This window comes from Kogia breviceps, chromosome 3, assembly GCF_026419965.1.
Source record: "Kogia breviceps isolate mKogBre1 chromosome 3, mKogBre1 haplotype 1, whole genome shotgun sequence".
In the NCBI taxonomy this organism is placed as follows: Eukaryota; Metazoa; Chordata; class Mammalia; order Artiodactyla; family Physeteridae; genus Kogia; species Kogia breviceps.
The window spans coordinates 40,026,217-40,314,574 of NC_081312.1; the positions used below are offsets into that span (position 1 = coordinate 40,026,217).

Below are 288,358 nucleotides of genomic sequence, written 5' to 3' on the forward strand. Positions count from 1 at the left end.
GCATGTTCCTCTTTGGGTTTATCCTGCCTGGGACTCTGCACTTCCTGAACTTGGGTCACTGCTTCCTTTCTCATATTAGGGAAGTTTTCAGCTATTATCTCTTCAAATATTTTCTCAGGTCCTTTCTCTCTCTCTTTTCCTTCTGGATGCCTATAATGCAAATGTTGTTGCATTTAATGTTGTCCCAGAGGTCTCTTAGACTGTCCTTATTTCTTTTCTTTTTTATTTATTCTGTTCCAATGCAGTGATTCCCACCATGAAATTTTTAGTTCAGTTATTGTATTCTTCAGTTCTGTAAATTCTGTTTGGTACTTTCTTATATTTTTAAATATTTTCTCTTTGTTGAAATTCTCACTTTGTTCATATGTTGTTCTCCTGACCTTAGTGTGCATCTTTATTACCATTATTTTTAACTCCTTATCTGTTAAATCACTTATCTCCATTTCATTAAGGTCTTTTTCTGGGTTTTTATCTTGTTCTTTTTTTTTTTTTTTTGTGATATGCGGGCCTCTCACTGTTGTGGCCTCTCCCATTGTGAAGCATAGGCTCTGGACGCGCAGGCTCAGCGGCCATGGCTCACGGGCCCAGCCGCTCCGCAGCATGTGGAATCTTCCTGGACCGGGGCACGAACCTGTGTCCCCTGCATCGGCAGGCGGATTCTCAACCACTGCGCCACCAGGGAAGCCCTATCTTGTTCTTTTGTTTTGAACATATTTCTGTGTTTTTCATTTCTCTTGACTCTGTGTTGGTTTCTGTGCATTAGATAAAAGAGCTAGCTCTCAGTCTGGAAGTGGCCTTGTGTAGGAGATGAAACTTACTGTTCAACCCTGCCCTAGCTCTTGGTTGTCTCTCAAACATTTGTGATTGTCCAAGCAGCCATCTTTAATCTTGGTGACTCCCAGTTGGTGAGGGGTGTTCCAAGACCTGTCAGTGTCACAAATGGGGGATCTCAGTCAACCCCAGATGTAGACTGATAGGAAACCAAACCCACAGGAAGCAGCATTTAAAATATGCAAATATGCCTGTTTCAGGGGAACACTGGATATGGGCATTTCTGTCTGTTCCCTCTGTACTGAGCCCTGGGGGATAGCCAGTTAAGAACTGTTTATTTTTGGCTACCATCCCATTTGAACCTCTTAACACAAGCCCCACTGGCTACCAGACTCTCAGGGATGTATCCTTTGGGTGGCAGCCACAAAACCCAGGGTACCAGATGTATGCACAAGCTTCGTTATCAGAGACACTGGTAACCTGGGGTGGGACAGAGGGAGACTGCAAAGATGGCACCCACTGGCCTCCCTGGTCACTGGAGAGGATTGCAGTTAGCCCCTAGAGATGTGTTAAGTTAGAAGCCTGACCTTCAGGCTGCAGCTTTTAATATATGTAGATAGGCCTCTTTCATGGGAAGACTGGGCATTTCAGTCTGTTGCCTCTGTGCTGTGCCTTGGGTGGATAGCTAGTTAAGAACTGTTTTTCCGTCTGTTACAGTGCTGTTGAACCCACAAATATAAGCTCTGCTGGCCACTGGAGTGAGGTTATCAAGGGTTTCATTCCCTTGGTGGCAGCTGGTAATGCTAGGGTGCCAGATGTATGCATAAGCTCCTTTCTGTGGGATACCTGTGACCTGGAGTGAGACACAAGCAGAGTGTGAAAATGGCATCTGCCAGCCACCCCAGTCTCTGGAGATGACTGTAGTTGACCCCTAGATGCCTCAGAAGCCTATCCCTCAGGACATAGCTTTTAAGATAAGCAAATAGGCCTCTTTCCCAGAAAACCTGGGCATTTAGTTCTGCTACCTGGGGTCATAGTCATGATGAATCCATGGGAATAAGTTAAGATCTGTTTCTTAGTTTGTTATAGCCTTGTGGGTCTCATGGACGCAAGCCCAATTGCCTTTCAGAGCTAGATATTTTGGGGGCTCATCTCTCAGGTGGAAGTCTTAAAAGTTGTTACACCAGATACGAAGACTAAAATCTTCACTCCTCAGAGAGAAGTTGAGAGTTGTGAGTTCCCTCCTGGTTGTATGTTACTGAGCTGGGAGTGGGGTTTATGGTGAGATTGTCTCAGCCTCTCCTATCTGTTTTGATGTGGGTTTTTTTCTCATTTGCCCAATGTGTACAAGTCACTTGGCTAGTGTCTGGATTTCTTTCAGAGGAACTTGTTCCATATGTATTTATAGATTTGGTGTGTCCGTAGGAAGAGGGGAGTTCAGGAGCCTCTTATGATGCCATTTTGAACCAAAACTACAAACACTTTCTTAACCTTCTCCCTCCCACACCTTATTTTCTCAAATCTTAATCTAAGACTTCATTTCTGTTTTTCAAACAGTTGAGTGTCTTGACTCTAAGAACAATCATTTCTTAATGCCTCTGGTTTTCCCCACTGAACACTTTGCCCCTGAAAGGTCCAATAGCTGGGAATGCAAACTGGGGCCAATACTGCTGGTTACCTGATACACAGCCTCCTTTATCCCTTTCACACTCCTAGAACCCCGATTGTGTCCTCCATCCTTGCTCTCCAGGAGGAAATGAATCCCTCTCTAGGCCCAGTGGGCTAAGTCATAATTTGTCCAAGACTTAGCCTCTAAGCTACTGGTTTTGTATTCTAAATGCACATTAAACCATGTGGGGAGCTTTAAAAATCCCACCAATCCCACCTGGGACTCCTGGGCACACTCAGGAGCTGTAGTTCGGGTTCTATTACCCTTGTCAAGTATTGGTTTTAGGTATAGTCATGTGTGATGGTAAACTGGCTGAAGGGATATGAGGATGTAAGGTTGGGACACTTCTGGGACTGTTTCATACTTTAAGAAAAAGAAGAAGTCATGATTCAGAGGTGTTCTTTTTCTGTCTCTGGAGGTTATTGTCTGTATGTGCCCTGAGGTGAAGGAGCGTTGTTTAGTTTAGTAAGGGATATGTGGACATTATCACATTTGATCCTCATACTACCCTATGAGGTACTTAATAGCTTGATTTTCATTATTATACCCATTTTAGATAAGGAAACTAAGGTTCATAGAAATTTTAGTACTTTCTCCCTAATGACAACAAGTAGAGCAGAGCCAGAATGAACCAGATCATCCTGGTTCTGAAGACCATAATTTTCTTGTTATTTCTTACCAGGCGGTGTGCTGGTAAGTGGTCAAAATAGTGCTGCAAAACACAACAGAACCCTGATTTGTACCACTTACCGGTTTTCGTGGTGTAAATATTCCCACCAGGCCCAATTTTAAGCTGACATTGTGAGCTCACTCAACACTGACTTGGGAAGAGATGTGTTTGATTGGTTCCCATGAGCCAGTACAAGCCAGTTCCAGCAGAGCACGAGAAGATGGGACAAGTGCTCAAAGGAAGCCTTTTTTTTTTTTTAATTGGGGTATAGTTGTTTTACAATGTTGTGTTAGTTTCTACTGTACAGTGAAATGAAGTAGAGTTCCCTGTACTATACAGCAGGTTCTCATTAGTTATCTGTTTTATACATATTAGTGTATATATGTTAATCCCAATCTCTCAATTCATCCCACCTCCCCTTTACCCCCTTGGTATCCATACTTTTGTTCTCTACATCTGGGTATCTATTTCTGCCTTGCAAACCGGTTCATCTGTACCATTTTTTCTAGATTCCACAAATATGCATTAATATGATATTTGTTTTTCTCTTTCTGACATACTTCACTCTGTATGACAGTCTCTAGGTCCATCCATGTCTATACAAATGACCCAATTTCGTTCCTCTTTATGGCTGAGTAATATTCCATTGTATATATGTACTACATCTTCTTTATCTATTCGCCTGTCGATGGGCATTTAGGTTGCTTCCATGACCTGGCTATTGTAAATAGTGCTGCAATGAACATTGGGGTGCATGTGTCTTTTTGAATTATGGTTTTCTCTGCATATATGCCCAGTAGTGGGATTGCTGGGTCATATGGTAATTCTATTTTTATTTATTTAAGGAACCTCCATACTGTTCTCCATAATGGCTGTATCAATTTACATTCCCACCAACAGTGCAAGAGGGTTCCCTATTCTCCACATCCTCTCCAGCATTTATTGTCTGTAGATTTTCTGATGATGCCCATCCTAACCGGTGTGAGGTAATACCTCATTGTAGTTTTGATTTGCATTTCTCTAATAATTAGTGATGTTGAACAGCTTTTCATGTGGCTCTTGGCCATCTGTATGTCGTCTTTGGAGAAATGTCTATTTAGGTCTTCTGTCCATTTTTGATTGGGCTGTATGTTTTTTTGATATTGAGCTATATGAGCTGCTTGTAAATTTTGGAGATTAATCCTTTGTCCATTGATTCGTTTGCAAATATTTTCTCCCATTCTGAGGGATGCCTTTTCATCTCATTTATGGTTTCCTTTGCTGTGCAAAAGCTTTTAAGTTTAATTAGGTCCCATATGTTTATTTTTTATTTTTATTTTTTTTGCGGTACGCGGGCCTCTCACTGCTGCGGCCTCTCCCGCTGCGGAGCACAGGCTCCGGACGCGCAGGCCCAGTGGCCATGGCTCACGGGCCCAGCCGCTCCGCGGCATGTGGGATCCTCCCGGACCAGGGCACGAACCCGTGTCTCCTGCATCGGCAGGCGGACTCTCAACCACTGCGCCACCAGGGAAGCCCCTCATATGTTTATTTTTGTTTTTATTTCCATTACTCTAGTAGGTGGGTCAAAAGATATCTTGCTGTGATTTATGTCCAAGAGTGTTCTTCCTATGTTTTCCTCTAAGAGTTTTATAGTGTCCAGTCTTACATTTAGGTCTTTAATCCATTTTGAATTTATTTTTGTGTATGGTGTCCAAGTGTTCTAATTTCATTCTTTTACACATAGCTGTCCAGTTTTCCCAGCACCATTTATTGAAGAGACTATCTTTTCTCCATTGTATATCCTTGCCTCCTATGTCATAGATTAGTCAACCATCAGTGCGTGGGTTTATCTCTGGGCTTTCTATCTTGTTCCATTGATCTATATTTCTGTTTTTGTGCCAGTACCATATTGTCTTGATTACTATAGCTTTGTAGTATAGTCTGAAGTCAGGGAGTCTGATTCCTCCAGCTCTATTTTTTTTTTTCTCAAAATTACTTTGGCTATTTGGAGTCTTTTGTGTCTCCATACAAATTTTAAGGTTTTTTGTTCTAGTTCTGTAAAAAATGCCATTAGTAGTTTCATAGGGATTGCACTGAATCTGTAGATTGTTTTGGGTAATATAGTCATTTTCACAATATTGATTCTTCCAATCCAAGAACATGGTATATCTCTCCAACTGTTTGAGTCATCTTTGATTTCTTTCATCAGTGTCTTATAGTTTTCTGAGTCCAGGTATTTTACCTCCTTAGGTAGGTTTAGTCCTAGGTATTTTATTCTTTTTGTTGCAATGGTGAATGGGAGTGTTTCCTTAATTTCTCTTTCTGATCTTTCCTTGTTAGTGTATAGGAATGCAAGAGATTTCTGTTCAGGTTGTATCCTGCAACCATACCAAATTCGTTGATTAGCTCTAGTAGTTTTCTGGTGGCATCTTTAGGATTTTCTATGTATAGTACCATGTCACCTGCAAACAGTGACAGTTTTACTTCTTCTTTTCCAGTTTGGATTCCTTTTATTTCTTTTTCTTCTCTGATTGCCGTGGCTAGGACTTCCAAAACTATGTCATATAATAGTGGTGAGCGTGGAAAGCTTGTCTTGTTCCTGATCTTAGAGGAAATGCTTTCAGTTTTTCACCATTGAGAATGATGTTTGCTGTGGGTTTGTCATATATGGCCTATATTATGTTGAGGTAGGTTCCCTCTATGCCCACTTTCTGGAGAGTTTTCATCATAAATAGGTGTTGAATTTTGTCAAAAGCTTTTTCTGCATCCATTGAGATGATAATATGATTTTAATTCTTCAATTTGTTAATACAGTGTATCACATTGATTGATTTGTGTATATTGAAGAATCCTTGCATCCCTGGGGTAATTCCCACTTGATCATGGTGTATGATCCTTTTAATGTGTTGTTGGATTCTGTTTGCTAGTATTTTGTTGAGGACTTTTGCATCTATATTCATCAGTGATACTGGTCTGTAATTTTCATTTTTTTGTAGTATGGTTGTCTGGTTTTGGTATCAGAGTGATGGTGGCTTCATAGAATGAGTTTGGGCGTGTTCCTTCCACTGAAATTTTTTGGAAGAGTTTGAGGAGGATGGGTGTTAGCTCTTCTATAAATGTTTGATAGAATTCACCTGTGAAGCCATCTGGTCCTGGACTTTTGTTTGTTGGAAGATTTTTAATCACAGTTTCAATTTGATTACTTGTGATTGGTCTGTTCATATTTCCTGTTTGTTCCTGGTTCAGTCTTGGAAGGTTATACCTTTCTAAGAATTTGTCCATTTCTTTGAGGTTGTCCATTTTATTGGCATAGAGTTGCTTGTAGCATTCTCTTATGATTCTTTGTATTTCTGTGGTGTCTATTGTAACTTCTTTTTCATTTCTAATTTTATTGGCTTGAGTCCTTTCCATCCTTTTCTTGATGAGTCTGGCTAAAGGTTTATCAGTTTTGTTTATCTTCTCAAAAAAAACCAGCTTTTAGTTTTATTCATCTTTGCTATTGTTTTCTTTGTTTCTATTTCATTTATTTCTGCTCTGATGTTTATGATTTTTTTCCTTCTACTAACTTTGGGTTTTCTTTGTTCTTGTTTCTCTAGTTCCTTTCGGTATAAGATTAGATTGTTTATTTGAGATTTTCTTGTTTCTTGAGGTAGGCTTGTATTGCTATAAACTTCCCTCTTAGAACTGCTTTTGCTGCATCCCATAGGTTTTGGGTCATTGTATTTTCATTGTCATTTGTCCCGGTATTTTTTATTTCCTCTTTGATTTCTTTAGTGATCTCTTGGTTATTTAGTAGTATATTGTTTAGCCTCCATGTGTTTGTGTTTTTTTACAGTTATTTTTTCCTGTAATTGATATCTAGTCACATAGTGTTGTGGTTGGAAAAGATGCTTGATACGATTTCAATTTTCTTAAATTTATTGAGGCTTGATTTGTGACCCAAGATGTGATCTATCCTGGAGAATGTTCTGTGTGCATTTGTCAAACCCAGCCTTTGATGGTAAGATCCATATTTCTCCCTAGCCTTACTCTCAACACATATCTCTCCAGAGCAGATCTCTGTGCTGGAGTTCTGCCTGGTTAGGGAGGATGTTTAGCTCTTCTTCCTAGAAAGCAGATAAGCATGATGAGGAACAAATCAATAGGGGTGAATTCAGAGGTTTCCTAATGCCCCCAGGATGCTAATGATGCAGATGGGAATTCCAGAGGACTATTTATCATTCTGCATGATGGTGAGTCAAGAGAACCTTTATCATTTGCTTTACCTCTTTGTCATCTGAGCTGCTGTGCAGTTTGTACACACTTCCTGAGCCCGTCAGCAGTGCTGAGCACAGGTGCAGGACTGTGTGGTATAGTGAAAGCAGCAGGGGCCAGGGTATGTGGCCAGTGGAGACATTATGGTGAGCCAGCCCCAGGCCTCCCCCAGTGGGCCCAGAGAAGCAGCACAGTTACAGTGCGCTCGCTAAGCCCATTCAGTATGTGTCATGATGGTCTCCCAGGGTTGAAAGGAGCCTCTCTGAGATGGTCCATTCTGACCTCCTGTCCACCATCTCACCAAAGATTGTAGACTCCTTGAAGATGTCCAGTGATGGTGAACTCTTTCTTTCCCAAGGAAGCTGATTACACGTTTGAGTACCTTTGTGAAAAAAAGTTCACTTTTATGCTAAAACAAATTCTGTAACTGTTGTTGCAGACTGACATGATCCTAGTTTTAACCCTGAGGGCTCTAAATTACCAGACTCTCTCCATATAGCAAGCATTAGGATGGACTAGGTTATGCCGCAGTGACAAACAACCACCACAATCTTAGCAGAAATGAAAATATGAATAATTATTGCTGATCTTGTAAAATGTCCATCAAGGGTTGGTCAAGGGCTTGGCTGGAGGGGAAAGAGAGTCTGTCCCAGCACTGAATGTTCAAGGTTACATGCATTATATATCACTCTGCTCTTAACTTGTTGGCTAAAACTCTTCATGTGGTCTCACCTGTCCATAAGGGGGCCAAAAAGGGGCTCTTACTCAATGTCCAGAAGGCAGAGAGCTGGAAACACTTGAAGAGCAGCCTTAATGATCACCACAGTAGTTTTTGCATACTTGAAGGTAGTTACCATGTCATCCCTCATTTTCTTCTTGGGCTCATGCCTAGTTTACCCTCTCATTGCTGTGCTACACACTTTTTCTCCCTTCCTCACCCAGTTCACTCTTCTCTGAATGTGATCGAGCTTTGTATCTCTGTACTGGTGTCTGCAATTGAACGCAGTTTTCTGGGCATAGTCTAATCATGGCAAGCTCAGTGGGGCTCATCATCCCCCTCATCTGAAACACAACAGTGGGAACTCTGGGGCTTCAGTTGCATTTTTATTTTGGGGGGCAGCCACCGCACCCTGTGGTTGTCTATTCACTGGACCATAAGCTCCAGTCGGGAGTGTGGGGACTGTGACTGTCTTGCTTGTCATAGTGTCCCATAACTTAGCAAAAGGTCTGATAAATCCTAATATACATTCGTTGGATGAATACATACATTGAATTTATTCTCTTTGCCTCTGCCTACTTTTTTGCTCCTGCTATCATCTCCATCTTGCCCTGATATAATCAGGTTTTTCAGACCCAAGAACAAGTTTCATTTATTTCTTAAATTTGTTCCAGGTAGGGCTGAGAAAGTGTATTATCTTTGTAGTCAAAAAGTGGGTGTTTGACCCCCAGCTCTGATGGTGTCATTCAAGAGCACATATTTCTGAAGTACCTATAATGGCTCAGGTGCCACAGGACCACGAGCCTGCCTTATCATTGAGTGGGTTCATTTGGGTAAACACTATCACATCTCTAGATTAGAATGCAGGAATCTTTGGGTGTGTTTGTTTGTTTGTTTGTTTTTCCCCCCGCTTTAGTGTTTTCCAGCCACAAAAGCACGCCAGGCATATAGTCTGTGCTTAATAAATATTAGCTTCATGAGTGAATGGATCTCTAAGCTCCACTTTGCTTTTATGCATCAGAATCTCCTGGGAGGGCATGTGTAGTTTGAAAACAAAGTAGCACTTTATCTCATTATCAGATTTTTGTGGTTGGTCATGATGTTTGAAATCTAAAATAAGACTAATGGAAGATGTGAAATTTGTCTGTTAATCTCTAGGAAGCAAGGGTTACCCAGGGTTGCAGAACACTGTTTCAGATTGATACTAATCTATTAATCACCATACTTTGGGTACCATTGTTCATTGAATCCTGCTGGGCCACAAGGAAGTAAGACTTTGTCATGTATGCTGTTGAAGCTCAGCTATGTGAAACTGATCATACAAACCTGATCCACCAGTCTAGTAAACATCAAAGAAGAAAACAAGATTAGACTTTCAAGACTTGTTTTTTATGAGCCCCGGTACAGTCCTAATGATCAATAACCCTTCTGGTGCTCATAAATTACTGCTTAAATAATTCTGCAGTTTTGCCTGTACTTACCTAAATAATTGATATCATCTCTTCATCTACCTTGGCCTACGATTCATTTTCTCAATAACTATTGTATCCTTGAAAACCATTTTCTTTGAGAAAATAGAGAGGGAGCTGAGTTGAGGAATATTCCTTTCTCTTTCATTCTTAAGTGCTTATCAGTTGCTAAAAGGGGGCTTATCCTTCTTGTGATCTTGGGCTGATCATAATTTTAGAAAGCCTTTTTCCTTTCCATGTATGGACAAGGCTGAGAAATATGAAGGGCAATCACGTATGACATATGCATATGTGATTTTGGGGACAAGTGATCTGTGTGAGCCTCAGGGGGATTTGGATGGAGAGAGCTAGCAGAGAGGGTGTGTGGGTGTGCCAGAGTGTGAAGTTTGCAGAGATGGACAGGGAGGAAATCTGAGTGATGGAGGTTTTGTGTGTGGTGAGGGTAGTATGGAGTTGATGTCTACTGGTGGAGGCTGATGAACCAACCCTCTGTTCATTTCTAGTCTTGAGAGCACAAGCCTGGAAGAACTTCAGAGATCATCCTGGTAATTTCTGACACTGTCAGATCAAATGACTACTAGACTAGCCCTGGTTTCTAATTTGAAATGTTTCCAAAGAAGATTCCTCTTTCAACCTTTACAACCACTTGAATGTTGGACTGTACTCAGTGCCTGCACAACCTTCACTTTGTCTAGCCCATCTCCCAGCGGTGGTCTTAGAAGAATGAAACCTCTGTGAAGTAAGAACTGCCTTGGTGGCATGAGAAAGGCAGCTCTGGGTGGTCTCTGAGTGTTACATGAGGACAGGGTTGCTATGGCCCAGGTTCTAGTGAGAATACATAGGACTACGCACTCTCTGGTTTTACCAGAAACCTTCATAGGTATCTTAATCCAGGAAGAACAGGCCCTGTATACTACAGTTGGCTTCAAATCCTTAGGCATGCTAGGACGCAGTGGACATCTTGAGCACACATGTTCTCTTTTCCTAACTGGTCCACAGGCTTGCTGAGGGTCCAGAGGGTACCCGGCAGGTATTGGTGTTGAGGTGTGGTTCTTGTGTTATTTGGTCAGAAGTCAGTTAAATGTACCTTCAGATTAAATCCAGCAGAACGAAAGAATTCCTGAAAGGCTTGAGAGAAGATCCATTTTAGGGGAAAACCATGGGTACTTCTTAGTCTCTTCCTTTAGGGTGAGCAGCACAGTTTCAAGCTTAATGCTGACTCTGCATGTCAATCAGGGCAGCATGGACTCAAAACATCCTAGGAGAAGTTTTTAAAAGAGTCTCCTGAGAAATCTCAGCAGCCAACTAGTTAGCAAAGTACAAACCGCTCCAACTTGGAGCTGGCAGGCATCCCCATAGGGGAGATGGGCAGGATGGAGAACATGGGGGTGTCACATGCAACCTTCCCTTGGTCCCCTGGAATAGCTCACAGTAATCATTGCTACCACTGACTGAGCATTTACTATGTCGCACCCTGTAGTATGGGCTTCATGTAGAGTATCACAGCTAAGCCCTGCAGTAATAGGATGGGCCAGGCAGCTGTCATTCTCACTCCCACTTCACAGATGAGCCCTGTGGTCACAGGTTCTTCTGAACTGAGTTGCAGATTGGACTGAGCAGGCCAGAGTGCAGCGTGTGGGCTAGAAAATGGGAGGCTGGGGAAATGACCCCCTTTCTCCAAGCACACATGTTAAGAGGCAGAGTTAGCACACAGACCTACGCTCTGCCCAGCTCATTCCTGTGATGGCTCACTTCCAAGAACCATGGGCAGCATAGGCAGGTCTGCGCTCAGAGGCTGTCTATGCCAGGGCAGTAGCTGACAGGTGCGGTGGGGTGTGATGGGGGTGATGCTGGAGATGCAGAAACACAAGGGAAGGACGGCTGCCATTTCTGGGCTCTAAAAGAGCCTATAACATAGGCAAATCAGGATTTTGTATCATCTTGGTGGTTGGAAAACTGGCTGTATGACCGGTTGGGCTGTAAAAAATCAAATGAGAGAGGAAGGGAGAGAGTACAGAACTGACTTCTTATACCAGGGAATAAAGAGTGTGGAAGGGGAGGGGGAAGAGAGAAAGCACCGACAAGGGAGTGGAGGTGATGGCGGGGGGCAGCTGGGACAGGAAGAAGCTGACGGTGGCATTCAGCTTTGTTTCTAATTCAACACAGGAAGGAAGGGAGATGACAAAGCCTCATTTATAGCCGCACTTGGACCCGTTCTGTCCAACCCACACCTCAGTTCAGAGCAACATAAGACCACAGGGCTCATTTCCACTGCAAGTGTCTCCGGCTGTATCTGAGTCTTATCCCCAGATGATATAAAATGAGAAGTTGTAGGACACTGAGCCAGGGGCCATCACAGTGGGCTGCCTAGTCATTTTAAGTCAACACAGCCAGATTAAGTAATCAGGATGACCAAATCCGGGAATAAAGAGGACCTAAAGATTATGACGTTGGCCTGTGGTGTGGTCAAGGCCAGATCTGTGGCTGGAATATTTTTATGGCAATGCAAACCTAATTAAGATCAACAAATGATAAATGGGGCGTTTTTAGTTTGCTCTTTTCTTTAGTACCAAGTTACATCAGCTCTGTAGCTGGAAACATGCAGCTGCCCAGGTAGGACTTGGGCTATATGCCTCTTTCCTGATGATGCCATGCTACCAGCAGGGTGGATCACAAGGGTGGGTTACCAAAACACAAAGCAGCTCCTCCAGGAGGGGAGACGAAGGGAACGGAACCCCTCACCCTGCACCCTCACCCTCTAAGGCTCAGAGGTTACCCCAGGGGTTCAGGCAGGGTTTACAGCATCCAGTCTGGGTTTATGACCCAGACTACCAGACTGTTTCCTCTTCCTTGGGGCGGTCCAAGTCCTGATAGCGTCATTCTGGACTGCCCCAGTTCCTTTAAGGGGGACTTGAGCAGCTCCAGGCCCTTGACATGCAAATCACACAGTTTCACTGCTGGTAAATGGTTCTGCAGACCGACTGAGTAATACCATCCTGCCCAGCTGGCAGTTTATCTAGTGCTTTCTGCTAAATCCGGTTTACACCCTTTTTATTGTTCTCAATAACTTACAAAAGTGGGAAAAATAAAATTGGCCTTAATAGAGGAATTTCAACAAATTGGGCTAAAACTAGGGACTCGGGAGTTAAACTGCCTCGTCCCAATCCTGACCCTACTGCTTTACTTGTGTGACTTTAAACAAGTTACTTAATCTCTCTTAATACTCTCCAGTTGTACAATGAAGATGAGAGTACCCACCCCTTGGGGCATTGAATGAGTAAATACATTGGAAGTGTTTGCATCAGGGCTTCATACATAGTAAATGTGCAATAAATGTTAGTCATTAGTTAAGTGAAAACCCCTTCTGCAGTCAAAGGATAATCAACATGTCAGACCAAGTGCTTTATGGTTTATTCTCCTTTCAAAGACTCAATGCCGCATGTCTAACTTAGTCACATTGGCGTGGAATAGTTTGGGAGAGTAGGGACAAATGGGTGTCGAGAAGAGGGAGTAGGGTGATAAGGCCTGAGGATTTCTCAAGATTCGTGTTCCAAGAGGCGAGATGGTCTTGAGGGAGGGACGTGTCAGTGTGACCTCGTCTTGACCTCCACGGTACCTGCTGAGCTCAGGGAAGGGGGCAGCCCCAGCAGACTCAGCACCTGCTGATCAAATGGCCTGTGGCCAGCCCGCCTCAGGAAGTGTGGGCCTAAGGCCTTGTGATTCTCAGAAGGCATGTGAGGTTTAGGAGAACTGATGAAAGATGTGAAACAGAGCTCTAACCCTGGAGTCAGAGACTGAGTTTTAGGTCAATATCACGTACCTCCTCTCTCTCCTCACATATAAAAGAGTGATGGAGGGCTTCCCTGGTGGCGCAGTGGTTGAGAATCCGCCTGCCGATGCAGGAGACACGGGTTCGTGCCCCGGTCCGGGAAGATCCCACATGCCGCGGAGCAACTAAGCCCGTGAGCCATGGTCGCTGGGCCTGCGCGTCCGGAGCCTGTGCTCCGCAACGGGAGAGGCCACAACAGTGAGAGGCCCGCATACCGCAAAAAAAAAAAAAAAAAAGAGTGATGGAGATGAAGCACTGGAAATCCCATCATTGCAGGCTTTGGCTGTTGGATAACCTGATAGGTCTGGAATGATCTTAGAAGAATGGACTGAACCTGAACTGGGGGACCCAGGTAGCAGGCTTGAGAATAGATTGTGACGAGAGAAACTGCTGAGTCTAGAAGATATCTGGGTCCTCTGCAGGCCTGTGATAATGGATTTTGTAAGTGAACACAGGAGGCCTACCTTATTCTTTGTGGTTCTTTACACTGTGGAGTAAACCATATCCAGTAGCTAATCAGCCCCACTGCTCTTCAGAGCTGCGAAGTCGCTACAAAGGCCAAAAAAAAAAGTCCTCAAGTCAGAATGAGCCTCCCTTTCCAGAAGTCTGTTGGATCAGAACATCAAAGATTTAGACTCTAGACCCGATCCACTCTTTACCAAGTCTGAAACCTTTGGGTAATCAACTAACTCAGCTTCTCAGAGCTGCTCTTGTTCTCGTGTGTAAAATGTACCATGGCATTCACACCGGAAATAGTGGTAGAATGAGCTGCTTGCCTCACAGCGATATTGGGAAGATCTAGTAAAATTGCATGGGCGAGAGTATCTATGCACTGCTAAGAGCTAAACATAAAGGGTGGCTTCTAGCTGCTCTCTTCATTCGAAAGTCATTTTTCACGTTGGGATGCAAAAAAGACTCCCCAACAGGGACCGTCACTTCTGCCCAGATACCCCTTGGCTGCTCTATAATTCCCAGTCCTGTTTGTAGTTAGAGGGAGGCCATGTTCTGGCCAATCTGATGTGAGCAGAGGTGACGCGTGTCCCTCCTAGGAGACGTAGTTAAATAGTAAGCACTGCCTCCATCTCTCCCTTCCCTTGCAATGGCAATCTTGGAAGCTGCATTATCAGATGGCATAGTTATGAGTTGGAAGAGGGCCATTGAACTTGCTCTCACTGGATGAGAAATAAGCAATTACTATGTCTAGCTACTAGGAGTTTGAGGGTTACTCTGTGGCAGCAATACTTAGCAGTCATTACCCTGACTCAGAATGAAAGTTGTGGTTAGGAAGAGACAGGCCACGTTCACTTAAGTGACGTACACAATGTGATGCCAACCTTAGCTGCTCTCAGGAAGTTGCTTTGAGTCAGGAGTTCTATCCATCCTGCACAAAACTTATTTTAATTACATATCTCCTCTCCTAGTGGGGATGGGACAAATCCTTCTAGACAAGAAAAATCCCTTTTGTTACAAAATGCATTTATTTCAGCCAGATAAAATTCTCCAACTGCATACATGGGTACATATTATAAGTCCTTCTTTGATACATGTCCTGCTTACAAGAGCCATTTCTAATTATTCAAATGCACACCAAACAAACATCTTTGTCTCTTAAAATATAATTTAAATAAATTGCTAAGGTATAAGCTGTTAAGTCAGGTCATGGATGCGAGCGGAGTGCGACTCTTCAGTGATGAGTCCAGAGCAATACTGGCACGTCACCCCCACGACGAGATTCCACAAGTCAGTGAGCACCTGAGCTCACCTGCTGATTAACCTGCCGATTATGTGGATAGTTGCTGTTGGGGCATCGAGCTGCCTTCTGTGAAAAAAAAGTGATGTGCAAAGTATGACATAGGCAACGTGGAGAGGCCTTTCACAGAATGCAAACGCCATTCACGTAACTTAAGGATGAAAGCTTGGTGACAGCAAATCTGTTGTTTACACTGCTGGGTATTGTGGCCCCGTCTCACTGGGCACTCAATAAATATCTATTAAAAGAAAGTAAGGATAAAAGAATAAGCTGTAGCAGTTGCCTTGGTGCCCATCTGTTGTCAGGATGGGGCTTTAAGTTATGAGCTTTATGGACACACTTCTTGTGTTCAGAGTAAATCGTTCTATTTGGAAGCCATCCCTTTCCTTCTCTTCACGTTCTTCATTAGCATTTACAGACTTCTTGCAGAAGTCTGCCAGTATTCGGGGCTCATTGGCTTATAGAAGAGCCCGGCACTCCATACAAAGTCTAGGTTTGTCCCTTGAAGTAAAACGCCTGACTGGCTCAGAAGTTCAAGGATCTGATTTATTCTTCACACCTTTTCTCCTTTTGGCTCCTGTTAATATCCCAAACCCCAAGTAGCTATGGAAACTCAGAGGCTGAGCAGTGTATTTCTTCATGAAATCTCATTTCAGTATCAACCGTTTCCAGGACCGTGGCTCCCTCAGGACTTGAAATACTGTAGTTGATCTCTTGACGTTCCGTCCTTCACAGAGTTCCCCACCTGCTCCCTGAAGGTAAGCTTCTTGTTCTAAGGCTGATGCTGAGAAGTTCCCCGCAAAGGAAATTCCTGGAAAATCTCTATCCCCTTTTGATTCTCATACCATCTCTCCCATTCCCCATAAGGCTATGGATGCAATTCTGGAGAGACAAAGGAAAAGTTTCTAAACTCATCCTGGTTAATCATAGGAAGATGTCCCTCATCAATTGGAGTTAAAACTGGTTCTTCCTTTATGAAGTCGGGGTCAAAATTACTGACGTCTTCTCGGGATTTCTGTCAAAAAGGAAACAAGGAAAATTTCAGATTCTATGCACTTGAGGTTTAGTCATCTTCCATGGGACTGAGCCCATTTCAATGAGTTCGGAGGACTGCCCTGCATCTCTCTCGGTAGTGTTATTCACAGTTATGACAATTGGTTAAACAGTGCTTTATACTAATTCTACTGCATTGTGTATTACACTAGGGCATTTGGTAACCGCCAATTCACTAACCCCACAACAATCTTGCTGAGCAGGCCAGCCTTAGGTTGGGAAACTAAAAAATTAATTTGCTGACCTGACCCAGCCAGCTAGTTGACCCTCCCCATTTCGCTGAGGTACCACTTCTCAGCAGGCCTAATGGAGACGCACATAAACCAACAGAGGTTGAGCAAATTCACGCTTGCCCCACCTCCTGTTTTACAAAGGTCTATATGCTTGAAGAGATTTTCTCGAAAGGCTTCTTGGAAATGCTGAGTTTAGGGAACAAATGCCTCTCACTTTACTCAACAGTCAGATTCATTCTGCCCTGCTGGCAAAGCTTTCCCTCCTCCCAGAGGGGCTGGCAGGGGGATGTCCAGTAAAGGAAGTGGCTTTGTCTCTGGGTCTCAACCTAGCAGGCTGTTACAGATGAAGCTAATGACACTTGGAAATGTGTATTTTACATCTTTACAGACTAATCCCGGAGAGATCATTTTTACCACTGTGAGACCTCCTACTTCTCTTCCTTGAGTCAATGATATTTTTCTCTCTGCCTTTGAGCAGCCCTCACCCCCCTAACCCTTGATGTACTGCCAGCCCAGCTTCTCTGTCTTCCCATCGTGGTTCCCTTGACCCACCCATGAGAAAGAGCTTAGCTCTCAGACCCAGAGCTGGGCCACCCTCAGGAATGCCACCCCACTCAGCTGCCTCACTTTGCAGTGAGGTGCTCCCAGTATTTCCTAGCTGGGAGGAAATAAAAGAGGACTCGGCCTGTTCTGCCCGGAGCCCTGTGCTGCCGTAGCTGTTACAGACCTGAGCTCTCCAAGCCAGGGAGCCAGGCTTAGGGCTTTGAGGAGCATTTCATGGCCTCTCTACTTTCTTGGGGGCTTGGGAAAGGCACCCTGACTAAGGCGGGGTAAGGAAATCAGCTAGGAACAATGAAATTCTCAACCAAACACTTTTGGAGAAACCTGGAAAGTTTCCAGGCTTCTTAGACCCCGGGAAATTTTAAGAGAGGATGGGGCCAGGGCAAGCAAGAGGTAAAAACTTTTTGAGAAGTAACCCTGGCACGCAGAGAGACGTTGCCTCAGGGGCAAGGAGGCCAGCCTCGTCCTGGGTGAAGTGCCTTGCAAAGCGTCAGGCTGAACTTCCATCCTGATCACTCCCCAGTGGACCATCTGGCTGCTCAGTGAAACACTGAGACATTTTAAGAAAGAAGAAGGTCTACTAAGGTGGTCTTGGACACTTACAATTCTGGGTCTGAAAGGTGGTTCTACTTGGCGATGGTTCAGCTGGGTCCAGTCGATTTCCTTAAAGAAAGGATGTCTCAAGATGGCATGCTCGCCACCCTGACTCGGGCTGCCCAAGCGCATAGTGGGGTTCTTGGTCATGAACTGAGAGGGGGAGAAAGAGAGTCAATCATTCAATCCTAGACAATAAGTATGTCACAAGACGTCAGGCATTCGCTCTGGCAGAAGAGCCGATGTGAGGCTTTCTGGCCGATCTTGCTTAACCAGCTGAATTTTCCCATTACAGGCGGCACAGCCACCGTGAATCATCGCGTAAAGGCGCAATTTTCCTTTACACACGAGGCGCAAATTGCTCATGTGTATTTATGGCCTTCCCCACTTCCATTTCAGACGTGGCAACTAAAATAAAACCGAGGGGTCCGGTTTTCTTTCCTGTAAATACCATGTATATTTTTTTTTCCTCTTTAAAGAAAAGAAACGCTTTATAAAATAGTGTGCTTTTCTCCAGCACTGCAGTTGTGGACAGGCGGCATCTTATGAATGGGGCTACTTTTCAGAACAGCTGTGCCATTCTTCTGAGAGACCCAACCAGCCGGCCAGGATTCCCACTTTCTGACAAGACCACAGAGAGAAGAATGAGAGTCATTTTTCTGAAGAGCTGTGTAAAGAAGCCGCAAGGGTGAAAAACTTAAAGTTCTGTGTTCGGGCTCCAGGAAAAACAAAGTTGGCCGCTTTGATTACGCAACAAAGATATCACAGTTTTGAGTGAAAAGTTTTTTTCTTTGAGATGCTCCCTTCTCTCCCGCCCCTCCATTTTGAAATGTTTCGTGACTGAGACACTTGCCACATAGTCCAAAATTTAAAAGCACTGCCATACATTCAAGGAATGTGTGTATATAAATCCTCTGTATTTATATCAGTTGGGCAACTTCCTCGCAGCTGAGCTCCCATCAAGATGTTTTGGGCTAACCCTCCTTTCACAGAGTCGTCAATAAAGGCATTCTGATCGTATCCTGACCAAAGACCAGTATAGGATAATTCACTTTTCATGGCCAGAATGTCATTTTCAATTTTAAAGACACATAAGCTAATTTCCCATTATCAAAAGAAAATTGCCTTGGATAAAAAGTTTTTAAAAACTTAAATCAAGTTATCTTTCAAATGAATTTATAGCAGTCCCCAAGCACCCCTTTCCAAGTCTGATTTATGAACACAAAAGTAATGGTGTGTTCATAGAAATGGCTTTGGAGTGGAATTTACACAGTATTTTTGAAAAAATCTTGAAGGTGCACACAAGAAAGGGTAGGGTTGGGAGGTGAGCAGCCTTGCCATGTCAGGTGTCCAAAGCTGCAAAACCTCCTGGATTGCTCTAGGTGAATGCGATCAGGTAGAGGGAGGAGTCTGCTAAAGTCCCTAAGCAAATCTGACAGGACAGACCTCATAAAATGCTAAAAAAGCTTCCAAGGGGAGCTAGTAAAAACTGAAGACACGGATGGGGTTTAATGGTTTCTCCTCTTTCCTAGAGACAAGGAATGAAAGGCCCGGTGGTGCTGAATTTGGACGTGGAACTCGAAAGTAAAAGCAGCTTTCAGAGCTCCACAGCAGTTAGCACTCTGGGCACGCACGGTGATCAGCGTAGACTTAGGAAATATATCTCATCAACAACTCCGTTCTGAAAGAGCTAGGAGCTCATGCTGCGTGGGCTCTCCCCAGATAAGTCTGTGCAACTCAGAAAGGCAAGGGAAAATAAATGCACAAAAGAAATGAGTAGATTCTCTCCTTAGGAAAGTCAATGGGATACAATCCCTGATGGAATAGCCATGTCTATTCTAAGAGCTAATTAACAAAAAACAAACAATGCTGCAAAAAACTCAAGCTACAGGGACAGCAGAACAGACCCAGATGGATTGTGGGAAACTCCCAGGCCTGCCAACGGTGCGAGCAGAGGACACCTTGTGAATGTGTGAGTACAACTTGTTCTTCTGGGCAACAGGAACTGTGTGGCGCTCTTGATGCCAGGGTGGCAGAAGCCCTGGTGTCTGAACAACTTTGCCCATTTTTCCCTGCCCCGGCACGGAAGCCAACCTTCCAAGGGGCACCGTGGAAAAGCACTGCCCAAGGAACAGGAGACCAAATCGTGGCTGCTCTCCTCTATAAACTTCATCACTGGGAATGGAGTCAGGCAGAATAACCCTTTCACTAGCTTATGTTTAGAATTCTGACAAATCCTTTCGAATAACCAAGCAATTTTGTTTTAACTTTGGCTGTATCTAAAGGGCTCAAGACATTCATTCTCCGCATTAAAAAAAAAAAAAGTTCAATTTACAAAGGTTTGCAGGTGTCTATGCAAGGCAGTGCACTAGGCCTCATAGGGGGTGGGTACACGGATGACAAGGACAGTGCCCCCCCCCCCATAAAGGAGCTGATCAAGAGAAGGGGCAGAGGCTAGCACACTTTATCTGTAACACAGCTGGACGAAAGGAAGAGAGACACAGCCAAGTGCAGCGGGAGCTTAGGAGAGAGACTGGGAAAATCGCACTGGGGTCTGCAGGTGAGAGGGCAGGCGATGGCCTCCCAGAAGAGGTGACAGTTGATGACATGAGGCAGATACATAGAATTAACAGAGCCAGGAAGGAAGAGGGCAGTCACGCCCGAGATCGCAGCTGGCACGGCTGTAGGCAAGTACTGGCCACGTTGGTGAGGGAGCCTGTAGGGTGGAAGGGCTGGCGTGAAAGGACGGCCGAGGAACCGTGGGGCAGCCAGTAGGACCCAACAAAAGCGTACGAAGAGGTGAATGACGAGAGCTGCCCTGTGATTCAGGGATGACTCTAGCCACGATGGGATGGATAAATCCCTAACGGAGGGGTAAGAGATTTGTGGGTAGGGGGCTGACTAGTTAGGAGGCTGAGACGACAGCCGAGAAGACACGACAAGTCTGGAAACTAGATTTTCTAGTTAGTGGAAAGGGAAAGAGGGGAGCAGGTCCTGGAGGGCTTGTGAAAGAAAAATGAGCATATTCCGCACTGCCTGGAGCTGGGGGGAAGGGGCAGGACAGCCAGGTCCCAGGGTCCTCTCCGGCTGTTGAGGGACGGAAAAGGATAACAAAAGAGAAACTGATTATTGTTGGGAGTATAAGTGTTAATAGAAGTATAGTAGTAGTAGCGGTAGTAACTTTTGTCAAAGGGATGAAAACAAAAACATCTACCATTTCTCAAGGTCTTAACAGATCTGGGAGGTTGGTGAGCTCAGCTTTGCATTTGAGATGTGCAAACATCCACCAGGAGCTGACTAGCCCTGTAAGCCTGGGGTGCAGGCCAGGGTGAAAGGTCTGACACCCAGGGCCATCACCGTTTGGTGAGAAAGAGCTGATGCTGGGAGGGCAGGCTGGGGTGTGGGGAAGGCAGAGGTGGAGGGAGAGAGAATAGAACTGAGAGCAGCTCCAGGCCACAGACATTTTATCTGGCCCACATAGAGTGTTTTTAAAATAACTGTAACTACTTGTCAAACATTTAAAAAGTAGCAAATGTCACATCACACACATGAAAGTCAAGTTTTCCAAATTCTCTTGGAAGATGGAATATTCTGGAATATTGGACCTGCACTTCTGCTTGGTGAAAGTGACCTGGAGTTGAGCAGTGGCTGCCTCATTAACTGGGGCATGTGACCCCCTGGTCCCACCACTCCCCTTGGCCTCGTACCTGGCTGGCTCCCCGCATGCCTGTGCTGGCTCTGAGCCCTGGCATAGGGTGGAAAGAAGGCCAGGGTGGCATCAGGAGCTCATGAGAAAGCCAGAGCAGGATAAAGACCAAGGAACAGAAACCAGCACAAGGACCATTCTGGGCAGGAGGAGGGGTGATCGGTGGTGCTGAGGGCGTGGAAGGCTGGGCGGGGAGGGTTATAGCTCCTCTGTGACTGACCCCTCCCCCCTCCAAGGATGCAGAGGTGGGAAGTTCAGGGAACGCTGAACATTAGTCCCAGGCCTGGAATCTTTCACAGTACATGGCGGTGGAGGGGTATGGGGTTGGGGACAGGAGGGGTTCACTGCCCTAGGCCAGGCCCAGGACTCGCCTTAAACACCGTGTTCCTGCTGCTGTGATGGTGATGGCACAATCCCGTTGCAGAAAACTTCCTCTGTTTGCTTATGCCCCTACTGGGACCCGAATGCCAAACAAGTTAACAACCATGGCGTTTAGAGCCATCACTCATCTGTGTCTAAGGTCATACTGAAAACTTGCCTCACCTCAACTGGCCTTCTCCCCAACTGTGGTCCCAATGAGGAAGTCAGCCAAAGAGGAAAATAAAGTGACTCCATGGAAGATTCTGGACACATTTACTAAAGGAAGCAGAATGGCTGCTAGGGTCAATGAAAGCACGTTATAAGCCGCAAAGAGGGAGGAGGCCAGGGTGGAAAATCTGATTCCAGCCCGAATGTAAGTCTCCAGCTAACTGGAGAGCAGGGGCAAGAATGTGTGCACTCGTTTCATATTCCCTTTCCTCCTGTGGCCCTCGTGAAAGTGGGATTTCTCTAGAGGATCCTGAAGGAATCAGAAGCACACCTGCCCAGAGAATGAGAAACAACAGTTCCTTCAAGGCTGCAGAGAAGGCATGACCACAGGGGAAAGCAGTCAGCCAGGCACCTTCCTGAAGAAACATAAGCAATGTAGGCCAGGTCTGTACAGGAATGTCCCGCAAAGCCTCCTGCCAGCCAGGGACGGATTAGAAAGGATATAAGAGCTCCTCTGATATGGAGGGCCCAGAGGGGAACTGGTTAGGCTCTGCAGCTTCACAGCTGTGTTTGGATGTCAGTTCTCCCATTGATGAGCTGTGTGACTTTGGACAAATGTATTAACTTGCCTGGACCTCAGATTCCTTAAAATGGAGATTTTTCTGTATATCCTAATATTATGATGAGTAAATGAGATAATCAGAGTAAAATACCTGGCACAAGAGCAAGCCTTCAACCAATGCTAGTGAGTTTCAGCAAGCATCCTGTTAAACCACTTGGAGGGCCAATCCTGTCCTACCTAAAGACAGGGGCGTGGACTGAAAAGCCTCTGAGAGAGGAACATCTGAGGTGAGCCTTGGCCCCGAGGCTTATCTGGCTCGCGCATGCTCGCTCTCTCTCTCTCTCTCTCTCTCTCTCTCTCTCTCTCTCTCTCTCGCGCGCGCGCTCTCTCTCTCTCTCTCTCTCTCTCTCTCATACTTTGCAGCCAGAAAAAGGGAACAAGGTCTGTTTCTGCCTTCATAGTCCCAGACTCCAAAAGCGGGGGTGGTAGTGATGGTCTCAGGAAAAACAATTTTTCTGACAGCAAAGATTTCTAAAGACAATCGAAAATAAGCATACAGATGATACGCAGGTTTTAACGTGCAGTTGTATCTGCTTTTACAACAGAAGGGAAGTGCTGAATGCGGGGTGAAGGGTGCAGTGGAACACTTCCCTGTAATTCTGAGGTCAGCTATAGCACTTGTCATGTCTTGTAGGCTCTGCTACACCTGAGGTGGCTTTGGTTTTTTTTCAGATGTTCCAGAGGATAGAGTTCAAACTCACCCCGTGTTAACAATGTGTCTAGAGATAACAGGGTCCAAATGTACTGTGAAACCCAGTCAAATGTAGGCAATGACTAAAAGTATATTTCCTTTCAAAATCTGATTTCATAGGAAGAGGACTAGTTATATAAATAGGGCAATTAATCTAATGAGATTTTCTTCCAGGAGAGAGAGAACACTGTATTTTCTACTTAACAGATGGATTTGGCTGTTGGGCAAACAAAAGGACCCTTTCCTTTCATTCAACTTCAGACCAAAGGGCAGAGAGTTAGCGGTTAGTGCTGGCAAGCATGCCATAGGACATCCCCATCAGTATTCCAGGGAGATGCTCCTAGTTAGGAAGAAGGAATGTTATGACTCTACAAAGAGTCCTGAGGAGGGGGTGCAGAGAAAGAACACAGGACACAGAACAGAGTATGGCTCATGGCCATGAAGGCCACCCTGGGGTGGATAAAATGCATGCTTGTGTATGTTGCAGCCTCCTGTGTCTCTGTGTTTTGCCACTATCACAGGTAGAGTCTGACCTCGTTATGAAGACTAGTCAGCAACCTTCTCCTCTCATATACCCCTTCCTGCCAGCTGCAGTGGTGGGCATAGAGCTGACAACCACCTGTGCCAGCCACATTTCTCCAAAGAAGACATAAAAATGGCCAAGAGGCACATGAAAAGATGCTCAACACTGCTAATTATGAGAGAAATGCAAATCAAAACTACAATGAGGTATCACCTCACACCAGTCAGAATGGCCATCATCAGAAAATCTACAAACAATAAATGCTGGAGAGGGTGTGGAGAAAAGGGAACCCTCCTACACTGTTGGTGGGAATGTAAATTGATACAGCCACTGTGGAGAACAGTATGCAGGTTCCTTAAAAAATGAAAAGAGCTACCATATGACCCAATTCCACTACTGGGCATCTACCCTGAGAAAACCATAATTTGAGAAGATACATGCACCGTAATGTTCATTGCAGCACTGTTCACAATAGCCAGCTCATGGAAGCAACCTACATATCCATCAACAGAGGAACGGATAAGGAAGATGGAATATTACTCAGCCATAAAAAAGAACAAAATAATGCCATTTGCAGCAACATGGATGGACCTAGAGATTGTCATACTGAGTAAAGTAAGCCAGACAAAGACAAATATCATATGATATTGCTTATATGTGGAATCTAAAAAAATAGTAGAAATGAACTTATTTACAAAACAGAAATAGACTCACAGGTGTAAAAAACTAACTTATGGTTACCAGGAGGGAAAGGGAGGGAGGGATAAATTGGGAGATTGGGATTGTCATATACACACTATTATATATAAAATAGATAACTAATGAGGACCTACTGTATAGCACAGGGAACTCTACTCAGTATTCTGTAATGACCTATATGGGAAAAGAATCTAAAAAAGAGTGGATATATGTATATGTATAACTGATTAACTTTGCTGTACACCTAAAACTAACACAACATTGTAAATCAACTATAGTCCAATAAAAATTTAAAAAAAGGGAAACTGAGGAACAGACCCATCTGGAACCTGCCCCAGGCCACACCGTTTGGGAGCGGTGGAGCTGAGATTTGAAGCCAGGCCTATCTAACAGTAGAAGCCTTTGCCCTCAGTCACTATGCTAAACCTCCTTTTGAGGTTTATCAATCTTCTCATTTGGATTCTGGATGAAAGAGCAGTGACAGGTCAGGAGCAATCCTGGGATGGTGCTCAGGACCTCACCTGGATAAGAATGCACAGCACTCTGTGTGTTTACTTATGTTGTACTTCCTTTGCTGGCCCACAGGCTATTCTTCTTTCTCTGACTCTATGGAGGGAGAAGTGATGGAGATGTACACCCAGAGCAGGTGCTGAGAGAAGGGAGAGAAAAGGAATAGTCTTGAACCCAAGGAATCCTTCATTCTGACCACCTGGTTTTATTTCCAACAACTGGGGTCTTTATATTGGAGAAGAAAAGACAGACGATACTGTTGATAGTTTCAAATAATGGAAGTGCTGTTGGCCAGAAGAGGCAGTTCTAAATGGGAGAAATAAGTATGGGGAGTGGAAGTTAAAGGAGTGTATGTAAGGATGTCATAAGGAAAATTAAAACAAAAATTTCTAATACTCAATGCCATTAAGTGAGAGAAGACGCTTTCCTGGGAGGAGCAGCACTGTCTTATCGGAGACACTGAAAGAACCACCTGAATGACCCATCTGTTGTCAGGTGGGAGGGGAGAGCAATGTCCTCCAGGGTCTATGCCTACATCAAGAGTCTACAGTCTGATCCTTTCTCCTCTATTTGGAATTAGAAAAAATTTTGAAGATAACTGTACCTCCCTCAGCTGAAGATGCCATGTTTTTCTTGGGTCTGAAGTGGACTTGCTTTATAAAAATGAAATAAAACATGTTTAAGCTGATCTCTAGGAGCTAGTTACTGAAGGAGTGGGCAGGTGAGTAGGTAAGTATATTTGAACATACCAATGGATCAATGTCTTACCTGAGCCACATCAGAATATTCTGTGAGATATTTCCAGAGACAGTCTACAGTGCACTTTATTCCCTCCTAATGAAAACAAGTACAAAAATGCCCTGTACTATTTCTCTTTCTGCACTGGGGCAGGAATAGTGCTAAAATCTGTTGCAGGTTTGTTGGCTATATTTTCCATCCTGTCTCTGATTAGAATCCAGCAGCCTTTACATGGGCATATACTTATTCCTTATCAATGCTCTTAACACTCTGCCTTGCCTGTGTTTTATACTCATTATAGCTTCCCCAAGCCATCTCAGAAGCTTCACTAAGGTCATGTGATAACACTGGTTAACAAAAGGTAAAGATCAGGGGCTTCCCTGGTGGCGCAGTGGTTGAGAGTCTGCCTGCCGCTGCAGGGGACACGGGTTCGTGCCCCGATCCGGGAAGATCCCACATGCCGCGGAGCGGCTGGGCCCGTGAGCCATGGCCGCTGAGCCTGCGCGTCCGGAGCCTGTGCTCCGCAACGGGAGAGGCCACAGCAGTGAGAGGCCCGCGTACCACAAAAAAAAAAAAACAACAACAACAACAAAAAAAAACAAAAACAAAAGGTAAAGATCAGAGATGAGTCTCAGAGACAGAAGCCCAAGGTCGGGCCCTTGTGCCGATGCCAGTGTTGTTGGCCAAGATGGTTTTAGTCCTGGCAAACCAGTCCCGAGCATCTCTGACTAATGGTGAGGGTTTCACTGCTCTCCAATAACTCCCAAGTGTTGAAGGAAAAGGAAGCTCACCTGATAGCTGTGATTCCCCCAAAATGCACCTATTGAAAGGAAGCAAGTGCTAAAGAAGGATCCTCCAGAGGCATACTACACAATGTCTTTATTTCCTCCTGATGAAACCCAGGCCAACACCCTTCTTTATCCTGGATACACATTATCTTGGGTGTCCAAACCAAACCTAACCACCACCTGCTAAAAGTTAATGCTCTCTGATCACTGGAAGGGACAAATGAAAGAAAACAAAGTGTGCTACTTAGATTTTTAAGTGTGTACCTTAGAGTTTTTCCAACTTAAAACAAAAAGCTCTTCTGACCCACAGACATCAGTTAGCAAACCCCTACAAAGAAAAGATTTCCATGCTCATTTTACAAAACCTGACATCTTTATGCTCCTGTCTGAGATATGAAGATTAAAGAGTCACGTGGTATTAATACTTCATTAAAAAAAAATTCCTTCACACTGCTAGCCACAGATAAAATGTAAGTTTCCTAAGAATAGAGGTCCTAAACAATCTAAAATGGGGGAAGGAAGTTGAGAATAGTAACTTTAATAAAGTGATAAAGAATGCCAAAAATGGGCTTCCATGGTGGCACAGAGGTTGAGAGTCTGCCTGTTGATGCAGGGGACACGGGTTCGTGCCCCGGTCCGGGAGGATCCCGCATGCCGCGGAGCGCCTGGGCCCGTGAGCCATGGCCGCTGAGCCTGCGCGTCTGGAGCCTGTGCTCCGCAAAGGGAGAGGCCGCAGCAGTAAGAATGCCAAAAATGAAGACTCTAGGAAGATCAGTATTTTTCTGTTTTCTGCCAACACTAGCCTGGCCTATCTGTGAATAAATGGTCCATTTCTGAAGGTGTTAGTTTCAGTAAGAAGCCTGAAGCTCCATTTCCTTATATGGGAACTCCAGTCCTGGCAAAGGGCAGGGGCTGCCAGGCTTCATGTTAACCATCCTCTTTTTAAAGGACCTTTTAGTAACTTACTTTTGGATTTTCCCTGTAACACTATTTGAAAAATTGGCTCTAATGATGGAGAGCTGGATCCTCTGCACGACCCTGGTCCCAGTTTTCCCTCCACTTCCTCAGCCTCCTCCTGGCTGATCACCTTTGGCGGCTGCCTTGAGCATTCCAATCTTTGCCAGGAGGGGAGTAGGACATGCAGAGGGTCAAGCTCAGTGCCGCTCTGGTCAATTGCCTGGTAACAGATGTGAGACACACTCAGGGCTAAAAGGGGATCCCAAATTACTTGTGGTTCCTTCTCTGTACACAGAGGCAAACAAGACTCCTGCAGACAATGCACAGAGGATGAAATCTGATAGGTGTGATGACAGATAAGCCCACATGCAAACACACAGTTTAATTTCTGTAAAGCTTAGGAGCAAAAGCATGCTATAATCTCCTTCTGAGGCCAAGTTTACAATGCCTCCCGAACTGACAAAGGTGACTCAGGAGAATGCACCAAACTCCTTTCAGCACTTATTTAACCTGGCCACCTGTGAGCCCGGAGAAAAGGGCACTGACCTCACCCAAGTCAGCACTGGCGCCTTGTGATCTCTCACCAGAGATGATTTAGCACAAAGGAATGCTCACCTCAGAGACAGAAGGCATCACCTTCCTAAGCTCTGGGGACTCACGAGGACTCCCTCAAGTCTTTCTGGAGCTGATGAGGCCAAAAGCTCAGTGCAACCGCAGAAGCTCTAAGCAAACTATACATTTTCGTCTGTGTCATGATTATTCACATTTTGGGATAATTCAGTGCCAGTTTAGGAAACTCGCTAACATGGTGGCCAACAGAAAACGTGTATTTATACCAAAACCAAGTAAAAAAATCAAAATAAAAAATCATCTTTAAGGTCAGCAATCTAGAAAGTCTAGGTCTGTTTTTCACACAAGAGTGTGTATCTTTATGTATCTTTCCTGTGCTACCTTCTGTGGATGTTGCCAGTTTTTACAACCTGTTCTCTGAGCGGGGAGGGGAGGATGGTTTTGCTTTTGGAACGTGGCATGTGTGAGCATTTAACACACACACCCCTTCACAGCGAAGATGAGACGTGAGAGACAAAAGGGCAAGCAAGAAAAATAGTCTTCCGCTGTACCTTTTGGGGTGAATACTATGGTTATTTTCAGTTGTCAGGATCACTGGTTAATGACTTGGGAATTTTTTTCAAGTAGAAAACTGGGCTAAAAACGGTGTGCTCCACCTCCCCTCCTCCTGCCGACTCTGTGCTCCGTGGGGAGTGTTCTGACACACAAGTTCTCAGCTCTCTATCCACGCTTATGTGAAATTTGGGAGGACTTTTGAGTTTGTGGTGTATGGCTACCCAATCTTGGGGGTGGGGGTAAAGATGATGGGAAGGGTGAGGGGAGGAAAGTAATACTGGGTTAGGAGTTATACTGGGTGAGATGTTGGTGCCCATATTGTTCGACCCCTCACTCTCCTTGAACAACAGACAAGAACACCCCTCACCCCGAATTCAGGGGACTCACTGACGTTATTATACCATACGAAGCCCCCAGGTCTTGAGCATCTATGACTCGCTAGTGTTATATAAATGGGCATCCAAACAGCTCCTACAGACATGCAATAATAATAATACCTTCTATTTTAAAAGGTAAGAAGGCATTCAGAAAGCATTTCCTTCTGAAGGGAAGAAACAAAGGGCAAGTAACATATCCAGCAGACACCAATTCCAGGAACAGTGCTGACCTTACGTTCCAAAGAAAGGATCATCAGGAAGCCAAGTAGAGATGACCCACCATGCTGATTCGGTGGTGAGAGCGGATGTGAAGGGCTGGCTCGGGGATCTTGGCCTTCCTGCCTCTCTGGTGGGGAAGGATCGCACACAGAGGCAAGGGCAGCAGCACGGACAGGGCTCACCAATGGGTGCTTTCTCCTTTTCTGTTTATTTATTAAAAATCTTTCTTTGGGGTGCACTCAGGTACTCAACTTGGGGGCTGGGGAGTTGGGAGAGGTAAATTAGGAGCTTGGGATTAACAGATACACACTACTGTATATAAAAAAGAAAAATAACAGGACCTACTGTATAGCACAATGAATTATAGTCAATATCTTATAATAACCTATAGTGGAAAAGAATCTGAAAAAGAATATATATATATATAATGTATATATATAACTGAATCACTTTGCTGTACACCTGAAACTAACATAACATTGTAAATCAACTACAATTTTATTTATTTATTTATTTTTTGTGTGATATGCGGGCCTCTCACTGTTGTGGCCTCTCCCATTGCGGAGCACAGGCTCCGGACGCGCAGGCTCAGCGGCCATGGCTCACGGGCCCAGCCGCTCTGCGGCATGTGGGATCTTCCCGGACCGGGGCACGAACCCGTGTCCCCTGCATCGGCAGGCAGATTCTCAACCACTGCGCCACCAGGGAAGCCCAACAACTACAATTTTAAAAAGGTATAAGAAAAAAATGCTTAATTGGAAAAAAAAAAGGCTCCTGGCAAAACAGAAATACAACTCTCTCCAAAATAAAAAGCTAACACAGCCTCATGTACAATGAAGCGCTTAATAATCTTGATGATGTTGGTGGATTGCTCAAAGGGAGGATGAAGATCATGACACCTCTCAGTGTGCTGTAAAATCACTACTCAAAACAACACTAATAACTTACTCCTGTATTGTGCATACCACTTTGAAAATGCTTTCATGGGTGCTACCTCATTTGAAGTGGGTACTGTAGGTGTTATCATCATTGCGTTACAGAGGTAAAGACTGGAAAGCAGTGGCAGGAGTAGAATGAGGTCTTGTGATCCTCAGACCAGTGTGTGCTCCTTCCATCCTACTGTGTGAGGTTGGTTCACCTCTTAGCCTCAGCTTCACCTCCCAACCAGGGAGTTAGACAAAGTGTTTTTAAAGATCCTCCATCTCTGAAATTCTGTGTTTATGTTTCTAGTAGTCAACAAGCTCCATGACAAACGATTACAATCCAAAACAGCATGCACGACTTTCTAACAGTTTTGGGGACTATGTAAGACACTACCCAGTGGAGTCAACATTAGGAACTTTTTTTTAATTGAAATATTCTTGATTTACAATGTTATATCAGTTTCAGGTATACAACATAGTGATTCAAAATTTTTATAGATTATACTCCATTTATAGTTATTATAAAATATTGGCTATATTATTCCCTGTGTTGTATATTCTTGTAGCTTACTTATTTTATACATAGTAGTTTATACCTCTTAATCCTCTACCCCTGTCTTGCCCCCTTCCCTCTCCCCACTGGTAACCACTAGTTTGTTCTCTATATCTGAGTCTGTTTCTTTTTTGTTATATTCACTAGTTTGTTTTATTTTTTACATTCCACATATAAGTGATATCGTACAATATTTATCTTTCTCTAACTTATCTCCCTAAGCATGATACCCTCCAGGTTCATAACATTAGGGACTCTTGAAGTCACCAAGCTCCCAGAATCACAGTGGTCACAAAATCCTTGGAAAAGGCCTGAAGTCTATATTTTTAAAGAAAGCAGTGTACCTTACCTTGATCTGGAATTACACAACAAAATGAAAGCTTGTTCAGGGTCCTTAAAAACATTTCAACCTCCCTACCTCCTAACAGATACTTCCCCAAGCCCTCGGTTTTCTGGCCAAGGACCCTTTGCTCCTGAACCTGGCTAGCACGACTCAAAAGGTATTGCAAGCATCCGTTTCTGGGGAAATCACACTGTAAAACCACTGGCCTATTTCACCACAAGTAAAACTAGCAGATGAGCTGCAGATTGAGATGTTTACACAACCTGAAGTCATTCCTTCCTGACCTCCTCACTGAATCTTCTTCCACTGTCACCCTTTCAATACTGGTGTCCCCAGGCCTTGTCCTCCTTTTACTCTTCACCCTCTCCCCCAGTCCATGCCTTCTCCCTTGTTCTCACTACCATGCTACAGTGGTCATCTACCTCTCTCCTGAGCTCCAGACCTATGTGACCAACTGCAAGGAACAGACTACTTTCTGAATGTCTCCCCAACCCCTCAGAGGTCCCATTTCCTAAACTCATCTTTCCCAGCCGCTACCCTGCACCTAACACCCCAACGGCGGAACTGGTGACTGCAGTTCTTTGAACACGCAGGCTGCCTCTCCCCTCCGAGGCTTTGCACAAGTTATTTCCTCTGTCTAGAATACCCTTCTCCCCCTTGTCAACCCTACTGAACCCTTATTTGTTCCTCAACACCCAGCTTACATGCCGCTTCCTCTGCCTTGTCCTTATGTCACTTCCCTGTCCTTGACTCCAGAGAGAATTTTGATCATTCCTCCTTGGCAGCCAGCTTAGTATCCATTTACGTGTCCTCATTCCTACTAGGCTGGGAGCAACAGAAGAGGCCGTGTCTTTTCATCTTTGCTTCCCGGCACTTAGCGCGGGCCAAGCCAAGGGAAGGCATCTGACAAATATTTGCGGAATGGAACTGGACAGGGATCCTAATTCCCTAGTGTATCAGTTTCTCCTTCTACGGTCACAGGCTCATCTCAGGTCAAAAGAGAAAGATTCAAATGCAAAATCTTTAAATGACACTAACATTGTTATCATAAACGTTATATCTTACTTTATGAAAAGTTAAATAGGTGGCAGATTCTTGCTCTGTGGGTATTAAGTACACAGGACCCTGGTAGCTTCCTCCAGTGGCTCATGCTTCTAGGACAAGTGGAAGGACTCACATCAGGGAGTAATCTGGGTGCTAAAATGTGGGGCTCTAGGGTACAGGACACTTATTAATGAGACGTAGAAGAAAAACGGGCAAAGGCCAGGTGTAGCTAGCTTAGAACCCTGGACTGGGAGTCAGGAAAAGCTGGATTCTGATCCCAGGGTTTTTTCCTTACTGTGGTGTAATATACAGAACATAATATGTACCTTCTTAACTATTTTTAAGTGTACAGTTCAGTGGGATTAAGTCTATGCACATTGTTGTACAACCATCACCACCATCCACCTACAGACCTTCTTGCATCTTCCCAAACTGAAATTCCACATCCCTTAAACCCTAGCTCTCCACCCACTCATGCCGTCAGCCCTTGGCAACCACCATTTTGCTTTTGTCTCTATGAATGACTATTCTAGGTACCTCCTGTTAGTGGAATCATACATTTGTCCCTTTGTATTTGGCTTATTTCATTAAGCATAATTCATTCAAGGTTCATCCAGGTTATAACGTGCATCAGAATTTCCTTCCTTTGTAAGGGTAACACATTTTGTTTATCCATTCATCTAATGATGGACACTTGGGTTGCTTCCACCTTTTAGATATTGTGAATAATGCTATGAACATTGATATACAAATATGTTTAAGCCCCTGCTTTCAATTCTTCGGGATATACAACCGGAAATGGAATGGCTAGGTCATATGGTACTTCTATATTTAATTTTCTGAGGAACTGCCTGCTATATTGCTTTCCGCAGTGCCTGCATCATTTTACATTCCCATGAGAGCTGTGCAAGGGTTCTAATTTATTTGTTTGTTTTAAGTAATGTGCTGAATGGCCTTTGGTGAATCACAATTTATCTGGACCTCAGTTTCCTCATCTATTAAATGAAGGAATTTTAATGGATAATCTCTTAGGTTTCTTCTAGCAATTAAAAAAAACTGTATTGGTCTAGTTGAATGAAGTTGCAGTTACAGCCAGAAAGCAGTTTAAATGGTTTCCTAATACAATAAATAGAGTCATAATTGTTCAGAGAAAAGGGCAAAGGATCTAAAAATACACCCAGGGCTTCCCTGGTGGCACAGCGGTTAAGAGTCCGCCTGCCAGTGCAGGGGACACGGGTTCGAGCCCTGGTCCAGGAAGATCCCACATGCCACGAAGCAACTAAGCCCATGCGCCACAACTACTGAGCCTGCGCTCTAGAGCCGGTGAGCCTCAACTACCGTAGCCTGCATGCCTAGAGCCCGTGCTCTGCAACAAGAGAAGCCACCGCAATGAGAAGCCCGTGCACTGCAACTAAGAGTAGCCCCCGCTCCCCGCAACTAGAGAAAGCCCGCGCACAGCAACGCAGCCAAAAATAAATAAATGAATAAAATAATAAAAATGCACCCAGCTCTCACTGATGACAGTAGTGGCTGCTTCCTGAGCACCTACTCTGTGCTCAGCACTGTTCCAACTATCCTCCACGCGTTATCTCAGACCCTGAGGGTACAGATGTGGAAACGGAGGCGTGGCAAAATTGCGCCATCTTCCTGAGGTCCCACAGCCAGCAGGTGAAAGAGCCAATATCTGCCCTCGGACAGCGCTGCTCTGGAGGCAGGTTCCTCACCACCACGCCCTGATGCTTCCCTCCTGGGTGCTTTCGCCCCATTTCTTGAGTGCTCTTCATTGTTTTCTTTCTTTTCTTTGATCACACTTCTGTTTAAATGTCTCAGTCCTCTGCCAAGAACAGCTGAATTTCTTCAGCTACAGCATTGAAGCTTTTTATTTTTAGGCCTGGAGGCTGAAATGTACAAAACTGTCTCAGAAATCCTCTCGGTGATTGTTTTTTAGTAATTTTCTCTGACACCTTTTCCAGTATTTTCCAGAAAATCACTTTTAAGGTACACTCCTTGAAGGAGGAAGAAACAGAATGCTTACTGTGTTCCTGTGTGGTTTACATGTATGAATTCACTGAATCTGGACAGTAACCCTATGACATGGATTTTATTACCTCAATTTTATAAGATTTTATAAGCAAGGACACAGAGATTTAGGGAGATGTGTTAGCTCATCAAGGTCACTCAGCCAGAATGTAACAGAGCTGGGAGATAAGACCGCCACAGGGTGAAACCCAAGCTCCTTCCTAGGGGGAGACTCCCGGCAGAACACAGAGAGCCACTTAGGAAAATCAGTGCTCAGCCAGTGACATACCATGACCCGCTACCATGACCCGCTGAGCTGCTAGCATTAGAAAGGGGCCAACATAAAGGGAAGTGAAGAGGTTCACAGCTTCCCAGAAGGAAGTAGAGGGAAGAACTCAGTCCGCACTGAAGAGTAGATTCTCTTTAGGTACCAGAGGCTGTTTTCTCCCAGAACAAAGATTGTGGAGGGAGGATATCCCTGGATAACATATATTCTAGTTACCAAAAATATTTCTATATACATCAAAGATATAGTCTAAAGTAATTGGGGGAGGGATAAATTCGGAGCTTGGGATTCACATACACACACTACTACGTGTAAAATAGATAAACAACAAGAACCTACTGGTTAGCACAGGGAACTCTACTTGGTACCCCATAATAACCTACATGGGAAAAGAATCTGAAAAAGAATGAATACATGTATATATAAAACTGAATTACTTTGCTGTACACCTGAAACTAACACAACATTTTAAATCAACTATACTCCAATAAAAGTAAAAAAAAAAAAAAGTAATTGGATTTATCTGGTTAAGAAGAAACAATCTTAATAGTTCCATATGATCTTAACATTGCTTAGTGCCTGTTCTAGGTTTTACAGGGATTGAGTTAAAAGGGGTGAAATCTAGGTCCCAGATTTAGTCAGGAAGAATACTCTTAAGAGGATTCTAAATGCCAGAAAGAGTCTAAAGACTCCTAAAAATTGAAAATAAAAATAATTGAGAGAAGCAGATGTGGGTTAATGCTCAACTCAAACGATGATGTGGTCTCTAAAGAGTTCTACTGGACCTACGTTCAAAGGTATGAAGTGTTGATCAGAGAAAGACTGAACTGGATTGTTAATCCCTAAATAGAGAACTTTAAAGTTTCCTGAGGCACAGACTGACTTTTATTTCCTACCCTTCATGGTACCTAGCAGAGCAACTTTATACACCAAGGCCAACAATGCATATTTCTTTATGGCTTGAACTAGTATTTTCAGTTGAATTATAAGCTCTGGTGTCCTTCTTTTAAATATTAAAAAAGTTAACTCAGCTATGGTAATTGGACTAAATGTGTGAATCATGAGAAACCATTAGTATTATGACAGTGGTTGTTCCAGGCCACAGGGGATTAGCATGCCTTGGGAGTCGCAAGGACCCAGACTCTAGATGACAGAACTGGGAGAGCAATAATGCAAAGTAAGCCCAACTCTGAAGCACACTTTTGTTGTGTTATCATAGATTAGGTCATCAAATGTAGCTGGGGCCAGCTGAGGTGAGTATCTTTCCCTTCCAGAAGTTAAGAAACTTCAAGGCATAAATCTACAAAGACAAGCCCTTTTCCCTGATTTTTTTTATTAATAAAATTATAAAAGCCACATTCTTGGTTCCTTAGTCTACATTTTCTACTAAATATACAAATAAAATTTTCTTATGAAAAGAGGCTAGATAGAAGACATTTGGTAGAATACAAAAGTACTTCACTTCTCTCTCTTTTTTTTTTTTTTTGGCCATGCCATACTGTTTGTGGGATCCCAGTTCCCTGACCAGGGATCAAATCCCAGGCTGTCGGCAGTGAAAGCACAAGTCCTAACCACTGGACTGCCAGTGAATTCCCCACTTTTATTTTCTATATGCAATTAATGCTTCCTCAATATCAGGAGAGCATTTGCACCTGAACTTGAGAATTGAGTTATGAATTATGATTCACTTTGGCAATATCTGCCTGAGAAGGATTTCTGGAATCATTTCTCTTTGAAAAAATTGAGAGAAGCAGATGTGGGTTAATGTTCAACTCAAATGATGATGTGGTCTCTAAAGACCACTGTAGAGAATTCTCAGGGACAATCATGCCATCAGCCCCAGGACACAGTGATCTGTATACAAAATGTCCTTAAAATGACACTAATTATATGACTGGAGTTTTTTCTTTTTAAGATTTTTAATTTTTTGATGTGCACCATTTTTAAACCATTCAATAGACTTTGCTGAATTTGTTACAATGTTGCTTCTGTTTTATGCTTTGGGTTTTTGGCCACGAGGCATGTGGGATCTTAGCTCCCTGATGAGGGATCAAACACACACCCCCTGCATTGGAAGGTGAAGTCCTAACCACTGGACCACCAGGGAAGTCCCTATGACTGGCAATTTCTAAAGAGAGACAAGTCTTTCACCAGCATGGCTAATATTTCCCAAATTTAGTTTTTTCGTCTCAGATCACTGGAAAGGATATGTTTTGAGCAAAGTAATCCTTATCCCATAGATACTATCCAGGAGAGAAAGGCATTGTTCTGATTTTTCCCTATTTGAAGAATATTCATCTTTTTTTTTTTTTTTTTTGTGGTACGCGGGCCTCTCACTGTTGTGGCCTCTCCCGTTGTGGAGCACAGGCTCCAGACGCACAGGCTCAGTGGCCATGGCTCACGGGCCCAGCCGCTCCGCAGCACGTGGGATCTTCCCGGACCGGGGCACGAACCCGTGTCCCCTGCATCGGCAGGTGAATTCTCAACCACTGCACCACCAGGGAAGCCCAAGAATATTCATCTTTACTCCTCCTATGCATTTAGTGGGAAATAATACATGATTTTCTAATTCAGAACTGACCCAAATTATATGTTATTCTCTCATTACATGTTACTTTCTTATTTTCAACATAAAGCATCAAATCCACTTTCTTCCACACTTGAAAATAAGGCTTCCGGCACAATGCCTTAAATGCACGAATGAAAGACATTTTCAATGTGATATTCTACACTGCACCTGAATCCTGGGCCTGGCACCTGACTTGCACAAGGATAACATGGAAGCACATGAGATCTTGCACAACTTTGGAAAACCTCTCTTCTCCTCTCCCAGCACTATGGGAAAGGCCCCTTCATCCTTTGATGGTGCCGACAGAAACACAATGCGTATCGAAACAACCGGGAGCGCTGTGCACATGACCCAACGGCCTTATGTGTCCCGACTGGATGAAGCAGGAGCATCACTTCACCTACACTGAAGCCACAAGTGCTAGAAATACTTGATATATGGCAAACAATGCTATCAACTGCTCATGCATTAGCTCCAAAATAACTATTGCATAAGAGAAAAAAAACAGCCTGAGAAAACTCTGCTTCTTTGATTCTACAGATTAAAACACAGATTTCAGTTAGAGCTGGTAGCTTTCTGGTAGGTGGTATTAAAAAACAAACAGACAGACCCAAAGCCCAAGAAGCACACTCAGCAAGCTGGTTTGCAATAGTTTAAAAGCTGGCTGAGCGCACCAGACTTACAGATTTCAGGATCCCTGTGGCGTCTTCATGCAGCCATGTAGGGTAGACCACTTCATCGTTCAGTATGGCTTCAAAGAGGTCATCTTCGTTCTCTGCCTCAAAGGGCGCGTGGCCACAGAGCATCTCGTAGAGCAGCACACCCATTGCCCACCAATCCACTGCGGGCCCATACAGCATCTCCTGGAGGATCTGTGCATAGGGGTAATGTGAGAAGAGCTTCATGCATCTGATGAACAAATGCATCATTAATGACTAAGGAAAATGATGGATTAGGAGATGAAGTAAAACAAGGGAGTTTCCTGTGTTGGCATACATGTTTCATTCCATCTCTAGAGAGTGGTCTGTTTTCCCTGGGGTCAATTCAGAGGCCTTGTCATCCAGGTGATCAAACATCTATGGCCTGCTTAGGCCAAAGTAATAGTATATGCAGATCCAAACCAGAAAGGTTTTTGGAACTATATCTGTGGGCTCACTCACTCCTATGGGAAAGATTCAAGAGCTTGTCTTTATTTCTGCTAAATGGGGCTGGGATCAAAGCACTGAGTAGAGGCAAAGAAAATAATTAAATAGCTGTGCCTGAAACGTACTTTGTCCTTATTATTCAGGGCTAAACCCTAAAGCAACTGCAAAGTTTACAAAACTTTTTGGCTCAAATTTGTATTGGGAGGAACCAAGGACGTTTTCAGCCATCATTCACCCAATGAGCCGCAAAGGAGTCTGGAGGCGTCAACTTTCAATGCCGCCCACCAAGCTGCAGCACATAAATGCAGCCTGTGTGGCTTTTCTGACGGGGCTGCTAGAGAGCCTGGACTGCAGCAAGCACACTCACCTCTGGAGCAATGTAGTCGGGTGTGCCGCAGAAGGTGGCCGTGGTGACCCCGTTACAGATCCCCTCCTTGCACATTCCAAAGTCTGCCAGTTTACAGTGACCCTCGTGGTCCAAAAGTACGTTGTCCAGTTTCAGATCTCTGCAAGAAACAAATAGCAGCATGTGGTGGGGCAGCCAGGCCCCACACCATCCACCTGGCTGAGCTGGGTCACGGGATGGACGATCACGCAGCCGGGAGAGCTTTCTGCACACACCCTCCAAAGGGAACACACTTCTTTTTTATGTTGTTTTTTTTTGCGGTACGCGGGCCTCTCACTGTTGTGGCCTCTCCTGTTGCGAAGCACAGGCTCCGGACGCGCAGGCTCAGCGGCCATGGCTCACGGGCGCAACCGCTCCGCGGCATGTGGGATCTTCCCGGACCGGGGCACGAACCCGCGTCCCCTGCATCGGCAGGCGGACTCTCAACCACTGCGCCACCAGGGAAGCCCGGGAACACACTTCTTTGTGTTATCTGGAGAACAAATTTAGATCTGCTCTTGACTTTTGCCCCGTGGTTCCTAGACGATGGAACCATCGTCTAGGAATGGTCTAACCACATATCAAAACACAGGCTGCCCATTAGGAACTGAGAATGTGACTTCCAGGCTTCCCACTTACCTTAAGCCCATGAGACATCCACCCACCCGCCCCCTGTTCTCTGCCCACTGGACTTCACTCGGTGAACATTCGGAGCAACTGGCCACTGTGTGGCACAGACTGTGATAGGCATCAAGAGTACAGACGATCCTTCTCCCTAAGGAACTCACAGCATAATGGGGAGACAGATATTTGCTAGACTGTAAGCTCCATGGAGGAGGGACCAGGTGGGTTTGGTTCACCACTGTGTCTAGCATAGTGTACTCAATAAATATTTGTTCAAAATATATACATATAGATGTGTGTGTATAGAGATACATATGCACACACACACACACACACACAGACACGGGGCAGGGAGGAGAGGAGAATGGGAAGGGGGCTGAGGAGGGAGACAGAACCAACTGTTGTATAATACAAGTGGCACAAAGGAAGTATGAACCAAGTGCTGTGAGAGAAACACAAGAGGAACAATTAATTCCTTCTAGTGGGAGGAGAGAGGGACATTTCCACAGTAGAAACAGAAATTGCGCTGGGTCTTAAAACATGAGTCAGAGTCTTCCAGACAGGTAAGGGGTGTGAGAAGGTCGCTGTGGGCAGGTGGACAGGGCTATCGCATGGAGCTGGCGCAGAGGTGTGATGTGCGGGTGGGCTGAGGAACCTCACGTGGTGTAGTAAGGATGGAGAGGGGGCTTGCATGGGAACACGGGGGCCATCGAAATGCCAGGGCTAGAAGGCAAAGTTAGGTCCAAACTGTGGAGTGTCCCGAATGCCACACTAAGGAATTCTGATATTTAGATATTAAGCACAAGTGACCCACTGAAGCTCTCTAATTAAGATTCCCAGCTGATGAGAAAAGATCAGCTAGAGGCAGCTGAAACAGTCCAGGGAAGAGATGACCTGAACTAGGACAGTGACAGATGGAATGAAAACTAGGGGGTCAGTCAGCAGTGCTTTGGTGAAAACACAATTAGTATTAAGGCTCAATGACCATTTAGAGGGGGATGGGGAGAAGCGGCAAAACTGATGACCCCTGGGTTTCTGTCTTACATTCAGTGGGTCAGTGGGGACGTTAATAACCAGGGAAAAGCAAAACAGGGTAAGGAGAGGGCTTGTTTAGGTGTACCCCAGATACATAGAAGTCTCAGATATTATGGTGAGCACAGGACAAAAAGGCACTTACCGTCCCTCGCCCAACCCCTAGAAGCAGAATCCACTAAGGGAAGTGCGTTTCCAGCAGCAGAACTGTCTGGTAAAAGGCCTCAATGGAGGCAGGAACATGGGTTGGATGCTAATAAAACTGTCTGCGAATGAAAGGCAGTGCCCCCTGAACACCCCCTCCCCAACACAGGCTTCTGGCACCACCTCTCCCATCGCCATGCATATCCGGGCATCGTTACAGATGGAGGTCTGGCACCATGGCAAACTGGGAAACAGTCCTAACGCACCGACGCCATTGCCAGCCTCTAAGCTCTGCCTCGGGAGAGGTCCAGAGAAGCAGCTTTGCCTATGGGGCGACACCTTTATGCTTTGCTTTTTGAAGGAATGACGTGCTCAGAGGCTTATCAGTGAGGAGAGGCTGCCCAGCCAGAAGGCGATGCTAGGTGCCTACCCTGCCCTGGAGGTTTGCAGTCGCCTGCCAGGTGGGAGGGTGCCATGGCCGCGGCCTCCTGGGGCTGTGCTGTTAGGAGTGCTGGTGGCCCCTCACTGGGCATCTTCACAGCGGGGGCCGCTGACTGCTGTTCTGGAGCTTCACGTCCCCAGTGGGCTGTGTCGAGGCACTCATAGCTCTGTTCTCCCATCCCTGCTCTGACAATAAAGGTCTGTTGGGCTGCCTGGCCCGAGGGGAAAGGCTGGTCTCTGTCCAGCCCAGGATCACTCTGTGGCTCAGAGGAAGCAGGTGATGACAGAACTGGCGAGACTGGTTTCCACACTGGGCCCTGTGAGTTGCTCCAGCTGGACCATGCAGGTCTTACAGACAGTGGTCACTGGAAGACACCCAGGAATGAAAACCAAGTCCTGTTTTCCAGGAATCCCCGATAAGCGAGGTGAAAGCAGCCTCCTCTCTGTGCTTGCGTCCCAGGCGTCTCCCGGGAGTCAGGCAAAGATGTGCTGGGTACTTGTGCAGCCACCGCAGGAAAGCGAGGCTTCCTCTGCCTCTAACCCAAACCCGGCCTCCGTCCTCCAATCAGGCTCCCGCCCCTTCCCTGAGCAGATCCCCACTTCCCTCACAAGCAGCGCTTTCAGTGGGCTGTGGAAACTGTATCCTCCTCCACTGACCCCTAGACACACACACCCAGCATGAGCAAGATTTGTTTAGCCAACGTGAAGGCAGAATCCCAAAAGCACAGGTTGGGGGTGAGGATGCAACTGGTCACGGCCACTGCCAAGAGCACGGTCTCACGCAGTTGTTCTTCCAGAAGTGGTTTCAGACCCGAGGCCCTATTAGCGCCTGGTTGTCTGGTTCCTCTGGGGACTGATGCAAACATGATAATCTCTAACCTCGGCCAGCCACCTCTAGTCTGTGGCTTCAGGAGAGACCAAGGCTGTGGGCAACCCGAGCCTGGGGACTGGCTTTATCAGCACCATGTTGCAGCCCAGCGGTCCAGGCTCGTGTGGTCCTGCTCCCAGAGCGCTCTGACTCTCTCACATTGCCAAACAGGGTGACTGCATTTCTGAATTCTCCTGAAGCCGTTATGCCTGATAAGGGCTTGGAAAGGATCTCCTTGGGTGGCAGAGACAAGTGCTAACAGAAACCCACAACGGTCTAAAGAGCTGACCTGAGATTGCTCAAGAGAGCTTGTCACTAATGACCCAGGTAAAGAGGTTTGATTGTTTATTGCTCAGCAGCTGTCACAGGTAGCAGGAATTGTTCGGGGAGAGAAAAGTGCTTTGTCATCAGTTTTCTAAGCTGCCCGTCACAATGCCCGCCGCACACAGAAGTCTTGGAACACGGCCCCAATACACAGAACCAAGCAGCACTGGGGATGAGACTCAGCCTGGTCATAGGATGCCCCAGGACACAGAGGCAGGTTATATACCTCAGTTCTGACTTTGCAGTCTCATTTTAGGCATTCTCAGAACTGGGTCAGCCCTGAGAGAAATACCATTGCTCGTTTTACACCAGATGCTACCTAATAGGACAAAACTCTCCAACTGGGATCCTAAGGGGGTGGGGGGTGGTTCGATTAAGAGCATAACATAATCCCAGGCTATCAGTTCTGCCCTCAGCCCAAATATCTCAAACCTCCACTGTGGGGTCTGTTCTGATGTCCCCAGTTAGTCAACTCTGCCCCTTGGAGCAGCCAGTTCAGAGCTCTACGACTGCACACCTTTCACTGCACTCCAGAAGACTCTGTCTATGCACCTGTCTGCCCCCTTGGCTGGGGCTGAGCCTTATTCCTCCCTAGCCTCAGCTCAGGCCTGGCAGAAGATGCTGACCAAAGAGATAAACAGAAAAATGTCAGATGGATAACAGTGAGTTGTGCTGGTCAGTTCAGAGCCTGTTTTATTTTTAGGGGAAGGAAGTAAGTTCCATAAACTTCTCTGGGACTTTTGTTCCAAAGTAATTAAACCCATAAAAATTCATGTGCTTTACCCCTTAGAGAGAGATTCCAGGGGAAAAGAAGAGCCCTGAAATATAAGTTCAAATTCTTTGCTTTAGTGAAGCTGGAGAAAAGAAACTGCTTTAGGAGGGGCAATTATAAAGCAGAGAGGACCCAAGCATAATCCTTTCCCCTGGTTTACACGTAGATGGAAGAGGGTTTTCAAACAGATGCAAAGGTTACAGAACCACTTACGGCCACGGTCAGCTTCCGCTCTAAGGGTAAATAGATATCTTCACTTAAACAACAACAACAGAAAAGCAAAAAAGTCACCCTCTGACTCCTGAATTGAATATGAAATATGCAGAGGTCCGTTTTTGGCTTTGGAGTTCCTCAGCCTCCTCTGCCCACATGTAATTCAGCAGCCAAAGTTAACAAGGCTACACAATGAAGACCACAAGTTCATACAGGGTAGAGGCTCAGATCCTAAACTGCTGAATACACAATTATGGACTCATCATGCATTAGCTTATTGAGCACTTGTATTTAACAGCTATACCTTTGTTATGTAAGCACAGAAGGGTAGAAAGAGTTGTTTTATCCTCCCTGATGGTCTGAAAGGTACATTGTTCTTGCTGGGTAATCAGGGTTACTTAAAATGCCCACAGTGGTTTCAGAGAGGATTCTCAAGTGGTTGAAGACAAAGGAAATTCAGAAATTGTATTTATTTTGTTTCCACCATGAGCTATTCTGAGAGTCATAAAACATAATGACAAGAGACTTACTGCTTAGATCACTAGAATCAGTTACTCTTCCAAAAGAAATAAAGGACAGTGAGTTGAGAGCTGGCTCCCTGAACAAGAATGCATCTAAGAGGCTATTCAGTAGCTATTTTTAATGTATTTTAAAAAATTTTTATCTTGGAAAACTTCCAACTTATACAAAAGTATAGTGAATAACATAATGACTCCCGTAGTGATCTCACAGCAAAAGCTGCTACCAATGCCCAATCGTGTTTCAGCTGTGCATTTTCTCCCTTCTTGACCCAACTTTTCCAGATCTGGAAGCAAATCCAAAACAGGAAATCATCTCATTTATCCATACTTTAATATCTAAATCTAAATGACAACAATTTTTAAATGAAGTACAACTTTGCTATTAGTTTTCCTAAAATATACAGTCAATATACTATTGTAAGTATATTGCTTTTTTTGTCTGTTTGCTCATTTGGGGGTATGTGTGTGTGTCCAGAGAACCTGAAAAAACCTTCTATGGATAATGATGAGGATAATGATGATAATAATAACAACAACAGTCAGTGTCATTAGTAGCTAAAATACATTGAATGTTCACTAAATGCTAAGTGCTTTATCCATATTCTTATTTTACCTTCAAAACAACCCTATGAAGTAGGCTCTACACCAACATCATTTAGTGAGCCAGGGATAAAGTCAGGATTTGAACTCAGTTCTGCTCACCTCCCTCCAAGGCCTGGGCTCCAAACCCACTACAATAGGCACACTCTCTTCCATGCAGTGCTATTGGGTCACTGGCTAATCCTCCTAGTAGACTGCTTCCTGAGAGGACTACATCACTTGAGAAACAAGAACCATCTGAAAATCAACAAATATCCTGACACTGAATTATGTCCAAAGGCCATTTGTGTGCACATTATTAAATGCATAATCAAAATTCTGGAAAAATAATTTTTTTGCCTTTGGTTCTTAGCTTGTGCATGGAGAAGTTGATTGGATCTCACACAATCCTTGAAGGTACAGGAGTAAGGGAATGCATAGCAAATCCCTCTCTAGTTGTCAAATATTGAGAAGATAACTTGCTGCCCTCTTCTAAGGAAGAGAGGCTGGCATGTGGGCAAGAGTGAAGAGGTGGCGTTTGCCAAGAGAGTGAATTTGGATTATGATCTTAGTTTCAAAACAAAACCATTTAGGGCTGGCTTGGGTTTTGAATATGTGGGTTTATATAAACTTGACATTTTTTTCAAAACAAGACGGACTGTATTAAATTGGTAAAAGAATTTTGAAAAGTCACCGAAATAGCAAAAGCCTAAAATTTGGTTTTATCACAAGTTAGATATAGTAATGCCATTCATCTCACCTCAGAGAAGACATTCAGACATTCATCCACCCAACAAATCTTTGGGTGCCATGTGTGAGCCAGGCAATAATGCAAGGGGCTCAGAATATTGAAGGGGGCAGGGAATGGCAGGAGCCTGATATACCAGGCTCCAGGGAGGATTTCAGTCTTTAGCCCAAGAGGAAAAAGAAACCACTGAAAGGTCTTACACAGGAGAAGGACAGCATTAATCTGATTTTACAACAAGCCTCTAGCCACAGGAAGGATAATAGGTCAGAGGGGATGAGAAAGAACATGAAGAGACCAGCTGGGAAGCTAATGGAGTATTCAGAAAAGAACTGACCTGGATCAGGGTGGGGCAGTAAGGTAAAGAGAACTAGATCGATGGAGAACTGCTAGGGGAAAAAAAGCAATGGGATTTCGAAATGCAAGGATGTAGAAGGTAAAAGGAAAGAAGGTACGAGCATGTTCTGGCTCAAAGAATTTATTTTGGACATACTGAGGTATTTTTTAGACATCTGAGTGGAGATGTTTAATGGGCAGCTGAATATACATGGCTAGAAGTCAGATGAAAGGCCAGGCAAAGGATAGAAATTTGCAAGTCATAAGCTGGGTGTGGATGAGTTCACCTGGGGAGGGAGAATGGAATAAAAAGGAGAGGGCTTGGTACTAAGCTTTGGGAAGTGTATCCTGAGGATAACATCCCTGGTGTTTTTCACACTGAGACCACAAACACTAAAGAGAAATTATAGTCCGAGTGGGTAGCATAGCTGAGTGCCGGGAAGCAGGGATCCAACTCTTTTGCTTCCAGTGGATCATATGTAGTCTTGTTAAGATTTAAAAGGATTAGAAAACATTACCCTTTTACATTCAAAACCATCTTACGGGGATTCTTTCTAGGTTAAACTGTCAAACTCTGCTACATGAAGTGATGATTTGGAGAGTGTAAACTTAAGTCTTATTTTACAAAGACGGTTGTTGTTGTATTGTGCATAACAACAAATTTTGGAAGCAAGCTAATTTATTTATTAATAGGGGAACAGCTAAATAAATTATGGTATATCCATGACAGAATTTTATGAAAGCTATTAAAATTGTATGAAGGGCAAAAAATGCAGGGAAATGTTTATGACAGAATTTTTGTCTTTTGAAAGTTATTTCTTTTGGGATTATACAAGTACTATTTTCATTACCTAAAATTTGGTCATTCTTGAAAAAATTATGGCGAAAATGACAGGTTCATAGTTGTCCAATCTTTTCTTCTTAACGCTACACTACCATAAATCATGAATTCACTTGCTTTTCTCACTTAATGAACTTTTGGACTTATTTCTATATCCTGTAGATCTGCCTCATTCTTTGTAATGGTTACAAAAAATTCCATTATAAAGATGTTTCATAATTTAACTAGTCTCCTCTCTCTGAACATTTAGATTATTTCTAATTGTTTGCATCTTCAAACAATGGAGTAATGAACATTATTTGCACTCTTGTAGGAGGGTTAAATTTTTAGAAGTGGAAGTGCTGTGTCAAGGGTATAAATATTTAAAATTTAAATAGATGTTGAGCAACGGCCCTCCAAAAAGCTGGCACCAATAGTGTACGAGAGCATCCATTTAGCTTCCTTATTCAGATTAGATGTAATCATCCTTGTATCCTTGCCAGTTTGCTAGGGGAAAATGATCTCATTGCTTTAACTTCATTTCTTGATAATTGAGATTAATCTTTAAAATATATATATGATTAATGGCCATTTGTATTTCTTGTCTGTTGCCTATTCACAAGTTTTACCTATTTTAAAATTTGAGTTATTTTTTGGATTCTTTTTTAGAGGCTCATTATATATTATGGATATATATTATGTTATATGGGTTGTAAATATTATTGTTCAGCTTGTTTTTGTTTTGTTTATGGTAACTTTCATATTTTTATATAGTCAAATCTATCAATCTTTTTATAGCTGCTGGGTTTCACGACTTATTTACAGACTGATACAATTCTAAATAAAAAAGCAGAACACGAAATTGTATTTTCAATATTCTCTTATGTTACAATTGTTGGAGTCGGGGACAGAGGGAAGAAAGAAAGACAGGAGGGAAAAGGGAGAGGTGGGAAAAGCTAAAAGAAAAAGATTACAAGTTTATTTCTAGGTTATATGTTTATGAATGATTTTTCCTTTTTTGTATTTTCTAAATTTTATAGGAATTACATATTACTTTGATAACCAGCAAAAAGTCATAAAATATGTATTTACATATTTTGGCATTAATCCTTTTCTTTGGTCTCTCTACTGTTTCAGGTTGTAATTCCCAAGGAAGATGTGGAGGGAAAGTGATCTACTGGTAGGAATAGAAAGGATTTATTCTGGAACCCAGGCTGTAAGGGAATGTTGAAAAAAATCACCTTACTTGCTTAGGGAATGGGAACATTTGTGGACTCAGAATTCTGACCTGTTGCCATAAGCTCATTTTTGTAACCACTGAAATTACCAATGCTTGTGGATAGCACTGGTATTTTCAATAGCCCTACGACATGTCCCTGTAGTCTTAACCAATTTAAGCATAAAAATGAGGCCCTTGCTAAAAGAAACAACGTTCCCAATTATTAAATGAGGTCCCCTTGCCATTTGTCCTCATGAAGTGACAATCTATCTGGTGTCTGTGAGGCTGATCTATTGCAACATCAGCTTAAGAACAAATACATGAAGCATGAACATTCATCATCGTGAAGGTAAATGAGAAATAACTTACTTTCCGGTAAATGAAAGTCGATAAAACAATTTCCAACCCAGGAAGTGTTAGAGGCTCCTTTGTGGCTCTTTTCCCCCTACCTTTTCATATTTCTTCCCAACAGCTATTTGAGATGGGAAATGATCACAAAAATGACTCCGTGGCGAGTCTGGCTATTATACTCCCTTTAAAACGGGGCCAGGGACTCACGAACTAACCCCCACAGGCCAGGTGCTGGGCTCCTTTCAGTGCTGGTGTTTGGTGCACTTGATATGCAGGCCGCCTGTTTCCACCTTCCCTCCTGTGTACACACAGGACCAACTTAACTTGAGCAAAGGGACGGAGAGATTGCCCCTTGCCTTGTCTTACGGTAGGAAAAATAAGTACAAAGAAAACATTCGTTGATTCTCTGGACAACTGCAAGAGGCAATGAGTTTGGTTAATGTCCACACTGAAGATCACACACCTCCTTAGGGCCATCAAATGAACGAGCCATCAAACAGGCAGTTGAGCCTTCGATATCTATTTTTTCCTTCCACACCCCCCACTCCCAGGAGGGTTGAAATTCCCTGGCTGAAGCGGCACAAATTTATTTAGCACTTCTGACAGTACTCTTATTTTATAGTTGCCAAGAAAACCTCTCTCACCGACACTTCTTGCCAAAACGCTTCCTACGTGATACCTGGCAGCATTCGGTGAGAGAGCCGGAGGCAGGGTGGAGGGCTTCAGACAAAGACACCAAGGAGATGACAGCCCCTTGGTGGTCAGGGAACTCCTGGCCATTGGGCCTAGCTCCGACCACACAGAAAAGATGCTGGGCCCAACGGCATACCTGGACTTGATGGTCCAGGGGGCACAAAGTGATCAACAAGCTGAATCCTGCTTTAACTCCACAGGTCCCCCGACTGCAGACAGCTGAGTGCAGCTGATCCATGGAAAACTACCTGCCAGGGCAGCGTGGCTTCCCAACCACAGAAATCCAACAAGGAAATGGAGGTTCTCATCTAGCAAGACCACAAATAGCATCAGAGAGTCACAGGAATGCTGAGAGCCTGCAAGCTGGGGTCACGGTAGGCGGGGAGGAGACCCTCACTGGCTGGCCGTCTGCAGGGCACGTGCGTGAAGATGAAGGATGGAAAGATTTCCAGTAAGGAGGAATCCGAGCATGGCTCCCTCCCAAGCAGAAAGATTTTAATGACAATCAGGGCAGCTGTGGAGGAGGGGAGGATGGGCGGGGGGCAGACAGATCCTACCGGGTTTATGTTGGACACACGGTGCCAATACCAACAAAGGGGTGCACAGAGTGAAACTCTGTTAACGTTACTGGGCACACAGCACTAGGGAAATGCTAGCCGTGGTTTCTGGAGACAATGGAGACAGTGTAAGGGACAATGAGACATCTTAACTTGTCTAGCTGCGGCTGGTTCCCTGAAGCCAGTCCACTGCGAAGAAACAGTAATGTCCCTCCTTTGCCAGGGTTACAGCTTGGGGCAAACAAGCAGCAGAAGCTGGTACAGCCATTTGCTGAAGGAACTTGCAGCCTTGCAGATCACGTGAAGGGGGACATGGGTACTGCTGGGAGGGGGTGAGGAGGAATGTTATATGACAGGAAGGAGTAGAGCTTATAGCCCCAACCCCAGGAAGGGATATGCAGGCTGCTTTTGGCAAATGACTAAACACAAATCTTTGCCAGCATTAGTAATACCTTATGCAATAGCAATTTCAGAGGGAGGGGGCGGGGAAGGGAGGGGCGGGAAGAGCAGGGGAGGGGTGGGGAGGGAGGGAACCCTAGGACGACCTGAACAGGAACTTTTGGCCGCATCAACCGGTCTCATCTGGTTACCTGCTCTCTCCATCCGAGCAGAAACCTGAGCCATCTAAACGGAAGTCTCTGAAAAAACCCAAGGACATCTATTCAGAACCACTCCCAGGCCCTCAGAATTGAATAGGAACTTCACCTTAGTTTTGGATTATAGTCAGTACTGCTTTGTTTTCTAATTATGTTTTGCATAAAAAGTCTTGCTTTTCCCAATCAGATTACAAACTCCAAGGGTAGGCCTGGAATATTCCACAGCTCATTCCCAGACTACGGATCACAGGCTGGACTCAGGACAGCAACACACATCTGAGTTCCTTTCCAAGAAGGAACTTTACTGATTTCCTCCTAATGCTGCGCAGGTCAGAGAAAATGTGCAAAGCATCACATTTTCCCCTAAGATATTCCCTTTGGGAGAAGTCATTTCTACTTCCTGAACACCTACCTAGTCTGTTTCCAGTACTTGGTCTTGTAACCAAAGAGCCCAGGTTTTTCAAAACAGACATTTAAGTTGTTCACTTTGAAATATGTGAATACTTGTCTGTGGAGACACTGTCCAAAGACTCGCCAATTTTATGTAGTAGTATTCTTTTTTTTTTTTTTTTTTTTTTTTTTTTTTTTTTGCGGTACGCGGGCCTCTCACTGTTGTGGTCTCTCCCGTTGCGGAGCACAGGCTCCGGACGCGCAGGCCTAGCGGCCGTGGCTCACGGGCTTAGTTGCTCCGCGGCATGTGGGATCTTCCCGGACCAGGGCACGAACCCGTGTCTCCTGCATCGGCAGGCGGATTCTCAACCACTGCGCCACCAGGAAGCCCTGTAGTAGTATTCTAAATAAAGGTAATCTGTTAAATGCGTAAGAGTCATCATAACTTCCTAAGATCTTAAAAGTCAACAGAATTCACAAATCAGGGGGAAAAGTATTTTTAGCTTATGCATCTTCTTTTTACTTTAGAAAGTATCACCAAACTTGTAAGCAGAAGTAGCAGATGAACATACCTTTTGAGAGGAGACTAACATTCTTCTTGCCTAAATGCTGGACTAATCTTGATCCAGTAAATTAAAGGCTATTTCAGTTTGGTCACTTTCCCCAGCTCCTCAGTTTCTCTGTTAAAACACTGTTAAGGTCTCTCAAGGTGATCGACCTTAGTCTAAACAGTTACTAACTTTGGATTTCATTCCATAAATAATCCATGCCACAACATTATATATATTCCCATATGTATATTACAGAGGCAATTAAAGACCTTTTGCAAATATAAGGTTTCATGCAGCAATAATAGTGGGGCATATTTTACATTTCCTAGGGAACCATAGGTCCATGCTGATGATCTGGCAACAAATCCAGGGTGATCAATTCTGAAGACAGAGCAAATCTGGACTTGTGGCCAAGAATGATGGATGGGCAAATACTCGATTATGCCCTTATGGAGCAATACAGCCCCCATTTGCCTCTTTCAATCTGCTTCCTTCCCCCTCCCCCAGGCAACCTTAGGGAGGTTATTCGACCGACTTTTGTCTGCCTGCTCCTAAGAAGTAGTGTAGTGTGAGGTTAAGGGACTCTGGAGCCAGGCACCCTGGGTTTGAGTCTTGGCCCTATTCTTTACTAGCTGTGTGATCTTGGGCCATTTACTTAATCGCTCTGCGTTTATTTCCTTATCATGAAACACAGATAATGAGAGTTCCTGCCTCATGGGAATGATGAGTGTTTTAAATATGAATGGCTTAAAACAGTGCCCACAATGCATTGAAGTGCTATGGAAGCATTAGCTATTATTTCCTCATCAACAACAACAACAAAGAAACACATAACAGATAACAGCATGGCCGGTTACTTAAGATTTTTATGAGAATCAAAACCAATAGAGAGGATACACGGACTTTATAAATTCTAAGAAACTACTGTAAGCTTTTGAGTTTGAGGGGGGGCGGTCTAATTATTAGGTTATTAAGTGACACACCTGGCTTACAAACGGCTCTGCGGGGAAGAGAGCAAGAAGCCAAAGCAGCGTGCCACGCAGTGCCCCAGCCTGGCGCCAACAACGAGCAAAATGTCTCAAGAACTGGTGCAACCCCATCATCCAACACCTTCGTCTCCTTTGCACATCTCTGCTGAGACCACTTTCTGAAGCACTAAGATGTAGGAACAAAGATCTCTGTTCAGCATCAGCAGCCCTGCCCAGCACAACGAGAAAAGGTTGGTTTACGTTGAACTGCCAGGCAGTTCACTACAGGTGATCCATTCTTTCAATCAGAATAAGCTGGAGGAGAGGGAAGTCATTAAATCCTGTTGTTGGCTATCAATACCATCACTGTGGCTGGGGACATTTATTTCCATTCTGAAGAACTGACATGGGATCCACATCTCACAACGCAATCAAATAAAACTCCACTGGTACAGCCAGTCCTCGTTTTCTACCTGCCTAATTATTTAGGACATAAACCCAGTTATGGAGATGGGTCTCATACATTCAATGATGTGATAAAACCCAGGTCCTGCAAGGCCACTTTTGGGAGATGTTGTTTCTAATTGTTCACTGTTTAAACAATATGGTGATAAATGAAGGTTTCTTTTCAGTGTGTCTAAATCTATTAATATTTTTTATCACGTGTTTTCACAAATGAGCAGTCAATTCCAGGTACCATGCTTATACATTTAAGAATTTCTATCAAGGCCACTGCACTGGTGTTCACCTTCCTTTACCACAGGAAGCCAACAACGGTCACAGGTATTCAAAGGAAGGGGCAGGCAGAGAGTACAAGTTCCAAAATCCTGCCTCAGGCTGCTGCTATTTTATGATTCTTATTTTCCCAACTAAAATGTGATCTCCAAGGCAGTGCCTTCTTTTTTTTTTGCAGTACACGGGCCTCTCACTGTTGTGGTCTCTCCCGTTGAGGAGCACAGGCTCCGGACGCACAGGTTCAGTGGCCATGGTTCACGGGCCCAGCCGCTCCGCGGCATGTGGGATCTTCCCAGACCAGGGCACGAACCCGCGACCCCTGCATTGGCAGGTGGACTCTCAACCACTGCGCCACCAGGGAAGCCCATTTTCATTTATCTATCTTTGTATTTTTGAGTTCCCTTTGGTGCCTAACACCGTGCTTTGCACCTACCGAGCCCCTAATAAATGGCTGATATTCTTTTTTTAAATAAATCTATCTATCTATCTATTTATTTTTGGCTGCGTTGGGTCTTCATTGCTGCGCAAGGGGTTTCTCTAGTCGCGGCGAGTAGGGGCTACACTTCGTTGCGGTGCCCGGACTTCTCATTGCAGTGGCTTCTCCTGTTGCGGAGCACGGGCTCTAGGCGCACAGGCTTCAGTAGTTGTGGCACGTGGGCTCAGTAGTTGTGGCTCACGGGCTCCAGAGCACAGCTTCAGTAGTTGTGGCTCACAGGCTTAGTTGCTGCACGGCACATGGGATCTTCCCAGACCAGGGATCCGACCCATGTCCCCTGCATTGGCAGGCGGATTCTTAACCACTGTGCCACCGGAGAAGTCCCAATGGCTGATATTCTGAAGAGCATGCTCCCTCTGCCATCTGCTGTTGGTTTGGTCCTGAGACCCCAATGAAGCTGGATTTAGGGAGGACATGGGTGACTCTTAGGAAGCTGGTTGATTCTGGTTTGTGCTGGAACCCTGGCACCCATCTGGGACCTCTGGAGCAGACATGAAGCTGCCGTTGCCTGCTGGGGTCCTGTCTTGGAGGTGACCTAGGACCAGGACAGTACCCCAGAAACCTTTGTGGCTCTGAACACACTTTCAAGTCCACCCCACTCCAGACATGAATCCTTCCTGTCCCATCTAGAACCAAACCAATTCCATCCAAGAGAGAAAGGAAAACTGGCCCTGCTTGGTGACTGCCTGTTCATGTTTGGCTGATAGGTGACAGCAACCTGTGTTCCTGTAAAAGGAGGATATTAAAAATTCTGTTGACTTCCTAAACAGGATATATGTGAATTCAACTGACTACTTACTACAGGACACAGTGAACCTGGGAGTGGATTCTGTCATTAAGACGGTGGCCATGAGCAGACAATACAGGCAGTCAGGCCGGCTGGCTGAGAGCTGCTGGGCAGCGTGCAGGCTGGCATCTTGGTGCACCAGAACGTTCTGAGGGACACACATCCTACCCTCTCCTCAGAGGCAGCACAGGGGGTCAGGTGGTCAAGCTGGAATGCAGGTACTATCTGGTGCACTGTCTAGTCAAGGGATAAGGACACTTGTTCCAAGCAAGAAAGCAAGGTTTCTTGCCTCATCTCTGCCACCTCTCTGGGCCTCAGTTTCCTCATCTGTAAAATGATGGGATGGGACTCAATGACATCCCCTCTCTACTGCTCATATCTAGTCAATCACTAAGAACTGACAATTACGCCTCCTGATTATATTTAGAATTGGATGCCTTCTCTGCACCACAGTGCCATGGTCTCTATTCAGCCCATCTCTTCCCAGGTGGATCACTGCATTTCCTAACTGGTCTCGTTCCCCTTTCCTCCTCCATTCTCCATGCTCTACCAGTTATTTTTCAGAACTACAGTTCTGATCTTGTCCCTTGAACATCTGAAACTTTAAGAGGCTCCTGTCTGGTTGTAGCATCCCTAATGCTCCACCACTGGGCCTCTGCCTGCCCTGCCAGCCTTACTTCCTCCCTACATTGTCCTTGCCAGCTTTACATTCCCAGATGAGCACCGTGCTCTCTGGTGGACAAACGCTCTCTGTGCCTAGAGCAGCGCTACTCAAAGTGTGGTCTGCGGACTGGTACTCACCTGCAAACTGCTACTGGCCCACAATGAAGTAGAAAATGAATGAAATAGCAATGAAGTAAATAGAAAACTTGAGAATCAGCATGTAGAAACTTTTATAACTATTCAACAGTAATTTTATGTCTGTGGAATCTAATAGAAATCTGGGCTTCTATTTATGTCTTTTTAAAAGTTCATTTTTTCTAGTAATTTACTTTTATTACATTTTATACAAGTATCGGTCCTAAATGGACTGGAAAGGAAGAAAAATCCACTGGTTTACCATTGCAGATAGTTTGAGGAGCTCTGGCCAGCATCTTTCTTCCTTCTTCTCTACTGGGTTGTCTGACCACTTCAGTCTCACTGAAGCCTCTGTGCCTCAGAAACTTCCTGCGTCCCTTCCTTGGACAAGCATGACGTCTCTCCTCTGTGCTCCAGGGGAATTTGCTGCATATACTTCTAATTATAGCATTGATTGCACTGACTGTAGTTGTTGTTTTCCCTGCAGGTCTTTCCCATGCTTAATTCAGCTCTCTAACCTCAGAGCAAGGTGCTTGGCACAGGGCTGAGTGGGCAATTAAGTGCTGATTAAACTGAACAAGCCCTAGTTTTTTACCCTAAACTCTGGTTACATGCCCTTTACCCATACACCACTTGAGTATAAAATTCTTCTGGCCAGTGTATCTCCCTCAAATACCTAGTTGGTGTTCTGTACATAATGGGTGCTTAGGAAATGAGGAAGAAATAATGGGGGCTGCTTTCTGCATTTGGTGGTGACTTGTGCCACCCAGCCAGTTGTACTCAATACTCTGGCTCTCAATCTAGTCCTAGAGTTCATATAAGAAAGCTGGGCTTGTAGGTACAACAGCGCATGACTAATGTGTGTGCCTGGTGATTAAGCATCCTTACAACAGTGTAGTATTATAACCAGACAATACAAATTACCCCTGTACATTCTGCCTAAAATTAAAAGGTCAGTCCAGGAAGAAAAGGAATAATAAGATTCCTGAAGTCCTTCATCAAGTTGAAAAGCTCATCTGATGTTTTTTTTAAAAGGCATCTCATGGAAAACTCCAAATCCAGAAGGGACGGAATATTACAGAAGAATCTACTAAAATCTCAGAAAACCCTTTAAGCCAAAACTAAAGAACACAATTCCCATCATATGGGACTACTTTCTTTTTGAAAGTTGATAAATCCAAAATTGTCACTGGGAACCAGTGGTTCCCTGCATTTTCCAGAGAAGGCAGTTTGAGAACACATTTCCTGAACCTCAGCCTCTTGGGTTCTACTCCTAGATTTTCCATTTGAAGCCATGGAAAAATTCTCTCCCCTCCTCTCTGCTTCAGAGACCTTTCTTTTAAAATGTTAATGTAATCGCCCACGTTTTCAGGATGTAGTGTATGAAATTATCCCAAGACTTCATGAGGGCTTCTGAAGTCAGGGCCCCTAGGTTCACTTATGGTTAAGAACCAAACAAGCAAGCCCCAGAGACAGAACAGTGATTTTTTTTTTTTTCCCCTGTTGGAGAAGAGAGTCTTCCTCATTCAAATTAAAAATAAAGGATCATGGGCTTCCCTGGTGGTGCAGTGGTTGAGAGTCTGCCTGCCGATGCAGGGGACGCGGGTTTGTGTCCCGGTCTGGGAAGATCCCACATGCCACGGAGCGGCTGGGCCCGTGAGCCATGGCCGCTGGGCCTGTGCGTCCGGAGCCTGTGCTCTGCAATGGGAGAGGCCACAGCAGTGAGAGGCCCGCATTCCGCAAAAAATAAATAAATAAATAAATAAATAAATAAAAATAAAGGATCAAAAAAAGAGAAAAGGATCAGCCGATGAAACAAAAATCACCAACATTTAAGATCTGAAAAAAGTGATTATTTTGAAACAGAACATTCTGACTGACTGATGTAGGTAATGTACAAGCCATCGAGTTCTACCCACTCTGATGAAGCCCAGCTTCACTCTGAGTTTTATGGCCATTCTGAGCAATGTTTTTTCTGCGTATAGGGCCTGGGTCCCGTTGACACAGATGTGAACTCGGAATTTTTGGTCTGGATTACGTGACACATTCCTGGCCAGGAAGGGGGTGCTCTCTCCTCTCCTGTAACTTTCCATCAATGCAAACGAGGTCACAAATGCCGGGAGGCAGCAGCGACAGGTCTACATGGGAGAGACTCATCAGCCAAGGCAGGGTTCGTGCTTTCTCTTCTGCAAAAAGCGTTCCTACCATCCTGCTGGCACATGTCGGGGAGGTTGTGAGCTTTGTGCCACAGATGAGTCGAGACACCCTCCAAGCCACTGCTCTGGGGATACCTTTTCTTCCTTGCACGGCTCAGGAGGCAAGAAGCTTCCTCTGCCCTTCCAGGCCCTCAGAGGTCAGGACTCAGGGCCATCAGAGAGGTTCTGCCTGTTCTGGGCTGGGAGTGGCCCCAGCAACTCCTGACTTCTGGCTGGCTGGAGCCAAATGGGACAGGGGTGAGTGGCCCGAGGGAGTGTCCTTTCCTAGGGACAGCGAACTTGGCCTGCCCTCTTGGAGCCACCAGGGGATGCTCAGGAATGGGCATTCCAGAGACATCTATTCACTCTGGATGTTGCTCACCTGCCCAGTATTGGCTCTCAGGGAGCAGTGCCACAGAATTGATAATTCTAGGTCCTAACCGGATGGAGACTATTAACTCCCCCCATTGGCTGGGGTGGGGAAACACCGTGGGATATGTGAAAAGGGGAAACTCAGGGATACTATTTGCAGAGGGTCCACCTGAATCCTTAAACCGAAGTAAGATGGGAGTTCACTGAATGGGACTACGTTGTCAGGTAAATTCCAAAGCAGCTAACAAATTATAGTCTTCCTCACGTCTCTAACCACTCCTAAGTGTCTCCTTTCTGGGCCCCTCCTCCTCCACCCTCCCCCTTGAAGGGTAGGCGGTTCCCTGAGGTTCTGTTCTTAGCCCTTGCCTGGGTTTATTTCCAGCACAGCTGCTAGACCACATGGCACCTTTGTGCAAATTAGAGAAAGGCACCCTTTTCTCCAGACGTGTTACCACCACTGCCTAGGAAATTCATTGTCGGCACACACATGATCACAGACTCTGACGGAGGGGCATTCCCTGGAATTGCTCAGCACACGGTCTGCCCAGTTGTGCAGTGGAAGCCCATATGGATTCAAATATCACCCTGGACAGACGGCTCCCAAGTTGAAACCTCTACCCTGACACCTCTCTCTGGAGATCCAGAGATGCCTGAGAAGTTAGCCATTAACTGATTTGGGGGCAAAGCTACTAGGGATGTTTCAACCCTTCCAACCCAAAAGGATGAAACTGGACATTACCCAACTGCTGTCTTCACTCAGCTAAAAGTTATAAAGCAGAAACTGACACACCACTGTAGAGCAATTATACTCCAGCAAAGATGTTTAAAAAAAAAAAAAAAAAGCATTAGCGTTCTCTGTGGGAAATCTCGGAGTCATCTTGAATGCCTACTCCTTGGTCCCCATATCCAATTCACCAGGGTCCTCTCAGCTTCTCCTCCACTCCATCTCCCGTCCCTCTCCTCTTTCCATCACTGGCACTGGCTTGCTTCAAGCCATGACTAGGTCTTGCCTGACTTACTCCAAGGACTCCTACCTGAACTCCTGGCTTCTGGACTTGCTCCTCTGCACTCTATTTCACACAGCACACTGATTTCCTATTAGTCTCTCTTCTCCAAAGCTTCTGATGGTTTCAACTGACAGGCCAATAAAACCCAAACTTCCTAGCCCACATCCAAAACCCTCCATCTTCTCACCCCAACTTACCTCAACTGCCACCCGCCCCCTGCTCTGGTCCCTCAATCACATGGAGTCCTCATGAGTCCCCAGCACAGGACACTTCCTGCCCCCAGGCCTCTGCCCCTCCTGTTCCAATTACCTGGAAAGTATTTCCATATTTTGCTGCTAACTAAACACCTATGGCTCAAGTGCCATCTCTTCTCCAAAGCCTCTGCTGACCCTCTGCATCAGAATAAATAGCTTCCTTTTCTGTGTTCTCATCGCATTCTGTTTTCGTTTCACTTTGACCATTTATGGTACCATGTCTTAAGCTGTCAATTTATGTATGTGTTTGGGGCCCCCTATAGACTAAAGCCTTAGGGCAAGGATCCTGTTTTATGTATCTTTTGGTTTTCAGAGCCAAACCCAGTACAAAGCAGATGTGCAGGACATACTGAATGAGTAACTGAATGGTGGAGACGGCTCCTTCATGGTCAAACAAAGGCCACAGAAAGACTTAACGATGGTCTACTCTGAGCCTGCATGTTGCAAACCCCAGCCAAACAAGGGAAAATGAGTGCACCACAGTATGTCAGGAGGGGTGAAGGGTACTTTCCAAACCAAAAGGTCTATTTGAGACAAACACACATTGATGCTATAACACAACCTGCATCAAATGTGATTCCTGGAAACCAAAAGCTCTTGGCAGGGGGCTGAGGCTTGGCACCTTGGAAGAGAGTTGGTAGGGTTTGGGGCTTCTTTCTGAAGTTCCCTTCTGCCTCTGCACAGCTCTGCAGACCCTGGACTGATACAGCCCCACCGCCCATGTTAATAACACATTACAGGAATCTGGACATGACTCAGAATAACGCTCACCTTGGGAAGGTGAGAACGTGGATGGGAAAGAAGTGCCACCAAATGGGATGCTTACAAATCTAATTAGTTGCACCATCTTGAGAGCAGAGCAAAAAAACTGACTATAAGTTCTGAGTGAAGGAATGCCCTCCCTCAAGCTCCGCTCTTTGAGATACATTTACAGACATGAGAAATCCATCTAAGAAAGACCATTTACAGCATAGGGCCTTATGTGTGAGACAAACCCAACCACGTGACCAGCATTTTTTCACCTTTATCCTATGTAATGCCAAACCTCCTCCTATCTGAGATTGGGTTCCCCCATGTGGGGGAAAGAAATGACCAGGACCACAAATCTACCAAGACAGAAACTGGGGAGGGGTAGACTGACTTTGCTTTACTGACACAGTGGAAAATGTGGGTGTCTGCACATACCACTGCCCTTATATTCTGTCCTCATGCGGAAGCCTGACTAGCACAGAAAAAAAAAAAAAAAAAGGATGAGCTTTCAAAGTCAACTGATCATACACTTTTCTGGCCATCTAGATTTCTGCTTCCTGGATGGATGTCACTAGGATGGCCTTAATAATATCATTAACCAAGCCATCCTCCATCACTGTGCCTAGAGAGGGGGGAAAAAAACACCCCTATCAATACCTAGAGAAGAACAAGACTCCAACCTCTGTATTGCCTTGATGCTAAGATCTGTGCCCACTCCATCCCCTTTAATGCTTTTGCAACAGGGGAGTTACTTGAAACTAATGACAAAAAAACTTGCCAGTTGCCAGTATCCTCATTTTCATCATATCAGATACCATCAGCATCTTGTGATCTTTGGCTACTTGGAATCAAGGATATACAGTAATTTTCAGTATGCATTCCCCTTGTCAACTGCTGTGTTAAAGGCTGGGGAAACCAAAGGGAAGGAGCTACTGACAGAGAAATTACGACTTATGCATATTGATTCACCTTCAAAGAAAACAGTCTAGGTAATTCCATTTGAAGACACCAGTGCCTTAAAAGAGGCTTTGTGGAAGCCCACTGGCTGCAGGAACTTTCCTACTGTATTAAATGTCTGTTCAGGAGGAGTCACTGTGTGGCCAAAGGGAATAAGAGGCAGTCAGGTTCCTTCTTAGGGTTTGTTTTTTTCTTTCTTTCTTGGTCTGAGAAAGAGCCACAGGGCAGGTGACTGATAGCCTCTCCCATCCTTCATGAAAGTCTAGGTTAAAGATAGTGTCTGGTTTTCTAGGAGACTCACTCTTGGCACTGAAGAGGAATTTTCTGGGAGAGTGGCAGGGGGTGGGTGATGACTAAAGAAGAAGGGAAGATGAGCTTTCCAAAGAGCGCCCACTCAAGAAGCCAAGGCGTTCAGACTTGGCTTGGGAGGGTCATCATCGCCCACTCGAAGGAGCCTGCATTCCAGGGCTGGCATGTATGGTAACACCACGAACCCCCTCAACACCCCCCAGCTGGGGCTGGGAAACTGCCACACCCCGCCCCTCTGATTTGAGGCCCGGGGCCACAGTGTGGTGGAGTTCCTCCTGCTGACTCACGGGAGCTCCACAGAAGTGTGTAGAAATTCCATGATGAAAGATGATCTTCATGACATTTCTGCTAGTGGTTGGATATTACATCAGATTTCCTGGAGCAGAGTCTGGCTGCCATCCAAACTCTGGAGGGATGGTTCAATGTTTCCAAAGTGAGGTGGAAAAGCTCCCTGTGGTTGTAACATTCTAATACATACTGCCCTCGTTTCCTCCGAGGACCCACAAGGGGACCTACTGCAATGGAAGACTAAACCAGGCCTGTGGGCACTGATGTGGAGCTAAAGGACATCTGGGAGTTTTGGAGGAAGTGAATGAGTGGCCAGGGCCAAATGTGGTCTGGCCTTGGGTTCCTTGTTTTTCTTTCTTAAACTGAACTTTAGTTGTACAGACACATGAGTTCTATTTGGTTAGAACTGTGGGACTGTAGTGTCCCCTTTGGTCCCTATTCTGAAGCTATTTGAATTTGAGACCCCGTTCAGCAACGAAAGAAGTGGACAGAGAGGTAGCTGTCTGTCTCTCTCATCTCCCCTTTCTTTAACTCTATCGAGTAAAACTAAACATGAAAAATGCACTTATTTCCTTCCATGTCATTTTCACGAGTAATTACTTTTACTTTTTTATATGCTTACACTAGAATACATGCTTCCTGTAGGCAGGGTCCTGGCCTATCTTGGTCACTATGATATCCTTAGACACAAAGTAGGTCTCAATGAATATTTGCTGCATGAATAAATGAATGACTTAACAGATGCATAAATAAATAGGTGAATGTAGACCCATAAAGTTATGACTACTGACAAATTTATCAAAGTATCATGCAAAGGAAATAAAACATGGAACTCAGGGGAAATGCAATTTTCTTCCATGTGTCTTTCAAATTAAGATAGTGACCAATGCTAAAAAGATACTTTTAAATGGTTAATAGCTAAATTTCCAATTCATGGCCTGGGAGAGAATAGTCCATAAAAAGACAATGCCGGGGCTTCCCTGGTGGCGCAATGGTTGAGAATCCGCCTGCCGATGCAGGAGACACGGGTTCGTGCCCCGGTCCGGGAAGATCCCACATGCCGCGGAGCGGCTGGGCCCATGAGCCATGGCCACTGAGCCTGGGCGTCCGGAGCCTGTGCTCCGCAACGGGAGAGGCCACAACAGTGAGAGGCCCGTGTACCGCAAAAAAAAAAAAAAAAAAAAAAGACAATGCCGGGGGAATTCCTTTCCTACAGAAGGGGAACCCTCTAAACTTCTAAGAAATATCCCCTTTTCTTTGGTTCTGCCATCTCACAGAAAAAAAGAAAAAGTTGTAGAATGTGGACACCTCCTCGTAGGGTGACTGTGCAATGTACTGTCCAAAATGGGCCTCTGAGTAAAAGGGGGGGCGCTATTAAGGGGGAAACGCAGGAGCAAACTGGGACTTCCCTGGGAAAACTAAGACGCGGGGCTGACCTACCTCTTCACCATGTAAGCTACCCACTCAGAGTTAAAGCAATTTCTTGAAATTCTTCACTTGAAAGTGCTTGTTCTTTCCCGAATTCTTCTCATCTTAACTCTTTGCTGAGTTGCTACCTTGAGAACTCATTCTTAGGAAGTACAGTATCTTGAGCTTCTCTGGGAAGTTATCAGTTCTAGAGTTAACTCTTTACACACCAAGTGTGACCCAGGCCACCCTTCCTGGATCATGTATCAAGTGAGATACTGTGAAAATGCTCTGCATAGTATAAGCCCTCGATGCTCCCTCTTTCTTTTGATGCAAACAGAACATAAAAATATACCATAGCTGCAGCAAACTGAACAAAGCCCAGCAGCCCCTCAGACAGACTTCAGAGGGAACGTGCTTTTTAACATACTCACTTCCTTTGGTAGTGCCACAGCAAGAAGATTACACTCAGACTTCCCAGCCATAAAAGCTTCAGTTTTTCCCATTCCTGCTGCCAAAGCTGAAATGCCAAGAAATGCTGGGAACTGTGATTATACACACTTCATATTTTACACTCTGAAACCCCAAGGAATAAGCTGTGGAGAACAGAGTCCTATTTCTTAAATGGCAGCTGAATAGATAGGGTACTCAAGCTTTGCGGAGCGTGGCTGAGTATTTGCATGGGGAGAAACAAACAGAGACCTCACAGATTTTTCCCGTCTGTGTGGACCTTCCTGGCATCTGGGGCAGACCTTGGCTAGCTTTTCTCATTTCTTTCTTTTTTTTGCTATTTTTTTAACTTTCTGAATTACTCATCCAGATTCTTACGGGAAAAAAAAAAAAAAAAATCAATGCCACACATATGAGTCAGTCATAAGGAAACTCAGCAACTGCCTCTGACAGGTTTGAACCTGTCTCTTCACAGACAAGAAAACAAAATTTCAGTGTTCTTTAGGCCCAAACTGAATCCCCCATGTTTTAGAGTAGCAATAAAGCGGCCAGCCTGACAGCATTTAGATCTCAGGTTTACTTTGTCAAAAATTTTCCTCCCAAGCTGTAAATTAAGTCTTAAGTTAATTTCACCGCTACAGAGTATTTTTCTCAATTCCAACCTCTAGTGTAGGAATTAGAACAAACACACACAAACCAAAAAAACTGGTCTTCCTTCCTCCCTCCCTCCCTCCCTCCCTTCCCTTCAAGAATTAACACAAGAGCCCTGGGTACCTCACTCAGGAAGGGCTCATGATGGCAAGAGCTGTTCTTCTAAAGGGTGAATTTCATGACTCACTATCACCTGCTTTCCTCTATTGCTCTGTCCCATTTCTTTGTCAAAGGAGTGTTAAAATCCTCACTAAGGGCAAACTTGGGAGGGGCCAGCTTCTCACTGCTTGGATTAAACAAAGATTTAACACCCGCTCTTGTTTAATTCACAAGATCTGGACGGCTTCCACATGTTTACAGAGCATAAGAGCTCAGGTCTGATTTTTTCCTCCCTTTGACAGTGCCTGCTCCAGTGCTTTGCGGAGAAAGGGGTTTGAGAAGCTGCTGGTAAATGACCACTGAGCACCAAAGCAAAGCAAGCACCATGCAGCCAGCGTGGACGTGAGTGCTGCTGCTCCTTAATCCCGTTATAAATATAACCACTGATGCAATTGCACGACGTGTAGGGTTGGAAATGAATTTCTCTTTGTAGCTATATAACTGCAATAAACTTTTATAAGCCTGTTGCATGATCTGAACAGACCTGCACAGTTTCTCCAACAAGAGCAGAATTCTTTGCAGGTTTGAACCCTCACCCACAGACCCTGCTTGGGAAAGAGAAGGAGGCTCAAAACTGCTAGCTTTTTTACAGGAGTTTAGAGCTGGTCTTTCAAAAGGCTTAGGAAATCTTCAAATGTATCCTATAGCACCACTTGTTTTTCGATAGGAAACACAGAGCTTGTGGATATGTAAACCATTTCTGGCAGGACATACAAGAAATGGGTAACTGGTTGCCTTGAGAAAGAGAAATCAGGAAGCTGGACTTAGCTTTCACTGTAAATTTTTTAGAATAGCTCAACATTTCTTTTTTTATCATATGTATGCATTAACTCATCTAATTAAGTTACATTGACACTGCTCTTTAGTCAATAACTAATACCCTGTTTATACCCATCTTCATATCATTTATCTCCCCCAATGTGTTCCCCTGGACAAGCTCAGTAGCTAGAAATAAAACAGAAATGAAGAGAAGAAAGAAGAAATGTTGCTATACCATGTGCCAGAAATGGAGGGATACCAAATGAAAATGAACAAGGAAACCAAAGCTCTGGATGCCAAGCCCTGATAGAGCCGTGACAAATGAGAGAAAAAGCCTGAGGATCTTGGCTCTTCATCCTGCACTCCACAGAGAACATCTCTTCCCTTGCTGACAATTCCCTTTCACTCCCTACTGACTGATTTCTCCTCTTCCTCTGCCCATCCCCCACTCCTTTTGCTTATTTCATTTAAAAATATTGGTTCTCAAAAATCACAAAGGTAACACATTCTCACTACAATCAGTGTGATACAATATGAAGATATCTAACGAAAAATTAAGAACTGTCCACCCCATCCCAAACTTGTTTTGTATCTGCTCTCCCACAACTTCTTCCATGCACATATCTATGTACAGTTGGATTTTGCTACCTTGTTTTTTAAGCAAAAAATGGGACTTAAATGAGCATATGAACCATTTAACTTATTTTTCTCACTGATTTATCTATCAGGAAAAAACCACCCAGGTGAATAAATGTAAATCTAGGGCTTCCCTGGTGGCGCAGTGGTTGAGAATCTGCCTGCTAATGCAGGGGACACGGGTTGGATCCCTGGTCTGGGAGGATCCCACATGCCGTGGAGCAACTAGGCCCGTGAGCCACAACTACTGAGCCTGTGTGTCAGGAGCCTGTGCTCCGCAACAAGAGAGGTCGCGATAGTGAGAGGCCCGTGCACCGCGATGAAGAGGGGCCCCCGCTTGCCACAATTAGAGAAAGCCCTCGCACAGAAACGAAGACCCAACACAGCTATAAATAAATAAATAGATAAATAAACTCCTACCCCAACATCTTCTAAAAAGAAAAAATGTAAATCTAACTCATTCATTCTTTCAATAGTTGTGTAATATTCTGCAGGGTATACTGTAATTTATTTAACCTTTCCTTATTAAATCTGTCCACCTCTTAAATAGGTTCACTGTTCAAGTTTCTTCCCTGGATCATTTTCTTCTTTATAACTGATAACATGTATGGAGAATTAACTGATACCAGATATGGGGATAAACAAGCAGTGTGAATTGAATTCTCAAAATAACCTCATGGCATAAGCAGAACTGTCATCCCCATGTTATGGATTAGGAAACTGAGACTTAGAGGAATTAAAGAGTTTATCCAGTATCACAGAGCTAGTACACTGTGGAGGTAAGTTTCAAATCCAAGTTTGATTCCAAAGCCTTGCTCTTAACTGTAAGTCAATACTGCTTCATTTGCACACTGTTGCCACGCAATCGACCTGGAGCCTATGGCCACTGTCTTCAATGTTAGCCTGGTATTTACAACTTTGAGATGGGTCAGTAGACTAGGCGTTCCACAGGTACCTCTAACTCGAGGTGTTCAGGTCTTCATCTCCACCACCCCCACACCTGTGCTCGTCCTCTGCCTCATCTTTGCAAAAGGAAACTCTGAAGAGCCTATTCTAAAGTCACATCGACAATCAACTTCCCACCATGCCTGCTACCCCTATAATCAGCATCAACAAAATTCGATTAAAGCCCGTCTTATTTAAGAGGAATAACATGAGCTATTAACATCACAACTCACTTTAGTTAACCAATTACTAGTTATGATGCTGCTGATTTTACTAGAGAAGAAGAATGTAACACATCAAATAGATACTGAAACAAGAATGAAAAATTACATGGATGGCTTATGGTTGCTCAGAAATCAGTGATTGCAAAAAGATAACCAGAATGAACAATATCACACTAATCATATTTCCTTCTTTGACAGGTAAACTACATTGGAAGAACCAGATTGCCTCCAAACATCTGAAAGGCCTTCTTTTAGAAGATTTGTGTTTTTTCAGTTTCTTCCTTATAGGTGGTTCAGAACCAGTGAATGGAAGATACTGAGAGATACTTTTTGAGTCAATACAAAGGTGAAATTTCCAAGTCATTGATGCCTACAAGTGGAGGGAACAAGTTCCTTTTTGTTTGGAGGTGTTTAAATATAGACAAAATGACCGCTCAGCAGGCTATATTAGGTATTCATGTTTGAAAAAGAAGGGTATATAACCGTGAACTCCCTTCCAATCCCAAGGCTCAAAAATTGTGTCAGTGGGACATGGATCAGGGAAGTATCAAGAATGTAGGACAGAGATTCTATATGTGAAAAAGCAGGTCTGGAGCGATATTCTGGAGGTTGGAGGAGCAGTGCCAAGGGAGGAAAGAGAAATGAAAGGTCATACAGTCAAACCGCCACCTTCCCATTTTGAGCACCATGCACACACTTTGGGAACTGGATCCCTCAGTGATGTCATTCTCCAAGGTGTGGGGCAGTTTGCCTGTCAGTTTCACTCACTTTTCTTTGCAGCTGAACCCAGAAATTCATCAATGTCTGGGCATTTTTGCCAAATGGTAACAGGGTGCTTGCACCAAGTTATATTTCTTCTTAGGAAGTTTGCTGATAAGTAAAATTTGACATTTGCAAGACAATGGAAAAAAAAATTCCACCTTCAGGCAGACTTTATCAAAAGGCAAACAGTAATACCATGTTCCGCTTAGCTATTTCTCCTGCCAGGCTTGAGTACTGGGATCCAGGAGGAGGATTTGGTCTCAACGCAATTGGAAAACATACCCTCCAAGACTAACATACATGGCTCAGTGAGCCAAAAGAATGACAATGCCCTCATCTAATCCTCAGCTGTTCTCTCGTGTCAATCCATGGTGCGTTCAACTCCAGCAGGTACTATTCTCCTCAGGGCTGAAATTATTTCCAGGTAGATTTTGTACTACCAAGTAGTTGCAAAGCACCTTGCTTCACATAATAGAAAACGTTGAAAATTGAATAAATGTACGAATGAACCACTGCGATGGACTGAATGGTTGCATACCTCCCAAATTCATATGTTGAAACCCTGACCACCCCATATTTGGAGATGGGGCCTCTGGGAAGTAATTCAGGTTAGATAAGGTCATGAGGGTGGGTCCCCCATGATGGGATTTGTGCCCTTATAAGAAGAGACATTAGAGAGCTTGCTTCTTGTCTCTTCTCCACCAGGGATGTGAAGTTACAGCAAGAATGTGGCTGTCTGAAAACCAGGAAGACAGGCCACACCGGATACCAAAATGGCCAGCATCTTGCTCTTGGACTTCCCAGATTCTACAAGTATAGACATAAATTTCTGTTGTTTAAGTCATCCAGTCTATGGTGATCACTATGGAAGCCTGAGTAGACTAGAATGATGACTCACAGACAAGGAGTGATCACAGCCTGAAGGCCAAGGCTTGAAGGAACTTAACTGGTACAGCAGCAGCAAGGTACCTATTTTTGATATAATCATGTTGAAAAACTCATATTGGGGTGTATTCAATATGATATTTGAGATTCCCTTTTGAAAATAATATTTTTAATGATTAGAAAGACAATGTTTGTTCAATGTAGAACATTTGAAAAGCATTAAAAGGAAAATAAAACCCACCTACATTCCCTCAGATACTCAGACAACCACTGTTGATGTGCTGATGTTTATCCTCTTGAACTATTTTCTCTACAGAGAGTAAAGCTGACAAGGAATGAGGTCTTCTTCTGGGGGGTTTCTTCTGAACCATGACCATCGCTGCACTCACAAAGTCACCTTAAAGAACCACATCCTCTTATACTCAGAAGGACGTTACTGAGAAGGGGTTTTATTTTCAGGATCCTAATATGGATATTCACATCCTATACTATCTATATAGAATCAACACTGGTTGCCTATAGGGGTGATTAGGGATTAACTGAAAGGAGCACAAGGAAACTTTCTGGGATGATGGAAACGTTCTATCTGTTATTTAGAAAAATGATTACATATTGTGTACACTCATCAAAACCTATCAAATTGTACACTTAAGATCTATGGGGGTGGGTGGTGGAGTGAAGTGGAAAGACAAATACAACCCACTGGGTAACACAAATACTCATCATTAAAACATGTGCTTTGATGCATTTTTCCAAAGAATGCTCAAAAAGTGAACATTACTGAGCACATACTACATACCAGGCTCTGGGCTAAAGGCCTCACATGCACCACTCAGGTGTGCATTTCTAGGATCTGCATTTTATCAATGAAGAAACTGAGGCTTATAGCGGTTATGTAACTTGCTCAAAATTCCACAGCTGAGAAGTGGCAAGGCAGAACTGGAACCCAGGTCCCTCAAACCCCAGGGAAAAAGTTATAACAAAACGCATTCCTTTTGACTCAGCTGTAATACCTCCAGGAATCTGTTCCAGGAAAAGAATCAAAGACTGATCCAAATAGATGTGTACAAGGATATAATAAATTCATCATTATTAATAAATCAACTTAAATGTACTATAAATTAAGTAGGTCCATATGGTAGACCACTCTGTATCATGTAATATTAGGTTTAAAAGAGAATGTAAATGACTTTCATCATAGGGGAAAATGGTCATGACAAATTAAGTGAAAAAAAAATCAGGTTAAAAATGTATATACAGTATGACCTCAGTTTTGTTTCTTTTTTTAAAGTAAATACATTTTAAAACTCTAAGGAAATATATCCGAAGAAAATGATTATCTTTCAGTGGTAGGGTTATATGTTATTTAATTTTAAATTTTCAACAGTTACTATATGTTACTTTTGTAATTAGAGAAGAATCAATTTTATTTTAAAAATAAAAAACACAGGGGAAAATCACTGCTCTCACTAACGAATGTATACCCGTATACCCAAGGCTGTATATACGCATCTTTATGAGAAAAATAGCTTTGTACAGCCCCTTAATAATTTTAGGGTATTGATGGTATTCGATAACTTACACGTAAGTGTAAAAAAAGTGAAATCACCAGGATTTCTAACATAGTCATACATGTAAAATATACATGATTGGTTTAAGGAACCTACAAAACAATGTCCGGTTTCTAAAAATGATCTTGAAGAAGTTTTTACCTTTCCTTTTAGCAGAAGGGCATAAAAAAATGGAACAGATTACTGTTGAAGTCCTCTGAACATAGCAGACAGACCTGATGTAAATCTGAGAGGAATTAGCATCACCTAAAGCAGAAAAGTACACAACTTAAATTTTCTACAAATTCTATGGATCTAAGTCATCCAGTGTAGAAGTGTCATGGCAGAGACCACCACTGTTTCTCAAACCCAAGTACTGTACAGATCCTTTTGAAATAATATGTGAAGAAACACTGATATACATATCTTTCCCTATGAAATATCTTTCACTTGAGAATTACAATCGCAAGGAAGAAATTTTATCTTTATAGTGAGTGAAAGATGTATGTTATCATCAAAATGAAAATCCAAGATTTTAAAATCCATAAGAATTAAAACGATCATTTGAAAAATACTATTATGGATGCTCAAACATTCTTTTCAGTAGGTCAAAAGGCATTCATTTATTTTAAAAAAAACAAAAACCAAAAAATACTACCTTGATTTCTCAGCAAATCATGGGTTTGGACCAGTATAATAGTGGCGATAGATACTGGGTTAAAGAGGCATGGTCCATGCTCTCACAAGGTGGCCCATACGCAGAGAAGCATAGGCCAGGAAGGATGCTGAGGGAAGGGTATTACTGTGAGAGCAGAGAGGGTGGGCACCCAACCCAGATAGAGGTGGGGGGCAAGGGGGTCCAGGAGAATTTCCCATTAGAGGTGACAACTAAGCAGAGACTGCAGGGGTCAGCAGGCGTTCCCTTGGCAGAGAGAGGGAGAAGCATTCCAGGCAAAGGGAAATGCATGTTCCAAGGCCTGGAGGATGGAGGAACCGGCACCTTCATGGATTCAAACCTGAGGTGGGATGATAGAGTTCCACCACAGGCTGCATGACCTTGAGCAAGTTACTTCCCAGAGCCTCAAGTTTCCTTATGTGTAAAAGAAGGATGACACCATTTCCTCGGAGAGATGTCATAAGAAGGCAAAATTAAATAGGTACAACTCCTTACAGAGGTGTTTGTCCTCGTGAGATAAATGCTCAGCACACATGGCTATTATTCTGTGTGGTAGAATCAGGGAGAGAGCTTGGATCATCTCCTCCACTCCGCCCCAGACCTCTCTGTCCAGCCATCCTTGACCTCGCAGAGCACATGCCCCTCCCACAGTGTCCCTGCCGTTCCTTCCACCCAGAATGCTTTTCCCCCCATTATTCATAGAGAGCCGGTTTCCTCGCGTCCTTAGGTCTCTGCTCATCTGCTCAAAGAGCCCTTACAAGAGAAGCCTTTCTTAATCCTCTGTGTAAACAGTAAAACCATTCTCCTCAAACTTTATCTTCCCTGATATAGCTTTTTCTCCACAGAGTTTATCACCCTGACACTCAATATACTTCCTTTTTGCTTGTCTGACTAACTGTGCTAGAATTTAAGCTCCTGGAGGGTAGGTGGTTTTGTCAGCTTTATTTCCAGAGCTTTGAACAGTGCCTGGTCCACGATGTGTACTCAACACCTAAGTGTGAGAGGAATGAATAAGTAACCCAAGCTAGAGGACGGGGCCTTCCTTTATTCTTCTTTTAGTCTCTGAGGGTGTGACATAAAGCTTTGCATTAAGTAGGCATTTCATAGGCATTTGTTTAACTGTACAACTGAATCACTTTTTACAAATGGCAGTGTTCATCTGGTACCTAAAGATCAACAATTATATTTTTAGAGCTTAGCAAATGAATCCAAGATTGTGTTTAATTATAATGAAGCAGTAGATTGCTGGATCAATTTGGTAGGGAATACAGCAAGACTGGTGGTCTGATTTCATTAGCAAGTGGAATCAATTAACACATATATCAATTAGTCCCAAATAACCACAGCCTTTGTTCATGCAAAGGTCAAACACTGATGATATATGCCAGGATCAGTATTCTGATCTAATAAGTGAAGTACAGAAACAATCAAAGTGTTTCAGGGCTGAAATTTCTTTCTGTCATTAATCTGGATCCTTGGAGAAATGTACAAGGATATTTACTCCAGTGATGGTCCAAAAATGTTCTTGAATCTCCCCTTAAAATGAACAGCAAAAAAATTTGCTTCAATACCAGAAAAAGTAAACTCAAAATGAGTTCTACTGTTTCCCCCATACATTAGAGAGGCAGGTGACATTTAAACAAAATGCAACAGCCTAGTCTTCAAGTTATACAATCTGTCCCCTATGCTCCAGGGCTTCCCAAGGAAACTATCTTAAGGACTTATGATAAGTACATGGTAACTATATTAACTATACATGATATCAAGATATGGCTAAAATGTGAAGAAAATTATTTGGCTTGAAAGGAAAGCATAATCAGATTTAGTTTACTGTAAAAAGATTGGTCCCCTTTCAGCTTTTGGCTCAGAGGAGGCCAGGGTGCAACTTTCTTCATTCATCCCGAATCCCAGTTCATCTGACACCAGCGGCCTCCACCATGCTGCATAAGTTCGACCTCAATGAGATCAAAGTCGTATACCTGAAGTGCATTGATGGGGAATTTGGTGCCACATCTGCTCTGGTCCCCAAGATCGGCCCCGTGGGTCTGTCTCCAAAAAAGGTTGGTAATGACATCACCAAGGCAACTGGTGATTGGAAGGGTCTGAGGATTACAGTGAAACTGACCATTCAGAACAGACAGGCCCAGATTAAGATGGTACCTTCTGCCTCTGCCTCTGGTCATCAAAGCCCTCAAGGAATCACCAAGAGACAGAAAGAAGCAGAAAGACATCCAACAGAGTGGGAGCATCACTTTTGATGAGATTGTCAACATTGCATGACAGATGTGGCATCCATCTTTAGCTAGAGAACGCTTTGGAACCATTAAAGAGATCCTGGCGACTGCCCATCTGTGGGCTGCAATATTGATGGCTGCCCCCCTCACAACATCACAGATGACATCAACAGTGGTGTGGTGAAATTCCCAGCTACAAGAACTACAAAGAAAAATAATTTAATGAAGGATTATTTGACGCCTCCAAACAAGATTGGTCTTCAGAGGGTTGATTTGTACAAGCCACACCTCCAATTTCTGTGAAGAATTCTCTATTTTTGAGGACGCATCATGAGCAAAATTTCAGCCTCAAGCCTATGCTACAGAGAAAGTGCAAATCTGCTGATAGCATGTATGCAAAGAATAATCTCTATCGACGTGGCATGTTTCAAAAAGCTTTCACATTTCCATCTCCACCTGACTGGAGCTTCATCAACACCCTACAGGAAAGCTATGTCAATGGTTCCCCATTGGACAGAAGGGCAAACAGGCTCAGAGTGTTCAGCAAGCCACCCACATCCTCAGGACCAGCATGAAGCAGGGCTGGGACTAGCACCTATGACATTCTGAAAACCATGCCCAGCATTCTTCCAGTTCAAAGAATATATGCTGCCTCTCAAACTTACTTTAAAATAAGTGATGCTTTTCTATTTTTCTGTAGCATTATATTTAAACGGGAATTGTACTTTAGGGACACTTACGCTAAATGATGCAGTCTATCAGTATTTTGTTTAACCACAGAGCCAAATTTAGGCAGCTTTCTAATGGGGCCTGATTCCCTAGGGTTCTGTCTTTGGCTCCCTGTTCCATTTAAGACACTGTTGTTGGATGATCTCACCCAGTCCTACGATCTGAACTAACAGCTTTGTCCTGATGACTTCCAAATATTTAGTTCCTGCCCACCTTCACTGGGCTTCAGACTCAAACCCATCTGCCCATTTAGCATTTCCACTGGAATGTGTCTCACGTACCTGACATCTTATGTTTCTAGTTCTCATCTTAACCTTCTGCTGAGATCTCTTCCTAGGCTCATGGTCTCTCCTAGCTAACGGTACCATCCATCATCTATTCAAACTTCTAACTAAACACCTAGGAGTGACCCCAGGTTTCTCATTCATGCCCTGGGTCCACCTAGTCACCAAGCCCTGTCTGTTCTACTTGCTGGTATCTCATAAATGTATGCCCTTCTCCTCAGCCCTATCATCAATATCTTGGTTCAGAGCCTCATTATCTTCTTACCCAGAGCACCGTAACAGCCACAAACTGAACCTTCCCCTGCCGCCCACATGCATATGTCCACACACTTCCCCCACCCCTGCCAAATACATGTAAAATATAAATCCACTCACTCATGTCATGCAACTTGCTGAAAATTCTTCAAAGACTCTCCTTTACCTGCTACATAAAGCCAAATTTCCTGGTATGAAATTTGTACCTGACAGTGCAGGTTTTCTATCAAATAACTATTCTCCTTCTTTTTCCTTAATAAGAGAAACTCAATGTCTAGTTAGAACATAGCCACGTAGTAATTTCCTAGCCTTCACTGAAGCTAGGTACAGCCATGTGACCAAGTTCTGGACAATTCCATGGTAAGTATTGTATGGAAGTTCAGGAAGGATCCTTAAAGAGAGCTGACTCAGCTGGAAGGAGTGCCCTTTGCCCTTCTTACTGCCTGGAACTGGAATACAGAGATGACTTCTGGAGCTGCAGCAACCATCTTAGACCATGAGGTGACCTTGAAGATGGCAGAATAGAAAAGATAGAAATCTGCGTCCCTGAGGACTCCATGGAGCTTTAATGGCAGAGCTGGACACCCTACCTCCAGATTCTTTACAGGGAAGAGAAATACATTTCTATTTAGTATAAGCCACTGTCATTTTATATTTCCTGTGACAGGCAATGGTGCCAAATCCTAAGTGATACAGAATTCAAACTTCTTGAGAATGTTAAGCCTTGCATAACTTCATTTCTGTCAACCTCTCTGGCCTTATCTTCCACCATACTTCAATCTTCAGGCTCTAGTACTACCAAAATTCTATTAGTTTTCCTCTCCACCCACAGATTCACCAGGGACTTTCACACTTCTCAGCTTTTGTTCAAGTTTGCACCGTACCTAAACACCCTACTTAATTTTATTCAGCTTTTAACTTTCCACACTCAGCTCAGCCATCACCTCCTATAGGAAGTTTGCCTAAATCTCCATCTTAAGCTAAGTGGCCATTCTCTGTGCTCTCATAATGCCCTGGGCATACTCCAGTTTTGGAGCCCATTTGCTATTATTTACGGGCCATCTCTCCCACCCCACAGAAAGAACCTCAGAGGGCAGACAACACATCTACTCATTTTGTATCTATACCCCCTAACACAGGTGGGAGCTCAGTAATTATGTTCTGAGCTCAACTGCATTTCCCTCACTGATATGGAGTGAACAATATGACATGCTTCCGAATGTCTTGCTTATTAGCCCATCAGGTCAGCAGTACGCTGAAGACTGAAACTAAATTTTCTAATGGCAATATTTTTTTCTGGAGGTGAAAAACAAGCTGCAAGTGAGCCATCCTAAGAAAACATCCATTCTGAGAAGCAATTTCTTATTTGGATGTTTCAGACTTGAATTCTTTCATCTGTAACCGGGAACTCGGCACTAAGTAATCTTGTAGGTCTCATTTGGTTCTGACACTTTATAATTCCATTTTTGAATACAAACACATAGATTTGGACACAAGAAACTCACTGTGAGTGAATGGCTCCTCCAGGGACTGACAACATGACTAGCCTTACCCAACTTTTAAATAAATTATTTATAAGGAGTACCTAAAAAATCTCAAAGTCATCAGAGGACAGTGAGCACATTAGGATATTGAGATGTCAATTGTGGGAAGATATGCCTCCTAAATTCCAACCACACTGGACTTCTTTCTCTAAAAGCCCTTGAGCTTGCCATGCTCCCTCCTGACACTGGGCACTTGCATTCGCTATTTCTTCTGTCTTGAATGCTCTTTCCTTCATTCTTTACTAGTTACCTCAGCTCATGAGTCACTTCCTTAGGAAAATCTTCCACCTTTCCTTGACCAGATTGAATCACCCTATGAGAGGTTCTCATTCAGTGCAATGCATTCCTCTTCTTCACAGCACTGGTCACAGTCGTGATTTTCTATTAGTATGGTTATGTGATTGATGTCTTTCTCCCTCACTAGACCATACTCTCCACAAGGGAGCACTTTTGTTTTTGCTCATCACTGTATCCATATCCTTGGCAGAGAGTCAATGCTCAATAAATTCTTGTCAAACGTCCCCAAAGCCTGTGCAAGGGAGGAGAATAGGGGCTGATGAGTTTCATCTGGGGGACATGTCAAGCGATTTTAGTAAGCTGGAAATCCTCAGAGCTCCCCATCACACCTTTGAAAAAAGATCTCAGGAGTTAGGGATTGAAGTCACTTTCTGGTGACGGACGAGCAGGCACTGAATGAGCCCATCATCTGGCAGAACATGCATGACAATCTAAGAAGAGAGAAGGCAGGAATATGACTAAAATGTTTGGAGCTCCAGTAATAATCCTGAGTAAGAGCTCACAGCCAAAATCCGAAGTGAAAGTTACTAATGTATTGAAAATCCCATGGCTAGCACCTCCTGAAAAAACAAGGACTATATGAAGATAAAAACAAGACAATTTGTGGCTGTCTTTGTAGCACGCTGATCAAGAAAGAGTAGACCTACTTCTTGGAGTAGAAAGAATGACGTTATCACATGGCAAAGGGAAAACAGAGCTCCTAAATTTGACTTTCAACTTTATCTAAAAAGACCACCTTTCTCATGAGAGTGAGTAGAAGAAATATAAATATAGAATCAAATTCCACTGTACATAGGAGTCCAGAATTCCAGGCTCAAATGAAAGACATCTGGGGACTCTGAAACTCTGCTGATAAATACTTAGGAGTAAGAAAGGTCCCAGGAAATGGGAAGCAGACAGGTGTTGCCACAATTTTCAAGAGGGGGAAGAGCTAGATATCAGAGAACAATGACTCAAGCATATGATATTCACCATGGACCCAACACACAAGTTAACTTGGAAACAGATGACTTGTGAATTTTCTTTTTTAAGATTTTGTTTTGATGTGGACCATTTTTAAAGTCTTTATTGAATTTGTTACAATATTGCTTCTGTTTTATGTTTTGGTTTTCTGGCTGTGAGGTATCTGGGATCTTTGCTCCCTGACCAGGGGTCAAACCCTCACCCCCTGTGTTGGAAAGCAAAGTCTTAACCACTGGACCACCAGGGAAGTCCTGACTTGTGAATTCTTAAACATGAAAGCAATGCTCACAGAGGTGGCCTCTCTCAGCATGGCCTCTCTGAGCAAAATGGTACTCAGCTAACTTCAGATCACACAGGTATGTGGAGTCAGCAAGGAACCTGATGGTCCCTTATGGTATCTTTGAGAAACAAGAGTCAGATGATATAGGGGTTGGCGTATTCATGCAGATACAATGTCTCACAGCTGTGCTCAGAGACTAGATTGATAGATCTCATCTGGCAGGGAGGTCGCTAATCTTTCCAAATTCTGAATTTGTGGGGAAAAAAAAGTCAAATTAGGTAGTGATTGTTCTCTAATTTGGGGAGAAATCAAAGTGATTTTCTTTAAAAGTTAATGTACTGTATAAGTATATGAGTACAAAACAATATGTCAGGTCTGGCAGTCAGCCTCTGTGGCCAGTTCCTCATCTGGGTGATGGGATGGTAAATTACCATTGATATCCATGCAGCTCACATGACGAGAACTGCACAGGGCACAAAGCAGTCAGATGCATGAGTTGAAAAGTGTACGTTGAAATGTGCTGTGTTCAAGTATAACCTGGGAAGGAGGAATCAAAACTTAAACTGGGCTCTTCTATAAATTCTTCCTCACTCAACCTATTTTAGATACATTCCATGCTTTGTCAGCAACAGCAAATCCAACGTGTGCTGGCTGGTTTTGGGAGTTAGGGGTTGACGCGTCAAATGATGTCTGAGTTCTCCTCTAACACAGTTTATGAAACACGATAGAAAACGGTGCCCATAATGCTGGCAGGCAGGTAAATGGGATGCGTGCCTCTTTGTTTTCCCCATTTCTGTAGGGCTTGACTCTGGAAAAAAAGTCAGTGCCCATGTAAATTATTCATGAGCACTGTCTGGGATTCCAGTCAGCCAATAAGCCCCAGACAAAGGAATGAATAGTCTTTTTTTTCCCTCAGCAAAGCAACTGGTTGACTGCTTATTTCGCAGCCCTCTCTTTTCTTGGTCTGTGGGCCACAGCAAAGCTCCAGACCTTCCAACCAAAGGCAAAGGGGCAGACTCTTTTCTTTTCTTGTTGTAACTCCCAAGAGCTGGGCTTCTGTTCCTCCATGGAACGCAAGTGAGCACATCTGAGAATCAGGGTCAGAACACAAGCGGAAAAGCTCTTGAATGTAACTGGCCTGTCTCCTCTCACACAAGGCACAGTCCGCTGAGAGAGAGAAGAAAGGCATAAGGCACTACCTTCTAAAGTCCCATTTGATGATGACTTGCAAATGGTACCATCTTTGTAACTTGCTGCAAAAGAAAACACCTCCCCCAGAAAAAAGCAAAAGCACAAAACAGCCAAACAACAACAGCTCTATCTGGAGAGATCAGAGGCATCATTTAGGCATCATTCATCTTTTTAGCTCTGATAAAGGCCATCCCAGGACATGTATGATAAACAAAGCTGTCCTATGCTCCCACATTTCTCACTGTGCTCTCTGGATCAAATTCACACCCTCTGTGACCCAAATATACCCTTTGCTCTCTGTGAATTACAAGGACTTGGTTTTCAAAGGCTTGTCCTTAAGACTCTGCTCTCAGGCCAGTACCCTGAATGGAATTAAATTATCCCATGAAATAAATCCACAGGATAAAAATAGCATTGGAATCTATCCTAATTAAATGTGTTCCCTTCAAAGTCAACCATATCAGTTAGAGCCTGCACGTGGAATTCAAGTCAAAGAGTGAATTAAATTCTCAGATTTGAACCGCCATATCAAGAACTGAAATAAAATTTCTCAAGATGTGGGTTGATACTGCTTCACCAGAAACCACATCAGGCTACAATGTTCATCCTCCATATTTCAAGACAAATGAAACAGGGAGATGGAGAGGCAGTCACATCCCACACAGGTCATCTAGTACGTGCCTCACATCAAGGTAATACAGTGCTTATGAAAAGCCCGAGTATTCGAGAAAACGATTTAGGCCTTACTGCTTTTCCCCACTGCTAGTCTGAATGTTTGTGTCCTCCCTCCCCCATATTATGTTGAAATCCTAACCCTCAAAGGGTGATGGTATTAGTAGGTAGGGCCTTTGAGGGGTGCTTAGGCCATGAGGGTGGAGCCCTGATGAATAGGGTTAGTGCCTTATAAAAGGGGTTCCAAAGAGATCCCTGGCGCCTTCCACCACGTGAGGTCACAGTGAGAAGGTACCAGCTAGGAGCCAGGAAGAGGGCCCTCACCAAACATGACCATGCTGGTTCTTTGATCTTGGACTTCTAGTCTCCAGAACTATGAGAAATAAGTTTCTGTGGTTTATAAGCCACCTAATCTGTGCTATTTTGTTACAGCAGCCTGAATGGACTAAGACACCCACTCTGCCTCATTTTCACAAATCAAAGTCACCCTATCACCAAGAGGGGAGTAAGAAACCCACTCTTCAATGGGTTTACATGACAATTTACTTTAAGGTTGTACTCTAAGCCCTCAAGTCTCTCCTGAGGAGACAGTATAGCCCAGTGGTTAAAAACATAATTTGAATTCTGGCTTCACTACCAGTTAATAGTCTGGTTATTAACTCATTTGAAGATTAGTAATTCATCTAAGTAACACAAGTAATATTATTGTTATATAATACCATTGTTGGGAGGATTAAGGGAGAAATTCAGGTCAAGTACTAGGCCTGTTAACAGGTACTCCGTTTAGCTCTTGTTGCCATTGTTAATCTTTTTAAATTTACAACACAAGTCCCTGTCAAGTAGGGAAGTGATTGTTCTTAAAAATTAAATGTGGGGAAGGCTCTCCCTGGGCTAAACAGAGCAGAGATGGGTAGCTAAAGCAAGGAGAGGAGAACAAATGTGGAACACACAGCCCAGAGTCCGATACCACCACCAGGAAGGACCTAGAACTCCCCCCACCACCAGAGATCATGTCATCAAACACCACCAATCATGCGCTGGGCGGAGGCCTGAGACAGGAGAAATGCCCTGCTGGAGCCGCCAGGAGAACATCATGTCCTGCTCGAGAAAGCTCAAAGCACAGGCCTTCCAAAGTGACCTGGGGTCGCCTCACGACTTAGGAATGAGCGGAGATTCCTTATGACCTTCAAAGGACTGCCCCACTGCTGGTTATCCAGCCTGGCTCCCCGTGCTGTACCCCCTCTTCTACTTCACAGCGGGGGCTGTGACAGAAGAGCTGTGTCTACTTGAGGTTTCATGCTCTGCACTGCAAATTCACTAGAAAACATTTCTGCACAGTGCCTGCTCTACCTTCTTGTTTTTCCACTTCTTTCTGGTACCATCGACCAGTCCTACTGCATTCTTTGCTGGTTTCATTTCTCTTTTCCTACTTTTTTCTCCCAGGGTACTTCAGAATATTCAGTTTTTAAAGCTCTCTCACACTTTAATAATGATGTTCATGCTGTCATGAGCTCACGAAAGGAACAGACTTTGGCAAGCTAATAAACAATCAGGACATTCTTTACTTCAACATTCATGTGCCTAATATGAGACAGAATTTTTCTCAAGGGAAAGAAACAATTGCTTCTCAAGAGGGGAAAAAAAAAGGAGTATATGTGACAACTAAGTCATAATGTGAAGTAAAGAGCAGGATGACATTGTCAACAGGGGAAAAAAGGGAAATTTAAGAAAAAAAATTATCGGGCTTCCCTGGTTGTGCAGTGGTTGAGAATCTGCCTGCCGATGCAGGGGACACGGGTTCGTGCCCTGGTCTGGGAAGATCCCACGTGCCGCGGAACGGCTGGGCCCGTGAGCCATGGCCGCTGAGCCTGCGCGTCCGGAGCCTGTGCTCCGCAACGGGAGAGGCCACAACAGTGAGAGGCCCGCGAACCACAAAAACAAACAAACAAACAAACAAAAAAGTATCTAACACTCACTATTACATTTCCCACCTTACTCAGCTCTGTGTCTGACTAAAGTTTAATTTGATCTCCCTGAGCTCTGAGATCTAACAACATCAACCAGATTTCAAGCCCATTTAAAGTATGATATATTACGATCAAACGATTGTGTGTCATGAAATGGAATCAAACAATATTTGGGAGGGGGCTTCAAGTGATAGGTACCATCGAGCAGGAGGACACTGCTCATCAACAGGTCACCTCTTGGCTCCTGGACTGGTAAGCCGCAAGCTCATCGGACTGTGATTCCTAATCACAGCAATTCAGGGCAAGACGCATCCATGCTCTGCAGTTTAGGCATGGATTCTGAAAACGGAACGAATCACTCTCATGGTTAAAACAGAAGAAAGAGAGCAGCAACGTGTTCAGCCCTTTGCAGGGTTTGGCCTTAGAAAACTCCGGCTGAACAAGTTCATGAACAGTCTCTTCTGAGACTCTCAAGCCTATTTTACGAATACCACACGGGGGAGAGTTTTAGTTTGCAGGCATTGTTAATCGCCGTGTTATGCATTTATTCTAACGGACACACAAAGCTTTGTGAATTAAATTCCAAACACATTTCAATTGTTCATCATGAGAAATGGAACGATGGGTTGAACAGGGGAATGAACGAGGGATGAATTATGAGAGGGGTTACCAGCAACCAAAACTCACCTATAGATGATTCCTTTGTCGTGTAGGAACATAAGCGCCGAAATGATTTCTGCAGCATAGAAACGAGCTCGTGCCTCATCAAAACGACGTGACTTCTGAATATGAAACATCAAGTCGCCCCCGTTCACAAACTCCATCACAAAAAACAGACGATCCTGGGTTCAAACACAAAAGAGGATCCAATGTGGTGTAGCCATTAGCCTAGAATTCAGTCAGCATCACATGACCTTGGGCTCTGGCGTGGGGAGAAGAGGTTGTTAAATGGAGGTACTCAGTGGAACATCCTGACAGCGGGGTCAGGGCAAAGCAGGAGGGTCTGGTGGATTGAATCCTTGGGATGGTGGGGATGGGGGCTAGGTGGTGCTAGTAACACCGGGATCTCCTTTAAGTAATTCCACACAACCTTGAATTTCTGCATTAAATAAAAAGTAGAGAAAGCTTTGGTTCTAGTTTTAGTTCTGCACTTTAAACACTATGTAACCTTGAATTTAACTTTTTTTTTGGATGTTCAACATTAGTAAGGTGAGGATGATGATGCTATCTCTACCAGAATCATTGAGTTTTAGAAACTGGAAGAGAGAAGCATAAATCAAAAAGTGCATGCCTTTTTGTCTGGAACATGTAGCGTGAATAACAGCAAGTAAGGGACATCTGATAGGTCCTCACACCTGGGCGGAGAATAATCACAGAGAAAGGAAAACATATTGACAAATCAGCCAGACAACAGTCTAATGACAGCCTCAGAGTTGCCTCAATGTTAGAAATTCCATCTGGCCCCTCAGAAGGTTCCTGAATCAGAAAAGGGAATTTAAAGTCAAGTGAGATGCTGTCTCCATCTGGAAGGAACTCTAACCCAGCAGGTGAAATGGGCTCTTACAAGTCACTGTTGCAGTCAACGTACTAAGTACTGTGCAAGTGTTATGAATAAAGTGCTATGGAAAGTAACACTGCTTAATGGAAGAAGTGTACAAGTCTCCATTAACAAGTGATTCTCCAAGATGGACAGCATAAAACGCTTTGCTTCAGGAACCTCTGAGATCAATGGACTTCCTCGTTCTCTCTCATTAGCACTTATGGAGTTCCAAGTTAGCCAGTGCTGAATTAGGTGATGGGGACCCAAAAGAGAGTAAAACAGGCACAAAACAGACACAGTCTCTATCCATAGAGAGTCTAGTGTGGGGGATACACATTACTTTAAAAAAGCCACAACTAGTGGGAAGCTGACGCATAGCACAGGGAGATCACCTCTGTGCTTTGTGACCACCTAGAGGGGTGGGATAGGGAGGGTGGGAGGGAGGGTGACGCAAGAGGGAAGAGATATGGGAACATATGTATATGTATAACTGATCCACATTTTTGTAAAGCAGAAACTAACACACCATTGTAAAACAGTTATACTCCAATAAAGATGTTTAAAAAAAATAATAAAAAAGCCACAAAGTCACATAAACAGACAAATTTACAAATTCTGGCAAGTGCTGTGAAGGAAAAGTGGAGGAAGCAATGACATTGTGTCATCTGCTTGGGGGGGGGGGTCAGGGGAGGTCTCTCTGAGCAAGTGATGTGGGAGCTGAGACCTTCCAAATGAGTGCCATCAGGGCCAGTGGTCGTCCTTTTGGGGAGTGGGAGGGTGGGAGGTCATTTTGTAAGGAAACTGGTATTTTACCAATTCACAAAGTATGTGTACATGCACACAGAAGCCATCCTTATTTGTGGTTTCAGCTGCTGCCAGCTCTGCTTGGCATTGCCAATGCATTCACAGCTGAACGGTGGACAGAGATTGTGTCTATGCTGCGATTCACCTCCTGATCCATCACTGGTTTAATCATGGTTTCATCAGGCCCTTCCCAATCAGAAGACACTACAACTTATGACCTTCTTCTGTTCCCAATTTTAAGACAAACCTTAAGTAGAAGGGAAAAAAAAAAATCCTCTGGGTCTATGAAACATCTCTTTCTGCCACTGAGAAGCAAGAAGTTAAGAGCGAAGATGGAATGGCAAGACTCACGCACACAAAACCCAAAACCAAACATCACTGAAACAACTCTTCAGGTTGACCAATATAAGCCAACAGGATACTAAATGTATCCAGCCGTCTGACTAAGCTAACGGCCTTCATGTGAGTGTGACTGACCAGGGGGAGAGGCCGAGTTGGGTGGGATGAGCTTGGATGAGCCATGGGGTTCCCTCTTTTCTGTATGAGGAGGGCTCGGGTGGAAGAAGCAGGTTCGCAGTGGGCGGGGCAGAGGGTAAGCATGTGATAGAGACGGGTCTAAGAGCTGCATCTGCATGATAAATTGTTATGCCGGACGCTGTGTTTATTTGGAGGGGCCTCGGGGGCCTGGATGAATCCCCAGGTGGTAAAGCCGCCTCAAACCATCCCTCAGCAAGAAGGTCCATCTGATATATTTTTGTCATCTGGCCTGTTCACCTTTGCATGGCTGGGGCCGGCAGGTGCATAAATTCCACTAGCTCGAAATACCTGGTTACTAGAACTGGGTCAGTAGGTAAGTGGCTACTCCTTCGGCTGCTGGAAATCAGTGGGGGTTAGCAAGAACGTCTAAGACAGTAGGCATCAAGATGAGGGCATTCCAAGGGAAATTGAGTCCATTCCCAGTTCCCCCCTAAAATAATTCTCATAATCTCAAGTCTGAAAAGCCAGACACTGGGCTAAATTCCAGATCTGGGGAAGGACATACTGCCTTCCCTCCTCAGTCATGCTCTTCTGTCTCAGCCCCACCACCTGCCCTGGCGGCAGATTCTCAGGTAATGCACGGGTTCCTGGCATGCACAGCAAGAGGTCGTAAGCGTCAGAACTGCGAAAATATGTGTTTTTTTTCACCCAGAGTCTCATTTCTAACTTCCTGTCTGGCACCACCTAGAACAGAGGGTACACCTCCCAGCCCCTGGGCTACACACAACTCTTTAAGCAAGCAGGAAGGGAGAAAGAGCCAGGAGATACAAGGACACTTTAATGAAAAGTAATAATCCATCTTACCAAAGACCTACAATAATGCCACAAGGTGGAAAAATAAAAGCATGTTTATCAGCTAGCAAAATGTGTTTGCTGTGAAGAGACCTTCTGTTTACATACAATTCTGTTCACTCTATTTTAAAATGTCTGCTGCCACGGCAGTTCAAATTTGGTAGCAATTTCTCCACGATTTCTTTTGTAGAGGTGGAGATAAATGACAAAAATATCCAGCTTTTAGCAAAGATTCACTCATAGTGGGATGAGTGAGAAGCCATCCTCAGCAATAAACTTCCATTAAACATGTCCTCAGGTGGGGCTTCTAGAAAGTGTGCAATAAACAGTAGTGGCTGCTGGTCGTGGCTGTAATGGTGAACATGTTTTCAGTTAGAAAAAAAAAAAGATCATACCCATGAATGTGCAGAATTATTTCAGTTATAGCCAAAGATGCAGAAATGTACAGAAAAGACAAAAAAATACCTATGTATGACAAGTCAGCTTTCAGTTGTGAGATCTTGTATGTCATTTATCTCTTCTTTATACTTTTCAGTATCTCTGAAGGTTTCTTTTTTTTTTTTTTTTTTTTTTTCCAGGTACGTGGGCCTCTCACTGCTGTGGCCTCTCCTGTTGCGGAGCACAGGCTCTGGACGCACAGGCTCAACGGCCATGGCTCACGGGCCCAGCCGCTCCGCGGCATGTGGGATCTTCCCGGACCGGGGCACGAACCCGTGTCCCCTGCATCAGCAGGCGGACTCTCAACCACTGAGCCACCAGGGAAGCCCCTGAAGGTTTCTTTTTTAAAAAAAAATTTTTTTTATTAAAAAAAATGTTTTTGGCCACACGGTGCAGCTTGTAGGATCTTAGTTCCCCGACCAGAGAGAGACTGAACCCGGGCCCTCGTCAGTGAAAGCGTGGAGTTCTAATGACTGGACCGCCAGGAAATTCCCTCTGAAGGTTTCTATGATGAGTATGCATTATTCTTATAATTAGAAATAAAGCAAAGTCACATATGGCTTCCTCCATATTTCCCTAATTTTCATTTGAAAGATGAGAGACTAGAAAAGTGCAATTGTGAGGCTGTCTTAGAGTATTGGGAGGTGAGATTAGGAAAGCAGCTACAGAAAGAGGGTCTTCACATCCCTGGCTGCCCATTATTCAGGGCCCCTAATAACCAGCCTCTCCCTTAATAGCCATTCTGATGCCTGATATAACCAGGCCATCAGGCTTATTGGAATCACATCCAAAATGAGACTCAGCAGGCTGTGGTTTGGGTCCCAGGGCTCCACTGAGAGGAGAGGGTCTGAGTCCTGGTACACAGGCTTCATAGAGTCTACTGAGTCTTTCAAAGACTTTTTTTTTTTTTTTTAATACCACTCTATTCATTTATTTATTTTTGGCTGTGTTGGGTCCTCCTTGCTGCACGTGGGCTCCTCATCGTGGTGGCTTCTCTTGTTGTGGAGCACGGGCTCTAGTGTGCGGGCTCACTAGTTGTGGCTCATGTGCTCTAGAGTGGTGCACGGACCTAGTTGCTCCGTGGCATGTGGGATCTTCCTGGACCAGGACTTGAACCCATGACCTAACCACTGCACCACCAGAGAAGTCCCCTCAGAGACCTTTTATGCTTGTTTTAAGGGTCTCAACAAGGAGGAATACACGTTTACTGAGCACACACTATGCCAAGCCCTGGGTGGGGGCCAAGTATCATAAAATGAACGAGAGCCCAGGCCTGCTCTCAGGAAACTCCTGCAGCTGGAGCACATCAGCCCAGTGTGCTAAGCACAGCAGAGGGGCACAGGGGGCATCATGCAGAAAGAGAGCAGGGACACCAGAGCAGCCTGGAGGCTGGGGTGGGGTTGGGGGAAAGCTTTGAAGAGGAGCCGATTCACCAGCCTTGAAGGATGAGGAAGCATGAGTCAGGATGGAGTGGGATGGAGGGGGCAGGAATCAAGGTGAATGAACAGTTGAAGAGTTAGGTGTGAGGCAGGGTGTTGTGAGTGCAAAGGGGGATGTTCCTCAGGTGCTGAGGCTGCTTTCAGGATCAAGTGCTGGTACAAAAAGCCAAGGCTAGTTAGGAAGCTTCCCTTCACCCTATCTGCAGGTCACCCACAGCTGAGAACAGGGCCTTAGTCCTATGAATACACACGGTCATTCACTATCGGCCTCTGCCATAATTACAGGGCCAGTGTCTGGGCTAAAGCAGGTGGCAGCTATGCTTTTTAAGGGCTAGGCTTGAAAAAGACTGCAGTAGTGTTGGAACCTGCCACAAATAATAAACATGGGCTACAAAAACCAATGACTCCAGCTGAATTTTACTCCTATAGCATGAATGCCATCAAGCTGGAAACCTTTCACATTGACCAAATGCCCTTTACAAAGCAGCGATGAAGCAACGAGGCAGAAGATCACCTCCTGCCTACGACTCCACTATCTGTGCTGCTTAAGACCTAGTCTCATTGATGACTTGACAAACACTAAGTCATGCTGAAGAAACCCAACTGGGAAGCAACCAGAGGAAGCATCTGCTGGGATCCATGCATTTAGGGAGGCTCTCACTGCACGGTGGATTAAGGCTGCCATGAGTCATTTCTGGGGCAGGGAGGAGTTTCCAAATCCCACCTTGGGCAGTGAGGGCAGACGGCTGTTTCTGTATTTAAGCCTGTGTAGATAGCGTTCCAGTTTTTCTACAATCCAATTTCCTAGACGCTGAGCCTGGACACCTGCACGGCTTTCCCGGAGGCCTCTGGCTCCTCGAGGGGAAATCTTGCCCTGATCTGCATAGTAGCAAATCTAAGGTCCCGAAGACTGGCTTCATCTCAGTTCTAAAGCCAAGTGGCCCAGCCCTTTGTCTGTTCCTTGCTCCTCTCTTTTGTTCCTGATTCAACCAACCACAAATGCAAATCATTAACATGGGGTGAGGAACACCTGGGGGAATAAAAGCAACTCAGAAATCCCTTTGTCCCACTCAGCCCAGCCCAGCCCAGCCCAGCGTGAGTTACAGGAGGCCAAGGAGCTGGTGCCTGGTTAATAACAGAATTCCTGTCATCAAGTGCCTGGTTCCATTGACCGGCTGCAGCCTGGGCCAAGTCTGCCCTGGCTACTGTCAGTTCAGGGATGTTACTTCCCCAGGCCAAGGGGGATAAAAATATCTTCTGACCTGAAAGTGGCTGTCAGTATAAGCAGCGTGCATTCCCTAAAGCCCCTCCTAAGGACTGTTTTTTAGGAGGTAAAACTGTTGGGCAATTGCATGAGGAAAAGTTAGAGAGAAAACACCAGTTATAGATAGAAGTGCTATGGTACCTGTGGCAAGGTGACGTCACCTAAGGAGGGTGAGTGCAGAGTGAGCCCGGGCCAGGGATGAGACCCCCTTAGGGTCCGTGTGCCAGACACCTTCAGAGGTGTCTGCTCAGCCCACTGAGCCCTTCCTTTCTCAGAGACCTGCCCTGGCACCGTCACACGGGTAAGTGCTGGACATCCTGCACACAGCAAGTTGGACCAAGTTGCTCCCCACCTCCCGCCCCAGTCCCCTTCCCAGAAAATTGGAACTGAGATAGACGGGTGTTCATGTAGGCCGTGCTGTGTGCAAGAACTGAGGAAACATGAATTAGGGAGCTGAGGCTGCCGCCTCTGTGGTGTGAACACATGAGATGTCTCCGTATATCAGAGCAGTGAAAGCCTGGATGGACAGATGGGGGAGAAGAATGGGGCAAAGATAAGAAAGCGTGAATGGGCCGAGAAGGAAAATACCTGGGTCCCTCTCACCCTTCCAGTTTCAGGTCTCCAGAGAGACCTGGCCACTGTGTGCCCTTGGGCTCCATGAGACACCACTGTACCTCTGATTCTTTATTTTCACGTTTCCCTTTTTGCATGACTCTAGTTAAGTGTTTTTCCATTATTTGCTACCAGGAGAATTGCAACTGAAACATTCACCAATTTTTTAAGGGGCATGAGGTTTCTTGATTTATAAATCTAGGGTAATAACACCTCTAACTACACTGATCGTGTGAGGATTAAACCAGAAGCAGAGTGCCTGGCACAGCACCAGACCCAGAAAAGGATCTCAACAAACAGACTCTATTGTTATTACTACATCACACAAAGAGGACCAAAGCTACATCTGGGAGACCTTGTGCCCAGCACTGAAGTCCCTGGTGTAGCTAAGAGAAAGCACAGTGTAGGGGTCAGGAGTCAGGAAGCCCGAGATGCCAAAGCAGCTCCAGCTGTGCTCTATTTATTTTTTCGCTCTCAAAACTCTCCTCGGCAAAATGGGGATAATAAGGTGATTGAACTCACAGGTGTTCGAGGATGAAATGATTTAAGCTTAGAATTTCAAACAGTTATGTGGCACATGGTACGGGCTTGATGAATGTTAGCAACTATTAGTACTAGTATTATCCTCCTCCTCCTTCTCACCACCTGCACTAGGCTGCAGCTGCCATGGCCGTCTGCTCCTGGGGCCCTGGCCCCTGGGGTGGGGACTACGGTGAAGCAGGCAGGGAGCCGCCTGCCTTGGATGCGGAGATGGTGCCCCACTCATGGAGCACTCGGCCTGGCGAGTACACAGGAGCGAAACGGCAGCCGCAACCGCTACAGCAGCAGCTCCCCGACCCTCAGTTCAGGACAGGAATCTCGAGGGATCAGGGAATCAGGAGGACCCCAGGGCAGCTGCTGGGTTGCAGGAGCACTTCCTGATACTGCACAGTCATGGCCCTGACCTGATAAAGAGAACTTATCTTTCTTGGACGTGACTATTTAACAAGGGGTCATGAAACTAGATTTGATAAGCCAAGACACATTAACCAAATAAGTTTTCTCATTTTTCTAATATTAGATAATAATTCATATTCTCTATTTTAAGAGCTTTATAATAATCATAATTATTATTGCAAGGCAAATGTGCTCCCCTGTGAACTGCAAACGCTATGGTAAACGAGACCGTTTATAGTAGCTATTCTCCCCTTCTGCAAAGTCGATTTGTTCTTATAAACAGACTGAGAAAGATTTTTCTGTTTAAACCAAGAATCCATGGTCACTGCCACTGACACATGTAAATCTCATTTAAAGATGTATTTACAGGGCTTCCCTGGTGGCGCAGTGGTTGAGAGTCCGCCTGCCGATGCAGGGGACATGGGTTCGTGCCCCGGTCCGGGAAGATCCCACATGCTGCGGAGCGGCTGGGCCCGCGAGCCACGGCCGCTGAGCCTGCGTGTCCGGAGCCTGTGCTCTGCAACGGGAGAGGCCTCAACAGTGAGAGGCCTGTGTACCGCAAAAAAAAAAAAAAAAAAAAGATGTATTTACAGTGATGATGCAGGTTACCTTTTGGAAATAAGACAAAGACTAGAAACAACATTTAAAGTTAATGACTAATTTAGTTATTGCTTTAAGGCAATGGGAGCCACATCAATACTTATTTACCCAAGTTCTAAGAATTGCTTTGGAATTACTTCTAAATGAGTAACACATCAACCCTGTATCAAAAGCTGTGGAGTGCTATTGACCGGCTGTGGACAAGGAAAAGGAAATCTCCAGCAATAGACAGCATTGTGTTGTATTTCTCATAAGTGCCTCTGTTTTATAATTTTTCTCTGACAAAGTCATCTATGGGGTGAATAGGGAGTTCAAATCAACAGGAAACCGTTACTGATGTCAAAGAGGTGACAGCAGAAAAGTACCCGCGTGAGGAAATCTGATTGCACCATGCTTGAACTGGAAATAACTTGAACTTAACCACATTAAGAATGATTACAAAGTCTTCAAGGAAGAAACAAGGAGAGGGAATCGAATGACTTTTTGTTTGTTTTGTTTTTAATTTATCATTTTGTGCAGCCCAGAAGATATGCGAAGTTAATTCAATTACCCAGCAACTCTTCTGTCAAGCCCACAGGCATGGTACATCCTCTCTGAGCTCAGAAACTAGTCTTTGGGAAGGTGAAATATGTCTCCAATATAACAAGCCCTTAGGAGCTTGCATTTTAAACCTGGAGGGACACACAGTTCTTTCCAAAGACCAAGTGTTCTCTTGGCAAACTGGATACATTATGGTCCTCTCATAATGAAACTCGACAAGGCTTATTGGCATATGTACCAGATGAGGGAAACGAGGCACTCGAACCTGCAGGTCAACATCCTGTGAAACATCTGGGCCAGGATGTTTTTTTTTAAAGCATAAATAAGCAGCAACCATACCATCAGGGATATAGCAAAGTAGGAGCACAAGTCCTCCCTTCCTGGTGGAGCCTCCTTTGGCGTCTCTGGTCCACACACATCCTGCCCAGTATCACAGGGCTGGCTGTGCTGACTTTGTGCACTTGGTCGTGTTTTCTCTGGAGGACCTGAAACCTTTTAAGGCAGAGCCCAGATGCCAAATGATGTATCTCTAGTACCACTGCCCCTGGTGCCTGGACTATGGTAAGGTTTAACAAACCCTTGAGGAACTAACATAGCAGGAGACCATTTTTGTTTCCTGATAAAATTTAAACTAGATTAGAAAAGTTGGAACAAACTGCCAAGACTAGTTTCATCCGGCCAGTTTGTGGAAGTCAAGTGCAAAGAAGTGAAGTGCCTCGCCCACAGTTAAAACAGTTTGTGAAAGAGTTCAAGAGAGGCAGGTCTGCTTGACGCCACCTCATTTCCCTTTATTTATAAAGCTTTGGTTTTTCTGTTTATAAAAGTAATTACATGTTCTTCATTCAAATGTAATTACAAAGTAAATACATGGAAAATTGAGAAAATAAAATCACCTGTAATCCTGACACCCAGAGAGAGAAGTCTAAATACAAGGAGAAACGAAACTATTTATGGCTTTTAGCATCCAAAGAACCGCAGATTTTAAAGCACATAAGATATTTACAAAGTAATTTTAACTACATTTGATTTCCCCCTTATGTCTGAATTATACTTAACACTTTATAGCATGTTTAAAGAACAGAAAAAGAGAAAACAAAAAAACATACCCTTCCTTTTTCACTTACATTACATAATATTTCCTGATGTACTTAGTCATCAAAACCATGATTTTTTTTAACAGTTGCATACTATTCCCTGTGCCATTTCTATGAAGTCCTACAGTTAGCTGGACTTCTGCTTACGTTAATGAGAATAAGAGACATGGTATTAACAGTCTAGTCACTGTCCTATGATAAAGATCATTTTTATTAGCCTGGAAAAACATGCATCTCTGAAAGCAGATTATTACAAACTGGACATGGTTTTTTAATTCTGAATGTAGATTCCCAAAAAAGATACCTTAGGTGATTATTCACTTAAAAAAAAAAAAAAGGTTTGGTCACTTAAAGGTATGCAGTATAGGATTCCTTTAAATCATTATTTCACATAGTACATTCTTTTCATAAAGATTTTGGTTTCAGCATCAAATAGGAACAAGTCTATTGAAGATATTTATGGATTTAGTTTGTAGAGGGCTACAGAATAAAGAGTAAAAATTCCGTTATGCCATTTCACTCTAGATTCTTTTTCATGACAGAGGTTCCTAAACTTTGCAACTTTTTAGAAAAGATGTCATGTCTCCCTTTGATCTGTGGATCAACTAGACATTTCTTCCTCATGGGAGGAGATTCTGGGTTATAGCTTTCTGATTAAACATTTTGCCAGTGAGGGAAGTATCAAATCTGGCCAAGAATATTCCATATCTGCCTCAAGATGATGCCTGGTAATCCACTGGCTGACGGTCTGTTTTTTCCTCTGCTCTATGGTGCTGCATGCTTGCTGAAGTTTCTGTCTGGAATGTGCCTTCCATGTGCTATTTTGAGTTTGAGACTTCCAGTGTAGCCACAACATCATTCTTCTCTGGCCCTCTGGCTGGGGAATGAGATCCCCTACAATCTCTTCCCAGATCCTTTTTGCAACGTGGGCAAAATATGGATCTCCACTGTCCACTGAGGAAGAAAGATGCAGACTTTACTATAAAGGTAGGGAGAGCCAAGTAAAAGAGACATAGCTCCAATAAGGTGAGGGGCAAAGTAATCAGAAATAGATGAAAAAGTTTACCCAGGGGAGAGGACATTGTGTTACCTTAGTCGAGAAGCTTTAGCTGGTGAAATGAAGTTCGATGGGGCCTTCAAACCCCAAGGATGAGAATGGCGACTAAGATGGCCACACAAACAACCACATCCCAGATTCAGTGAATAGCTTTGAATCCTTTGGTGAACGGACTTCATCTCGGCACTTGATGGCTCCTCCTAAGAAACCACTTCCTCCTGATTCTTCTTTTTAACCCCTATCTTTACGGACGCGCAGGCTCAGCGGCCATGGCTCACGGGCCCAGCCGCTCCGCGGCACGTGGGATCTTCCCGGACGGGGGCACGAACCCGCGTCCCCTGCATCGGCAGGCGGACTCCCAACCACTGTGCCACCAGGGAAGCCCCATATTTTAAATGATAGTTTCTACTATGCCAAGTGGATACTGATGACACTAAAATCTACTCCCCATCTGAACAGTGTCTCTGAGCAACATCTTACCACTAGATTTTCTGCAAAACAAAAACCCAAAACATTTATTCCATTCCCCCAGGCTCCCCAGCTGGTCAGAACTCTGGCTACTCCTCTCACTCTTTTACTCTAAAAAGTCCTATCAATTCCACCTCCTATGTGTTTCCTTGACTCCATTCCTATGACTGCTGCCTTGGAGCAGGAAGGTTCAGCAGGCCAGGGGTTCAACAGGGCTGCCCCCCAAGCCTCCTCTCTCTGCAGACAGCCACCTGGAGCCCTCCCAAAATGCAAAGCTTACGTTGCTCCCTGCCAGTTCCTTTCACCTCATGATTGAGTCTAAACTCTTCAGCAAAGGATGTCTTCTTTCCTCCCCATATTTCCTCTCCTGCAATCCTGCTACATCAAGTTATTTGGGGGTTCCTGGGCACATCATACAATTTTAAGCTCTGTGTCTTTGCACTGCTATTACCTCTGTCTGGGAGGCCCATCCCCCTTCTGTCTCTGTAGGGCTCCTATTCATCCTTAAAACACAGCTCAGACAGCCCCTCCCATGGAAGGCCTTTTCACCTCCCCAGGGACCAAGCTATGACTGTCTTCTATCACACAGTGATAAGACATATCTGTGTTTAGGAAGACCCTTGCCTGAAAGCAACAAAAGCGCAGGTCCGCCATTTGTTCTTCCTTATGCCTTCAATACCTGGCCCATAATGTCCCTGGCTCAGGAAACATTCACTGAATTGAATTACAAATGCAACGTAGACACAATATTACCATTCAACATATTAACAGGTAATGTCTCTGGTGGCTAGGATCTACTTTTAATATGTAGAGACCACTCAGTTTTACAGATAGCCTCTAAGGTATCTGTATCTTAAGCTGAAATGGCATTCCCATACATGGAAACAAAAGAAATAAAACAGCAAGTCTGCTTTCCCCAAAGCGCACTTGTATTGCTACCAGCACATTTTTATACACTGGTTGGGAAATAGTTCTTAAAGCTTTATCTCTGTTTGTAAATTCCAATCATATGTACCACACACAGGATAGGAATCTGACTCACAGAGAGGCACCCCTTTAAGACCAGAGTGGTGACGATGATTTTCATAAAATGTCACTCATTCAATGCTTTGTTGGTAAAGTGGAAATATAATCATTAAATGCCAAAACACGAGAAGCTGCACTATTTGTATTGCTTGCTTTCTAACATAACCCATTTTAACTATATGCTCACTGAGCTTATCTTTTGTTCCTTAGATGCCCCAGGCTCTGATATCTCTGCCCTATCAGAACTGCTGGGAGCGTGCTAACTCTTGTTCACCTTCAACAGACCCTTGCCTCCGCTTCCCAGACCAGGGCCCCAGTCCCTGCGAATGCCACAGTGCAGCCACTGACAAGACAGCTGTTAGGAGCCCCCAAACAGGAGCTCTGTCTGTCTACAAACTCAGAAAAAAACAGAGATAATGCTTATGTCTTTACAAAGAAGATCTGTCACATTTTCTTTGCCCTCTGTGAAAAGGCTAGTGATCTAGGCTACTTGACTTCCCATATCTAGGCTGGACCACCAGACACTCATGTAAGGCAGTGGTTTTCAACTGGAGACATTCTTCCCCCAGGGAGCATCTGGTCATGTCTGGAGACATTTCTGGTTGTCATAACTAGGGAAGTGCCACCGGCACCTGGTGAGCAGGGGCCGGGGATGTTGCTAATCCTACAATGCACAGGACAACTCCCTCCCCTCCCGCGACAAAGGGTTATCCTGCCCTCAATATTAGTAGTGGGCAAATGATATCACATTAATTTATTTTTTTTAAATCTTTTTTACTGGAAAGGTTGAACATTCACCAGTCATTCAATTCCTTAAACTACTGACCTATTGGTGAAGGTCAAGGTCTTGGAGGTAAAGTTCTGAGCAAGGTGGAGGGAACTTCCTGCTACAGATCTGCCCTGAAGCCAAAGTAAGGAGGGACAAACTGAGTTGATGAGCAGGCTCTCAATTCTGCAGGTTTCCAGAAGAGGAAGTTGAACCAGTCTCTAAGTCCAGTTCTCTACTGTGTTGGTTGTGTCTCACTTATCTTGAACCGCCTTTCACCACTGGTGAGACACACGCTAGTGCAGAAGGTCTGGGCTTGTCGTGGGCACAGGCTAGTTCCCACTTCACAAGCAGACTATGGGTCAGTGCTCCCTGGGGGTGAGGAGTGAGAGGAAGGACAAGGACAAAGGCACTTCCCACGCGGCCACCGCACAGGAGCAGGAAAACATGTATGGGTGGGAGGGGAGGAGTTTTGCAGGAAGGGCTCTCCTCTTTTGTTTTGGTTGGGAATTATACATTACATCATTTTAACGTTGAAAATATCATACACAATGAGAATGGAATTGAGACTCTGGGAAGAGTTCCAAGACTCCCTTTGTGAGACCTAAGCAATACATCATTACAGACCATCCTAAAGAAACGGGTAGGAGTGAGCTCCAAATACAGCGGGCTCTTTTGCTGTGCAAATATACTAAAAGCTGGATGCCTGCACTGAAAGGAAACAGGAACTCCCTGGGTGGTCCCAAAGGGAAGACAGGGCCTGCCAAAGCCTGCCAGTGGAGCGGGACGGTCTGCTGGTGAGACTGAGCCAAGGTACTCTCTGACAGTGGAAGGCTGGAAGAGGAGCCCTGCACAACTCAGTCTTGACAGCACTGATAGGGGGGCAGGGGCAGGGAATGAGACCAGTCTTCCAGCAGGATGAAGAACACTGTACCAGTTGCAATGGTGGGGCATGGGAAGTAAGCCGGGCTGCTGCTCTTCCATGATGACTCCTGCTTTGGGCCCCAAGCCCAGTGGTGCTACAGAACCCATCGCGTCCCTGCCCCCAGGGATCTCCATCAGGTCTTCAATTCACTGCACCACACAGGAATCCACATGCAAATGCAGCTTCAAGACAAGCCCCCGCAGAGTCTCCTCTAAGCAGATGGCTGCACTGAGCCTGTCCGAAATAGCAATCCCAGAACTGCTACCATGACCAGCCCACCGTGGAGGGTCTGCAGCTGACTCTATGTTATGACGGGCTGCTCAGGCCCCCGAACTCCCCGGGAGGACACTGGCTCCATGAGGGAAGGGGCTCCTCCTTGCTTTGTCCACTGCTGCATCCTCAGGGCTCAGAGCCGAGCCTTCACCCTGAAGGAACTCTGTGCACATTTGTCAAATGAATGAACACCCTTGATCTTCACCTACTGGTGGACAAGTCTCTGTCACTACAAGTCGGCTCAGTCGATAGTGACTGGCGGGGCTGATTCTGTCCTGAGAGGTCCCGGATTGTTCTGGGGCCTAGTGGAGATGGGCACAGCTGGGTTCTAACCAGCGATGAAGCAATTATGGAAAACGCCAAGTATTTCAACACTAGAAGACATTATGGCCTGTGGTTTTCACCCAGACCAGTTGGGTTTCTAGACTGCACGATTCTGGGTTCAGGGTAAGGGGGACCCACTCCAGCCACCCACAGGTGTTGCGTCAGGCCCTGGCCCCAAGGTCCCAGTTGGTCCTGGCAGAGGCCAACCCAGCTTCCCAGGGAAACACCCGCAGGCCACCCTCAGGTGCTGCTAGTTAGACTGTTAGTTTTATAAGTCATTCTGGTTACCCTTCTGAGGAAAGACTGGCCCGTAGGTAAAATTTTCCCCCAGAGGCCAGTGCTCGTTTTCAGCTACCTTTCCTCTGGTAGCATGGAGTAAAACACAGTCATTACACTGTCTATGCCATGTGTGTGAATCTCCTCTTCCCAGCTAGACTGAGGATTAAAAGCACTGCTTCTCCCCCTAGCCCTCCAACAGTGTGATCCCGGACTGGCTGACTTTTCACTAAACTATTTGGTAGAAAGCCCATCCCCTTCTCATGCCTGGAGCCACTCCTGGCACTTCAAGCCCAGTGCTTTAAAACCAGGGCCCTGCTGAGGCGGGAGTATCTATAGTTTGGCAGGTTCCTAGGCACGATCAGGGAAAACCGTAACCAAAACTCACTGCCACAAAGCCTCGCCAGTCATCGGGAAGCACAAGGGCTGCGTCTGACCCTGGCAACTCTCAGATAAGCCCCCGGAAGTGACACACGATTCATGAACCGCCTTACAAAGACGGAGGTGGGGAGTCCAGGCCATCTCTAGGTCATCGGTGTGGATGACAGCTATAGCGACAAGGCCAGTTACAGCTGAACAACCTCAAAGGGAAACACACGGCAACCCTTTCAAGCCCTTTGGTCACGCCAAGTGTTCTGGCAGTGTTTCCTGAGCAGAGACAGCCAAAGGAACAGCGAGAACTCCGCGCCCTCCTATTTCCCATTCATTTTCATGGCCCTGTTGGGTCACAGATAGTCGGGAAGCCGGGAAGCCTCCGAGGACAGAAGCAAAGGTCCTAAATCGGCCTCCCAGAAATCCAGAGCCCAGAGATGGCCTATGTGCATTCTGTCCCCAGCTGGAACACGATTGATAAGTTGGGAACATGCCCAACTGGGAAACACCATGTTCTGGCTCATTTTCTATTTTGATCTGAGCCAAAGGCAAACTATACCAAATGACCCATAAGTAGACCAAATGGTGTTTACGGCACTCACTGCTCAGGGAAAGGAGGAAACCCAGTTCCAAACAGGTAAGAGGAAAAGGCCTTTCCTTAGGTATTTTATAAAAGGCCACAAAACTGTATGTTGTGAAAAACTGCCTTTATTCCTGCCTGATGACACTCTCCTCAGCTGTACACATTGCAGAGAGAGAATTCTTCTATTTGTGTGATATTAGAAATGGCATAGATTATTAAACTGGACGACCTGGTTAAGAATCCACAGACTGACTCCTGCTTGCTGTGTGATCTGGGGCAAGTTCTTTAACTTCTCTGGACCTCAGTTTCCAGATCTTTAAAATGAGGATAATAGTATCTATACCCCCATGGACTGTTTTGAGTATTAAATGAGATATTTCATTCAATAGCTGTTTATGGAAATACCGAATTATACACTTGTCTAGACACTGGTAGTGAATATAAGCACCCAGAATATGCTAGGGTCTCAGTGAATAGTAACTGCTGCTGCTACTTCATCCTTCACCCACCACTTCTGCAAAGCTGGTTGCAGTTAGGCTCCAAGAATCGACCAGCTATGTAATGTGTTAACAGAGGGCTCTTCCCCTTGCCCGGGATGTCGCTGTGATTTAGAGCATAGTGGGTAAAGCTGTACCAGGGGCCAAGTGGCCAGATGCTCCCTGAACACCGGGAAAGGGAACGAGAGCTGGAGGGGCTGGAGGGCGGTTGGGTGTGCAGGGCTGACTGCACCTCCCACCCCCACCTGAACGAAGTCAGTTGGGTGGTCCCTATTGGGAGGCATTTCTGCCAACAGGTCTGTGACAGAAGGGCACAGGAGGTGCTTATCCAAGGCAGGGGACCTTCCTCAAGACAAGGAAGCTATCAGCTAAGTCAAGATGAGAACTCAGGGCTCTCCTATTGAAGGCTACAGTGTAGTCACCTCCTGATGAGATTCTGAAAGATGCATTCCAGGGCCACACGACCATCCTGCTGCCTACCTCTTCTGTCTGTCTGTCTGTGTGTGTCTTTTTCTCACTTGTACACCCCTTTGCTAATATTTAATATGACGGTGGAGACAATAACCCAGAGAAAAGACTGTTCCCCTGCACCCATGCTGCCAGGAGATTTTCAGACATATTTCAAGTGTGAATTAATTGCACCCAAATCAGTTTGCACCGGTTGTGTAAGCTGACAGCACTTAGGTCACAAGATTCCTAGCTGCCCTACCCTTCAAAGGCTGGATTTCTGCTTTGTTGACTGACACTGAGCGGCAGCTTCTCAGGGAAAGCGATGCCCCTGCCAGGAACCCCAGGCGCACTGCTTCGCGGACAACCCCCGCAGGTGACACCCGGGGACACCCGTCAGCGGGGAGGTGAGAGCACTGGGCTTCTGTCCCTGTAAAAGGAGGTTTTGTGAAATCTGTCCCCCGCCCCTCCCAGGGCAGCAGCTCACAAATGCAAACAAGTTCTCTCCCCAAAACGGGCTCGTGGATCCGACGCAGCCGGGGTCGCGCCGACGAGAGGCGGCTCTTGGGGACCAAGCACAGTGTGTCTTATGTTTTCCAAATGGAAACCTTTGCTCTAACAAACTGGGTCTCTGAACAAAGGCTAAAGCATCTGACCAGTGTTTACTCTGCCACTCGCCCTCCTGCTGCTGCTGCCTCTTTGTTCTTCCCGGTCTCTGCCCCCAGCACTCAGCCAGGGCTCCAGGAGAGCCAAGGAGAGCCCCTGGGAGCTGGGGGTGGGGAGAGCCGGATCCTAGGCCATAAATGCCAGCAGGCTCGGCTGCCGGCACAACAGTCACTGATTAAGATGAAAGGCGTGTGAAGTGAATTTAACCTGAAAGAGTCGGGAAGGTGGCCTACACCAGGCCGGCAGCCCAGACCCTGGGCCCTGCTCGTTTCATAAGGCCTCACTTCTCCCACCCTCATCAACAAAGAAACAGAAACATTGCAGAAACTGACAAACAGACCAAAGAAGAAAAAGATCCACTACCTTCATAACAGTCCCTGATAGTTTACTGGCATCATCTCCTTTCAGGCTTTTTTTGGAGGCACATTGCTGTCCTGGGTGAAACCTGATATGGATTCATACCCCTAATCATCATAAATTCTGTACTATTTCCTGGCTTCCCATCTCCGAGTTCCACCATTTACTCTGTTAGATTTAGGGCAAGTAACTTAACTTCTCCTTCACTTTATCACTCGGCAAAATAAAGATAATAATTGTACCCATCTTCTACGACTGATGTAAGAATTATATGCAATAAATATTATACGTTAGATGCTTCTGACAGTAACACACAATGATCTAACTACTTAATATTCAATTATTTCTCTACTGGCTGAAAATCTTCATCAAATAGTACATTGTTGAAGTAGACTCCTATTGCTGAAGGCTGAAGTTGTTTCCAATATTTTCCTCTTTTAAATAATGCACTGAAAATTAAACATCTTTAGGCGTAACATTTATTTTATTCTTTACGTTGTTTTCTTTGGCTAGATTACCAGGAATAAAATCAACAGATCCAATAGTATATGCATTCTTATAAGTCTTGATCCAGATTATCAAATTATTCACAAACTATTAGGATTTACAATGCTTTCAGAAATTTATGAGGATGCCAGTGGAATGATATACATGCAAGTAACAAGCATTATTATGAAAAAATCAGGGGCAATAATTCATGGGCTCATAATTCTATGCAGCAAATGACAAATTATCTAATATTTGAAATTTGCTTATCTTTTTGTTCTGGCCAAGAACTAAAGGAGTTCCAAAATTCCTACTTTGTGGGTGTTTACTGTCACCTCCACATGGGGTCTGTGCTGGCCCCTGGGAAGGCCCAGGACATTTTTCTGGTGTGGGGAAGAAGGTGGTCATCACAACAACGAGTTGCCACGCGTGCAGCAACAGCGTGTCTGCATTCTCGCCTTTGGTCCTCACAGCAATCCTGCTTTCATCTCAACCATGAGAACTTTAAGTCTCAAAGGAATTTTAAGGTAGTTGCAAGCCATTCAGACAGAGGAAAACAGAGATGGAAGAACTTAGGTCTTCCGTTTCCAAGGGCAGAGCTGTTTCCATATTAGCAGGTTGGAGGTGAGTCAGGGCAGACAGGAGGGGCTTTAAGCAGATGCTGCAACAACCTCAATGTTGTATAAGACACCACGAGGACAGAGCCGGGCTCCAGAGTCAGCCTGACCCAGAGATGAACCTTGTCTCCACCACTCCCAGCCTAAGGGATCCTCAGCAAGTTGCTCCCTTTCTCCTGGGCCTCAGAGACACTCATTCTACAAGGGCTGGACGGCAAGAGGACTGCTGTCTCTGCCAGCATCTTCACAGTGAAGTGACACATTGCAGACGCTGGGGGGTGCTCCCACGCCTCACCTCGGCTCCCTTCTAAACTCTGTGTTACAGTTCAGCACAACACACTGATTAGCATCTCACTTTAGAGGCCAGGGCCTGCCAAACCCAGTAGCTAAAAAGTAGTCATTTACCTGCTTTAATTTCTCATGGTAACTAACATTTTCTGTTCCTTATAGTTAGTTTTTCAGTAGCAAATGGGGATAGTGACTGAGGATTTCTGACAGATGAACAGATGCAGGGAGCAAATGCTATGCATATGTGGAGTCTGATACCTTGCAAATCCGAGAGAAGGCTTAAACTACAGCAAAATGGAAACTGTATATCTCTCTCTCAGCATGAGAAAAATGCACTTGATTCTTTTAAGTTGGTTCTTACCACTTTATCATCTAGACTTAGGGAAAGGGAAAATTCCCATTAGCCTTTGCTTTGGAGACATCTACTGTAACACACAAATTTTAAACCCCGAAGTCAGCTCCTCTCTCTCTGGTGCAGAAATTAAAATCACCTTGCGGTAACGACTGCCACCTTGTGGCCATATATGAAACTGTCACTAGGAAAAATAGATGGCCCATGTTAAAATAAAGGCTTCACGAGCTGAACACTGTGGAAATAACATGTGGACACTAATATTTTGGGATACTGTAAAGTTTATATTTTCATGGAAAATTTTGCATTGTATATTCTATATTTATTGGTCTCCCAATCAGTTCCAGGTTAAGTTCTTTTCTACTACAACACCCTCTAATTGTTGGTAAGACCTCAGACTGCTTCTATAGAATCACGGGGCTTTCCTTCGGTAGGTAAAAGTCCCCTGGAGTCGGGTACGTGACACTTCTTTATTTGTTCTTTAGAGTAACTTGAAGCAGCCACTGCACAACCATGTCAGTCAACTGTTAATATCATCTAACCCAATGTCATAGAAAACCATCTGCACTTTGGTGCAGCCCTGGAAAGACGACCTGAGTATAGCCCTGTCCGGCTCATGGAATGAGGAGGAGGTGAGCCTGAAGCTCAGGCGGGTGACCAGGACCACGCACCAGTCTTGCCTTCTTCACAAGGGTGTTCTCAAGCCCAGAGCTGTCACCCCACTCTTCTCTTGGAAAACAGCTGGATGAGGGCCGATTAAGGGCTTTAGGTGGAGAGCGCACAGAGCGTGGGAAAGAGTGTTTGGGGGATACTCTGGGTAGCATGGAGAACGGGCAGAACCGGAGCTCTGAAGGAACCATGGACCTGGAGACGGGAAGCAAGCATCAGGGGCAAGGTGGTAGGGGCGGCAGGGACTCCAGGGCTCCAGGGTTCCAGGAGGGCGTGGCCTCAAAGAGCCTAGACCATGAGGGGTGGGAAGGAGTGCAGAGGAAACCGAAGCCCAAGAAGCTATTACTTGAACCCCAGCTCCTTTCCACATACTCAGACAGCATGGGAGTGCACGCCGTGCATCCCCTTTCACACACCCTCCTGTCTCCCGGCTTCCAGTGTTCCCTGCTCCATCCATTCCCTAAGCTGTACATGTGTCTTTGCCAACACAAGGGACCCTTAAACATATGTGAATGCTCAGCCTCACTCACTGTCAGAGAAATGCCGATTAGAACTCCAAAGACACCTTTTAAAAAATCTTTCCAACCATCAAAATGATAAGTAGCATGCCATGACAGGAGGGTGGGGGAAATAAGCCTTCTCACACATGGTTTGGGAGTAAGAATTTAGAAATACAGCCAGCAAGTGGTAAGAGTTTTGGCTCAGCAGTCAGACTTAAAACGTCTGCCACTTGGAAGCTAAATTTCTCCCTGCCTCAGTTTGTTCATCTGTAAAATGGGAGTGATGTTAATAGAACTTACTTTATGGGATTACTGTAAGGATTACTGAGATAAGACACATAAAGCACTTAGAACAGTGCCTGGTATTTAAATGATAAAGTGTTAGCTACCTTTAACCATGATGGGGAGAGAGGGCCAACTAGATAAAATTATAAATGCATCTACTTCTGACCAAGCAATATCACTTCTAATAGTGTATCATATAGAAATCATAGCACAAGTACCTAAAGATAAAAGTACAAAGAGACTCACTGCAACTTTGAAATAAAAGTCTAAGTACAGCCTCAATATATATCAATAGGAAACAAGTTAAATAAATTGCATCATGCTCTTAAAATGGAATAGTATGTAGCCATTAAAAATGAGGCAGCCAGGTATATACAAATATGAGACAATTTCAAGATACATTACATTTTTTCAAAAAAATAAGGAGAATGGGGATGCAATGTACAATATGGTGACTACAGTTAATAACGTAGTATTGCATATATGAAAGTTGCTAAAAAAGTAGCTCTTAAAGGTTCTCACCACAAGAAAAAAAGTCTGTAACTGTGTGATGATGGATGTTAGCTAGACTAATTGTGGCGATCATTTTACCACATATACAAATATCAAATCATTATTTTATACGCTCAAAACGAATATAATGTTACATGGCAATTATACCTCAATTTTTTTTTTTTCTTTTTTTTTTTTTTGCGGTATGCGGGCCTCTCACTGTTGTGGCCTCTCCCTTTGCGGAGCACAGGCTCCGGACGCGCAGGCCCAGCGGCCATGGCTCACGGGCCCAGCCGCTCCGCGGCACGTGGGATCTTCCCGGACCAGGGCACGAACCCGTGTCTCCTGCATCGGCAGGCGGATTCTCAACCACTGTGCCACCAGGGAAGCCCCTCAATTTTTTTTAATGTGTAAATTTTGCTAGATGCATTACAGAGATTTACTTCCTTAATAAAACCATTTTGGATTTTTTTCCTTAAAAAAGGGTACAGAATGGTGAACAAATATATACTACCATTTGTGCTTTTTAGAAAAATAAATATGGATGCATATATGTGGTGTGTGTGTATACTTTTGTGTGCAAAAAAATTCTCTGAAAGGTTACACTTGAAACTAGTAATAATTGTTCCTTTCAAAGAGAGGGTGTGGATACTTGGAGGATGCTTATACTACCCATTGCAAAATAAATAAATAAATAAAATGGTTTTTAATAGTTAAAAAATGCAATCTGATGTGTCATTCCTCTGCTTAAATGTCTTCCATTTGTTCTTAGCACTAAAACCCTAGCTCGTTTAACAGTGCCTACAGCGGCCTGGGCTACTTCTGCAGCCTTAGTTCTCACCAGGCCCCTCCTCAACCTCACATTTTATGCTCGTGAGCTTTATTCACACCTCCTGTTCCCATTTACTAGTAGATCCATGCTTGAGCTGTTTAAACTTTATTCCATATTCACTTTCATTCTCTTTGCCTGACTAATTCTGACTGGCCCTTCTGGTTCCAGCATAGCTGTTACTTTCCCTAGAAATGCATCTCAGCATCACTGGACCAGGTGGGATGCCCCCATCCTGCTCCCATCACACCCTCTATATCCCTGATGGTAGCAGAGACAAGGGACATGTCCTGAATTCTCTTTCAGAATGCCTTTGACAGCAAGAAGATTAAGAAATATCTGTGCCAGACCCTCTTGGTGCCTTCACAGGAGCCCTCTTCCCTCTCCACTGACAACAGAAGCCCAGTTCTGAGCCTAATGCTAAATGGGCTACAGAGTGTCCTGCCCCAGGGGATAAGTCAAGGTTGATGCGAGCCAATCGTGATAAAGCAGCTTATCTTGACTAGATATTTGCTCTTCCAGCCTCCTTTGCAGCTCAGGGTGAGCCTGTAACTCAGGTCTAGGAAAGATTTTTCTCTCCTTGATAAAAGGAGAGTGGTCCATGAAGCCCTTCTGCCTCTGTCCCCCGAGCTTCCTGCTTTGGATGCTGTCATATGAGGTGTGATGTTTAGGGCCGTGGCAAATACCTTGAGACCCACGGGGAAGAGATGTCTGATGTCACGGAGCAACTAATCCAACCCTAACATTGCTACTGTCCGACTTCTCAAGAAAAAAGTCTGTACTAGTGAACTAAACTCATCCTTTCTGTCTATTGTGTAAATCACTGCCAGTCACATATTCTGTTAACTGCAGCCAAAAGCATTCCTAATTGCACAACATGATGGGATAGACAGAATCCCACAATCAGTCCATAGAATCAAGCAAAGGGTCCTTGACTGAGGCCAGGAGCAATGCCTTGGGACATTACAAATCAAGGTGCCCCCTCTGGGCCTATCCTGGTCTGAACTCTTTTCCCCGGGTCAGAACCAGTTCAGCATTTAGCAACAGAGCTGAGGTTAAAGTCACCAAAATAAGCAGCCCATGACATTTCCTGTATTCTTAGACTTCTGTAACCTTCACTCTGCTAGAGAAGACTTATGTATGAAGACGTTTTCAATCTTAGGACACACAACCCTCAAAGTGATCCTTCTCCAGGACAGCATGAAAGGAAGGAAGCAGTTAGCTCATTGCTTCTGGTCATCAGAAGTCACTGGATACTTCAAATGAGCCTACTTTAGGAATCCATCCCCCCAAAGTTTCTAATACTCTACTTTATGAAACCTTCAACATCTGTGATCTCAGCTTTTTTTGTTTTGTTTTGTTTTGTTTTTTTGCGGTACGCAGGCCTCTCACTGCCGTGGCCTCTCCCACTGTGGAGCACAGGCTCCGGACCCGCAGGCCCAGCGGCCACGGCCCACGGGCCCAGCTGCTCCGCAGCACGCGGGACCCTCCCAGACCAGGGCACGAACCCGCGTCCCCTGCATCGGCAGGCAGACTCCCAACCACTGCACCACCAGGGAAGCCCGTGATCTTAGCTTTTGAAGAAAGGAAGCCACTGAGGCAGTGAATGTGGGTCATACTTACAGGGGTCTGAAAGCAGCAAAACAACTGAGTGAGGAAGGGGTGATTGCGGGCCAAAGACAGGATCCTTTTCTCTGTCATGGTGCACTCCACATCATCATCTTGCAGGATCACGTCCTTCTTTAGCACCTTCACGGCATAGAGGTCTCCTGTTTCTTTTATTCTTGCAAGCATCACCTGTGGCAAAGCAGGAGAAGGGATCGTGAGAACTCATGCAGCTCTCAGGGTGTGGCCTCGTCTGGGGAAGAAGGCAGATGGCATGTGGGAAATGGGCATGTGTATACATACTTGCACAGGCAAACAACATACACGGAGCAGGCGTCCTTTAACCACCCAAACATTTGGAGCCAAGACTCACCTTCCCAAAGCTGCCCTTCCCCAGTACTCGGATGAACTCAAAGTTGTTGATCCCAAGTCGGTTGGAAGAATTAACCCCAATGCCATTTCCTTCTTTGATGCTCTCCTTTCCTTGTCGTCTTAGGGTTGATCTGGAAACAAGATTCTGCAGAGAAGAGTAGGAATACATCGAGTCAGAAATCACAGTGGGGCATGAAGCATTTATGGATAAAGAAGACCTTACTTGCAGCTTCAGCCCTCAATACAACACATGGGGAAAGATCAATACAGCTTGACATGTGATCAGGTTCTGCCACTCAAAACTGCTTCAGTACCAACTCCTGATCTGTGCTTACTGTATTTGGGTCAGAATCATTTAAAATATATCTAAGCCACCGAGTTTCAGTTTGTGCTCAAATGGGAGTATATAGAAAATGTCTCAGTCTGGTCCACCTGGTTTCTTGTGGTGGCTTTCTACAGGGTGGTCAAAGTTCCAAGAGCGCCACCTGGTGTCCATGTCCTGCAAACAGCAGCTTTCACAACTGCTCAGAGAATTGAGCACCCCTCCCCACCAAGAAGGAATGAAGCAACATTTTTATATACAATATTTTAAATTATAAAAGAGAAACAAAAGTTAATGTAAATATATGGAGGGTAAGATTGACAATACCTATAATCTCATCATCAGCCCTCCTCAAAACACAAAAACCAGAAACATACATATACACACATCTTTACACTTAATTTTTAAAAATACAATAAAATTGTTGTTTCATAACACAAGTTTTAATTTAACATTTTTCCATGCATATTATCCATATCTCTAAATGTCCTTCAAGAACATGAGTTTCAAAAAGCTGTCCAAGATTCCATTTTATGGATATATCACAATTGATTCACTAATTCCCAGTACTGGAAATATAGATTATCTCCCATTTTTCACTAGTATAGATAACACACAGTGACCATATTTGCATGCAAATCTTCAAATCAGGGTGATTAGGAGTCTAGGCTCTCAAGCAGGCTGCCTGGGTTCAAATCACAGCTCTACAACCTAACCTTGGGACCGTGGACAAGTCACCTACCTCTCTGTGCCTCAGTTTCCCCTTCTAACAAAGGGGATGTTATAGTACCTGCAACATGGGTTGTTATGAGGAGTAAATGAATAACTGCACTTAAAGCACTTAGACCACTGCCTGACACATTCCATAAACCTAAGCTGTGTTGTCATCTTTATCAACACGATCATCCTCATCATCATGGTCTATTTTCTTAAGATAACTTTCTGGAAAGGGAATTCTTTGGGCCAATGTATTAATTTTGAAGACTTCTGATACATGGTCAACTTGCCCTCCAGAAAGGTTAACCACCAACACAATGAGAGCTATGTGGCCGTGGTTCACCACATAGAACCAGAAGTAGGTGTGGCCTCTTAGGGGAGTTCTCTAGCCCCATCCCACTAGTACAAGACTCATCCCAGGGAGGGTGCTACCTAAAGACAAGGTGACACGCAGATGTCTACCTTGGGATATTTATAAGACAAGCTATCACCAGATAAGAGACCAAAAGTCTGACATCCTGGAGCATTTGACCTATTTAGCTAAAAAAAAAATAAAGCTTATCTGGGGCAACTTCTAAGCAATGTTTATAATAAACAGCTGGGCAATACCCTGAAATGGCAAGGATTTTTCTCACTCAACCAGTGAAACAGTGATTGAAGACATTAAATGGATCACTTTTAAAATCCAATTATTTTAATAGCTTCTCCTCTAGATTTCTGATCATAAATTTTTCAAAGATGGAAAAATTTTACCAGCTTGAATCTCACTTCCTCCACTTAAATACCTCCCCTGCCAGAAAACTCTAAATCCAGTGTTTCTCAATCTTTGTTTGTTCGTTTGTTTAACCCATTCTTCTTTTTTTTTTTTTTTTTTTTTTTTGGTGATATGCGGGCCTCTCACTGCTGTGGCCTCTCCCGTTGCGGAGCACAGGCTCCGGGCGCGCAGGCCCAGCGGCCACGGCTCACGGGCCCAGCCGCTCCGCGGCACGTGGGATCCTCCCGGACCGGGGCACGAACCCGTGCTCCCTGCATCGGCAGGCGCACTCCCAACCACTGCGCCACCAGGGAAGCCCCACTCTTCTCTTTTGATAGACTAAAGATGTCTCTTTAATGCTGTACTGTCAGCTAACAGGTAATTTGGGTTTTCTCACTATTAAGTATCAGAACATGAAAGTCCTTGGTTCAAGTGAGAAGTGGTGCTGCCCATTCCTAGAGGTTGTGCCACATGGCTCAGCTGATTTCCACGGTATTTCAGAAGCCCTGGGCCAGGCCGAAATTCCTAACCTACACTCTTCAGGCACAGCTGTCCCAGGCACTGGAAATCGCCCTCATGGTACAGCATCCCGCCTGTCTGTCCACAAGAAAGACACATAGACTTGAAGGACTTTGCCAACACCTTCCTGAAATCAAGAAATGCGATGTCAATCCAAGCCCCTGCTTTACCAGGTGGGGCCCTTCAGTGAAAAGGAAATGGGGGGGGTTAGTGATGACACTGTTTGGATAACCAAGAACCTGACACTGATTGCATTTCCCTTCCTAAGTGCCCAGAGATATCTGACAGTTAAGTCTAGAGTTTTCCTGAACCCGGAATCAAGCTACACAGTTCAGAAGCCTCAGCCATAATCATGGCTCTTTCCCAGTTCTCAGCAGACCACAGACAGGAAGGTGGCAATAGGATGTGGGCCTGGGATGTGGCTGAAGCTCTGATGGACAACAGCAGGTGGGGGAGGGTCACTCAGGGCGGTGGCAGGACAAAACAGTGCACAGCTACTGACATGCTCCACCCACTCCCGAGAGCCAGAGGAAGGAACTCCTGTCTGTGGCTGGACTTGAGATAAACTCACGATCCATAAACAAATACTACACAACTGCTGGATTCCAGGCCTGTGGAGAACATCAGCTCTTTAAGTTCAAACCCTTCAGAGAGAAGGAAGCAAAGGCCCATAGTTACTGGTCAACTGCACTGCCGGGGCCCCCGACAAGAGCAGAACCGAGGACTCTGGATTCCAGGCTTTTCACCAGGCCACAATGACAGGAAGCTGTTTAAAAAAAAAAAAAATCCTTTTTCTGCTTCTTGCTATATCTGCACACTCATTATTTCTTGTTATATAATTGTATATAGAACCTTATTTGTGGAACAAAATGCTCTTTAAAAATGCAATAAATCTGTTTATTGTATTTGCCGAGACTAGGAACCTTGATTATGCCACACACAATACTAGGGCTCGCCACATCTGAACAACTTCTAAATTACAAAATATGAAAATAGCAAAGTCTCACCGAGGTGGGAGAAATACTTCCGGGTTGGAGGCCCATTCCTGCCAGAGTCTTGGCCAGCTCCGCCGCATTCACTCCACAGTTTGGGGCCACGTTCGCCTGACATCGAATGTGTACATTCATTTTACATACTGGATGGAAGAGGAAAAGGGAATCCACATTCAGAAAGGAGACACGTCAACATGTGCTGTGAAAGAGAGCTGTGATAACCTGAAAGACAGTGACTGAGGAATTGCATAGGCTGAATAGTGATATCTTCTCATCAAATTCAACTGACACTCACAACGATCCCTGAGTGTAAGTAAATCCCTGATTTTCTCTATTTCTGTTTTGTGCAGAAGCAGTAAGCCTGGCATACGGAAGAATAATACATTTCAAATTCTTTTGGTTTTCACTGTGACTTGATGCAAGACATTCACTTAAATCATATTTTAAAAGTCATCACTGATTTCCCAGCAGGATTCAATACAGAGATCAAAACGTTCATCATAGCAACAGCTCACTCGATTAAATAACAAGGAAACGTGCCAACCGACTTTATGCCTTTCCTTGTAACTCTCAATAAAAGGTAGCAATCTAACAGCCACGTGTAGATGGCTGTTCAGACAGGATGGAACTGGTGTTTCTGAGAGAAAAGCCTCTAAGTAAAGCTTTCTTTCTGAGCACTGTCTTTGGGTGGCCCTCACAGCACAGAACACGGCATCCTGTGCAGCAGCTGTATTTCTCAGTGCTTGCAGCCTGTGGCTTCATGGGTGACAGAAAGCAACTTTTTTAAAGGTCAAGGCAAGTGGCAGTTGGAAGAGGAGAGCAAAGCAAGCTAAGCTCCTGGTACACAGGAAGCTGACTTGGGATGATGAAAGACCCGAGGTTTAATCAGCACAGAGTGCTGACATGGTTTCTTGACACGGGCCCTGCTGATCCGAGCCAGGGATAAAGCAGCGTAAGATGCGTTGAGGCGTGTCAGCCCATCTTTGGAAGCATACACAGAGCCAGGTTTCGTGGTGCCTGAAGTTATGCAATTTAGGGTTGCCCTCTTTAAGAAAAAGAGCACTTCATCAAGTAGAGAACTTGGAAGGTACCTTGCAAGGGAGGAGCTCCAAGGCTTAAGCTTCATTAGATTCATAGGAAATCTACCTCTCTCAGCAAGGCTGGTACGGAGACATACAAGCCTGCGGTGGCCTTTCTAAAGTGCCACGTGACAATAAAAGCAAAAATGATAGGAGCTGGAACACTGCAGGCGTGCTACCCTCAGCACCACCAGGGACAAGTGCGATGCAGATGAACCTCACCCGTGGCTCTGCCTGTCAGCAACAACCAAACGAAAGCAGAAAGCGACTTTCACGCTAGAAACCCACACCTGGGTGAAATCATCCAGCTAATGATCAAGCAGTGGCTGAAACAAAGCTACATGAGAGTTGGCTGCTATTTTGGTTGAAAAAGAATTATTTCAGGTATCTATGAAAAAAGAATAATTAAATGGTGCCTTGGAGAAATAAAAGAATTTGCCTTTTTTTTTTTTTTTTTTTTGCGGTACACGGGCCTCTCACTGTTGTGGCCTCTCCCGTTGAGGAGCACAGGCTCCGGACGCGCAGGTTCAGTGGCCATGGCTCATGGGCCCAGCCGCTCTGTGGCACATGGGATATTCCCGGACCGGGGCACGAACCCGTGTCCCCTGCATCGGCAGGCGGACTCTCAACCACTGTGCCACCAGGGAAGCCCAAGAATTTGCCTTTCTTAAAGACAAGTGACTAGCCCCTTTTTGTTAATAGAAGCAGGTCTGGTTAAGTCCAGGCAGCCAGTGGAAGCTGTCCAGTTGTACTGACATGAACTCTGCCTCCCCTGGTGACTCAGAATGTATCTGAGGCTTCAGGCTGAAACTCACATGTATTTCAGCAGAGGACAGTGCACCCCACGACAGCCATTGTTACAGCAACACTCAATGAGAGATGACTCCAGGCCAACAGCCCCTCAACTCCTAACAGGACAGGGACCAGCCCCCATATCCTTATCCTCTGCTGAGGCAAAGGCTCCAAACTCAGGCTCCACTGGACATTGTTGTTGAAGTGCATGCCTTCGCACGGCCAAAGCTGTTGTCCTCGTTCCACCTACTCTCTGATCTCTATCAAGCTCTTTGAGAAGACGCAGGGCAGACTGCGTTATGCTTTTATAACTCAATTCCTGCATATTTCTGGTGAGGTGATCAAACCAATTCTCCTGCTAGTTCTTACTCATAACTCAACCTTCTCTGCTGGCCACCTCACCTCCTACCATCTTCCATTTCTGACCAGATCCCATTTTTTCCTCTTTCAAGTACCTATGGAAATACACAATGACTAGCCTGTACTCGGTACTAAACAGGAGAGCCAGCAGCCTAGCTAACTAGACAGGAGGCTTCATTTAGCAAGTGAGTAAACATTCCATGGTTAGGAAATCTGTGGATCACATGTAGCTCTCTTTACGTGCCTGACAAGGGACACATTCATATAGAGAGAGCCACTAAGATGTTCATTTACAAGGTATCTAAAACCATCCGTCCTAGGTCAGATTCTGAACTGCAGAATTCTGAAAGCTCACAGCAAGGTGTTCTCTTGAGGAAGTGTGTACCAAGCACCCCAGAATCTCACTTTTACACTGAAGTCCTTGTCGCATTATCCCCCAGAGCAGAGAGCCACAGTGATCACAGAACGTTGGCACCTTGTAGTTGTGGACACTGAACTTGTGTGGGATGTTGATTCCGAACCTCTGCTCAGCAATCTGTAGCAAGGAAACAGGAGGACGAGAGCTGAAATTCCATCCCCACACCTTCTGTGAAAACTGTAACAGGAGCCCACCAAATGCAAAGTGTTACTATGACACCTGAGATGAGTATACTATTACTCCTCAGCCACGATGAATTACCCAGGCCTTACCACGCAGACGAAGCACATTTTCTAGTGGACAAGACCAGCTGGACAGAAATGTGTGGTATACATTAAACTGTCCACCATCTTGGGAGATTAATAGAAATTTAAATATTCATTTCACCTTTTACATTCACTTGGCCGTGTTTCTCTACTGGCCAATTCCTCACACCCATGTCTATTTCCTAGAACCTTTTAACTTCAGGATTCAACAAGTCTTTTATAGGCAACATACACTTGCTATCACCACAAGTTCTTCCAGAAATTGTGTCATGAGGATGGGGTGACACCCATAGGACAGGGCACCACAGAAGGAATTTATTCCAAAGTGACATTCAACTGGTGATCTTATTCAGCCCTTCCAGCCTCTGCCTGTCTTTGTATTTTGATATCTGAGTGCAAAGACTCTGCTTTTATCTCAAGACGATCACTTCTCAGGATCAGGTGAAATCTCACATACTGTTTCCAGCAAATAGTTAAATTAGGCATATGCTCTATAGTCTATATCACAGTTTGAAGCAATAACAACAGAGCCACACATAACAAGTAGTGGGGCAATATTACTCCTCTTGAAACTTTTCTGGCCTCTTTCTCATAAAAGAAAGTACACATGCCTCTGTGTGTACTCTATAGCAATCCTGGGTGTATACTGTAAAGAACCATCAAGTTCCAGAGTCGGACTCTTCAATGCATCTGTAAATCCACTGCTAACTGTTGGTAATACTCCAACTGCCTTCTACCTCCAGAATTTAGAATGTACGCCCTCCTCAGCTGGATGCAATGTTAATGGCAAGAGTGATGTTCAAGCCTTTATGTATAGATATAGATCCTCCCTGAAATTCCTCAAGAGGCTGGAGGGGGCCAAAAGTCACTTTATTTAGGAAGTGCAATTTACAGTTAACAACATACTTACCATATCAATTCTATCTTGTAGTATTGATACTATTTTAGGTCTGAGGCTGAGAAAGAAGCTAGCTAGCAGAGGCTGGATTCTACATTCAAAACCCAGTCATCTGATGCCAAATTCAGGGAACTTTTCATGTTTCCAAATCTCTCTTCAAATTAGTAGAACTGATCCCTAGAGCTTTTACCCAGCTCATCACTAATGGAGTCATCTCAAGGACAGGTCAAGCTATGCAAGTATAGAAATACAAATGCCATAATATAAAAAGGAGAGAAATTTCAATTCTGATACCACCATTGGCTTCAAGGAGTGTGGAAGGGAATTGGGAATGAGAGGGAGGAAGAAAAAGACAGAGGGAAGGAGGAAGAGAGAAAGAGAGACAGAGGCAAAGAGAGGGGGAGAGACAGCGAGATAGAGAGAATGTGCACGCATGAGCTCATGCAGGCACCTAATCAGCAAACTGCTATCTTACCTTTGCATCCACTTTGTTAATATTGTTTTGGCAGGTGCAGGCTGTAACAATTAGATGATGGCAGCGCTTGTGGACGACACAGGTGCACACTAGGAAATTAAATCCAGCGATTATACATTTATTGGAGGCACCAGGCCATTGTGGCTTGATTTAGATGGTGGGCCCACATGATGGCAGCCAGCGCTCCCGTTCTTCCTACATTCCTTACCACCACCCTAACTCAGGCCTTTGCTCACGCTTAAACTATTCATACTCAGGTCCGGAACTAATGTCATCCTTCCTGGCTTTACTCCTTCCTGCCCCAACCTCCAGAGGAATCATCTCACAGTATATGATTCTGGTCACCTCAGGCCCATAAATCTAAAGCATTCAATCGTGTCTCACAGTCAGTCAAACTAGAGTTGAAATATCCCAGATGGGTTTCAGGCTCTCCCAAGCCCACCCCAGGCTCACGTGTCACCTTTCTTCTCTGGGGGCTCTTTGTTCCACTACAAACTAGACTAGGTGCTCTCCCTGGAGCAAGTCTTCACCCTCCCCAATACACTGTCCATGTCCCTCTCAATCCGTGGGGTATCTTCTTTTCCTATCACTTCACTAAACCTTAAATGTATAACAAGACACAACTTTAAAAAATGTCACTTTTATGAAAATATACTCCCCGTGGCTCCCCTTCTAGACTGAAACTCTCTCCCTCCTCTAGTCTCCTACAACCTCTAGCTGGCCTCCCTCATTTCAGATCATCCACACACAGCCTCTAATGTCCTCAGGATTCCCAGCCAGCATGATGACTTGAACAAAGTAGGCACTGATTAAGTATTTGCAGAATGACCCAATCAATTGCTTGAATAGTTAGAACTTTCTAAATAACATTTTTTTAATTTTCATTCAGACAACTGATAGAGTGCAGAGTCCAGTTTCCATTAAAGGATGAACATGTGCATTGAAGCAATATGAAAATACACATCATTTTTAAGATCTTTCAAGACATATGGAAGTTTCTAGGATTAAATACGTAAAGACAGAGGACATGTCAGCAAGTAGCACTATAATCTAAAACAAATCTAGCTTTCATCAGATTGAATTCTCAGGAGAACCAAATTGAAAGTGCCCAGAGAACTGGTCTTTTTATATGAGGGAATCCTTCACATAGAAAAATCTTATATTCCAAGGCATTTGTTTTTTTCACAGTCAGCTTGGCTACAGGTTTATCAATTTTATTGATCTTTTTGGAGAATTATTGATAGCTTTTGGTTTTATGGATTTTTTAAATTGTTTTCCTAATTTCAATTTCACTGTTTTCCACTCTATTTTTGTTATTTATTTTTCTGCTGCTCACTTTAGGCTTAAATTTCTCTCCTTTTTAAGATGGAAACTTAGCTTATTGATTTTAGACCTTTATTCTTTTCTAATATATGCATTTAATACTCTAAATTTTCCTCTGAGCACTGCTTTCACTGCCTCCCACAAATTTTGATAAATTGTATTTTCATTTGATTTAAAATATTTTTTATTTCCTCTTGAGTCTTCTTTGACCCATGTGCTATTTAGAATATGTAGCTTAATCTTCAAATATTTGGAGGTGTTTGAGCTATCTTTTTGTTATTGATTTCTAGTTTAATTCCACTGTGGTCTGAGAAGATACTTTTTATGATTTCTATTCTTTTATATTTGCTATGGTTTGTTTCAGTGTCCCAGAACGTGGTCTATGTTGGTAAATGTTCCTAGTAAGCTTGAGAAGAATGTGTGTTCTGCTGCTCTTAGATGGAGAATTCTGTAAATGTCAATTTGATCAAGTTGTGATAGTGCTGTTTAGGTCAACTATATTCTTACTGATTTTCTGCCTGCTGGATCAGGCAGAAAATTGCTGAGCAATCAGAATCAGAAACTGCTGAGATATTAAATAAAATTTAATAAAATAAATAAATAAATAAATAAAATAAATAAAATCCAACTATAATAGTGGATTTGTTTATATCTCCTTGCAGTTCTATCAGTTTTTGCCTTAAGTATTTTGACACCGTTATTAGGCACATATACGTTAAAGATTTTTATGTCTTCTTGAAAACTGACTCCTTTTATCATTACATAATGCCCTTCCTTATCCTTTATAACTTTCCTTGTTCTGAAGTCTGCTTTAATCTGTTTGCTTTTTTTTTTAGCATGATTGGTATATCCTTCCAACTAGGCATGTGGTTTTATATCCCTTTGCAAGATGTGAACAAATTAGTGTCCTCATGTCTCCTGACCAGTGTTCTTTCCTGGTCCTTTAACAGGTGGCCCACTGAAAATCAGCTCTTCAAACATCCTGGCACTACAGGCCATGGTAGAAGAAATAAACTAAAAAAACAACAGATATGTCACAAATCATGTTTTTTGTTTTTTGTTTTTTTTTTGCGGTACGCGGGCCTCTCACTGCTGCAGCCTCTCCCGTTGAGGAGCACTGGCTCCGGACACACAGGCCCAGTGGCCATGGCTCACGGGCCCAGCTGCTCCATGGCATGTGGGATCTTCCCAGACCAGGGCACGAACCCGTGTCCCCTGCATCGGCAGGCAGACTCTCAACCACTGCGCCACCAGGGAAGCCCAAGGAGTCTTCTTTTACTCTTTCCTTTTTTATTTCATTCCAATTCTTCTGGAACACTAATTGAGGGTATCTTAGAATTGTGAAAATCAAAATAAATTGAACAGATAATAACTTACAAGACAACTAACAGCCTAACTTTGAACATTCTCACATTTAACTAAATTCAGAAAATCAAAAAAGCAACTTGGATAATAGTTTCTATTTCCAATTCAGGCAAAGAGAAATCAGCATTGTGCTACTTCTCACCCCTATGGACAAGGGGATTGTAAAAAACCAAAGATCTATCTTTAAGACTCAAGGGTCCTGCTCACAAAATCGCATTACCTTTTAGTATGTACATGATCCTGAAGAGACAAAACTTTAAGCAACTAAACTTATATAGGTATCCTGGATTCAGGAATAAAAACATCCCCTCTACTTTGTCTACAAAAAGACATGGCTAAAATTTAAACAAAACTAAAGGGTTGTAATTCTATGGGGGTCTCATTTGACCTAGAGAGTTATTTATCAAAATATTAATGGAATGTATCCTGTTTCCTCTTGGTATAATCACTTTTTAACACAGGAACAAGATTAAACATAGTTTTAAAATGTTTTCTTACCTTGGCATTGATAACCCTGTTTCCCAAATACACCCCTGTTCGAGACAATAGAGAAAAAAGAAACCATTAGTCAAATATTTCAGCAACAATGTTCCTATAATTACAGTACTTAAGGAAAACAAATTTCATCCTCTGGTCCTTTATAAAAAACACAATTTCAGAGAAGCAGCAGAAATAATGTCTTTTTTGAGCCCTTTTTCGTTACCACAAGACAAGGAGGAAATTGATGAGTTAGAATGCTCTGAATCACAAACAGGTGAGTTTGGCAATTCTCATTCCACCCATCGCGGTGGTAATCCCCCAAGTCCTCAGTGAAAATAAACCCTCCTCTGTGTTTATGACTGAGCCTCTTCCTGAAGTGTCACTTTACTGCCTTATTGATCATTCTCTCTCACACATAAAGACATGCAGAGGGTGAAGTAAACAGATGCAGATATACATATGGATGTAAACAGGTGAGTCCACTCCAGCTGCCTGACCTGAGGCATCTTCCATCTTCCCTGTGACCACATCACCCAGAGTCCACTGGGGAGCAGAAGTGCGGTCACAATATGCCCATCATGCCCACAGCTTCCCTCTCTGTCTCTCCCTAACACAGTCTCTGGATGGTGGTGATACGATTCTCATTCTTATTAACAAAAACCACATTTTACTAAGCCAGTAGGATATGCCAGGCAATGAGCCAAGCAGCTGACGTGTACCATCTCATTTAATCCTCATAAAAGCCACGTGAGGTAGCACATATAATAGGATGGCGTAGAGCACAGATCCTGAAGCTGGATGGCCTGGATGTGATTTGGGGCAAGTTGTTAACTACTTTGAGTCACTGTTTCTTAATATATAAAAAGGTATAATAATAACAGTACCTACTTTATAAGGTTATCATGAAGATAAAGTGTTGATAATGTAAAATACTTAGAACAGTGCCTGGCACTCTAAGTGCATATAAAAGTTTATTATGTAAATAAAACTATTGTCTCTGTTTTGCAAATGAGGAGACATTGATGGGTTATATAGCTTGTCTAGGTTCACACATCTAGTTGGTGATGAGATTGAATGCCAGAGTCCATGTGCTTAATCATATATGTGTGTGTGTGCGTGTGTGTGTGTGTGTGTGTGTGTGTGTGTGTGTGTATAAAACACATATACCACTATTTTAAGTGTGTGTGTGTGTGTGTTTCGCAAGACCAGTTAGGTGGGAGTTAAAGTTTCCTTGGTAGAAAAAAATTCGGTGAAATTGTCAAGTAAGTTTCCATTAAGAACGTTAGTTGAGATCACAGGTTGTCACCACAAATGCCTACTGGGGCAGGCAGGTCACGTAAAGGAGGGAAGCCAATGGTGTGACATGAAATAAAACAGCAAGAGACAGTTACCCTTCTGGTCAGGCAAATCCAGGGAGAGGTGGGTCTATGGCTAACTGGAGCATGCAAAGAAGAAAAATGGGCTCAAAGTTGCCAGAGACGCTAATTTTTTCAATAAAAAATGGAATAGGAACCTCTTCCTAAAGACTACAGTTTTAGGCTTCATACATATCGACAGCCAGTTTAGGGCCTTTGGTTTAGACAAGACTCTATACTTTTTCTTTCTTTTATATTTATTTTTTTATTGTGTACAAATTTAATGTCTTATTTCTTTTTAAAATTTATTTTATTGAAGTACAGTTGAGTTACAATGTTGTGTTAGTTTCTGGTGCTTAGCAAAGTGATTCATTTTATATATATATATATATATATATATACACATACATATATATGTATATATATATATGTATATATGTACTTTTTCAGATTCTTTTCCATTATACGTTATTACAAGATATTGAATATAGTTGCCTGTGTTAAACAGTAGGTCCTTGTTGTTCATCTGTTTTATATATAGTAGTATGTATCTGTTAATCCCAAATCCCTAATTTATCCCTGCCCCCTCCTTCTGCCCTTTGGTAAGCATAAATTTGTTTTCTATGTCTGTGAGTCTATTTCTGTTTTGTAAATAAGTTCCTTTGTGTCATTTTTTTAGATTTCACATGATATCATATGATATTTGTGAGGGAATGGAGAAATGTATTCCACGCAAATGGAAATCAAAAGAAAGCTGGAGTAGCAATAATTGTATCAGATAACAGACTTTAAAATAAACACCATTTCAAGAGACAAAGAAGGACACTACGTAATGATCAAGGATCAATCCAAGAAGATATAACAATTGTAAATATATATGCACCCAACATAGGAGCACCTTACTACATAAGGCAAATATTAACAGATATAAAAGGAGATATCAACAGTAACACAATAACAGTAGGGGACTTTAACACCCCACTTACATCAATGGACGGATCATCAAACAGAAAATCAATAAGGAAACACAGGCCTTAAATGACACATTAGACCAAATAATATTTATTGATATTTATAGAGCATAATTGATATTTATAGAGCATTTCACCCAAAAAGCAGCAAATACACATTCTTTTCAAGTGCACATGGAACATTCTTCTTGATAGATCACATGCTAGGCCACAAAACAAGCCTCAGTAAATTTAAGAAAAGTGAAATATCAATCATATATTCCAACCACAGCACTATGAAATTAGAAATCATCTACAAGAAAAAAAACTGCACAAAACACAAACAGATGAAGGCTAAACAGTGTGCTACTAAACAACTGATGGATCACTGAAGAGATCAAAGAGGAAATAAAAAAATACCCAGAGACAAATGAAAATGAAAACATGACAATCCAAAACCTATGGGACATGGGACTTTGCTGGTGGCACAGAGATTGAGAATCCGCCTGCCAATGCAGGGTACACAGATTCAATCCCTGCCAGGAAGATCCCACATGCCATGGAGCAGCTAAGCCCGTGCGTCACAACTACTGAGCCTGCGCTATAGAGCCCGCGAGCCACAACTACTGAGCCCAAGCCACAACTACTGAAGCCTGCACACCTAGAGCCCATGCTCCACAACAAGAGAAGCCACCACAATGAGAAGCCCGCGCACCACAACGAAGAGTAGCTCCCACTTGCTGCAACTAAAAGAAAGCCCGTGCACAGCAATGAAGACCCAACACAGCCAAAAATAAATAAATATTTAAAAAAACAACACCTATGGGACACAGCCAAAGCAGTTCTAAGAAAGAAGTTTATAGTGATACAAGCTTACCTCAGGAAACAAGAAAAATCTCAATAAACAACCTAAACTTACATCTAAAACAACTAGAGAAAGAAGAACAAACAAAACCCGAAGTTAGTAGAAGGAAGGAAATCATAAAGATCAGAACAGAAATAAGTGAAATAGAGACTAAAAAAGCAATAGAAAAGATAAATGAAACTAAAAGCTGGTTATTCAAAAAGATTGAAAAAATTGATAAGCCTTTAGCCAGACTCATCCAGGAAAAATAGAGAGAGGGCCCAAATCAATAAAATGAGAAATGAAAAACGAGAAGTTACCACAGACACCACAGAAATACAAAGGATCATAAGAGATTACTACGAGCAACTATAAAGCCAATAAAACGGACAACCTAGAAGAAATGGACAAATTCTTAGAAAGGTACAATCTCCCAAGATGGAACCAGGAAGAAATAGAAAGAAATAGAAAATAGAAAGAAATAGAAAATATGAACAGACCAATTACCAGTACTGAAATTGAATCAGTAATTTAAAAGCTCTCAACAAACAAAAGTTCAGGATCAGATGGCTTCACAGGTGAATTCCAAACATTTAGACAAGAGTTAACACCTACCCTTCTGAAACTATTCCAAAAAATTGCAGAGGAAGGAAGACTTCCGAATTCATTCTGTGAGGCCACCATCACCCTGATACCAAAACTAGACAAAGATATCACAAAAAAGAAAATTACAGGCCAATATCACTGATGAACATACATGCAAAAATCCTCAATAAAATACTAGCAAACAGATTCCAATAGTACTTTAAAAGGATCATAGACAAGACCATATTCTTGATTAAAAAGGCCAGAAACACAAACTAAGCCTGCATTCTGTTAAAAGGTATAAAATCCAAAGTAATCACAAAACCCCCCACAAAACACAAAGTAATTGATCAATACTCAGAAATGAATCTGAATCGTGTTTCTGCCTTAAACAAAATGACTAAAGTTTGCAACAAAAACAAAGATCTCCTTTTATGCTGCAGATATGAGAGAGTGTTTCTTCCTCCTGAGAAGGGTGTGTATGTGTATGTTTTGTGCATGTGAGGGTACTTCTTCCTTCTCTCTGCAAATAAATATGTTTAATGTTGCCTCTAATTGAAGATAACTATTACTTAAATTTAATTTACATTATAGATTTGCCACTTGAGTAACATGTATAGTAAGATATTGCCCCGAATCATCTAGAATTTCTCAACTATTAATTATCTTGATACTTACATGCCAGGGATTATAGTATGTGATCACTGAAAGCTATTACCTTTCTCTACATACTATAAGGCTGAAGACTACTGTATGTTTAGTTTACTTGCAACAATTAATTCCATAAGTCATCATGTGATTCATGCCTTCTTAGAGAAATACTGTTGATATTTCTTTCCTCCTTAGGGATAGATCATTTATTAACTGATTAGCCTCTCTCTCAAATTAGTGCTTTTTAACCAGTTCATGATTCATTAGCACTTTTACCAAAATGACTGGCAAAAGAAATAACATATAAAACTTAATCTGTAAATTGTGTAATTTTTTTGTTGGGGATTAAAATTTCGAGGTCAACATATTAGAGTAAGAGGAAAAAAATCAGATTCTAAAACAATTCTTAATAATCATGCTTTCTCCTGAAATCACACACAACCAGAGAAAGTCTCAGCTCTTGGGAGGAGAGAAACCAGGGAACCTCTTACCAGATAAACTCCCTGCAGTGAGAGCAGTAGGTGGGCTGTCTCAGGTATGTGGCCATGAACTTATGTCCATTGATCTGGTGGACTCGCCTTCGCATAGCCCTTTGGCGCTTCCTGGTAAAATGTTTGAAGATTCGGTCTCTCTGGAGAGTAGCTGTATATTAAAAGAAGGGGAAAAAGAATAATGTGTAATGAACCTACCTGCACCTAATGTATGAGAAAGTTAGATAGTTCAAATACTCCCCAAATTACTTTTTTCTTTCTTCAACATGTAAAACACCCCAGAAAATCATCATGCTTTGTTAGACACATGTGAACCCTGGGATTCCCAACTGCCTAGTTATAACTGGCTATCTTGGGCGAGTCTCCCCCGGAACAGAGCGTGGGTTCCCCAGAGTTCCGATGCTCCAGTACGTGACAGCAGCATGTCTTGCAGTCCCTGTCCAGCTGTCTGGGACCTCAGGTTCACCGACTGGCTGCAGTGACCAGCTGGCAAACAGGGGTCCTCATTACTCCCCTTTCATTCTGCTGTCCTCACAGACTTAGTGAGGGAACTGCCCCCAACACAGTGAGAGCCCTGCCCAAAAGCATCATCCAGCACCACCTCTGTTAACTTGGAAGAGGTAGAAATTAACCGGGAATACACTCAGAGTTCCTTTTCTAATTTCATATTTTAAAAGTAGTGGCTCCTGGGGCTACCCTGGTGGCACAGTGGTTGAGAATCCGCCTGCCGATGCAGGGGATACGGGTTCGTGCCCCGGTCCGGGAAGATCCCACATGCCGCGGAGCAGCTGGGCCCATGAGCCATGGCCGCTGAGCCTGCGCATCCGCAGCCTGTGCTCCGCAACAGGAGAGGCCACAACAGAGAGAGGCCCGCATAGCACCAAAAAAAAAAAAAAAAAAAAAAAAAAATTTGCTTTAAAAGTAGTGGCTCCTAATCTGAAGACTCTAAAAACTGTGTACCATTTAAAGATCATAAATGATATCTTCCACCTAACTGTTCTAGAACTTTTCTAATGTATCCAGACTTGTGATTATAAAACAAAGATTCCTTCTTCAATAATGCTTTTAAATGAATCACTGCTCCAAAGGAAACTAAAGGAATCATGCAAGAATAATCTGCTATAAATTTTAAAACCTGGAAGAAATAGAAGGTTTCCATGTAAATACATGGTCAAAATTAGTCACATAATCCAGTCTAATTTTTTTAGAAGGAATTGATAAAGTTTTTAAAGGACTACCTCTCATTCTGAAGGATTCATTTATGTAGACTTTTCCCAGTAGCAATATACTCAAATAACCAGAAACTTCTATACTACCCAGAATTATCTTAAAAAGAAAAACTCACTATGACCAAGTGGGAATTTTCTCAGGAGCATAACAATGAGCATATTATTACAAAATCTATAATAGCTTTTATTCTATTAATAGGTGAAAGAATAAGTATGACAGTTTCAATAGATGTTTAAAAGGCACTTGATAAAATTTAACTTGTAATCCAATAAAAAATTCTTTTGAAAAGACTAAAAGATTGTCTCTTTAACATGACTAACACATTTTCACAGGTCAAAAGCATCAAACTGAATGGTAAATGTTAATAAAATTCCTGTGACAGTTAAGAACAAATAAGACTAATTATCACCACTATTATTTAATATTATTCTGAAAGTACACACCAAAGCTGTTAGAAATGAAACAAAAGATCAAACTATTAGGAAAAGGTGGCAAAGGTACCATTATTTGAAGTTGTTTAATGTATGACTAGAAAACTCAGGAGAATTCAGCCTAATCTATTAAAAAAAAATGAGTTCGGGGGCTTCCCTGGTGGTGCAGTGGTTTGAGAGTCCGCCTGCCGATGCAGGGGACACGGGTTCGTGCCCCAGTCCGGGAGGATCCCACATGCCGCGGAGAGGCTGGGCCCGTGAGCCATGGCTGCTGAGTCTGTGCATCCGAAGCCTGTGCTCCGCAGCGGGAGAGGCCACAACAGTGAGAGGCCCGCGTACCACACACACACACACACACACACACACACACACACACACACACACACACACACAAAGAGTTCTGTGTGATGGACAATAATAAATCATTAAAAGTCAAGGTATTTAGTATATCAAAAGAGCCAATTAGAATGTTAAAAATTCCATTCATACAACCAAAAAACCCAAATTATCTAGGAAATAATTTATCAGAAGTACAAGATTTATATGATAAAAAGACTATAAAACCAACTGAAGGGTATGAAAAGATAAGTAAAAACGAAGTTCTTAAATTGGAACACTCAATACTACAAATCTGTCAATTCTATCTAAACTGTCTAAATTCAAAAAAATTTCAATCAACATTCCCAAAGGATGTTTTTAAACTTGACAATTTTTTAAAAAAATTAATTTCTTTATTCAGGGAAAGATTATCAGTGTTTGATACTATTAGTTGAAAGGATGATGGGGGAGCTTAGAGTAGAGGGGTCAGGTTCTCATCACCTGAACCCACTGACCTTATCAGGCATTGGGTGCCTCCAGATTTGATGCAATAGAAATGAAATCACTAGCACTATCTATGTCATAATTTTAATATTAAAAAGCAGAACTGGAATCTAATCAAACATGTAGAAGTAACATCCAGTTTACAGAAAATATGGAGGATAGAGGAACAAATAAAATTTTTTCTTTTTTTTTAAAACATCTTTATTGGAGTATAACTGTTTTACAATAGTGTGTTAGTTTTTCCTTTACAACAAAGTGAATCAGTTATACATATACATATGTTCCCATATCTCTTCCCTCTTGAGTCACCCTCTCTCCCACCCTCCCTATCCCACTTAAACTTGACAATTTTTTTCAAGGTTTATTTGATACCATAAATATTTTAAAACTGTCCCAAAATTTCAATGAGGGAGGACCTGCTCTACATGTTAAAACATATTATAAAATTACAATAATTTAAACAGTGCTCTACCCCCTCAAGAAAAGTCCAAAACTAGAAATCAATTTGACTGAAAGAGAATATGGTTCAAATCAGTGGGAAAAGATGGATTATTCAATAACTGGTGTTTAGACAACTAGGTAGCCTTTTGGAAAATATCTTTACCTCACTCCTTACACCCAAATAATCTCAGATAAATGTTGAGGTGGAAATTATAGAAAGAAAGAAAACGTGGGGAAAAAAATACACTCTTAGGAATGGGATGAGTATAACAAATTTCTACAGCCATAAAACATCCACAGATTTGCAAATCTATGAAATTTAAAGTGCTACTTGTCAATAGACACAAAACAAAGTTAAAACAAACTGGGGAGAAAAGGATTTGCAACATGTGACAAAGTGTTACTATTTATAATATGTATAAATCATTAAGAGGATAAACAATCCAGTAAAAAAGGGGCTAAGGAAGTGAATAGGCAATTCATAAAATTATAAAAGCAAATAGACAATAAACATGCCAAGATGTCCAATCCTATCCAAGACAGACATGTAAGAACTGCAAGGTAAATGACATTTTACCTCTTAAGTTGGCAAATACTTATAAAGGTAGTAAACAGGCCCACTCTTACTACTGTGTAGGGAAATCGGCACCTCCAGCCTCTGCTGGTAGGAGCAGAAACTGGTCTCTAGTCCTCGCCCCACCATCCTCTGGCTATATTTACCCTGCTAAGCCTCAGTGTTCCCATCTATAAACAAGGTAGTGCCTTCCTCCTAGGTTTTTTCCAAGGACTGAATGAGATAATGCATTAGAAATGTTTTGCCCAGAGCTAGGCACATGGTCACATTCAACACGTAGCTATTTCAAGAATGATTTCTTTCGGTGACCAATTTGACAAATACCTGTCAAAGTATTTATTCCAGTTTTATTGAGAAATAATTGACATAACTTCACTGTGTAAGTTGAAGGTATACAAGCATGACAGTGTGATTTACAAATACTGTGAAATGATTACCACAATAGGTTCAGCTAACATTCACCTTCTCCTATAGATACAATAAAAAGAAAGAAGAGAAGGAAATATATATTTTCTCCTTGTGATGAGAACTCTTAGGATTTATTCTTGACTTTCCTATATATCATACATCAATGTTAGCTGTGGTTATCATGTTGTATACATTACATCCCTAGTACTTACTTATCTTATAACCAGAAGTTTATACCTTTTGACCACCTTCCTCCAATTCCTCCTCCCCCTACATCTGGCCTCTGGTAACCACAAATCTGTTTTTCTGTGAATTAGTTGTTTTGTTTTTCCTGTTCGTTTTTTAGGTCATACAGTATTTGTTTTGCTCTGACTTACTTCACTTAGCATAATGCCTTCAAGGTCCATCCATGTTGACATAAATGGTAAGATTTCCTCATTTTTTATAGCTGACTAATATTCCATTGTGTATATATATCACAACTTCTTTATCCATTCATCCATCAATAGACACAGGTTGTTTCTATATCTTGGCTATTATAAACATGCTATGAACATGGGGGTGCAGATATCTTTTCGAGTTAGTGTTTTTGTGACATTTGTCCAAGCGTTATGTGAATTTCCTTTCATGCAACAATTCAACTTCTAGGATTTGTTTTCTATACAAAAACACCAGAAAGCAGGAATATATGCTATATAGCTATCAATCATTATATTCTTTTTAACAGTAAAAATTAGGGTCAGTACAAGAAATCTCAAAGAATAAAATGTAGAAATAGTCCAAATAAACGTTGCTAAGATACCAATTCTTCAGAGGCTCTAGCATGGTTAAAATTGTACCTGCTTCAGGTTTTGTTTTGGGGTGTGTGTGTGTAAACATCTTTGGCAAGCAGCCCAATTACTATCATTCTCAGGTTTCCCATCTATCTAAAGAAGATGAAAATATACCTTTGTCCCCAGCACTATGGGGATAGTGTCATAATCAATATTCCTGAGAGGTTCTTACAATTTTGGATGAGGGTCACATAAGAACAGAAGTCACTCTACTGTACTGCTCTCTTCTACAATACTTCTAGAAGTCATTTAGTAACCACAAAATAAACAGATTTTAATGTTCCTTTGTTGACAGATGATGAAAGTTAGCCTAATGATAACACCCTATACCTGATCTACACTATCACCAACCTAAGACCCAGCTCAGTACTGGCCAAAGCAAAACTTGTATTGAATTACTAAACACTTATCACATCTAAATGCAAATTAAATTCTCCCTGGGGGTCTAATTACCAATAATTTACTTATTTAATCCCTTAATACTATAAAGATTGGTTAAAAGGTCAGCTCACTTGCAGTTTTAATATTTCATGAATTGAGTCTTTTTTTTCCCCCCTCAACAACTATTACCATTGCAGTAATGTGACCTATGAATTTTCAGGTGATTTGTTATAGCTGGAAGGACATAGGAAGAAACTGCTTGTAGCTGTCCACCAAGTTGGTCATCCCCTAATGCCTTCGCTCCTGCCTTTCACCCCTCCTGGAATGTTCTTCCTTCCTTTTTTTTTTTTTAAACTAATTAACTTAGACTTTCCTGTGTGTCTCAGAGCCTAAGGCAAATCCTGAATCAGAGTGAAATGCTTCTCCCCTCTGTTTCCACAGCAACCTGGGAGCACACCTCCATCTTTTCCCTTATCCCAGGAAACTAGGGGTTATGTCTCTTTCACCTCCTATACCCAGGTGCCTCATAAGACCTCATACATGGTCATTTTTAACTAAACTTCACTCTTCCCTTTTCTCTATTCTTTTGCACATGTGCCTCTTTTTGTTTAAAAAGCAAACACACACTCACCCACACCTCAGAATTTGCAAGAAATTTAAGTCATGTAAGTAAACTGGGGCCCCCATGGCTTCATATGGCTTTCCCTATCACCATTCTCTTGCTGGCTGCCCTGACCAGGAGGAAAGGACTCTGGGACTTAACTCTGTTCCCCAGAGCACAGACTCAACCCCCATTTGACAATCAGAGTGCAGAGGGAGCTTCCTCATTGTTTGCACGGCCTCCTGTTGACTTAGGACTGAGTTAGAAGGGCTAAAAAAGACGATTTAATCCTGTTGTGCCTGAAACCACCCTGGGCTTTGAGAAACCTTTCAGGTCAAGTGTTAGTTGAACACATCAAGCAATGCTAACATGCTCTGCAGCCAAAACTTGCATCACAACCTCTGTTTTGCTCCTGAGGTGCTCAATGCCTCTAAGTAAATAGGAAGCTGGCTCAGTGCCCCAGAGTGGAAACTCACATTCCAGTCTCAGGAGGTGGGCAGGTCTGGAGCCCTGATCTGTCTTATCCAGGAGTTGGTCTTGCCAAGCCCTCCCAACCACAGGGTGGAGAATAATTACGTCAAATGTAAAGAAGGTTAACTAGTTTGAAATAAAATTATATTTCATAAAATCTGATTGTCATCCCACACACTCTTTCAGAACTTGAGAAGGCACAAGTGAGTAGGAGCCACCCCAGGGTAAGTTTCCATTGCAGAAAAGTTGTGCTGGTCTGAAACTTGTACTGCTGATGTGAGGCTTTGCCAGGGAGGAGTGGCTCTCCGAAGTCTCTGTCAAACTGTCTAAACTTGATCTCAAAAGTAGCAAATATGTCATCCTTTTTAGTCTTCTGCACTCCCTACCTGAATTTAAGGCTTTAGATACCAGACACAGACATCTGTATTTGAAAGTACTTCTGAAACATTCTGATGTGAGTCAAAAAAGCACAGTTCCAAGTTTCCAAATGACTGTAAGCATATTAAATCAGAAAGAGAAATCTATGGCACTTTTTAATTTTTAGAATTACTGATATAAAACATATAAAGGAAATACTTCTGATTTAGTGTAGAATGCAATTAAGTTGAATTTGCTCAGCAGCAAAAGCACTTAGTTTACTAAAATCTGTGGCTGGTCTTCAAGGGGCGGTGCAGAGGAGGTCGTGCAGCCTTTATATATGGCAGGCAGGAGAGTGTGGTGGGTGAGCACTTGGAATCTGGAGCCCAGCTGTGAATCCTGCTTCTTCCCCTTATAAACTGGGTGACCTTGGGCAACTTGTTTTTTCTCCTATGCCTCAGTTTCCTCATTTGCAGAACATGAAGGGCTAGTAAACTCTCCTCAAAGGGCCATTTTGAGGACTTGCTGAGATAATAAGTGTAACATAATTAGAAAAATACCTAGCAGGTGGCAACTAAGTGTTACCTATTACACTTGTTGTTAAAACTCTTACTTCAGAGTTCAAGAAATAGAAGGGATTTTTAATCCAATCACCTAATTGCCTCGAAGAAGAGTCAATACCTAGGAAACCATGGCCTAGAAGTTCAACAACATGCTCAAGGCTCATCTAGTAGCTAGCTAGCACCAGAACTACCCCCGGAATCCTCCACTCTTGATCTTATCCCAGGACCATATGGTTAACACCATCCTGCACTTTGTTCTTTATTAACATTATTAACATTGGGTCTCCTAGAATCTCCTACAATCAACTGGGTCTCTCCCTGGGAAAGTAATAAATTTTCTGGTGAGGAAACAAAAACTAACAGGAAAGTTAAGTGAGGTCAGGCAGCCAGTGATAGAAGTGGGGACGCCAGATTCTGTTTACTATGTTGAACTACTGAGCAATGCTATCAGATGTCTTTTTTCTTCTTCCTGAGATATTCATTTTATCCTGTGTGCACTTGGGAGGTGATAACTATGGGAAAAACAAACAGGAAAACCTTAGTGTTGACCAAAAGTTACTAGTCAGGAAAGAACCAGACAGTGCTTTGTTGTTAATGTCTCTAAAATACAAAATATTCTTGAAAGGTAATGCAATAAGGTAGTGAGAGAATTTTGCTTAGTATTATCCAACATACTGTATAAACAACCACGTGATCACAGAACTGTGTGAGAAAGAATGATGCTTAAGAACTTAAACTTAGATGATTCCTGTCTGAGACAATAGTGATAATAACGGAACAATTAGCACACGTATTAAGCAAATACATAATTTAAATGAGTCTTTACAACAAGTACACACAACCAGTGGGTGAGAGCATTTACTGGGTGTTGAGTGAAGAGAGAATCACAGGAGTTGTGTACCTAGTCGTCTGATTAATTAAGGAAGGCTTCATAAATGGGTTGAGATTTTTTTTTTTTTTTTTTGTGGTACGCGGGCCTCTCACTGTTGTGGCCTCTCCCGTTGTGTCGAGCCCAGCCGCTCTGCGGCACGTGGGATCTTCCCGGACCGGGCAACGAACCCGCGCGCCCTGCATCGGCAGGCGGACTCTCAACCCCTGCGCCACCAGGGAAGCCCATGGGTTGAGATTAGCTGTTGTTTAGAAGAGGAAGGAGAACCTGGTGAACCAGGATAGGGAGAGGATTCCACGAATTTATGCCAGCACCAGTCACAATGGCTGTGACAAACAGTGTTGGTATTAAAAATGGCAAGCAAAAGCCCCCAGATGGCACTGAGCAGAACAGAATCTTCTTTGTTTTTGAAAAGAGCTGAATCACATGACTCAGTTATTTCTAAATTCAGAAAGAATGATTCAACTCAATGTAGTATGAGACCTGACTCTTCAGGAGCTATACACAGGTGTTTCTCAGGGACTTGGCTTCCTCTGAGGAAGCCCAGTCTACAAGAGCATCTACCATCATCGTGCAAACTCATGGGGATGACTATCACTGGAGAGAGGAGAGAAAAACAATTTGTTACTAGATTGACCCTATCGCAGAGGACTCATGGCTCATAGCATCATGAAAGCTGAGCCCATTCTCACCCATCCCCACCTAACCCTCGAGTCTCCTCTATCAGCAGAAAGAGGAGCAGAACAGAGGTCCTGGATGTGGCCATCAGAAATGGTACCCAAGTTCCAGCAGAAGCCTTGGGAAAGGCCTCTCACTCCACTCTTATAAGAGCCCTGATCTCCCATCATCCAATAACCTCCTTCTTAATTTCACCCCTTGTATCTATGAGTACTGTCCAAAGTACAAACTCTCCTCAGCCCTGAAGAAAGGGACCTTGGCTCCAACAACATCTGGTTCCTCTCACTCCACAATTTCTTCTTAGTCTCTCTCACCAGCTATTCTCTTCCACCCAACGTTTTAAACATGTGTGTGTACCAAAGTTCTTTGTACACCATTCTGATCTTTCAGGGCACTCACCTCCTCCAAGACTTCAAAAGTCTCTTGACTTCCAACAATTGCCTATGTACTAAGGACTCGCAAATCTGCAGCTCTAGCTCTGGCTTCTAACTACTAAACTTGTTTCTAAGTAGCTTCTCAGTATCTCTTCAAGACATCCCCAAAGTACCTAAAACTTGACATTTGTAGGCTGAACCCTCTTCCCCAACCTCTTGAACCCATGTTTCTTCCTAGATAATAGTACCACTATGCTTGGAGTCATCCAGATAAAGAAGAAAAAAAAACAAAAAACAGCGTAGAGATTTCTTCAGGTCCTTCTTCTCCATCCACAACAAATTGATCATCAAGTTCTACTAAGCCTTCTATGATCTGACTGGGTCTCTCCCTCCCATGATCATTGGGTATATTTAGTTCATGCCTTCTTCCTCTCATCTGGACTGTGAAATGGTTTCCTAACTAGTCTCCATGCATAAGTTTGCTCCCCTCTGGAAACCATCCTTCATCCAACTAGTTATGTATATGAAATACACATAATTCACAGTGCATGTGAATATCCTGCATGGAAATCAGGCTAACTGTAGTTGTCCTATTTGAACCATAGTAAGGCAGTAAGGGGTATATTTTCCCCAAAGGGTGGTGCTTCCATGTCCAACATCTGAGAGAAAATTGAGTCCTCAGACAGCAAAAAGACTTTCAAGTGGGCCTTAGTCAGGGGGGAGACTAGTCTTTCCCCTGGTCCTCAACTTCTGGGGTCTGGACCTGAGTTACCAGGAATGGGCCATCCAAAAGGCTCTGCAGAGAAAGACTGAGGTAGGCTAGGAGTAAGCCCAGTAGTAATGGGCTTGGAGGACCAGGATTCCTTTCATTAGGAACCCAGCAGATCTTATACTCCCCCACTAAGTCTGTTTAGTAGATACCAATGTTGACTTCCCTAACCCCACACCCATAGTTCTCAGGAACCCATCATATCTTCTCCTCCCTTTCATCCTGCCACCTGGGTTCCTTCAGGGATCTCTCAGAGTTGGCAGAACATCCTCAAGGGGCAAGGAAACTGGGATATTTATCCTCCAGCTCCCATCTGATGTTGGTTAATGGCTGCTTCAAGGAAAGCAGCATTTCCAGCCCTTCTTTGTGGGTTGAGAGGAAATATGGGCGGGTCATTCATAGCATCTACCATAGAATGAATTCATACTTAGCCTGGTCCTGATTTCTTATTTATATTTTGCTGCCATATATATTTCCTAACAAGCTGCTGTGGAATGATATGAAGTATAACTAGAAAATTCTTACAATAATAATCTTTGACTATTATTGTGCCTACTCTTTTCTGCACATATAGTTTAATGACAGAAATTTCTTCTTGTTCCCTATGACAAATGCAAGGATCCTACAATGACTCACTGCAAAAAATGGTAAGGATTTCTACTCTGTGATTCTACAAATATTTTATTTCCCCCCACTGACTTCATCTGTAAATAGACTTCCAGCAGCCACTTCTTCATTCTTCAGTTTTTTAAAATGAAAATTAAACATTGCTCAGTGGATCATTAACCATCAGCTTTCAGGATGAGTAGGAAATATGTTTCTGTTCCACTAAATTTGTACTGGATCCTTGGAGGTATGTCCCTATCATCACTCTGTCATCCTAACTATCTGGAAAATATCTCAAAATGGCATTATCCACAACTCCAAGCTTACGTTAGATAAAGTATCTTGGTTTTATATGCTTAAAAATTGAAGCATTTTCCAGTTATCTGGCAATTTTTCTTTCTTCATTACTAAATTTAACTGGAGAGAAAATGCCCCACTCATGGTATCTCCTGTCCCTTTGATAACCTTCTGAACTTAAAAGGATAATGAAGCCATGATGTGATTTCACTTGTCAGAGCAGAGGCAGCATATAAAAATGTCTTCTTGCTCTTTCATTATAGTTGTTTATAAAGATAATATATGGTCACTAGAGAAAATGCAAATGATACAGAAAATAAAGAAAAATTTTTTCTTTTAAAAAGTCATCTTCAGGCCTTTCTCACCTGCTGAGATGGCCCGCACTCTGTCTATGGAGTGTGTTTCTCTCTAAATAAATCCACTTCTTACAAAAAAAAAAAAAAAAAAAAAAAGTCATCTTCAATCTTACTATACAAATAATCACTGAAAATTTTAGTGAACATGCCAAATATATACACTGTATAGACATGAAATCTTATGTAAGTGGTGTCATATTCTTTGTGCTACTTTGCTAACCACTTTCCAATTAAAACGTCTTTCCATATATTTTTAAAATTTAATTTAATTTAATTTAATTAATTAATTTATTTTTAAATTTTTGGTGGCGTTGGGTCTTTGCTGCTGCTCACGAGCTTTCTCTAGTTGCAGCGAGCAGGGCCTACTCTTCATTGTGGTGCATGGGCTTCTCACTGTGGTGGCTTCTCTTGTTGTGGAGCACGGACTCTAGGCATGTGGGCTCAGCAGATGTGGCTCGCGGGCTCTAGAGCACAGGCTCAGTAGCTGTGGCACACAGGCTTAGCGGCTCCGCGGCATGTGAGATCTTCCCAGACCAGGGCTCAAACCCATGTCCCCTGCATTGGCAGGCAGATTCTTAGCCACTGCACCACCAGGGAAACCCCCTTTCCATACATTTTTGAAGACTATATACTTTTAGAGCAGTTTTAGGTTTACAATAAAATTGAGAGGAGGTGCAGAGATTTCCCATATACCCCCTGTACCTGCCCTACACATGTGTAGCCTCCCCCATTATCAATATCATTCACAGGAATAGGTACATTTGTTGCTAAGGATAAACCTACATCGACACATCATAATCACCCAAAGTCCATAGTTTACCTTAGGGTTCACTCTTGGTGCTATATATTCTATGGGTTTGGACAAATGTATAATGACATATACTCATCATTATTACAACATACAGAGAAGTTTCACTGCCCTAAAAATTCTCTGTGCTCGGCCTATTCATCTCCTTCTCTTCCTCTCACCTCTGGCAACCACTGATCTTTTTGATAGTCTCCAAAGTTTGCCTTTTCCAGAATGTCACAGAGTTGGAATCACACAGTACGTAGCCTTCTCAGATTGCCTTCTTCCACTTACTAATATGCATTTAAGGTTCCTCCGTATCTTTTCATGGATTGATAGTGCATTTCTTTTTAGCACTGAATAATATTTCATTGTCTGGATGCACCACAGTTTATTTATCTTTTCAGCTACTCAGGGATATCTTGGTTGCTTCCAAGTTTTGGCAATTATGAATAAAGATGCTATAAACATTCATGTGCAGGTTTTTGGGTGGACATAAATTTTCCCTATCTTTTTAAAAGTTACTATTTCTGCTTTTAATAGCAACTAATACTAAAGTTACCACTTAATCATAGCTTATAAAATGAATATACAGCATGGCTGACTTAAAAATAAGCTAATAGCATTAGCACATCACCCCTATGAAAGTAGGATTTCTCTGTTTGAAATCTGTACTTTTTTTCTCAATCTCATTCTCTAACAGCTTAGAGACTGTTCTCTCCACCACCACCGCCAGTCTCCAAGCTCAGGTTAGTCTTCCTTCCTCACAAAAAAGATTCTTATACAAACAACCTGTCCAACCAAATCTTTTCCAGATAAACATGTGTTTCCTGCTGAGGACTAAAAGAATCCTGCCCTTTAGTTTGGCTGATTCCATTTCCCTTTCATTTTGTTTTTTTTCCTTTCTACTAGTAGACTTCTGAGGTCCCTTCTAAGCTCTCAAGTTCTGATTTCATGATTTTAGAAAAACTGCACAGGATATTAGCCATGAGGAGTATGATGTCTAATCATTTCCTTTTCCAACTACATGGCTGGAATGAAAGCAATGCTGCTCCCTCACGTTGCTGATTCAACATGATTTTTAAAACCACTGCACCATTCCTCATTGTAAACAGACTAATTCAAAACCTAACACTGAAGGTAAAACACCTTTATCACACAGCTAAATGTGTTCCAACACTGATGCCAGGGCTCTGAATCTCAGCCAGCTTTATTTGATAGTTTTTTTAAAAAAAGGAGAAAGAGAGAGAGACAGCTGCTTTAATCAAATGTTATTTACATCATATAGTCACTTCCTGTTAGAGGCTAACAACTTAGAAGCATACATCTGGCTATTAGGTTGGCTTTTTTTGTTGTTTGGGGTGTTTTTGACAATTGTTTTATGCCTTAAACAGGGACAAATAAAATTTAAAGGCAATAAATTAAATTTTAAAAATAATGCAAACAAAGGTTTGGTACTGACAGGGATTGAAACCACTGATAAAAGTAGAGTTTGGGATTAGCAATAAATTCCCATCTTAATGATCCAGTGTTGTTATTACTGTGCTACCAGAAAGAACAATCCATTAGTCAAAGACAAATGAATCCTCTTTTCTTAAAATCCATTCAAAGGATTCCTTCTTTATTACCATAAACAACCCACTCTATATCCTTGAATAAGAGTTCATACCTTTCTAGGAAAAGCAGAAATGTATACAAAATACACCAAATAGCTGGATACGGTGTGACAAATGCTTCCATCTTCTGAAGCATTTAGTACTAGCTCAACATATCACATTAACAAAAGTCTGGATATTTTGGGTTTAATTCAGAGCTTTATTATAACCTAGTAAACATAGTCTAAATACACAACAATTCAACAAACTGCTAGGAAAATGAATAGCAAAAGACCTCTCAACCCTAAAGCTGTCATTCAATGCACAAACTACTTTGAGGACAAGGAGGTATTCTGTCCCATTATGGAGACTAAAGGGCAGGTCATCTTTTGTTTTAACCTGGATCCCCCATATAGGCTCTAAGGACACCCAACCTCTTCCTACTCTATCATATGTGTATTCAATCCACAGATTTTGAATTTTTACTAAGTGCCGGACACTGCGATGGGAAGTAGGGGTACAATGGTGAACATGGTACAGTAATGCCTTCAACAACTGAAAGTCTACATTGGAGACAGACTGTAAATGGCTATTACTGTGCATAGTACACATTTCCATGTGAGTGTGGAAGGGGAGGAGCCTTACCAGGACATGCAGCAATCAGAGGTGGCTTCTTTTTAAGGACAATGAAGTTACGACGTTCAGAACAAGTGAAGGGGAGGTGGAACAGGAAAAATGGGGAAGAATGTTGCAAGAGGAAACAGTACGTACCCATGTCTAGAGTTGAGAGAATACAAGGTTCAAGCAAATCCTAATATTCACCTTCCGACTTGATCATTTTAATATCTCGTAACTGCAGCACCATCATCAAATATTTACTAAATATCTACTATTTACTAGGGCCCAGAACACCAAGAAGTAGGGCAAGATTACTCCAAGAAGGTTCTCGAATCGGTATGGTGGGATACAGGAAGAGAATACTACACCTTCCATTTATTTGTTTCTCACATTCCTCACTTCAATTCTATGATACTTTGTGTTTATAGCAATCATAGTACTATATATATATATATATATACACACACACACACACACACACTATATATATATATAATTATATATATAATTTAAGAAAATATACATATATGTGGGGTGCATGCTCAAAAATTGTTCACTGATGTCTACTTGATCAAAGAAGTTTGAAGCCCATTTATCCAGATGGGCTTACATTCCAATTGGAGGCACAAGCTATAAAGAGATGAAAAGCACCAAGCAGTGAGGCTAATTGTTATCTACAGGTGTTCAAAGGGTAAGGGGCAGGAAGAGGGCTGGGGTAGTCAGGAGAGGCTCCATGGCAGAGATGGCATTTCATTTAGGCCTTGATGGAACAGCAGAACTTAGACCAAGGCACCCTATAAAGGTTAGGGTGGACGTTCTATCTGGGAAGACTGACATAAGCCCAGGTATATGGGCGCTAGAGAACAATGAGAAAACCAACTTCTCTAATACAAAGGCTTCCCACAAAGAAGCAGGACAGATGGTGGGGATTCTGGAGCAGAGACAATGGGGGCAGGACAGGGGCATCTTCATTATCAGGCTAAGAAATTGTACTTTATTTTGCAGGCAGTAGGGACCCTGGAAAAATTGTGTGCCCAGAGGCAGGCTTTCTCTGGAAATGGAAAAGCTGGGCTACATGGTCACTGAAGTTCCTTCTAACTCTTTAGAGTCTATGTTCCTAATGAAACTTGCTTTCAAGAATGAGGGGAAGAGAAAGATATTTCAGAAAACTGAGATAGTTCACCACCAAACACCTTCACTAAATCAAATTTTAAAGGATGTACTTCAAGAAGGAGGATCCTCAAAGGAAGGTCTGAGCTACAGAAGAAAATGGTGAGTAAAACATTATAAACATGTTAGGTGAGTATAAACAATGATGGAATAAGCAAGCAATGTCTAGGTAATAGAGCTTCAAAAGAAAAGTAAAAAGATATCTAAAAATAGCAACCAATTAATTACACATCAGCCAGGGGTAAGGGGACTGGAGTTGAAGCATTTAAACATCCTTATTTGCTCAGTAGAAGGTTAAGGTAGTGGCCAACTTTAGATTTTGTTACATAGATGTATTAAAATTCCAAGTATGGCCAGTTAAAAAAAAAAAGAGGTTATATCTTCCAAACCATAAGAGCAGGGAAAATGGACTTGGTGGAGATGGTGGTGGGAAGAACCTCTATCAACTTAAAAAAAAAAAAAAAGAAATTTAACTACTTGTGGTTTATAAGACACAAACCTAAAACATGGATAGAAAAAAAAAAAAGAAAGTAAAAAAATCAAAGAAGATACAAGGCAAATACTAACCAGAAGAAACAAAGTAGCCACATTAATATCATATTAAATACATTGTAAGAGAAATAGTATCTGTTGTGCTTCTCTGTGGGAAGCCTTTGTATTAGAGAAGTGACCATATAGTGATAAAAGGTTTGTTTCACCAGGAGGATATAAAATTTTATTTTATATATCTAATAGCACAGATTTACAAGAAAGTATTAAGCAGCATGAACTCATTATATACTTATTGCTTACCGAGGAGCTGAGTAGTACAATAGGGTTACATTCCCTTCTCTAGGTGTCCACTCTGAGACCCTCTAATAGAGGAAAGAAAACACGCCAAATGTCAAGCTCAAATATATTCTTGATTCTTTCATTCCTTCAGTTGTTCAAAATCATACTATAGTTGGCATCTTCTTTCCATTCATGGAGATATACTTTCATTTCTCTTGGATAAATACCTAAGATAAGAATTGCTGGGTCATAGAGTAGATATATGTTTAGTTCTGAAAGACAGTGCCTGCCTATTTTTCAAAGTGGTTATACCATTTTGCACTCCCACCAATCATTTGAAAAGTTGTAGTGCTCCATGCATGGTCTTAACCATTTAGTGTGGTTGGTGTTTTACATTTTAGTCATTCTAGTGGTATGTTATTGTGGCTTTAATTTGCATTTCCTTACTGCCTCAAAACATTGAGCATGTTTTCATGTGCTTATTGGCCATCCATATTTCTTCTTTTGGGAAAATGTCTGTCCAAATCTTTCACCTATTTCTTAAAAATTGAGTTGTTTGTCTTCCATTTGTACTATGGCTTTCTGATACAGCTGTTTACTTTTGGGGAGAAGTTAGCAACTGTTTTTCCTGTTGAGAAAATTCAATTGCATGGAATTCACCTGAGAACTCTCTGCCCAAGATTGGGTCCAGATTGAAGGCAAAGAAGGCTTCAGAAAGGTTAGGGCTCATGTTTACTTTTTTATACATACATATTGGTGAGTAGGAGAGAAAATCTAGACTTACGTTTTAAAATTCCATGTATATAGTATTATCCTGACCAGCAAGCATAGTAAAAAAATCACTTTTGCCAAGTTTTTGATACCATCTCTAGCTGAATAAATTAATCCAGTTAAGTTTTAATATTTTTGACTTTTAATAAAATAATCTCAATTACATCGATTCTGCTTCATCACTATTTACAATTCCTAGCATACACACACAGATTTTTTTTTTTCTGGCCTCATTAAAACGAGTCTTGTTAATATCTTTGTCAAGTTCTTTACTAACTGAAGTACATTTGATTTTAGCAACTGCCACTGCAACTAGGCAACTTCAGCAGAGTCCAAAGAACACATATTCCAAGACTGCCCAAGGCTCTGAAAGCATCAGCAATGGGTGTGACTGCTCACCTTCTTTATGTGGAAGCAGCGTCCCGAGCTATTGTACAGACTTATTTTTTTAAAAAATCCTCATATCCATCTTTGATCACAAAGATCAAAAACAGTGGATGACAGCGTGCCCTCTAACTGCAAAGCATTTATAAACCTCTACCATTTGCCCTAGAGAAACAGTGTTCATTCAGTTCTATTTGAGCTCTTGCCCAAAGCTTACAAATTGGTTCCTTAATGTGACATAGTAATTCTGATGAAAGAGGCCTAAAAGGAGTCTACTTTTTCTGTTTCTTACTTGTATTTAATGAGAAGATAGGAACCGGTTTCACCTGATCTGTAAGGAATGAAACTTTTCATGTTTCCCTCTACTCTCCAGATCAACTGGAAGCTCAACGTAAAACTGTAGGAGTGCTCTATAACTCTTAAGAGATAAGTCCCTCTTGCTTTAATTTTGCTTCAAGAACTTTTTTTAAACCTTTGGCCATGAATGTGGAACAGGGGATAAGGGTGGGATGGGAACAGTGGCATACAAAATTCTTTAAACCATCTATGCAAAAAAGGAAAAACTATCGTTACTCAAAGTTTGAGCCACCTCATTCCCTCTCCTCCAAAAAAGGGGTATTTTATTTTTTTAATTTTTGGCTCTGTTGGGTCTTCGTTGCTGCACATGGGCTTTCTCTAGCTGCGGCGAGCAGGGGCTACTCTTCATTGAGGAGCGCACTTCTCATTGCGGTGGCTTCTCTTGTTGCAGAGCACGGGCTCTAGGCATGTGGGCTTCATTAGTTGTCGCTCTTGGGCTCAGTAGCTGTGGTTCACGGGCTTAGCTGTCCACGGCATGTGGGATCTTCCTGGACCAGGGATTGAACGCGTGTCCCCTGCATTGGCAGGTGGATTCTAAACCACTGCACCACCAGGGAAGTCCCAAAAGGGGTATTTTAAAGAGAAAATTAGAGAAAAGTCTACCTAGTAAAAACATTTTTTAAAAAAAAATTTTTAGGCAATGATTGAATCTCAGAAGCAAACCAATGGGGAATATTTTTTGTGATTGACAGACACAGAATTTTTCACTTTCCCAAAATAAGAGTCCCCACTCACATAAACAAAACATTTTTGGTGTTTAAGTGTCAGGTAAAAGCTCAGTAATTCTCAGCATCTGGTGTTGACTGGTAATAAGGTGGGGATTTCGAGAGGAGAGCCATGTTGCTGCTTTTGTGAGCACATATATTTCCCCATTACAAACTGACTCTAATCCACTTTGTAAACTGCGTTCCTGAAGCAATAACTCATGAGAGATGAAAGAGTAGAATTTCCTCAAACAAAACTTTCCGCATTTTCTTGTAGCTGTGTGAGAAAATTCCTCTGTGAACACTAGGACACACTACTCCAGCTTCACGCTCTAATTGTAGATAAAAGACTCAAAACAGAAACATTTTAAAATAAGCTACAGCCTTTCACTTAAAACTGTATAAATAATTGTAACAATAGAAGACTTTCTTCTGCCAGTATTTGTGGCAAACTCTAAAGAAAACAAGAGTCTTCATGGGAGTCCTATTATACTTCCTTGGGGCAAAACTACCATCTAAGACTATGAAGAAGTTATCCTGGATCAAAGGGTTATTAAGAAGTGACACCTCTGATGAAAACATTCTCAGTGAGGCTGTCTGCCCAGACTTGTGAAAGAGTGAAGAATCTGGCTTCAGCAATGACAGGGTCAGTGTGAACTGAAAGCTTTATTCTAGATCACATGTCTGGAGGCTTTGGCACTGTGTTTTGCATTAATGAATAAGGAAATCATAGTTCTGATTTCTTAAGTGTTTTCATTGAAGGCACTGGCAAACGCATGGTACCATAGGGAACGTGACAGCTTGGTGGTGTGAGCAGGGCACCGGCACAAGGAACAGGTGGGTTCATGCGAACACTCCTCCCTAGGGAAAGCCAGACAAAACTGTCCCTGGATGCATCCTGGTCTGCTTTCCACTCACCTGGAATTCAAGTGTGGCCACGGCTCTCCAAAAAAAGAAGTATATGGTTGTTCTCTTAGATTCAGAAATGCATGACTTTGTTAAGGTGAACAGAGTTGGAGACAAGGAAAACAGATCTTTAAACAGCTGAATTTGCCTGAAACTGCAAAGTACCCAGATCCCCAGCCTTTCCTTTAAGGCCCATCCAAGGCTGGACCAATATCCCTTTCCAGAGTAACACCCGTGGCCCCTCTACACAAATCTGCTCCAAACTGGTGTCCTTGCCACTCAGAGCCCTTCCTCCAGCCAGACTCTGCCCAGGTCACTCTCCTCATCACGACTGGCTGTTCACTTTCCCAAAGCCAATCCTCATCCAAGTGCTTCCTCATCCCAAGGTGTCTGGAGATGCCTCTAGCTACCTGCGCTCTCCTCTCTCTCATTATCACCTCATGGCTCTGATGCTCTTCCATGCACAGCAACCCACCTGGCCTTCACCATCTTACAAAGTCATTCAATTGCCTGTGCATTTTCCCCTTTTACCTCAAGTAGACAAAAGATTTCTTGGAGGCCAGAGCTAGGTTTTGTATCCTCACAGGATCCGTCATAATGAGGTTCTAACACCCATTAGTGGAATCCTTGCAAATTATACTAACACACAACTGAAAATCATGAAATGCAAGTTAAAGATCCCTTGTTCCCATTTCTGGGTCTCTAGGATTCCGTGGTTCAATGCGACTGCCTGCTTCTCCGAGGTCATCACAATGTGGCAGCTATGATATAGTGATCTGTAAAAGAGGCTGACCTCACAGTCATCCGTGAGCTTTAATTTAGGCTCCCACGCGACTTACATATATAAATTTGGGCAACTTCTTCCATTAGACCAAACATATGTAGCATAGCAACTATGTACCAGGCACTCTGTTAAATACGGCTTTAAGTATTGGGTTGGCCAAAAACTTCATTCTGGTTTTTCCAATGTTAGACACGATGGAAAAACCTGAAGGAACTTTTTGGCCAATCCAGTATGATTAAGACAAAGTGTGTGGGTGTCAGTGTGTGTGTGTGTGTGTGTGTGTGTGCAGTGTGTACACACACGTAAGACATAGGGCCCCATTAAACTGACACTCTGCTAGAATATTTCTGCTTATTCATAAGTGGAGATTCCCAGACTCTATTGCAAACTAAATCAGAATATCTGGGGTAGGAACCAAGAATCTGTATTTTAAACTCAGAGAACCAGTGGTCTAGCAGGAAGGACCCGCAAATCAATAGAGAGTTAAAATACAAAAGCAATTGTTGCCTTATTTCTAGGCTGCGTGTCCAGGGTGCTATGAGACAGAGGAGGGAGCCTGGAGAGAGCCCGGGAATCTGAAGCAACGCAGGGGAGGTGTTGACCGCACTGAATCCAAAGCCTGAGCAGCGCTGGATCAGGGCCAGAAACAGAGGAACAGGAAATACCCAAGAAAGTCTTTCTCAGCCATTCCCACCCAGCCAGCTCCTACTGAAAAACCCTTCAGTGGCTGCCTTCAGGCCTCAGGGCAAAGTCCTCAAAGCAGCACATGTGCTGGTTTATCTGCCTGCACTAAACCCTTGACATTCATCCATCCCTGCCTGGCCCTGGGCTCCGGGCTAGCCCTCATCTCTGCCCTCCTCTCTCCTGTCCTTACTCTCCCACCCTACCTCCCGGTAAAACAACTTTCTTAAGGACTTGCCTCGCTGACCCTTATTCAAGTCAGGGTTTGATTGCCCTCCTTGTAGTGTTTCCGGCCCCAACACCAAAGCTCTTATCACACAGACTCACATTTACCTGTTCAGACTGTGAACTAGGGGTCTGTGGGGATAGGGAGACGTATACCTAATGTTCGCATATCAATAGCCATGAATGAATAAATGGGTGAGTGAGTGAATGGATGGAGGAAGAAATGAATGAACGAATGAAGTAAACAGAAGTATCAAAGAGCCTGCCACATTCAGGTACCCACAAGTAGTATACTATAGCTGGAACTACAGTGAGTATGAAGGCCTAGTAGGAGATGAGATTTAGAAGGAAGATGAATAACAGACCTGGGAAGGAAGGAGGAGCTTGAGCCTGCACAGATCATAGGAAGGCACGAGAGGTTTCAGTGTTATCAGATTCCTGAAATTCTCTCAAGCTAAGGCCAAGGGAGAACCAAGGTCACAAGGTCTGACCTGTGATGATTAAAGAGGAGAATACACATAAGAACAATGTATACATTATAAAGTTATGTATAAGTGTAAGAATATTTTCTGCAACTCCTAGCTCTGAAACCCATTCAATCCTATATGTTTAGTTTTCGTATCTCAGCGGCACCTAAAACTGGTTGCATAATTAGATGATAAAAGATGACAAAAGTACAGAGGTCAGAAAATGCAGCCACTTGTTAGAGCACTTCCAGGAGGAGTCCTGGGAACTCTACTACTCCCCTTTCAAAACAAACCAGTTATATACCTGGGTCATTCATCAAACCATCCACTAGATAACATCTACTATATACTCATATATCAGTGGTAACCTTTGCTGAGCCTCTGTTTTTAGCTCAACAGTTTGTGTACTTACAGCAATAATCCACACCAAAGATTTAAGTAAGTAAAATGGATTTCAAACAAGGAGTAGAAACCTTTTTAAGGAGTAGAAACCTTCTAAGCAAGAAGTAGAAACCTTTTTTCTAGATATTCTGGAGCTGGGGGGTCTCAGATCCCTTACCCAATTCCAACCCAAGGCGCCCCTGAGCTCCTCTCCTCCAGCCAACAGTGGCAGCAGTGGGAGAGAGCGGGGTGACAGAGAAGCATTACAACCGGCTCTTAACAGCCTCATCCAGGAATTCTAAGCAAACTGCTGCCAGACTCCTGCAGGATTTCTGGGAATGGATTTCTCAGAAGGGTTAGAGACCCACAGATGGACATATAGGCAACATGAGTTTTATTCATTCCTTTGTCCCCATAGCTCAATGTAGGGGTCATGCCATCTTCGAGGAAAACAGAACTTTGCTTTAAGGGCCAAAGACCTTCAACAGCAGCCCAACAGATGGCTGGGACGAGGGGTGAGCCCTCAAGCAAGGCACAGGCTCTCCAGTGATCTAATGCTGGACTCCAGCTGTGGCATGGGGTTAGGAGGAGTTTGCTGGACAGATGGACTGAAGCTGAGCCCTCTAGGCAGACAACCCCCTCCCTCCCTGAGCCTATGTGTCTGCCCACTGGTGAGAATGTCTCAGCGGTATTGTTTTTTATACTGACACCCACGTACCTGGGTTACAGAGTCTGCCTCTGGGATAGGCTTCCACACACTTTCCCCAGCTGGGTCAGGGAGGAAAAGGTGGGAACAGCATGTGCCAGACTCCCAGAGTCTTCTTCCCGCCCCACCTGGCGCTCAGAGTGGCAGGGGACGGGAGGCAGTGCTGGGCTCCCTGAAAGTCACCCACACACGTACAAAAGCATGTGCGACTCCCTAAGTACAAAGCACAGAAGTACAAAAACCCATCCAATGATTTCAAAACAACTATCCAAACTGGGATCCAGTTAGCATCTGGCTGAAAGAGGCTACAGGTACTAGCCCACACGTCGATCCTACCCTGAGCAAAGCCACCTGAGGAGAGCTGGTTCTGCTGAGTCTCAAGGAAGCTGGGGGTCACACAGCAAGGGTGGGCTCTGGCACGGGGCTGAGAGCCACATGCCCCCAGCTGGCATCCCTAGTAAAAGAGGACAAAATGTGGTAGCCAAAGCCCAGTGCATACGCAGTTAGGTGGCTATCATCCAACCACCTCTCTCTCCTTACTCTACAGAGCCAAGTATACCTACAAAGTATACCTTCATACACATGTAACTGTTCAGTGCACGTTCAAAATACTTGTACGTTTGTCTAATTTTAGATTTTTTTATTTTAACCAGTTCCCCATGTTCCAGATCTTGAAAATGACAACCTATCACTCTGGGATTGTGCACCTGTGTACCTCAGAGCCCCACACCAGTTCCTCAAATACCACCAGCAAGGGGCAGGAATTCTGGGCAGAGTTCAGAAGGAGTTTAATCCCCCTTCCAAAGCATCGGTTCCTTCTTTAAAAAAAAAAAAAAAAATCGTTTTTATATACTGTAGTGCATTGGTTCTCAATTGGGTGTGATTTTGCCCCCTGGGGACATTTAGCAATGTCTGGAGACATTTTTGGCTATCACAACTGGAGCGAGGGTGGGGTTGCTACTGGCATTTGGAGTGTACAGGCCAGGGATGCTGCTAAACTTCCTATAATGCACAGAACAGCCCCCATGACAAAGAATTATCCCACTCAAAATGCCAATCATGTCAAGGTTGAGAAACCTTATGGTATTTGGATTCTGTAGATTTCATCTGGGTGGGGCGGTGGGGGGGGTAGTATTTTGTTGCTTAAAAATAAGTTTGAAAACTTCTGCTCTTGGACACCTGCCTGGACCAGAACTATTCAGCAACTATAAAGACTCTTTTGTATTGGGCTTCAAAGTCCTAAGATAGTACAGATTTTCCCAACAGACATTTGCTTTTAAATTCCCATAATAGGTCTTTTGGAGAATCTCTAGCTGCTAAAAGAGCTAAGACCTTGTCTTTTTATCTCTAAACACAGGGTGGGAATCAAGGCCAGGTAGCCACCTACTAGGACTTAACACAAGACTCCTACCGAGCCAGTTGAGAATCTAAATAACTTCAACCAGAGAGGGGAAGATCTGATGAAGGCTGAGGGTTTGTCCTGCTGGGAAGCCACGGGGGTTGGCTTCATAGAGATCAACCCTCCATCAGTCAGGCAGAAAGCCAGAAGTTAAATATATTGCTTCTTTTAGGAAGGAAAATGAACAATGGCCTCTTCATTTGAAACCACGATGGGAATTTAGGAAGTGGCAGAGCTTAATTCTCAGGATGGAAAATGGCCCGTGCTTCAGGGATAATGTCCTTGTTCTTGTGAGACAGCCTTCAAGAGGTTTTCAAACTCTGCCAGTGAATTCCCTATTTACTAATTCCAATGTAAAACCCAGGGACTAAGTGGCATCTTTTGATGCCAAGCAAAGGGATAATTCTGATTCTGGGGTCAGAGGAATAAGTAGAGTTGCCCAACCTGTCACAACGGCTTCTGGCTACTCTGAGGGTCTCTGAGACATCTCTCAGTACATGAAACCGACATCCCTGGCTTAGGCTAATCCTAGGATTACAAGATACAAAGACAGAATCCACCCAACCCATCACACGTGGCTCTCTTTCTGAGCCCAGCTTCACCTTCTGTCCCCACCCTCTCTCCTGAAGCCATCAGGCCTTCTTCCAGGAGGCACCCTGGCCCCTTGTGCATCAACCATGATGTGTCACACTGACTGTGTTTCTTCCTCTCCAGACTGTAAGCTTTTTGAAAGCAGGGATGCTGTCACATTCCCCTTTTTATCACTAGAACACAGGCTAGTGCCTGGCCCGGGACCAACTTAATATTTAATGAATGACTGAAGGAGCTTGACCAGTCAAACGTGCAACATGCTTCAAAGTATGACTTCCCCAAACTGGGCCGGCAGGCCAAACCCACCCTCACGCCGTACGTGCGGTTTGCAGGGTAAATGTAAGAGCAGAACTCACTTTGGTAAACACAGCCAAGGAACAGGATAGACCTGTGCAGATGTTAGATCTTTCTCCAGGAACCATTCCATATGGAAAACAATTGTAGGGTGGATAAATTCAATAAACAGCTGCCCTTTGAGGTGGCAAAAGACACACTCTCCCTTTTCAAGTGTAATCAGCGGGTCAGATGACCTTGCCTCTGCCCTCCCAGCAGAGAAGCAACCCCAGTGTGGCTTCCTCATCAGCTCTTAGAAGCATCCACGAAAAAGCCCTCCCACCCAAACCAGCTGCACACACGAACATACTTTCAACCTACAGGCTTTCATCTTAGACTCTCAAGTTTTATAAGATAAAGATTCAATCACTCTATAGGCTGTTTTCTTTTCTTTCTTTCTTTCTGTTTTTTTAAAAGAAAACTGGCTACTGGGACCATTCCTAAGCTGTGGGTCCAGAAGGGCTGGGGTGGGCTCCCTATAAAGGAAGATGAAATCCACAATGCACCAAACACTGTCTCAGACCACAAAACATGTCTAACATATATACAACTAGTGTTTACATACTTTTGTAAATGAAACAAAATCCAATTAGAGACTTTACTGAATTTAATTTTGCCATTAAATACATTATTGGCCCCAAAAGACACAGAGTCTAACTAACTACACTTATGTGAGGAGCTGGGAAATTTAGCAAAGGCCTTGCTAACCAACAGGGTTAGAAACCACTAAGCCAGCCCATTTAAAGCTGCTACACTGCACGAACAGCCCTACAAATAAGGTTCTGATGGTAGATAAGGGAAGGTTACCCAAAAAGGAGACACTAATAGGGATTCTATTTGGTAAAGCAATCTGGGATGCAGACAGTGGGAGGAAGCCCTTGCAAAGAAGTTCACCTGAAGGAAAAGGTCTCACCTCTGGAGAGACTGAAGTTGCAGTCAGTGATCATACAGTCATCTAGAACTAGGTCCCTTTTAATTTTTTAAGTGTAGCAGGATGTTGGGTGGGACTTTTCCTGTTGTCCTAGAATTTTCACTGAGGACAAAAGGTGCTACACGGTACCCCAAATCTAAGTTCTGAGAGCGCCCCCCACAGCAGGGCTTCCTAGAGACAGAACCAGTAACCCCATCACCAGGTCTGCACACTCCCTCAAAGTCAGAACCAGTCTGAGAAAGGAAGGGGACTTCAGCATTAGAGGGGGTGACAGTCTATTCCCTCCCCAGCCTGAAGCAGAGGAAGGGAGCCTGGCTCTAAGACAATCACTCTTGGGAGAGAGGAGGGGAGGAAGAGAGGAAGGACAGAAGGGGATGTTGGATCTCAGCACAAGACTGCACCCTCCTCCCAAAAGGTATAAACTTCCAGTTATAAAACAAACAAGTCATGGGGATATAATGTGCAACATAGTGACGACAGTTAGTAATACTGTATTGCATACTGAAAAGTTGCTAAGAGAGTAGACCTTACAAGTTCTCATCACAAGAAAGAAATTATTTTTTGTAACTATGTATGGTGATGGATGTTAACTAGACTTACTGTGGTGATTATTTCACAATATATACAAGTATCAAATCATTACATTGTACACCTGAAACTAATGTAATGTTATATATCGATTATACCTCAAAAGAAAAAGAGATTCCACCCTCCTCTTCACTCCAAGCAGCCGGGTCACAGTTGCGGGAGGTGAGTCAAGGAGGCCTCAACTGACTGTGAGATTGGAGCTTTTAAAATGAACAGGATTCAGTCTAAAATATTAATGTGAGACTGTTTTAAAACTGAAGGTGAACAATCCAAGAGTCCATTGACAGATGAATGGATAAACAAAATGTGGCATTTACATACAATGGAATATTATGCAGCCTTAAAAAGGAAGGGAATTCTGATACACACTACAACATGGATGAATCTCGAGGACATTATACTAAGTGAAATAAATCAGCCACAAGAGGACAAATACTGTATGATTCCACTCATAAAAGATACCCAGAGTGGTCAAATTCATAGAGACAGAAAGAATGATGGTTGCCAGGGGCTGGGGAGAGGGGGAATGGGATTTATTACTTAATGGGTAGAGTTTTAGTTTCACAAGTGTTCTGTTCAGTTTCGAAAAACATTCTAGAGATGGACAGTGGTGATGGCTGCACAGGCAAATGTAATAAATACCACTGAACTGTACAGTTACAATGGTTAAGATGGTAAATTTTTATGTTAAACGTATTTTACTACAATTAGAAATAACTTTAAAAACTGAAGGTATTGACGGATCTTAATTAACTGGATGGTGCAAATCCTTTCATGATATATATGTATCTCAGATCACTATGACGTATACTTTAAACATCTTGTAATTTTATTAGGCAACTGTACCTCAATAAAGCTCTGTCTGCATGCCCCGCCCCCAACATCTGTGAGGGTATGAAGTGAGGCAAAGAGAAGAAAAAAATCTGAAGGTAACAGGAAAGTGATGGAAGTGGCCCCATATGGTGTTAAGGAATCCACTACCTAAAGGGAAAGAAGATTGCACATAGCATAGTCTAAATTAAGTGTTGTTAAAATAATTCCTGCAAACATCCCCATTAAGAATCCTCATTAAACTGATTCCACATCCTCATCTTTCAATGGCTAATCTTCTTCCCTAGCTCTCCTTCTGGTTGGAAATGGAAGTCTGGATGAAACCTCTTCCAAAAACATCACTTCTACTGGGATTACTTAATGTCACCGTTGGAAGGGGATGGGGGTTCTGCAGATGCTTGTTAGAATGGGAAATGGTAGCAGCCGCTTCTCTCTGCCTCACTTCATACCCTCACAGATGTCGGGGGCGGGGCGCACAGACTGAGGTACACAACAGAGCAGGAACTGCACACTGCGTTTGTTTTTAGTTGGAGAGACAAAATACGTAGGTGGGGGAAATATGTCGGTTCGAGCTTGGGTGTCTAGGAGAAGAGAAGTAGCAAGGACAGAAATGGAGTAGGCAGAGGGGATTGAGAAGGGAGGAGAATGATGACTCGGCTCTGAGTCTAAGGTGTTTGAAAGATATCACTGAACTAAGGCTCATGGGAAGAACTGAGGCTGCAGGTAATAATTGACAGTATCCCTGAAGATGAAAGACCCTATAAGGCTCTTATAGGTACGCACTTTTAAGATATAGGAGGAGGAATGGAAGCCCATGAAGGAAGAGGAAAGAAAAGAGATGGGAACAGGATCAGACACCTAGCAGAGGGGGGGTGCTTTCTTCCACCATAGCTAACATTTCATATTCAACGGAACATGGGGATACAAGATGCATATTTGCTAACTGAAAGAATGAATGAACACCGAGGTAGGAGTGCCCAGCGTGTGACTGGATATGGGAAGCTGACACTCAGGTGAGAGGGCTGGACTGCAGACATAGATGTCAGGGTGGAGAGCAACAGGCAGAGTGAAATCCCCAGACTAAAACAGATCCCCAGGGATGAGAGTGAGGACAGCAGTGTGCTGAACACTGATGCCCAGAGAAGCAAACTGAAGGGGGATGGAGAGAAGTCCAAAGATACAGAGAAGGAAGAGTCAGGGAGGATATCAGGCGACTGCAGAGTCATGGAAGTCAAAAAATGGAGGGCCCTGAGGTGGAGGGAGTGATGGGCATTGGCAAAGGCAACAGAGATGTCCAGTAAGATGAGGACTGAAAACCGCCACTGGATTTGGCAATACAGATGCCCCTGGTGACCTCATCAAGGGCTCCTTGAGAATGATAATGAAGGAAGCCAGTGAGCTACAGTAGTGGCTGAGGGAGAAAACGGAAGGCAAAGAAGGGGAGAGAGTGTACACAGGCTATACTCTGAAGACATCTGGATGAAACAGAAGAAACACATTGGAAAGTACCCAAGGAGGTGCTGGATTTTTAGGATGAGAAGGCTTGGCCGTGTTTACAGATTGAGGAAAGAAACCAAGAGAGAGGGAAGTGAAGAATTAGAGGTAGGGAAGCAAAATGCTAGAGGAAGCTCAGGTCTTTGGCAAAAACAAGCACAACTGTCCTCTGGGACAGAGGCTAAGGAACAAAGACGGTGGGCATGCAGATAAAGTCATGAGCAGGATGTAACTGAGGGAGGCCACACCTGCTGCAATTTTCTTAACCACTTAGGAAGCAAGGTCATCTGCTTTGAATGAAGGCATGGGGTAAATGGGGGTCTTGAAGAGGACGAGGGATGAAGGTTATCACTGAAGGGAAAGGGAGAAGGAGATGAAGGTGCTGAGGATCACCACTCAGAACAGAGAGCAGATTTGTAGTGGTGATTTGAGGCTCCCAAAAGAAGAACAGGAAACAGAACCAAATATAACAGCAAGGTCAGAGCGGAAGATTGCTGAGAAAGGCTGGTACATTTTGTAATCAGGAGGAGTCTGAACAAGAGAGAATCGGAGACTGGGGTGAAAGCAGGTGGTCAGGAGAGGATACAGAATATTTGTCAAGATAGTTGGCTATAACAGGGGGAAAGAAATAGGATGGTAGCTGAGGGTCAGGTGAAGAATTTTTTTTTCCATCAACATGACCAAAGGAGAAGCAATCAAAAGCACAAAGTGTAGTCAGACCAGATAAGTGAGCAAGCAAGAATATGTGAAAGAGGCCAGAGAGGATGAATCTTCCCAGGAAAAGGGTGTAGCCTCTGTGAGAAGAGTGGTTTCCCTGGCAACCAGCAGAAAGGAAGAAAGGAGATGGCCACACTGAGGGACAGTGAGCACATAGAGATGGAAGTTATTGCAGGATTTTTTTTTAGCAGAGTATTAGAACCAGAATTTGTGTGAAAGGGGAAAAAAAAAAAAGCTTGCAAGTGTAAAGGTTTTGGAATTGCTGAAAAAAACCAAGAAGCACACTTGGATTTTTGCTGAGTGCCTGGGTGCTACACCAGGAATTCAGATGCATTCTTTGTCCCAGGAGCAGCACTGCAGAATGATTGCTCACGTCTGGCACTGGCATGAAGGAAGGTTAAAGGTGCAGCAGACTCTGGGCATCACTGAGTTAGCATTGCAGTGGTGACCCCAGCGACTGGGCTCAAGAGAACACTGAGTGGACCAGGATGGGCTTAGGGACCAGACAAATCAGTAGGGCCCAGGTTTGGGTCATGTGGATTTGGTGGAAGTAACGTTAAGGATTAAATTACATAATGCTTCATTGTAGGCACATCATGTTTGAGATACGATTTGTGTGTGGGGGGGTTAATCTTCCTTCTCTGTATTTAACCTTTTTGAACATATGGAATAGTTAGCATAACTGTTTTAATATCTGGTCTGCTAATCCTAACATCTGTGTTAATTCTGGACCAGTTTCAACTGATTAATTGATTTTCCATTACAGGTCATATTTTCTTGCTTCTTTGAATGTCTGGTGATTTTTGATAGGATGCCAAACATTGTGAATTTTACCTGTTGAGTAATGGATAGTTTTGTCTTCCCATAAATATTCTTGAGCTTTGTTTGGGGACACAGTTAAGTTACTTGGAAACAATTTGATCCTATCAGATTTTGATTTTTAGATTTTTTAGGTGGGCCAGAACAGTGCTAAATCTAGGGCTAGTTATTCCTCACTAGGGAGGCAACGCCCTTCTGTATACTCAGCTCAATGCTCCATGAATCTTGAGATATTCCAGTCCAGCTGGTAGGAAGAGCCTCTATTCCTGGCCCTTTGTTAGTACCAGGCACAGTTCTCTCTAATCCTTTTGGATGACTCTTTCCCTTGCCTCAGGTATTTCCTTATACTGTTTAGTACTCAGTACTAAAGGGGTCACTTTGCATATTTCTGGGGTTCCTTCTCTGGGCAGCTGTCTCCTCTCGGGTATTCTATCCTATCTCTAGCTGCCTTAGTCTTTGTGGACCCTCAAATCCCCATCTCCTCAACTCACGGAGTCCACTGGGCTCCAGCTGAGAGAGGGGATGGGGGAGCATCCAAGAATACGGTGGGGACTGCAGAAGGGTCAACTTAGCCATGACAGCCCCCACTGTCACAGTCAATGAGCCAGAAATGGTGCTAGAAGCAGGAAGTAAACACCCAGATCTAGACTCTGTTCACCCTCACAGGCAGTAGCACTTCCCCAAGACCCCTAGAGGAAAAGAGCCCTTAACATACCTTGATGATACCTGTCAGCCTTCCCAGGAGCAGGAGCCTACATTCAGCCCTTTGGATACGTATTACCCTCCCTACAGGCACCACGGGGCAGAATAAAGAAGCTAACCCAAACCGCCACAAAGATTCCCATTTTTCTAGCACGTGTTCCTCCTTCATGCGCAACTAAGTTGTAATTTTGCCTCCAAAATACACGAGATATTTTAATTAATAATTAAATACTGGATTTAAAATGGGTTTTCACTTGAATATAACACCATCCTCAACTTAAGAAGGAACTGGGTAGCGCTTAAGCCCTCAACAAAACAAGCCAGTCCACAAACAAACCCTGCTTATGGACTCAAACAAGAGACACCATCTGGCAATACAAAGACAACCAAGCCTGCAAAATTAAAACCACAAAAGTCAACACACACTTTAACTGATAAATGAGGAACTAATTTAATAAACTAAAGTAAATATTTGGGAAAAGACCAAAGGCTATGAAAACATCCACATAGAGTGAACCAAGTGCAATGTGTGAATAAATAACAACAACAACAAAATAAAACAGCTAGGGCTGCTCTGAGTTGAGGGACAGCACTTAGGTCACCAGGCTGGTGACCAAACCTAACAAAATCCGGGTACGGGGAAAAGGTAGAGGACAGGAGCCAATGCTGCCTGACAATGTACAATGTGCAACCTGTCACTTAAAATTCAATCCTCTAGGGATAAGAAACTAACAGCAAGCAGCACATGCAATCTGCTTTTAAAACACGCCTTTCTGGGACCTAGAAATGTCTTACAAACATTAACTCATTCATCTTAAAATTTAGCTATGTGAAGAAGGTACCCATTGCACCCGTATATCTGCACTAAAGGAACCAGCCAGCCATCGGAGCTGGTTTTCAATATGATCCCAAAGGACAATTCCTGGACCCACTGCCCCTTGGGTCATGCTAGACAGGGGAGCAGACCCTAATGCCTGTCCTGCTGTCCTACCACCATTCCTATGGAGAGACCATGGCAGTTACACACACACGCACACACTCACACACACACCATCAGCCCTCACAAGGAGACACCGTGCAGCAACAGCAGCAATCCAGGCATTAGCTAGATCCTCAAGGGGTGACTTGGGAAAAGATGTAACATTGGCTTTGGTGGGCAGATTTAGGAAGAGGGGCAACCTATGTTCCTTGGGGCCCAGCAAGCAGGAAACTGGCACAGCAGTGCCCCCCTCACAGGGAGTGAATTATTCCTCTACCTTCTCTCACATCCACGGCTTCATCAATGGCAGCTCCCATCAAAAGCACTTAGACACAAAAACTGGAATCTACCTTGCACCCCCCTCAAGAACATGAAATACATGATAGGTTCAAATGCTGTCTAGGATTTGAAACAATGACTGAGAAAGGAGGCTTATGCCATCATATTTTCCCCAGTGCCTTTCAGATGATTCACCACAAAGTACATGGAAATAAACTGGGTACAGATTTCCTTCCCAAATAGGTGGGTACATAATCTGCATCAGGCCATAATACAACACTCTGTGGGTGTGTGCATGTGTATAATCTCATATAACCTTCACAACAAACAATCCTGGGGGTAGATACCGCCAGCCCTGTACTTTTCATGTAAGGCAACTATTGCTCAAGGTCACACATGGCTGGGAAGTACAGGAAGCAGAGCCAGGTCCATCTGATCAAAAGCTGATGCCCTTCTACCACTGACCCCGCATCTCCAGCACAGTAAGAGATTCCCAATAGCAGTTTCCAGTGGATTGTATCTGTGAGGTTCTGTTAAAGAAAGGATTAACACTAACACCAGAAATGAACATTTTGGGGCATTCAGGAAGCTGGAGACATCACTAAAAGTGACCTATTATCTAAAAGCCTGACTTATTTCCTGGATTAAAAAACAAACAAGCAAAAAACAACACAGAGAGATTTCTTTCCCTACCCCCTTCCCTGCAAAACTCCCCTGAACAGTGAGACTCTGCCTGACCCAAAACCAGAAGTGGGAGTGCCACTGGGGTCAGCTGGGATGCTGAATGGTGCAAGAGAGGAACTTTCATGATCTTCAGCGAAAGGAAAGTGCTTTCAGTTGACTCCAGCAAAGAAGTGATCCTTCTCTGTAAAAGACAACTAAGAGTGCCCCATGGCTACTACACACTGCCAAGAAAAAACAGATACAGGATTGCAAACTGAGAGGTAGAGCCATGGAGATGTGAAGTCAGAGGGAATTCAGACAACGGGCAGTGCTGGGGAACAGGGAAGCCCTGGAGAACCCTGCCCGGCCTGAAGAGTTCAAGTTGAGACACTTCAAAAGCACTGTATTGTGCCACAAACAAAACAAAACCCACCTCTGGGCCAATTTCAGCCCGTACGCAGTTCATGGTTCCTGGTTAGAGGGAGAGAGAGAGGACCAAACAGACACAGCCAGCGTATAGTCAATATCCCACATATTAGAAAGAGGGCCCATAAGACTGGACTTAGAGTGAACTTGGATCACTCACAGAGGCAAGACCAAGAACCTAGGAATTAGAGTATCTACTAAGGACGTGCAACCCCTGAGGCAGAGGCGTGGAGCAAGACATGACTGGACACAGGTACACTTGAGCAGGACTCAGAAAGTTTCTTCTGCATCCTGGCTGAGTGTCCCCACAGGGTCCTGAGGGGCCAGCAGGAGGTATCAGAGTCCTACTGAATCGTCACTTATTAATATGTTTAACAAAATCAATGGTTCCCTCTGAGAGTTATGTTCAGTCTTGGTCAATGAATTCTTCCTAAAGTTCACTGCTGGAAAGACCCCTCCAGTTATGGTTAGGTACCCCTTTGGGTGGATTCTAAGTAACCATTCGATGAGATGGTGGTACCCAGATATGCAGTCCCTTTCACACAATGGTATCTGAACACTACTGACTTACTCAAGAGTTACTACACCCTTCCTAAGAAATAAGTTATTTATTTCACTGAGACACCCAAACGCATCATCTGAGTTTTCATTTCCAAAATCCCCCATAATAGTGAGATTGATATAGGTAAACGAAATGCTCAAAGCATAAAAATAGTCATCAAGGAACAGACTGACCACTTTTAAACTAGTCCCTTCTCTGACATTCCTACCTGCTTAAAACTATCCTATTCTTACTCACCATGTGAATGGCTGCTATTCTCATTTTCTGAGTATGAGCTATACTCCACAATACAACTTACACAATTAAAATCAGGTGCAGGGTCAAAGTGAGATCTTGTAGCTGATGCAGGTCTTGAAATTGATTGACAAGCTGCTCCAATCACAGCTAAGGCCCTGACAAAGTAAACCCAGGTGTCAGGTCCACCACTAATGAATAAGAGATCAACACTGATGGAGCCGTGCCCAGCCTTTGGAAAACTTGATCACATCTTCAAATATTTTTGCAAAAATAACCCTCCTCATGATAGTGCTGAGAAAGTCAGCATAAAGTGAAAGATATCAAGCCTTCAAATCAGTCAGAAAAGTACACGCTGAGTTATTTGATCTGTTCTTGGTTCTAAAAATTAGCATACAGGTGCCATTGTAACCCAAACACTGATAAATAAGAGGTGAAAGAAACTTTCATAATTTTTGTCATCATTTTTAAAGACAGAGCACCAATCAAATCTTTTAAAGCATTTATACTATTTTAAAAATCTTGGCTCCTATTGTAACTGGAATCACTTTAAATTGCCTTTTCCTCACCCCAGTTACTTGAAGAAAAGGGGAAACGCCTAGAACCTGTCTCAAAGCCAACATTCCCATCCTGATTTTACCACGTTCAATCCTGACTTGAGTCTCAGCATTAGCACCGAGTGTAGACATTAGCAAGGTCCTTTGCCTCTGAGTCTCATTTTCTCCTCCTAACAGTGAAAAAACTATAACCCGACCATTTTACGTCACAGCATTTTAAAGGCTCTTTAAAAAAAATGAACTTGGAGTTCTGTCAACTCTTAAAAGACTATGCATCAAAGTAACACACTCTGCTATGCAGTTTTTTTCTCTACATATTTTTTTCAACTAGCAAACCTCCCAATCACCAGAATGTTCCAATAATCAAATTAGATATGATTTAAGGTACAACAGGGGCATCCAAACTTGGCCAACTATTAGAACCAGCCTCAGTGCTTATTAGGAATCTGTTTCCCTGCCCTCTTCCCCAGAGATTCTGATTCAGTCTGGGGCCTGAAAATCTGTACTTTTTCAAAATTCTCAAATCACTCCACTGATCTAGAATATAGATCCTCTCTTGACATTTCATACTTTTTGAAGGCCCCATTTTCAGTAGTTGGTAATTCCCAATCTAAGGACTCAGGTAATGGAAGTGTCCTCATTTACACGAAAAAAGTATCATCAAAATGCAGTAAGAATTAACCTTCTAAAAGGTATATACTAAGTCCCTTATGTACCCAGACTGACCTTCAACCTATTTACTTTTCCAGATGTTTAGTAGATGTGTCACTAACATTTATTAAAACTTAACAAATGACAGTTCCCACCATGTTCACAGACAGAAGACTAGCTGAACCTAAATTTACTGTGTTTTAGATGGGTGAGGCTCACAAATAAGAGTAATTTCTTAATAACCTATAACTAGAATTGAATTATAGCTAATTATATTTAGCAGTGCATGGACTTGTTATATATCCCCAGATAGTACATTTGAACTTTTAATGTTTATTAAGCTGTGTAATGGATCCTAATGTAGCTCAGAACAGTAAGAAACCATGATGGAATGCACAGAACTTGGGAAAGTCTTCATGATAAATTTAAAAGTTTCTGCTTTAGCAACTTACATTAAATCATTTTAAGTGGCTGTAAATATGGTGCTCTTCAAGCCCATAGCCAAAGGGGAAAGATTATGTTCAATCAGCCAAATGGCAAGCCAGCATCAAATATAGGTGAACTTCAACTTCACTTAATTAACAAAGGTATGTTCCTGAAAAGGGAAGTGACATTCACAGGGTACAGACCTCGTGTCAAAATGATGCTGGTACCTCCCCTGGCCCCCAAGGCTCAGCCATGGACCCCTCCCTACTGCTCTCACTCACCTACAGCGACCCTGCCTTAGGGTGTTTGTATTTCCTGTCCCCTCTTCCCCCAACACAACCTCCTGGTCCCTCCCTTCCTTCAGATCTGCAGCTCAAATACCAACCTGATTTGAACAGAACTGCACACACACAGTCCTCATCTCTGTCCCCTTGCTCTGCTCTATTTTTTTCCATAGCACTTACCACTTGGCATACAGTGTTAATTTGTCCAATTGTTTGCGTCTCCACCTACACACTTTTTGAGTTCTATTAGAATAAACTCAGTGTCACTATTAAATACTTGCCTACACACATGCATGCATATATACATCACATAATGTTATACACAAATACTCTGTGTGTGTCCAGAGAGAGTTCCCTTGATCCACTGGATCCAAGCGGTGATAATTTAGAAGTATTGCCCAACCCAGTATATACTGTCACCAAAGTAAATTCACAGAGATAGCAACTGACTTTCTCCAAAACAATGTTAGAACTAAGTTGCACTTAGAAAATCGAAGGCAATCTCTGACATACACAAAGAATGTGTCTTCAACCCTAGACCACTAAGGCCCCCCTCGCCCACTCTCAAGCTCATGCAGGAAGTCTGCTAGTGCTGACCAGAAATTTCAGACACCAGGATGAAATCTTAATGCTGATGACAAGTTTCACGGGGGAAGGGAAGAAACAGGTCTTCCTGCCTCTTTACCTGCCCACTGACACAGGCGTTACTGGGGAAAACCTAATAAAAGGGATGTCAATGTAACTAGCCTGGCAAACAGAACCTCTGCTGCCTTGTTCGTTTGAAACGAAAAGAGCAGAGAGCTCTGAGGTTGCTGGAAATGAGATTGATGCATAATGAAACCAGACTCTGGAGCAATTAATTTTTCTATCAGATAATTAAATCATTTCTGTTTTTCCCAAATCTCAGATCCACTGAGAGAACACTGCATGAGTATAATTTCAACTAAAAAAATATGAAGCTTGAGAAAATGAAGATACCAGTCAGACTCTGTTTTGCAAGAACCTTGATTTTAGAGGAACATGCTGGTTAATAAGTGAGTGTCACATAAGGTGAATCTGCTGATGCTTCTGTCCATAGACTTTTGAGCTATTTTTGCAGTTCAGCTTTTAGTGCTTACAGCTCTGATCACTTGCTCAGAAGTACTGCGACTGCCTTGTTCTGCTCAAATCAAGCAAAGGTTTAGCATCAAGCTACCCATAACAGGCATCTCTAAAGTTAGAAACCACCATACGCTTTTGGGTTGTTAGGGCCTCATTTCCTGACCTCCCTATTTTTATGAGAAAGGCCTTATAACAAAAACCGGCTGAAAAACTACACTGCACAGTAAAAATAATTAGAGAAAAAGCATTACAGTTTCAAAAAATGATTGAGGGGCTTCCCTGGTGGCGCAGTGGTTGAGAGTCCGCCTGTCGATGCAGGGGACACGGGTTCGTGCCCCAGTCCTGGAGGATTCCACATGCCGCGGAGCAGCTGGGCCGATGAGCCATGGCCGCTGAGCTTGTGCGTCCGGAGCCTGTGCTCCGCGACAGGAGTGGCCACATCGGTGAGAGGCCCGCGTACCGCCAAAACCAAAAAAAATGATTGAATTATTCTGTCGTGTTTATCACCGGTCACCTAACATCGGTCCCCAAAAGAATGTACACAAATGTTTGTCAGTTCCTTCTCTTTAAATTCTCACTAAAATTAAAAGTTCTGGACTTCTGAAAGAAAGATAAAGGGGAAAAATAACCTAGAAATTCTAAAAATAATTTGGTCTCAGGAATCTTTTATAGTCTTAAAAATGAAGGACTCAGTTTTGGTTTATGTGGGTTCTCTCTACTAATATTTGCCATATTAGAAATTAAAACTGAGACTTTAAAAAATATTTATTCATTAAAAACAAGTCCATTGCATGTTAACAAAAATAATATTTTTATGAAAGATAACTCTATTTTCTAAAGCAAAAAAAGTTAAGTGAGAAGAGTGGCATTGTTTTACAATTTTGCAAATCTCTTTGATGTGTGACTTAGAGGCCAGCTGGATTCTTAGATCTGCTTCTATATTCAATCTGCTGAAACACTGTTTTAGATGAAGTATGTGAACAAAATCCAGCCTCGCATGGAGATTAGTGGAAAAGAGAGTGTTTTAATAGCTTTTTCAGGTACTTCTTTGATTCTACATCAAAACTTGACAAGTGGTAGTTTCTTAAAAGTTAGTTGCAATGTAGAATCTAAGATCAATCAATGAACTTTTTATACTGTTGTATTAAATCGATTAGTCTTCCTTCAGCTTTCAACGGATCCTTGACCCATCATGGTTTTGTAACGTTTTGTATTGGTCATTTTGAAAACATGGGTTTACTGAGTTATGCAGATCCTCTTCCAAATGTTGACCTATTTTACAATATTAAAAATCACAGTTGTTAATATCAACAACAAACTCATGTGAAGAGTCTTTTTTTTTTTATATGAAGACTTATCCATCTTTTATTTATTTTTATTTTTTTTTAACTTTTTTTTTTTTTAACATCTTTATTGGAGTATAATTGTTTTACAATAGTGTGTTAGTTTTTCCTTTACAACAAACTGAATCAGTTATACATATACATATGTTCCCATATCTCTTCCCTCTTGCATCACCCTCTCTCCCACCCTCCCTATCCCACCCCTCTAGGTGGTCACAAAGCACAGAGGTGATCTCCCTGTGCTATGCAGCAGCTTCCCACTAGCTATCTAATTTACATTTGATAGTTTGTATATGTCCCTGCCACTCTCTCACTGAAGAGTCTTTTTTAAGTATTGCCAGCTGACAAGCTCATAAGGTGGATATAAATTTTCCAAAATTCTACCTATGGCTTGCAGGATCCAATTTTGTCACTGGCATAATACTCACAGTTGCTTGCCTTGAAGTAACTAGCTCATTTCACTCATTTTTAAGAAAATACCTGATAAAATCCCAAGTCTCCATAACTATAGTTTGTCCATCATTCTTTCAAGTAAATATGGTGCCCCATGGGGGGAAAAAAGTGGCTAGCTCAATCAAACAAGTGTTCTTCCTTGAGACACAGTAGTATCGTAGTATGTAGCAGAAGTGCCTTGTGCATATTTCCCACTTTGTCACACAGAATATTATAAAAATATATAGTCAAAGGATGACCTTAAGAACACTAATCATGTTTAGTGCTTCATCAAAGATATTCTTAAGTGAAACTCTTCCTCCCTGCAATTGCCACACAATTGCAGGGAGGAAGAATACACTGGCTACATGGACAATTGTACACTTTGGTGGCTTGATTCATTCTAAAGCACCAGCAGTTTTACCCACCACTTCTTTTGCACCACTGGTGCAAACTCCAACACATTTTTTAAAAAGACAGAACATCTTAGTATTATAAGGAAAATAGTTTTGAACTACAGACCTCTTGAAAATGTCTCTGGAACCTCCAGAAATCTGTAGGACCACATTTTGAGAACCAAATGAAGAATTTTGAACAAAAACACCACTTAAAAGTTTATCATCTGGGCTTCCCTGGTGGTGCAGTGGTTGGGAGTCTGCCTGCCGATGTAGGGGACGCGGGTTCATGTCCCGGTCCGGGAGGATCCCACATGCCGCGGAGCGGCTGGGCCCGTGGGCCATGGCCGCTGAGCCTGTGCGTCCAGAGCCTGTGCTCCACAATGGGAGAGGCCACAAAAGTGAGAGGCCTACGTACCGCAAAAAAAACCAAAAAGTTTATCATCAGTAGTCAATGCAAGTAAGAGAAGTAGTCAGGATGAAGCTAATGATGGTTGAGGTATAACTAGGCAAATATAGCTATCATATCCTAAGCTGAACTCGTTTATTTGACTTTTCATTTCTTCCAAGTCCTGGTTTAATGCCTGCATTAAGAGAAACTACGGATGATGATGGTAAAACTCAGCAAATCTTAAGCTCAGCCTTCTCAGACCTCTCAGATCCACACCTCGTATTTGAGAAGGTGGAACCTTTCCTAGGTCAATGTCAATCTTTAGGTTTAAGGAGGAGGAATCCAAGGAAAGCCTTGCAAAAAAGACATTATCCCAAAAGAGACAAAACTCTGAGGAGGGTGGGATTATACCAACTAAAGGACAGTCTTTTTTTCCCAAGGTAGAATAAAGATAAAACATGGAAACATCTCCCAGATAGCTAGGTGGCCTAGAAAGATCTTGGACCTCAGCATCCCAGTCTGAGCTTGTGTCTGGGCTCTGGCACTCATTATTCAGGAGACCATATAGCAAATCAGTGTCCTTGAGCTTTCATACTGAGGACCACATCAGCCTCAGAAGTTTGTTCTGACAAGCAAATGAAATAACATACAGGATAGCAGGAACATACAGAAGGCATCAATTACGAGGGTACGAGGTTATCCTGCTACCAGAAGAAAATGATAAAAAGGGCTGCTATTGCTACTTGCTCAATTACAGGCCTATCACAGTGTCTGGTCCTCAGAAGGAGTTCAATAAATGAGCCCGCTGTCATGGAAAGGAGGAGCAGGTCAACTATGACATGGGAAGATTAGTCTCAATCCTCTAAAAAGATCATTTCTTCTTTTTCCAGTTCCCCTTCTTTCCCCATTCCCCCAATACCTTTCTTTCTCTCCTACCCTGTCTCCAACCTGGCAGCCATTTCCAGTGGGAGCCACATAACTGCTTGGACCAGCAAGAGAACGGAAGAAGTCACTCATCCCTCAGGTTGAATGTACAGAAAGAATACATTAAAAAAAAAAAAAAAATCCTAGGGGCTTCCCTGGTGGTGCAGTGGTTAAGAATCCGCCTGCCAATGCAGGGGACATGGGTTTGATCCCTGGTCCGGGAAGATCCCACATGCCTTGGAGCAACTAAGACTGTGTGCCACAACTACTGAGCCCACACTCTAGAGCCCGCGAGCCACAACTGCTGAGCCCGTGCGCCTAGAGCCTGTGCTCCGCAACAAGAGAAGCCATCGCAATGAGAAGCCCACGCACCGCAAGGAAGAGTTGCCCCCGCTCACCGCAACTAGAGAAAGCCCGCACGCAGCAACAAAGACCCAATGCAGCCAAAAATAAATAAATTAAATTTAAAAATTAAAAAAAAAAATCTCAATTAAGAAAAAGTATATCAACAAGCTGTCACCAGGCTTGAAACATGAGAAAGGAATACTAAAAAACAACTGCCATCAGAGATAACATTTTCCCCTTTAAAAATGACACACATTGAGAGTGTCAGATACAGTGAGAAACTGGGTTGCAGCCTTCAAGCAGTTAACACGTTTCATCTGCCTTGGTACATGTGGCCACAATGATTTAGCAGAGAACATAATTATGTGTAAACCAGTGGTTTGACACAGGAAATTTGAGTGAAAATGGTTCAAAAAGATCATAATCTTACTCTACATCATAATGCACTGCCTTAGTAGAAAGAATAAGCAGATACCAAAATTCAAGCACTTTCCATATTCTTCCCTGGGGAAAATGTGTTATTAGTTCCAAGTAACATAATAAGAGCCTGAAAGAAGGGGGCAATTCAAAGTTTTAGCGAAGTTTTCTCAACGAGCTTCAAGTCCACAAATGACAGATGCTCTGTCAGGCGGCATTTTTGTTTGTCTTTTAAGAAGTTACTTTTTCCTCCTAAACTGGTGCAGAATACTTTCAAGTTTGCTTTGGGAACTCTGGGGAAGAAACATGTCCACAAAGAACTTTCATCTTACTATCTTCATGAAGATACTTCTACCATTAATTCTTTTGATTTACTTTCTTTTAGGAAACTATCTTAAAATTAAACTTTCTAAGTGCAAAATGTTATGTAATTGTTAATAGGAGATGATTCACTTGTCATTCATTATGAGTGAGAACTTTACAACAGAACGAAGGGAATTATCTTACTCATCTCTTCCTACCTGCACTTTTTGACTCACAGCTTAGTATTTATTTAGAACCTTTAAAATATTTCTGAAATACTTTAGTCACTTAAATTTTTTAACTCACCTCTTTGTAATACATAAAAATTGGGAATTAAGGATAAAATATATACAGACAAAAAACACCAGCTTTAATTTATAAATGAGAATAGGTAGCATGTGTTCAAAGTTAAAGCATCATTTGGATGTTGCAGAGGCAACCCAGATTCTGTTTTTTGTTTAGAAAATAGATTTTAATGTGTAGTTTTAATTTCTTATTAAAGAGAATCTCAAACACATGCAAAAGTAGACAGAAACTTATAATAAACTTACATGTAACCATCACCCAGCTTCAACAGCCAGCTTGTGGCTAATCTGGTTTTATCTGTACCCTACCTCCCCTCCTCCCACCTCTGGAATATTCTGAAGTAAATCTCAGCTATCATTTCATCAGTAAACATTTCAATATGTATCTCTAATAGACGCTCTATTTTAAACAACCAAAATGCCACAATCACTGCTAAATCAGGTTAATAATTCCTTAATATCATCATGTATACAGTTACTGTTCTCATTTTCCCAGCTGTGTCCTGGGAGTTATTGTTTTGCAATCTGTTTGATATGTTCTATATGTTGAAACTGGTTAATATGTTTCTCTTCTGTTACTTTGGTTTTCCTTCCTTCTCTTTTCTTTTTTGCTTCCAATTTTTAGTCAAAGGAACCAAGTCTCTTGTCCTATCAAATTTTTCCACAGTTTGGGTTTTGCTGATTGCATCTCCTGTGTCATTTAAAATGTGCCCCTATCCACTGTATTTCATCTACAATGGTGGTTAGATGTGGAAGATTGACCAGATTTGGGCTTGATTTTTTGACAAGACTACCCCACAGATGGCGTGGTGTGCTCCCATGAGGAAACACACATTGTCTGGTTTTTTCTTTGTGGGCCAATCACTGAAGTATAAGGTACCCTGAATCCAGGCAAACTTCACTTATGCAAACTACATTATCATCTTCAAATCTTAGACTGTATTTCTTAATAGCATTACAATGCAGCAACATCTTTTTTGATTTGTTCTCACATGAGGGCATATCGCTACTTTAACTTAATTTCTTTGTGTTGCTTCTCTTCCAATTATAACAGTTATGAGTTTAGTTTGATGCATTTTCATCAGTACTTCATCTTTTTTTTTTGGCCACTCCACTCTTCCAGGTAAGAACTAGTGCAAAATGGTGACAATTGAACAGGGCCACAGTGACAGCATCTAGAGGTTGCATTAAAAATCCAGGTCTATGTCATCGCCTTAATAAATTTCAGCTTGATTAAGTGACCAATCCAGTTGTTAGCTCCAGAAAGGCTTAGCCAGAATGAAATAAAGAGTGACATGAGACAGCCCTTTCAAAATAATAAATCACTTCATCTGTGCCTTGACAGCAGTGCTGACGGGAATTCGGTATCTGATCAAGAATGATAACACCTTTCTTAAGATGAACAATGGTGACGGGTTTTTGACCCAGTTGATAATGTTATGCCCTCAGCTCTGTGACAGATTTCCACGAAGCGTTTTCTTGCTCCATCTCAGGTTAATGAAGAGCCCTCACTGTAGGTTTTTAAGCAGGCTCATCTTCTTACCTCAGCATTAAACATAAACCTATACACAGCATACTTCATCATCAAATTGTGAAGCTACTACTGTTAACACCAATTCAAGTATGACTTTTCAAAAAGACTTTTATGTTCTGTCCTTTCTCCAAACTTCATTATCAGCATTTTGATGCCAGTTTCTACCATCTGGCGAAACAGTCCCTGGCATGCAGCAAGCACTCAAATATTATTGAACGAGTATATTAACAAAATGGGTGTTCATTAAGTAAACCTTCAGCAGAGTTTGGGTGAGTGTGACAAATTATAATCTGTGATCCAGGTCCTTAATTACTGGTGTTCCATGGAGTTCTGCTTTTATTAAACCTTGGCTTTCTCTCTAAGTCTTCTTGCTGGGTCCCTTCATCCTTGTGCGTGTCTCCCGCTGGCACCCAGAGCTACATCTCAGGCCTCCATCTCTTGCCAAACTCTAGACTCCTATTGCTAGTTCTTCCTCAACATCTCCACTTGGGTTTCCCACAAGCTTCTCAAACTCCACCTGTTCAAAGCTGAATTCATCACATTCCGTTCCTATGTTTCTGCTCTGGCGAAAAACTCCACAACACCCCTCTGAGCATCATCTGGGTCTCATCTTTATTCATCCCTGACACCCCACGAATTGCCAATTCCTGTTGGTTTCGAGATCTATTTATTTCTCATAGCTGTCCCCTCCTCTCCATCCATCCTGCAGATTTCAACTGAACTTGGGCTCTAGTAACCTCTCCCTTAGACAGCTTTAATTGTCTCTTGCTGGCTGTCTACACCCGTTTCCTCTTATGATCTGAACAGCCCCCAGCCCCAAGCCCCCTGTACCCACAGCTACCAAGTCAGATTTTGTTTCTCATTCCTTAAAACCCTTCACTGGCACCCCATCACGTCTACTAGCCTAGAAGTAGTGTGACCATGCCATTTATCCTCTAACCTGGGACCCTTCTGAGAGTGAAAGGTGACACTGGTAGTAGTTACAGTGGTATAGCAGACAAACTCAGATTGTCCCGGGCAAACCTAGGCATGAGGCCCTCCCAAGTCTCTCCTATACCTCCCACCGCACTCCCTCACCTTCGGCACCCTTCTCGCTACTTTCAGTCTCTGGAACCCGTTCTCTCACCCCTATGCCTGTGAACTAACTGTCATTCCCTCTTGAACCATCTTCCCCGGCCTGGGACATTTCTTTTTTTTTTTTTTTTTTTTGCGGTATGCGGGCCTCTCACTGTTGTGGCCTCTCCCGTTGCGGAGCACAGGCTCCGGACGCGCAGGCCTAGCGGCCATGGCTCACGGGCTTAGTTGCTCCGCGGCATGTGGGATCTTCCCGGACCGGGGCACGAACCCGTGTCTCCTGCATCGGCAGGCGGATTCTCAACCACTGCGCCACCAGGGAAGCCCTGGGACATTTCTATTGATCATTCCAACTTGCTTTAAACATCACCTCCCCTGTGAAACTTCTTCTAAAGTCTCCTGGCTGATCCAATCACATATTCCTGCCAGTCAACACCATGCCTTGAACTTATTCCTATGCTGGGACCTGGGCCCCTGCACTGCAAACATGGGCTGCATCTGCCTGCCTCCTATGAGCTCCTTCAAGTGTCCGTGTCTTGTTCATCTTTATCTCCCCAGCATCTGTGATGAGATCACAGGTCAGCACCCAGCAGGCATTTCTCATGTCATTTCTCAGTCATGTCTTATATTTAATAAAATTTTTTTTGCCTTAGCTACTAATTCAGCACAATTAATGAAAGATGAAAAGATGAGACAGGATGAAATAAGGAGTAGTAGCTCCTAATGCTTTTGTTTTTATTATTTATTTATTTATTTATTTTTGCAGTACGTGGGCCTCTAACTTTTGTGGTCTCTCCCGTCGTGGAGCACAGGCTCCAGACGCGCAGGCTCAGCGGCCATGGCTCACGGGCCCAGCTGCTCCGTGGCATGTGGGATCTTCCTGGACCGGGGCACGAACCCATGTTCCCTGCATCGGCAGGTGGACTCTCAACCACTGTGCCACCAGGGAAGTCCACTCCTAATGCTTTTAAAGGAGAGCTCTGAGATTATAGCATCTGGGCTAATAGCAGAACCCCTACAGGAGGCCATGAAAGGGAAACAGCCATGGCAATAAGCCAACATCATATTAGAAATTGTCCACTAAATGTTCAAAGCTTCTAGTATAAAATAGAGACAGTGTCAAAATAAAACACACCTGCTGAGTATACCTGGGGTCCCAGGCAGGGGTGGGGAGAATAACAGGACTCCTGCTGCTGTGACAACAGGAACACAGAGATGAGAACCCACCAGCGTGCCTTCATAGAGCACTCTACAGTTTGCAAAGCATTTCCCTACGCATTCTACCACCTGACCTTCAAAACAACCCTGTGAGATAGATCAGATGCATGCCGAGGCTCAACCAACACTTCTTTTTTTTTTTTAATTTAACTTTTACTTTATATTGGAGTATAGTTGATTTACAATGTTGTGTTAGTTTCTGCTGTACAGCAAAGTGATTCAGTCACACATATACATATATCTATTCTTTTTCACATTCTTTTCACATATAGCTTATTACAGAATATTGAGTAGAGTTCCCTGTGCAATACAGTAGGTCCTTTTTATCTATTTTATATGTAGTGGTGTGTATATGTTAATCCCAACCTCCTAATTTATGCCCCTCCCAACCTTTCCCCTTTGGTAATCATAAATTTGTTTTCTAAATCTGTGAATCTGTTTCTGTTTTGTAAATAAGTTCATTTGTATCATTTTTACAGATTCTACATACAAGTGATATATGATATTTGTCTTTCTCTAACTTACTTCACTTAGCATGATAATCTCTAGGTCCATCCATGTTGCTGCATGTGGCATTATTTCATTCTTTCATCAACCAACATTTCTTGAGCTTCGACAATCCCTCTGGGATCCCAGGCCAATGTCCCCTTCACAGCCTGAGCCATACCAGGCAAGCCTGACCTCATCCTGCTTCTTTACGTAAAACCCTTCAGCATCCCAGATGGAAACTAGAGCTCCAAATGATCTATCAGCCTACCTGTCACTTTATGGCCAGGGATGATCTAGGGTGGCTGACAGGTGAGAGGCCAAGCCAGGGTCATTCTCACAGTGCCAGGTCCAGGTGCTGCCATAGCTGAGGCAGGTGTGTGGGGGCTGGGAGGCTCCATTCCCTCCTTGTGTAACACACACAGAGGCAGCCATCACGTTCTCTGCATGTGACAAGGAAGCTGTGCCCTAAGGCAGCAGCAACGTGCCAGCTCAAGCTGAGCCCTGGCCTAGGAGCCAAACTGACAAGGCAAGGCTCCCACAGACAAAGAGAACAGACCTGAGCTTCTAAAATACAGCCCACACTGTGATGCCATAGATCCTGAAATTTCAACATTAAAAATATCTCTTTCTCAAGGATAAAATAGCTCTTTCAGCATCTTTTAAAATACGCAGGCACACCTAAGAGGGGCAGAGTGCTAAGGTAGCGATCACTATCATTTTAGTGTGAATTAGTCCATGAATTCACTGTCTTCCTTATTAGCAAGTGTTCCTGGAGAGAGAAGATCACTGGGCGTCTTACTGGAGTAAGAGACAGTGGAAGGCAGAGAACAGGAACGACTGACTTAGAGGGGAGGCGGAATTACCAAGGATGAACTTGGCCTGCCTCACCATTTTACGCAGGGTCACCTCTGAAAGGAATATAACTGCAATGACCTGGTAAGAACTCATCCCAGATAACACTTGACATTCCTTTCTTCTTATCACTGTAATTAATAAATTAATATTGGGTTGGCCAAAAAGTTCTTTTGTAACACAGAAAACCCGAACAAACTTTTTGGCCAACCCAATACTACGAGAATACTGAGGAGTATTCCAGAGCCATTGTTCTGATGTTTCCAGTGTAAAATTAAGGAAGATAAAAACTTAATAAAATTTAGTGCTAGAGAGCTGGTGTAACTCTAAAAAAAGATGTCATGTAATAACAATGGCACCATCAGACCTGGTCTAACATGCATGGCCTTACTCCACTGGTCCCTTGTCACTCAGTGCAAAAACGTAGTTCAGCACATTCAGAATCTCACTCACTCCTCATTCACACCTCTATTCTCACTGCTGGGCTTGTCTATACCATGGCTGTACCCATGTTCCGTGTGCTGTAAGAATGTTCTATCAGCAATGTTCTGTAATATTACATTATATTTTATTTGACTGAGTTATGAGCAGACTCATTTTTCTCACAAATCCTGTATGTTCAAGATACCAAGCCAAACCACAAGACCTGTGAGCAGGCAGAAGACCCCCCAAACTGTAATCTGGACAGTTTTTTCATGTTCATGTATCCCAAGTTTCTGCTAATTTCAAAAGATAAGATGCGACAATTGAAACAACAACTTGAAAAATGTTAACATTAAGACAATTTGCCCACATGAATGAGAAGGGTTGGCTGAGGTGAGAGAAAACAACCTCTCAAAGGTGTCATCAATTTGCAAAATGTCAACACCAAACAGACAAACCATGAAGCCACACATTTACAGATCTTTGCAAGGATTTTAGTAACGGTGGAGTAGCTTGTAATGGACTAATCTTCCCACCAAAAACAATTAAGATGTTTAGAAATACATTCTAAAACAATTAATTGGAAACACTGGAGGGCCACCAGAAAAGAGACAGAAATTAGAGGGAATCTGATATGCAACTTAAAACCACAAGATATCATTTCATAGCCACCAGCATGTCTAAAATTAAAGAGAACGACCATACCAAGTGTTGGGGAGGATACAGAGTAACTGGAACTCTTATACATTGCTGGTGGGAATATAAGAATATGACCACTTTGGAAAACCATTTGAGAGTTTCTTATAAAGTTAAACATGTATCTACTCTAGTACCCAGCAATTCCACCGCTAGGTATTTACCCAAGAAAAATCAAAGTGTAATTTACATACAAGAATGCTTATAGAAGCATTTTTTATAAGAACCCCAAACAGGGAAAACTCCAAAATGTCCATCAAGATGAGAATGAGCAAACAAAATTGTGCTACATTTATGTAACAGAATATCCAGCGGTAAAAAGGAACAGAATACTAATATACACAATGACATGAATGGGTCTCACAGAAATTATGCTGAGCAAAAGAAATCAGACACAAAAGAGAACATGCTATGTAGTTCCATTTATATGAACTTCCAGAAGAGACAAAATTAACCTATGGTGAAGAAACAAAGCAAACCATTGCATTTACTGCCTCTGGCAGCAGGGGATTAACTGGGAGAGGACACAGGGAACTGTCAGAGGGATGAAAATGTTCTATGTCTTGGATTGGAGCACTAGTTACACAGTTGTACGCATTTGTCAAAACCAAACTCTTCACTTCTGATCTATTCATTTCTCTGTATATAAATTTTACCTCAATTTTTTCAACATGGGGAATGGGAGATGGAGGTAGCACTAGGCAAAGAGGAACAGAATACCTTAAAGGACAGAATGAGATAAAGATTACAAGGAAGAGAACACAATCCTTAAATTTTTAATACACTCCTAGGGCAAACTAAAAGGTTGGTCCAAAGCCAAAAATCTAAAATACAGTTTAACAGACATGAACCAAAAGAGGCAACCCAAACCAATAGACCATTAGACAACAAAATACCAACCAGCCTGGTTTATACAGTCAATTTTTAAAGCGTCTTTTATGAAATGCTCTTTTTATATGCTCCATGATATAAATTCCTACTGAGTATGAACTAAGAGTGCACAAATACAAGAAACCACCCCAAATTCATTCTTACCTTCAGTGAAACTTCCTGTTAGGGTTATTACAACAAATACTTTCCCTTCTGGCTCCAGATCCACCTAGAAAGAGAGAAAAAAATTGTATGTTTTATGCTAATTTTGAAGTATTTTTTTGTGGGCCTCAAATAATTCTTGACAGAGAGGCCTCAATGCACAAATCACAGCCATAAATCAGATCTATGTTCTTCACTGAACAGCAGAGGGGCAGAAAACAAGTGACAGCACAAGAAACTGTAAAGGATGAAAAGCAGATCTAAATGAAACCGTGCAACGTTTTCCCTCTCTTGAATGTTTTCCTCTTCCATTTTGGCTCTTTGTGATATTGATGAACAACCATACACATGGTCACTGTTTTTGAGACACCCCTAACTGATGTGCACCGTTTGCATGAACAATATTTTACTAAACCACGTGGCAAGTGAATGAAGTAGAGAAATAATGGCAACATAAAGGCAACGAACCAACGTGCCATGGTCAACTGCGTACCTTTAGTTTGAGGAAGTAAAGAGTTTGAATAGAGGAGTGCTGTCTCTGTCTACACCATTTCCACCTGAGTGCAGTTCATCTTCAGGAAGCACCAGGGAAAGCAGTACGTGTGCTGTGCATTCACTACTCTCGACTGTTCATGGGAACATCAACGTTCCTTCAAGTTCTTATCTACGAGCTGAGAAAACAAGACAGATGTTCTGCCAAGGAGGCAGCTGTACGTCTTCTCACTAGAGCCTGTCCTCTGCACACACTCCCGTCTCCCAAAGACCTTCACACAGCATGGCCCCAGGATGGGGCAGCACCCTCCATATCTGCTCTGACCACACTGGCCCAGGTAGGCAGGCTCTGCCCTCTTCATGCTAACCTTGAACTACCCACGAACACCTCTAAGCCATGGATTCTGAGGTTCTTTGGGGCTCCGATACATAAATTTACAATTGTCCGTAAATAAAATCTTGTCAGGTTTAGCCTATGGCTTCAGCTCTGCCTTTGACCTTTTGTCTAAGAGAGGGAGGTTCAGAGAAGCTGAGTATAGATATGGATGGTCTTTTGGGTAGAATATTAAATTTAAATAAGCTGCAAATCACATGGTACAATGTCCGAACTAGACCAGGACACGGGACTCCAGTCTGACTGCCGTAGCAGCTCTGCACTGTGGGCAAGGTCCTTAACCATGCCCAGCTTCACTGCTCCCATCTCCAAGTCCATGGTGTCATTATTCAGCATTTCTGACATGGCTTCTGTCAGACAATCTCAAAGAGCCTTAACGGTACTATTTACTGTTTGTATTGTATCTATAGATGACCAGTACCGAAGAAAAGAAATGCACTAACCTTACCCTAGACTTCACCACCCCCTGTTTTTAAGCACTACACCCTGTTTATACTTTTTCAAAATAAAAGATGCCTGTTTTATACTGACTGGGAGAGCTTCATCTATGTAACAGCCAATTCTTATAAACCCTGCCTTTTTCTGCATTCAGTCTGTTATCAGTGTGGTTACCACACCGTAACTCACACTCCAGTGTTCCAATCAGCTTCTTGCATCACGACTACTAACTTAACAATATCCCCTTAAGTATCTTAACACCACTTGTGAACCTTTAGAGAACAGTTCTGAAAATAGAGCTCTCTGGAGAGATGACTAACTAAACAGGATGTCAGTCTCTAATTGTCTCCACTCTCTGCCTTGACTTGTTTCAAGTCAAAAATATTTTATTTTTAAAAGCCACTCCCTCTTCTTCAATATAAAAGCCTGGCAGAGCCACATCCACACACACACATACGACCTCACAACATCAACTGCTGCTGGCACAGAAGGAGCTGCTGCCAGCCTCCAAATTGCCAGGCCACCTCCGAGATCCAGCCCGTAAACTCCCTCCAACACTGCCCGAGGGCCCACAAAGAAGGCCACGCCACCCCATGGACAGGAGCTGCTCTGAAAGACAGCAGGAGACTCCAGCACTTAGAATCAGGAGCTCTCACAGTGCAACAGGTTTGATCCTCATTTTTGACCCAAGTCACCATCACAGTGGAAAAGCCAGACTCAAATGCCATCTGTAAGCCTAGTCCATCTAAGACCTCTGACCTTAGAACAGGGTTTTACCAACTGCAGGTCGAGACTCACTAGTGAGATATGAAAACCATGTAGTGGGTTGCACACAACAGGGATTTTTAACTAGAATAAAGTGGAACAGAAAATATGAACACACCAAATAGTAAGGAAAAGTACCACGCCATGAAAATTCTGTTTGCAGTTTTATACGCGTGAGAATGGTATACTGGGTTTTAGTGTAAAAGGTCTTCCTTAGTGCATCACAGAGAAACAGTTTGAAAATGCGGCCCTCGAGGTTATCTGCTTCACCTGTACAGTGCTGATGGCTTGGCATCTATACGTGGTGGTGGCTGCTTAGACAGCTCCAGTGACGGCCAACTCACTACCACCACAGCTGGCGTCTTTCATTCCTGTACCCCAGAGAAGATCCTTCTCTAACAGCAGAAATGCGGTGACCAATAGCTTCCATTCATTGACCCTAGTTTTGTCCCCTACTGCTGTAGTGCATATTTTAGCTCTACAGATTCTGGGAAGAGCACTTCAGCTTTATTGGAGAACCACCCTGCCCTCATATTAGTCCATGGCGCAGCTGAGAGTCTACCCCTGGTTCCAGAGTGGACCTGTGACCCAAGCTTGCCAAACTGAACACTGAGTTCCCTCAGCCAAGATGACGGGCCTGGAGCTGACATATGCCCCACATCTGGCCATCTCAGTAATCGTTCCTCCCTACCCTCAATCACTGGTGCAGGTTTGGGCACAAAATCCAAGTAGGTCCAATCAGGAATCCTGGATCTACAAGGAAGAAGTACTATCTCACTCCTGCTGAACTGTAATCTGGAAGGACATACACTTGGGAGTGTCTGGCACCATTCTTACTAACACATTGGGCTGGAGAATGAAGTCAATAAAGAAGGGAGAGCTGAGAGACAGAAAGAGACCAGGTCTCGATGTCATTTAAAGCCTTAGATCAAGCCCTGCTTGATTCTTCTGGATTTTCAGTTATTTGAGCCCATAAATTTCTTTTGCTTTAGCCAGTTTGAGTAGTGTTTTCTATCACGTGCACCCCAAAAGGCTTATCCAATATGGCAGCCAAAGAGAATAAGTCATATTTGCAAAGACAATTATCACCTCCCCTCTACACTTTCTAACGCCCATGCCATCTCCTGCAATCTATGCCCCTGCCTCTCTCTGGCACTGAAACAGCTCCTGTAACCCTTGTCACATCCCACGGTCAGATCCAAAGATGTGTCCGTCTTCCCCTCAGCTGACCCCTCTGCCAGAATCTGATGCTCTTGCTCACTTCCTCCTTCATGAATCTCTCTTTAAACCCTGCTGCTCCTGAGTCCTCTTTTCCTTCCATTGGAAGATTCAGACTCATGATTTCAAAACCCACCTGGGATTCTTTGGGGGTCGGAGTAGGAGAAAAAACAAACATATCAGAACCTCCAAGAAGGTGTAGTCACATTCATTTCCTAAGTCTCAAGCACACAACTTTATTCCCAAACCTATATATGCACCTTTTCTGAAAGTCTCCATCTCAGTGTCTCACTAAGACAAGTCCCTTTCATTCAACATGTCCAGAGTCCAAGGTCTTATCATGTACCCCCAAATGACTCTCCCATTTCCCCAGCAGCCCAGGCTCCTCGCTATGTGCATATAATCCTACCAGATCCCACCAAGTCCACTTTCTGAGCCTCTCCTAAACCCTCCCCTTCCTCTCCACTCCTCCTGCCCTGCCTCATCTTGCCTCTTGCAGGGGCCTTCGAGCTGGTTTCTGTCTCCAGACTCATAATCCCCCAGCCGCTACCACTCACATTTCAAAAATAAAAATCTGACCATGTGATTTTCTAACTTAAAATCCTTCTATGTGTCCTCTCCCTTCTATGATAACAGCCAAATTCCTTAGCAGGGCACACAGTCCCGCATGGTGTGTCCTTCCCATCCCAAACACATACAACCCGTATCTCAGCATCTATAAATTATTTGTAGACTCTTCAGGGAGGCATATTATTTCATTTATAACCTTAGAGATCAACAAAATATATTATGGGTCAGACAGCATAATGGAGAATGTAGTCAAAATGATGAAAAATATACATTACCTGTCTGAAGCTTATTGCCTAGTGATTTGAGGCATGCAATCTTTATACCTAGAAAATCCTTCTCTTTTTAACCTGTCAAACTCCTATTTGTCTATCGAGAATCAACGCAAAACTCACTTTTTACAGGAAGACCTTCCGAGACCTCTTTTAGACAGGTGGGCAACTCCACACCATTACAGAGACCATTGCTGGAACCCCCTCATGTTGTAGCCACTATGCCCTGGTCCCTTAGGACCCTGACTTGCACATAAGAGGACTGAAATGGTTTTGTGAATGAGTAAATTAACAAACAAGCAAGGATACTCCAAGCAGCTTCATAGAGGACACGGTTTTCTCCTCCTTCACCATTCTGATTGGTTTCCTCCAGATATGCTCCAACTTCTCCACACTCCCATGAAAGAGTGACCATCAGCCCACAGGTGCACCAGACGTTAACAGGGCAAAGCAACATTATCACCAACTTTGATTTCAACAGTGACAGTGCCCTTTAGTGACGCGGCTACAGACTTCATGAACACTTTGAGAAGCCCCAGTGACCCAGCTTGAGTTTGCCATCAACTAAAACCTTTGCATCTTTTCAACATGATGTAAGGCTCTGCTTCTCACATCCTGTGCAGTGCTTAGGCCCCAAATCCTAAGAGCTCCATATTTTTTCTGCAGAATTTCAGCTTGTTGCTCTGGGCTCCAAGGCTCACTAGATCTCAAATCCAGTCATTCAGTCACTCTCCTTGTCAACTTTATGGCCTTCCAAATCAGGGCCTGGGTTACCCTGTCATCATGTGAGGCACTTACAGAATGTCCACCATGACAGGGCTGAGGCCAGAGTGCCATGGAGGTCCCACACACATAGAAATGGATGTATTGTGCATTCTTTCTGTAACAGTCATTCAGGGAGAAGTGAATATGCTAAGCCCTCTTTCCTACACACTACTTCTATCAGTGAGAAGGGCAACTCCTGGGCCCTTTTCAAAACTCAGAAAGCAATGGCCTTTAAAAGTGACATTCTGACACACAAATAGATAAACCACCAAAACTCAGTGTAAACAAATGGTGCTGTAACTGGATGTCCATATACACAATAGTGAACTTCAATTCACACATTGTAACTTATACAAAAATTAACTCAAAATGGATCATAGACCTAAATGTAAAACCTAACACTTTAATACTTCAAGAAAAATACATCAGAGAAAATCTTTGGAACCTTGGATTAGGTAAATATTTCTTAGATATAAAACCAAATGCACAATCCATGAAAAAACAAACTGACAAATTGGACTTCATCTAAATTAAAATTTCTGCTCTTTGAAAGACACTGTCAAGAGAATGAAAGACAGGCCACAGATTAGGAGAAAACAGTGTAATTTTTTTCTCACTTGTATCCAAATAAAGAACTTGCAAAACTCTATAAGAAAACAGTACAACTTTTAAAAAATGGGCTTCATCACTTCATTTCACCAAAGAAGACATAATATAAAGACGGCAAAAAAGCATATAAAAACAAGTTCAACCTCATTAGTCATTAGAGAAATGTAAATTAAAACCACAATGCAATAACAATACATACCTATTATGAGGGCTAACACTAAAAAGTCTGACCATACTAAATGTAAGAATGTGGAGCAACTGGAATTCCCATATGTTGCTGATGGGACTATAAAATGGAACTATCACTTTGGAAACAGTTTGACATTTTTCTTAAAATGTTACACATACACCTCCCATTTGATCCAGCCATTCAACTCTTAGGTATTTAACCAAGAATAAAGCAAGCATATGTTCAAAAATATGTATGCAAACGCTCAAGGTGCTTTTTAAAGAATATGATATAGCCATACAATGGAATAGTATTCAACAATAAAAAGAATAAACTATTGATGCATGCAACAACATGGAAAAATAGTAAATGAAAGAAGCCAAACACAAAAGAGAACATTCTGCCTAGAAAAAGAGAGACAACATATAGTTTTACCTGACTGTAAACATATAGTTTCTATAGCAGCAGAAAACATCAGTGGTTGCCTGGCGATGGGTAAGGGAAATAAGACGGGTGGTAGAGATGGATTAAAAAGGGGAAGGAGAGTACCAAGAAAATTAAATGGAGAAAGAGTACTGTTTTCGGTGCTGGGACAACTGGATTCCACATGCAAAGGAATAAAAGCAGATCCCTACCTCACACCATATATAAATATGAACTCAAAATGGATCATAGACCTAAAAGTAAGAGCTAAAACTATAAAACTCTTAGAAGAAAATAGAGGAATAAATTTTCCTGACTTTGGGTTAGGCAACGGTTTCTTAGATATGACATCAAAATTACAAGTGACAAAAAAAATGATAAATTGGACTGCATCAAAACTTAAAACTTCTGTGGTATAAAAACAAACAAGTGTCTACCTCTCTCTGCCCAAATGCCCTTTCCATAGTGCCACTCTCATCAACTTTCCTCCATCCAAGCCTCCAGAGGCTTCCTAGTGCCTTCCGAAGAAAACTCACTCTCCTTTACCTGGCTTTCCAGGGCACCATGGGCTCCCCACTAATTAACCCAAACCTGTTTTTCAAATTTCCATTCTTTAAACCTGCTCTTCTAGTCAGGTCCATCTCCTCACTATGTCACAGCCACACCTGTGCTCGTGCTGCTGCCTCTACTTAGAAAGCCTTTCTCTCTTCACCTATCCACTCATTCCAACCTTGACTGAATGACTCCTAGGGTCAGGATCATTGCCAGGTGCTCAGGATTTCCCAGAGAAGCTCCCTGAGGCTGCAGGTAGAAGAAGCAGCTGAGTGTACCTGGCAAAGATGAAGTAGCTACAGAAGCTGAAGGAAGAAACTTTTGCCAGGAAGATCTCACAGGCACATCGATCCCTGCAGTCTCAAAATTCCTTTCTCGATTATTATCTTAGTATTTATTGATACCCTTAACAATTAGATAAAATTTCATAGAATTACATCTCATCACTTGCAGTTAAGTCTGTAAGCTCCTTTCCAGTGGGATCTGACACTTTTTTATTTCGCGAAGGGCCTAGCAGAGTTCCTTGAACCAAGTAAACACTCAAAAAATATCTGTTGATTTGGTCTAATGAGCTGAATTGGAAGGTCATCTGACCACCTCAATTTCATCACCTATAAAATGGGAATGATAGTATTTTAACCTGTAATAAACACTCTGACAACACTTTGTAAAATATAAAAGCACTTCAAGATGGCTCCACGGCAAACCAGTAGCATATGGACTACACAGGCCGCCTGCTTAAGGATCATACTCTGCTCACTTGACGAGCCAACTGATCGCCAGTCCCCCTCCTCCACCACACACCCTGAGCCAGTGCTCCCTTTCCTTTGGCATCACTTTGCAGAAGTTGGGCAAGTCACCTATATCCCTGACTCGGTCTTCTTGCCCATGAAATGAGAGGATTGTTAAAAAACCTTTCTAGCTCTAATGTTCCATGATTCTAAACAGGCTTGGATAAAAGCCTGCAGACAGGACTCAACGGAAACACTCATTTAATTAACTGGTAATAATTTACAACCATTTCCCTTCACAGAAGGCATTAGAATTGATCACAGGCAGGAAACTTCTGGCTACTTAATTTTCATCTCAGCCTGGGATAAGCAAAAGGCCCCAGCATATTAAAAGAAAAAAAAAACAATCCTTTATTGGGCAAAGGTAGAAGGTTCACCTAAACTCTATGGGCCTTGGGCCAGACATCTGTGATATTCAGATTTTTGGCTAGGTGGATCATTTCTATAACTTTTCTAGGTCTTACTCTAGGATTAAGTATTTATCCCTAGATAAATAGGGATAAAGGATAGGTTCGAGGATAAAGCATTTCACAATTCTCTTCCAGCTAAAACCATCAGACTTAAAAATGAGAGTTCAAGTTCTTAAAGGAAAAAAAATTTTTTTACAGAATTATACCAATAACCAACAAGGAGACGTGTAGCTATGTTCTTTAGTAATAGAAATAACAGTTACTGTGTCTTGAACTTATCAATGTGCAGGAGCCCTGCCAGGTAGGTGCCTGACCTACATTATTTCTCACCTTCACCCCCTGCAAGGTATCACCACCGCCATTACAGATGGGAAAATGGAGGCTCCGTGAGGTTACAGAATTCACCAGCAGAGAAGGCCAAGACAAGATACAGACTCAGGGAAGATCCCGCCCCAGTTCCACACCAGCCTCCCTGTAGGCTGCTGTGCCTGCATCTGCCTGCAGGTTTGCCTGATGCCTTCTGTTCCACCCGAACCAGCCTGCCCAAGCCTTGGCATGTTAGGTCAATCGCATCACCCATCTCCCTGGGAACTTGGGCTAGACTTGTGCCCTCGGCACCTGAGGGTGCTCCCTGCCAAATGCCAAGCCTCGGTGTTCCAGCCTTGCTTCCTCACTGCCAAGGCCCGTGGGAGTGGCATCAGCCTGATGGTGTCGCCTGATGGCTCTTGACAAGGGCACATGGCAAGTCTGTGCTGGGGCTAGCAGAATGCAGCGGGCAGCTCAGGTTCCATTAGTCAGCTTCCTGGAGGACTTGAGTCAGGGTCATGTGCTGCAGACACACAGCACATCGCCTCGCCATGGTAAGGAGTTTAAAGGAAAAGGGGGTGAATGAGGCAAACCCTATGTCCTTGCTGATCTTCTGTTTTTGCAATCAGACAAGGTTTATGTGTTAACAGCACACTAAAGAGCACCACAGATTAAAAACGATCAGAAAAAGAAGATGGCAAAAACTGAACAGAAAGGTGAGACTTATCAAATACGACTGTAGTTTAAAGTGAAGGAAAATACTATCTTTAGTCAGTGATTAAATCCTCATCTTTCTAAGTCTGGACCCTCCATGTGGTCGAAGAGGATGGTGGGGAAAGAGCCCTCGGCTGTGACCACAGGTCTGGTGACAGGTCATCTGGCTTCTGTACCTAGACAATAAAGGTGGACAACTAGGCTTTTAAGTCCTTTTCATATCTAAGATTCTACGACTCCAAGCCACAAATAGGTTCTGAACTCCACAGAGGAAGTAAAGACTACAGAAGAGTATGCCTCTCAAATGCATAAAGCCTCATGGTAACTCTTCCCCACCCCCAGCTAAACTTATCCAATCACTGCAAATTTAAATTTAGAGTTATTTCAATTCAGAGCCCATTACCCCTATGTCCTAGTGTAAATGGTGTAACTCCTGGCAAAAGGGGAATTCTTTTGTAGTAAAATTAGTTTTTCAAAGTGTCCCTGCCCAAAATGAAAAACCAGGAATAAATAGTCCAGACCGGATATCTCTGAGGACTAAAATACTTTTTCTTTGCCAAGGAGAAGGCTAAGGATAGATAGAAATGGTCTACTGTACAAGTGCTGTGTGTGTGTGTCTCTCAATCTTTGACTCCAATATCCAAGGGACTGAAAATGTCAATTAGATGATGGGATGCCTTAGGCTCTTCAAAACACTCCACTACAATTCCTCCCTCTTTATCTCCTAGGGAGTTCAATTCTGTGCTGGGAGGCCTACCTGACACCTCCTTTGTGAAGGAGGACAGAGGCTCTGAAGGGATCTGCCCAGCCCAAAAGATCCAGAGTTGCTGGTACTCCTGATGGACCATAAAGTGTGGGCTGAGCTCTGCTGGAGTCAAATGCCCACCCTTGAAACCAGCAGAGGACTCTCAGAACAGCACCCTCCAGAACTAAGAGGGCACTTTCTTTCTCCTCCAAAAGGTGTCTGCCCCCAAGGACCTCATGACAGAGCAGACCCTAAACTGAGAGAGGAACCATGGTAATTGTGTACCTTACATCAAAGAATACTTTAAAAGGGCACTTTCAACATGATCTCAATCCTTCTCTTTTCTGTTCCATAGACCCTTCCAGAAGAGAACATACTCTGTCCTTGCCAGGATAACGTATTAAATGAAAGGGACAGGTGGCCTTTGGACTGTGGCTGGAGGTGAGGATTGCCATCCTTGCCCAGCCTCCTGCTCAGTGGCCTCACAGCCCCCTTCCTTCTTCACAGCTTCTGTGGGTTGCCTGGGGAGAGCTCTCAGCCCCCCAGTGAGCCTCCTCCTGAGGTGAAGCTTCCACAAGGATGGAGAAATATTTGGACATGGAGAGTCTAAGTTTAGTGGGTTTTTTGTTGTTGTTGTTGGCGGTACGTGGGCCTCTCACTGTTGTGGCCTCTCCCGTTGTGGAGCACAGGCTCCGGACGCGCAGGCTCAGTGGCCACGGCTCACAGGCCCAGCCACTCCACGGCATGTGGGATCTTCCCGGACCGGGGCACGAACCCGTGTCCCCTGCATCGGCAGGTGGACTCTCAACCACTGCGCCACCAGGGAAGCCCCAAGAGTCTAAGTTTTGCCACAGAAGATTTCAGGCTTTTTTGTTTAAAAAAAGATATAAACAAATCCAGAATTATTCTACATTGTAATGGAGGAGGAAAGCAAAACCAAAGCAAGAAGTAAGTCAAGTCAAACTACATAGCATACTTAAGCATTCAAGAGGTTTGTTTGTTTGTTGTTGTTGTTGTTGTTTTACTATGGCATTCTTTTCAGCATTGAATTGAGGTCTTTTTGTTTCCCAAGCGGCATGCGGGATTAGTTCCCCAACCAGGGATTGAACCCACTCCCTCTGCAGTGGAAGAATAGAGTCTTAACCACTAGACAGCCAGGGAAGTCCCTCAAGATGTTTTATAGATGTATCTACTTAATTTCTCATTGCTCAGACTCTTGGTCACCTTTAGATAACTGTGGATGTGAAGGAACATTAGAAAATACATCAAGCCCAAGGTCTCTCCCAAGGGTTATCTTGTGAAACTTTCACTCCTTTTGGCCTTCCAGAGGGAAGGAAAGAGGAAAGCTTTGCCAAAATGGACATGGGTATCCTACCTAGAAATACAGGTAGCAGTTTTCCAGGTGGGCCAGGGAAGAGGAGACAGAGCGGAAGTATGTACAAATGCACAGAGGACTATTAGGGTTGCGTATGGTGGAATGCAGGCTGTGTAAATGAGATGGGTCAGAAACTAGGCTGGAGAGGAAAAGCTATCAGGTCAACAGTGGCCTCCTGGCACTCTGGAAGGCTAGCTCTTATCCCAGGACATGGGGAGCCGCTGAGGGGTTTCAATCTGCAAAGTTTCAGGATTATACCAACATGACAGAGCCCTACAGACAGGGTGTTGGGATTATAAGGGGAGAGAAGCTGGTGGTGGGGATACATATTCAAAGGCTATTCTGTTGGTCTTAGCAAAGGTTGCAGGTGACCTGAGCTAAGCTAGCAGCAGAGGAGATGGAGAGGGGGAGGCAGACAGGGGAAGACAGGGGAGGGAGCAGCAGCTGTACTTTGTAATCAGAGGTGGAGTAGAAGGTAAAAGAGAAGTGGTCAGAGAGAGTCACCAGGGCCAATGACAATCTTGGTGGCATTAAATGAGACAGAGACTCTAAAGGGATAAGCTGATCTGGAGGAAAGATAGAAAGTTCAATGTGTGACCATTACCCATGTCATCTGAGCATCTACTGAGCCACCCTGAACAGCTTCTTAAAGTTTAGATGGAGAAGTAGGAACACCACAAAGATAGAAAATACAACCCAGTACAGTCTCAGAGAACAGGTAAGAGCAACATCAAAAGCACTATTCAGATCAAAAAAAGGAGCAATCAGATGACATGATACTATACATAGAAAATCCTAAAGACGTCACCAAAAAAATACTAGAGTTCATCAAAGAATTTGGTGAAGTTGCAGGATACAAAATTAACATACAGAAGTCTGTTGCATTTCTACACACTAACGAAATACCAGAATGGGAAATTAAGGAAACAGTTCCATTTACCATCATATCAAAAACAATAAAATACCTAGAAATAAACCTACCTAAAGTGGCAAAAGACCTGTACTCTAAAAACTATAAGATGCTGATGAAAGAAAATGCAGACAACACAAACAGATGGAAAGATACCAATATTGCTAAAATGACCATACTACCCAAGGTAGTCTACAGATTCAATGCAATCTCTATCAAATTACCAATGGCATTTTTCACAGAAAGGAAAATGGAAACACAAAAGACCCCAAATAGACAAAACAATCTTGTGAAAGAAGAACAGAGCCAGAGGAATCACACTCTCTGACTTCAGACTACACTATAAAGCTATAGTCATCAAACCAGGATGGTACCGGCACAAAAAAAGACACACAGATCAATGGAACAGGATAAAACACCCAGAAATAAACCCATGCACTTATGGTCAATTAATCTATAACAAAGGCAAGAATATACAATGGAGAAAAGAGAGTCTCTTCGATAAATGGTGCTGGTAAAACTGGACAGCTACATGTAAAAAAATGAAATTAGAACACTGTCTAATACCATACACAAAAATAAACTCAAAATGGACTAAAGACCTAAATGTAAGACCAGATACTCTAAAATTCCTAGAGGAAAACATAGGAAGAACACTCTTTGTCATAAATCACAGCAATATTTCTTTGGATCCGTCTCCTAGAGTAATGGAAATAAAAGCAAAAATAAACAAATGGGATCTAATTAAACTTAAAAGCTTTTGCACAGCAAAGGAAACCATAAATAAAACAAAAAGACAACCTACAGAATGGGAGAAAATATTTGCTAACAATGCTACAATTAAGGGCTTAATTTCCAAAATATACAAACAGCTCAATATCAAAAATACTAAACAACCCAATCAAAAAATGGGCAGAAGATCTAAATAGACATTTCTCCAAAGAAGACATACAGCTGACAACAGGCACATGAAAAAATGCTCAGCATTGCTAATTATTAGAGAAATGCAAATCAAAACTACAATGAAGTATCACTTCACATTGGCCAAAACGGCCATCATCAAAATGTCTACAAATAATAAATACTGGAGAGGGTGTAGAGAAAAGGGAAACCTCCTACACTGTTGGTGGGAATGTAAACTGGTGCAGGCACTACGGATGTTCTTTAAAAAACTAAAAATAGAATTACCATATGAACCAGCAATCCCACTCCTGGGCATATATCTGGAGAAAACAATAATTGGAAAAGATACATGCACCCCAATGTTCACAGCAGCACCGTTAACAATAGCCAAGACACAGAAGCAATGTAAATGCCCACTGACAAATGAATGGATAAAGAAAATGTGGTATGTGTTTATGTATGTATACATACACACACAGACACACACACACACAGACACACACACAATGGAATATTATTTGGCCATAAAAAAGAATGAAATAATGCCATTTATAGCAACATGGATGGACCTAGAGATTATCATACTAAGTGAAGTGAGTCAGACAGAGAAAAACGAATATCACGTTATCACATATGTGGAATCTAAAAAAATGATACAAATGAACTTATTTACAAAACAGAAATGGACTCACATCAACAGAAAACAAACTTATGGTTACCAAAGGGGAAAGGGGGGGAAGAATAAATTAGGAGTTTGGGATTAACATATGCACATTACTATAAATAAAATAGATAAACAACAAGGACCTATTATATAGCACAGGGAACTATATTCAATATCTTTTAATAACATATAATAGAAAAGAATAAATATGTATATAGATATATTTATATATTTATAACTGAATAACTTTGCTGTACACTTGAAATTAACACAACATTTTAAGTCAACTATACTTCAATTAAAAAAAGAAACAGCAGAAGCAAGAAGAACTATAATCCTGCAGCCTGTGGAACAAAAATTACATTCACAGAAAGACAGACAAGATGAAAAGGCAGAGGGCTATGTTCCAGATGAAGGAACAAGATAAAACCTCAGAAAAACAACTAAATGAAGTGGAGATAGGCAACCTTCCAGAAAAAGAATTCAGAATAATGACAGTGAAGATGATCCAGGACCTCGGAAAAAGAATGGTGGCAAAGATCGAGAAGATGCAAGAACTGTTTAACAAAGACCTAGAAGAAATAAAGAAGAAACAAACAGAGATGAACAATACAATAACTGAAATGAAAACTACACTAGAAGGAATCAATAGCAGAATAACTGAGGCAGAAGAACGGATAAGTGACCTGGAAGACAGAATGGTGGAATTCACTGCTGCAGAACACAATAAAAAAAAAAAGAATGAAAAGAAAATGAAGACAGGCTAAGAGACCTCTGGGACAACATTAAACGCAACAACACTTGCATTATAGGGGTCCCAGAAGGAGAAGAGACAGAGAAAGGACCAGAGAAAATATTTGAAGAGATTATAGTTGAAAACTTCCCTAACATGGGAAAGGAAATAGCCACCCAAGTCCAGGAAATGCAGCAAGTCCCATACAGGATAAATCCAAGGAGAAACACGCTGAGACACATAGTAATCAAATTGGCAAAAATTAAAGACAAAGAAAAATTACTGAAAGCAGCAAGGGAAAAATGACAAATAACATACAAGGGAACTCCCATAAGGTTAACAGCTGATTTCTCAGCAGGAACTCTACAAGCCAGAAGGGAGTGGCATGATATACTTAAAGTGATGAAAGGGAAGAACACAGACAAAGATTACTCTACCCGGCAAGGATCTCATTCAGATTCAATGGAGAAATCAAAAGCTTTACAGACAAGCAAAGGCTAAGAGAATTCAGCACCACCAAACCAGCTCTACAACAAATGTTAAAGGAACTTCTCTAAGTGGGAAACACAAGAGAAGAAAAGGACCTACGAACACAAAACAATTAAGAAAGTAGTCATAGGAACCTACATATCAATAATTACCTTAAACGTGAATGGATTAAATGCTCCAACCAAGACACAGGCTTGCTGAATGGATACAAAAACAAGACCCATCTATATGCTGTCTACAAGAGACCCACTTCAGACCTAGGGACACATACAGACTGAAAGTGAGGGGATGGAAAAAGATATTCCATGCAAATGGAAATCATAAGAAAGCTGGAGTAGTGATACTCATATCAGATAAAATAGACTTTAAAATAATGTTACAAGAGACAACGAAGGACACTACATAATGATCAAGGGATCAATCCAAGAAGAAGATATAACAATTATAAATATATATGCACCCAACATAGGAGCACCTCAATACATAAGGCAACTGCTAACAGCTATAAAAGAGGAAATTGATAGTAATGCAATGATAGTGGGGGACTTTAACACCTCACTTACACCAATGGACAGATCATCTAAAGTGAAAATTAATAAGGAAACACAAGCTTTAAATGACACAATAGACCAGATAGATTTAATTGATATTTATAGGACATTCCATCCAAAAACAGCAGATTACACTTTCTTCTCAAGTGCTCACAGAACATTCTCCAGGATAAATCACATCTTGGGTCACAAATCAAGCCTCAGTAAATTAAGAAAATTGAAATCATATCAAGCATCTTTTCTGATGACAATGCTATGAGATTAAAAATGAATTACAGGGGAAAAAACCGTAAAAAACACAAACACATAGAGGCTAAACAATATGTTACTAAATAACCAAGAGATCACTGAAGAAATCAAAGAGGAAATCAAAAAATACCTAGAGACAAATGACAATAAAAACACGATGCTACAAAACCTATGGGATGCAGCAAAAGCAGTTCTAAGAGGGAAGTTTATAGCAATACAAATCTACCTCAAGAAACAAGAAAAATCTCAAATAAACAATCTAAACTTATACCTAAAGGAACTAGAGAAAGAAGAACAAACAAAACCCAAAGTTAGCAGGTAAAAAATCATAAAGATAAGAACAGAAATAAATGAAATAGAAACAAAGAAAACAATAGCAAAGATGAAAAAAACTAAAAGCTGGTTCTTTGAGAAGATCAACAAAACTGATAAACCATTAGCCAGACTCATCAAGTAAAAGAGGGAGAGGACTCAAATCAGTAAAATTAGAAATGAAAAAGGAGAAGTTACAAAAGACACTGCAGAAATACAAAGCATCCTAAGAGACTACTAAAAGCAACTCTATGCCAATAAAATGGAAAACCTGGAAGAAATGGACAAATTCTTAGAAACGTATAACCTTCCAAGACTGAACCAGGAAGAAATAGAAAATATGAACAGGCCAATCACACGTAATGAAATTGAAACTGTGATTAAAAATCTTCCAACAAACAAAAGTCCAGGACCAGATGGCTTCACAGGTGAATTCTATCAAACATTTAGAGAAGAGCTAACACCCATCCTTCCCAAACTCTTCCAAAAAATTGCTGAAGGAACACTCCCAAACTCATTCTATGAGGTCACCATCACCCTGATAATAAAACCAGACAAAGATACTACAAAAAAAGAAAATTACAGACCAATATCACTGATGAATATAGATGCAAAGATCCTCAACAAAATACTAGCAAACAGAATCCAAGAACAGGTTAAAAGCATCATACACCACGATCAAGTGGGATTTATCCCAGGGATGCAAGGATTCTTCAATATACGCAAATCAATCAATGTGATACATGATATTAACAAATTGAAGAATAAAAACCATATGATCATCTCAATAGATGCAGAAGAAGCTTTTGACAAAATTCAACACCGATTTATGATAAAAACTCTCTAGAAAGTGGGCATAGAGGGAACCTACCTCAACATAAGAAAGGCCATATATGACAAACCCACAGCAAACATCATTCTCAATGGTAAAAAACTGAAAGCATTTCCTCTAAGATCAGAAAGGAGACAAAGATGTCCACTCTCACCACTATTATTCAACATAGTTTTGCAAGTCCTAGCCATGGCAATCAGAGAAGAAAAAGAAATAAAAGGAATATAAATTGGAAAAGAAGAAGTAAAACTGTCACTGTTTGCAGATGACATGATACTATACATAGAGAATCCTAAAAATGCTACCAGTAAACTACTAGAGCTAATAAATGAATTTGGTGAAGTTGCAGGATACAAAATTAATGCACAGAAATCTCTTGCATTCCTATACACTAATGATGAAAAATACGAAAGAGAAATTATGGAAACACTCCCATTTACCACTGCAACAAAAAGAATAAAATGTCTAGTAATAAACCTACCTAGGGAGACAAAAGACCTGTATGCAGAAAACTATAAGATACTGATGAAAGAAATTAAAGATGATGCCAACAGATGGAGAGATACACCGTGTTCTCGGATTGGAAGAATCAATATTGTGAAAATGACTATACTACCCAAAGCAATCTACAGATTCAATGCAATCCCTATCAAATTACCAATGGAATTTTTTACAGAACTAGAACAAAAAAATCTTAAAATTTGTATGGAGACACAAAAGACCCTGAATAGCCAAAGCAGTCTTGAAGGAAAAAAGCAGAGCTGGAGGAATCAGACTCCCTGACTTCAGACTATACTACAAAGCTACAGTCATCAAGACAATATGGTACTGGCACAAAAACAGAAATACAGATCAATGGAACAGGATAGAAAGCCCAGAGATAAACCCACACACCTATGGTCAACTAATCTATGACAAAGGAGGCAAGGATATGCAATGGAGAAAAGACAGTCTCTTCAATAAGTGGTGTTGGGAAAACTGAACAGCTACATGTAAAAGAATAAAAGTAGAACACTCCTTAACACCATATACAAAAATAAATTCAAAATGAATTAGAGACCTAAATGAAAGACCAGACATTATAAAACTTTTAGAGGAAAACATAGGAAGAACACTCTTTGACATAAATCACAGCAACATATTATTTGATCCACCTCCTAGCGTAATGGAAATAAAAACAAAAATAAACAAATAGGACCTAATGAAACTTCAAAGCTTTTGCACAGCAAAGGAAACCATAAACAAGATGAAAAGACAACCCTCAGAATGGGAGAAAATACTTGCAAATGAATCAACGGACAAATGATTAATCTCCAAAATACATAAACAGCTCATACAGCTCAATATTAAAAAAACAAACAATCCAATCAAAAAATGGGCAGAAGGGGCTTCCCTGGTGGCGCAGTGGTTGAGAGTCCGCCTGCCGATTCAGGGGACACAGGTTTGTGCTCCAGTCTGGGAAGATCCCACATGCCGCGGAGCAGCTAGGCCCATGAGCCATGGCCACTAAGCCTGTGCTCCACAACGGGAGAGGCCACAACAATGAGAGGCCCATGTACTGCAAAAAAAAAAAAAAAAAAGGGCAGGAGACCTAAATAGACATTTCTCCAAGGAAGATATACAGATGGCCACAAAGCACACGAAAAGCTGCTTAATATCACTACTTATTACAGAAATGCAAATCAAAACTACAATGAGGTATCACCTCACACCACTTAGAATGGGCATCATCAGAAAATCTACAAACAACAAATGCTGGAGAGAGTGTGGAGAAAGGGGAACCCTCTTGCACTGTTGGTGGGAATGTAAACTGATACAGCCACTATGGAGAACAGTATGGAGGTTCCTTAAAAAACTAAAAGTAGAATTACTATATGATCCAGCAATCCCACTACTGGGCATATACCCAGAGAAAACCATAATTCAAAAAGATACATGCACCCCAATGTTCATTGCTGCACTATTTACAATAGCTAGGTCATGGAAGCAACCTAAATGCCCATCAACAGATGAATGGATAAAGAAGATGTGGTACATATATACAGTGGAATATTACTCAGCCATAAAAAGGAACAAAATTGTTTCATGTGTTGAGACGTGAATGGATCTAGAGACTGTCATACACAGTGAAGTTAAGTCAGAAAGAAAAAAACAAATATTGTGTATTAATGCATATATGTGGAACCTAGAAAAATGGTACAGATGATCTGGTTTGCAGGGCAGAAATTGAGACACAGATGTAGAGAACAAATATATGGACACCAAGGGGGGAAAGTGGCGGGGGCGGTGGGAGGAGTGGTGTGATGAATTGGGCAGTTGGGATTGATATGTATACACTGATGTGTATAAAATTGATGACTAATAAGACCCTGTTGTATAAAAATATAAATAAAATTAAATTAAAAAAAGAAGCAATCGCTGTGCTAGGGCAGAGCTTCACTTGAGTTGAGGCCCAAAGGCAAGTTTCAATAAGCAGGAAGAGAGACCCTTGTGAGTCAGGAGCACATCATTAGCAGAGATAGATCCAGTATCAGAACACAAACTAAACCAGCGTGAACAAAGAAGTGTCCATACAGAGGAGCAAGAGAGAAGGTTAGAGGCAAAACTGAAGAAAGAGCTACACTTAGAGAATTTTAACCTTATTAAAGGTGAGACACTAGAGGTTTTTGATTATGTAAATTGATGGACAGTAATATGTAAAAGGGGCATTTTGTCTACTAGACCAATGAATGAGGGAGAGTATGGTCTAGAAATATGAAAGGTTTCGTAAGGATGGAATCAGTGGAAATTAAAATCACATGAAGAGAAAAAGCAGTAAGAAGGTCAAAGGAATATTGAGTCTGAGGCCCGGATGACCTAGATCAGAGGTCAGCAAACTATGGCCCACAGGCCAATTTCAGCCCACTGCCTGTTTTTGTAAGTAAAGCTTTACTGAAACACAGAGACACCCATTTTTATTTACATATTGTCTATGGCTGCTGTTATGCTACAAGGGCAGAGACGAGCGGTTGTGACTAAGACCTTATGACCCACAAAGACAAAAATATTTACTGGCTGGTTCTGTACAGAAAAAGTCTGCCAACCTCTGTTGCCATTAATCAAGCAGGGAACTCAGGGGGAAGGAACATATTTTAGAAGGAAGGAAATGAGTTCAAATTTGGACACAAAGGAACCCAAATAGAAACAACTGGCAAGAAGATAGAACTAAAGACAAACTGTGGAGTGAAGATCAGGCTGGAGTTCTCATTTAGGGATCTTTCTCAAAAGGTGATCACTATGAGCCTGAAATTTTTCAAGAAAGAGCACAGGAAAGGGAGAAATAATAAGAACCAGAGATGCAATCCGAGGGTAGAAGGGAGAAATAAGAAGAACCAGACAGAGATGCAATCTGAGGGGTGGGGGGAATTCGCCCAAGTGTGGTATCATGGGACATGGGAGGAAGCAGCTTCAGAAAAGAAGAGACACGCTGCACAGGTGTAGGAAGATAAAGACTTTAATGGGATCCCCAGTCTTGGGAACCGGGAGGTAACAGCTGGCCTTCCTCCATGATACACACGCCCTCCTTAGCAGCTCTGTTGGAATGGTCCTCCTCATACTTAGCTAAAGTCCATCCATATTGCTGTACCCTCTACCTGCAAGTTTAATTCCCCCTCTAAAATTTACCCTGCCAAGAGAAGGGGGGTGGGGAAAAGGAGAGCAAACAGCACAGAAGCAAGAAGGAATACGTAGTTTAGTTAAATAGTTGAATTAAGCTGGAAGGTAAAGCTAGAAATGCAAGTTGTACCTTGGATGCCAAGTTAAGAGTTTAAATTTAAGAAAAATTAGACTAGCAATAGTAGAGGAAGCCAGGCTGGGAGACAAGTAGAGGGGGTGATCGCACTGGGGGAAGAGGACACAGTTAAGAGTTTATTCCAATGGTACAGGTCGGTGGGTGGGGGCAGGGTGGGGAGAAAGGAAGGAAACATTATAGGAGCTCAGTACGGCTTGGGGGCTAAGAGCCAGGGAGGCTGAAAAACCAAGGTCCAGGATCTGGAAGCCTGGAAGACTTACCCTGGAAGAAGTAAGAGAATCTAGAAGGTCAGTTGGTTTAGGTTGACTAATTTTTAAATATATTGATTTTTTGAGGAGACATTGAGGTAGCAATGCTTGGCAAAGAGATAGATGGGGCCTGCAGCTTGAAACAAAGGGCTAGACAGAGTGGTAGGTGCCATCCATAAACTAAGGACAACTGAACTGCAAGACAGTGACCCCAAGGACAGAGGATGGAGTTCAAAGAGCAGAGTCAAGGGGTAAAGCCATATTTAGAGAAAAGGAGAAAGCAGAGCCAGCAAAGGAGAAAGAAGAGGGTGCAGAGGGTATAGGCACTCCATCTACCTTGGGTACCCTGAGCGATTTCACACACTTTTTTCCATTTATCTTCACAGCCACCCTCCGAGTAAGGGAAAGTAAAGTACCACTGTGCCCACTGTGTTGCACAGTCACCCAGGGGTAAATGACTTAATAAACTGGCAGGTTGAAATAAATTGGCAGGTTGAACTAGAGTTGGATTTTAGGTCCTCAGGTACCATTCCCACCACCCTGTGAAGAGAATCCTAATACATGTATGGCTTTCAATAAACTCAATTAATATTTACCACACAGGAAGTTTTCCTAAAGTTCACCTGTCCCATTCTCTCACTTCTTACTAAATTAACTTTGCCTACTCTTAGAAACTAGTTCACAACCACAGCTGAAAGCCAACTAGGGCTTCAGCCAGGGGACAGGCTAACAGCAGACCAGTTTCTGAACATCACTTAGAAGTAAAACCGGAACTGCTTTCAGATGTAACTGACTGGCAGGACTCTAGGCCAGATGTTAAACCAAAGGGTGAGTTGAGGCCACTGTAGGGCTTGGAAAAAAAGAAGAGAGGCCTGAGACAGGATGTCCATCACCCACCTCCCACTTCACATCTAAACCAGAGGTACTTCAACTAGGACTCTTTGGAGGCTTTTTGCTAAAATGAAAAACCCAACCCATATTCTTTTCTCAGTCATGTCACTTGACTCTAACCTAAACACATCCCTGGGCCCTAGGCTCTGCCTTCTCCTAAAGCAGCAAACAAGTCCCCACCCGCCTTTGCCTTTTCATGAGGAGGTGTTTTCTAATATTCATTCCTATTTCTTTCACCTAGCCATACTTTCAAGTTCTTAAAAATGCTTCATTAGCACAGGGGCTTTTTTGAGGGCAGTAAAAACTATTCCATATGATGCTGTAATGACAGATACAGGACACTAAGCATTCACCAAAACCCGTAGAACTTTACAGCACAGTGAACCTGAATGGATGCAATTAAAAATATAAAAAGCATTCAACGAGTCAAAAGATCCCTGGATGGAAAGCAACTGCAACATGAGAATCAAGTGTACTCAAAACTATGTTAACCTCACTGAAGGGAGAGAGGGAAAAGGTGCTGACCTAGTAACTTGGGAAATGATTGAGGACTCAAGACTAAAGCAAAAGGAACTTCACATAAGCACTGAACTCTAGCTGGAAAAGCTGAGGGGTGGGGGTGGGGTGGAACGAGTAAACCCTTCTGAAGCCACTACACACGTATATAAATGGATGGCAGATGGTGGCAAGCAGTTCTCACCTTTGGAATCTGCGGACAAGCAAGGGAAAAAGACTAGAATGATCCATGTAGTAGTGTATTGGAGTTGAAGACATCAGTGCAAACTCACGTTTGGCTTAACACAGATACATACATAGAGAGAGAGAAATACTTATATATATGTGTATATATAAGGCTTGGTATAAATACATCTCTCCTTGCTGTCAGCTGAGAGGACCTAGAAGCAATGACACTTTAGTAGCAACAAGGACACCCAATGCCCAGAACGTGGTTTCTAATAACATTTTGCAATAAAAGGAACAGCACTCCTTGGGGAAATGGTTGATTCTACAGCTGGGGCAATAAATATGCAAAGTGAGCCTGGAGCGTCTGTAACGCCAGAAAGAATAAGAAAGTGCTCCAAAAAAACCCCATAAAACAAACCCACAATGATGGGGATATGTCACCAAGGCACACGGGAGCCTACTGAAAGAGCTCCCAAAGGCCGAAGCTGGAACAGTTGGAGTGTTGGATTATAACCTAAAGTATGAAATAAATATCCACAATTCCACACTGACCTAAATAAAGTGCTGAATAAATAAGTAAATGCGGGGGCGGGGGGAATCTCGTGAGCAGAACATCAAATAATGTACGTATATACTTATCCCTCATCCACCAGCCCAGGAGGTGGAGGCTAACTCTCCAACGTTAAGTGTGGGCTGTGCATAGTGACTTCTTTCCAAAAAGTACAGGACGGAAAGGGGGAAAAGAGCAACCCCATGGGAAAAACCTGACAAACATGAGCTCATCCATGCAATCAAGGCTTCCATCAACAGTTTGTTGCTAGTATGTGTGTATGGAATGTGTACTGATGTAATTGATGTGACGTAATGACACACAACACTACTTTACTCTGGTCTTCCTCACCACAACCCCATCACCTCAGTCCAACTACAAGGGAAACATCAGACAAACCCAAACTGAAGGATATCCTACAAAATATCTGACTGGTGCTCCTCAAGCTTTTAAGCTCACGAAAAACAAAGAAAATCTGGGCTTCCCTGGTGGCGCTGTGGCTGAGAGTCCGCCTGCCGATGCAGGGGACACGGGTTCGTGCCCCGGTCCGGGAAGATCCCACATGCCGTGGAGCGGCTGGGCCCGTGAGCCATGGCCGCTGAGCCTGCGCGTCCGGAGCCTGTGCTCCGCAACAGGAGAGGCCACAACAGTGAGAGGCCCGCTTACCGCAAAAAAAAAAAACAAAAAACAAGGAAAATCTGAGAAACTGTGACAGTCTCAAGGAGCGTAGGGAGACATGACGACGAAATATAATGCAGTATCCTGGATGGGATCCCCACACAGAAAAGGGACATTAGGTAAAAACTAAAGAAATGTGAACAAACTATGGAGTTTAGTTAGTAGTAATGTATCATTACTGGTTCATCGGCTGTGATAAAAGTATGACGCTAATGTAAGATATTAAGAGAGGAAACTGGGTGTGAGGTGTGTGGGAAGTCTCTGTACTATCTTCACAATTTTGCTGTAAATCTGGAACTATTCTAAAATAAAACATCTATTTAAGAAAAGTCACTATTTTTTTTTTTTTGTGGTATGCGGGCCTCACTGTTGTGGCCTCTCCCGTTGTGGAGCACAGGCTCCGGACGCTCAGGCTCAGCGGCCATGGCTCACGGGCCCAGCCGCTCCGCGGCATGTGGGATCCTCCCAGACCGGGGCACGAACCCATGTCCCCTGCATCGGCAGGCGGACTCCCAACCACTGCACCACCAGGGAAGCCCGAAAAGTCACTTTTAAATAAAAACTGCCTCCATGGAGCCCTGAATCCAGGTAAACCTCAGAGAAATTTAAATCTGAATTAGTTAACAATACTACAGGTGATAAATGTGAGTTTTTCACTAAATGGATGAAAAGCCAGCCAGAGGCAGCAGGGCCGAAGGAGCCCTGACCGTTTTAGATTGTGTAGGTAGCTTTGCCATATCAAAGCTAAGTTGGCCCTGTTTCCCACTTTCCCCTCTTCTGGTGCGGGTTAGCCCACCCCAGGCAGAGCCAGTTTTCATACTGCAGCCTTTAGTGCCGCCCCATGCTCCTGGAGAAGGCCCTCAGTGAGAACCCAAGACTTTTCTTTTAAGAAGTACTCCCATTGATTCCCTTTTTCCAGATTGTTTTTACACAAGTTGTTGGTGAAGTGTCTTCCACTAAACTAAAAGTAGAAGAAGAGAGAGCAAGAGAAAGAGACAAAGAGAGTCAGAGAGAGACAAAGACAGAGAGACAAAGGGGCAGGGGAAGGAGACAAATCAGCTATAAACTGCTTCCAACCAGCATCTAACATGAGTATTTTTTTTGCAGCTAACGCTGTGTAATGCAAATGATGTCATGCCCATTACACTATCTGATTTCACAAAGCGTTGCAGAAAATCTGAACAGGAACTCCTCATCCTCCGGAAAAAAAAAAAAAAAAAAAAGGATAAAGACTTGGGAGGTTTTTAAGACACCCCGCTTTTCATTTTTCTCCCCAGTGCTAAAGGAGCAAAAGCGCAAGAACTTGTCCCAGGCCCCCTGAGCCACTCTCCTGATGTACTTAGTAAAAATGCAGGCCCCAAGCCCAGGCCCAGTAAACCAGCACCCCATGTAACAAACCCCTCAGATGACTGACTCTAACGCACACTAAGGCTTGGCAACCCACTTTATTAGTTCTTCCTCCCCTGTTCTCACTATGTACGCCATCCCTTCTCTGTTTATCCTACAATCTAAGAAACTATATAGTTTGCTTTTATATAGTAAGGTTCTCAAGCAATATAAATTTCTGCTTGTATGTCATATTACCTATGCACCAGTTGTTTAAAAACAAGTCTATAATTTTTTACTGAGAACTTTGTTTCTCACCCTCTTATCCAAGTTTTTATTTTCAATCCACTTTGGTTAGTTGCTATTAATCATTCAACTTTTCTGGAGAAACTACTCCTATAGCTAATATATTAAAGAGTTAAAACATAAAAGCCAAATGCCCAAGAACAGTGACTGCAATCATATTTATCAATATGTACTATATTCCACAAAACAGTTTACTGGAAGTTATATAATAAAATTGCAAAATATAAACAGGTAAAAAAAATCAGAATGGGGAAAATGAAATAGGAGGTCAAGGCTGAGGCTAAGTTTAAAAGTAAACAGTTTAACTTTTATTAAAGTTGATCTAAAAATTTCAGTCCAAATTTCTGAGGCAAAGCAAAAAGGGAACCAAGATCATAACCATGATTCACATTAACCACAATGAAACCACACCAGTTTCTGAGGAGGAACAGAACTCCCAAGGCCTTTAGGTCTAAAGAAATGTCTAATGTAAGACCACATCCAAGTGTGGTCCCTAGACCAGCAGCATCAGTACCATCTGGGAATTTCTTAGAATGACAAATAGTTAAGCACTCCGCTCCCCTTAACCTGTCAATCAGAAACTCCAGGGCTGGGCCCAGCAATCTGTGTTTTAACAAGCCCTCCAGGTGATACTGATGCAGGCTAAAGTTTAAGAACCACTGTTTTAGTGCATCTTCATATAGGATGTACTGAAAGTGGTTACAGACCTGCTCAGAAATATCCCAACAGTAACTCAATGGTGCATTTTGCACAGCAAATTCTAGCAGCATTCTTCTAAAGCTGATTTACAAAACCCAAACCATGTGGCCAAGTACACAGCCTGGGTGTCTAAAGGAAGCATAGGCTGAAGTATGTTTCCAGGGTCTGGCACATATTAGATAGACTTCTACACATTTTTCTGAATAAATGCACACATGCATTGTTAAATATCCTTCAAACAATTCCCTATAAGTACCAACTGGATATCTATATATATAATTTCGAAGGCTGCAAAAATGTCTAATGAATTTATTTGCAGGGGGGAAGTCACCATTTATTTATAAGCAAACATCTTTCTATTCTAAATTTTTGTAAAAATTTCAAGAATGTTCAGACCTCCACAGCACACTCCCCTTGTTGGCTCCACTAGGGAGGTAATTGGTACCAGCCCTAGTTTTACAGATGGAAAATACCTACAAGAGAGTTCCAGGAGTTGCCAAAGGGCACATCAGCATTAAGTCCTCTGACCTCTGGCCTAGTTGTTCCTCCTCTGTTACTTCATAAACATCCATCTGTCTGCTGAGCAGAGACTCCATAAAGTCAGCTCTGCCTCTAAGGGCTTTCCTTACAAATCCGTCTGGAGGAGTCTCCTCATCTCGGGCATCAGGCCGAGGACCATCAGCAGGAAGTCTTCTTCCCGGTCAGGACATACACCGGGCTCAAAGGCAAGATCATCTTGGAGGCAAGGTTTCTCTTTTATTTTTTTTCATAACAAAAGGCGAAGTGTGGGCTCTGTCAGGAACCTCCAGCAGATGCTGGAACTAGAAGGAGCTGGCATGCCCACGGGAGGGTTAGGCTGGGTTAAAGCACTGCCCCTCAGGAGGTCAGGTTGGGTCACAGACCCCTCTGACTCTCTCCCTAGAAAACCCCAACTTCGCATCCTATTCCTGAGGCCCATGGACACCTGGAGGCTCCTCCAAGGAGGCTGGGTTTAGGGCCTGTAGTCTATCTGAGTAACACATTATTTGCAGTTGTTACAAGAAAGTCACAAGCAGGACACAAATCTCCCCTGGGCTCTCTTGTTCCTTGTAGAATGATTCCCGGTCACAGAATTTCCAACAGGGGTCAGAGTTAGCACCTATTCATCCACTTAGGCATCCAGCAAGCATTTTTTGAGCACCTACTGTGTGCCAAGCACCAAGGTGGATGCTGAAAACAAGGAAATCGTGGGAGGAGAGCAGCACCAAGGGCAGCTCAGGTGTGTGGTGCCTCTTGCATATAACCTCGCCTACCATGACCTCACCCACTGTGACCTCAGTGGCAGTGACATCAGAGCTGATCTCTGACACACATGCACGCACATACATTGCAATACCAGAGTCGCACCGTCTCGTATTTGTTTTTCTGGGTGCATGTCCTCTGAGGACGTTGAGTCAGATGTGGACATTCAGACTGGGCAAGGGGCAGATGTCACTTTGAACACTAGCTGACTCTACCCCTTCCCTGTGGCTGTAATGCATGCTTTCTTCAGCTTCCTGTCTCACCTCTTTCCCCACTGTCCTTTGACATACTTTTCTGGCTCTAGATTCCCAATCTGCCAAAGTAGGAGAAAGTCATGTTTATGGCCCTTGGGTTACCAGTTCCAGAAGCAGTGAAGGAGTGGAGCAATGGAATATGTAGGCAAGTGGATATATCCAGGAAAACAGAATTCCCTACTCAAAGTATTTATCTCAGAAATTTCCCTTTTTGTCCATATTACTACTGCTACCTTAGAGAAGGGAAGACCACAGCAGCATATGAGCCACCTCCCTAGACAGGGAGGTACTCTCTGAATACTCAGTGAATTTTAGGCTAAATTTCCAAGGTCCCATGTTCATCACCATTACGCTAAGAGTCCAGGAGCCCTGAATGCCTCAAAGTCTTTGGCAATTGGGGCAAGTATAAATGTTTGCATAAACATGGAATACAGAGATGTTGAAGGATCGACGGATATGTAAGAAGGGTCCACATTAGTTACAGTCTGGGTACAAGCTTCCTTGCCTGATGAATACCATTCATATCCCCAAAGCAATTAACAATAAAGTTGACATGACTAACATCCATGTCCTTATGTCTAGGAAACCCATGAATTCTGAGGCCATCGTCTCCAAAATGCCAGGGGTCAGGCTAGGTTCACCCAAAGTGGTCACCAACCCCCCTGCAACTTCCACTGACTTTTTTAAGGATGCCAGGTGAACAAGTGAATTACAAATTATTTTCCCCCTAAACTGGAATCTGGCTCCTCTCCTGTTTTGCTTACGACTTATTCTCTTTGCTCAAGGAAATAAAGAAATAAAAAAGGATACATGGCCATGGAAACAATTTTTCCAAAGCAGTAATTTGTCTAGTAGTTTTGCATAAAATGTCTTCCGAGTTTTATGAGTCTTTCCTTACTGGAAAAAAAAAAAAAAGGAGGGGCAAACAAGGCCAAACATTTAGCAATATGCTAATTCTTTCCATCTCAGTAAATGCGAACAACAGAAATGAAACCCTAGTAACCTAAAACTTCACGCACCTTCCAAAGGTTTGCCATTTGTACCTCCTACACATTATGGAAGGCCCAGGCCTTATTTGCAAACAACTTTGCAATCACCGTCTCACCTCCTGACAGTCTGGGAGGCAACATACCATCATGCCCTTCTACTGATTGGGAAATTGAGGCAAAAGGTAAGCAGAAGCTGTAGAACAAGGCTTTGTAATCCCCCACGTTCAGTCCCTCTACTTAATCCTTTTCTTCTTTCCCTTCAGTTTCTGTCATTAACACCCCTTCCTTTACCGTCACTGCCTGAAATGGCCTTTCTTCTGAACTCCTGCAGAACTGCTGCCCAAACCATGTATCTATCTGTCCACTAGTCACGTCATGCCTTGCTGTTTACTTCCTGCATAATTTTCTAACTTTTCCTGTGTTTACGTCTTGTTTCTTCAACTACATTCAGATCTCTTTGGATTCAAGAAGCAAGTCTTATGCATCCTCTTGTTCTCACACCACCCAGCACATGGTAGGAGATGAGAAACTACATGCTAATGTGATTTGCTTCTATTTTTTCTCATCTTAGAAGACATACCTGCAGTTTAAAAAATCAAATACAGAAATATATAAAGTTGAAAATGAAACTTTAGGTGGAATTGCATTGAAGTGTATATAGTTCAGCATCAATCTACTGCCTTTCTTAGCACGAGAAAACACTTAAATTTACTTTAGAGCTTTCAGTTCTTTTTGTTACTCAGTGAAATATATGGGTTATATACTCCTTTTGACCATCTCTGCAGAAAGTAACAAACTAAAAATTGACTTTTAATGGATTACCCAAAACTACCAAACTAAACTGAATAGCAAACAATATCTTTGAAAAGTATAAAGTATTATCATAAATTATATTCCTTATCTAAGCTTTCTTATTTTCCTCCTTAAAGAGACACAAACACAGACTTTTCCCCTCACTTTAAATAAATGATGACAGAATCCCAACAGGTGCCTTCAGAGATGCTGAGGGGAGACGCCCCTGCATCTAGGAAGACTGCTCAAAACATTTAGGACACATACCTATCTACTGTGTTCTTAAACATCCAAGTACAGTTTTTTGGTTTTTTTTTTTCCAAGTACAGTTTTTTATCCAACACATTCTCTTGTAATTCAGAGTGAACCTTACAAGTTTGTGCAAGTGGAATCAAAGTCCCTTTTCTATAGTTTTCCTTGCGGGCCACCCTCCACTGAGCTGGCCTTCACTGCCAGGTCACTTCTACCACCCACTCCCATGACCACACACTGGAACTGCTCTGGGATCTACACCACCCTACAGCCTCCTGGCTCCTCCCTCTACACCTGTTCTTTGACCACACAGAGCCCTCCAAGGCCATGAATGTTTCCCTTCCAACCTGTGATGCCCCCTCCTGGTCACATTTCCTTCCCAGTTCTTGCTAGTACCTTCACATCCTCACACCCTGCTTTGCTACCACCTCTGATTGGCAAAACCCCACCCTGGACCAATCTCCTCATCTGCTGCCTCTGCTCCTGCACACAAGCTGAGGAGCCACGTATACTGGGGCCACTGGACATTCAGAGTTTCTAACCTCAAGCCTCAGCATCTCTTCACATTTCTTCCACTCTTCTTTGGTCAGCTCACCTCCCATTTTCTCCAGTGACTGGATTATTCCAAATAATCTCCACTCTCTTCAAACGCCCAAACCCATTCTACCTTGACTGCTACTTCATCAAATACTTAGGGAGGCCTGGGTTAGCTAATCTCAACTACAAACCTCTCAAAAGGCTCCCCCCTCCCATCTCCTATGACAAGCACAGATGCCGCCTGCAGAGCCCTTCTTCTCAGTCTTTTCTAGGAATGTCTTCTTTCCTCCATCCTTTCACTTCTGTCTGCTATTCCCTAGGACTTTGTCCTCCGTCCACTGCCTTCTTCGTTCTGTGCTCTCCTTGAGCATCAAACTATTCATATTTGTTCTAACTACCAGCTCTACGTGGATGACTCCTAGTTTCCTGTCTCTAGCCATCCATCCTCCCAGAGCTTCAGATTCACATTCAATTGGCTGGTAGACACTTTAAAATCAATACGTTATCTTGGCCCCCACACCAATTCTTTCTCCTACATTCCCCAGATCCATAACACCACCAGAACTGCAGGAGTCATCCTGGTTTCCTAGATCTCATTCATTTCCCATAGCCAACTGATCAAAGTCACATAAACTTCACATCATGGGAACTTCTCACACCTATCTTCTCTCCAGCCCTAACTTCCACTGCTTCCTTGCATGGCGGATCCTCTCTCATCTGGCTGACCATGATAGCTTCCTGCCATTCGGCCTCAAGTCTTTGATCCACCAAGCTGCCATGGCAACCCATCCAAAAGGCAGATCTGACCATTTACACCCCTGGTTAAAATTCAATGGCTCCCCAGCTAGAGCATATCTCTAAGCCTTCACATAATAGACCTGTCTCTTCATGGGCTAGCCCCCAACTACACCACTCCCCTTGCAGCCCTTGAAGCCCCTCACCCTATGCTTTATACTCAATTGAAAGGCTTGCACTTACCAACAGACACAGGATGTTTAGTGCATTAACACTCAAGCTATTCCCTTAGCCTACAAACAGTGGCCCTCTCTCCTGCCCATTCATCATATGACTAAGTCCTACTCGTCATTCAAGACTCAGTTCAGGTGACTTCTCCACAAAGACTCACATGGGGTAAGGAGCTGTTTTCTGTCATCTCCTGTCAGGGCACTCACCATCTGATACTGACATTGCCTGTGTTCATGTCCACATTCCCTTCTATAGGATATGTATCTCCAAGGCTGGGACCCATCCTTCTATCTCTGGGAATTAGCCCAGTATCGGGTGCAAAGAGGGTCATCAACACACGTTGTAGCTTCAACAGGACACACAACTTCAGTAATACTGGCCCAAGCAGCCCAGGCGTTAAGGAAAAGGGAACTTCATTTCCTTCTGTGATGATCGCTGCATAGTGTTCATGGGAGGAACACTTGATTATTCCACCTCCTCTGTGTCAGAGTCACATGAATCCTGACTTTTGTAAGTCTGTGATAATGTTTGTGATCACTCAGAACTGAGTAGTCTGTCTTCAAAAACTCTCTGGAAGATAAGGTGGATTCTTTATTTCTCTTAGGCTGGATTGAAATCAGTGAACAATGATATTCCTCAAAACAGCAAAAAGTTCAAATAATCAAGGGCTTTTTTTTAAAAAAATGAACTTCCTTTGAATTTCCTAGTTTTCTCATTTCCCTTGGCCCCTTTGTTTTCTTTTAAATAATACAGTGATTTGCCTTAAAAGGAACAGATCCTTTTGAGCACATTCAGTTTTATTTTCTGATTAATTCCCTAATAGTAGGACAGATTCTGAGACCGTCTAATTTCACTGAGAGCCCTTTCTCCTTATAGTTTTATAACACTAAGTGAATACATATGGTAAAACTCAAAGAAAATGACCAAACTTAGTCATAAAAATGATCAAGAAATATGGCATGTTTATTAATTTTCAAAGGTCTTTCTGAAAATGAGTCAACTTGACTTAATTTTGTATTCCATACATGAAAATGTCCTTCTCTTGCCTGTGAGGTAAGCATTATTATTCCCATTTTACAGGTTATGAAATTAAGGCTCGAAAATTTAAATAACTTGTCCAAGCAGTGACCATGGGTTTCCATCCCCCATCTATCTGCTGCAAAGCCCACGTTTGTAACACTAGGCTATACTGTCTCTTTTCAAAAGGGGACATAAAGGGTATAAAATTGAGCCCCATTGAGATGAAGGGAGACAGAGTTGAAAGTTTTAGAAAAACCATGAAAAAGTCCACAAATAATTAACTGCTGAAAATTCTAATGTTTCACTGGGAAGTAAAAGTTCATTGGTAAAATAAACTTGTAACGTTGGTCAGGAACCCACTTTGCCTATACTATAACCACTGTGATTATTATCTAGGACAAATACCCTTCGCCCTTCACTCTCTTACAAACTTTTCCACACTTACATGCCCTCTATTCACTCCCTCAATAAGGAGGCCCCCTAAGAAGACAAAGGTACAGGAAGGTCAAAGTAGAATTCGGTGCCCTTTACCCTCAAGCTCACATCCCTCCTCTCAAAAAATGTTAAGCGGAAGAATGTCCCCAGGCACTGTTTTAAACAGGGTGGGGAAACAAGCTGCTAACATGAAATCACAGCTCTCAGTAATCCAGAAAATATTGCACCTGCTGCAGCCTCTGAACTGGGTGTCAGAAGCCATCCAGATGGGAGTCACCTATGGTCTCCTGGGGTCTTTAATCACGGAATGACTCATACCATACTTCCCTGTGCACAGCAGTCATGCGTGAATCTGTGTGTGTGAGATGAACTGTACAGGTCTGTCACTTTTATTCCTTCTGAACGATCATTCCAATCCCTCTACAGTACTGGCATCCAAGGTATTCAGTGTAAAAAGTTGCTGCTCCACAGTGAAATATTCTAGTGAGTTCCCTGGTACTACAAGATAGCTAGAGCTTCCTAGCATGCTTCCAGTTGAACTAAGCCTATGCTTACTTCTTAAATTCCTCAGGCCACCGTAATCCAAGTGGATAAGGCAAATATGGAAGAAAACAAAAGAAAGTAGAAGATCTTGCTTTCATTTTGCTTTTAATTTTTTAAGTGTTTTTATATTATACAACAATACAGATCATTTGTTTCCCTTTCATCCAACACACACACACACACACACACACACACACACACACACACACACTCTCACAGAGATGGCATTCTTTAAGAAATGTAAATATTTAGTTTCAGGATGTATTTTAGCCTGTGAGTTTTTCTGATAATGTGAAGCAAAGAAAAATAATTCCATTTATTCAACCCACATTCTTCATTTTCCCCTTTGAGTTGTATAAGAAAACATTTCCAGACAGACAATATAACATTTGGTGTCTGAATATCGTTGTCCCTGAAGATAAAGACAAGTTCAAATGATAAGAAGATATAATGCTATATATACTATATAAAATGACACAGCAATTATATGGTGTACCCAGTAAAAATTCTTATTTCATAGCTCTGTAAAACTCCCTCTGTGGTTAGGTGGTTTTGAGATTATCCATCAAGACTTTCACATTGGGCTTCCCTGGTGGCGTAGTGGTTGAGAATCTGCCTGCTAATGCAGGGGACACGGGTTCAAGCCCTGGTCTGGGAAGATCCCACATGCCGCGGAGCAACTAGGCCCGTGAGCCACAACTACTGAGCCTACACGTCTGGAGCCTGTGCTCCGCAGCAAGAGAGGCCGCGATAGTGAGAGGCCCACGTGCCGCAATGAAGAGTGCCCCCACTTGCCCCAACTAGAGAAAGCCCTCACACAGAAACGAAGACCCAACACAAACAAAAATAAAAATAAATAAATTTTGTTTAAAAAATAAAAAAAATTAAAATATATATATATTTTTTAAAAAAGACTTTCACATTCAAAAGCAGTGTGTCTAACAGAACTTTCTGCAATGAAGGAAATGTTTTATATCTGAGATGCCCAATATGGTAGCCACTAGTCATATGTGGCTACTGAGAACTTGAAGTGTGGCTAACATGATTGAAGATCTGAATTTTTTAATTTTAATTCAATTGAAACTTAAGCAGCCACATGTGGCTAGTGGCCAGCGTATTGGGCAGCAGAGTTCTAAAATGTCCTAAGCTTTTCAGTGTTCGGCTGTCATCTTTTAAAAATAGAAAATTAGGAAACAATCAGCCTCTGAAGTAGGTCAGTCTATTTTCCATCTCTAAAGAAGTTCTGTCTCACAGTATACATGTTCTCTATCTCTATATCGATGGAAAGTAGTTCCACCGTGGTGTAACACTACTCAGAAAACTTTACACCTGTGGTGTCTTTCATCAGGGAAGTTCTCATGCAAATAGAAAGTGTTAATATTACCATAGGTTTTAAAATAGTAAAGTTTTCTCTGGAAAAAAATTAAGCCAATAATGTGACACATTTTATTCTTCACAGGAATAATTTTTAGGCTCTGACACTAGTGAGTTGACAGTCTCACTCCAGGGCTGTCATCTAGGACGAGGAACTCCAAGGAAGGTATATCAGCGTGTCTACTTCTGTTGTGGCTGCCCAGCCATGGCTTGAACTGCTGAAACCCAGTCCTGCCCCAGAACACTGTAGTCCACACAAACCAGAAAAACAAGGTCATCGGGAGGTTTGCTCGTCCTTGAATTCAGTCATTCATCTAACAAACATTTCAGAAGTCCCTACTACATGTCAAGCATCCAGCTAGGTACAAAAAATATAAAGTCGAATGATACATAGTGTCTGCCCTTCAGGATTTATGTTAGTAGGAAAGACCATAAATAGACTGTGATCCAACCTGGTAAGCGCATGATGAGTACAGAGAATGACAGGATTCTGTGGATGATGACGTAACCTATCGTCAGAGAGTCAGGCAGGCAAGGCTTCCTGGAGGAGGTGGCAACTGAGGGCAGTCCTCAGAAGAAGGAGGTAATAAGGCAAAAGCAGGGAAGGGAGCATTCCAAGTAGTGTGGGTAATAAAGGTGAGAAAGAGCCTAAACAGCATGGCGTGTGCAGGGATATTTTTGCTCATGAATAGAGCTGGAGTCAGGGAGTGGGGAGAAATAAGCGAAAAGGCCACCAAGGGCCATGCGACACCAGGGATACCATGTTAAGGAGCCTGGTCTTTGATTTACACATAACGGGAGTCACCAGAGGGCTTCAACCAGGGGAGAGGTCCTGTTTAACAGAGAGAGGCCACCTGGTAGCAGACTGGACTTGCAGGAACAAAAAGAAAGCAGGAGACTGTGGCCTCATCTTGGGGAGCAATAATGAGGACCTGCATGGAGGCAGTGGTAGTGAGAATCAAGAGAAGAGGAAACTCAGAAATTTCCAGGACTAGGAAATAAATGGTAATTAGAAATCAACCACACTGCGAGACTGGTTGGATACAGGAGCTAAAGAAAGCAGGTATTAAGGATGACTCGATGGATGAGGGTAAGTAAAAGAGAATACCACCAGTGGAAGCAAACAGGTATTGCCCTCTTATTCTGAGCCAGGCACTGTACAGAGATATTAGGGTCTACCTCCTAAGAACCTTCTGAGATAGGTACTATTTCTATCCCCGTTTTTAAAAGGAAGACTCTGAGTTTGGGGAATTAAATGATACGTTTCAAGATCAAGTATCAATGAGTGTCAGAATCCAGATCTGTCTGATTCCAAAGCACCAACCTTCACCACCATGCAATATAGTCTCTGAAGTTGGGAGAAAGGGGAGACTTCGGGGGAAAGGTGGTGCGTTCAGCCCCCATGCAGTTGAGGAGCTTTTCAGATATACATGTGATGACCAGCAGATGCTGCACACCAGGCTGCAGTGTAAGGTGGAGAACTGGGGGGTCACGGCACATAGATGGTGATGAAAACTCAGTGAGTGGGTGAAGCCCTGAAGCCAGAGCATGTGAGAAGAGACGAGCATTACTCCAGAAGTGAACTTCAACAGCAAGGGCTGAGTAAAGGAGGTCAATTGCACAAAAGAGATAGAAGATAGAAAAGCAGCAGGAAAACCAGAGGCATGGACCATCCCTTCTAGAAGCCAAGGACTCTTAAGGAGAAGAGAGTGGATAAGCTGCATCAGACACAACAAGGATGTCCACTGGACAAATCCACTGGATTTGACAAATATGTATTAGTAAGTACAAGAAGTGCAAACATAGGAAATGCTGAGAGCATTTCACAGCCAAAGGGAAAGAGAGTGTCAAGATGCAAAGGTTGAAAATTAGAGAGGAAGGCATAATGACTAACAGAGCATGGCCTAGGAGCAAGCAAGAGGGGATGGGAGAAACCTAGAGGAAAGCAGGTGAGGTGTCTACACATATGTTTGCAGGCACCAGGACAGGAAATTGGTGGAGATCATTCTAGAGAAGTTTCAAGTATCTTAATGAACTCAGATGCAGTCATTTGAATGAGGGGATGGAGACGCCTTCTGGAGAACCAGCTGCTTGGAGTAAGTGTTCAATAGAAGGGGGATGAAATGGACAGCATCAACCTGCCCAAGTGCAACTCTTCCCTGCACAACTTGGCGGCCCAGGTATGGGACCTCCACCTTCTCCCAGGTGGAGAAGGCAGTGCTGGCTTTGGCCTGGGCCTGGGGTGCTACCAGACAAGGACGGCAGAAGCACAGACAGACCATAGAATTGGGGGGCTGACCAGTTTTCAGATGACCCACCAGTGCCCTCCTCACCACTGGCTGCCTACTGAACTCCCCAGTGGGTTCTACCCAAAGTAACAAAGAACTAAAGATAACTTTATTTCCCCCCAAAGATGTCCCAAGACAACACTTAATAAATTATCAAAATAATACTCAGTTAGGTCTTGTGACTCTTACTATGTAAGATTCTAACCTGAGACAAAAATCAACTGACACTCAAAACACGTCAGTGGCAAAGCCAGAAATGGCCTGTAAAGAGTCTTCTGGCTCTCAAATTTCACAGAATTTGACACAGAAGAATCTCAATTCTTAAAATGATGCTAGGGGCTTCCCTGGTGGCGCAGTGGTTGAGAGTCCGCCTGCCGATGTAGGGGACACGGGTTCGTGTCCCGGTCCGGGAAGATCCCACATGCTGCAGAGCGGCTAGGCCTGTGAGCCATGGCCGCTGAGCCTGCGCGTCCGGAGCCTGTGCTCCGCAATGGGAGAGGCCAAAACAGTGAGAGGACCGCATACCGCAAAAAAAAAAAAAAAAAAAAACCACAAAAATGATGCTAGAATTATCATCAGTAGAGTCCCAAGGCTCAATGTGAGGGGACTAGCAGGAATCACAAGCCATCCAGATTCTGAAGCAACGCAAGGATAAAACGTGTACAAATCCCTCTCCTTGACAAAAATGGTATAATACACTCCCTTAGACATAGACAATGAGGTACATGATTCCAACTCCTCCCCTCCCCCAAACAACCACTGCACTAGAGCTAGCAGCCTACAAAATGATGGAAATGTCAGGTCACCCTCCTGTTCTGTGGCCCCCTCCACTTCCTCTTTCACCCTGAATGAGTTGTCATCTTTCCATGAAAGAATGCCAAGCGTTCAGTCAGTCTGACTGGCAGTTCCTGCTCTTCAGGTTCTCTGGATACTTCAAAAGGGTAGTGATGTGTTACCAGAAAGACTACCCTCCTCAGCGGGCTGTTTACAGGCTTCCACCCATGGTGAGTCACCTGCCAGTTTCTATTATGTATAAGGAGATTTATGATTAAATCATTTGAGTGTCATGAGCCTGAGGTTGCCTCTCTTGCAAGTGACACTTCTGAATTCAGACTGAATTATACAGGTGTTTTGGTGGACACCTTCCAGATTCCAGGTCACCTAGAATGTGGAAGTAGCAACAAATAAAATCATGACATAGCAACACTAACAACAGTGGCCCTGAGTAGCAACATTCCAAGCAATGAATTCAGAAGCTACCCATGAAGCAAATGATAAGTCAAAGCAAGAGTAGTCAAGAGATTTCAATCTTGAACACGAGACTACCAAACCTTCCCTTAAAATTATTTAGTGTATGTTTTTAGTAAAAAGGTAAGAATATAAATTTTGGTCCAATTACTTAAATACTTATTTGATGATCATCCTTTTAAAAAAAAATCCTCCATTTGACCCAAGGGATATACTAAAACATATGTAAGAAAATGAATTTTCTGGTACAACCACTATGGAGGCTCCTTAAAAAACTAAAAATAGAACTACCATATGATACAGCAATCCCATTCCTGGGCACATATCCAGAGAAAACCATAATTTGAAATGATACATGCACCTCAGTGTTCATAGCAGCACTATTTACAATAGTTAAGACATGGAAGCAACCTAAATGTCCACTGAGAGAGGAATGGATAAAGAAGATGTGGTACATATATAGGATGGACTATTACTGAGCCACGAAAAAGTATGAAATAATGCCATTTGCAACAACATGGATGGACCTAGAGATTATCACACTAAGTGAAATCAGACAGAGGAGACAAACATCATATGATACCACTTATATGTGGAATCTAAAAAGATGATACAAATAAACTTATTTACAAAACAGAAACAGACTCACAGGTTTAGAAAACAAACTTATGGTTAACAAAGGGGAAAGCTGGGAGGCAGGCATAAATCAGGAGCTTGGGATTAACATATACACACTACTATATATAAAGTAGATAACCAACAAGGACCTACTGTATAGCACAGAGAACTCTACTCAGTATTCTGTAATAATCTATATGGGAAAAGAATCTGAAAAGGAATGGATATATGTACATGTATAACTGAACCACTTTGCTGTACACCTAAAACTAACATAACATTGTAAATCTACTATACCCCAATATAAAATAAAAATTAAATTTAAAAAAATGAATTTTCCAAAGTATCCTATCCAAAGTTTTGTTAGCAACACTGTTCCACATGAATTTGTATTAGATACTATCAGAGATCAAATCATCCCTTCCCTCAAGGAACTAACAGTTTTTAAAAGGGCATAAAGACCAAAACAAGAATAGACATCAGATAACACCAGTGAAAGAGGCCCTGAAAAAACTATTTTTTTAAGTATGAAGAAAACAAGAAAACAAAGATGTCAAAGTAAGTCCAAAAGGTGAGTGTTATTGGTATACAATGCAATGACAGAGAAGGATTTGTACAGAAAAGCAATAGCTTTAGCAGAAAAGAACTTAAGATGAGCCTACTCCTAGTGCAGAGTATGGGTAAAATCAGGTAAGACACTGTATAACATGCTAGCACTGAGTTCTCCTCCAGGGACTTTGTTGCAAAGGGGGAAAAGGTTATTTTCATAAAGCACTTATATATCACTGAAATTATCAACCCAATCCATTGGTCACCTCTAATGTTCTAAGTTTCTCAAAGCAGGGAACACATTCAAACATTTAATTCATTTATTCAAGCACTCATTTATTAGAGATATTTGAGTGCCTAGTAAAGTACCAAGAGGAACAAATCAGACATGGGACCTGTGCTCAGAGTTCATAGTCTATTGAGGAAGGCAGAAATAAAACAAATAATCCCAGAATGACCATGTCGTTATAACCATGATTAAACGAGAAGAAAAAGTACAGAAAAACCTAGACTACTTTGGGGGACTCGTAGAAGGCCTCCTGGTGAAGTGGAATTCAAATGGAGAATTAACCAGGTGATGGGGAGAGAGTTCCAGGAATCGGACACAGCTCATGCAAAGGTTCTAAAACTTGATCTTTGTACCTCCAAAGCCTCAACACATAGTAGGTGCTCAATAAATGCTTATGGAATAAACTTCAAGTTCTTATTACATTCAGAAAATCTTTCATAAGAAAACAATCCCTAGATATACGAGGGGAAATAAAAAGGAAGATCTATTGGCACAGAGAGGTGTTATTTGTGAAAAAAAAAAAAAAAAATTAGAAACAGCAATAAGTCAGCAAATTATGTAAAGCAGTGACTGAAATATTATGCAGCAACATACAAAGAGTAATTATACAATTAAGTGGGAATAGGTAACAAATGAGTGATGAGTATATTTTGATTAGAAATATGAAAAAATGTGAAAACTAAGAATAATATAGGTCCCTATGTATGAACTGACAAAATTAAATAATCAACTCTCAGCCATTCCACTTATGTTCCATACATAAAACTGCAAGTGCAAGTTCCTTCAATTCTGGAGGAATTCTTCCAGTCCATTTTCAGACAAAGCCCATTCCCACCAACTCCATTCATTCCGGGCAGCCAAAGAATTGCAATGTTACTTCAATAACACCTTTTATTTCTGTAAGGCCTTATATTTCCATAAAGTGTTTTCCCATACATTATATTTTGGCTGTCATTATTTGCTTCTTCCATGTGATTTTTATTATTTAATAGGTCACTATAATGTGCTCTACAAACCAGGAAGGAGGAGGTCTCTCCTGACCTCCCACATGGGACTCCAAAGGACTTATTTTTTTTACCACTGACTTTTTAATTACTATCACATATTCTTTTTATATTTCTTCTAATATTATTATCTAGAAAAAAATTTAAGTATACGTAAACTATAGTCGCACTTCAAAAATTTGAAAAATTGAGGAAAAACATCATTCAAACCTTAATGTCCTAACAAACAGTGCAATGGATCTGTTAAATGTGTCTCTAGCTATTTTTTATACATATCTTTAATCATTTTTTTCTGATTATAAAATTAGACACGCTCACTAGAAAAATATATATATAATTTGGAAAATAAAAGTCCTCTGTAACTCCACCCCACTTCTCTACCCAAGAAAACCATTGCTAAGAGTTTGATACGTTAATATTCCAGATTTTTTCCCCCTTTGGCTATACAGGTCCATAATCCCTTACCTGCAATCCTGATATTCAAAAGGCTCCAAAACATGAAAAACTTTTATAATGTTTGTTGTCAAAAATCTGACCTCAACAAATATAAGGCAATTTGCCATCTTCATTTATCCCACTTAGTGTGAGTATTCATGTTTCACCGAAGAAGCATTAATGCTTTTGATTACAGGGTGCCATCCAGCCCCTAGGGGAAATATTATTTAACAGAGGACGCATGGTCCCGTGTAAAACTGAAAAATCCCGAATTCGGGAACACATCTGGCCCCAACAGTTCAAATAAAAGATGTCGACTTATACTAATGTAGATATTGCAGAATTCAGAGCCAGAAAAGCCCATAGAGATAACGGTTTGATTCCTCTGTTGAAAGATAATCTCAGTGGAGACAGACTTGATGGTTTCCTTGAGTTCACACCGCTATTTAGCAACCAACCTAGGACAGTCACCCCAGGGTCCTTCCTACCACAGTCAGTGCTGCTGCTCTAAGACTCTGCACTTCACAGTTGCCTGTGAAAAGTGTGAAAGCAGCCTTCTCTGTGAGGGAGCACCAATTGTTCCCAGGGTTGGCCCAAGACGTTAGCGTTAAAGTCTGTTCTCCTGCCCTGGTGAGTAGCAGCCATCCAAACTTAACAGCATGCATTTTTATAGTTTTATAGCTAAACAGAAAGAGATATGGGAAGCCACCTCTTCCTTCAATTCATTACTAAGAATTCAAGTTGAAAGCTCAAACTGGGGTAACTTTTTCCTCAATACAAACCACAGAGTGCCAAGAGCATGTCATTTTCTTTACTAATCTTGATTTGTCTTTTGGGCCCCAGAGAGCTACACCTGTACCAGAGAAGAGGGCGCCGACACTATTCTATCAACTGGAAAATCACCAACACTGTGTGGGCCTCCCCCAGACTCTCCCCACCTCTCTCACGGTGCCTCCAAACACCACGTAGTTCCCTCGAATACGTCCCTCCCAGCAAGCAAGTATGCTTTCGTTTATGTAGAGCAAATCTTAAATGTACACATGCACCCAAACCCTGAAATTCAGGAGACAGAAAGGCAGAGCAGGAGAAAAGACAGACTAAAGCTACTGAATGTCAGCCTGCCTTTCCCTGTCTTCTTCCCCAACAGGCCCCCAACCATGACCGCACGCAGTCCCCACTCCCCACGCCCACATGCCCAAAGCAGGAAGTGCAGTGTAGCAGAATGCAACCCTGCAGGACCTTAGCTAGAAGAGCCACCTGTGAGAATGAAGATTTAGAAACACATTCTTCCAGAATCCTGGCGCCCTTCAAAGGAGGGCCATAAAGGCCAGTGATGCAGCCCTCACTCAACACTCAAGGTTGCAACTCAACATTGCAACTCAATGTTGGGACAGCCCAATCATTTATTTTGGGGAATCAGGAGCTACCTTAAAGTTTTCTAATAGGGCATCATTTCACGCAGCTTCTGCAATGTTTTAAATGAGCACTGCTTAAGCTGTGTAAATTGACTGCGAGATTAGAAACACGTGTAGCGTACTTCTTACCCTGGGATCCTAACACGCAAAGCAAAGCAGTGCTTCATCAATGGTGTGGGGTGAAGAAAAGGCAGCACCAGAGCCTACTTATTTCCTCGGCTGAGGCTGCATGAGGCAGACTGGGCTCTTCCAGGGAGAGTCGAAAAAATAACCTACAATCCCTCAACAGATATGTTTGTCACCCCTGACACTAAAGGACTGGTCTCTGAGCACTGTTAAGATCGAAGTCAGCAAGGGTATTTTGGAATAACCTGAAGGTCTAAGCTAACAGACACAGTCGATACCTCTGCCTCCACAAAGGAGCACTGACTGTATTCCCTTCCTTCCCTCCCCAGGTTGCTGGGGCAAGTGTAGTTATAAAGCACTTTGAGCTCCCCAGTACAGACAGACACGGGGGATAGGAGACATTCTGACAGTGTCTTTAAGAGGCAGGGGACTCTCACGAAGAGGTGAGGACAGAGACTGCTGCAGTTTCTAGGCTCAGTTTCGGAAACGATTCCGAGGGGCAATGAGATGTTCTTACTCTCCAGAGGAGTATGGAGCCAGCAGCCAAGGCATAAACACTGACCAGATAAGTCATCTTTAAATATCTGTCAATTGTCTTCTGTTTTTATACTGTTTGTATACAGCACCAGCCAGGCAAATGCATGTGCTGCTGTTCTTCTAGGGCCCAGTAGCCGACAGGTAGCCTTTGGACAGGTTATTGTCTCAACCTCAGCCCTGACTGGAGAGGGAGGGGGATGGCGGTACGGGGTGGGGGGGAGTGCAGGGGATGGGGGGAGAAAAAGAATACAAAAAGGGTGACCGTGAAAGCAAGAGACATCATATGAATACAAATGTTGGTTATCTTCCCAACTCTGCGTTCCTACAACGCATAGACCTTTTGGGGGTCATTTATAACGTATTATATTGTCATAGTTCTCTGTATGGTTACCTTATTCATTTTTGCATGCCAAGAACAGTCCTGGCATCTCACTGACACTTGCTAAATACCGTACAGTATTTCTAACACCACCATGAACATATAGACAGCCACCAGAATTTCTAAAGTGACAAGCACTGCTCCCCATTCCCCACCAGAAGAGTCAACAAGGTTTCAGCTGGCACTCTGTGCCCTCTGTGGCAACAGCTGTGCCCTCCAGCACTGGAGAACTGGCTTTGAACCCAGATTCTTCCTATGCCTTTTACTATGTGTCTCTAGGAAAGTTACTTAACCTCTCGTAGCCTCCATTTCCACATCTGCAAAATGGGCATAATATCTACCTCAGCAGAACTGATGAGAGATTAAATAAGGTAACAAATATTGGGCTGGCAAAAAAGTTCGTTCGGGTTTTTCCATAACATCTTGTGGACAAACCTGAACAAACTTTTTGGCCAATCCAATATGAAGGACTGGTACATAGTAGGTGATCAATAACCATGAGAGTCGGGGGAGGAGCAGCATGAGATAGCAGGAAGGTCACTGGATGTAGAGTCAGAAGACCTGTCATCAAGTCCCAGCTACACCCCTTAAGTTACAGGCCATGTAACCTCCTATGTCCTCTCAGCTGAAATGGAAAATGATGATATACCTGCCTTAGAGAATGACTGTGAGGGTCAAAGAAGGAAACGCGTATGAAAGGAAGCAGGGAAAACACTGTGAAACCTGTAAAGGGCTAAGCAAACCAACTGCCACTTACAAGTCTCAAGGGCAGACTTGTAAGAGTATAAACTGTTACCCACCATCATTTTAGCAAATTCTCAGAATGATTCTATTTAACGCTTCCAAAGGCTGCCTCTGCGCCAATCTGTCAGTCTACTGGTGGGTTGGCCAACCAATATTAACTGGTCACCTACTGTGTGCCAAGCATGTGTTGGGCGCAGAGGATGCTGATGGACCCTGCCTCATGACGCTTACGACCTAGGAGGGGTTAACTAATCAACTGTCAATAACTGTGTGCAAAGTGCTACAAGGCAGAAGTGCCAACTGCTAGGGAAGTATAAAGTGGGGGTGGGAGGGGAGTTCCCTGGTGGCGCAGTGGTTGAGAGTCCGCCTGCCGATGCAGGGGACACGGGTTCATGCCCCAGTCCGGGAAGATCCCACATGCCGTGGAGCGGCTGGGCCCGTGAGCCATGGCCACTGAGCCTGCGCGTCCGGAGCCTGCGCTCCGCAACAGGAGAGGCCACAACAGTGAGAGGCCTGTGTACCGAAAAAAAAAAAAAAAAAAAGTGGAGGTGGGAGACTAACAGAGCCTGGAAGATTCATAGGAAAAAAATGATATTAATTCAGGGCTAATTGGCTTTTGGTGACTGTGACAGGGGAGAAAGAAGAGAAAAAGCTCAGCCACAGAAGTTATGTACTAAGGCTGGTATACAAAGCAGCTCGGCAGAGCTTACTAAAATTAAGAACACCAGTAACAAAGGCCCTTTCTCTTGTATTGGCCCCAGTAAAGAACTAGAGAAGCTTCCCTCCGTCTTAACACAATCAAAGTAGAAAAGTGGCTGACCAAGCCTGCACGCCAGAGGCAGAGTTTTGTTTCCCTCCGTCTGTCAGCAAACCTCGTCCTACCTCCTGCCTCTCCAGAGGCCACACATGGTTCAAAAGGCCTCATGTGTTGATCCACCCAGCCTTTCCTTCTACTCATTCAAAATCCACTCTCTGGCCACGCACCTCTGGAGCATTCTAATGCAGGGTGAGCCCAGACAACTCGCACTGAACAAAGGAGCAGGCGGTCCTCTCCGTGGCACCCTGCTCTCACTGTGACAACCTCCCCCGAAAACACCACACTGTACAGTCTGCCATTTAGAAAGATGTGAAAATAGACCAATGCAGACAAAACTGGAAGGTTGGCCAGTAAATAAACTGGTCTAAGATCATATCAGAAAGAGGAATGGAAAGGAACCGGGGAGTTCCTCTGTGGGTTTCGACAGCTTTCTTGGCACCTGGATGAACCAGCTTTGGAAAGCTAGTGAGATGCTCTCCTCCTCACTCAGTTAACAGTTAAGCCTGTTAACTCCCCTCCTCATCCCACTGCTCCAGCCAAGCTCAGTAAAGTGCATTTCATCCCATTCCTTGAAGAACCTGGGTCCTCTCTTCCTTTCTATTTGGGTAAAGATGGTTGCATCCTCCCTCACCCTGAGGACACTTCACTGACTGAGTGAAGTTAACACACATGGCATAAAATGTTTTAATATCTAACACCACAGATCTGCCAATATAAATTACTAAGGAGATTCATTACTAGTTATATTAGGCTTCTGGTGTGTAAAACAGAAGCATTATTAACCTAATTCTGATGAAAATGGACTGAGCACTTCTCTTCAAGGGACATACATTAGGTGTCCTTCCTCCTATGACCCCTAGTTAACACTGACCACCACTCAGGGGTAATTAAATCTAAGCTGAGAGTACAAACCTCCACAAAATTGGGATTTTGGAATAAATTACAAATGTTCCAACTGCATTAGGGCCAGAGACACCACTGTTAAGCCCAGCAGGCAAGAGGTACCAAGTGGCTGCCAACCACCTGGATGTGGGCACCAAGGCCTGGGCCAGAAAGCAGGTGATAGTGGAGAAGCACGTGGATGGACCTGTGCTAACACTTTCCATACAGTCTTGGAGATCATCAGAAAATTACAGTTGGTACAAGGACATCGCTGTACACTGCAACACCCCATCCCCATGACTCTAAGGAAAACAGTGAAATAAAAAGCAATTGCATTTTTTTAAGTAACTAAATTTCCTCCAAACTTGGCACAAACCAAACCACCTTAAATAAGCAGCACTGTGACAGCTTCTCCTGGATTTTCACCCAAATACCTTCACAGTTTTTGGAATACCTATCATTGGTTCCTCTCCCTACCAGTCCCCACCTCTCACCATCAACTTCAAAGGAACTCAAAGAAACAATGCAATCATTAGTGAACAGACTGTAAAGCAAGGGGCAGCAGACAAGTCCAAGTAAATATATGGCACAATTCCTAAGCCACACCTAAACTTAAAAATGACTTGGGAGAACTTCATTAGCTAATCATGGAATGAAGAGGTGAATGAGGAAAACCGTAATGCTTAGGAAAAGGAACTCATTTAAATGTTCATTCCTATAATGGCTGCCTGGTTGAAGTCTGGGACAGAATGGTTCACAAAACACAGGCAGAAAGATGTGAAATGTTTGCTCATGCTTGCTTTGCTCATGAAGTTTTATTCCTTTAGAATTCTGCATTAAGGTCATGTTAGACACAAAATAAAATCTGTGGTCCCTAGAAGTATTTAGGTGTCTGTTTCCCCTATGAGGTTAGCTCCCTGAGGGCAGAGAACCTATCCTTTTATTTCTGCATGATCCATGTCTAACAGAACCCCAGACACATAATAATTGCTTGAAGTACGTGTTGAACCTATTGGCAAAGTAAGAGTTAATCATAAAATATTTCAAAAGAGGAAAAAAAGGCCATTGGCATAGGCTATGGCCGTAAACACTGGGAAATTCCCGACTACCTCCCATGACTGTTTGTAGATTGCAGCCAACACTGTCTGCACCATGCTTGTGCTGGTAAGTTCCATCATGTCTTTACCTAGTAATTCACTGTTCTATTAAGAGATCATAAAATCAAAGGTAGGGGAAATGTATAGTGCAGAAAGCACAGGGTTTGAGGGGAGGTAAATTCCAGGGAAAGCCCATCAAATTTGTGCTATGTGATCATCTGATACTTCACTCACCCCACTGCTAAGACAGGCACCATGCTGAGGACCTGTCGTCTGCTACGGAAGCACATGCAGTGCATGGAGCATGTTCTCCCTATCCAGGCCCTATGAACTCTTAAGCTCTTGATAATGCCACAATATCAGAATTAAGAGACATATACCTTTAAAAGGTAAATACACAGGAGTTCATCTACAGGTTTTACATCTTGCTTCTAATCAATCACCTGAAGCAGGTGAAATGCCACCTAGTGACTCTATACAGGGGTTCAAATTCTAGCTCCATCAATTACCTGGGCAAGTATCTTAACCTCTCTGGGCCTCAGTGGCCTCATAAGGAATGGCTAATAAGAAAATCTATATACCTCAGCGGTATTCTGAGGATTGGATAAGTTAATGTGTGTGAAGCAGTCAGCCTGACACCTAATTAACCTTTATTGAGTACCTACTATTACTATGCATGACCCCACCCTCACCCGACTCCATTTATCACTTCTCTGCTCCCTCTGGACCCTGCACAGCAGAACTCTAAGATAGAGGAAACAAGTTGAGACTCATGGTGGAGGATCATTTATCCTGTTCAATATGCACAGTTCACATTTGATTTGCACCTCCATCAAACTACTATTTGAGGCTCTGGCAATCTGGTCTCCAGATACAAATACTAAAAATGTTGGTCTACAGGTGGGGAAAGGATACAAATGACCTACTATCCCTATGTAGTGGTCAATGTTAACTAGAGGCCGTGGGAGGTAAGACACCTAACATAGGCCCCTCTCTTTTAATGAGAGGTCTTAGTCTGGAATAATTAAATATTAAATGGGGACTCTTAGAAAAGACTTGGTAACGCCCTACTCATGGTAGCCTCAAAGGGACTACAGGTGACAGAAGACTCTAGAGAGAGACTGTCCTCCATAAATGTGCTCACTGGAGAAGGGTTTGAGAAAGGAGGGTATCTATATGTGAGTATCTTAGGATCTGCTACCCTAAAAATAGGAGAAAGAGGACAACGATTTGTGAGGAAATATACTAGAAAAGGGAACTACGGGAGGGTGAGTGTGCAGCCTAGTATTGTGACAGGAACAGAAAGAGCCCTTTGCAGGCCTAAGAAGTTCATTATCTCAAAGTGGAAACCAAGAAAGTATCACGTGAAGTAGGAGACTTGGTAAGCAATTTGAGCCTGGCTTCAATCACTCAACTGGGAGTTCAAGGTGGTCACTGGAACTTAAAAAAAAAAAGAGAGAGAGAGAGAAGAGAAAACTTTGGTCCTATATGAACTCTAAGATCCCTTTAGTTTGAAGGAGCTAGCAATCTGAACCTGGCGAAAACAGAAGGTCACATAGCCCAAGCATGGGAGGAGCTTTTAGAGTCATACCCAAGCAAAGATCAGCAGGGCCAGTACTTTCATCAGAGCAGACCAGCAGGTGTCTACTCCACCGATCTCATCCCAAGCAAACCTGTTGCTTATAGGCCCTGGTGCTGCTCTGGCTGTACCTACAGCTGTTTGACTGCCCTGGGGCTGGCTCTGCCGACCTGAAAAGAACAGGTCTGGTCCCACGGCAGTCATCCAGAACTTTCCATGGGCTCTTCTTCTCTCAAGTAAGTTACTTCTAAACATTAGTACTTCATTTAACAAATCACCAAAAAAAAAAAAACCAAAAAGATTAAATCGGTCGCTCATTCCAGTTGGCGGTGTGCTACACCTGTCACACGGCAGCTTATTTTCCTGAGAAGCCCTGGCACACCATGGACCCATCAGCCTGCCTCTGCGTGCATCACAAGACACTTCTGCGCTGATGTGGCTGGGAAATGCCAGGCACCGTCTCACTCAACTCCTGACCCACTTCCCACTGGCCCAGCAGAGCTAAGTCTCTCATATTTATTTCCTTTTCTTCTTACATCTCCAGTGTCATGAAGCTGCAACCCTGGCAGTGGATGTGGATAACATCAGAATTCTCAGAACTGGGGGAACTTTCAGAGATCACCCGGTTCCGTCAACAGCGTGAACCAAGGCTACAGCTCTTCTTTCTCAAGCCCACAAGAAGCCATGCCCCTCAAATGACAACCTTCACGATGTTCCTAAGGTAAACGGGCATCATTTCAGGAGGACGAGGAGAGATTACTAGAGGCAGGAAGTCACTATCCAAAAGAGCCACTATTATAAAATACAGGCCAGGTGTAGCATAAAGAGGACATGATTCGGGGGGTAGAAGACTGACAGTTAACACTGTAAGACGTAAGAATCACCTAAGAACTCACCTAAGAATCCTGGACCCGAGAGAAAGCCAAGGGGTAAGGTTGTGCTTGTCCACAGAAGACGGAATCCGGAAAAAACCTGTTCTAAATAATCCAGACCAATTTCCTGGTGCCAAATATAGTGCCACCCACCTCAGCCTAACAAAGTTATGAACAAGATTCTTTTTTTTTTTGCAGTACGCGGGCCTCTCAGTGTTGTGGCCTCTCCCGTTGCGGAGCACAGGCTCCGGACGCGCAGGCCCAGAGGCCATGGCTCACGGGCCCAGCCACTCCGCGGCCTGTGGGATCTTCCCGGACCGGGGCACGAACCCGCGTCCCCTGCATCGGCAGGCGGACTCTCAACCACTGCGCCACCAGGGAAGCCCTGAACGAGATTCTTTTTAAACATCTTCAGACTCATATAATTTTTTAACCAATGTTTACACTTTCACAGTGTGCCATGTGCTGTTACACAATGAACATTATTCAAAATACTGCTTGATTACAAAAAAAAAAAAAAAGGCCAGGTCTTACTCTTCTTACTCTTGCCCATTAGATAGATGTTCTGTGTTTAAGATAAAAGTCTAAAGAAATCTGTCGCTCTGCCTTTGTATTGTCGAGTCCTTGTTCTATCACAGCTCCAGAACGAATGAAAATTTAAGACCTTTTCCTTATAGAGCCTAGTCCTTTCATAGTTTTAGAAGAGGAATCAACCAGTCTGAACACAGGTGTCTTCTCTATCTAGCCTAGTGTCTTCTTTTTCAATGAGCTGGTCACTATTTCTCTAAAGAGCCACTCTTTTGGAAGATCTCTCACTTGGGTTATAGTCATCTGAGATTCAGTAATTTCTTAATCAGAGTTACAGTGAACCTTCCTCCAGACAGTACACTAGCCTCCAAGCCATTCCTTTGACTTATCAACACAAATAACTACTCGATCACAGTGGCAACTGCTCTGCCATCAACACCAGCCAGGCATAACGTGAAGTCCAGTTAACAACCAACTATTCCAGGCCACCCTGGAAGCACTCAGAAAAAAAGGAAAGCAAGTGACTCAATTAGAACAATATCTGTTGATCCACTGAGAAACCGAAAGGGACGAAACTGCCTTAGCCAGAGGTAAGCCTTAACTTGGCTTACTTAACGGTGATGTCCTTGGCTGTCTTAACAGTGGTGCTACACAGTTCTCAGACCTTAAACAGCAATTTCTACATGGTGTTGTCAGATGTTAGCTGCTACGGTACACACTAAATGGCCTTTCTGGATGCTAGTCTTCAACGGATCATTTAGGACATCTAATGATCAGTTCTTATGTGGTAATCAGCAAACCTGGTTTTAAGACTCCACGGTGGACCCGAACGCACTGGAAAATTTGCAGTGAGAGATGGAAAGATCTGTGGCGTTTTCAGTGAGGGCTAAAACACCTCCGCCCTGTGGGTTCTGCTGTACAGCCACAACAATGACACTGGCAAAGGTCAGAGTTCCTGTGGAAACACTTACGGTGCGATTCTTCTGGTGGAAAAACAAAGGCTTCACACCAATGGTAGGCAGTGACGAAGCCCAGTGGAACGGGGGTCTGGGGCAGATAATTCCGAGCCCAAACCAGATAATCATTAACTTCACGTATGTGGAGATAAAAATCTGTAATTAACTACATGACAAAGCCCACAGATATGACATATTCTGGTATTTTGAGATCTTTGAGCAGCTGCTCATTGACTAACTCATAATCCAGGGCATGTCTCCCAGGCTTTTCTGCAGTTGGGAAAGGACAAAGCACCATCATTTACATTTACAGAAGTTAGAGTGATCATATTATATGCTCATAAATGAGTTAGCTCCACCTCCATCACCCTTCTGCTTGAATTTAATTACTCGTTTAGCCTTTAAAAGGGCACTCTCTTCAACTGCAAATGAGTTTGGCACTGGTATTCAGAACAGAGTTGGACATCTAGCCTACACACTGCCCCTCCCAGGAGCCAGCCCAGTTCCACGACACAGGCAGGCCACCATGCTTCGACCTCACAGGCCCACCCCACACTGGCCTCAACTGTCACACTGACTTGTCTCACCTCCAGGGTAAAGAGGAGAACCCTTTCTCACCCCTCACTCAAGGTGTCCAATTCAACCATTTATTCAGCACCTACCAGGGCCAGACACTGGGAATCAACAGGGTCCAAGATAGTCCCCTTGCCTTCATGAAGCAAGTTCCTGCCAATGGCCTGAACCAGACATAGTTTACTTTTTTTTTTAAAATTTTTTAAATGAATTTAGCACTTAATTTTTTTTTAGTTTTTAATTGAAGTATATTTGATTTACAATGTTGTGTTAGTTTCAGGTGTACAGCAAAGTGATTCAGATATAAATACATATTACATATATAGTATATGTATATTACATATATATTATATATATATATATATATATATATATATATATATATATATATCTTTTTCAGATTCTTTTCCCATATAGATTACAAAATATTGAGTATGGTTCCCTGTGCTATACAGCAGGTCCATGTTGTTTATCTATTTTCTATATAGTAGACACAGTTTGCTTTTAAAAGGCACTGAAGTATGGTTAGCCCTGTGTAAAATGACCCACATGGGTAAAATTCTATGGAAAAAATACAAATCCCTGAGGGAGACAAGGCACAGGAGTTTGTGCCACCTGAAATCTGGTGAATACTGACTTTCCCTGAAGACTGAACTTGGATATCTCCTCCTCCACGAAGTCCTCCCTGAAGCAGGCTCTCAATCCCCTATGTCCTGCACACACTTCTATTCCAAAGCTACCTTCTGATGAAATAGTGGGCTTGTGCCGTCTCCCTCACTACAGGTGAGCTCCTTGAGCTGTGCACCCGTAGCACCTGATGCGCCTCTGGCTGTAGCAGGTGATCTGGGAATGCCGTGTGTGTTGGTATGTGCATGTGCGTGCCCAGGCCTGTTTGTGAGTGTGTGTGTGGTTACAGGGAAAGTGACATATTGTTGCTATGTAACCTCCTTCATCCCTCCTATCTTCTCCAGTGTTATGCAACCAGTCCTCTGCACAAATTGCAAAGGAATACCTGCTCTCCTCCCCCAGTATGTACTGAAAACAAAGTGAATTAGACATGAGTAGCAGCAAGAAAACCTAATTAGCTCATTTGTACCTAGATCATGAGCTAGGAGACAAGGAGAGGCGGCAGACAGGGCAGGGGAGGGAGCAAGGGCCAGACTAATGGGAATCTTCCCAAGGAGCCTGAACTTTATAGGAGATGGGAAGCCTTTAAAAGATTTCTAGCAGGAGAGAGGCTAAGGTCGAGTTTTAGACAGCTCAGCTAGATAGTTCTGTGGAGGATGGATTTGAGGGAGTAGATTCATGGCGACCCGTTCCAAGGCTACTGGAATAATCTATCTACTTGATAAGGGCCTGAACAAGTGTGGTGCTGATGGAAAAGAGAAACTGACTCAAGAATATTTAGCAAGCCAATTCAGCAGGACTTGGCAGTTGGTGAAAATGGGAAAAGAGGTGAAAAGAGAGAGAAAACTCCACAATGATGCACAGGTACCTGAACAATGGTGAGATGAGTTCTGACTGGGAAAGTGGGTGGAGGAGCAGGTAGGGATAAAGGTGGGGTATTTAGCTGTGGACAGTGTTGACCTGGAAATGCCTGAAGGATGCCCACGTAGGTCTTTCCAGCAAGCATATTAGACACAAGGCCTTGGACCTGTTCTTGGACATTCTAAGCCACAGTCTCCTCGGGTAGGAAATGCAGGAACCATGGCATTGCTCATCTCTCACGACTGTTGTATAGACTGAAGGAGACAGAGTATAAACCCCTTTGCCCTGAGCCAACCCCAATCCTAGAAGCTGTAATCAAGCCCAGGGACAAAGATGGGAGACAGAGCTTTGGAAATTCTTGGCATATGTGCAATATGGTTAAGACCATGAGAGCAGATTAGACCATCTGGAGTGAGAAAGACAACAATATAAGGACAAAACCCCAGGAAACACCAATATTAAAGGAGATTAAGGGATAATGAAAGGGATACAGTAAGAAACAAACAAAATTCCCAGAAGGTGCTGGAGAAACACAGAAGCAGGGAAGCAAAGAGAAGGTAGCAGTCAACAAGACAAATAAGTACCATTATTACACGGTCATTCCTGGGCTTTGCAGGAGCGGTATTCACACAGTGATGCAGGCAGAAGTCAGCCTGCATTGGGAAGAAGAATGAATGGGCTAGGGAGGACAGATGCAGACAGCTCTTTGGGGAGTGGCCGAGATGGGAAGGGGAGACACTGAGCCTCACCTCAAAAGGGAAACAACGGCTTCCCTGGTGGCGCAGTGGTTAAGAATCCGCCTGCCAATGCAGGGGACAGAGGTGCGAGCCCTGGTCTGGGAAGATCCCACATGCCGCACAGCAACTAAGCCCGTGTGCCACAACTTCTGAGCCTGTGCTCTAGAGCCCGTGAGCCACAACTACTGAGCCTGCATGCCACAACTACTGAAGTCCACTCACCTAGAGACCCTGCTCCACAATGAGAAGCCCACGCACTGCAACGAAGAATAGCTCCCCCCTCACTGCAACTAGAGAAAGCCTGCATGCAGCAACAAAGACCCAACGCAGCCAAAAATAAATAAATAAAATAAATAAATTTATTATAAAAAAAAGGGAAACAAGCAAGGCAAAGAGAGGCCTGCGTGGTTTGTTCTATGGGGTTAGGGGATGCTGAGTGCTTAAGAGATACGGGCCATTTCTAAAGGAAAGGTGTTGGGAGGAAGGGAGAGGATGAAGGTACAGGAAATGAAACACCTGACCCAGGGTGGACACAGAGGGAGCTCAAACAGCTGTAGGACTGGGCCTCTTCCCAAAACTGCCTGCAGGAGATGCCACAGGCGGGAGCAGGAAGTTCACACCTGTGCACTTCAGTTTTCTTGGAACATTAGGGCCCTTGACTACAGAGAAGAATCTGGGTGCTAGGAAACAAACTTAAATTCTCCCTGATTATAACTCTGACTCTAACCTGAGCTCTTCCAACCAATGACCCAAGCAGAAGACAAGTAAGGAGCAAGGGTCCTGAGAAGAGTAAGGAGAGGGGGAGTTGCGGTGAGGAAGGGCTTGGGGAGAGTGCTGAGAACTCATTATTTTTCTTCCAATTCTCTCAGTCAGTTTCTTCTTTTTAATGTAAGCTTCATTGAAGCCAAACTGTCACTAGGTAATTTGACTTCAAAATACTAACAGAAATGATACTAATGGAAAGACTCATTTAATATCTTGACAGGAACAGTTTTTCAGAATCATTATTTTTCCTGTTTTAAAACAAAATTCTACGTGCACAAGCCCAATAAAACCAAATTACAGCAGGAGGAGTAGACAATGAGCCATCAGATTGAAAAATGCACACTGGATTCCTGATGAGGCAACTTCAGGGGTCACTCATTTATTTTGCCATAACAGGACTTAAAAAAAAAAAAAGCTTAAATGGCAACTATTCCTTCAAGGTCACAGTTAAACCATGATCTAGTTTATTCCCCTTTCTGGTGTCCTGTTCTTACCAAGGGCAGGCTGCCATTAATATGGTCCTGACATCTGGTATACCAGAAGACGGTTTGAGTCAGTTTTTCCTCCTTTGAAAACCATCTTTTATCACCCAAACACAAGTTAACATTTTATTTGGGGAACCTGGGAGTCAGCTAGTCTTTTCACACACCTTTTACACTTATTAAAATAACCAAGGGAATAAAAATCACACTGGCATATTCATTCTCTCTAAACGACTCCTGAGGCTGCTCTTAACCTCACACACATCAAGTATGAATGTCTATATCTGAAATAGGAATTTTTTAAAAGAGAAGATCTCTTAGCAAAAGTGAATGACAGTGTTTGAATCCTGAGGAAGACTCAAGACAGGAGAACAAGGAGGGGTTTCTTCATTCTACAAATGTTTCCTGAATCTCTGCCACATGCAGGGCACTTTGCCAGGGACCAGGGAGCTGCTGAGGGTCTCTAGTGCTCACACAGATAGTGGTACAACTGGGCTGAAAGGAGGTCAGCGGACGAAGTCAGGGCAACACCCATGAACAAATTCTCATTCACCCCCAGATATCTGCAACAGCAGCGCCCCAGCAAATCAATATGACCACAACCCAGGTACAGGAAGTACATGACAAGAAGGTAAGGAGGCCCAGCAGGGAGACTCAAAAACAATGTATTCTCCGCAGAGCCAAACAGCTAACCAAGGCTTCTGAACAGCCACAACCAAGGCTGCGCTGAACATCACTATGAACACTGTTGGCCCTTACTATACAGCAGATGAAACTTTTGTTCTGAAAAATTAAATATTTTCATATCATATCAGAAAACCTCTAACTTAAAATCACCTGTGAAAGATCTAGGACCCCCAAACAAGTATCAAGTCGACAGATAAAACTAGAGGGAATCGATATAGGGGGAAATCGTCATATTTTCTGTAAACCAAATCAAAATTGTTGGCATCTTTGATTCACCCAGAAATCCACAAGTTCAAACTGTGCACTTTTAAAGTTTTAGTTTTCCTCCTTGAAAGCATGAAAGAACAATTCACATCCAATGCATTACATGTTCAAACTTAAATCAAGGAAACGTCTTTTAATGCCTATTTAAAGAGGCTATTTACCATCGTTTCTCAACAGCAGCAATAAACATGCTCACTTCAGCTTTTGAAAGGGGGCTCCATCAGACTTTTGCAACTAAAATGTTGCAACTTTACTTCTTTCTGATTACTCACCCTAACTCAGAACCTTCTCTCTGTCCAATATCGGATAAGCAAACCAACAGACTCAAACTCAAGGTTTTCCATAAACTAACTTTGGCCAACATTGCAACTATAGTAATTCCAGCTTCATTTCCCCAGATTCCTTGCAAGATCTTTCAGAATGGACATTTGTGCAGCATTTACCCCAAACCCAGGATAAGGAAACCATCTCCTCTTCCACCAGTAACCATCTGCTGATTTACATTCCAGAATCTTAAATAAAAAGCAAACATGGCAAGAAGGCTGGACTCAAAAATCCCTTCTAAAATTCTAAATATTCTAAAGTCTAAATTCCTTAAAATTAAAAACTCCAAAATTCTAGGTAAATAAATATCATACTGTTTTCAGAGTTAATTTCAGAAAAGGCTGGGCTCATGACTTCATATTTAAGTACTGGGGTAGAGTGGGGATGGTGGTGGTAGTAATTGTGACATTGATGATTCTTCTGTAGAGGTATGTGTCATGCACTGTGCTAGATGGCTTACATAAGTCTTCATTATATTGTCACATAACCCTGTGAGATAGGTACTATGTTATGATGAAAAAACTGGGGCTAGCAGATGTTAAATGACCTCTACAATAAGAGGCAAAACAAACAGCTGAACCCCAATTTGGCTGACACCCAACCATCACACTATGATGCACTGCTAATTATGGTAGTTGTCCAATAAATATTCCTCAAAGCCGGTATTTGTGTGCTATGACTCTGTCATTGTAGATTCTGCATCTTAATATGCATAATCTTAATATGCATCTTAATATGCATCTTACATGGCTTAGGCAAATGCTAAAGTGTCTTTTTACATTGAACACAGACCAAATGGATATTGAAGGGACAGTCAGAAATTCCGGAGATCAGGGAGATGCCAAAATAGCCATGATCCAAAATTATTCAAAATAGACAAAATTATCCAGAATTAATTCACAAAATTATAGTCAATAAGGTAAATGAGTTTTCAGTAGTCAACAAGAATCAACTGTATCCACTTTTTCATATTTTTTGAGGTTTTATTTCCTTTATCATTACTGGCACCATGGTTATTAATTCTCATGCATACATTTATACTGATAGTTTCCTAAAAAATGAAAATAAAAATACCTGGAACCCTATCAATTATATCACTGCAGTACAATTATCCTATCCCTCAAGGTATTAAAATTTTCCATTAATACTTATGACTCCAAAGAAAATAAATATATCATTCAAGCATTCAAGAATCTTGAAAAAATTTTAGTGTCTTTGTTTCCTTTCCCCTACTCTTTTTTTTTTTTTTGGAAAATATGGCACTGAAAGAGGTAGAGAGCAGGCAGACGCTATTCCCAGGAAATGTTTACATCGTCACCTTCATTGTCTAAAGTGCAACCATCTGATGTCTTTCCTTGACCAATATTATTTTCAGAAGACCCTTGTCAAAATATCAATTTCCTTGGGAGATTAAAAGCAGCCGAAGCTACCATTTCTTGAGGGCCTATTTTGTGCTGAGCATGTTTAATGTGTTAAATCTAATCTTCATACCAATCCTAAGAGTTATCTAACTTGAGCACCATTTTCCAGAAGAGGCAATAGAGCTGAAGGGATTGGTTCATTGTGGCAGAGCTGGGGTTAACATACTGCACTTGCTAATATGAAGTCTATCCTCTTTCTAATACCTTCTGCCTGTTCCGCCACACGTCAAGCCTGTTGCCACCTTTGGGGCTTTGCCTTAGCTGTCCCCTCTGCCTTAGATGCTCTCTCTAATCTTCACATGGCTGGTTGATTCTTGCCACTTGGGTCTCAGCGAAAATGTCACCTTCTCTTGAGTCCTCTAACCATTCTAGGTAAAGTAGTCACCTTGTCACACTCCATCACATCACCCTGTTTTAATTCTCCACTTAGCACCTAACCACGATTTGTTATTTTTGTGTGTTTTGTTTGCTTGCTTATTATCTGTCTCTTCTTGAGAGGGTAGAAGCCCCATGAGAGCCGAAATTCTGGGTGTTGTGTTCTCTGCACCATCTGTAACACCTAGAACGGAGTCGGGCACACAGCAGGTGCTCAATAAAGATGTATGAATGATTGAATGGCTTTCCTGCTGCCTCCATCACACACTAAAGTGGCATCAGGAAAGAATCTTGAAGTCCAGAGAGCTAAATTCAAGCTTTACCTTCAACTAGCTAGGGGGCTGCGCTCTGGGTGCCCTCCATTCAGCTCAATTTCTACCATCATCAGGTTGTTTTCCAAGGTCTCAGCAAGGTGAGCTGGAGCTCAGGACAGAATCAGAAAATCTTGTTGGGTCAGAGGGACCCAGGCCATAGGAGACCAGGGGTCACAGGGCAAGAGAAACAGGCAAGCATCATTGATTTCATCATTTTGTCTTGGACTAACACAGTGGTTCACTGTAAGGCCCAGTGCAGCTCAAGAAGAGGGTAAATGTTTTAAGTATAAAGATAAATCCTATCTCTTTTTACAGGGGAAAAGTTTATATTAAGAAAAGACACCAAGCCAAGGTCACTCAAACTGTCCTAGTTTATTTTTTTAACTTTTCATCTATTGCAAACCTCAAAGAAACCCCTTCAACAGTAGAGACTTTTGAAAATTCCTATATAACACAACCAAATAGGTCCTAAAATGGGTCATTATCTAGTATATTTCACCAGGAGCCAGAAGTGAGAACACACTTTACATCTTTTTTCTCTAAAATTTATAGCTTCTCTTTTCTACTAGTTAACTGTCTCCTATAATCAGTTGAAGTGAAAATGTCCTCTAATTGCAGGGGAAAAATATCAGTACAATGCCCTAGGAATTAGGAATTAATAAAAACCTTATTTTTGACACTTTTCATTGGAATTTCTTAACCTGAGGCCGTGTGTCCACAGTCAGGCTTCAGGGGACCACTAACCTGATGACACTTTTCCCAGCATGCTGGCAATATGCACATACGTGCATTTTTCTAGAAACAGGGTCCATAGCTTTTAACATCACTAAAAGGGTCCAGGGTTCAAAAACAGTTTCAGAAGCACTGCTTCTGCTAAAAATGTGTTCTGAACTCTTCTGTACTGTGATGGAACAAGAGTAATAAATAATAAAGCACTTAAGAGGTCCACAGCTCACAAATTAATACATGCATTTTGTTTAGGAAATTCTGCTAATATGGCTTTCGTGTACTCTTTCAAAAATAATTTCAGAGCCTAGAACAAATCTGAGTATCAGCAGAACAATCTCCAGAAGACATTTCAGAAGGGAGCAGAATTTGCACTGTCCAATGGAACAATGACCAGAACCACATAACTCTGATACTGGAGGGGGCCACAGAGCACTGGTTGCCCAGACGCCAGCATCACACATCACAGGCAAGAACACCAAAGCCCAGTGTGAGGACAGAGGCACATCAAATGTAAATGCTACGAGAGAGATGCAGAAATAGCGACAAGCAAGTACAAGAGATATACATGACTTGCAAATAAAAATTCAGCTTTGTGGTTTTGGTTTAAGCACTTGGAGAACAGGCACTAGGTCTAGAGTATGCTCACACTGGCCTCATGTGACTAATTTCATTAAAGTAATTACGAGGAGCTCATGTTGGCCATGGTTCTATCCTATAGCAAATTTCTTAATTTTTTTTTTTTTTTTTTACCACAGCACAAACTAAACACCTTTCGTTACCTTTTAAGCATTTCTCTCCCTGTAAGGTCAAAGTTGTGCAAGGGTGAAACTTATGTAAAAAGCAAAGGAACTTTCCAGAAGGCAACACATAATAAAAGCACAGTTTAGTCTTTCTACTAAAACATCCTATGTGCTCTGACAATCACTGCTCTAACTTACAGGTGCTACAGAAACACACTTAACGTACTTCTTGATAAATCTCTCTGGATAGTACCACAATTCTCAACAAAAATTTCCCATCTCATAAAATTCTTCAGTATAGCACTTAAACACCATAATAGCCAATACCCTTGGGCCCATTCCTCCATCTAATTAAAATGTCTGTCCTACAAGTGATTTATAGTATTTGTCATCACCTAGGGTGGATAGATAGACTGGTGGCTACAGACATTTCATGACAACACAGCATTAATTATCATGCTAGTGAGAATAGCTTCCAGTGAAAGCTCAAATGGTGGGATTCTCAGTCGCTCTCTGATGCGAGAAAACAGGGACATAACTTACCATCCCATAGAACAAGGAGCCCATAAGTGTAAATCAAGAAATATAGGCTTCCCTTGTGGCGCAGTGGTTAAGAATCCGCCTGCCAACGCAGGGGACACGGGTTCCAGCCCTGGTCCAGGAGAATCCCACATGCCATGGAGCAACTAAGCCCACAAACCACAACTACTGAAGCCCACGTGCCTAGAGTCTGTGCTCTGCAACAAGAGAAGCCACCGCAAATGAGAAGCCCGCGCACTGCAACGAAGAGTAGCCCCTGCTCACCACAACTAGAGAAAGCCTGCTCACAGCAATGAAGACCCGACGCAGCCAAAAATAAATAAATGAATAAATAAATTTTTTAAAAAAGAAATATAATTGCATGGCTTGAAATGAGGACCCACTGTAATTCCTTAAGGCTGATTCTAAGCCAAGGAAATAACATCAACATCACTACCAATGCTGAAAGTCATTTAGACATGAGTTAAATCCTCTCCAAGCCTGAGCAATTTAGATTTGGACCAACTGAATTCTTAGGAGTTACTAACTTTGAGAAGATATAAGTCATTTTGACTGCTTAAAACCAAACCAGTTACTCCTAAAGCAAAGAACTGATGTAACTCCCTAACATATGGAGGCAGAAGCTTTAGAGATGGAAGGATCCTTAGAGAGATTCTAGTGCAGCCCCCTCCTGATAGAAACTAGGGAACCGAGACCCTGATACACAGAGGCTTGCCTGCAGTCACAGCTGACAGATGGCAAAGCCACACCTTGAACCCAGCTCTCCTGACTCTCACAGAACAGTACCAATATATTGCTGGAAGCTGTACAATGAAATACAAAGTTTCTTTAATTGGGTAGTTAAATTATACTAATTTACAGTTAAAGTTAACGTCCCATATATTTACTAATAAGCCAGCTTCCACTAAAATTTTAGGACACAAATATATATGTAAATAAATATCTAACTTAATGTATTTATAAATTAATAAATTAATACATATCTAAATAAATTGAAATAGCGCTTCCCTGGTGGCGCAGTGGTTTAGAGTCCGCCTGCCAATGCAGGGGACACGGGTTCGTGCCCTGGTCCGGGAAGATCCCACATGCCGTGGAGCCGTGGCCGCTGAGCCTGCACGTCCGGAGCCTGTGCTCCGCAACGGGAGAGGCCACAACAGTGAGAGGCCCGCGTACCGCAAAAAATAAAAATAAATAAATTGAAATTAAGTACATCTTCATATCTATGTAGATGGTAAGTGTGTCTGTCTGTCACACATCACATGAGCTAAGGCAACAGTAAAGCTTTGGCTGGAGCTTTGGTTTCCTCATTCTGAAAACAAAGGATTGAGCTATAGTAGGTTCAAAAACTCAAAAATTTCCCAGGACCAAGCAGGTAATGAGTCAAGGGGACTGAGTATTAGTGGGTGGTGGGGTCTGCAGCAAACTAGAGCATCACAGAACTAAATGCCTTCGGACTGAATGTTGAAAACATCACTGCCAAATGAATACATCTGTAGCCTGTCCATGGGCCTAAGAGCTGTCAGGCTTTTTGTTGCTGTTCTGAACTAGACCCTCCTGCTTCAACATCAGTGATTCTTTTCTGATCTGTACAAAACTTGGGGTATTTGATGGTCCAAAAATGGTGTTACTGTTTTCTGTCTTGGGGAGTTAAACGTTCTTTTGGGTCATCTGTTCATAGATATTGAAACTTAGTTCCCTCCAAACGTTCAGACGATGGAAAGATTTCTGTGGGTCAGGAACGTTTACCTTTCAAAAGGGATCTGTGATGTTTCTCTGGGAAGGCATTATTAGGTCAGACGTTCCTTATCTTCTTTTGAGGGATGATTTTTCACAGTCCTTTAACTGAAGCAGGCCTGTGGCCATGCTATCTATGCTGGAGCCTTAAAAATCAACTGTTTTTCCTCCAGGAAAATGTTTCTGGTCTCCCCAAAGCAGGCACTCACCAGCATCTTAGTCCTGACTTTTGTTCTGTCATTTCCTGGTTGTTGTCTCCCTTAACTCCCTAATCTCTCTCCCCCTTGGAACTATGAGGCCTGTGAAGAAAAGGGCCACGTCCGTCTTGTCCACTTGCCTCTCCAGGGTAGAGCACAGTGCCTGGTACACAGGACATGCTCAGTGGTGCATGAAAGCTCACCTAGGGCTTGGCATTTCATAGAGAAACGTGTCAGAGTCTGTTAGAGTAGCTATCCCAGGAGCAGAGGGGATGAATCACAGTCAATCGCCCACACTTTTTTTTTTTTTTTTTTTTTTGTGGTACGCGGGCCTCTCACTGTTGTGGTCTCTCCCGTTGCGGAGCGCAGGCTCCGGACGCACAGGCTCAGTGGCCATGGCTCACGGGCCCAGCCGCTCCGCGGCATGTGGGATCTTCCCGGACCGGGGCACGAACCCGTATCCCCTGCATCGGCAGGCGGACTCTCAACCACTGCGCCACCAGGGAAGCCCTCGCCCACACTTTTAAACCCTGAACTCCTCTGACCAATATCATACACTTCCATGAGAGCCCAATCCATTCATATATCCATCCCTTCAGGATAGAGGGGAAGTGGGCAATGGAGATCTTAGGATACTGAGGGAACACGAAGGAGGAACAGGAGGACCAAACCCAGACTTGGAATGTCAGGGAAAGTTTCCTGGGTAAAGTGAGGTCTATGGTGAGACCTGAAGCCCAAGTAGAAATTAGCATGGTCGCTCTTGAGGAACTGAAAGCTGCTCATTGTGGCTGGAGCATGGAGTGTGGGATGGGGTGAGGTAAGCAGTAAGGCTGAAGAGGAAATCAGGGTCCAGATCATGCAGAACATTCTATAGCATTTTGAAGAGTTGTGTTTTATCTAAGGGCAGTGGGGAACCACTGAAGGGTTTTAAGTAAAGGAATGACTACCAGCTCGGCAACTGAGAAAGATCATTTTGGATACAGCAATGATGAAAGTGGAAAGAAAGCGGTCAGGAACTGACTTTCAGGCCTCATTTGTATCATATTCTAATAAAATGGAGCAAGCAGCCAACACAAATGGAGGACCAGATCTAGCCAACTGTTTTACAAAATAGAAGACTACAGAAAATCCAAGGCACTTCTCTGATTCTACATAAATGCTACCCATCTCATTAAAAATTACTGCACTTTTACTACCTCAACTAGTCATCATTCTAAACATGTGCTAGATACCAAAACTGTACTAAGAGTTATATGGAAGATAAAATGATTCACGCTGCCCACCAACCTCATTAGCTCTCCAGGGTTGAAGCACAACTGAATTTAACACGTCGGGCTCACAAACTACCAGTGAACAAAGTTACACCATATTAACAGGTTTAGAAATCATAGTCTTTTAAAATAAGCAAAAGCAGGGGCTTCCCTGGTGGCGCAGTGGTTGAGAATCCGCCTGCCGATGCAGGAGACACGAGCTCGTGCCCTGGTCCGGGAAGATCCCACATGCCGCAGAGCAGCTAGGCCCATGAGCCATGGCCGCTAGGCCTGCACGTCCAGAGCCTGTGCTCCGCAATGGGAGAGGCCACAACAGTGAGAGGCCCGCATACCGCAAAAAAAAAAAAAAAAAAAAAAAAATAAGCAAAAGCAAAGAATTCTCCAAACAGTTTTCCATCCATTATCATATTCAAAGGACACAAGAATCTGGTCCAGTCTTTCAAGTGCACGTTGGTATGTAATTAATTGATTTTTTACAAGGGACACTGTGATCATTGTAATAACTGGTCACTCCCAAATTACTTTCATTTTGTTTTTAGAAAGATGAATAGGGACTTCCCTGGTGGAGCAGTGGTTAAGAATCCGCCTGCCAGTGCAGGGAACACGGGTTTGAGTCCTAGGCTGGGAAGATCCCACATGCCACGGAGCAACTAAGCCCACGTGCCACAACTACTGAAGCCCACGCGCCTAGAGCCTGTGCTCCACAAGAGAAGCCACGGCAATGAGAAGCCTGCGCACCGCAACCAAGAGTAGCCCCCGCTCGCCACAACTAGAGAAAGCCTGCATGTAGCAATGAAGAGCCAGTGCAGCCAAAAATAAATTAATTAAATAAATTTTTTTAAAAAAGATAAATAAAATGTTTAAGTCAAGATCCTTCCAAAGTGCTTATACTTTACTTGCTCCAAAATCACATTTCAACAGAGATTTAGTGCCTACTATATACCAGACACTGCTCAAGATGCTGGACTTAGAACAGTGAATAAGAGAGATGGGGTCCCTGCTCTCAAGGTGTTTATACCCTAAAGGAGGAAGGTAAAATAAGAAAATAAATTAACAAAATGATCTCAGAGAGGGATGAGTACAATGAAGGGTGACAGATAATAATGTGGTCTGGAAGGTGTTCTCTGAGGGGGGAATATCTGAGCCACAACTTAATGATGATGAGAAACAGCCAGCCCCACTGCAGCAAAATTCTTACCATGAAACTGAAGACACAATATATCCAATACAATTCACGTACACTAGGATAAACCTCCCTAGAGATGCTAAAATATGTTTCTTCCCTAAACACTCCTCACCAATTGGCTCCGAAAAAAATTACTGTGAGAACGAATAACTGTACCACAAAGTACAAAAGACGATGAACCACTAGATAATGAATCTAGAAGATTCAATCTGATGCTATAAATTCATGTACCTGGATCCAGGAATCAAGAGCAAAGATAATCAATGATTGCCAAGTGGGAACCTGGCTGCTTCCCTTGACAAGACTACTAAACAGGTAACCAAGACTACTAAATAGGTAACCTCACTGAGTTGAGAGAAAGCAGCCCTCCAGTGCTGCAGGGAACAGAATGTCTTCAGGAGGACTGAACCAGGAAAACAGTGTGGGATAATGCCAAGCAGGTCCTTCCTTCCTGAGGGGATGCCAAGGCCTTTCAATGACGCAGCTTCCAGATCCTCCTGCCTCCTGCCATGTCCCTATGCTCTGCACTAAGTATTAAGTGCTGGTCCCCATTTGGAAAGTCAGTGAATACAGAGCAAATCTGTGAAAGGAGAAGATAAGGTTTTAACTTAGACAAACTTTGGGGTTTTAGAAGTTCAAGAAATTATGCAAAATAAACCGGTTCTAGAAGAAACAGAAAAAAAGCTGACAGTGATAATTTAGAAAACGAGACTGTGTCCAAAAGTCAGAAACTGTATTTAATGAATTTGGTTTTTTTTTAATGCTCCTACTCTGATAATATTTTTTGCACTAAAGAGGCAACGTAGTTTTCAAGAGTCAGCCTTGGCTCAAATCTAATTCAGGCACTTATTTACCTAACATCTTCTTTGGTAAAATAAGGATAATAAGTCCTCAACATTTTTTCCCTACAGCTTTATTGAGTATAACTGTCACGCAACAACGGGCACATACTTAACAGTGAACTATCTGATGTGCTTAGACGTAAGTATATAACTTACGTTATGAATATATAACGTATATATATTCACCTCGCTCAGAAGTTTCCTTGTGCCTCCTTTGTAACCCATCCCTCCATCACCTTCATTCTCCCACTCCCAGGCACCCACCGATCTGCCTCCTGTCACTACAAACTAGTTTACATTTTCCATAATTTTGCGTAAATGAAATCATATAGTATGTACTCTTTTGTGTCTGGCTTCTTTCAATATGTAAATTACATATTTTAAGATTCATCCATATTGTTATGTGTATCAATAGTTCATCACTTTTTATTACTGGGTAGTATTCCATTGTATAGATACACAATTTGTTTAAATATTCACCTGTTGGGGACTTCCCTGGTGGCGCAGTGCTTAAGAATCCACCTGCCAACGCAGGGGACACGGGTTCAAGCCCTGGTCCAGGAAGATCCCACATGCCGCAGAGCAACCAAGCCCGTGTGCCACAACTACTGAGCCTGTGCTCTAGAGCCCACGCGCCACAACTACTGAAGACCGCGTGCCCAGAGCCTCTGCTCCTCAACAAGAGAAGCTACCTCAATGAGAAGTGCACCTCAACAGAGTAGTCCCTGCTCGCCGCAACTAGAGAAAGCCCTCATGCAGCAACGAAGACCCAACGCAGACAAAAATAAGTAAATAAAATAAATGTAAATATTCACCTGTTGACTGACATTTACCAGTTTGGGGGCTATTACAAATAAAGCAGCTGTGAATATTCATGTACAAGTCTCTGTATAAATGGTTTCATTTCTCTTGGTAAGTACTTAAGAGTAGCTAGGTCCCATGGTAAGTATATGTCTAACACTTTAACAAACTGTTAAAGTGTTTTCTAACGTGACTATTGTTTTATATCCTGCACAGTAGTATATGAGAGTTCCAGTTGCTCCACTTCCTCACCAAGTCTTGGTATGATCAGTCTCTTTAATTTTAGCCTTTCCCATGGGTTTTGGTTTTAACTTACTTTTCCTTGACTAATCTTTTAATGTGCTATTTTCCATGAAGGGTGCCTATTCAAATCTTTGTCCCATTTTTAAATTGAATATTTTTCTCATTGCATTTTAAGAGTTTTTATATATTCCCTTTAAAAGTCCCTTGTCTGATTTACATGTTGCAAATAATTTCTCCCAGTCAGTGGCTTGTGTTTTCTTTTTCTTAAGTATCTTCTGAAAAGCAATAGTTAATTTTAATAGTCTGATTTGATATTTTATAGTACTTGCTTTTTTGTGTCCTGTCTAAAAAATGTTTGCTGAACCCAAGGGCACTAAGATCGTTCTTCTATGTTTTCTTATAAAAATTTTACAGCTAAAATCCTTTTTTTAGGTCTATGATCCATTTTGAGTTAATTTTTGTGTATGATATGAGGTAAAGGTCAATGCTCAAGTTTCTGCACATAGCTATTCAATTGTTCACGCACCTCTTGTTGAAAAAAATTATCATATCCCCACTGAATTGCCTTGACATCTTTGTCAAAAAAGAAAGTCAATTGATCATATATGTGTGAATCTATTTCTAGACTCTCTTCTACTCCGCTGATCTATATGACTCTCTTTACTCCCATAGCACATTATCTTAATTATGGTAATGTTATAGTTATATTGAAATCAGAGTTTAAGTCCTCCAACTCATCCTTTTTCAAAATTATTCTTAGATGAGTCTGAGTCCTTCACATCTTCATATAAACTTTAGAATCTGTCTGTTAATTTCTACAACAAAGCTTGATGGTATTTTAACTAGATTGCATTAAATCTATTGAACAAGTTGGGAAGAATTGTTAAGAATTGAGGTCTTAACAATATTGAATCTTCCCATTTATGAACACTGTATCTCTCTCCATTTATCTAGATCTTTAACTTATTTCAGTGATGGTTTGTCATTTTCAGTGAACAAGCCTTGCATGTTTTATCAGATTTATCCATTTTCATATTTTGATGCTCTTTTAAATGGTATTTTTCTATTTCAGTTTTCGATTGTCCACTGATAATATATAGAAACAATTGAGTTTTGTAGATTGGTTTGGATCCTGCAACCTAGCTAAACCTAGCTTGTTGGTTCTAGAAACCCTTTTGTAGGTGTCTTAGAATTTTCTACAGACAGTTTTACTTCTTCCTTTGCATGTACTTTATTTTTTTAATTGCCTATTGCACTGACCGGGACCTCCAATACACTGTTGAACAGAAGTGGTAAGAGTAGCTATCCTTGTCCCTCCTGATCTTAGGGGAATATCATTCTGTTTTTCACCATTAACATATTACCTGTAGGTTTTTCACAGTTGTCCTTCATCACGTTGAAAAAGTTCTCTCTACTACTCATTTGTTGAGAGTTTTTATCATGAATGGGTATTGAATTTTGTCAAATACTCTTTATCTATTGAGATGATCATATGAATCTCCTTTTTTATTCTGTTAATATGAAGAGTTGCACTGATTGATTATAAATGTTTAATCAACCTTGCAGTCCTGATTATAACCCCATTTGATCATTTGCTATATTGCTGTGTTTGATTTGCTAGAATTTAAGTTTTATATCTATATTCACGAGGTCTGTAGTTTTATTTATTTGTAATGTTTTCATCAAGTTTTGGTATAAAGGTAATGTTGGCCTCATGAAATGAGCTGGGATGTGTTTCCTTCTCTTCTGTTTTCTGAAATAGTTTGTGTAGTGGGCAATATTTCTTCCTTAAATGTATGATAGAACTCACCAGTAAAGCCTTCTGGGACCTTGAGTTTGCATTGCGGAAGGTTTTTAACTACAAACTCAATTGCCTTAATAGACATAATGCTATTCAAGTTATTTGAATGAGTTTGGGTCATTCCTATCTTTCAAAGAATTTGTTCATTTCATCTAATTGTGGAATTTCCTGGCATAAAGTTATTCATAATATTTTTTTAATGTCCATAGGATCTATAGTGATGTTCTCTCATTCCTAACATTGGTAATTTGTGTCTTTTTATTCTTGATCATTTGAGGTTTATCAATTTTATTATGTTTTTTTTCAAAGAACAAGCTTTTTGTTTCACTGATTTTTCTCTGCTGTTTCTATTTTCTGCTTCAACTAACCTCTGCTATCTTTACATTTCCTTCTTTTTGCTTACTTAGGATTCAATTTGCTCTTCTTTTCTAGTTTCAAGTGGAAACTCAGGTCTTTGAGATCTTTCCTAATTTAAGTGTTTAATGCTGTGAATTTCCGTTTAAGAATTTCTTTAGTTCTTACATTATAACCCACTACCTCCTTGGATATAATGTAAATTAAATGAAACAGTATAGTTAGGAAAGAGATAGTTGATTGCCTAATCCATGGCAGGCATTGTGCTTGATACTAGGAATATACTGCACGGAAGAGATCTAACCCTTTCTCTCATCAAGCTTAGAAGGTAATACAGACGAAATTGGTACAAAATCAATGCCAATGACTACCTTCTTAATACTCAGAAAGCATGTTAAGCAAAAATGCATAACAACTTTCTTTTAGTCTAATAATAAAGGTGTCTTCTGTTTTTGTCTCTTCTCATGATCTAGCAAAAACTAAGCCGCTAGGTTTTTTTTAGAGTTTAGCAATTTGTAATTTCAATTGCAACAAATAAATTTATTGTGGAGTAAATTACTCCATTTGCAACTTTCTGAATAAACTACACATTTCAATTTAATATGCTAAAGATAAATAAGTACTTCTGTAATTCTAAATTTCAAAACCACCTTTAGACCTATAAAGGATCATTTAGAAAACAAGCATTCCATATATTTCCAAATATTTTCTTAACAAAAAATTTTAAAAGAAAAGAAACACACTACCCATTCTACCCTATCATCACAGTTTCAAAATACCCAGAACTTTTAAAAACTGCCTCCTAATTGAATATGAGTGTTTGACAAATCACCAGTTTCAAGGTCATTTAAATGCTGACCTATCCTACCAAACACTCATATTTTCCAGAACACCACATTAAACATCTAAATATAATTAATTCAGACAATTATAGATATAGAAATTTAATTTACATTTAAATCTATTCAGCCAGTGGGACAACAGGTAGCTCTAAATACCCCCACCGTGTCAGGTAACCTGAATCTTCCTACACTTAAGCTTCTTCCAGTCCTTATTTTGTGGTCTTCATTTAGGCTACAGGTTCTCAAACTTCACTGCACATTGGAATCACGTGGAGAGCTGAAAAGTACTGATGCTGGGGTCCACAACCACAGATTCCTGTCTAGAGTCTTTAAAAGTGGGGATTTTGAAAAGCTCCCCAGGTGATTCAAATGTGCAGACTAGGGGTAAAATGAACCAGTCTAGGATCTCTTTGGGAAAACAGGCTTCTAATGGCCATTGGTCAGTCTGCACCACCATATTTCAGAACCTAGTTCTTTTAGAGCTTTGCCCGACCTAACTCCTAATCAGACACTAATTTAATAATTCCATTCAGATTCCTAGACTCACCTCTATTTCCTGTCCAGAAAGTCACAGGATAAAAAGTCAATCTCTATTTTGGCCATTCCTCTCCAGTCCACTTCTAAATTCCACAAAGTAAATTCAGCTGAAGGGAAAGTAACTCAATATAATTTGATGATATGGTTAAACAGTCATTATGGTTTTTTCTCCTATTTAAGAGACTAGTCCACAAGCTAGCTGTAAGTTTACAAAGTATATGATAAAATTATCAATTCCTCAAAGTGTACAATAAATATCTAAATGAGTCTTCCTTATTATCCAACTGATTCCCCTCACTTGTTAATTTCAAACAGGTTTTCAATACTGAGTCACCATTCTGGGCTCAAAACTGACATTCTCCAGAATTTAAATCATTAAACTCCCGAGAGCGTCTTCAAGGGGCTTACTCCATTTTGCCAGGCCAGACCACTTCATTATAATTATCATTTCATCACATAAGAGTGGGAAGGATAACACCTGCATCACAAAAACAGTATGAAGATTAAGAAGCAAAAGCATTTTAGCACTGTGTAGAGTGCTCTAGACATTTTAATTTATTTGCAGCAGAAATTTTGCCTCATGGGAACTATGTGAAAAGCACAGGCAAGTAGGAAGTTGCGGGTTAACTACTTGTCAATATGCAGAAGTACCAGCAGGTGAGGAGAAGGGAGGGGGCGGTTCACAAACTGCTGAAGAGCCCTATAAACTCTCAGGACCAATAACAACAGAAACACATACTGCAGGACTCACACCTCTCAGGCTGAAACTGAACTGAAGTTACAAACACACGCAAACCTCATCTCCTTGGAAAACTGCTAAATAAAACTTTGCCAACTGAAGACCCAGGCACTCCAATCCCTGCCAGTGTCGGTTATGTACCTCTGGGATGTAATGGACGTGCATGCTGAAACACGTGTGCACATCTGAGCTGCTGAACCAACACGTATCCATAAACATTATGAATAATACCTGCGAGAATGTATCGCTTTCTCCTAAGAAGCCCTTAAAGAACTTGACCCAAATCAAGTCACTTTCCTATCTATCACACCTTCTTTGCCTTTCCTGCGTATTACCCTCAAGCTGAGAGCTGGGGCGCCTTACCCAAAGTCTGGGCGGAGGGGGGTGGCCGCCCCTACCCCGACTTCCCGTTAGCCCAAGCTGCCATCCCGAAAGGGGACCGTGTCCAGGATGGCTTCCTAGAGACACACCTGTGCCCTCGCGCACCACCAGTGCCGTGGCCACCTGGGCGAGAACCAAAGCGAGGACCGCAGTGGAGGGAATTCCCTGCGCTTGGGGAGATGGGAAAGCGGGCCCCGGGCAAGTTTTGTAAGATGAAGGGGGGAGAAGGTGAGGAGTGGACACAAAGGGGGAGGGTTCAAGGTACTCACCCAGCCCTCGAAGGTGTCCGAGGCGCCGGCCGTGCGCAGCAGCTCCTGGAACTGCAGGGTGCAGTTGGCCACAAAGTGGTCGTAGCCCAGGGGCGTCTCGTGGAAGACAGCCAGCTCGAGGTGGCCACCGTCGGTGACGTTGGCGCAGAATTCCTCGTTGTACGTGGGTTTGTTGGTCTTCTGCTTGGTGCTCGTCTGGCCCACGCGTACCTGGTCCACGCTCACCGTCAGGTAGGGGTCCAGCAGCTGATAGCCCTTCTTGAAGAGCGAGTGGCGCAGGGACCAGCGGGTGGGCTGCAGCCCCACGGCCTCGCCAATGCGGACCCTCAAGTAGCCATTGAACTTCATGGTGCCGGACGACATGCCGGGGCCGCTGTCCCAGCCCAGGGACTGCGCGGTCTCGCAGCGGGAGAGCGGGGAGCCCTCGTTCAGGCCAGCCCTCGCGGCGGCCGCAGGAGTGGAGGCAGCTCCTGGGAAAAGCGGAGCCCAAGCCCCCCTCGACCAGCCATTCTGCGTCCCCCGCCGGACCTTCCCTCCCCTCCTTCCCTCCCTCTCTCCCTCCCTCGCGAGGTGGAAAGGAGGGGAGCCGGGCGCCAAGCCCTCAGAGGGCCGGGGGCGCCCGACCTTCCCTCTCGAGCTCGCGGCGCCTCCCGGGGGCTCGCGGGGGACTCGCCCCTTCTCCAGGGCCGGGAAGCTCCTCTCCCCGGAGAGCCAGAGCGACCCGTCCGCTTAGCTCGAGCCTCCAGCGTCTGCTGCCCCCGCCTCCTCCCGCTTCTGCTCCTGCCCCCGCCTCCGCGGGCTCACGCTCTCCCCCACTCGGTGAGCTTCAAACCAGGAAGCAGCTGCCGCCCCATCCCGGGCAGGAGCCTCGCGCCGCCGGGCTCCAAGTTCACGGCAACCCTGCGCGGGGCTGGCGCGCCCTCCGAAGCCCGGGGGCGCGGCGCGCGGCCGGCGCCCGACCCTGCGTTCGGTCAGTAGCGGGGCGCAAGCGGCCCGGGGAGCGCGGCGCAGGCCGGTTCGCACCGCTTTGCTCGCGCTCCCTGCAACGGGGTCTGCCGGGGAGCTCTGGGCTGGAAGCTACCCCAGGTGCAGGCCAAAAAGGGAAGGGCTTGCGGCCCAGCCTGAGCGAACACCTGAGGCGTGGGAGGCAGACCCAGGGAGCGCCGGAAGGCGGGAAGGAGGAGGAGCAGGGAACCCACGCGGCTGGGAGTCGCCCGCGCCCCCCGGCCCACCCTAGGAGGTGGGCTGGCGACCGAACGTGGCCATCTGGGAGAGGCCTTGGCCGGAGGCGGGTGCGTGACGGGAGGTTCCTTTACCTAATCTTTACAGGGATGGCTCATCCCGAGTTCAGCTTGGGCCCATCCTGTTTGTGTACTTTTCCTGCGGAGAGTAATTACACGGTTGTTGTGTGTGTGTGTGTGTGTTTTTAATAGAGCAGTAGTGATGATGGAAATCCTGTCCACCTCCTTCCTCGGAGAGGTGTGTCTTGTTGCACAAAGAGCAGGAAAGTTCAGTTCTGAAGACAGACATGGCCGGGGCGTAATAAATCTCTTCCTCTGCGGGGTGATTCCTGGTCCACCCAGCCCTGCATGACAAGAGCAGTAGATGTTCACACACACAGTCCCTGGCACATGTGCTCGATTGCCTCTTCTAGGAACACTTGGGCTGTTGCTCTCTTTATGAGTCAGAGGGGGCAGCCTTCAGTTTTTTCTCCACTCAAGGCTCCTGCAGTTTTTGTCCCCTGGGAGCTCCTTACTCCCTGAGGGCCAGGTCAACCAATTTGTCTCCCATGAAGCCTAGGCCATTCTTAAGATACTTAATTGCATTGTCTCTGGCGACTCAGTCTCCTGCTAGCAGGTCAGTCTTTCTAGCCCCCCTACCCACAGTGCCCTATTTGGGGGCTCTCTAACCTAGGTTCTCAACATTTCACTGAGGCACACTATGGAGTGAAAACAAATAAGAACAATGGGTCGGTGGGGGAGGGCCCGTCTTAAAAAAACAGCAAAATGTCCTTAGAAGAACAGGGCAAAGATGCAGCACATCATCCTAATGACACCTTAGCTTTAGATGGGGCTTGTAAAGCAAGCTCTCAAACATCCAAGCAGTTCCTGCATGGCCCTGGTGCTCCAGGAGAAAAGGTCAAGGGGACCATTTGGATCAACTTTGTCATCCTCTCCTCCAAAGAGTGGGACTCTTTAGAGCTTTAAGAACCACTAAAGGATTTGCTGCTGTTGGGCTATAATACGAAAAGAAGACTGTCCCAAATCGTGGCCAGCTCTACAGCTGCCCTAGGGTTGTGTGATGAGAGACACAAGATACTCCATTTTTGCCCTATCAGTCAGTGCCAGGCATAGGTGAGCAGTGGTGACAGAGCAGTGAGCAGGACAGCCATGGTGCCTGCTCTCCTGGGGCTTACAGTCCCACAAGGGAGGAAAAAACAGTGAAGAGAGGGTGCAGTGGAGGAACAGGCCAAGGTGCCACGGGATAATGTAACCTGGGGGTCAGGGGTAGTCAGAGAAGGGTCACCTAAAAAAATTGACAGTAGAAGGATCTGTTTATTCAGGGCTCCTGAGAAAAGGGACAGTTTGACCTGTTTGGGGAACAGGGAGGATTCCATGTGGCTGGAAGGGCAAGTGACTGAAATGAGCCTGAAAAGGTGGGTCAGGGTCCGAGACTGACCAGAAGTGGTAGGTTTTTGGACATTAGCTATGAACAGCTGGAAACCTCTGGAAGGCTGTTCAGCAGGGCCAGGACAGGATGAGATTGGGGTTTGAAAATACTCTCTGGGGCTGTGTGAAGAATGGACTGGAAGGAGAAAGCACAGGTATGGGGAGATCAGAGAGGAGGCTGCTGCTGAACTCCAGAGGGGAGAAGACGGTGACAGAGACTCAGGTGATGTGAAGGCAATGAGGATAAGGAGGTGGAACTGATAGGTCCCCGGGATGGATGGAAGGGAGGGGATGAGGAAGAGGGAAGTATCAAGGGGGAACTTGCAGGAAATCAGCCTGAGCAACTGTGTGGATTACAGAGCCATTAGTGATTAGGAAGCACTAGGAGAGGAGAGGCAGATTTGTGGGAGGGTTGGGAGAGGGTGGAGTTCAATTCTAAACATGTGAGGTTTGATACACCTTTGATACATTTCAGTGTAAATCCAAAGTGGGCAATCGGGGCTATGTGGTTGTGAAGGTCAGAGGTGGAGTCTGAAGTAAAGGCATAAATGTAGGCGCCATTAGTATAGAGATCGCAATCAAAGCTGGAATAGTGGATGAGATCTCTGTTCCAGGAAAAGATAGGAAGAGAACGTAGCTTGAGAAAAGAGGGGACTTTTGATGCGGCCTTCCAGAAACCCCAACATCTATAGGTGGAGGGGCAGGCAAGGGAGTTGAGAAGTGGCAGGCCGTAGTGAGAGAAAACGCGGGAGGATGTGGTGTTAAGTTATTGTGGAAACTAAACCAAAAGTACTCCAGCAGGAAGCAAAGGTCAGCTAGGTCAGAGGATGCTAAGGGATTAAATAAACAAGACTAAAGAAGCCCTGTGGAGTTGGCAATGGACAGGTCCGGAGTAATCTTTGAGCCGATTCAGTAGAAGGGTAGACATGAAAGCCTGTTTGGAGTAGGTTGAGGTGAAAAGTAAGAAGTGGAGAGAGTGAGTTTAGACACTCTTTCAAGACATTTGGCTGGAGTGAGGAGGAGAGTGAGAGCTGAGGAACAGGATGCAATCACCAGACGGAGGGCTTTTTAGTAACAGGAATAATGCAGGAAAGGAGAGAGTTCGCACCATTCTGAGACTGCAGGAGGGAATGCCATCTAAGGCACGTGGGAAAAAATGGGCCTTAGTTTAAGAAACATCTATGCTTGTGGCTCTTAGCCTGCTGTCTAAAATTGTCTGCCTATAGCCAGGGGAGATGGTCTACAGCAGCCCCAGCTTCCTGGATTTCTAGTCTAACAGCCCCAGCAGAACGAGGATTTCCTCTACTAGTATCCTTAAATCAGTCTTGAGGGAGACTCTGTCTCCAGCCTATGTCATGCGTCATTAGGTGGCTCCTGGGATACACTAGACAGGTAGAAGACAGCACATAGCACAAAGTCCCTGTAGAGAAGGACTATCTACCCATACAGACCTCACCTACATGACAGCTGTTATCCAGAGCAGGTCCTGACTTTTAAGGAAGGCAGGGGAGCAAGAAGTTCCCTCTCTCTACACATCCCACCCTGCTCCCTCGTGGCTTGTACATAATACAGTGTAGCAACTTGCATATCGGTATAGACTACTTTGAAATATGTATTATAGGTTCTTTCATAGACTAGAGGTTTGTTTTTTTTTCTTCCCTTATCACTATTACTTTTTCTTGTCTTAGTCACATTATAACTTTGGACTTCCCTATATTACAATTCCTAGTACATTGTCTAAATGCTTTTTTTTTTTTTTTTTTTGGTGGTACACGGGCCTCTCACTGCTGTGGCCTCTCCCTTCGCGGAGCACAGGCTCCGGACGCGCAGGCCCAGCGGCCACGGCTCACGGGCCCAGCCGCTCCGCGGCACGTGGGATCCTCCCGGACCGGGGCACGAACCCACGTCCCCTGCATCGGCAGGCGGACTCTCAACCACTGCGCCACCAGGGGAGCCCCCCCAGGTGGCTTTAATGCATAGTAGGAATGAAAACTATTATACACACTGAGTACAAAGAGGAAGAAGATGGAGATTCTTAGCAGTCAGGAGAGAGTGCTACACAGAACAGAGGTTATAGCAGTGCTGTTCCTTATCCATTTCTAAATATGCAAAGGCACGTATGTATAATGGTATATGTATAAAGGTACATATAAAGTGGCAAAGGTGAGCCACAATGTCCTTATACATGTTCCAAAAAGAACAGGAAAAGGTAAGCTATTTCACAGATGTTGTACCATTTCTCAGAATGCAAGGAAGACACTAGTGTCACATTGAAAAGGACATGTTGTATTAGGCAGAATGAATAAAAGAAGACCCAAACCTAGACACATCACTGTGAGGCTTCTGAAACCAGGATAAAAGGAGAATCTTCAACGACTTGGAGGAAGAAACATAGGCAAAGTCGGGGAGGTAGGGTGGGGTGGGAGGAGTCTGGGATGAGATCAGAGTAACGAGGTCTTCAGAGAGCCAAAGAGTCCTGACACAACAGTCTGTGAGTCAGTGGATGAACAGCTCATAATGAGAGAGGGAGCGAGGGAAAAGAAGGCTGAGGAGCAAAGTCCTAAAGAGCAGATGGGGTAGACCGGCTGAGCTTCTCACCCTTCCTCAAAAGAACGGCCTTCCAGGGACTGAGATCAGAACAGAGGAGCAAACATAAAAGTAATACCCCCATAAAAAGCAGTTAAGTTGCCTAGACATAGCCTGGTGGTCAGGAGCAATGACTCCATAAGTCATTTCTGCCATTGTTTTCGAACAGGAAACTCCAGTGAAGTTAAATATTTTCTGAGTGTGACCAGAACAAACACAAATCTCTCCCATGGCTGATTTACTTTTTTACATAACTCACCTACCTGAATCTTCCCATGTTAGAATAGTTTCATTTTAAATCCCTTACATCACCTAAGTGCCTTTCTTATTAGTACTATGGAATCCTGGAAAACCTTACAGACATTCTGTTAAGAAACAGATTCATAAAAGTCCCTTGGTCTGAATTACAGTTTGGTAGATATTTTTTAAAAAGACATACCTCATATACCATAAGAGACAAATAGTTTAGGGGAGCCAAGACGAATTTGCATTTAGTGACCTCCAACATTTCTTCGTCTCCACTTCTATAATCACAACTTACAGAAGCATGTCACCAAATGAGGCAAAAATATCTTTTGAAACTAAAATAATTCAAAATTCCTTAATTCTGGGGCTTCCCTGGTGGCGCAGTGGTTGAGAGTCCGCCTGCCGATGCAGGAGGCGCGGGTTCGTGCCCTGGTCCGGGAGGATCCCACATGCCGCGGAGCAACTAAGCCCGTGAGCCATGGCCGCTGAGCCTGTGCGTCCGGGGCCTGCGCTCCGCAGCGGGAGAGGCCACGGCAGCGAGAGGCCCGCATACCGCAAAAAAAAAAAAAAAAAAAAAAAAAAAAAAAAAAAATTCCTTAATTCTGAATGCAGAACTTACTATAACTCTTCATTTTAGGATGTTTCATAATATCTTAATATTTCTAAAAAACACTAGTGATAGAAGCAAGCAAATATGGTTTAAAATAGTAACAATTTTCTCTAAACCTATTATTAATGTAGTTAATGGTCCAGTTGTTCCGTTAACTTTTATCATTTGGTTCTAGTCCATTAACAAGCTGAGTGGTTATTAAGTAGCAACCAAGTTATTAGATTTTACGGGTTGTGTAAGAAACCTGTGAGAGGAAAATGATTATTTTGCTCTAATGGCATCTTTCTTTCGCCCTTTGCTGGATTTTCTCTATGTCTCATTGATGGCATTCTTGGGTTTACTCAGTGGCCATCTAATCCGTAATTCCGTTCTGGTCATTGGGCATCATACTCAGACTTTTCAAAGTCCTCTGGAATTGCCTTTAGGTCATTTGTAACACCCTCTACTGTTCTTGCAGCTGTTCTTTCAGCCTTGGAATTGAATAGTAGATAGTGATAAATTTAGTACATAAAATGGCTTTTGTCAATTCAAGTAATCTTAATAGGAGGATCACTTGGGCCTTCTTGGCTATGCTTTTTCATAGTTGTACAAAGGGAGAGGGGAGGAGCTTCACTTTAAATAGAATATTTTGCCAGAATGTAGCAGTTACTATTTACTATAGTAGCCATTACAGATGTTCACAATATACTGTTAGTGAAAAAAGCAGGCTATCAAACTGTAATTCAGCAGGATCCTATTTGGTGTAAAATGTGCATGTGTATGTTGTGTATGTAAATTTGGAAGGGTAGACACCTAAGTGTGAACAACGGTGATCACAGGTCATAGATTACAGAGCAGAGTCTGGCTAGTGTAGAGGTTGAAAACAGGGACTCTGGAGCCAGATTGCCTCCACCCAAATCCTATCCCCTATAGCTGTGTGACTTTAGGCTCTACCTCTCCTTACTATGCCTTAGTTTTTCATCTATAAAGTGGGTTAATGTGTGTTCTATGGAGTTGTTTGTAAAGCCCTTGAAACAGTGCCAGGCACATAGTAAGCAACTTTATAAATGTTTATTATTGTGGGTGGCTTTTTCTTCTTTTCATTTGTCTGTATTTTGTGATTTTTCTATTTTTTTCTATAATGAAAATTTCAGCAATTTAAGTTTATTTAGCTAATATTAAAAAACTGCGCACCAAATCACAGATAGGTGGACTTTAACCCTTTCAAATTGTAATCATTTCCTGTCATCTTTCTGGTGAAACTTGAACGTCTTCTGGTTCTTGGAAATGAAAAAGCAGTTTGTCCCCTCTTCCCAAGAGCTTATAATTCATAATAAGGAGGTATAAAAAAAACTTTTCCATCCTTGAAATCTTGGTAATGAAGTGTAAAATTTTCATGTCAACCCCAATCATCTTTCTCAGGCAAGGAGAAAACTTTAACTTTCTACAAAACCAATACATATTTCCATATTAAAATCCCCCAAATCCCTTCCCCTCTTCCCTTTTTAGAACTCTGACTCGAGGCATTTGTTTAGAAAACAGGAAGTTAGCAATGTTTATTGTAGATACTAGAAGAGCAAAGTAGGTAAATACTTTGTAGTAAAGCAATGTACTGTTTGTTTTCTAATAATTTAATGAAGTCCCACAATAGAGGCAACATAATTTTAGCTCTAGAAGCCATCAAGTGAGAGAAGGGCAATTCAGACTTTCTGGCCATGATTTTGGGGATGGAGTAGCGAGTTGGATTGCCCAGGAATTGGCATTTTTGACAAAGTTTGGCAAGCTTAGCTGATTCTTTTGTACTTGATTTCAAGAAGCCCAGGCATGAGCGACAATAGCATTCAAAGATTTAGGTTTGCATCCTCTAAAATCACTAGATGACCTTAAAGAAGTCATGTGATTGCACAGAATTAAATGAAAAACCAACTTTAAAACACGTGGCATAGTCCTATAGTATTATATAAATGTTATCCGTTATTCCTCACCCTGCTGCTCACTTTCCCTTCCCCCACCTCATTCTTTTTTTTTTTTTTTTGGCGGTACGCGGGCCTCACACTGCTGTGGCCTCTCCTGTTGCGGAGCACAGGCTCCGGACGCGCAGGCTCAGCGGCCGTGGCTCACTGGGCCCAGCCGCTCCGCAGCATGTGGGATCTTCCCAGACCGGGGCACGAACCCGTGTCCCCCGCATCGGCAGGCGGACTCCCAACCACTGTGCCACCAGGGAAGCCCTCATTCTTGCTACTGCACACTATGCCATGTGTCCCCCCTCTGAGCTGAGGAATTTGTGCTCAAGACCAGGGGCTCAACTTCACCACCCTCAGAGACTCTTCAAATCAGAGGGAGAAGTTTTGACACATTGTCTTAGTTTAAATATAATCACTCATATTGAGATTCTAAATATGGAGGAAAACTTGAAAAAAATAACACCAGTAACAAGACAAATAAATACGGAGAAAATAAGCTAAATGGGTATGGAAACACAAAAACCACTTATAGTACTAAGATGAAACTTGGGCTCAATACAGGAGAAAGGAAACCAACAAAGGAATTTTACACATTTCCCTGACTTACTCATTATTTTGAGAGTTTGAACAACTGAAATCAGGAAACACCTGTGCTTGTTAACATTAGTTAGGAAATGACTTTAAAAAACTTGGACTCAGCTTGAGATAACTGATGGCAGGCAGTGATATCATTCCAGAGTCTATATTTCCATGTAAATGCACAAGCTACTTCTGTTAGTTTGGGTCCATTTTTGTAATAGCAATCAAAGACTCAATGCATTACATTTATGGGGTAATTGTTTTCTTGTTTTAAAATTACCTGGCCCTTTGCCACATGTTCGTTTTCTTTGTTCCCATTTATAAGTATTCGACGAATATGATAACCACCCAGAAATACAGCTGTCATTACTTTAAGATGAAAATAAACGTATGGAATGAAACGTTTTAAGATGAAAGACGAAAATATAGCATTTTAATAAGAAGATGGGTTGGAAAATAAAGATACAAACACAAAAAAAGTTGGGTCCTTTGATTTGGAAGGCATGCCTGAGAACTCTAGACCAAAACTATTTTACAGATGAGGAGGCAGAACCAGAAGTTGGCCATTTCTCATGTTGTTTATTACACATTCCCCGGCTCTTCAGAATGTGAGGCCAGAGCTCCCCAGAGCCGGTTCTAGTCTCAAGTAAACTACTGACTCAATATGCCTTATCTCTAATCGATTTATACAAACAGCAGTATCATTTATATTGCTTAGATATGTTTTGTTAAACAATAAAATAAAACATAAATTTTGGTACAGTCAATGATTTATTTCAGTTTCTTAGAAATTCAGTGTCAGGAAAATTAGTTTCTAGCATTTTCCTTTGACATGCCAGTTAAATTATAACCAGTGAGAAATGTTGTTTTTAAGAAAACTACAAATAGAATTTTGTGCCAGTGAACAAGGTTTGCGTATTTTTTTTTTTGTGGTACGCGGGCCTCTCACTGTTGTGGCCTCTCCCGTTGCGGGGAACAGGCTCCGGACGCGCAGGCTCAGCAGCCATGGCTCACGGGCCCAGCCGCTCCGCGGCACGTGAGATCTTCCCAGACCGGGGCGTGAACCCGCGTCCCCTGCATCGGCAGGTAGACTCTCAATCTCTGCGCCACCAGGGAAGCCCCACACTTTTTAAAATAGAAGGATATTAGAATACACTTAGTTCTACCCACATTTTGTTTTAAAGTCTTGAAAAATATCTTTTCAATGTTTGATAAACACTGTAATGAGTCTCACAGATATTAATGTTAATAATTGATCATTGTCATTTAGAAATATTAATTATAATAATTTAAATGAACTTCAACAAACTAACGATTATTAAGGTTAGATTAAGAATACATAATAATCATCAGAAACAGTGCCCTGACATAGAAATGAAACAAAGATCTTTAAGTGAAAAAAAGAAAAGTGATGTTTTGTTTTAGTACTTTATTAAGGTGTATCGGATTGGTCAAAAAGGGCCTTCGGTTTTTAAGTAAAAATAAAAGACACATTTTTCATTTTCACCAAGAACTTTATTGAACAACATATTCACCCTTTTGTTCCACTACCTTCTACCATTTTCCAGGCAACTTCACATTTCCATCTTCCCAAAACTTTTTTATTTTTTTGAGCAAAAAACTGTTCAAGGTGCCGTTTACAGTCTTCCAGGGAATAGAAATTTTTTCCATTAACAGAATTTTGTAAAGACCTAAATAAATGGAAATCCGGAGGTGCAATGTCTGGTGAATATGGCGGATGAATCAGAACTTCCCAGCCAAGCTGTAACAGCTTTTGCCTGGTCATCAAAGAAACATGTGGTCTTGCGTTATCCTGATGGAAGATTATGTGTTTTCTGTTGACTAATTCTGGACACTTTTCATCAAGGGCTGCTTTCAGTTGGTCTAATTGGGCGCAGTACTTGTTGGAACTAATCATTTGGTTTTCTGGAAGGAGCTCATAATAGAAGACTCCCTTCCAATCCCAGCATAATATACAACATCGCTTCTTTGGATGAAGACTGGCCTTTGGTGTGGTTGGTGGTGTTTCATTTCACTTGCCCCACAATCTCTTCCATTCCACATTATTGTACAGTATCCACTTTTCATCCCCCATCACAATTTGTTTTAAAAACAGAACATTTTCATTACCTTTAAGTCGAGAATTGCATGCGGAAATATGGTCAAGAAATTTTTTTTCACTTAACTTATGTGGAACCCAAACATCAAAGCAATTGACATAACCAAGGTGGTGCAAATGATTTTCAGCGCTTGATTTGGGTATTTTGAGTAAGTTGGCTCTCTCCCGCATAGTATAATGTTGATTGTTCTCAATCAATTAATGTCTCAATTTGATCGCTATCAACTTCAACTGGTCTACCCAACCGTGGAGCATCATCCAGCAAAAACTCTCCAGCATGAGCATGAAATTTCGCAAACTTTTGACACATTTGATCAGTCACAGCACCTTCTCCATACACTACACAAATCATTTTTTTTTGCATTTCAGTTGTGTTTTCACCTTTCTTGAAATAATAAAGCATAATATGCCAAAAATGTTGCTTTTTTTCTTCCATCTTCAATATTAAAATGGCTACACAAAAATTCACCAATTTTGATAAGCCTTTTTTTAAATGCACACTGGTATGACAGCTGTCATGGTATGACAGCTGTCACATACAATCTAACAAATTGTTTTGAATGAAGTTAAAGACAACTAAGTGCTACTAGAGACATCTTATGGAAAAAACTGAACGAACCTTTTGACCAACCCAATACATATCACACCAAATCATACAGAAGAGGACATCCACTTCTGGCTGTACAGAGTGACTGGTACTGGACTGGCCCTCCACTGAAACCAATTATAAATATCTGAGGTAACTGATTTCAGGCACTTGGCAATAAACACTGTAGGACTGTGAAACTCGGGAGAAGGGAAACACACAGAGAGCTCCACGTCTTCTTCAGCTCTCTGCCTGGGGTCACCAACTGGACCATAAGGAAGTGGAATCCAAGGGGATATGGATGTCCTGCTTGCTGAGCTGAAGAGGTGCAGATAGAGTTTAGGATATCCATGGTCTCTGGAATTTGTAAGGCAGGATATCATAAAGGAAGAAGCTGTGCAGAGGAGGGTGACAAAGAAGACTTCATGAGTGTTCCCTAACAGCCTGTGTGCAGGATGAGATTTCATGAGGCCTAAGACAGAATGGCTCTGCAAGTAAGAGAGCTGGGCCAAGATATCACAGGCTGTGCAGTGCTGGAAACATGAGAATTTTGGCCCAGACACAGTGGAGAGGCCTTATTAAGCACCTAATGCATTCAACAGAAACCCCAAAGAGGCCATACCTTAGGAGTCAGTACTATGACCCAGAGAAAGGACCATGCCCCCGGACTAAGGATCAATCTGAAATAGAACTGTCCTAACAAATAATAAAACAAAGCCTAACAAGATCAAAAAGATTTGCCAGTAATTTAACAGCCTGATAGAAGAAATATCAACACCCTTCAAAGGAAGGTAAAATCATCCAGACTCTCTATAACTCCCTTATAACAGTATTCAAGAATAATATTTAAAATACTAGACATGTGAAGAAACAGGAAAATGTGACCAATAATCAAGAAAAGGAACAGTCAATAGAAGCAGAATCCAAGAGAACACAAATATTGGAATTAGCAGATGAGTTTTTTAAAACAGCTATAAATACATTTAAGGGTGAACAGGAAAAGATGAATATATTGAGTAAACAGATGGAGAGTATCAGCAAAGAAATAAAATTAATGGATATATTAGAAATAAAAAGAACATATCTGAAATCACATATATATATATATATATATATATATATATATATAATTTAAGTCCTAGTAGAAGATAAGAAAGAGAATGAAGTAGAATAAAATGTGAAGAAACAGTGGTTGAGAACTCTTCTAATTGGGTGGAAAACATCAGCCTACAAATTGTGTAATCAACAAAATCCAACCAGAATAAATCCAAAAAACCACACCTAGGTGTCATAGTCAAAAGGCTGAAAACTAAAGATAGAGTAGAGAAAAGTCAGTTACATACAGGGAAACAATGCTGTGAGTAAGAATTGACTTCTCGCTAGAAACAATGGAGGCCAGAGGAAGCGGAATGTCGTCATTAAAATGCTAAAAGAAGTGGCCAACCCAGAATTATATGTGCAGTAATAATATCTTTGAAAAATGAAAACAAAAAAAACATTTTCAGATAAATGCATGCTGGGAGAATTCATTGTGAACTATAAGAAATAGTCATAGAGGAGTTTTTGAGGATGACGGGAAATGATAGCAAGGGGGAAAACTGCAGTAGAGGAAGGAAGCACCAGAATACAGGAACTCTGCAGGAAGAAGAGCAGCGGAAATGGCAAATAGGCATGTAAATATGAAGGACTGTCTTTTTTTCTCCTTCTCATAATTTATTTAAATGACAAAAGACTGTTAAAAGACAAATATATTGTAGGGGTTTTAATTCATGTAGTAGTAAATATATATAACAACAATAACAAAAAGAATAGAGTTGACATTATATTATTGTGAAGTTCTTACATTTTATGTGAGGTGGTACAATATTAACTCCAAGTAGAATGATGAAGATGTGTTATCCAACAGAGTAATCACTAACCACAAGTGACTAAATTTAAACTTTAATTAATTAAAATGAAATATAATTTAAAATTCAGTTTCTCAGTTCTATTAGCCACATTTCAAAGTCTTAATAGCTATATATTAAGCTCTTATATTGGAAAAGCACATGGAATATTTGTATCACTGAAGGGAGTTTAGTTGGAGAATGTGAGAAACCACTGGGAAAAAAAAATACAGATGTATAACTTAAAACCAGTAGAGAAATTGAATTAAAATAGAGTACTAATCATCTTAGATCTGCTATCATGCAAACTCAGTAGATGCAGAAATGTTCCTTTTCTTCACTATTGTATGCAACACCAGGCTCAGCGCCAGGCATACAGAAGAAGTTTTACAATTATTTGTTAAATAAATAAGGTCTTCCAACTCTTAAAGATTAAATAAAATAGAGTACTAAAAATGTTTTATTAACCAAAACATAAAAGGAGAAAATGAGGGGGGAAAAATGGGACTAGCAAGATAAAAGACTTAAATCCAACCATATCAATAATTACATTAAGTGTAAATGAACTGAACAAACCAATGAAAAGAAAGAGATTACAAGGATGAATAAAGAGCAAAATTCAACTACATGCAGTTTGCACAAGATGCATTTTAAAGACCCAGCAAAGTTGAAAGTAAAAAGAGGTGAAAAGACAGGCCAAACAAATCTAAGAAAGCTGGTGTTGATATCATCATACAAGATAAACTTCAAGTCAAGGAAAATGATCAGAGTTGAAGTAATATTTCCTAATGATAAATGATCATTTCATCATGAAGATGTGAAAATTCTAAATAGCTATGGGCCTAAAAAAAGGTTTAAGTACAAGAAGCAAAAATGAGAATTTAAAGGACAAATATACAAATCCATAATCATAGTTGAAGATTTTAACACCCTTCTCTCTAACTGATACAAGAACTAGACAAAGAAAAAAAAAAGAATAAGGATTAAATGATTTGAGCAATATTATCAGCCAACTTGATTTAACTGACATTTATAGGATATCTCACTTACTATCTGCAGAATACACATTATTTTCAAATGCATAGGGAATAGTCACTTTATTAGTCAAAGTTCTTCAGAGAAACAGAACCAATAGGATAGACAGGTAGATAGATAATTGATAGCTAGATAGCTAGATAGCTAGCTTGCTAGATAGATGATAGATACATGTAGGTAGATAGATAGATAGATAGATAGGTGATAGATAGATAGATAGATAGACGATAGATAGGAATTTAGTATAAGGTATTGGTTCATGTGATTATGGAGGCGAGAAGTCCTATGATCTGCTGGCTGTGAGCTGGTGATCCAGAAAAACCAGTGGTGTCCTTCAATGCCCTTAGAGTCAGAGACCAGTGGCATAGGTTCCAGTCCAAGTCTGAATGCCTGAGAACCAGGAGCACCAAGGGCAGGAGATCAATATCCCAGCTCAAGTGGTCAGGCAGACAGGGAATTCAACTTTCCTTTTTGTTCTATTCAGTCCCTCAATGGACTAGCTGAGGTCCACCCACACTGGGGAGGGCCATCTGCTTTATTCAGTTAACCAATGCAAATGCTAATCTCTTCCAGAAACACCCTCACAGACACACCCACACAACATAATTCTAGATAACTTATAAGTCAAAAAAGAAATCACAGGGAATTTCAAAAATACTTTCACCTGACTTATAATAAAAACAAAAAATGTCAAAATTTGTGGGATACAGCTAAAGCAGTGCTTAGAGGGAAATTTAAACTTTTATATTTTCATATGAGAAAATAAGGTTTTAAAAGCTGGGGGGAGGGGGCGGGGGGAAGAGCCAATTAAACACAAAATGAGTAGCAGAAAGGAAATACTTGAGAGCAGAAACCAATAAAATAGAAAACAAACAGAGAAAATGAACAAAGTCAAAAATTGGTTCTTTGAAAGATTAATAACATTTTTAATCCCCTAGCAATACTTATCAAGGAAAAAGAAACCACACAAATTACCAATATTAGGAATGAAAAGGGGACCTCACCACAGAACATATAGATATTAATAGAATAATAGGGAATATTATGCTTAATTTGAATTTATTATGAATTTATTATGAATTTGAATTTATTATGCCAATAAATTCAACAACGTAAATGAATTGGAAAAATTTCTTGAAACAACACACCACATAAAAACTGACACAAGAAGAAACTGACACAAGAGAAAATCAGAATAGCCCTATGTCTGTTAAAGAAACAAAACAGGCAAAACTCTGGTAATAGAAACCAGATCAGTGATTGCCTATGGAGGATAGTGCCTATTAGAGGTCTTGAGAGAACTCTCTGGAATGATGGAAAAGTTCTATACGGCAAATTTTTGTGCTCATTACAAGGATCATTGACACACTCATAAAATTGTATTCTTGAGTACATTTCACTGTATGTACATTTCACCTCCATTAAAAATAAATAGATTGCATCCCTCAGACTATAACATAAACAAAACATATAACATATGTTATATAACATATAACATAAACAAAACTTGAAATATTCTGAAATTTTAAATATAAATTTTTAAAAATAATTGAAATTGAAAGTTCCATGAGATATGTTAGATAGTATAATGCCAAAATGATCCTATAGCCTTAGCTGAAAAATGTTTCTTTTCCTTCTGTTAAAGTTGTAGAGCTCAAAACCAACCATATTTCTTTCTGCAATGAAAATAATGGCTAATCCTGACTTCCAGAGTCAGTTTGTGACACTTTTTCAGGGTTATCTTTCTGGAACCACAAAGAGGGTATCAGCTCTAGTTCTGCTCCTTTGCCCTCCAGTGTATACCTGCTTTACAGCACCTGTATACTGTATTCTGATTGTCTAAAAATAGTTATTCTCTCCTACCCTATACTATGAATTCTTTGAAGAGAAGATTGTGCTTTTATCTCATTTCCCCAATGCCTGGCATGATTTCAGGCTTAGTAGGTACTCAATAAATACTGATTGAGCACATAGTTGAATGATATTCATATGGAGGTTCTTTGAGCCAGAATACACCATTGGTCTTGAAAAAAGTGTTTAAACATTTTCCCTTTAAATAGGATTCCCTTCCTGTTACACGTTATCTAAGGAAACACATTCCATAAGAGTATTCCAGTACCCCTGAGGAAAAATAAAACATCCAACGAAACAAAAATATTAGATGGGAGATATTGAATGAAATGTTCAAAAATGCTCCAGTTCAAGATTAAATGAAAAATAGAAAAGATAAACTATGAGATAAAATGAAATGGGGAAATGAGGCCAGGGACATATAGGACACAGTCTTTAGATTATAAAAGGAAGAAAAACTTACATATGGGAAGAAGATCTTTCTAAATCACTTTCTAAAAGGTCAGATAGTATTCAAACTGTGGGAAAAAAATGTTATTTATCTGTTGAAACACTTATTTTAAAATAACCTTTCTAATAATGGATAATGCATATGGCTACATTGTGTTATACCAAAGCACAATATAGTTTGTTAACTTCTGTAGCCGTATTGTGGGCTGCAGTGCTCTAGTCTGATTTCAGGTTAAGTGGGGCGTGCTCAAATATACATGAACTCTTAGGGATAAGATGTGTGGTGTACTATTATACACAGTGAATAATGTTTAGCAAGAGATCCTGCAAAACTTAAGAGGTCTCTAAATTAGGATCAGGAAGATGGAAGGAAAGTAACTTAGCCGTTAGAGATCTGTGATCAAAAGAAAGAAGGCGTTCCATTTATGGAGAACTGAGCAAGGCTTTGCTTGTCTCAAGAAAAGGGGTCATGGGAGATGAGCAATTAGGATTATACCTGAAAAGCAAAGGGTTACAGGCTTTCTGCAAAGTTTGGGGCTGGGAATGCTCTGGTCTGAGGCAGAGGTGATGGGAGGTTTTGGTAACAAACTGCCCTTTTACTCAGAGATATTTATATAGTGAAACAGGTCAACGTGACAATGTTTTACAGCTGTTAGTATCCTCAATTAAAATAATCAAAAATGTATTTCCTGTCAAGCTTTTTGTATAATATAGTATATAAAAGGTCATGAGCTAGAGGCAAACTGCCTGGCTCCTCTTCTCATCCCGGGTGGAGTCACTAAACCTCTCAGTGCCTTAGTCTTTTCATGTCTAAAATGGGAACGGTAACACTCGATGGCACCTGTCTCAAAGGGTCTTTCAAGGATTAAGTGAGTTAATGCATGTAAAATGCTTACAACAGCGTCTGACACATAGTATGTGCTCAAGAAATATTACTATATTTTATTACTACGGAACGGATAATCAACTCCCTTCCTCTGAAGGAAGTGAGTACACAGAGTGGCTAGCGGAGGGAAACACAAGTCGGAACACACACACGTTCCTCACACACACCGGAAACTCTAACAGCCTCACTCAAACGGTATGGGACCTAACACCCTTACATGATTGCATGAGTAGTTTTCACAAGCAAAGGTTTGTAGCTTTAAACCTCAGACAGAGTTCTAAGTAAAATAAATTGTAAAAAACCTAAAATTGAAGGTAATTGCCATATAAACAAAACCAGGCCTAAACCCCCAAATCAGATGAAAACTTATTTTCTCTTCACCGCCTTTTGCTGCATGATCTTTGGAAGCAGGAAAAATCTGTTCCTTCTCCACTCTCACGGAATACCTGATGAGGACCTTGTCCTGCCCTGAAGAGGGCAGAGTCTAGTGGAGATGGTTCACACAATTTCCACACAACATATGTGCTCTGACTGAGGTTTGTGCCCAGTGCCGTGGTGGTCGATGGAAGGGACTCACTTCCCGCTGGGGTGAGCTGGGAAGACAACTGACCTGGGTTATAAACAGTAAGCAAAAGTGAGCTACATAGACCAGGTCTTCATTCATTCGTTCAAAACATATTTACTGAGGACCTACTACGTGTTAAGAACTGTGTTGGATGGTGGAGATAGGACGGAGAGAAAGAGATGTGTTTATTACAGTCTGCAGGGTAGACTAACAGACAATTACCATATAGTGTGATAAGGGCTGTGGTTAGCAGGGGAGCTCATCCTATCAGGAGAAGCAGTGGGGAAGGTTCCCTTCCCAGAGGCGGTGACATCTAAGCTAGGAATTATGCAGGAGACAGACAGGGGCGGAGAGAAGAGAATTGCAGAGGGGTCAGTGTGTGCAGAGGTGAGAGGCTGGAGAAAGTCCAGCAGATCTGATATGCTGACAGGTGTGTCTAAGGACAGAGTACAGAGTTTGAGACACAGGAGACAGGGCCAGAGAGGTAGGAAGGGCCCAGGGCCTTATGTTCACGTTAAGGAGTTTGAATCTGTCTTGAGAGAGATGAGAGGCTATTGAGGGTTTCCAGCAGGATCCAAACATGGTGGTAACTGCATTATACAAGGATCAGTGGCTATAATGTGAAAAAAAAAAGGGGGGGGTGGGTGGTTCAGAGGGACCAAGACTAGGAGAAGGTTAGCAGTCATCATCCAGGGCTTCCCTGGTGGCGCAGTGGTTAAGAATCCGCCTGCCAATGCAAGGGACACGGGTTCGAGCCCTGTCCCAGGAAGATCCCACATGCCGTGGAGCAACTAAGCCCGTGCACCACAACTACTAAGCCTGAGCTCTAGAGCCCACAAGCCACAACTACTGAGCCCACGTGCCACAACTACTGAAGCCTGTGTACCTAGAGCCCGTGCTCCACAACAAGAGAAGCTACGACAATGAGAAGCCCAGGCACTGCAACGAAGAGTAGCCCCAGCTTACCGCAACTAGAAAAAGCCCACACACAGCAGCAAAGACCCAACACCGCCATAAATAAATAAATACATACATACATACCATCATCATCTAAATGAGAGATGATCCAACCCATGTCCATAGTAGTGGCAGAGTGAACATTAAGGATGGGTGGATAAAAGCAAGGGAGGGTAGAGCCTGACTCTCAGATCTCTGCATGGGCAACTGCACGTAGGAAGGTGGCATTGCCCCACAGAGGGAATGCTGGTTTGGAGTTGGGCAGGGTGAGTTCCATTTCAGATGAGTTAAGTATAACAGTGCCTGAAGACATCTAAGTGGAAGAAGTGGATACATGGGCTGAAGATACAGACTAGGTAACATCAACAGCAAAAGGTAACCAGAGTCCTGGGTGCAGGAGAGACTGCTCAGGGAGAGCTGTGGGAGGAGAGGACAAGGGGGCCCTGGCAGAGCTCTAGAGTGACTGGGTGTACAGTGGGAGAGAAGGCTGGAAATAGGGGAACAGGAGACTATTGGTGTAGCAGGAGCTATGGGATATTCTGTCTGGGGATTAAACTTGAGTAACATCTTCCATTAGTTGGTTAACAATCAGAGTCATGAAGCTAGCTCCTGGGATTGATCCCTAAGAAAGCCATTTTTTATTATTTTCTAGAGTTAAAGCTAGCATTTCAGATAACATGTAAATGAATTTGCATCCTATCTGTAAGTAAATGCTTCCAGTAATAAGGACCTCCAAATGAGAGAATATGGCTACACTAATACAAATTCATCAACACTGTTAGAAAATCAGGAGCACAGTGCTCCAAAGGGGAGGCGAAGGAGTTAAATTATCTCATTTGACTGAGGAGTCCCACACCCAAATCTCTAAGTCTAAGAGGCAATGCTTTTATGTCACTCAGTAAGGAATATTTTCTTTCTTCAAGGAAAGTTTCAGATGATACTGTGGGATTATGTTCTGGGTTGTTTAATAAATTATAATACTGGAAATTTTTATGTGAAAAATAAAATGTTTCTGCTCTCATTGAAACAAGAATGTGACAATTGTAACTAATGCATATCACTTTCTTCCGCACAGCCTAGCATTGGAATTTCACGTGTTTTTCATATTTGAAATGCACAGCGCCACCTAATGGCCACAAACCGTATCTGAGAGAGAGGAAGAAAAAAAGAACAACTAAAATAATAATAATGATAAAGGTAAACTCAAAAATATTTCAAGTTGCAAAGTTGTTTAGTCAACTGACATTGCAAACAACCATTTTATCTTTTCCCTAATCATTGTCATGTGAGTTACACATGATCATATTGCAGACATAACTATAGATCACATTTTAAATTTAAATAATTCACAAAAAAACTGAAACCATAAATTATACACATTTTTTAAAAATCACAAAATCATTAGAAACACCTTGGATGAAATAATATGTTCAACTATGATGATTCATTTTTTTTTAAGAGGTAAATTTGGGGTATCAGTAGCAGGACTTTATCTTGATTTCTACAAGGCTAATGTGGAACCAGTCTTCTGCATGGAAACTAATTATTCTAAGTACTCTCCTTGCAGCCCCTCAAGACTGGGGACATTATGGGACTACTGAATGAATCTTGGACTCCAGGGAAAGAAAATAAAGCTGGCATCTATTGGTTCTGTCTTGGGAAGCTGTAGCATGTGGCACGACCCTTCTCTAGCCCAGCTCTGGAGTCAAAGGAATTTTCCATTGCTCATACATGCCATCCAGCTCTGGGGGCATAAGCAGGAGAAGGGATGGGAGGAGCACGGCTGTGCACCATCTTAGTCAGGCTTGCTACTCCAAGAACAATGCCTCCCAGACTGAGACTTGGGTGTGGGGCTCCCGAGTCAAATGAGTCACCTTCCCTTCCAGCTTACTGGTCTCTTCAAGGCTACATCTCTTTGGTCTCAGCCTTTCTGAGGTGGTTTGAACCATATGCTATAGAAATTGATAATTTCCCATAAGATTTGTTTTAAAATATCCTGCTGTAATTGAGGAGGGATTTCAAAAATAAAGTATGCTGTTTTACTCTTCCCTCATCACATAGAATATTCAAAATGACAAAAATTCCACTAAAGTGTTATGATGTGGAAAACTGATATTTTACCGTGTACTCTTTCCCACCTGCCTTTAAGTTCTTTGGGGAATGAAGATCACACATTGCTTTACATACAACTGTAAATGTTTCTTGAATTAACTTCCAGGCTTACCAGAATGCAAGGGGGATTTCATAATGCAAAAGCCACAAAAAAGAAGCAAAGGATCTAAACCAAAAAGTTAAAACATGAGTTATATGTGGAAGGTTTGTTACTTTATATGGAGATCATTAGAAATGATGATTTTCACAAACTGGCATCAATACTAAGCAATCAGTTTCTTTGCTTTCTTCTTGGACTCAGATAAGATCCTAAAATGTGTTAGAAAGGGAGAAGAGGGAAGAGGTGTGATAAAGAATGACCTGAGGATAAATTTTAGACTTGTGGGCTGGGTGCCATGGAGACAGCATATCACTTACCAGGCTTTACCATGCGCAGGGCACTGGATTAGGCATCTTGTGTGCATTACTCCATATAAGCCTCACCACCATCCTTGAAGATAGATGTTAATATCCCATTTTGAAGAGCAGGAAAAAAAAAAGTTTTTTGAAGCTTAGGTTAGTTACCTGGGGTGCCACAGCTGGTAAAAGGCAGAGAAGTTAGGTGTATTCATAGCTAAGTGTCTCTGTCTACTGGCTGGTCCAGGGACTGACAACAGCAGTTTCATCTTGTGCTTCTCCCAGGGGAGATGTTTTTTAAAATCTCTTCCAATAATTCTGTTTAGCACAATGGTCTGAGAACCACTTTCTCGGACCTGGAGAAAGGTTTTTAGAGATATAGGGATCTCTTTGATCTTTCTCCTTGTTTCTTTTGAATTTTTAATTAATTAATTAATTTTTGGCTGTGTTGGATCTTTGCTGCTGCATGCAGGCTTTCTCTAGTTATGGCGAGCGGGGGCTACTCTTCACTGAGGTGTGCAGGCTTCTTATTGCAGTGGTTTCTCTTGCTGTGGAGCACGGGCTCTAGGTGCACAGGCCTCAGTAGTCATAGCACGTGGGCTCAGTAGTTGTGGGTCACGGGCTCAGTAGTTGTGGCGCACGGGCTTCGTTGCTCTGTGGCATGTGGGATCTTCCCAGACAAGGGCTCGAGCCTGTGTCCCCTGCATTGGCAGGCAGATTCTTAACCACTGTGCCACCAGGGAAGTCCTCTTTTGAAGTTTTTAAACTATAAAATTCTTTGTTGTTTCCTCTATTTATAAAAGCAAGCCATGCTCATTAAATAACTTTCCAGAAGACACATACAAGAATTAAAAAGAAAAGGAAAAATTACTAGTAGCCTCACCACCCAGAGATAAACAGTGACTTTTCTGGGTGCATCTCTTTCCAGGCCCTTTTCCATGTATATATACACCCACACATATTTTAACAGCAATAGCATAAAAATGCGTAATAGTCAATGATTATTTTCAGTTTTCAGTATACTGTGGACACTGTTCCATGACAATAAACAGATCTGCAGTAACACATTGAAGCTCATGTTACAGTCCATCAAATAAATCTACCACCTAGTCAATAAGTCAACATTGAGTCAAATCCAGTCCGCATTTTTTTTTTTTTTTTTTTTTTTTTTTGTGGTACGCGGGCCTCTCACTGTTGTGGCCTCTCCCGTTGCGGAGCACAGGCTCAGCGGCCATGGCTCACGGACCCAGCCGCTCTGCGGCATGTGGGATCTTCCCGGACCGGGGCACGAACCCGTGTCCCCTGCATCGGCAGGCGGATTCTCAACCACGGCACCACCAGGGAAGCCCGCATTTTTATTAGTGACTTGGATGAAGGGGTATGTTGATCAAATATTTGGATGACACAAAGCTGGCAGAGATGGCTAATGCACTGGATTTACAGAATCAGAATGTAAATCATCTTCATTAATGGAAATTATGTCTCTAAATTGATATAAAACTTAATAACAAATGTAAAATTTCAAGTCTGTTTAGTATCTGTCTGACCAAACCCCATATTTGGGGGAGTGGGGAGAATACCGACTCTAAGAAGGGGTGAAGATAGGGCAGGCAAATCGACCATTCACCTCAGTCAGGTATCAACAAACAAAGTGTACCAAGATTAGGGGTGCAACACGAGAGATGCGAATTATATTCAATAAATGGCTACCCAGCAGCAGGTAAAAAGTAAATCTCAATACAAACATATCATTGCCTCAGAAGGGCTCAGTCACCCACTCTGTGGATAGGCAGGTTCTGCAGTAGTTTCCCACATTAGATTGTCCTGGGAGAAATCCCAATGTTCAGATCGTGAGTGCTGCCCGAGAGGCTAAATTTTCAGAGCTTGCAAGGAGAAGACTGAGTGCTCTAAGTTTGCAGACAGAGACTAGGACCTAGCAAGACTCTTTCTTATCACTTAGCACATTTAAAAAATGGAGCTAAATAAAACTCTTGAAGGAGACTGATCGCCCACAGATCACTTCTAAGAGAGAGCTCTGATCTTAGCGAACTCACTTGCCAAAGAACGGTTTCAACTTCAGATTTTGGAGAACAAAGTGATTTGGTCTCCAAGATGAGTGTTTGTACACAGCTGGGCAAAGGGGAACTCTGCCATTTCCACGTGGGGATGAGATGTCATCCCAGCTGGATGTAAGGACAGCCAGAGGTAGGCTGTGTGAACCTACAGGGAAGGGCCCAATGGGGGTGTTTCCCCTGCTTCTGGAAGGAAGACCTGGGACCAGTGCTACACATGCCTGTTCTTTGTTGCTGTCATACTCCCTTCCCAACCTGCAAGGCTTTTGAACTCTGGGGTCCTGTCCCTGCTATGGCCATTTGAGACGAGGTAAAAAGGACCTACGGGTAGCCAGATGCTTCTGCTTTGAGCCCTAGCTGCAGGCCCTGTAAGAAGGTGGGAGGCCTATCAGTCCACAGTGCTGTAGTCAATCAGGCATTTCAAGGCTTTGTCCTAAGAGATTCCTTTTGCCAGTTTGGGAGGTTAATAAAGATGAGCTTACATTTGATTAATTCTGCAACTTCCCACTTTCACTGTTCAATCATCTGCAACAAAGTACACAGGGATCCTCACACATATACACTATTCCCACAGACCTCTTTTTAAAAAGGTTGAGTTATCACATGGTTTTGTGAGTAGATAGGGAAGACCCTTTGTTAGTGGTATTTTAATGAGAAATTTCTCCTTATTGATTGGACCACAGTTACGTCTACCACATTTTCCCTAAAGGCAGTCATTTACTCTTCTCCTGATTTACTAGGTGGTCTACCTAAAATGTATGTCACTTCCCTGTTTGATAAATTGTAAGTTCTAGGACTCTTGGGTCAATGTTCTACAGAAAGGGAGCTATAGGCATAGCTATTCCACCATTGATCATTATTAAATTCTTTGTCAATCTCGTGGAGCAATCTAACAAGAAAAACCTGAGTTTTATCTATTTTTCCATAACCTTTGACTCTGAAGGCTGAAACCAGTTGTAGGCTGAGATATACAAGCTCAATAATGAGTCCCCAGGTCCATTCCCACCCTCACCTGAAAGGCTTATAAGGAACCTGCACTTAATACCATTGTGTTTCAAGGTCAGGAATAACAGTCCATCAATAGATCAGACACAGTGTTCACTCCAATTACAAGAAAGAGAAAGATGGGCTTTCTCTGGTACACCAATGCCATGGTCTTAGTATCAAGGACCAGAAAGGCATTAATAGCCAGCTGACCCCATCTTTTATTATCACAAAGAAAAGCCAGTTGTTCTAAATCTAAAACCATCAACTTCCTAGTTTTACATATATATTTTTAAACATATGTAGACCCTTCTCCGTATAAAAGCTAGATGTTCTATGAGTGACTTACTGAGATTTGCTTGTGGATAAAATGGGTGTTTGGTTATGAGATAAATTTTTCAGGCTAAAATCATTGAGGCCGTACTTTGTGTATCAACATGTTAGAGCAAATGCCAAATTATTTCTTCAGGAGAATCTGGGCACCAACAGATGGCCCTTTCTTAGTTCACCTCCAAGTGGAGGTGCAGTGGCCTTCTGTCTACCATATGTCCTTGTTAGGTACCTCAAATTTAATAAGAAGTTGTCAATCCCTCCCTAGCTTGCTTGATTATTAAAACATATGGCTCTGAGTTTAACTGGCAACGTAGAAGTTCTGTGATCTAGGAACTGACTGCGATGTGTAATCTTGGAACTCACAGCTGCTCCTTAACTATGGAAAACTTTGGGAAATGAACGATATTTATGGAAGATTACCTGAAGGATAGCAGTGCACCCATTCTTTTAGATCAGTCGTTTTCAAACTTCTTTTTTAACAATAGAATTCTTGTTCAAACCATGTCTTTCTTAGAAGCCCAGGGTCAGAGAATGGGATGCGAGGAAGGGATGGGGATCTTAATCCCACCACTGATGGTCCCCCCAGAACGTAGCTTGAGAACCATTAATAGATCCTCTAATACTCATCCAAAGACAGCGGGGCAGAGAAGCACACACAGACTGGATGGGGTGGTCTCCCTAAAATGGCTTCACTGAATTGTGCTTTGACCAAGCACCATTATATCTCACTCTGGCAAACGTTTAAGGAACAGTGCTAGGAAATGAATGCAATATTTACTGCAAGTTCTTTGTTAAAGATATTGTTTACGTGATTTCACAACATCTTCTCTGGGAGAACCCCAAAGAGAAAATGTTTCCTAGTCTTTACACCAGAAATCACTTAATATTCTTCTGAGCTGATGCTTTGTTTCCTCCCATGGACGCAGTGATTGATCCTTCCCTCTTGGAGCTGACCACTGGAAAGCTTAAGAAGCAAGCCTGTAGACCACCCTTAGCAAGCCACACAATCTCATGGCAGGTGCTTCATGAACCAACTTCTCACTCAGCTCCACCTTGTTTTACAAAATGTATTCCCTTTGCCTTCATTCTTTTGCTTTGAAGTATTTTTTGTATGTTGCTTTACTGCATATTTTAAAGCCACCTCAATCCTTTTAAAAACATTACTCTATGTAAGTAAGAAAATTCTTATTAAGAAACCAACTCAAGAAAAGGAAGGAGACCAGGATGATGAGAGTCTAAACCCAAAGAGGACCAAATCAGGAAACTAAGCAAGTATATTCCGGAAATAAAACTCTTGACGCAAACATGGTAGCCATCTTCAGAGTTCTTAAAGGGCCAGGAGTAAGATTATTCTGTATTCCTCCAGAGAACGAACATAGAATACATTATGGTCATTACCCAAAAAGCTGTCAAATCTTAGAACTGGACAAGGAAAGGACCTCACGTCACAAGAAGTGTTCAAGTGTTCAAATGACCCCCTCATTGGGAGGTTACAAAGGTGTGGTGGACACCCTTTTAGTTCTCAGCCAGACCACACCCCCTCCTTTGGAAGAGTCCCTTCAACTTTTACTGAAGAGGTGGATGTGGGCAGCCATGTGTCTGTCTTGGGACCTTTCCCCACTCCTGCCACAACAGATTGGACCAGGGCTGGACCCGTGGCCCAAGCTGGAGCCTCCCTTGAACTAAAGAATATAATTGCCAGAGTCGGGAGTAGCTGAAAGGTGACCCAGCACTGGTGTCCACATCAGAGCTGTGGCAACCTGAAGCATGCAAAGTCCAAGATTTGGAGAAGCAAACTTGCTCGAGAAGGTAGCCTACAGAACTACAGGGAGAAGCAGCTGCAAGAAACAGTGCAGAGAGAGGAGAGAAGCCTGATGACTTTCTCCTCCTATCAGAGCCAGATATACTTCCCTCAGTTCCTTGCTTCTGTGACATTCCTCATATCTGAACAATAGCTACCTGTTGCTGAAGCTGTTCCTTGCATTGCAGAAATCCCTGACTATCTAATCAAAGCAAATCCCCAGATGGATTATGAGGCTGGAGTAGATCAGTGGCCCCCAAAGCTGGGTGACCATCACATTGCTCTGAGTAAGCTTCCTGGGTGCCAGCCCCTGGAAACTGTGATTTAGTGGCAAGAATCGGACTCTGAGAAATGTGTATTTTTAAACACCATCCCCACTCCCAGTGATTCTGCTACTTGGCCAGGTGGGGAACCACTGGATCAGGTATCATGCAGGGTCTTGGTCCCTTTAAGATCCTCAGACTTTGGTTTAGAAGTTGACACAATGCAGCTATCTTCACAGTATCCTTCCTACAGAAAGAGAACTAAAATTTTAAACACAACCACTTCAAATTCACATTTCAGAGAGAAAGGTCAGAGGCCCCTGCAGTCCTCCAAGGGTAATACAATCTCCAGATTAAATATTAACAAGGCATATTGATCAGCACACACAGCAAGTACAGGTTCCCAGGTTCTCGGCCAAGGTATTTAAACATTTGTATCAGTGACCTAGATAGTGGAATTAAAAGTATGTTTATTCAGTTTACTGATGCTATCAAACAGGAAAGAGCATTAAGTACATCTGTCTTGGGCACTTCATTTTTCCTAAGATGAGCCCTCCCTCTTCACATTATGGGTGTTAGAGCATAGGGCTGATAACATTTTTTCTTTTTTCTGTTTTTGATTTGAATTTTATTTCATTATTTTATACAGCAGGTTCTTATAATTTTACTTTATATTTTATACATATTAGCATATATATGTCAATCCCAATCTCCCAATTCATCCCACCACCACTGCCCCGCCCCCAACTTTCCCTCCTTGGTGTCCATATGTTTGTTCTCTACATCTGTGTCTCTATTTCTGCCTTGCAAACCAGTTCATCTGTACCATTTTTCTAGATTCCGCATATATGCATTAATATACGATATTTGTTTTTCTCTTTCTGACTTACTTCACTCTGTATGACAGTCTCTAGGTCCATCCATGTCTCTACAAATGATCCAATTTCATTCCTTTTTATAGCTGAGTAATATTCCACTGTATATATGTACCACATCTTTATCCATTAATCTGTTGATGGACATTTAGGTTGCTTCCATGACCTGGCCATTGTAAATAGTGCTGCAGTGAACATTGGGATGCATGTGTCTTTTTGAATTATGGTTTTCTCTGGGTATATGCCCAGTAGTGGGATTTCTGGGTCATATGGTAATTCTATTTTTCATTTTTTAAGGAACCTCCATACTGTTCTCTACAGTGGCTGTATCAATTTACCTTCCCACCAACAGTGCAAGAGGGTTCCATTTTCTCCACACCCTCTCCAGCATTTGTTGTTTGTAGATTTTATGATGATGCCCATTGTAACTGGTGTGCAGTGATACCTCATTGTAGTTTTGATTTGCATTTCTCTAATAATTAGTGATGTCGAGCAGTTTTCATGTGCCTCTTGGCCATCTGTATGTCTTCTTCAGAGAAATGTCTATTTAGGTCTTCTTCCCATTTTTTGATTGGGTTGTTTGTTTTTTTAATATTGAGCTGCATGAGCTGTTCATATATTTTGGAGATTAATCCTTTGTCCATTGATTTACTTGAAAATATTTTCTCCCATTCTGAGGGTTATCTTTTCGTCTTGTTTATAGTTTCCTTTGCTGTGTAAAAGTTTTTGTTTCATTGGGTCCCATCTGTTTATTTTTGTTTTTATTTCCATTACTCTAGGAGGTGGGTCATAAAAGATCTTGCTGTGATTTATGTCAAAGAGTGTTCTTCCTATGGTTTCCTCTGAGAGTTTTATAGTGTCTGGTCTTACATTTAGGTTTTTCATTCATTTTGAGTTTATTTTTGTGTGTGGTGTTAGGGAGTCTTCTAATTTCATTCTTTTACCTGTAGCTGTCCAGTTTTCCCAGCACCACTTATTGAAGAGACTGTCTTTTCTCCATGGTATATCCTTACCTCCTTTGTCATAGATTAGTTGACTATAGGTGCGTGGGTTTATCTCTGGGCTCTCTATCCTGTTCCATTGATCTATATTTCTGTTTTTGTGCCAGTACCATATTGTCTTGATTACTGTAGCTTTGTAGTATAGTCTGAAGTCAGAGGGTCTGATTCCTTCAGCTCCTTTTTTTCCCCTCAAGATTGCTTTGGCTATTCAGGTCTTTTGTGTCTCCATACAAATTTTAAGATTTTATGTTCTAGTTCTGTAAAAAATGCCATTGGTAATTTGATAAGGATTGCATTGAATCTGTAGATTGCTTTGGGTAGTATAGTCATTTTCACAATATTGACTCTTCCAATCCAAGAACATGGTATATCTCTCCATCTGTTTGTATCATCTTTGATTTCTTTCATCAGTGTCTTATACTTTTCTGCATACAGGTCTTTTGTCTCCTTAGGTAGGTTTATTCCTAGGTATTTTATTCTTTTTGTTGCAAACGTGAGTGGGATTGTGTCCTTAATTTCTCTTTCTGATCTTTCGTTGTTAGTGCATAGGAATGCAAGAGATTTCTGTGCATTAATTTTGTATCCTGCAACTTTACCAGATTCATTGATTAGTTCTAGTAGTTTTCTGGTGGCATCTTTAGGATTCTCTATGTATAGTATCATGTCATCTGCAAACAGTGACAGTTTTACTTCTTTTCCAGTTTGGATTCTTCTTCTCTGATTGCCATGACCAGGACTTCCAAAACTATGTTGAATAATAGTGGTGAGAGTGGACATCCTTGTCTTGTTCCTGATCTTAAAGGAAATGCTTTCAGTTTTTCACCATTGAGAATGATGTTTGCTGTGGGTTTGTCATATATGGCCTTTATTATGTTGAGGTAGGTTCCCTCAATGCCCACTTTCCAGAGAGTTTTTTATCATAAATGGGTGTTGAATCTTGTCCAAAGACAAGCTGATAATTTTTTGAAATTTTTTAAAATGTTTAACCATTCACTCCCGATACAGTGTGAAGGATTCCTACGTTTCAAATAGATATTGTCACTGTGGGAAAGGGAAAGCCAGTGTGTATATCACATTCCTCAGTGGGGTCGTCCCCAAACCAGAGATTTTCACTCCCACAGGGACAGGGAAGGGGCAGGGGAGGGTGGCTTTTAGTCTCAACAGACAAGCTGGTTCCAGAGACACTGCTCTGTAGGTGTCCCCTCTGTCTTCCCATCTTCACCCTGGTATATGCCCCTCTCACCTTTCACACTGCATTAACCCAATTCAGGTTTTTTTTTTTTTTTTTTTTTTTTTTTGGTGGTACGAGGGCCTCTCACTGTTGTGGCCTCTCCTGTCGCGGAGCACAGGCTCTGGACACGCAGGCTCAGCAGCCATGGCTCACGGGCCCAGCCGCTCCGCGGCATGTGGGATCTTCCCAGACCGGGGCACAAACCCGTGTCCCCTGCATCGGCAGGCAGACTCTCAACCACTGTGCCACCAGGGAAGCCCCCCAATTCAGTTTTGATTTAACTCTTTCTCATTTCCAGTGACAAAGCTTTTCCTTCCCCTCTATCTCAATTCTGTCATCCAACTTGTCCTCCTGATATTTTGGGTCTCTCTAGTACCAACTCACCAAGCACAACTCCTACAACCAAACTCTATGCACATAGTTCAAGTCCAAGCCAATCCCTGATGATTTTTCCAGTCTTTGAACCTGGGCATCCCATAGCCAATGCCTATGTCACCTAAGAACTATTGTCACCTATCTCAGTCGCATTGCTGTCCCCTGCAGCTCTCAACTCACCCAATTCTGCTCACAAGTGGCCTCCACTGTTTTTCAGTAAGTTAATGACCCAAAACCCCAACATACTGCAGCAAGGAGTGGAAAGAACTCCTGTCTGTCTTTTCTGCCCCCACCCATGCTTACAGGACTCGTTCACCGAAGTTACTCTGCATCTTCCACTAGGGGGTACCACCCCATAATTTTTGAAACAGGAAGTCTGCTGAACACAGTTCTTAATGAAAAATGAAGTCCAGGCACAGTGGATATTTTTCAAACTTTTCTGAACACATGCTGTAATTTTATGAAGCAATTTAATTTGATTCCTTTTAAATAAAAGCTGCCCCATGGGCAGAGTAATAGGCAACAATCCTGAGCAGTATAAACTTATGTAAGGGAACACCAATTAAAAACCCTTGGCTCTATTACGGTAAGATAAATAGTCATGAACTAAATGAAATAAATGCAAAAACTGAGTACAGCCAGACAAGTGAAGTTATTTTTACTTTAGCAAGAGAAATAGACATACTGAACAAAAGTTGGCTTCAAAATGAAAGCTTTTGTTAAACAAAAATAAGGCAACTCAGATGTTCTGGGACTTTGCATAAACGGAACAGAATTCTCTTATCTTTGGGGTATAAAAGACCTGCAACACTAAAAGTTGGTTCAAGTCTTTTGGGTTCTTTTAAGAAGAAGTATGTCTAAACATTACACTGTGGTGACTGAAAATGAAGGATGCTGGAATTTAGCACTAGACTCTCAACTCCCACTTACCTCTATAAGAACTTGCCTAGCCTCCCTTTCCTTAGCCTAAATCTTAGTTCTGCATCAGTCTGATGGTTATAATAATAGTACCTACCACCTAGGTTTGCGGTGTGAATTAGATGAGATACTGCACATAAAGTGCCTACAGAGTGACTGGCCCACAGTAGGTACTCAGTAAACGCTGACTATTTATTCAATGAGTCAGTGCAAGGAAGACCTCTTGGGATGACTAGAAACAGCTATCTTTGCATTGAAAGAGATATTTACTATCATTTTGACAAACACACTCATACAGATAAGCAATCAGGAAACCAGAGAAGTTAAGCAATTTGACAAAGGTCACCCAGCTATTTCTTGATGAACTTTAGAGTAGAACTTGGACTTCCTTAACATCAGGCAACTTTCTTTCCCCTATCTTATATTGCTTCTCCTAGTATCTGATAGTTTATTAGCACAGACTAAATATATTCTGTGGTTAACAACTGGTTTTGTTGGCAACGTTTTGGTGAATGTAGCCAAGTAAACAATGTTGTGGCAGTGTCAAAGATTCTAGAGATATATATCTTTAACAGGTTTGACTTTTAAGCCCCTTTCCTGCTTTTAGAAGTTTATCCTAAGGAAATAATATAAAATGAAAGGTTATAGGCAAAAAGATGTCTACTACTATATTCTTTGGAATACTGAAAAACTGGAAATAATCCACATGCCCAACAATAGGAGAGTGGTTAAATACGGCAAACCCATGACTTTTGGAACCATTTAAAAATTATGAAGACCACAAAGAAACAGAGAAAATATTTACTTTATTCTTCACCTCATTCTGTAAGGAGGTAATTTAACACACAGAATGATAATGTATTTTTTATAATTAAAATCTATTAAAAATTAAATAATTATATGGATAAAACCCACAATATAAAATGGAAAAATAAAACAATTTTAGGAGTACTGGGATTGGGAATGCCTTTTTTTTTTTTTTCTTTGCGGTACGCGGTACGCGGAGCACAGGCTCCGGACACGCAGGCTCAGTGGTCATGGCTCACGGGCCCAGCCGCTCCGCGGCATGTGGGATCCTCCCGGACCGGGGCACGAACCCGCGTCCCCTGCATCGGCCGGCGGACTCTCAACCACTGCGCCACCAGGGAAGCCCGGGAATGACTTTTTCTTTCACTTTGAGTTCTCTTTATAATAAACAGATACAAAAAAGAATTGTTTAGAATGAACTAACTTCTTTTTGGGGACTGGGAAGAGTTCCCAAGATCCACGTGTCCTTTAATGTATCATGATAACACATAACCAAATGAAAGACACGAGGTCAGAGCCCTTGTTATACACTGAACTCTGGGGGACACAGCAATACATACCAGTCCCTGGCCTCTCAGAACTTGCAAGCTGGTAGAGAAGACATGACGTATACATGCATCCCGGCACTGCTCCACCTCCAAAATCTTTAACATCCCATCTCATACCAGGGCTTTCCCCCTCCCAGCTTGCATGCCACCTGCTCGTTAATTAACATCATTAGGACTGCCAGTCTGCTGGTCCCTATGCTCTCTTTTGGTCCCCCAGCTTTGATTCATTTTTCTTTGCTATTCTCTTAAATACGAAGGCCTATCACTTAAGCCACCTGCTCTACAATAACTGCAATATCTTAAGCCTTTATTTCCAATTCACCTGCACTGAAAGCCCCCACGTGCTGGACGTGTTCACTTGCCTTCTCCCAGCCTGGGTTGCATGACTCCTCTAGAAGAAGCCACTCAGCATCACTTCACATATCCCAGGCCAGTGCCCTCGTCCCCTCCTCACAGACTTCCTTAGGCTCATGCTTCCCCTTCCCTGCCCCCCAATGCCTTTTACTGCACAGAAAGAAACTCTTATGTGGGAACTTTCTCCCCTTGAGCCAAGACCAAAGCCCAGTTGCATTCTGCATCCATCCTTACTCCCTGTTTCAGAGGTGAGCTGACCCTGCACCTGCTCTCTGGACCCGGTGCCTCCTGCCTGCTCCTGCCTTTAGACCATCCATGAGCTTGTCGCCCCTCTCTTCAACCTTGCCTGAACTGTTATCTTTTCCCCATGGAATAAACCCTTGCTGCCATCTATAAAGACGCCTTTCCCTTGGGATACATACTCTTCTGAATGATTGCCACTTGCCTTTCTCCTGCCCCTCCCCCGTACTTCTAAAAGACGTTGTCCTGCCTGGGCTGCCTCCACATCCTCTTTCCCTCACCTGAGACAGCCTGACTCCTCCCACCCCACCACCCAAATTATTCCCACAGAAGTTAAATCCAATGGCACCTTTTCATTTCTTGTCTCACTAGAACCCTCAGCTGTGTTTCACCCTGTAGACCATTCCTTGTCTTGAAGTATTCTCTTCATTTGGCTTTTGGGACACTCTGGTGTGACCCTAGTTACCAGAATGAATAATGAATGTCATCCAGGGAAGGGAGAGCTGGCAAGTCTCTCAGCTCAACAGGCGGGCTCACACTTCTGGGAAGTGGTGGCAGGGCAATTGTTAGACTTAAAATCCACTAGGTTAAGTTTGGGGAACCAGATTCCTTCCTAGGGACTAGTTTTGTGGACTCTATGTCAAGCCAACTGATGACTCAATGATACAGGAGTGGATGGAACCCACCAAAATGATGCAGAGAACTGTTTATTCTTTTATCTTCTTGAAAGAAAGCTGTAGTGGAGACTGGATCACACCATAGGAAGTTGTGGACAATGTTGGGATTTCCTCTCTTGGGGTATGATTAAAAGTGAGGGAAGTGCAATTCGAGTCAGCTGGGTCTCCCTCAGTATTCTCTAATAGCTAAAGCTTGCAATCTGCATTCATTCCATTCAACAAGATAGAATGAATTTTCTGTTACCAAAAAATATTACTTTTTAATTTTAGTATCATTCTTGTAAAGTATAATTTGGTACTTGAGTATCTGCTGTCTATTGTCTACTTTGCTTCATCTTATTCCTAAGTAATATGTCCCCTATCAGACTGCAAATGCCTTGAGGTCAAGGGTCCTTTTTAGTTTAATTGTCTTCTGTCTTCTACCTTGCTTAGCTTAGGGCTAACACTTGAAAGATGCTTAAAAAAAAAAAAATCCCTGTTGTTTAATTTAGCAAGTATTTTAACTTTCCAGATTTCAACGGGTTTTGAATAACTCCTGAATGCAATATATTATTCTAGGTGCAGAAGTGTAATATAGCAAATATTTAAGTTATTTGCATCTTAGGAGCGGGAAGAGAGGCAGAAACACCTCAATACCTAAGGAGGATTTAGCACAAAGTTGAAATGGCCTGACACCCCCTTGTGTATAGTGTACCAACCTAGATATAAAAGCCAGAATCGCAAGCAATGTTCAGATCTATTTTGGGTTTTCTTTGCAGTAAGTCCTATAAAACCTTGTAGTTCACCCCCTTAGGCCCAAAGTCCCAACATCCTTGATTGTGGATAGCAGCTAGGTCTTTTGGAACCTTGGGTTGGACTTTTTTCCAGTCAGGCAAATAATCTGAAAAGAAAAAGAAATCACATGTAGTCCAGTGCATTTTTCTCCTTGTGTGGTTTCTCCACCAGCTAGAGGCATATTTAAAGGCTCTGAACCTCTTGCCATCTTTAATTCTCTTTTTTAGGTGTCATTTTTAGAGAACTTTCCACGTTTCTTAGTTATACAGCCAGATTGGGGCGCCTGGCCGGAAAATCATTTTCCCTTAAAAAAAAAAAATTCTAGAATTTGAATGCAGGCACGGCATTCCAAACCGATTTACCATAGTGCAGTCTCTTGGGCATTACAATTTGTGGCTGCTACTTGACTGAAAGGGGGCCCCTAAGTTAACCTACAAAGACAACAGGGTCCAGAGACACTTTTTTTCCACTTTCAGATAAAAGAGGATTAATTACCTGAAATCTTCAAGGCTCCAGGACGCACGATGCAATCCTTCAGTGGAACTTTGTGCTGGAGGCTGCAGCTCCTACGATTTCGATTTCGGGCAAGACTGGCCCAGGCACTCTAGTCACTTGGAAGGCGGAAGGGAAGGAAGTACCTGAGCAAGGTATGAGCCACTCAGAGGCAGCCCGGGGCCGCCACTCACCCCGGGGAGGAGGAGCTGGAGTCCGGACCCACCCGGATCGAGAGGAAAAGCGAGCTCTGGGCCCGCCAGGTGAGGGAAGGAACTCCCGCCCGCTCACCTCCGAAGAGGCGGGGCGCGGCTCTCGATTACCCGCAGGGGCGGTGCTGGCTGATCACCTGGGCCGAGGCGGAACTGAAGGGTCCGGTCACTGCCCAGAGAACCTGTAACTAAGACTCACCTGTGCAGGGGCCGGAGGCGGGGCCGGGGCCAGAACTCACCTGAGCCGGCGGAAACCTGCCCCGGGGGTAGCCCCGGGTTCTCCCAGCGAGGAAGCGGAGGCGCCCCCGGCCGGCCCCATCCAAGCGCCCCTCCGTGGATCCGCCGGCCGCCATGACCTGGAGCGCCACCGCCCGGGGCGCCAACCAGCCCGACAACACCGCGTTCACTCAGCAGCGCCTCCCCGCCTGGCAGCCGCTGCTGTCAGCCAGCATCACGCTGCCGCTCTTCTTCTGCGCCGGCCTGGCCTTCATCGGCCTGGGCCTGGGCCTCTACTACTCCTCCAACGGCATCAAGGAGCTCGAGTACGACTACACCGGCGACCCGGGCACCGGCAACTGCTCGGTGTGCGCCGCCGCCGGCCAGGACCGTGCGCCGCCGCCCCGCTGCTCGTGCGCCTGGTACTTCTCGCTGCCCGAGCTCTTCCAGGGCCCCGTGTACCTGTACTACGAGCTGACCAACTTCTACCAGAACAACCGGCGCTACGGCGTGTCCCGCGACGACTCGCAGCTGAGCGGGCTGCCGAGTGCGCTGCGCCACCCGGTCAACGAGTGCTACCCCTACCAGTACAGCGCGGCTGGCCTGCCCATCGCCCCCTGCGGCGCCATCGCCAACAGCCTCTTCAACGACTCCTTCTCGCTGTGGCACCAGCGCCTGCCCGGCGGGCCCTACGTCGAGGTGCCGCTCGACCGCACCGGCATCGCCTGGTGGACCGACTACCACGTCAAGTTCCGCAACCCGCCGCTGGTGAACGGCAGCCTGGCGTTGGCCTTCCAAGGCACCGCGCCCCCGCCCAGCTGGCACCGGCCGGTCTACGAGCTCAGCCCAGACCCGAACAACACCGGCTTCATTAACCAGGACTTCGTGGTATGGATGCGCACGGCGGCGCTGCCCACGTTCCGCAAGCTGTACGCGCGCATCCGCCAGGGCAACTACTCGGCCGGGCTGCCGCGGGGCACCTACCGCGTCAATATCACCTACAACTACCCGGTGCGCGTCTTCGGCGGCCACAAGCTCCTCATCTTCAGCAGCATCTCGTGGATGGGCGGCAAGAATCCGTTCCTGGGCATCGCCTACTTGGTGGTCGGCTCCCTCTGCATCCTCACGGGCTTTGTCATGCTGGTCGTCTACATTCGCTACCAGGACCAGAACGACGAAGACGAGGACGACGAGTAATTCCTGCTTTCAGAGTACCCTTTCTGCTTCTTGCCAAAACGCTCTTGCAAGCTTCTTTTGGTTTCTCCCTCCCGACTGTCACCCAGTTCCAACTTCGCCTCACTTTGCCTCCAGTTGTGGATGAGGGGACCAGAGAGAGAGAGGAATTACACCCGATCGGGGGCTTCCAGACTCTTCTGGGGTGTTTGAACTGCTAGAGTGAAACATCCCTGCACATTTTCCCCATCTCCTTCACGAGTTGACATGTGAGGTTCTTTGTGAGAGGAAGGGACGGCTAGACTCCTCTCATTCAACCCCCATCTGGTGAAGAGATGTTAAATAACTCATTCCAGATCTAGCAGCTGCTCATTGCCTCCTGACACTGACTCTAGAGCTTTAACTGCTACAGAGCAGTGGTTTTCTTTTTCTTTTTTGTGGTGTGGGAGTGTAGAGAGTGAAGCCCACAAATAGCCAGCAGAGGCATGGAGGGGTGGGGGAGAACATATTGATTAAAAATATAGGTAGATTAGGAGGCCCCATCCCCAGAAATTCTGACACAACCCTGGAAGCTGCGGTTTTAACAAACTCATCTGGAGATTCCTCAAGTTTGGGAATCAGTGCCCTGAACCAGGGAGCAAGTGGGATAACTGCCTGTTTCCCTATTTCCTCAGGTGTCTGAAGCTGGGCCTGACGCAATCACTGCGTCCAGTTTTCCAGGGGGTCATTTGTTCCCAGGGGCAGTGACAAGCATAATGTTGCAGGTTTGGTCTAGCACTCCTTCTTGAGCGTAGGAAGCTCTCTACAATGTGCAGAATAAGTGAAAACAACTAGCTGGCATACAGATTTGCAGAACAGGGTTTGTATCAATTCATTTGATATTTGAGTGTAAGAAATTAAAAGGTTTTTTGGGGTGGCGGGGCGGCGTACTGTGTAGAAACTGGAAAATGCCAGGTCAGTTTGTATAGTTCAGAGGGAATGTTTTAACCTTAGAATCAGATAGCTGGAGGGATCTTAGAGGGAAAGTTATTTCCCTAAAGTCATATCTGTGTCTCCTGACTCTGGACTCAGTCCTCTTTTTCATCTAAATGACTTTTTATGCTTAGAGAGAAAGGGCTACGTTCATACCTTTTCCCTTGGGTTTAAGAAAAAAAAATTTTAATCTATGTTCTCAGATGAACCATGTTTGTTTTTAGTAATATGTTTAAATGAATGCTAAGGAATATAGTCTTATGTAACCTAGAATCTTAAGAATTATTTGAACCTTTGAGATGTTAAACTCTGACTACTCTTAAAATCATTCTAATATATGTAAAATTATTCTAAGAAAATAGAATTTTAAAAACCCCTTTTATGGCAAAAGAACTTTTAAAAAGTGAGATCATCTTAACCAGTTTATTTCCCAAAAGCAGTTATTTGGTGTTCTGTCAGCATTCTCAGTGCCTGTTCTCTATTACGGCTACTTTCCAGTTACTACAATTTTTGCTCATGCCTATAAGGCAGTACAATACCTTGAGGTATTTTTTTTTAAGTAGTCAAAGCAATATTGAATTGTATTGAATAATTTACATTAATTTTATTTTACTCTTCTAGTCCTTTGAAAACTAATAGCTGATAAACAGCATGCATGTTCATTTACATCTGTCTCAGATCTTCTGGAACAGTTGTGATTTTAGAGATTCTGTCTCAGTATTTACATAAACCAAAAAATGTTTTATAATCCCAGTGTGCTGGCTTTCCAACTCCTGAATATAGCACAATTTTACTGTCAGATTGTGTATTGTGATTTTAGGCTATGAATATATGATCAGATATATAGAGAGTAATTTTTATTTATTATGAATGTTTGATCGAGCAGCTCACTACCCTAGCCCTTCTTTATGATGGATAAGAGAATTTACTGCAGTTTTTTACTACTTAGTTGAGAACAACCATGTATATTGCCATCACTTTTACAATAATCATTGTATTGCCATAAAATTTTAAATGAGACTACAAAATTTAAGGTATTCTGATTAAATCAATGAATATGGTTCCAAGCCCTATTTATTCTCCGGGTTTTTGAAAGAGAATAAAGGTTATGTTTGTGTTGCCTTTGTTATCACATTTGCTTAATTCTTTTGAACTATGATCTTAAAGGCACAAACGTTAAAAAAGGTACCAACTAGCAACCACTTTGCTCATTGGTTGTTAGCAGATTTATAATGCAGAAAGAAAATCATCTTTCATAATAAAGCTCACAGTGAACTCAATCTTTCAGTGTTAACTTCCCAATGCAGAATTTGAGCTTATATCAACATCAACGTGTAGTCAAATCAGATGATCTTCAACTATTGTTTGAATTTGGTAAAATTTGGTCAATTTTTTCTTTTTTTCTTTCTTTTTTTTTTTTGCGGTACGTGGGCCTCTCCACTGTTGTGGCCTCTCCCGTTGCGGAGCACAGGGTCCGGACGCGCAGGTTCAGCAGCCATGGCTCACGGGCCTAGCCGCTCTGCGGAATGTGGGATCTTCCCAGACCAGGGCACGAACCCGTGTCCCCTGCATCAGCAAGCGGACTCTCAACCACTGCGCCACCAGGGAAGCCCTGGTCAATATTTTTTTAAAATTTATTTCATTTATTTATTTTTGCCTGCGTTGGGTCTTTGTTGCTGTGCGTGGGCTCTCTCTAGTTGCAGTGAGCGGAGGCTACTCTTCGTTGCGGTGCGCAGGCTTCTAATTGCAGTGGCTTCTCTTGTGGAGCACAGGCTCTAGGAGCACAGGTTTCAGTAGTTGTGGCTGGCGGGCTCTAGAGTGCAGGCTCACTGGTTGTGGCACACGGGCTTAGTTGTTCCGCGGTGTGTGGGATATTCCCGGACCAGGCCTTGAACCCGTGTCCCCTGCATTGGCAGGTGGATTCTTAACCACTGCGCCACCAGGGAAGCCTTGTGGTCAATTTTTAATAATATTTAGTACTAAAAGTTAACTAAAGAATGTAATTGCAGTAATCTTACTTCTCCATTTCTGCATGCAGAAATTTAGAATTTTAATTTAGAATTTTTTTAGAATTAGAATTTAGAATTAATTTAGAATTTTATTTTAGAATTTAACTTAGAATTTTACTCAAATTCTAAATTGCAATTATTTGTTGGGTATTTTGGACTACAACGCCTCAGAAACTTTAAAAACAAAATATTCTCCTGTGCTGTAGCATTTTGTTTGGTATCTCAGCATTTTAGCTGGACTTGAATTCTCATGTTGTCCAGTAAGTGCTTCCTAGCTAGAGCTGTGTCATCTGGAGTGAGACAGAAAAGAGTGAACCTCAACAATTGGACTGGAAATGTGCTTTCATCTACCTTGTAAACCACAAACAAAAGAGAAACTAATTAATGTGGTTGGCAGGAACTCCCAAAACAGAATAATATAACAAGAAAGACTTTCCAAGAATCTCCAGAATCAAATCAACTAAACAATTCACAGACTATACAGTTGTTACAAATCAGAGACAGAATAATAGTCTGAGATTTCTTTTAATAACAAATGTCACTTCACACGGTATAACCACAACCCCTTCTGCCTTATGGTGTCTGTGCTCTCTTCCTGTCATTAGGGATCTCAACAATCTTGACTAAGATCTCAAAGAGTTATTGGTAGAGCTGCAGTGTAATCATTTCCTTATATGCCCCTGGGTATAAGTCATCAGTTACAGTAATAATAGTAAATTCCCTCTTCCTTTATTTTTATCGGGCATTTCTTTGCATTCTAGTTTTGTTTTTTTTTTCCTACAGATAAAACATAGCTGACTGATTTCAACGACAAAATTAAAATTTTTTTAACTTCAGTTTTTTTCCCCCAGGAGAATTTCTCGTAATTTCCCTCCAACAAAAGCAGAGTCATTTATAAAGTGTCATTAAGAGAGTTTTAGTGAATCTGACTGAAACACATTAAGGTCCCGGAGAGATCTTATATGAGAGTAGCATCTTGTGTAAAGAATTTGCAAAAATCGCAAACATCGTTGACTCTATGACACCATCCCCCATGATTTATCTGATAAGACTAACAACATGTATTCAGGGAAAAATACTTCCCCACTGGTTTGCCACCTGGCATTATGATTCTCACCTTTAGTGGTAATGGTGTAAATTAGTTCACCACAGCAAGGTGGCATTCCTTTATTCATGCACTTGACTGAGCAGCTCACCATAGGACAAAGGAAGATCCAGAGGCAGTGAAACCCAACATAGACTGGGGGTGTGGAGGGAGAGGAGAGGGGAATAAAAAAGAAAGGTGAAGTTTGGAGCGTGAGGCATTTTTCTGGGCCAGCAAGTTGTCCAGAAGGGGGAGACTTGGCCACAAAGGGAGCCCACTGCAGAGGGCAGAGCTCACCAGCGGACTCATTGATGATAAAGCCTTTGAGAAATTTAGTAAGTGGATGGTAGCTCACCTCCTTCTGAACCTCTCAGCTTGTCTTTTTGATCAATTTCAGTATGATTTATCTTTTTCCTTAGAAGCAAAATATATTACTGTCAAGAACCTCCTCTAATAGCATTGCTCTCCACATTGGAGCTCTTAACTAAATTCCCATTAAAGTGGCTGAAACCTTACATTACTGATGAAAACTGTAAGTGATGTGTCATTAATAATGATACTTTGTTCTTCTAAAAGGCCTTTGTTCTGAAAGTCCAAGGTGCTTAACACTATGTGGGCTCATTAATCTTAGCCATCAAAATGCATGAGCTTTTAGAAAGTCATCAAGACTGAGGAGGGAGAAATAGATTCCGTTCTATTTTGCTCAGTTTTGTTTGGAACTCTACAAAAGTAGGCAGTCTTCTACAACAAAAGCACAACCTCTGGATGAGGCAGTGATATCATTTCAATTATTTCAATCACTTGAGTATTCTCAAAGGAAGACTTGATTAAGTCTTGTTATGATTTTAGTAAGTAAAAGACATATCCCATTTTTGTTAAAGAATCCAAAATGAGAGCTGCATCACTTCCTATTCATAGCAAATGACAGAATGGAAAACACTTTTTACCCTTCCCTTTTTGTTTTTACCTACAGGGCTTTAGGGGTGAAGACTTACCTTGTTACATCAAGATCATTTGCATATAACTGAATGATGGTATCTTTCATACCATTAGGGGGAAAATTAGCTCATTTATTCACTTTCATGAATCTTTAAAAACATTGACCATCATATATATAAATGGCATAATCTCTATCTCCAACCCTAACTTCTCTCCAAGCTCACACATCCAGGTGCCTCTGGGACACACTTAAATGTCCTACAAATAACATAAGCTCCACATGGTCAGCATGAAACCCATTGACCTTTCCTCCAAACCCATTCTTCCAAGAATAGTCCCAGATGCTGAAAATGACTCATCTGTCCCACTCAAGTATCCAAGGCCCAAACCTGAACTACTTCCTTGACTCCTCCCTCTGTTTCTTCCCACATCCAACTGGTTATCAGATCTTGTTGCTTCTAGATCCCAAATGCACTTTCAATCAGGTCTCTCTCTGTCCCTGCCCTGGCCCAGGACTTTGTTATTTTCCATCTGGAAGTTGGAGGAGCCTGCTAATTGGGCTCCAGTTTATTTTCCACATCCCAGCCACGAGGAGCTAGCCAAAACACAAACCTCATCACGTGACCCTCAACTTCAACTCTCTCAGGTCTACACACAGCCTACAGGAGGAAGTCTAAATTCCTCAGCAGGGCCTTCAAGACCTTCATGGTTGGCCTCGCACTGAATCTTCATCCCTTCTTCTCCAAGGCTCCACCAAATTTCAGCTGTATTGAATGATTTGAAGAGGCCTGAACCCAGCATCCCCTTGTGTCTTTGCCCGTGCTGGTCTTGCACGTCCGCCTGACCACCGGAACCTCCCCAGTCATCCTCAAGACCATGCTCAGTGTTTGGGTCTCCGTTCTCTGTGAAGTCCTCCACAAGCCCTCCTTGCCTCCTCTACTCTGTCCTCAGCCTCGTCTTCCCTTTGTGCTGATTCCTCTCTCACAGCACTTGATGCACTGCCTGGAAATTTCTTACTTGGTTATCTACCTCCATATTCAAACTGTTAGTTCTTTGAGCACTCAGGATTTCTCTTTGCTCATTTATCTTTATTATCGTCAGTGCCAAGCTGAGTGACCAGCATGTGGTGGGTCCTCAAACATTTGTTGAGTGATTATTAGGAAACCGACGATTCCATGACTTTACTACCACTGAACAGCTTATTTCTTACAATGTAGTTGAACGCATAGAAATCATTGAGGAAACCAAGGAGATGTGGAGATGACACCCTACACTTTGGAAAATCTTACAATAAGGAACGCTGTGAATGCACACATATTTTTGACAGCATGAAAAGACTAAACTTAGAGTTCCCACTTGGATAACTTAAATGTGTAGTTGGGTTTTCCTCCATAAACTAATTTGCAGAAATGAATAACAGATGGGTTACACTAGTTCACTGATAGTGGGGACAGTTACTTTATACTCAGAGGTAATCAGTGTCTTTCCTATTAAACTGCAGTAAGTTAATGGAATGTTTATGTTTTTGTGGTGCTTTTTATAGAGATTTTTTTTAACTTACTGTAGTATTCTATAATAAAATGTAAATGAGCATTGCTTTCCTCTGCCAGATAATTATCCCAGAATCCATTTAAGTGAAAATAGAATTTGTAGAGAAATATCCAGAAAGAAAAGCAAAAATAAATGGAATACTAGTTGTCCCATTTGCCAGCTGGTGTTTGGTTTATAACATTTGGCATATCTTGATATCTACATAATAGTTTTAAAACCATAAATAATATTTTACAGAGGTCACACCATACTTATTTAAGTTCAGGGGTTTATTTCCCAGAGCACTAAGTAGCTATGAATGAATTATGTTTAGTCTGATCTGCCACAGAAGGGCCATAAACCTCCAAGTCACAGCAAATCGTGGAATATTACTTCAATACGTCAGGAAAATTGTACATGTAAAAGAATAATGCATGATAAGGGAAAGGTATTTTTATTTTTCTAAAGTAATATATGTTACCGGGCAGGAGTTATAAAATTTTATGTTAAACTTTCCTCTGATTCTGGAAAACAAGTTAAGAAACAGCTTTGCCTGGTCAGCCCTAAGCCAGCAAAGCAGGCTGTGGAAACAGAGAAGGCCTAGGAAGGAGAGTTTGGCTTTGAATCAGGAACAGTTTTTCCTTCTGAGAATGCTGCACCTCAAAAAGATGAAAGCAAGGAAAAGCTGCAAGAAAGCAAGAGCTGGGTTTGCAAACTTCTCTTTACTATCCTCATCCTTCGCCCAGGCAAATGTTTTGGATTCCCAAGCAAGTGTTTTTGTAGATACCCAGAAGTGAGTGTAGAGACAGTGTTTAGCACTAAGGCCCAATTCACTTTTAAAATTAAATCTAGTTAAAATGCTGAAATGAAATTGTTGAGCATTTATCAGACAACATGCTATGTAATTTCCTTGGTTTTCTCCTTTCACTTTGATAACAACCCTAATATTATCCCCATGTGCATATGCAGAAACAGAGGTTTGGAAAAGTAAAGAAGTTGGTCCAAGGTGACATGGTTGGCAAGAGACAGCCAGGAGGTCAGTGTGACTGCAGAAGCTCTCAGCTATTCAAAGCCAATAGTGTTGCCTTCCAGGCAATGTTCTCAGTGCTTTATCTATGTTACCCCATTGTAATCCTCACAACAATCCTGTGAAATTGGTGCTACTATGATGTGCGTGTCACAGATGAGGAAGCTGAAGTTGAGAGAGGTAAAGTAACTAGCCTAAGGCAGCACGGATAGTAATGCAGAGCCAGGATTCAAACCAGCTTGTCAGACTGAGGATGCACACTAAAGCACTCAGCTTCTCATCCTCTCTGAATATTAAGAGTAATCTCATGAAGGAACAAACATAGACAAGACACCCCTGAAGAAAAGGAACAGGGGTGTTGTAGGAGTGAGGAGGTGGAAGGGGAATCTCCCTTGACCTACCAGAAATGAAGTCTTACTCCAAAGCTTCAGTAATTTAGACAACAGGGTGATTTTGGTCCAGGGAAGACAACTAGAGAAATGGCACAGAATAGAGAAGGAATCATAGCATGAAGAAAAGCCCAGAAGTGATTACAATTTAGGAGAGTGGTTGCTTCTGAGAGAAGAGGAGGCGGAGGGAAAGAAGCAGGGCTGGGCAAACAGGGGCGCCAAAGGTACTGGTAACATTTTATTTCTTAAACTGGGAGGTGGATACACAGGTGTCCATTTTGCTATCATCCCTTAAACTAGGCATATAGTATAGTATTAGAAAAAGTAATAGCCCAGGGAATGCACCCTGTCCTCATGAACGACTATGGAGGGTTCTCATGCTACACCTCCACAAGGCCATTAGAGTCTACTCCTTTCTGTGGCGTTTCTGGTGTTTCTACAGACTCACGCAATGCATAAGATTAGAAGTCATTCTAAAGCATTTGTTAAGTTTTTTAATTTAACATTTTCTTTAAGTTGAATGATAAAAATGTCATTAGATTGACTACTGCCCAAAGCACTCCATTCTTTTTTTTTTTTTTTTTTTTTTTTAAGCAGAGGTCTTCTTAGAAGCCCATACGATTTATATTTATTTATTTTTGGCTGTGTTGGGTCTTCGTTTCCGTGCGAGGGCTTTCTCTAGTTGTGGCGAGTGGGGGCCACTCTTCAGCACCGTGCGCGGGCCTCTCACTGTCACGGCCTCTCTTGTTGCGGAGCACAGGCTCCAGACGCGCAGGCTCAGTAGTTGTGGCTCACGGGCCCAGTTGCTCCGCGGCATGTGGGATCTTCCCAGACCAGGGCTCGAATCCATGTCCCCTGCTTTGGCAGGCAGATTCTCAACCACTGCGCCACCAGGGAAGCCCAGCACTCCATTCTAATTGAATTCAAAGGCACAGAGCGTGCCTGCTAGTCAGTCCCCTGGGAATTCTGGTGGCTTGGACAATCCCAGTTTGTCCAAATACAGCATGAAGGAAGCAAAGCTCTAGGCGGGGATGGTACAGGGAGGCAATTTTTAGATTAGAAGATGCTCCTACAGGACCAAAGCCTCCACATCTCCCCCTCATTGTCCTTCATCAGAGCAGAAAACAGGAAGAAATGCAATCTAAGTGCTGATATCTTGGGAAGGGAATGAGTCGCATTTTAACCACATTCCCTCCAATTTGTTGCCAAAGGTGAACTCAAGCAGCCAAGCGGTGAGGCTCGGTCCCAGATCCTTCGCATGTCACGGGGCCTTGCATTTTTCCTGCATCACACACTCCTGGCTGAGGGAGTACATGCCACAGAACTGGGAAGAGGAGCCTTCAAGCCTGCCACCTGGCCCCCTGAAGACAACTCGTCGTGGCCTTGCTGACCTTGCCGACCTTGCCAAAGACTGTCACTGGAGGCTGGCTCGAGACACCGAACGCAGTGTACGGTTTCTCAGGTTGAGGCTCGTCCAACCTGAAACCGGAATCCCTCTTCTAAAGATGTGCACTAGTGCCCTCCGCTGGACGGAGACAGAATCACCAGCATTTAACTACCTCTGGGCCAAACGCAGGTGAGAAGGAAAAAAATCTTTTATGTGATTGTGTAATGCTCATGTGGAATAGTAGTTTCCAAAATTAAGGTTCCTGAGAGTAAATAAAATATGAATGCTTATAAGTTGCATAATAATTCTGTGAGTTTTAATACGTTCCAATTAATCTATCAAAAAAGAAACTGGAGTGTTTATTTTTAATTTGTATTCAAACAACATAGAATATTTCCTTCAAATATAATTCTAGTGGTTACTACCAATTTAAGGTTTTTTTCCTGCTAAAAATATTGTGTTTATTTTAGAGCTATGTAAAAGTTTCCTCACGCTATTGTTGGAAAAGTATACGCAATCTACTTTGTTGTAACTTAGGCACCAAAATGAAAGAGACTGCTACTATTCTTCTTTTCACCAAATAACTTTGCCAAATAGGCATGACAATGTCGGGTTTTATTTGAAATTTTTATTATTATTTATTTGAAATTACAAATTAGGTTTTTTACAATGAGAGGCTAGTAAATATTGGCAAGAACCTTTCCCAGGAACTATACGAAGTTGCCTCACAGTCTTCATAGACTGACAGATAAACCGTCTCCATGGCCACTTTTTTAAAAAAAGAAAGCCTATAGAGTCTCTCTAGAAGTAAAATAAGTATGCTTACTTAGGATCCCGTGAACTGCTTACACTGAGACGGCAATTCAGGGGTGGATAATTTTAAACTTTGCATCCCTTTCTGAGGTTGATGTTGAACCTCAGAAATAAAAAGAGAAAATTTTGTAAAATATTTCTAAGTTGTGTATACATGAATCTTGTACCACGCTTTGAGACTGAGTCATACCATATTTCTTCCATTCTAAGATATACCTCCCCCCGCCCCCCATGTTTTAACATCTCTAAAATCAGGATGTGTCTCAATTTCCTGGCTTCTCACTATCCATGGCTTCTTACAGTTGCTGTCACTTAGACTCACTGTCAGCCAGGCCACAGTCATGATGTAGTTATTGTGTTGCACTGTCATCGTATTTTGGGGCAAAACACTGCGTTGTGTGTAGACATTGAAGAATCTGTCTCTAGAGGGATTTGGAAGAGTTCGACTCTGGATACGAAGAAATTTTAGGAGAAACTTAGCCAACTTATTTTACATATACTTTCCTTTTTATGTCTGCACAAGTGGGACACATAATAAAACTATCCAAATAATATAAAAGAACCCCTTGAAAAAGGATAAAATACAAAATTTAAACATAAGGAATTATTAAGTCCTCCTTTAATTGGCAGTATTTTTTTTGTAGTGGCACATAAAATAATGCAACATGTTATGATTGATGGCACCTTAAAGTCAATGAATTATATGGCATAATAACAGGG

At 42.8% G+C, this 288,358-nt stretch overlaps 2 protein-coding genes and 1 pseudogene across 2 annotated transcripts; 2 read left to right on the top strand and 1 right to left on the bottom strand.

Annotated features, from left to right (window-relative positions):
- Positions 1-14,818: 14,818 nt before the first annotated feature.
- On the bottom strand, positions 14,819-242,014 carry PRKCH (protein kinase C eta). Its single transcript, XM_059059661.2, has 14 exons — positions 240,667-242,014; positions 169,408-169,471; positions 120,277-120,427; positions 115,419-115,453; positions 112,233-112,321; positions 110,581-110,710; positions 107,960-108,087; positions 104,642-104,785; positions 104,287-104,460; positions 80,200-80,354; positions 38,283-38,421; positions 37,454-37,642; positions 17,560-17,703; positions 14,819-16,124 (listed from the first exon to the last, which is right to left on the bottom strand). Exons 1-14 carry the CDS (start codon positions 241,027-241,029, stop codon positions 15,978-15,980), a joined length of 2,052 nt encoding a protein of 683 aa, XP_058915644.1. The 5' UTR covers positions 241,030-242,014; the 3' UTR covers positions 14,819-15,977.
- LOC131752045 (large ribosomal subunit protein uL11-like) lies at positions 71,019-71,633 on the top strand (annotated as a pseudogene).
- A 34,104-nt stretch (positions 242,015-276,118) lies between the features above and the next one.
- Positions 276,119-279,585, top strand: TMEM30B (transmembrane protein 30B). The gene has a single exon (XM_067030668.1). It carries the CDS (start codon positions 276,451-276,453, stop codon positions 277,510-277,512), a length of 1,062 nt encoding a protein of 353 aa, XP_066886769.1. The 5' UTR covers positions 276,119-276,450; the 3' UTR covers positions 277,513-279,585.
- The last annotated feature ends 8,773 nt before the right edge of the window (positions 279,586-288,358 follow it).

Coding starts and splice junctions, on each gene's coding strand:
- PRKCH (XM_059059661.2), bottom strand. CDS start 241,029: ATGTCGTCCGGCACCATGAAGTTCAATGGCTACTTGAGGGTCCGCATT. Junction 120,428..169,407: donor AACAGGAAGTTTCACTGAAG/GTAAGAATGAAT, acceptor TTTAATATACAG/CTACTCTCCAGAGAGACCGA. Junction 104,461..104,641: donor GGAAGGGCAGCTTTGGGAAG/GTGAGTCTTGGC, acceptor GCTTTGCCACAG/GTGATGCTTGCAAGAATAAA.
- TMEM30B (XM_067030668.1), top strand. CDS start 276,451: ATGACCTGGAGCGCCACCGCCCGGGGCGCCAACCAGCCCGACAACACC.